At 37.2% G+C, this 246,862-nt stretch overlaps 3 protein-coding genes and 3 pseudogenes across 5 annotated transcripts; 4 read left to right on the plus strand and 2 right to left on the minus strand.

Annotated features, from left to right (window-relative positions):
• Window positions 1-53,658: 53,658 nt before the first annotated feature.
• Window positions 53,659-54,045, plus strand: LOC114044842 (annotated as a pseudogene).
• Window positions 54,046-76,912: 22,867 nt separating this feature from the next.
• OSGIN2 (oxidative stress induced growth inhibitor family member 2) lies at window positions 76,913-109,651 on the plus strand. Of its 2 annotated transcripts, none has more exons than XM_027869921.1 (6): window positions 76,913-76,975; window positions 84,532-84,686; window positions 88,252-88,388; window positions 88,655-88,846; window positions 93,498-93,589; window positions 107,895-109,651. In XM_027869921.1, exons 1-6 carry the CDS (start codon window positions 76,932-76,934, stop codon window positions 108,925-108,927), a joined length of 1,653 nt encoding a protein of 550 aa, XP_027725722.1. In that variant the 5' UTR covers window positions 76,913-76,931; the 3' UTR covers window positions 108,928-109,651. The 2 variants fall into 2 exon arrangements, with proteins under 2 accessions (XP_027725722.1, XP_027725801.1); XM_027870000.1 differs by having other exon boundaries at window positions 76,965-76,975; window positions 84,541-84,686.
• A 12,806-nt stretch (window positions 109,652-122,457) lies between these two features.
• On the minus strand, window positions 122,458-167,316 carry NBN (nibrin). 2 transcript variants are annotated; one of them, XM_027843513.1, is made up of 16 exons: window positions 167,195-167,315; window positions 163,246-163,379; window positions 161,910-162,058; window positions 160,647-160,806; window positions 158,194-158,297; window positions 154,696-154,813; window positions 152,996-153,189; window positions 152,121-152,206; window positions 149,267-149,393; window positions 147,008-147,280; window positions 144,082-144,517; window positions 138,478-138,543; window positions 128,605-128,757; window positions 127,263-127,376; window positions 124,215-124,264; window positions 122,458-122,625 (listed from the first exon to the last, which is right to left on the minus strand). In XM_027843513.1, exons 1-16 carry the CDS (start codon window positions 167,229-167,231, stop codon window positions 122,595-122,597), a joined length of 2,232 nt encoding a protein of 743 aa, XP_027699314.1. In that variant the 5' UTR covers window positions 167,232-167,315; the 3' UTR covers window positions 122,458-122,594. The 2 variants fall into 2 exon arrangements, with proteins under 2 accessions (XP_027699314.1, XP_027699248.1); XM_027843447.1 differs by lacking the exons at window positions 122,458-122,625; window positions 124,215-124,264 and having other exon boundaries at window positions 127,170-127,376; window positions 167,195-167,316.
• Window positions 167,317-176,326: 9,010 nt separating this feature from the next.
• DECR1 (2,4-dienoyl-CoA reductase 1) lies at window positions 176,327-241,039 on the plus strand. Its single transcript, XM_027847095.1, has 10 exons — window positions 176,327-176,470; window positions 185,617-185,819; window positions 186,993-187,050; window positions 187,452-187,538; window positions 196,603-196,750; window positions 225,680-225,779; window positions 232,459-232,531; window positions 239,546-239,692; window positions 240,698-240,760; window positions 240,858-241,039. Exons 1-10 carry the CDS (start codon window positions 176,402-176,404, stop codon window positions 240,915-240,917), a joined length of 1,008 nt encoding a protein of 335 aa, XP_027702896.1. The 5' UTR covers window positions 176,327-176,401; the 3' UTR covers window positions 240,918-241,039.
• On the plus strand, window positions 188,605-190,048 carry LOC114046201 (annotated as a pseudogene).
• On the minus strand, window positions 200,515-201,389 carry LOC114046264 (annotated as a pseudogene).
• Window positions 241,040-246,862: the final 5,823 nt, after the last annotated feature.

The following is a 246,862-nucleotide window of genomic DNA, read 5'->3' on the forward strand; positions in this document are numbered from 1 at the left end:
TTTTCTCAGGAGCAACGAGGTCTCCTCCAACTTTGCTGAATACTTCTACCTGAAGCAATAAGATTCTTAAGAATCATTTTTTTAACCAGATGATTGTTTTTAATTTTTTGACAGAAGCCTGTGTCATGGGGAGGAAACCTGGAGGTCGTGCCAGTGCCTTGCAGTCACACCTGTACTGTTAACTTCTTCAAAAGGTAAGGATTGGGACTACTCCTGCAGCATCCACTCATTTGTCTATTTGCCCTGGGGTAATCACGCACTTTTTTTCTAGGGAGGAGGAAAGGGAAAAGGCAACTAGATGCCAAGCTCCATCGCTGCCCTGATGTTAACCCCATTCCCAAGTGACATCACCAGTGCCCTGAAGCTTTTTCTGACAGCTGGCAGTAAAAATAATATATATGCCTGGTCAACTGGGCAGAGACTGTCTGACTCAGAGCCAGGCAAACAAAGGGCAATTCTACCATGAGGCCCCATTCCCTGTCATTAATTGACCAGTTTCAAGAGCAATGCTGGCATCTCCCATTTGCCTAAACAATAGTTGGGGTTTTGTTGGGGGTTTTCTTTGGGGAAGGATGATGTAACAACAACTGAGTTGAAATATCTTCTCCAGTTTGGGGTTTTTTTTTTCTCAAGAAGAGAAAAATACACTGAAATAAACCATTTAAAAGAGAAATAGGAATGAATTTTCTAGACACCAGAATGACTGTATCTTGAACTTCAACTTCATTTACTATGTGTTACCTTAGTGTCCTGCAGTAGCTAATTTATTTTGTATGTAGTAGGTGCCCAATAAATATTTGTTGAATGAATAAAAAAATATCTGATTGAAATGAGAATCATAGATTAGATAACTTTAGAAATGGATGGGAATGTAGAGGTCATGTAGACCAATTTCTTTATTATACAGATGAGGAAACTGAAGATCATGGAGGTTAAGTGACTTGCCCAAGGCCACACATCAATGTAACAGCAGAGCGTAAACTAGAACCTAAGTTTCTTGCTTCCTAGCCCAGTGCTCTTTATAGGTAGAGACTGGTCTATTCATTTTGGATCAGTATAGGAGAAGGCCTTGCAAAGATGAACTTTAACAGGCAATTATTTTCACAACATGTAAGCCTTTTTTTTTTTCAATTTATCTATGTAAGAGTTAAAAATAACTTTCTCACAGTTTGGAAGAGATCATGTGGCCACTAAATTCAGATCCATAATGGAATGCCCACTTGTTGCCCGTTCAGGAGAATTTATTATGCCAACAATCCTTTGTGTTAGGTACAATTAGCATCTGAAGTTTTCCAGCCCTCCCTGTTCAGGCTGCCAACATTGGCAATATCTCTTCCACATAGCTGATCTCTGTTCTGGTATGAAATAAACTCTCAGCTCATTTCAATCAGCCCCTCTCAGAAGAGTCATCACCCAGAGTTAGAGACAATTCCTGGAACCCCTATTTGAGATGAAGCTTAGGTTTCAAAAATAAATGTTTATGTAAAACTCAAAGATTTTATTTTCATTCCCCTAAAATATTTTCTATCAGGAAATATTTGGCTTGGGTATGGTATGACCTTAGTTAGCTTACCTAATAATAATATCCTGCTGGGAGACAACAGGCCTTTCCAAGAGTTCATATCACTTAATACATTCTCTTCAGCAGTAGACTACTCAAGGCCAATTTCTTTTTAAAAATTCACAGATCAGTGACTTTCAGAGAAGCTTTGCCTTCCAATCAAATGCTAAACAAGATAAAAATAGAAAAAAGATGATACCCATAAATTGCATTTATCAAGACTTTTCAATAATGAAAACTAAAATATTTCATTCATAGAATTTGTTGCAAACAAGTATGTTATTGGGGTTTCCCCCCATTGTTTTTCTACTATAACAAGCTATCAGGAATTTATATTTATAGACTGGTGAAGCTGCAAGAGACCTTGGGTATCTAGTCCAAGGATTCTAAGCCCAAGATCCATAAACATTGGTTTTTGAAAGTTTGATAACTATATGTCAATATAATTGGTTTCCTTTGTAATACATAGGTATTTTCTTTTATGCATTTAAAATGGTTTTCTAAGAAGGAGGGCATGGATTCTATCAAACTACCTAAGGGGTCCATTACACCAAAAAAGATTAAGTACCTCTGAGCTAATTCAACCCCCTCATTTTATACAAAGAAAATGGAGCCCAAGAGAAGTGAAATGATTTCTGCCAGGTAACATGGTTAATTATTAGCAGTGCTAAGACTGGAACCCAGATCTCCTGACTCCTAATCTAATGTGCTGCCCATTATATATCTCTCAATTTTTTTCCTATGGGGTTCTGATCCTTCTGACAAATTTCAGAGGGCACTAAGAGTATTTCCCTTGCATAGATGCTGAAAGGAAAGAGCCTGCTCCCAGCCAGAGTCCACACCTCTTGGGTAGTTAATCTTGTGATTGCCACGGCTAGCCACACACCTGAAACACACAGATAGCTATGGCCATGAACATTGAGTACATAACCGATTCACAAACATTCGTACAGCAGGCAGGGAAGCCTGAAGTGGCGCATTTCTCTCTTCAATGGCAGATTCCTTGGGAGTGAGGAAATGCAGAGTCACAAGACCAGGCAGGATTGTACCCTGTCCTGTACTGCTAGATTAGAGTAAATGATGACAAGAAAGGAATTTGTAGGGATTTGTAGATAATGACAATGTTGTCAGGCAGTTGTTGGTGCAAATCAACACCGATCTAGGGACTGGAAGAAATCAGTCTGATTCTTCAAAAAGAAAAAAATAAGACAGGTTGAACAGGCTGGAGATAATTTTTTAAAATGTACTGTTACAGTGTAAATATTTAAAATACAAATAAAATTTTCTTAATACAAAATGTTCCACTGTACAAAATCAAATCTTACGTATGTAGCAGGGTTAGAATGATTTGATTCTAAAGCTTAACAGTCTTTATGCAAAATCATTTATTATTTTCACCATTCTTCCCACCAAAAGTACTTCAAAATTACTTTGAAAAGCAAAAAATTGCTCATTATTCTTAAAAATCAAGGCCCTTCAAAAAGACTAGCCACTAATATTATTTCTTAGCATGTGAAAGTTTCATGGCATGGAATAGTGTGTGATCTTAAATTTTCATAAACCATCTTACAGAGCTTCAACCTACCAATCATTTTAAAAACTTCACAAAAAGCAATCATTAATTCAAATTCTCACCAGCTAGAATACCATTGGCAATATTGTCAAGAAGACAGTAGATGGTTTTGGTCTAACCGTGGATTGGTTAAAAAAAAAATGTTATGGGCTATTATATGTCCAACACCTGGCATACAAAGAAAGTGCCTTACAAAGAAAGCCTTACAAAGAAAGCATTTAATAGTAATTCCCTGAAATGAATTGAATTGAATTGAAGCAAGACTAGATTGGGTCTGGGAACAACAGAAGAAGCTCACTGCTCATCATATACTTATTTGTCACTATCAGGCTCTGTTCAGACTTGAAAAACAACTGCAGAGTATTTACTGTATTTTCTAGGATTTGATTCAGCCTATTTTTAAGTCTCTGGGGTAATAAATCTGCCATTATTTCCACATGAGATTATCCCATAAATAAAATTTAGCTCAACATTTTTCTTCACATTCAGCCCAAAATTTGAGTTAGATGCTCCATATACTTTAATCAAACTTGCTAATAAGCTTGGCAAACATACTTCATTTTTCAAGGAGCTGACCTCGTTCAGAAGGCAAATTGTGCAGGTTGGTACCAACCTTGCTAAAATACTAGCAGCCACTGAGGTAGCTACAGCTGTCATTCTGGCCTCAAGAATGAGAGAGGATAAGAATTAATTTCCCTCAGTGAATACCGTTTTGGGTTAAGAGACATTTTTTTAATTGTGAAAAACAAGAAGATTGTGAAAAACAATTCCTAATAGCAGAAAAATGAATCATAAACTTGAATTTAGCCACCATCGTACCAATCATACCAAATAAGGCAAGACTTTCATTGTTTTAAAAACCCAGACAAAACTTTGAAACTGACTAATTTGGGAGTAAATTTAAATCTTGCCATTTTTAAAGCAGTATTTGAAAAGAATTATCCTGGAAGATGTAACTTACTAAAGAATAACCAAAATCTTGTTATGTGAATTCCCCTGCATCTCCAAAGGCCTAAAGAATTTTCCTAAACCTGGTAGGACCTTATAGAACAGAGAAATATGGTGCATAATTGAGCCATAACTAGCCATCCTGGTTTCCTGAGCAAATAATAAGAAAGGTGCTTGCAAAACAACTTTTTTTTTGAGACAGTTGAAGTGGGAGAGGAGAGAATTCAGACCTTTGGCCCTGGGAAGGAAAACACACCAAGACACTGCTGTAGTAGGGGGGGAGATTAAACAGAGACTCCTAGGACACAGGGTAGGCCTATGCGTAGAGACCTTGGTAGACGCCAATGGGGCTACTAGATAGAGCCTCACCTGGGGAAGTGAGCAGAGCAGGCGAAGGCCAGCACAGGCTCTCACTGGGATGCAAGTATGAAGAATCATGCCATCTGGAAACTTCCTATTCTTACTCACTAGATATTAAACTTAGTTGTTTCTACAGACTGAAGGAATAAAAAATGCTATCAGTATCTTATAAATTTTGGTACCCTGGGATAAAGCCTTAGTCATCCCAGACTAGTTACAGGATTGGGTAGATAATACAAAATGTAGGGAAAATTTTAAAAAGACTGATTAATTTGGCATTGGAATGTGGTCTTATATTTAGATTTAACCATGTTATTTAGTCATGACCCCTTTTTGAGTTTTTTCTTGGCAAAGTTACTGGATTGGTTTGCCATTTTCTTCTCCAGTGGATTAAGGCAGAGATTAAGTGATTTACTCAGAGTTACACAGCTAGGAAGTATCTAAAGCCACATTTGATCTCAGGTCTTCCCAAATCCAGCCCCAGGGCTCTATTCACTGAGCCACCTAGCTGCCTCTAACTTAACTAACTTGGTTAAATTATTTAACCTAGCTGTCTTTATAATTTAACTATAGTCCTACTCAATAGCCTAGAAATTCACAATGATATCTAGCTTCCTGAAGTAAGAAGACCTCATACTTTTATTTCAACTCTAAGACCATGTATTGAAGAGATACATAATAAATGACTGTTGAATGAATAAGTGACAAATGAAGAGAGGGAAAAATAATCTCTATAGAGAAGTTACTTTAACAGAAATGATAATGTCACAATGAAGTTGAAGACCACATTTGTTCTAGAAAAACCACAATTAAGAAAATCAGAAGCTGATTTACTGCCATTCAGTCATATGAACAAGAGACACTATGGAGACATAATCCCTCCTGTTTCCATAGACCACCCTGGAGACTGAAAAATGTTCTGAACTAAGAAGTATCTGAGCTAATTTATTTATAATTGGGCTTTCAGACTGAGGCTTCATGTTCCAAGTTGCTAGGAGAACCACATTGAATGAATCAGTTATAAACCTTGGGAAAAGATGGGGTGTCTCAAGCAAGTGAACAGGCCCTCCCTTATCTACGGGACTTGGAAATGGCTCTGCAGAACTAATATGCTCAAGGCTAGTGATAACAATCCAAAAAAAACTAAGATAATTAAAATTTCGAAACTCTGGGTGTCCAAAGTAATGGTCTTATGAAACTGGATTCAGTTCTTGAATGTCCACACAACTCTCCTCATATTCATTAAGCCTCAATAAATATTTTTCAAACACCTTCTGCATGCAGAACACTCTGCCAGGTATTAAGGAAGATACAAAAATGTGTTCTCATACTCTTCCCATTCTACTTAAAATGTCTTCATTAGAATGCATGTGAAATGTATTGGGTTTTTTTGTTTTTGTTTTTACTGCCAAAGCAGTTCTACTAGCTTAAAAAAACTTTTTTTTTAAGCTGGTAGGTCATTCACTGTATACACTCTCATCAAATAATAGCTATGTCAGCATGTAAACAGGATGTAAATGCTAATTTTATCCCTTTAAGGAAAAAGAAATTGCTATTTTCCTGCACTCTAGCTATGATAAACTTTCAGAAACCATACAAGATTAAACAAAATTCAACTCCCAATACTAGTTTCCATGATGGAAAAATATTTATCCTCCCTTTTAAATATGATATGAAAGAATAAATTAGAAGCACTTAACCAGGCAGAAAGCAAACTAAATTAGCTTAGATGACTTCATTCATTCAACATTTCTTCAACAAATATTTATTAAGTGCCTTATTGTGTACAAAGCATGGTGCTAGAACTTGAAGCAAATAGAAAGTTTAGATAAATCACAGATCTTGCACTCATGATGGTTACATTGGGAATAAGATACAAACGCAGATATCTCTGATACACAAAGTCATGATATGTGCATTAGAGAGGTGTAAAATCAAGTGCTCCATCAGTTTTGAGAGGGAAAGTTCCTGATTGGGTGATGGAGGGAGGAAGGTTGGGAAAGGTTTATGAACAAGATGGTATGTGAATTGGGTTTCAAACCATGAATAGCAATTCAACAAATGAATGGAAGCAATAACAATATTTACAGAGAGGGATAGGGAGGACATTCAAAGCACAGGGTACAGTAAATGCAAAGACTAAAGGACCTTAAAGTGAATAGCTTGATTGATTGGGAAATAGAGAGCAGAATAGGTATTTTAGGGCCAATAGGGCTCAATAGGGATTTTAAGGGCCTACTATGTACCATATACTATGCTATGCATTGAGGATGCAAACTCAAAGATGAAACTATTTCAATAGATATAATATGAATTTTCATTTTATATTTATATTACATATTTTATATATGTACTTGTCTCTCCCATTAGAATGTAAGCTCCCTGGGATTAGGAATGGTTTCATTTTTTTGTATTGTATCCCCAGTATCTAACACAGTGTCTAATATATAAATGCCTACTGGTTAATTGATTGATTGATTGGTTTGGTGGTGTTAGTAAGAGTAGAGAGAAAGAGATGAATGAGGAAAGTATTGCAAAGGTACAAACTAAAAGACTTAGTAATGGCTAGATATGAGAAAAGAAGGCAAAAGAAGAGTTAGAAATTAACCCAAGGCTGTGAACACGGCAGGGTAGTTGAATGGGAGTACCACTTTCAGAAATAATGACATCAAAAGGAGAATCAAGTTCAAGGGTAAATAGAATAACCATAGTTTGAGAAACATGTTTGAGGTCCTACTGTGACATCCAGGAGATATGGATGGCCTAGGGCCTCTTGATATTCCTTGGGCCACTCGACTTGCAGGAATTCTAGACTTAGTATTCTTATGGATTTACTTTTTTTCCTCTGACTTTCTCTTTCTTTCCTCTGCTATATCCCTCTCTCCCCTGACTTCTTCTGCCTTCACTATTCATGCTCTGAGTGAGGATTTTCCATATTCTTTGTGTAACACTTATACAATGTAACTCTGGAATCATAGTGTAGGAGTATTTTGGTGATTACAATTATCTCCATATTTCTCAATCCCTCATAAGCAGGTGGCACAATGGATAGAGCAACTGCACCTGGATTCAGGAATCCCTAAGTTCAAATGCAGCCAAATTTACTAGTTCTGTGACCCTGGGCAAGTCACTTAACCTCTATCTATCTCAGTTTCTTCATCTGTAAAATAGGGACTATAAAAGCACCTACCCTTCAGGATGGTTAGGATAAAATGAGATAATGTTGGCAAAGCACTTTGTTAATCTTAAAGTCTACAAAGTGCTATACAAAGGCTTATTATTATTAATCCTTCATCCTAGAACATACTGGGAACTGCTAAAGTCAAGTTCAGATCTACTCTACTCTGTGTCTACCCTATTAATAAATGAGACAAAAAATCATGACTCCCAAGGTCACCTTCAGACAGGATATGCAAATCAAATAGCAAAGAATTTAATCAGGAGAGAATTTCAAAGCAAGTAACAGGGAAAATTCAATCAACATTCACAGAGTCCTACTCCTCCACACACAAATGAACTCAATGTTTTACAAATGTACAGGCCAGCAGGATTGGCTTTTAGTGCAGGCTGCTTCATGCCGAAGCTAGAAAATATCTCCTGTCTAGATCCTCACAACTCTACCTCTCTCTCTATTTGGGTCAGTCAGCATGTGGTTCTGCAGTCATTTAACTCAGCTAGCTGTAAGAGGTCATCAAGATACTGCAAAGACTCTTAGATTTAGGGTCACTAAGGAAATCCCCTCATTTGCTTGCAACCCCAGTTTATCACTCATCACTCTCTCTCACTTTAACTTCTGGGTACTATCCTCTTTGCTTTTTAAATAGTTCACCTTTCAGAAAACTCTCCAAACAATCAAAAGGGTTTTTTTTTTCCCCTTTGTGGCACAGTCACTGTGCTCCCAGATACACAGACTCATAGGAAATGGAGTTGTGGGAATTTCCCTCAGTGAATAATACTCATAGGATTCCAGCATTATAGTAAATGAATTCTTCGGGTATTCTCCTCCCTGCCAAGCCTACTACATATGATTCTGACTTCAATATTTGGATTTGTCTTATTTTGAAAGAACATGAATCTAAATCCATGAAAATTGAACTAATATTTTTAGAGAAAGACAGTGTACAGAATCATAAGACGTAGAGCTGAAAAAGGTCATGAAGATCAACTTCTCCAATTTTACAAATAAGGAAGCTGAGGCCTAGAGAAATTAAATGACTTGCCCAAGGTCATTTAAGTACTAAATAGCAGAGCCAGCCTAATTCAAAATCCTGTATTCTTTCCATAACACCATGCTTCTTTGCTTTTAATTTCATATTGTTTTTCTGCTGATTGGAAGAGAGAGGCTGTCTAAACATGTTAGAGAATATTAAAGTGTTCTAACATGCAGACAATCATTTAAAATTGTTAATCAATGATTTGTTTGAATTTAAATATGATTATTTATAGAACTCTCAACTATGCTATACTTACATACTAGTACAAAGCCTTTTTTTGTCCAAGAGAGTTAAAATCTAATTTCTAGATTTTGATACATCAAATATATTCCTACAATATTGTCCTAGTGAGGTTGACATTTTGAAACAGAGTGTAAGACTTAACTTCTATTCCTATTGAAATAGGAATAAAAGATAATGAATATCCCTATTCAGTTTCATCTAATTAGATTCAGTTCAATGTTCTAGCCTGCAAAGATGTTTTAATATTCTGATATTATCCAATGTGTTAGCTATCTTTCCCAGCTTTATATCATCAAAAAATTGATGATCCTGCAATTTATGCCTTGATCCACATCCTTAATAAGACCATTAAACACTGGACAGCATGGGGCAAAGGGCATCTCTCTGGAGTATTCCCCAAGAGACATCCTTCTTAATTGACATTGAACCATTCAATAGGTTTGGCCATTCAATTAGTTCTGAATCCCAAACTGTACTATCATACATTCTTTTATCTTTCCTGTTTTCCACAGCTATAACAAGAGAGCTTTTATTAAATACATTCCCTTGATCTACCAGTTTAGTACCCTGTCAAAAAAGGAAGTAAGGTAGCCTTTCATGACCTAGTTTATATGAACCATTCTGGCTCTTTGTGATTACCAATCCCTTTTTTAAATGTTCTGTAATGTTTCCTTTCATAATATATTTTAGGATTTTGATAAAAGTTTAAGTCAAGCTTACTAACTTTCCATTTACTTCCTTAAAAAAAAAAAAAAAACACAACCTGAGAAATCTTTACCCTTCTCCAATCCTGAAATATATTTCTCTTTTGCCAGGATCCTTCACAGATTACTAATAGTGGCTCTGAAATCACATCTTCCATTTTATTTTTTCTTTTCTGTACCTACTGTAGTTCATCTGGGCCTGGTGACTTGAACTTTTCAAGGGCTGTTCAGTGCTGTCTTACTATTTCTCTATTTATTTTGAGTAGTAACTTTTAATTAGCTGTTTTTATTCCTTCCTTTCCAGTTCCAAGATTATTCTCCCTCAATTAGAAAAGCAAGATATAGGGGGCAGCTAGGTGGAGCAGTAGATAGAGCTCCAGCCTTGGAGTCAGGAGGACCTGAGTTCAAATCCAGCCTCAGAAACTTGACACTAGCTGTGTGACCCTGGGCAAGTCACTTAACCCTGATTGCCTCATCAAAAAGAAAAAAGAACAGAAAAGCAAGATAGATAAATACATACACATATGCATACATATGAATTAAGCATACATATGAATTAAGCATACATATGTCATCTCTTTATTATTGGTTATCATTGTCCCATCCAGCCCAGAGATCCTAGAAGTAGCTGAAGCAGAGGAGAGAATGTGTTAACATCTTAACTTGTGTTACAAGGATTCAGGTACATTAATTTGCCTAATACATCCTTTTGATATCAAAAAGGCAATACGTATAGTAAAAAGAGTACTGTACATGAAGTCCCATGATTCCTGGCTGAATCCAACTGTCTGACCATGAGCCAATCATTTAGTTTCGTTGGTCCTCAGTTTCCTTCTATATAAAATACATAAAGAGAAAAAAAAATATTTGTACTACCAGTCTCACAGAGTTGTTGTGAATAAAGTATTTCATAAACCTCAAAGTGCTAAAGGAGGAGGAGGTTATCATGGTGGCAGGATTAGTAAACATAACCAGTGTTTCAATTTTCACAGGCCCCTTACTTGCCACATGTGTGCATGTTGTATAAAATTATTATTACTATTTTTAATCTACATTAATATAATCACCATTTGTTCAGTAATTCTCTAACCACTGGACATTTAGGTTATTTGCAGATTTTTGCTATTATCTATAATGCTATAAATAACATATTTTAATAAAGTTTTTTTAAAAAAATCTTTAGGGTTTAAATAGTGGGATTATTGGCTTAATAACCATCATTACAACTCATCATGAATCACCAAATTGATATCCAACAAGATTGAACCACTTTGCAATGACACCAGCTTTGATATTCTTGTTTCTTTTCTTTTCTTTTTATTTAAAGTTTTGCTTTCCAAATTCTATCTCTTCTTCTCTTCTCTCCGCCCTCCCTGAGATGGTAAGAAATCAGATATAGGTCATACACATGCAATTACGTAAAGCATTTCCATATTAGTCATTTTGTACAAGAAGACTTGAATAAAAGAAAAAAATGAAAGAAAGTGAAAAATAGCATGCTTCAGTCTGTATTCAAACAGTATCAGTTCTTTCTCTGGGAGTGGATAGTATGCTTCATCATTAGTCCTTTGGGATTATCTTGGATCATTGTATTGCTGAAAATAGCTAAGTTATTTACAGCTCTTCATTGGACAGTATTGCTATTACTGTGTATAACATTCTCCTGGTTCTGTTCACTTCACTATGCATCAGCTTATGTCTTTCCAGGTTTTTTTCTGAAATCATCCTGTTTGTCATTCTTTATAGCACAATAGTATTTTATAATATGTACCACAGCTTGTTTAGCCATTCCCCAATTGATGGGCATCCCTTCGATTGCCAATATTTTTATACAATTAGGTCCTTTTCCCTTTTTTTGATGTCTTTGAAACATAAATGTGGCAATGGTATTGCTGGATCAAAGGATATGCACAGTTTTATAGCCCTTTGGGCATAGTTCCAAATTGTTCTCCAGAATGGTTGGATCAGTTCACAACTTTACCAACAGAGCATTAGTTTTCCCACATCCCCTCCAACATCCAATATATTCCATTTCTGTCATATTAGCCTATCTGATAGGTGTGAGGTATAACCTCAGAACAGTTTTAATTTGCATTTCTCTAATCAATAGTGATTTAGAGAATTTTTTTCATATGATAATAGATAATTTTGATTTCTTTATCTGAAAAGTGCCTGATCATATTCTTTGACCATTTATCAATTGGGGAATGACTTGTATTTTTATAAATTTGACTCGGTTCTCTATATAATTTAGAAATGAGGCCTTTATCAGAGATACTTGTTGCAAATTTTCCCTCCAGTTTTCTGCTTTCCCTACAATTTTGCTTGCATTGGTTTTGTTTGTGCAAAAACTTTTAAAGTTTATATAATCAAAATTATCTATTTTAGATTTTGTAATGCTCTCTACATCTTCTTTGGTCCTAGATTCTTCCTTTATCCATAAATCTGATGGTATCCTTTATGTCAAATCATGTGTCCTTTTTGGCCTTATCTTTGTATACAGTGTGAGATGTTGGTCTATACCTAGTTTCTGCCATGCTGTTTTCCAGTTTTCCCAGCAGTTTTTGTCAAATAATGAGTTTCTGTTCCAAAAACTGGGGTCTTTGGGTTTATCATATATATCATATCATATCATATACATATAGCATACGGTCATTTACTATAATGTAATTTTACATAATCTCATCCACTGATCCACCATTTTATTTTTTATTCAGTACCAGATTTTTTTTGATAATTACTGCTTTATAATACACTTTGAGTTCTGGTACAGCTAGACCACCTTGTTTCATATTTTTTTTTCCATTGGTTCCCTTGATATCCTTGAGCTTTTGTTCTTTCAGATGAATTTTGGTATTATTTTTTCTAGCTCTATAAAATAATTTTTGATAGTTTGATTAGTATGGCATTGAGTAAATTAATTTAGGTAGAATTGTCATTTTTATTATATTGGCTCAGCCTACCCATGAGAAAATGATATTTTTCCAACTGTCTAGATCTGACTTTATTTGTGTGAAAAATGTTTTGTAGTTATGTTTATATAGTTCCTAGGTTTATCTTGGCAGGTAGACTCCCAAGTAATTTATATTGTCTACACTTATTTTAAATGGAATTTCTCTATCTCTTGTTACTGGACTTTGTTGGTAATATAGAGAAATGGTGATGATTTGTGTGATTTTATTTTGTATCCTGCAATTTTGCTAAAGTTGTTAATAATTTCAAGTAGTTTTTAGTTGATTCTCTAGGATTTTCTAAGTATAATATCATATCATCTGTAAAGAGTGATAGTTTTGTTTTCTCGTTGTCTGTTCTAATTCCTTTAATTTCTTTTTCTTATTGCTATAGTTAGCATTTCTAGTACACTAAATATTAAATAACAGAGGTGATAATGGGCATCTTTGCTTCATCCTTGATTGTATTAGGAAGGATTCTAGCTAGATAAATATTACTTATCATTTTAAGGTAAGCTACATTTATTCCTATGGTCTCTTTAATAGGAATGGGTGTTATATTTTGTCAAAGGCTTTTTCTGCATCTATTGGAATAATCACGTAATTTCTGTTGGTTTTGTTATTGATATGGTCAATTATACTTATAGTTTTCCTAATATTTAACCAGCCCTGCATTCCTGGTATAAATCCTATCTGGTCCTAGTATATTATTCTCATGATAAATTGCTGCAATCTCTTTGCTAATGTTTTATTTAAAATTTTTGCATCAACATTCATTAAAGAAATTACTCTATAATTTTCTTTCTCTGTTTTGTCTCTCTGTCTAGGTATCAGCACCATATTTTGCTTTTTTGTATTTGGTCGTGAGGTTTTTAATGTCCTAATACATGGTCAGTTTTTTGTGTAGATGCCATGTACTGGTGAGAAAAAGGTATATTCCTTTCTATTCCCATTCAGTATCCTCCAGAGATCTATCATATCTAACTTTTCCAGAATTTTATTTCCCTCCTTAACTTCTTTCTTGTTTACTTTTTGGCTAGATTCATCTAATTCTGAGAGGTGAAAGTGGAGGTCCCCCAGCAGTATAGGTTTATTATCTATTTTTTTTTTTAAGGCAATTGGGGTTAAGTGACTTGCCCAGGGTCACACAGCTAGTAAGTGTCAAGTGTTTGGTCTGAGGCTGGATTTGAACTCAGGTCCTCCTGACTTCTATCCACTGGTCTATCCACTGTGCCACCTAGCTGCCCCCTATTATCTATTTCTTCCTGTAACTCATTCAACTTCTTCAAAAATTTAGATACTATACCATTTGGTGCATATATGTTTAGTATTAATATGACTTCATTGTCTATGGTACCTTTCAGCAAGATATTGTTTCCTTCCTTATTTCTTTTTATTAGATCTATTTTTATGCTTTTGCTTTGTCTGAGAAAATGATTGCTACCTCTGCCTTCTTTGTTTCAGCTGAAGCACAATAAATTCTGCGCTGGCCCTTACCTTTACCCGGTGTGTATCTCTCTGCTACACATGTGTTTCTTGTAAAACACATATTGTAAGATTCTGGTTTTTAATCCATTCTGCTATCCACTTCTATTTTATGGGTAAGTTCATCCCATTCATGTTTATAGTTATGATAACTGTGTATTTCTCTCCATGCTATTTTTCCCTTGTTTATCTCTCGCTCTCTCTTACCCCCTACACTTTCCTTCCTCACAAGTGTTTTACTTCTGATCACCACCTTCCCCAATATACCCTCCCTTTTATCAGTCACTCCTCCCCTTTCTATTATCTCCATCCTTTTTACTTCCTTACGGGGTAAGATAGATTTCTATATCCAAGTGAGTGTGTATGTTATTCTTTCTTGAGACAATTTTGATGAGAGTAAGGTTTAAGCTTTGCCCACCCATCCCCATTTTTTCCTCCATTATAATAGCTCTTTCATTCCTCTTTTATGTGAGATAATTCACTCCATTCAATCTCCCCCCTCCTTCTTGCAGTACCATTTTCTTTTTCACCCTTTTATTTTTTTAGGGGGTATCATCCCATCAAAATCACCTTATATCCACACCCTCTGTCTACATATACTCCTTCTAATTTCTCATATAGTAACAAAGTTCTTAAGAGTTACAAATATTATCTTGCCATACAGATATATAAACAGTTTAACCTTATTGATTTTCTCATGTTTTCCCTTTCTTATTTCTTTTTTTGCCTTTTTATGTTTCCCTTGAGTCTTGTATTTGGATGTCAAATTTTTTTTATTCAGCTCTGGTCTTTTTTTATTAGGAATGCTTAAAAGTCCTCTATTTTGTTAAATGTCTATTTTTTTCTGAAAGATTATAATCAGTTTTGCTGGGTAGGTGATTCTTGGTTGTAATCCTAACTCCTTTGCCTTACTGAATATTATATTCTAAGCCCTCTGATTCTTTAATGTGGGAGCTGCCAGATCCTGTGTTATCTTAACTGTAGCTCCACAATATTTGAATTGTTTCTTTTCAGCTGCTTGCAGTACTATCTCCTTGATCTATGAGCTCTTGAATTTGGTTATGGTGTTCCTGGGAGTTTTCATTTTTTTTAAGGCAGTGATCTGTGGATTCTTTCTCTTTCTATTTTGCCCTCTGGTTCTAATATATCAGGCCAGTTTTCTTTGATAATTTGTTGAAAGATTTTGTCCAGGCTTCTTTGATTATGGCTTTCAAGTAGTCCAATAATTCTCATATTGTCTCTCTTGGACCTGTTTTCCAGATCAATTGTTTTTCTAATGAGAAATTCCACATTTTCTTCTATTTTTTTTTACTTTTTTATTTTGTTTTATTGTATCTTGATGTGTCATAAAGTCATTAACTTCTATTTGTTCAATTTTAATTTTTAAGGAATTATTTTCTTCAGTGAGCTTTTATACTCCCTTATCTACTTGGCCAATTCTATTTTTTTAGGGAGTTATTTTCCTCAGTAAATTTTTGTATATCTTTTCCCATGCTATTGAATCTTTTTTTCATGATTCCCTTCCATTACTCTCATTTCTTTTCTCAATTTTTCTTCTACTTCTCTAATTTGCTTTTTAAAATCTTTGTTAATTTCTTCCAGGAATTCTTTTTGGTTCTGAAACCAAATTACATTTTTCTTCGAGGCTTCACATGTAGCCATTTTGACACTATTGTCCTTCTCTATCTTGATCCTCCCTGTCATCATAGCAACTTTCTATAGTCAAATTCTTTTTTTTTTTTTTGCTCATTTTTCTGCCTTTTTTGGGACTTAGTGTTTTATGTGAGAGTTGGGCTCTGGTCCGACACTGTCCCAAGCTTTTTTGTGCTGAGACTCAGGTCTTATTGCTCATTTTCACTGGGCTTCAGGGTTTAGCTGCTTGCTTTCACTGAGGGTATGCTACCCTTCTGGGTTGTACTGGGGCAGGGGTCACCTCCCCTGTTGGCTTCCTCTGGGTGTGGGCCTGCCTCAGTAGCAATGCCTTTCTGCTTGTAACAGAGTCTTTCTGGTGCTGGTCCTGGAGGAGGGATCTTGTTACTGGTCTGCCCCAGGGGTGGGGCCCTGCTGCTGGGTTGCTATGGAAACAGGGTCTCTCTGATGGCAGGTCCCAGAGCAGGGTCTTGCTGTTTTCCAGCTCTAAGGTGGCACTTTGCTACTGTGCAGCAGTGGGGTCAAGGTTTTGCAGGTGGCTTGTGCTGGGAGTGGGGTTGCTGGGGTGGGGCCTTACTGAGCTGCACAAATTGCTTACCTGCCTAGGGGGCTGCTGGTTTGCAGGAGTGTGGGGCCTCACTGGTGTGTTGCCCCAGGCTTGGAGCCTTGCTACAACCCCCAGCTATGAGGCTGTCTACTGCTGCTGCTGCTCTGGGACCCCACTCCCCTCCCACCCCAGTGAGACAGAACTTTCCTGCTGGGCTAGTAAGCTGTTTCCCTGCTTCTAGATCAATTCCAAGGTTGTTTTCTAGTTGCTTGGAGGGGAATTAGGGAGGACTTCAAAGTGTTCCTTCCTCACTCTGCCATCTTGGCACCAGAAGTCCTGTTTCTTTTGTTGACAAAAAGTATCTAACATGGCTGCATGTCAATTGTTTTGGCATGTTGCCTCATTGTTGAGAGGTTTTCTTTGGTGAATCATCTTTTGTTTCTATGATTTATTTGACCCACATATCTTTTTTAGGATTATAGTATATAGTCTCCATTTCTTTGAATACTTTCTTCAAATGTCCTTTATTTACTATAATTTTATTGATATGGTTTTTAAAAAGATGCTTGACATTTCTGCACATATTAGTTATTATGCCCTTGCATCTAGTCAATTTTTGTATGATGCCTTGTAAACCTGAGAAATATTTATGTTCTTTTTAATTCTCATTCATTAATTACCAGAGATCTATAATAGCCTATTTTTCTAAAATTCTATTCACCATCTTAACTTCTTTCTTTGTTTATCTTTCTGTTAGATATATCTAGGTATGAAAGGGGCACATTGATGGACTTAACTACTACAGTTTTATTGACTTTTTCCTTATACTTTAATTAGCTTTTCCTTTAAGTGTTTATTACTATGGCATATACATTAAGTATTGGTAGTATATCATAAACTTTGGTCCCCTTTAGTATAATGTAATTTCCCTTATTATCTCTTTAGGATTTACTTATTAAGGCTCTGTTTAGGCCTGTGTCTTTTGCTTGTGCTTCCAGAATCAATTCCTATTTTTATTATATTACGGGTTATAAAGGATATGTTTGATATTTCTGTTTATTTACATTTATTTGAGATTTTTCTGTACTCTAATATTTAGCCCATTTTATATATGTGCTTTGACATAATGAGATAAACATAATGAGATAAAAAAGATAAATGAGATAAAAAAGCATACAAGACAATAATGATTTAAACAGAAATTTAAAGAAACAGAAGGGACAGTGAAGAAGCAGAACTGAAGTACCATGAAAATATGTATATTCTTTAGTTGCCCCATTCAGAAGACCTCATTAATCTTTTGTATCTTGATTCTCTCTTTGTTTTCTATTGCTGTTTTTTTAAACTGTAGAGGCCAGTCTTTCTCTTTCTTTGTTAAAAAAAAAAATCTCTAAAAATGGGGTGATTTGTTTCATTACTTATTTCCTTGGTATTTGTGCCTATTTACCTTTCTTGTATTTCTAGTGTTTGGCATGTTTGTTGACTGTAAATCTTTCTACATTAAAAACATTGAAACATTTGTAGGGATGATATTTTAGGTTGCAGTTTAAACTTCTTTGATTGTCAGAAAATACTATTCCATTTCCTTCTGCAATTTCTAGTAGATGCAGAATAGTAGCCTTGTGTTTCCTTTTTTTCCTTTATATTTAAAGGTCTTTCTGCCTTCTGGTTGCAGAATTTGTTGCTTGTTATTAGAATTACAAAATTTAACCACTATGTGTCTTGGTATCATAGTCAGGGTGCTGGGGAGACAGGGGTCCAAATCTTGTCTCTGTGACTTACTAGCTATGTTCATGGGCAAATCATGTAACTTATCTGAACCTTGTTTTCCTCACCTGCAAAATGAGGGGATTAGATTCAATGGCTTCTAAGGTTCCTTCCAGCTCTACGGCTATTCTCCTCTGAATATGAAACATAGAGTTTGTCTATTTGTTTTTTTTTTCCTCAAAGTGCTCTGGGTAGTCTTTCAATTGGTGTTTTTTCTTATATTCAAAAGTTCTAGGTAGTTTTCTTGAATTATGTACAGCAGTGGTGTCAAACTCAGATAGAAATGATCCCTGCAGGCAGCATATTGACTTCGAAAATGACAAATTAGCATTTTGGTATTTCAAGTCTGCTGTTCCCTCTTGCTTCTTCAGAGAAACTATCCCTTATGGATTTGGTTTTTTGCTAATCTAATAACTGAATTTTATTACCACATTGATATCAATAACTTGACATATAGTCAGTTCCAATTTCTTTTCTTATTGATTTTGTTTTTTTTTTCTTTTGAGCCATGTTGGAATGTCTTGTAGTTTCATGTTCCATTGGAATCCCATAGGACTCTGTTTTGTCACACATTGGTTCACTTTCCTTTATCTTATAATATTTCCCTATTATTTATCCTTCTTTCTGGCTTTAGGATCCTCTCTGTTGATTTATCTCCTTGTACTCTGCATGTTTACTGAATTATCTTCAGGTTGTTTTTTTTTTTCCTCATATGCTCCATATTCCCCAATCATTCACTTTCTGACTCCTTCCCCTTTGAAGCTGGATGCATCTCCCTTTCCCCTCACCAACACCCAGGCTGCAAAGTGCCTCAGTCTTCTCCCACATTGGAAGATATTCTATTCACCAACTTGGGTCCCTGCCCTAAGTAGCAGTTGGGGTGACAAGACTGGCTCCACTTGGATTTCATTCTTCTTTCTTTCAGGCCTAGTACAGTCACTAACCTACCCCAGTTCTTCCCTTGACTTTCCTCTTTTCCTTCTCTGACTAGAATGAATTAGTGTCCGTCTCTTTTTTCAGAGCTGCAAGAGGACAGATAGAGGGTGTTCTGGACAGTCTCTGCTGCCTTGAGGGTTCCTAGCCTGGGGGCCATCCTAGGCAGAAGGCAGTACATTCCCCATGCCCCTCCTCATGTGGCTAGGCAAAATCAATTTTGTAGGATGAAGAGTAGATGGGGTGAAGTGTCCTAAAAAAGTTTCTACAGCAAGAAGGGATCTCAATTTGGATCCTAGGCACAAGCCAAGGAGTTGATTTTGGCTGTACCTTGCAGAAGCTTTGTGGCTAGTAGAGGGAGGGTGCTGAGTGAGCATTTTAATGATTATCATCCTCTGGTGTTAATTCATAAGGATCCACCCTCTGCCATAATCCTTTACTCCTATCTCTGTCTCCTGGTGGCCTAATGTTGACATTGAGCTTATTCTGTCTGTCTTCTCTTTGCACAACACTCAACTCAGAATTGGTTCTGTTCCCCTGCTGTGGCTCTGACAGGCCCCCTATGGATGTTGGGCATAGATAGTGCTGATCTCAGACTTCTTAGAGGATCATCCTTCTTCTAGTTTGCAGCCTGCCTGTGAGCAGCATTAGCCCTGAGCAGAACTGTGGCTCTGACAGGAATCCTGACTTCAAGTCTCTTGGAGAGCTTCAGGCATTTAGGCACCCTTGAGCCCTGTCTCTTTGGACAATGACCCATGAAGGATAACTATCCCTGACTATGATTCCAACAGGGCATGGATGAGATCCTGACTTCAGGTGTTGCTGACTTGCCCATCTCTCTTAACAAACACTCCAGCAAAGATCTAAGCAAGAAGACCAAAAAAATCAGAAAAGGGAGGCAAAAAAGAGTATAAGTGACTTGTCAGTAAGTGTCTAGAGCCGTATTTAAATTCAGGACTTTTTGACTCCAGGTCCAAGGCTCTATCCAGTGTGCTACTAGCTACTTCTGAGGATGTCATGTATTCTGTCATTTAAAAAAAAAATGTCCTTGAAGTTATCATTAACAGATCACTTAAGCACAGAGGATTTATGTGCACATTTTGATCTGCTCCATTGGTTTGCTTTCAGAACACAGATACAGTTACTTGCATGGCCCATTTTTGCAGAACGAAGCCTTGCTGATGAAATAAAGTAGATCTAACACAAGGATCACAATGACATTTTTCTAGGGCTGGGAGCATCAGGGACACATTCAAGGTTACAAGTGCTGAAATCTTTAAATAGAATGTTGACCTCTGGCAATCTTTTTTACTTTTTCTTTGAAACTGAATTTGTTTTGGCCAAAATGGAATCAGATGTGAAGAGTTAAGCATTCATTATTAGACAAAGAAGCTCTGGAAATCTTTTAGATATGTTTGATTTGGGGAGAATGCAAACCAAAATTTTACCCTGCACAGTTGAGTCTTCTTCTTTTTCTTCTTCTTTTTAATAAAACAATTTTTTTATACTTTTAACTACCCCAAGCTTCTCTCTAATACAAAAACCATTGAAATTTTTCAAAGTATTTTATATACTGTGGAGGCAAAGGGGGGGGGGTCATATCCTCCCTTACCTGGTATAAGTAATTATCATTAAACTAACCTCCATTTTGGTGAAAATGAGCAATTAGGTTTTCCCTTATGTTTATGTTTTTTGTCCTTCCCCAGTCCCTGCATTATGTGAGTCATAAAGCAAAAGAAAGTTCTCTTATTCTGTTACTCTGAGGCCAATGCCAGATTAGTGAGACCCTATGCCACCAAGAAGGTCAATTGGAGACCCAGATTAATGGTTCTCCATTTTTCTGCATTCTATACCATATGTGTGTACACACATATACATATATACACACATATATGTGTATATATACATATGCACATATATGTGTGTATATTGTATAATTGTTTATATACATGTAGTAAATTGTGTTCAAAACTCATCTGGCTGTCAATCTCTCCCTGCCATAGTTCATAATAACAAAAAGCTTCTCTGACCTTCTCAAATTATATGTGAACACTAGTCCTTTTACCAATATAATAATTTTCATATTTGAGTCTCATAGCAAGCCTGGAAGGCAAGTCCTACAGCTATTATTATCCCCATTTAACAAATGAATAAAGTAAGTCAGAGAGGTTAAGTGATTGACCAACCATCCCTTGGCTAATTCATCTAAGGCAGTATCTGAATGCAAATCTTACTGATTTCAAGTATAAATCTCTATTCACTATGTAATGCTGCACCTCTGAGTCTGTTTTCTCATCATAAAACAAGAATAAAATAGCACAGAATCCTAAATCTTAATGGCTTACATAAGTGGATTATTATTGTGCTTATTGTTTTAAGTACATGATAGGCGAGACACATGGACAACTGTAGTGGCCTAAAAACTTAATATGACTAAGCAGTATAACATAGCACCAAAAACATGAATGTGCTCTTAGGGTACATTAGTAGAATCACAGTGTCCAGAATGAAGAGGGTCATGGTTCCCTCTGTGCTCTCAGCTCTGGTTAAAATACACCTAGAATGTTGTTTCCAGTTTTAGGTGCCACATTTTAGTAAGGGAATTGATAAAGTTCAGATTATGGTCCAGAGGAGGGTGACCAGGATAAGAGAAGGCTGGAGTCTATAATACCATATGAGGATTTGCTAAACTATGTTTAGGATGATAAAGAGAAGGCTGCATAATTCAATGAAAAGAGCACTGGCATTGCAATCAGCTCTCCCGTTTACTCTGTAATTCTGGACAAATCCCTTAACCTCTCTGGGCCCCAGTTCATTCATCTATAAAATCAAAATCAGACTAAATGATCTCTAAGTTCCCTTTTAGCTCTAAATATGATGAAGTTCAAGGGAAACATGAGCGTCATTTTCAAGCATTTGGAAGGTAATCATTTGGAAAAAAGATTAATCTTGTTTTATTTGCCCCAGAGCACAAACTAGGAACAATGGGTAGACATTCCAGAAAGGCAGATTTCAGCCTGATGAAAAGAAAAACTTCGTAATAATTAGAGCTGTCCAAACATGGAACAGGACGCCCTGAGACATCCTGACCTCCCTATCACTGAAGGTCTTCATAGGAGGGTGCCTTAGATGAACCTTTGATAGGGATGTTGTAGAGAGCATTGTTGCCCATGTGTGAGTTCAGGAGGTGATCTCTGAGGTCCCTTCCAACTGAGGTTCTGTGGTTCTTTGATTACACTGCAACTAAGGGCAAGAGAATCAAAACAAATTCAAACTGGTTGATACTAGCAACATGTGACTTTTTGATCAAGAAAAGATAGGAAATTGCATGATCTTGCATATATAGCAAAAGCTCCTTGTTAAAAATCTATGCACTGGCAAGAAGAAGTATGAATGCTTCAGGTACAAGGTTTAGGTGCAAAGGATATGGCAGCAATTGTAAGATAAAAATCTAAATTCTGACCTTGCATGCACATCCATCTACGAAAGAAACAAAAACAAATTTAAATCTCAGCAAACTCTTTAAAAGCAAATGACAGAAGTTACCACCAATTATATGAAGAAGAGTCATGGAAAAAGACATAAAGGTTAATTTGTTTTAGGATTCATAGGAAACAATAAGGAATAAATAGCAGTAAAATGAATCTCAGACTAGTAAAGCAAAAATGAACATTAATAAATGAATTAAAAATGGTCATCCTCTCCTGCTTCTACTTCCTAGGTATCTGTAACAATTGTAAGAAAGAAAATTAGATGTAGTAAAGTGAAAACTTTTTTAAAAAAAAGTTATTTTCAGAAGGCCTAGGAAATCAAGTGACCTCCTCAGTGATCCAAATCTAAGTCCTTCCAACACTAAATCCAATGTTCATCCACTAATATAGCCCCACTCTAGTACATACCATAAAATGTCTCTTTTAGATTGTAAGTTATAAGGAAACAGGTAATGTTTTCTTTTAAATCTGAATAACACTAAGCACAGAATATTGAGGAAAGCAATGTCCAATTTTTTTTTGTAATTACTGTGATTTCAAACCACATGATGGATAATTTACCTTCTACCTGCTTTTTTCCAGGGTGGGTTAACAGTCACTTAGACCAGGACTATCTATTTCCAAATCCTCTTTACTGAAAGCCCACCATGAAATTCAACTGTGCTATCTTATCCTCATTGTCTGATGATCTTCCCCTACCTCAGATCAGTTTAGCTCTTGGTCCTCACCAATGGTACAAATAAGGAATAAAAAAGTAGGGTAGTAAATGAGTTAAATAGCCAGAGGAAACTGGACAGATGCAATGGCAATAACCCACTAGAAGGCAGTGGGATAAACAGAGGGTGGGGCTATGTCAAACCACCATGGACACAACTGGGGTTGCTTTGGTGGTATGTGTGCCCAGTGAGTTTCACGATGAGGTGTCTACCTTACTACTCAGATCACCTCAACAACTTAATTCTGAGGGACGGCCAGCTATCCACCCCTGGCATATGAAACCAGAAAAGAAAGGAAGCCACAGCAGCTATGGAGCAAGGGCATCTAGCCATTTTGGCCAGATGTCACAGCTGTTTGACTTTTACTACAAAAACACTAGCAAGATTTCTAATTTTCATGTAAAAGCACTGCTTCTAATCTCAACATTGAGAGACAGAGAGAGGAAGAGAGGAGAGGAGAGAAGAGGAGGGACAGGACAGGAAAGGAGAGGAGAGGAAAGGGGAGGAGAGGAGAGGAGACACAGAGAGAGAGAAACAGACAGAGAGAGATGGAGAAAGTGTGAGTGTTTTACCTTTAGTTGAAACTGCTTATCTAATCTTGCTTCTACTAATACATTACCACCTCAGCATTCTACTAAGAGGACAATGGTATGAGGCGTTAAATCCAGTGGATTGAGAGAGATGGGGTTTGGGGACAGAGATAACCTAGCCAGAGGTCAAAGAGCCACCTGCTCTTAGAATGCAAAATAGTCACATGCAGCTCTTTGATATATGAATCACACCCTCTGCCCTCCTCTAGATGTAATGTAATATGGCTTCTCACTCTTTTCTACCTTCTCCTTTCCTGCCAGAGAGCTCTTCTCTATCTACTATAACAAATTCAGAGATAAGAGAAGAAAGGGGGTTAATGCCTGGAGAATTCATGGCATTAAAATCAAATCAAATGAGATAATATATGTAAAGTGCTTTGCAAACCCTACAATGCTATATAAATGTTATTGTTATTATTAGATAACATTGACCTTGCCCTCAAATCACCAAATGTCCAATAAGTCCCTAGTTAGCTCTTGATTTGATGGGGAGGAGAATGTTGCTGAGCTCTCAGCTCTGGTTCTGCATTCTCTTGTCACAGTTAGGGGGAAGGGAGAGATACTTTGGAAACCCCTGAGGTGACCCAAATCAGTAGGGACCAACAATTCAGCTCCTGCAGTATGAATTACCAAGCAAGCAAAATCAGGACTGCTGCTCTTAGATGCAGGCAGGATCCTGAGAGCCCTTTCCCTTTGTTCACATTTTTTGTCAGAGCTTGACGAATAGTTTTATCGAAAGTTTTATCAAAAGTTTTCATGTGTATCATTTTCCTTCTCACCTGATATAGCTAGAAGTCACGACATCTGCCTTACATAATTCTCTGTTTTTTTGAAGGGCTAGAGATAACTCAGGCTCTTGACCTCTTCCTTGCCTTTTAAGTGTTTTTCCAGCTGGCGATTCTGCTTGTTTTCAGAAACAGATTTGTTTTACTTAAAGCTCACTTTTTAAAGGGTAAAACAACATGGCCTCTTCAAGTTATTTACTTGATTTCAAGGCTGCTCTAACAGCCAGATAACAGAAACTTGATTTTCCAGTAGAAAAAAAGTTACCTTAGATAAACTTATTTCTAAAAGGAGTGGTTGGCCTGATTCCTATATATAATCTCAAAAGCTTTGGGGATCTTCTAGGCCAGAATTATATATTTGTTTGCTTTCTATTCCTACTAATGACAATTCTCTGTTAAAATATAGTCAGACTGGAAGGGAGGAAAGGAGAACTAAACAGAAAGAATCCAATATCGTCTAAATACTAAATCAATCAATCAGCAAGCATTTTTCAAGCACCTACAGAATCCTAAGCATTGTGCTAGACATTGGGGTACAAAGTACAAAAATATTAAATTAAAGCTTCTGTCAAAGAGCTTATATAATAACAAGGACATGTGTAGGTTTATACAGAATAAACTTAAAGAAAATAAATACAAATAAACATGAACTAGTTAAATACAAGATAGTTTGAGATGGATGGAACTACCATTAGGGGATCAGGAAAAAGTTCACATAGAAGGGAGTGACTGAATTGTTTCTTGGAGGAACAGAAGGATTTTATGACAAGGGAGCACATTCTAGGAATGGAGACAGATGGCAAGACAGGGTTAGAGTATCGTGTGTGAGCAACAGAGAGAAGGCAAGTTTGATTGAATCATAGGGTCTAGGAGAGGAGAAGTAATGTACAGTGAGGCTAGAAAAATGTATAGTAGGGCCAGATTGTAAACTGAAGAATTTATACTTTTGTCTTAGAGGCAATAAAGAGTCACTGGGCTGTACTGAGTAGGGGGAACAGACATGATCAGACCTGTGCTTAAGGAAAATCACTTGGGCAAATTATATAGAGAATGGGAAAAAGGAGGAGAAGAGTGGGGGATGATTATTGTTAGGGGGTTTTAGATGAAGAGGAGAAAAGAGGAAGTTCCCAATACCTTAATTTTCTTAATAAAGTTAAGGCAAAGTCCTTAGATGGAGAGGTCATGTTGTGGGAGACATGAGGAAGAAAGAAGGTTAGAATAGCTTCTGTGGGGAGTGAGATAATGAGTAAATTTGCTGTTGTTGGTTAGTCATTTTCAGTTGTGTCCAACTCTTTGTAACCCCATTTGGGGTTTTCATGGCAAAGATATTGGAATGGTTTGCCATTCACTTCTCCAGTTCATTTTCAGATGAGGAACTGGGGCAAACAGGGTCAGGTGATTTGTCCAGGGTCACACAGCTAGAAGTGTCTAAGGCCAGATTTGAATTCATAAAGATTAGTCTTCCTGATTTCAGGTCCAGCACTTGATCCCTTGTGCCACCCAGCTGCCCCTAATAAATCAATTAAAGGGGAGTAAAAGATTTGCCTTGCTGCAGTGAGGGCCCAGTTGAAGTTGGATAACATGAATTGATTTCACACAAAATCCCAATAAAACTTACCTTAGGATCTCAGAATATAACTCTCCTAGTTTAGATAGTTAAATTTGATGAGTGACACATTTTCTTAATACAGACTTTTTCAAGTTGCTCACTCTGGGCCTCATTTACTCAGCTTTAAAATGAATGGCTTAAACTAAAGGATTTCTAAATCCCCTCCACCTCCAATATTCTGATTTTGTCAAATATTTCACTTATACACACTTTAGTAGGAAATTATAGAAAAAAACTACTACCTGCAGACATTCTCAGAAGTTCATATAGGAATATACAGCCTCCTACAAAATAACAATTATAAAAAGAAAACCAAATTAGATTTTCTTTGAAATACACATGAATCAAGGAAAAAAAGATGTCAGATCATTCATGGGGGGTGGGGGGGGGGGGGTGTTGGGCTTCCATTCCTTTAAAAAGTCTTTCAGATCTTGGCGTCTGGCTGGCGATCTCACAGCCATTGCAGTACTTGAGCTCCATAGAGACAGTGCCAGGGCAAATAAGAGCCAGACAGTCCTGGCCTGCTCTGTGTGGCATTGGGGGAAAGTAATCAAAAATGGGCAAAAGTAATCCTAAGAAGCTGAGAGGGCATATGTCTTCATAGTCCTTCTTTGTTCAAACCTGCCTAGAGGAACACAAGAAACAGCACCCAGATGCTTCTGTGAACTCAGAATTTTTTTTAAAATGGTCAGAAAGGTGAAAGACAAGATCTGCTAGAGGGAAAGCAAAATTTGAACAAATTTTGACAAAAGCTGATAAAGTTCTTTTTTGAAAGAGAAATGAAAATCTACATATCACCTAAAAAGAGAAACAAAAAAAAAAAAGAAATTTAAGGATACCAATGAACCAAAGAGGCATTTTTAGGCATTTTAGGCATTTTTCTTTTTCTGTTCTGAGTGTTGTCCAAAAATCAAAGAAAAACGTCCTGGTCTTTCTAATGGAGATGTGGCAAAAGAAAAAAAAAATGGGAGAAATGTGGAATAATACGGTTGCAGATGACAAGGAACCTTATGGAAAAAAAATAAGGCAGCTATACTGCAGGAAAAATATGAAAAGGGTATCGCTATATACTGGGCAAAAAGGCAAACCTAATGTAGGTGAAAAGGGAGGAGGTGTCAAAGATGAGAATAGCAAGGAAAAGAAGGAGGAAGAAGATGAGGAAGATGAAGATAGGAAGGGGATGAACATGAGGAGGAGGAAAATGATGAATAAGTTAGCTGTAGAGTAGCTTTTTTTCTTATCTATAAAGCATTTAACCCTTCTGAACATAATTCATTTCTTTTAGAGAAAAAACAAAGTAAGGCTGTGTAAAATTTGTTTTTAAACTGTATGATGTCCTTTTTTATATAGTTAACATGCTACCAAATATGTCTTTAGATAGCCTTTCTTTCAGTGGTATTTTCAGTAGCCGCTAACCTTGCCTGGTATAGCTTAGGGGCATTAAATTGGCATGTACATTTAAAGCAGGTTCTTGGTGCATAGCACAAATTAATTACATATGAGGATGCAGTTCCTTATCATTTTCAGTTGTCTTTGATGCAGCATATGAAATAATTATTATTATAATAATAATTAACTAAATGCTACTCTCTAAGTGCAAAAAAAGTTTCAGTTGTTTTGTTGACATGCTGAATGTCTCTAAATAAATACAATTTTTTACTTAGAATAAAGTCTTTCAGATCTTTTAGCCCACTGCACTACATAAGAAACTGCAATACTAAATATTGTTCTCTCTCTCCTTACTGTGTATTGGTGGTTAAATTGAAACTTACCCTTTTATAATCAATGTATTGCTCTTCTCCTGGTGCTTGATTTGTCTATGAGTGTATCTTATCACTATAGTAGCAATGAGAGTGTGTGTGTGTGTGTGTGTGTGTGTGTGTATAGAAGTGTGTATGTATATATGTATATATATCACAAGAAGATCCTGTACATCAATCAACCACCACTTTTTAAGCACCTACTATGTGCCAGGTTCTTCGTTAAGTACTCAAGATCAAAGAAAAAAGCAAAACAGTCCCTGCCCTTAAGTAGCTTACATTCTAATGGAGAAGACAATATATTGGTTATATAAGTCATATACAAATCAGACTCATGATAATTATAGAAGAGAAGGCACAAGAAGCTGGAGGGATGAGTAAAGGCCTCTTGCCAAAGGTGGCATTTGAGCTGAATCTTGAAAGAAACCAGGAATTCTGAAAGACAAAAGCGTAGGGGGATAGCATTCTAAATACGGTAGACAGCCAATGCAAAGGTACAGAGACAAAAGATGGCACGTCATATTCAAGCAACCAGCAAAGACCAATATAATTGGATCACAGAGAATGTGAAGGAGAGTAATGTGTAAGTAGACTAGAAAGGTAGGGAGAGGCCAGGTTGTGAAGAACTTTAAATGTCAAAGAGGAGTTTGAGTAGGAAGGTGAACTGGCCAAATCTTTGCTTCAGGAAAATCACTTTGGCATCTGTGTGGAAGTGGGGTGGGACGAGTCCTGACAGACTGAATGGGAGGTTCTTGCAATAATCATGGGAAGAACTAGGATGGTACGTATATGAGTAGAGATATGTAATAAACATGGTGGAGACAGAGCAGACAAGATTTAGCAACTGACTGAATATATGGGGAGAGAGTGATGAAAACGTTCATATCAGCATGATTTGTGATAGCAAAAAACTGCAGACCAAATGAATACCCAAAGACTGATGAATGGCTAGAAGAAATGTGGCACATGAATTTAATAAAGCATTATTTCTACAAAAAAGAAAGAACAAGTATGAAGAATTCAGAGAAATATTAATCAATAATGTTGTGATTCAAGACACATCGTTTTCTGGGTAATTTAATCATTTTATTAATAACACCAGCAGGTTATTAATAAAAGGATGGTCATTTGGCCATCTCTCTTAGACTAAAGACCCCTAATGGTGGTGGGGTCACAGTTTATACGCCCTTCAAAGATAGGTATTCCTGAGGGATGGAAATCAACTCAGATTAATTAACACAATGGGAGATGTGGGCTATAATAACATGAAGGTCTTGGGGTATTATGACTTAGGTCACTCAAGTCTTGGTCAAAGAGACATAAATTTCCATATTACCCGTCTTGATAACAGGGAGAGAATCAATCTTTCCTCAGGCCTGTCTCAGCAAACATAATGAGCAGGAATATACCCATTAGCACAAACTTGGGATTTCTTTTATTGTCTGATTAGATGTTGACCTGGGTAAATCTCTAAGAGAGATTTCCCATGCTGGTTGGATTCTGGATAAGGAAGTAGAAAAGGGGGAAAACCGTAGTCCTGATACCACAATTAGTTACTAAATATGAAAGAAATATTAATTTCTCACAATATATTTATTAACTGACTAAGATGTGTTAGGCACTGTGCAAGGCACTAGGGCACAATGGGAAGACTTGTATGAACTGATGTGGAGCAAAAAAAGCAGAATCAAGAGAACAATATATCATAAAAACTATAATGAAAGAATGCTATCACTTAAAGCTTCAAGCCCTACTGATACAAGCCAATCTACAGGCCAGGGAACTTTCCACCAGACCATTAGCACATAAGGCCTGACTTTCTGCAAGGGGCAGGTTTCCACATAGGTGATGTAATATCAGTATAAGAGATTATAAAAATTATCATTCAAATGGCCTACACAAAAAGTTAACAAAACTCCCAAGAAATTGGTCTACCAGATTAAGATTTTAGGGATAGTGAACTATTCTTAATTCTTTTCACACAGAAGTACAAAAAAGACAAATTGTACAATGACTTCTCAGCAAAAAGCCTCAACTGCCTTCTGTGGCAATCACAGGCAACCTAGCCCAACACCCATATTTCACAGATGAGAAAACTGAGGTTCAGGGAGGGTGAATAATTTGTCCAAAGTCATAGAAATACTGCCAGAGGTATAATCTGAACTCAGCTCTTCTGAATTTGGAGTCTGCACTGACCTGCTATGTTTGCTTTTCGGTATCTGTTTAATTTTATTATATTATACATTTATTGTTATCAAAGCAAGAGCTGTTGAGAGTCATCTTCTCCGAATTATTTTAACTCTAAATATCTTTCAATAGTTTACTTTCTTAATAATCTGACATTTTATACTTTACATTGAACATTTCCCATTCCCCATTCAAAGTTTCTGTTCACTCTGTTTTTCTTTCCTGTTCCTCTAGGATTGAAATATTTTACCTGTTTTCTAAACCAAAACGCATATATGTATGTATACACACATACACACATATACATATGTGTATATACATATATGTGTATATACATACAAACACATGTATATAGACGTATATGTATAAAAATTCAGAAACAATTCATTTATTTTTATTTGTACTTACTTTTTGTATTTACAATTATTTAACCATGTTCTTTGAGGTTGGGAAAGTGGGTAACCCAAAACATGGAACATACGAACTTTTAGAGGCAGCAAGGTGGTTCAGTGGATAGAGTCCTGGCCCTGGAGTTAGAAAGACCTGAGTTTAAATCTGGATGCAGGCATTAATTGTGTGATCGTGGTCAACTCACTTAACCTCTGACTGTCTCAGTTTCCTCAATTGTAAAATGGTAGTCATAAAACCTACCTCACAGAGACATTGGAAGGATCAAATAAGGTTGTATTTGTAAAGTGTTTAGCACAGTACCTGGGACGGTGTAGGTGCTTAATAAATGCTTATTCCCTTCCCTTTTAGCCCCCAAACAATAATTAGCCTTCAGGTTAGCAATATTCAGTTGAATGTAGGCTCCTTGAAAACAGACTGTTTCACTCATTTTTGTCCTTCTGTCCCCAAAACATGGCACAGTTCTTATACACAGTGTATGTTTAATAAATGTATGTTGACTTGAAGTGTATTCAATGATGAATATGTTTCCTCTTTGTCATTTAATTTTCTTTTGTCAAAACGCCAATGACAGTTTAGTATTTTTGTTATTGAATTGCCTAAATTCTAGGAAATATACAATGATAAAAGGACATGAATTCCTTTTCTTCTCCTCCCACTACCATGAATATTCATATTCCAAATTCCACTTAATTTGGGCATAAACACACAAAATTAATCTCACATGGCTTGAGGGTGGTCAAAAACTTGGTCACAACTTTTCTAGTATTTAACCAGCTTGTTCTTCTTACTTTTATGAGCCACAGATGTGAACATAGGGCAGAGTACCAAAGTCTTTCATGGGAACTTTTGGGGATCATGTAATAAAACTTGTACCTTTTCATGTCAAAGTCTCCATTGGAAAGCTTTTTCAAAGATTGTTCTTAATATGATAAATTTAGGTACAAAAATTGGATTACTTAACTCACACTACTTTTCATTTTTATGTTGACAAAGTAATAAGGTGACTAAATTTAGTATTCATTACCCTCATCTGGCAATGGGAAGGTACTGATGGGAGTTTCGAATGTAAGACAAGTTAGGGCAGATTAGAGCTCTGGAAGATGAGCCTTCCTGATGCTGGGCACAGCACTCTATCCACTACACCACCTAGGTGCCCTGGCCATCTTAGGAATCCATTAAATGAAGCCACTAACAAGAAAGGAATTCTGCACAACCAACCTCTGCTTACCATTATTTGGCCTAATCATGACTGTTATAGTCAAACACAGCTGGAGTGTGCTTAAGCTATCTTGGGGGATTTGGTAAAGGCTATAACTCACTTTGTCCTCTTTAATGTAAAACAGGAGTGACAGTACTGTTAATACTTCAGATTTGAGGTTTTCTCACAGAGTCAAGGGCTACTACTAGATAAAACAGGATACACTGGTTTCTGAGGCAATTTTATTTCTGTTAGTAGTAAATCTGACAGAAATCAGCTTTTGTTTTTGTTTAGTTGTTTTCAGACATGTCCAACTCTTTGTGACCCCATTTGGGGTTTTCTTGGCAAAGATACTAAAGTGGTTTACATTTCCTTCTCCAGATCATTTTACAGATGAGGAAACTGAGACAAATAGGGTTAAGTGACTTGTTCAGGGTCACACAGCTAGTAAGAGTCTGAGGTCAGACTTGAACTTCTGAAGGTGAGTTTTCCTGACTCCAGATCTTATACTTTATCCACTAAATCATCTAGCTGCATTCAGAAATCAGCTACCTCCTTGGATTTTGATCCAAATATTTCATTTCTGAAAATATCTACGGCATAATCACATTGACTAAAAGGATAAAAGAAACATCTTCAGACTCTTCATCAATGAAATGTTCCCAGGAGCAAAAAGAATTATAAATAATTCAAAACCAATTCAACATAGGCCTTACTCATAAATATTTATAGCAAATAATAATTTTAGCTAACATTTATAACAATATTTATATAGCATTTATAGTATAATAGCTAGCATTTCTATTTATATAGTGTGCTCAAGACACTGTGCCAAGTACTTTACAAATATCTAATTTGATCCTTACAACAACCCTGAGAAGCAGGTGTTATTATTATCCCCATTTTATAAATGAGGAAACTGAGGCAAATACAAGTTAAGTGACTTGCCCAAAGTAATAAAGTATGTAAGTATCTGAGGCTGGATTTGAACTTGGGAAGGAAGGAAGACAGGAGAGAAGTAAGAAAGGTCAGGTTGAACATCAATTGATTCATTCTGTTTAATGTAAATCAGAGGTAAATCTATCTTATACAGCTCCATTTCAAAGTATCTTGACATCTTGGTATTTGTTTTGTATGGTTTTAAATGATTCTCTGTACTGGAATGGAGCTATTTGTTTCTCTACAGATAAATGCACTTATCTGAAAATGGACACATTTCTTTACATGTAGTCATACACACATTACAATCTCATGATATATTCTTTGCTCTAAGTGAAAATGAATTGCCCAAAGGAAAATAAACATAAAGTTTTATAGTTGGGTACAAAAAAGCAACTTCACAAACACTAAATGAGGGAAGCATGGTTAGACAGCAGTTGCCCTGTAAAGGATCTATGAAATGTTAGTGGGCTACAGATTCCATATTAACCAGCAGTTTGACTTGGCAGCCAAAAATATGTGATTTCATTTAAAGAGACATAGCTCCCCAGAATAGGAAGGTCATAGTCCCACAGGATTCTGTCGTCATCAGACCTCATCTAGAGCATTGTGGTCAATCAGTTCTAGACATCACAGTTTAACACCACTGATAATTTTGAGAGGGTCCAGAACAGGGCAACTATAATTGTGAAGGTCTTCAAATCTCTTGTACTATAAGGAATGATTGAAGAAACAGCAGCAGTTTAACCTGAAGAAAAGAAGATGGGAGAGAAGGGAAAGGAGAGAAGAGTCTGAGGGAATATAGCAGTCCTCACATATCTAAAAGGCTATCATATAGAGGGGAGATTGGATTTGTTCTGTTTAATCCCTGAAGGATGAACTAGGATAGGAACAATGGGTGAACGTGGCAAAGAAAGAAATTTAAGCTGAAAGTCAGAAAAAAAAATGTCCTAAAAAAGAGCTATCCACAAGTGGAATGGGCTGCCTTAAATGGGGGTGTCTTCCTCATCTTTGGAGGTCTTCAAGCAGACGATGAATAACTTCATGTCAAGTATGTTATGGTGGGAATTCTTTTTGGGACAGATGGCCGCTGAGATACTTCCAACTTTCAAATTCTGTGACTGTGGTCTCAGTGGAGGCTGGGGCAACAGACATAGACACAGGATAAACACACACACACACACACACACACACACACACACACAGAGTGAGTGATCCTTGGGGATCGAGGCTGTAAGGATTCCTTCTTATGATGCCCTTTAGTTACTTCAGTATCCAGAAATAAGTTTTATCTATGGAAGTTATTTTATTGCCTATTCCCCCTTAAAAAAACATTATAATGAGGTATGTGACTGTGTGTGTGTGTGTGTGTGTGTGTGTGTGTGTGTGTGTGTGTGTGTATTCAAGAAGAAGCTGGATGATCAATTGCTGGGGATGTTGTAGAAGCGATTATTGATTTTTGATCAGGTAAGAGTTGGTTCAGATGGTCATCTTTCTTTTTTCCTTTTTTCTCCCTAAACTGGTTTAGGATAACTTGTATATTTGCATGCTTTAGGAACTGCTAAAGACAGGCCCTAATCTGAGGTATACCTGATAACTAGTACAGATCACAGATAGCCTTGAGTGATTTGAATAATTCCACACAAGTGCTTAAGGAGAATAAATAGGACCAGAATAGGACTGCCTGGTCTGCCCCTAATAAGTGAGAAGTGTTGACTCAATCTGAGGACATTCCTGGTATCAAAGAACAATCAATCAGGATTTTTTTGCTTACCCTACCAGAAATATATATAAATACATACCAGAAATGTATATAAAGATTTTCCTTTTAGCTGGGTGGGATGAGAGATAAGAATTTAGATAAGGCTTAGTTTAAAGGATGAAGGGTGTGTCACTTCTCAAAGTTACAAAGAATAAGACTCTCCCCTGATGAGGTATGTTAAGGAGAAATCCCTGGTCTGGTGTGTTGCTGCTTAATCCATTATCTTTCCTGGGAGGAGCTGTAACCTCAGCTGGGAGAGGAGAGGAACCACTTACCCTCACCAAAGCTAGAGCCAAGGTTAGCCATAGAGAGTATCTGCCATCCTCCAATGGCTTTCAGAAGACATTTATGAGAAGATATTGCAAGAAGATGCCTGTGAAAGGAGTTGCTAGTTGAGTTGCAGAGAACCCCAGCTGGATCATTAGCCATGGGAACAGTGACTTACCACAAAAGGAAGACCTTAGGACTGTGAGTAAAGCTGTAAATATTGACGTGGGACTCTGGGAATGAGAAGTGCCTCCATACACCTAAAGAGTGTGCACTCTTCTTTCCGTGTATTAATGCTAATGCATTTGGAAAGTATTGGTGCCAGGGTACTGGATTGTCTATTTAGTAGATTCTTCCAAGGATTCTGGGTGGTGGCATGAATAGAAATAAATGTGATACTATCCAAAATTTAATAGATATTTTATGTGCCTGGCCTCTCTGACATAAAGGATATGTTAATTTTTAAATTATGTGTGTATACACATGCTAATAGAAATGTATAATATGTCATGGGTTCCTGATGTTTGAAACTGAATAGATTTACACTGAGAATCTGGGTTGCTATAAATAAAGTACATGATACGAAATGGCAAGAAGAGACATAGCATTCAGAATGAATGAGATAATCATCCTACAGTACTCTACCTAGTCAAACTACATGTCGTGTGCTGTTCTGGGTGCCAAAGTTTAGAAGGGTCATTGATAAGTCAGGATGCATCCAAAAGAGGATGAGCAGGAAGTTGAAGGAACCTGAAACTAGGCCATGAAAGGGCCATTTGAAGGATATGGACATGTTTAGTTTGAAGAAGAGGTGGGGAGGCTATCTTCAAATATTTGCAGGGATGTCCTGAGGAAAAGAAATTAGGTTTTTTGTTTTTTTGTTTTTTGTTTTGTTTTGTTTTGTTTTGTTCTACCAAAGAGGGTAGAACTAGGACCAACTGGTGGAAGTTGCATGGAGGACAGTTTAAGTTTAATAAAAGGAAAACTCCCTAATAACTAGAGCTGTCCAGAAATGGAACAGACTGACTCATGAGGTAGTGAGCTCACTCATCACTGGAATGATAACAAATGCTTGTTTTTAATTGAATTTTTTAGCTATAAGAGAGGTTTGGGGTTTGACTTTAGAACCCCTTGGCTTCGTTCAAACTCAGATAGTCTCTAATTATACTATCCAAAATTCTTTAGTGTAGTACAAGAACTAGAGTTGATGTTTTCTAAATTAAAAATCCAGGCATTTCTAAAGCACTCCAATAATCCAATAGCTTTTCTGATAAGACAAAAGTATGGTATCAAAGTATCTAAATAGTGGCAATTCTTTGCTTTTTAGACACTTCTTTAGTATGATGCTCAGGAGAGGAATAGAAAAGTTTTCTAATAAAAAATCTCCAAGCCATGTATTCTTGAAAAGGTAGGGGGGAGGGGTCCATGAACTTGTTTTTTTAAAAATTATTTTGATAATTTATTTCAATATAATTAATTTCCTTCTTAATCCTACATATTTTATTTTATGCATTTAAAAACATTATTTTGAGAAGGGGCCCATAGACTTCATCAGACTGCCAAAAAAATCCAAGACACAAAAAAAGATTAAGAACCTCATCTGTAAGCAAAGTTAATACACTTTGTCAATATGCTTTCTTAAAAGTGAGGCAACTGATTAGAATTAGTGGTGTGCTGATATATGTTTAACAACAGGCAAGACACACTTTTAAGTTTAATCTGCGTTATTAACATTTTTTCCATCTCTTTCTTAAATCTAGATAATTAACAAGACAATAATTCAAGCCCTAGCATGTCAAATTCAAGATTTACATTGAATTACAATGCTTATATTGAAAATTTAACAATTGGCTCCACCAGTACAAGCTGGCTCCAGCACATGCTAGTAGAATGGTTTGTTGACAGAGCCAAATGTAGCAGAGGAGAGAATAGAAGAATATAGAGTATAGCCAAGGTTAGAGTACCATATGGCCTCCATTGATCCATGCAGTAATATACTAAGTGTTGGTCTAGACCACCACTGGGGCAGAGAGCTAGCCTACGTTTATGTAGGGTTTTTAGACAAAGGATCTACTGTAGCATCTGTCTTGTAACCTGTGGGCAAAGGGATCAATTGTTCTAGACCAACAGCAAAAGGGAATTTCTACAAATTAACCAGGAGGCCTATTCAGGATGAAAAAGGTAGAATTACCTTTGTGCCTTATGGGTGGGCAAGCTTGCTGAAGAGTCTCAACAGCCAGATTTAACTAGAACTAACTAGATGTGGTTTAAACTTTTAAGGGTACCAGAGTCGTATAACCAGACAGTCCTAGGAGAGTGGGACCATACTCTCCTCCAACTATATAGCAATGTAGAAAAAATTATTTGTTATTCACATGCCTATCATTCCATTCCATTCTAAGTCGTCACTTGTAACCAAAGAATTATAAAACTGGAAGGAACCTTAAAGATCATCTTGTCCAATTCATTTTCTATTTTAGTCAGCTGAACAACCCTTTGATCATAAAAATGGCAAATTATTTAATTATATCAGATTTATTATAGTATAAGTTCATAAAACATTTCACAGATTACACAATGATTATATGTTAAAATGAATGATCATAAACATGAAGAAATCACTAGGTTGTTTCATTATTTATCTCCCTATTGCCTGGCACAGTACCTGGAACATAGGGACTTGGTAATGCTTGTTGATTGATTGATTGTTCTTTCTGCCCTGGTGAAACTGGAGACTGGAAACTGAAAAATATTTCTGTTTTAATGATGAACATGTATTCATGTGATGATAGACTTAGGATCTAAGATTCACAGCTACAAAAGACCTCAGAGATCATTTAAACCTGGGGTTATTAACCTCTTCTGTGTTATGGAACCTTTTGGCAATCTGGTAAAATTTACTCATCCCTTCTCAGAACAATGTTTTTAAATGAATAAACTTTTAAAAAGATTGCAAATGTAACCATATAATACACAGGATTACAAATGAAACCAAAAAGATGTAATTTTTATGCCACCCAAGTTTATTCACTCCCTGAAATCTATCTGTGGACCCTAGGTAAAGAACCCTTGCCCCTTCATTTTAAAGATGAGGAAAGTGATATTGCCAATTTTTTTTTCTGCATCTTAGTTATTTATTGCATTTTACAAAATATAATTATACAGTTCACCAAACTCAAATAGTTGAGATTTTGAAATAAGTTCTACCTACATTTTTGTTGTTCAGTTGTTTCAGTCATGTCTGATTCTTTGTGACCCCATTTGAGGTTTTCTTGGCCAAGATTCTAGAATGGTTTGTCATTTCCTTCTACAGCTCATTTTACAGAAGAGCAAACTGAAGCAAACAGGGCTAAGTGACTTGCCCAGGGTCACATGACTAGGGAGTATCTGAGGCTGGATTTGAACTCAGGTCCTCCTGACTCCAGGCTGAGCAACCTATCCACTGTGCCACCTCACCTACTCCTTCTACCTACATAAAATCTCATAATTCAATCTATATCTTCTTCCCTGCCCAATTCATTACCAGATCATTAAGTTCATTTTTTGCAAAGCGTTTTCTGAATACACTAAAAGGAGATCACATATGATTTTATTACACTAGCAAATAATAATAATAATGTGACTTCTTTCATAAATACAAGAATTTTCCCCAAAAAAAATATTGTTAAAGATGTTTCATGCATCTTCACAAATTTCAGAATTTTCTGTACATTGTACAATAGTCTCTTGATATTGATTATTCATAACTAAAGACAGAAGGATGCCCTGAAAAAGAGCTCTAGATTTGGAGATAAGAGACATGGGTTCAAATGCATCAATTCAATGGAATTTTTTGTTTTGAATTTTGTTAATCTTGTCTAACTTTCAGAATTTCTACTTTGGTGTTAACTTGGGATCTGATTTGTTGCTTTTCTAGTTTTTTTAGCTGTACATCCAATTCATTGATTTGTTCTTTCTCTCTTTTGTTGATGAAAGCATTTAGAGATATAAAATGTTCCTTAAAGAATGTTTTTGTGCTGGGTGGAGCCAAGATGGAGTAAAAGCAGTGACTTAACTTGCTTCAGCCTTCCCCCAAATACCTATAAAAAATGGCTCTGAACAAATTCTAGAGTAGCAGAACCCACAAAAAGACAGAGTGAAACAAACTTCCAGCCTAAGATAACCTAGATGGTTGATTGGAAAGGTCTATTGTGCTGGGCTTGGAGAGGAGCACAGTTCAGCATGGGCCACACAGGCTGCATAGGCAAAAACCAGGCCTCAGTGAACCTGGAGCAGTCCTCAGGGGATTGAATCAAGGGGAGCTGTGGTGGTTTCCAGACTTCACAATCCACAAACACCAAAGACAACTTAGAAGGTCAGTAGGAAAGGTTTGCCTGACTGCAGTGAGAGAGGAGTTCAGTCCAGTCCCAGGCCCAGCACAGCTCTGGGGTGGTGGCTGCTTCCAGATCTCTTGGCCCACTGACTAAGAGGGAATCAAGTGACTGATCAGAGGAGGATTGCAGGGATCTCTTTGCTGGTGCTGAGACAGGATTCTCTTCCTTTGCCTGTGCTTGAATCTGAGTCACAGTTCTGGGTGGCGGTCCTAGGGTGAGGAGGAGTGCTGGCATGGTGGAGCTTGTAGTGGTGGTGAAGAGGGAATCCTCCTCACAGTTCCAAGGCAGAAAAGACTACTTGTGGTCACTCATAGACCATAGCCCAGGCCAAGAGTAAATACCTTGCCCTTGATCATACCACCTTGGAAGAACTGAAAATTTACAGGTCCCTAGAAGTATCTCTGAAAACAGCTGCACAAAACCCCCAAAGCTTGGGACAGTCCATTCTCCACACTGGAAGCAGACCCCTACCTTAACAAAGAGTTTAAAACTCAAGTAGTTGGCTGGGAACATGAGCAAACTATGCAAAAAAAGTCAGACCATAGAATCTTTCTTTGGTGACAAAGAAGATCAAGACATACAACCAGAAGAAGACAACAAAGTCAAAGCTCCTACATCCAAAGCCTCCAAGAAAAATATGAATCAGTCCCAAGCCATGGAAGAACTCAAAAGGGATTTTGAGAAGCAAGTAAGAGAAGTAGAGGAAAAACTGGGAAGAGAAATGAGAGTGATACAAGAAAATCATGAAAAACAAGTCAGCAGCTTGCTAAAGGAGACCCAAAAAAATTCTGAATAAAATAACACCTTAAAAAATAGCCTAACGCAAATGGCAAAAGAGGTCCAAAAAGTCAATGAGGAGAAGAATGCCTTAAAAAGCAGAATTGGCCAAATGGAAAAGGAAGTCCAAAAGCTCACTGATGAAAATACTTCCTTAAAAATTAGAATGGAGCAAATGGAAGCTAGTGACTTTCGGAGAAATCAAGATATTGTAAAACAAAACCAAAAGAATGAAAAAATAGAAGACAACATGAAATCTCATTGGAAAAACAAATGACCTGGAAAACAGATCTAGGAGAGATAATTTTAAAATTATTGGACTATCTGAAAGCCATGATCAAAAAAAGAGCCTAGATATCATCTTTCAAGAAATTATCAGAGCAGCTAGGTGGTGCAGTGGATAGAACACCAGTCCTGGAGTCAGGAAGACCTGAGTTCAAATCCGGCTTCAGACCTTTGACACTTACTAGCTGTGTGACTCTAGACAAGTCATTTAACCCCACTATCTAACCCAAAAAAAAATTATCAAGGAAAACTGCCCAGATATTCTAGAACCAGAGGGCAAAATGGAAATGGAAAGAATCCACTGATCACCTCCTGAAGGAGATCCCCAAAGGAAAACTCCTAGAAATATTATAGCCAAATTCCAGAGTTCCTGGATCAAGGAGAAAATATTGCAAGCAGCCAGAAAGAAACAATTCAAGTATTATGGAAACACAATCAGGATAACACAAGATTTAGCAGTTTCTATATTAAGGAACCAGAGGGCTTGGAATATGATATTCCAGAGGGCAAAGGAGATAGGATTACAATCAAGAATCACCTACCCAGCAAAACTGAGTAGAATCCTTCAGGGGGAAAAATGGACATTCAGTGAAATAGAGGACTTTCAAGAATTCTTGATGAAAAGACCAGAGCTGAATAGAAAATTTCACTTTCAAATACAAGACTCAAGAGAGGCATGAAAAGATAAACAGGAAAGAGAAATCACAAGGGACTTATTAAAGTTGAACTGTTTACATTCCTACATGGAAAGATGATATTTGTAACTCATGAGACCTTTGTCAGTATTAGGGTAGTTGGAGGGGGAAAATCATATGGATAGATAGATAGATAGATTGATAGATAGATAGATAGATAGAGGGCACTTGGTGAGTTGAAGATGAAGGGGTGATATCTAAAAAATAAAATTAAGGGGTGAGAGGATCATACTAGGAGAAGGAGAAAGGGAGAGGTGGAATGGAGCAAATTATCTCACATAAAACAGACAAGAAAAAGCTTGTACAGTGGAGGGGAAGTGGTGGAAGGTGAGAGGGCATGAGTTAATCTTATTCTCATTGGAATTGGCTTAAGGAATAACATATACACCCAATTGGGTTTGGAAATCTATCTTACCCTATAGGAAAATAGGGGGGAAGGGGGATAAGAGAGAGGGGGATGATAGAAGGGAGGACAGATTGGGGGAGGGGGTAATCAGGAGCAAACACTTCTGAGGAGGGACAGGGTCAAAAGAGAGAATAGAATAAATGGAGCGCAGTATAGGATAAAAGGAAATATAGTTAGTTTTTCACAACATGACTATTATGGAAATGTTTTATATGACTACACACGTATAATATGTATCAAGTTGCTTGCCTCCTCAATGAGGGTGGGTGGAGAGGGAGGAAGGGAGAAAATTTGGAACCCAAAGTTTTAAAAACAAATGTTAAAAATTGCTTTCACATGCAACTGGGAAATAAGATATACAGGCAATGAGGTATAGAAATCTATCCCACCCTACAGGAAAATAGGAGGGGAAAGGGATAAGAGAAGGGGGGTGGTGATAGAAAGGAGGGCAGGTTAGGGGAAGGGGTATTCAAATGCACACCTTCTTGGGGTAGGGGGAGGGATAAGATAGGGGGAAATTTTGGAACTCAAAATCTTGTGGAAGTGAACATTGAAAACTAAAAATAAATAAATTTTTTTAAAAAAAGAATGCTTTTGCAGAATCCCATAAATGTTGGTATGTTGTCTCATTGTTGTCATTTTCTTTGATGAAACTTTCTATTTTTTTCTATGATTTATTCTTTGACACACCAATTCTTTAAGATTAAGTTATTTAGTTTGCAGTTAACTTTTAATCCTTTCCTTAATAGTACTTTATTGAATTTATTTTTTGCTGCATTGAAGTAAGTAAAGGATGTTTAGAATTTTGGCTTTTCTGCATTTGGTTCCAACATTTTCATGCTTTAGTAAATGGGTATTTTTTTTGTAAAGATATCTTGCACAACTTAGAAATATGTAAACTCCTTTTTGTTCCCCTTCAGTAATTGCCATAGATGTCATCTCTAATTTTTCTAAAGTTCTATTCAGGTCCTTAAATTATTTCTTGTTTATCTTTGTTATATTTGTCTAAATCTGAAAGGAGTACATTAACTCCTCCATTATTTATTGCCTATTTCCTTCTGAATGAATATTCTAATTTAATTCTAATTGAAAAAAATCAGTTAATTTTTCCTTTAACTATTTAAATGCTATGTCATTCAATGTACACGTATGTGTGTGTGTATATATATATATAATTTATAAGATTCATTATCTATGGTTACATTAAGTACAGTGTGGTTTTCCTATCTCTTTATCATGTCTGTTTTTATTGTAGCACTGTCTGTCTGAAGCCATGATTGTTATAATTGGTTTTTTTTTTTTAGTTCTATAGACGCATCCTTCTCTGATGCTTCATTTTAACTTAATATGAATCCTTATGTTTCAAGTGCATTTCTTAAGAACAACATATTGTTGGATTATTCTTTGTAATCCTTTCTACTATCCTCTTCTGTTGTAGGGGAGAATTTATCCCATTATATTCATCATAACGATTGTCATATATTTCCATTTCATTATGATATATCATGTTGACACAGCTAGGTGGTTTAGTGGAGTCAGGACAGACATGAGTTAAAATCCAGCCTAACACACTTAGTAGCTGTATGACTCTGAGTAAACCACTTATAACCTCTGTATGCCTCCATTTCCTCATCTGTAAAATGTGGAAATAATAATAGCATCTACTTCCCAGAGTTTTTGTGATAATAAAAAGAGAATATTTGTAAAGCATGGGGCAAACCTCAAAGCATTATATAAATGCTAGCTATTATTATAAACTATCATTTTTGTTATAGCCTGACCTGCAGCCAATTCCTTGATATCACAGTTTTGGATACCTCCTACATTTTAAGTATTACTAGTCCCATTTTACTGATGAAGAAAATGAGGCTTATAGAGATAGGATCCTAGATTTACAGCTAAAAAGGACCTCAAAAGTCTTCTAGTCCAACACTCTCATTTTCTTTTCTTTCTTTCTTTCTTTTTTTTTTTTGGTTTTTATTAGGCAATGGGGTAAGTGACTTGCCCAAGGTTGCACAGCTAGTAAGTGTTATGTGTCTGAAGCTAGATTTGAACTCAGATCCTCCTGACTCCAAGGCCAGAACTCTATCCACTGTGCCACCTCGCTGCCCCTAATGCACTCATTTTCCAGATGAAGAAACTAAAGCTCACAAAGGCTGTGTCTATTCCAACATTACACACACAATAAGCAGCAAAACTTGGATTCAAACTTGGATCTTCTGATTCCAAATGCAATATTATTTCTAATAATAATAGTTAACATTTACATAGTGCTGTAAGGTTTGTAAAAGTGCTTTACCAATATTGTCTCATTTTATCATCACAATAATCCTGGGAGGTAGGTGTTCTTATTCCCATTTTACAGATGAGGAAACTGAGGCAGAAGAGGTTAAAAGACTTGGCCAGGATCACTAGTAAGCTAGTGTATGAGGATGGATTTGAACTCAGGCCTTCCTGACTCTAGGTCTAGCTATCTGTCCTATGTGCAACCTAGAAGCCTCAGTCTCCCTGTTAGTGCTTAAAAATATCTGTTGAATTAAGTTGACTACTTCTACTTCTTCTCCCAGCCTCATAACTTTGTTCCAACTCCCACAACATGTGGAAAATGTGCCATACATGAACTGGAAGATAAAGTATATTTGTTCTATATCTTTTATATGCTAGTAACACAGCTACTTTCAGGCCAGGCAAATGCCAGCACAAAAAAAGTAGGCAAAGATGTATTTTGTAATGCAATGTAATACAAGAGTATTAATGTCAGGCTGATGTGACTTGGAATGTGAAGAATTGAGGTTATGGAACCTGGCTTTTGTTTGGATCTCTTCTCTACTGTTTTTAAAGGTCAAGATGCAGAAAGGACCTGGATAATCAGAGTTCACTGTAATATCTATTGCATAATATAAAATAAAGGATGGACCTTGAGTGTTTTGACTGTGGTCACACAGAATCACATCTGATAAGTACTGAAGGAAGGTTTGGAATTCAAGTCCACTGATTCAAAGTACAATGCATTTTAATGACCACACCACACTGCCTCCTCCACAAGAACTTCCAGAGGTGAATAAAAAACATAAGTTAAATGGAATATTTCCTTTGAGAAGCTCAAATGCTAGGCATGTTATCAATTTAATCTGAGTAATACCATTGTGAAGTCCTCACTCTTCATTACTACATTTTAATAGGTAAGGAAGAGAGTATTTGGTAATTAACTTGAAGTTATAGCAAAAATTACTGAAATCATAGAAGACTAAAACTAGGCTTCTTGATACCTAATTTATTATTATAAATATATGAGACCTCACTCCCTCATTGTTTTCATATTGGTAACTAGGCTTCCAACTGAGCCTGAGACATTTTATATACAACTCTATGTGGAGAGGTGATTTCTAATTAGTGGAGAGAATGCTGAAGTGTGTATACGTACATATGGAAGGAGTAAAGTTGGTTCCAAGGATGCTTAGGAGAGAAACACAAGTGGGTCAAGAAATTCTTTGGGAGAGACATGTGGAGAGAGAAAGACTTTGGAAGCTGCACATATGCAGGGTAACTTGGCTCCTTAATATGTCCCTGATTTTTAGCAAGAGAGACAGAGAGAGATAGAGACAGAGACAGAGAGAAAGAGAGACAGAGAAACAGAAAACAGACAGAGAGAAAGAGACAGAGAGACAGAGAGAGAGAACTTATTTGGGAAAGAGGGCTCTTTTTCTTGGTCTGAGATGAGATCTCCTTTGCTTTCAGATAAAGAACTCCTTCACTCATCTATTTTCTGATAATTCCTGGTCCACAGAACTTCTCCAATTTCAGTTTGCTGTTTGCTGTTTGCCGTTTGGGTAGCTAGCTAGTTGGTACAGTGGATAGAATGCCAAGCCTGAATTATGAAAGACTCATCTTTTTGAGTTCAAATCTGGCCTCAGACACTTTCTAGCTGTGTGACCCTGGGCAAGTTACTTAAACCTTTTTGTCTCAGTTTCTTCATCTGTAAAATGACAAAGGAAATGGTAAACTACTCTAGTATCTTTGCCAAGAAAACCTCAAGTCAGGTCACAAAGAGTCATACACAACAACAAAACAACAAAGATGTGCTGTTTGCTTAGATGAGTGAATTTGCTTGCTAATTTCTATGTGTGATAGTCTTTTGTGTAACAAGTGTTTAGGAATTAAGCTGGTGAGCATAAGCTAAAGGCCTACCCCTTTAAAAATGACTAGAGAAGCAGCCTTTGTTCTAAATCTACTGTTCTCCTAGACAGCAATATTTGAGGGAGGCAGCCAGATCTTAATCTAGCCCAATATACTTTGTAAAGATAGGTAAGGGAAGTAGCAAATACCCAATCACAGCCCTTCTCCTGCTCCCTCAAGATGGAATCACAGTCTCCCTTGGAGAGAGTTAGGCTAGATTGCTATGCATTTCACCCGTGAACTGCACATCTATACATTTAGATGACCCATTGCTTTCGCAGGTATTGCATTATGTGAAGGTTTGTGGCAACCCTGCATTCAGCAAGTCCTTTCCAACAGCATGTGCTCACATTGCATCTCTGTGTCATTTTGGTAATTTTCACAATATTTCAAACTTTTTCATCAGTTTTATATCTGGTTTGGTGATCTGTGATCAGTGATCTTTGATTTTACTATTGTAATTGTTTTGGGATGCCACCAACTGCACTTGTATAAGATAGTGAACTTAATTGATAAATGTTGTGTAATTCTGACTGATCCACCATCTCTCTCACTCTCTGTGGGCCTCCCTATTCCCTGAGACACAATATTGAAATTAAGCCAATTAAGAACCCTACAATGGCCTCTAAAGTGTTCAGTGAAAGGAAGAGTCTATCAATATAGCAAACTTCACTGTTGTCTTATTGTAAGAAATTGCTATAGTCACCCCAACCTTCAGCACCTACCACCCTGATCAGTCAGCAGCCACCAGCAAAAAGATTATGACTCACGAAAGGCTCAGAAAATGGTTAGCATTTTTAAGCAATAAAGTATTTTTAATTTAAAAAAAAATCCAACATTCACTGGATTATGGAGCAAGCAAGGGAGTTCTAGAAAAAAAATCTACTTCTGCTTCATTGACTACACTAAAGTCTTTGACTATGTGGATCACAATAAAATGTGCTAAGTCCTCAAAGAGAAAGGAGTATCAGATCATCTTACTTGTCTCCAGAGGAACCTGTATGTGGGCCAAGAAGCAACAGTTATGGAACAACTAATTGGTTTAAGATTGGACAAGGAGTATGACAAGGCTGCATATTGTCATCTTTTTTAACTTACTTGCAGAGTACATCATGTGAAATGCCAGGCTGGATGAATCAAAAGCTGGAATTAAGACAATCTCAGATATGCAAATGATACCACTTTGATGGCAGAAAGTGAAGAGGAATTAAGAAGCCTCTTAATGAAGGTGAAAGAGGAGAATGTAAAAGCTGGTTTGAAACTTAATATCAAAAAACTAAGGTCCTGGTAACTGGTCCCATCACTTCCTGGCAAATAGGAGAAGAAATGGAAGCAGTGTCATATTTTATATTCTTGGATTCAAAGATCACTGCATATGGCACTGTAGCCATAAAATTAAAAGACACTTGCTCCTTGGAAGGAAATCTACGGCTAATCTGGACAGCATACTAAAAAGCAGAGACATCACCTTGCCAACAAAAGTCCATATAGTCAAAGCTATGGTTTTTCCAATAGCAATGTATAACTGTGAGAGTTGTACTGTAAGGAAAGCTGAGTGCCACAGAATTAACACTTTCAATTGTGGTGCTAGAGAAGACTTTTGAGAGTTCCTTGGACAACAAGAAGATCAAATCAGTCAATACTCAAAGAAATTAATTCAGGCTATCCACTGGAAGATCAAATTCTGAAGCCAAAGCTTAAATACTTTGGCCACATAATGAGAAGATGGGACTCATTAGAAAAGACCTTGATGTTGGGAAAGATTGAAGGCAAAGGGAAAAGGGGATGGCAGAGGATAAGATGGATAGATAGTGTCATGAAAACAACAAATATGAACTTGGACAGACTTTGGGAGATAGTGGAGGACAGAAGGACCTGATGTGCTATGGGCATGGGGTCACAAAGAGTCAGACACAGCTGAATAACTGAAAAATAACAACAAATTTTTAATTAAAGTATGTACATTGGGTTTTTAAGACATAATACTATTGTATATTTAATAGATTATAGTATAGTATAAACAGATTTTTAAAAATTTATTGAGTATTTTATTTTTCCCCAGTTACATGTAAAAATAATTTTTAACATTCATTTTTAAAACTCTGTGTTCCAAATACTCTCCCATCCCCGTTCCCATTGAGAAGGCAAGCAATTTGATATAGGTTATACATGTGTAGTCATGCAGAACATTTCCATATTAGTCATATTCTGAAAGAAAACAGACAAAAAAACTCAAGAAAAATAAAGTTAAAAGTATGCTTCAATCTTAAACACAATTTTTATATGCACTGGGAAGCAAAAAAATTCATGTGACTTGCTTTATTGCAATATTTGCTTTACTGCAGTGGTCTGAAACTGAACCTGCAATACATCTAAGGTATACCTGTCCATATCTTACATAGAGTTGGATAATTTCTTAAGATTTTATCACTGTTTTATAGATGATTATCTCATTGCTATTCATTCCTTAAGTAGGATTACAAATTTAGAGCTAGAATAGACCTTTAAAATTATCTAGCCTACTCCTTCTCCTTTATTGTACCGAGGGGGAAACTGATACCAAGAGAGGTTGTGACTTGCCTAAAGTCATATTAGTAGTAAGTGACAAAATTGAGTTTTGAACACAGTTCCTTTGACTCCAAAATTTAGCACTGGTTTCACTACACAATGCTTCCTCAGAATATGAGGCTGAATATTCCCTCTCTCCTATTTGAGCTGAGTATATTCACAAAGTATAAAACAACAACATTTTGGTGTACATCTTCTGTATAAAATTTTAGTAATTTTTCCTCGTGTCCTTTCCTCACCACTACCACCACTTCAACTCATTAAGAAATGGGTCAGAATGCCAGGGCATTTTTTGTACCTCTGATGATCTTATTTATATGTTGACGAATTAGGTGGAAGAGAAGACTATATGCTTAATATGCTTAATGACCCACAATGTTATTAATATCCCTTTACTTTGCTATATTCACTAGAATACTAGTTATATACTAGATATATACTATATACTATACTAGATATATACTAGTTATATACTAAATATAGCATGTATGAGAACACTGTTAGCCTAAAAGTTTATTAAAATTATGGGTATCTAGTCAAATTATCTTTTAATTTACATTTCATCACTGAAAACACTAATGAATCCTTTTGACCTTAGTAACATACTTTAGTACTATTGTTTGTGGACTGGTTATCGTCTAGAAGAAAAAGACCTTGGAAATGGACCTTGGAAACTAGATGATATACAAGGAGAATTGTTTCATCCAACTCTTATCTTGTTTGGTCCACAAGAAAGATGAGGACATGTTATTGTATTCCATGTTTGATTCAAAATATTCCTGTCCTCAGTCTTTCACTGTTCTGTGTCCTGTCTTTTCTCTTCTTTGTCTTGTTACACTGATTTCTATGTTTCATCTACTAAATCTGAACATAAAACTAATTGGCTTAAATGCAATATCTTTTAGTTTTATTTTCTAGGAATCCATATGAATAGAGAAACTATTTTTTCTGGTCATTATTAAAAGGAAAAAGTTAATCAGAAAAATGCATGTAGTTGTTCCAAGTCAAGAAGCATTTATCAAGTGCCTTCTACGCACCAGGCACTGTGCTAAGCACTGAGAATACAATCCCTCCCCTCCCAAAATGAAGATAAAAAAGGCCAGTCTCTTCTCTTAAAAAGTTGACAGTCTAATGGGGGAGACAACATGGCCAACAAAGACGTACACACAAGACACAGACAAGATAAATTGGAGATAAGCTTAGACAGAAGGAACTAAGATTAAGGGGGTTGGGGAAAGGTTTCTTGCTGAAGTTGGGATTTTAACTGGGACATGGAGGCAGCTAGGGAAGTCAAAAAATATTGAGATGATGAGAGTATTCCAAGCATGGGGGACAGCCAGTGAAAATGTCCAGAACCTGAGCCAGAATCACTGGTTCACAGAGCAAATGTATGGAAGTAAAGTATAAGGATACCGGAAAGGTTGGAAGGGGCCAGATTGTGAAAGACTTTAAAAGCCAAACAGAAGATTTTATATTTGATCCAGGGGGGTAACAGAGCTTATGGTGGGGTTGGGGGTGACATGGTCAGACCTGCACTTTAGGAAGATCAGTTTGATATCTGAGTGGAAGATGAACTGGAGTAGAGGGAGACTTGAGGTAGGGCTATTGCAATAGTCTAGGTATGAGGTGATAAGGGTTTGCACCAGGGTGGTGGTTGTTGTCAGCAACATATATTATTTAATATAATATAATGAAAAACATGTGATATTAATATTATGCTATAATTGATATAAATATCCTCTAAAACATTATGTAAGCTACAAAAATTAAAAGAGTCAATAAGTATTTTCAGATGGTCAAGGTCAGTGTGCCCTTACTCACTGAACTTTCTATTTATTTGTTTAAATACCTCCATCAGTATATCCAGGAAGTAACTTCTTTTTATGTTGCCAAAACAGTTCTACTGGTTCTAAAAAAGTAAGTTGTTAGCTCATATACTCTTACCAACTAACTGATAAGTCAATATGTAAACTAAAGCTAAAGATGCTACTTTTAAGGGAATGAAAGCAATATTTTCTTGAACTCTAGTTTGGGTAAATTCAGTAGCCATGGAGAATCAAAATGAATTAACCTCACCATATTAGTTTTTTATGGAGCAGCTAGATGGTGCACTGGATAGAGTGCTAGGCCTGCAGTCAGGAAGACCTTAGTTCAAATCTGGCCTCAGACACTTAGTTGCTGTGTGACCCTGGGCAAGTCACTTAACCCTGTTTGCCTCAGTTTCCTCATCTATAAAATGAGCTGGAGAAGGAAGTGGCAAACCATTCTAGTATCTCTGCCAAGAAAACCTCAAAAAGGGGTCACAAAGAGTCGGACATGACTGAAATGACTAAATAACAACAATGAGTTTTTCTAGCAAAAATTTGTTTATTCACATTCATTCCTTTCTTCACACTCATATTCAAAAAGATGCAGAATAACTTAAAGTCAATAAAATAGTTACTAGATTTTATTAGATGATGAATTCATTTTTAAAATTATTAAGTACTTATATGTAGAGTCCTATGCTAGGAGGTGGGGCAGATACAAAATTCAAATAAGACTTTGCACTCATGGAGGTTACATTTTATTAGGGGGTTAAATACACAAATAATGAAAATATACACTATCACATAAATGTATTAGAAAGTTGCAAATTGAAATTCTTTGTGAGGTCCAAAGAGGGAAACTCTTAATAAGGGGAAGAATCAGGAAAGGTTTCATAGGTTCTTAGTCCTCCTTTTTCTTGACGTGTCCACTGCATTTAATACTATTGGCCATCTTGTCTTCCTGGGTATTCTCTTCCGGCTATGCAGTTATGATGCTACTTTCTCTGAGTTCTCTTCCCACCTGTCTGATCACTCCTTTTCAGTCCACTTTGCTGGCTCATCATTAATACCACAGCTTCTAACGATGGATGTTCTCTTGGACTCTACTTTAGGTTCCCTTTTCTTCTTTCTCTAAACTATCTGTCAGCTCTGTCTTGAATGTATTCATTCCTCACCTCTGCCTCAAAGAATCCCCTTCTTCCTCTAAGACACAGCTCAAGCATCACCTTCTACATGAAGCCTAGCCTGATTCCCCCCATCATTGGTGCCATTCATCCTAAACCAGGGGTGGGGAACCTGTGGTCTCAAAGCCACATGTGGCCTTCTAGGTCCTTGAGTGCGGCCTTTGACTGAATCCAGATTTTATAGAACAAATCCTTTTATTAAGGGAATTTGTTCTGTGAAGTTTGGATTCAGTCAAAGGGCCACACTTGAGGACCTAGAGGGCCACATGTGACCTCGAGGCTGCAGGTTCCCCATCTCTGTCTTAAACTATCTTGTATTTAACTTGGATATCTATATCCATATGTTTGTGTGTGTTTGTATTTATTATCTATCCTGTATAAACTTATAATCGGCACTTGTTTTCTTTCCTATTACAATATGACCTACTTGTAAGTAGGGAATATTTTATTCTTTGTACTTGTATCCCCAGTTCTCAGCACAGTACCTAACACATAGCAGGCACTTAAATGCTCATTGATTAACTGAGAGGGAAGTTCAATCTAAGATGCATTTTAAAGACTTAGTAGGAATTCTTAGAATCATAGATTTAGAGTTGCAAGGGACCTTAGAAGTCATCAGGTATAATCTCCTCATCATACACATTAAGAAACAGAGGCAGAGATATTAAATGATTTGCCCAGGATGATATACCTAGTAAATGCCTAAGGTGGGATTTAAACCCAGGTGTTCCTGACTCCAAGGCAGGTACTCTATTCAATATCCCACACTTCTTAGTATTCATTCATCCATTCAAAAAGCACTTATGAAAAACCTACTTTTGCCAGGCCTATACTAAGCTCTGGGGTTACAAAGACAAAAATGAAGCATTGACAGAGAGAGAGAAGAAACATTCTAGGCATAAGAAACAGCATAAATAAAGGCATGGGCATAGGAGAATACTGGACATAGGAGATAGAGTATGTTTTGACTGGAGTATAGAGTCCATGAAGGCAGGGAGGAGGGAAGGGGTTAATAATATAAGGCAGAATTCTGACCAGAGAGAATGACATGATAAGACCTATGCACCAAGATGATTAATCCAGCAACAATGAGAAAATTGATTTGGAACAGGGAGAAAATGATGAGGATAAGAAATACTAAGAGGCCATTGGAGGAGCCCACCTTCTTCATCACTACCACCAAAAAAACAACCACTGACCAAATGCCCCTGATGGGCAGGTAAGCTGGACAACCCCAGGAGTGGGGATCTCCCCCCAACCACAGACAACCAGTCCTGCTTCTAGCCTAGCCCCAAAGCCATCATCCGAGGTAGCAACCCCATGAAGATGTGATCTAGAAACTGCTTCTGAAGCCCCTGCCTCCTCAGCCACCATAGCTACTGAAGATTCAGAAAAGAAAATTCTTGACATCAAAATCCCTGACACTATCAAATAGTTCAATACCAGGGACAGATGTGAGTGTATCCGTGAAAATGACATGAAAGAAGATGCATTACTCTTTGCCATCTAATGACCTTTCCATCTGACTAGCAGGTAAAATCTCTTATGCATGTTGTCTTGCTCATTAAACTATGAGTCCCTTAAAAGTTGGATTATCTCTGCTTTTCTCTTTGTATCCCCAAAACTTATTACAATATTTTGCACATAGCAAGCACTTAACAAATGTTTTTTTCATTCAATCATTCATTGAAATTGTCTACACAGGTGGTAATAAGGACATATTCTAAAGTAGTAGTAATAGCTATAAGAAATATTTTCAGAGATAGAATGGATAGGACTTGGTAGCTTTAAATGAATGAAGAATCAGAGATAATTACAAGGTTCCAAACTAAGAACCTCTATGAAACCTTTCCTGATTCTTCCCCTTATTAAGCTAGGTAAATGCTGGTGTCACTGACAGAGATAATGAAGTCCAAAGAAAATAAACTTGGTTTGGGAAATGTTGTGCTTGATTTCCTGGTGACACCTGCAGATGGAGATGTGCAATAAGTAGCTGAAAATGAAATCAGGAGTTAAAGAAGGAGGTCAGGAGTGGAGTTACAGATCTCGGAGTCGTGTGCATGAATGTAGTCATTTAAGCTGTAGAAGTAAAGGAAGAGGGGCAGCTAGGTGGCGCAGTGGATGGACAACCAGTCCTGGATTCAGGAGGACCTGAGTTCAAATGTGACTCAGACATATAACACTTACTAGCTGGGTTGGACAAGACACTTAACCCCATTGCCTAACCAAAAAGAAAAAAAACAAAAAAACAAACAAAAAAAAAGAAGTAAAGGAAGGAGTATAACGAGGACAGAACTAAAGTCAGACTCTTGAGAAAAACACCAGCATTAAGGAGAAATAAAGACAGAGAGCCAGTGAAGAAAACAGGAGCAGCAATCAAAAATGTATTAGAACCAAGAAAGTGTACCATCTTGGAAATCAAGAAGTATATGAGTATTTCATAGGAAGGAGAATCAATGGTGTCAAAAGTTGCCAGAGGGGCAGCTAGGTGGCACAGTGGATAGAGCACTGGCCCTAAAGTCAGGAGGACCTGAGTTCAAATCCAGCCTCAGACCAAACACTTGATACTAGCTGTGTGACCCTGGGCAAGTCACTTAACCTCAATTGCAAAAAAAAAAAACAAAAAAAAAAGTTTTAAGAAACATCATAAAGGGTAGGAATGAAAAAAGTCTCTTCAGCAATTAGGTCCTTACTAACGTTTAAGAGAACAATTTCACTTCCTTTCTGACCTGGTCCCAAAAAGAATGGCTCCCGCAAAGAAGGGTGGAGAGAAAAAGAAGGTACATTCTGCCATCAATGAGGTGGTGACCACAGAGTATATCATCATCATTCACAAGAGGATTCATGGAGTAGGCTTCAAAAAGCCAGCTCCTCCAGCTCTAAAGGAAATCCGCAAATTTGCCATGAAAGAAATGGGAACTCCAGATGTACGCACTGACACCAGATTCACCAAAACTGTTTGGGCCAAAGGAACTAGGAAGGTCCAATACCGGATCCGAGTGCGTTTGTCTAGGAAACGCAATGAGGATTAAGATTCACCAAACAAGCTGTCTACTCTGGTTACTTACGTGCCTGTCACCACTTTCAAAAGTTTACAGGCAGTCAATGTGGATGAAAACTAAATTGAACTTCATTTTAAAAAGTTATAAAATCTCAAAAAAGAAAAGAACAATTTCAGTAGAGTGGTGGGAATAGAAGACAGATTACAAGAGGTTCAAAAGAGAGTGGTAGCATATAGATAGCCTTTTCAAGAAGTTTAGCAAGGAAGGGAAGGAAAGAGATGGAATATTTAGCTGGATAGGCTAAAAAGATAAAGGGAATGTTTCTTATTTTCTTTTTAAGACTGGGAAGTCACATTTGTAGGCAGATGGGAAGGGAAGGACCTAGTGGAAAGGATGAGATTGAAAATGCACATGGTACTCTTGGTTCCCAGCTCATGGGTTGTGAAGGAACAATTCAACTTATCTCAAATCTGGATTCCTCTGACCCTGGCCACCACACAGGAGAGTAGACTGTATCCCTACCTTCAATGCCACCAGTTCTATCCAACGCCAAGTTCAATCCTAATGAGATTGAGTTGCAGTGGTGGTAAAGTTGGAATCACATCTATGTTGGCCCCCAAAACTAGTCCCTTAGATAATCACCAATCTAAAAAAACACCAATCTTTTTTAGATTGGGGATTATCTCATGATGACAACTAGTGACTAGAAAGAGCTAAGGATCACAGTGAAACTCACCATTCCGAACAAACAGACACACATTGACGTTATACCCTCTACTTCAGACTTATCACCAAACCCTGAAAGGCTCTCCCTGGGACAGAAAGAAGCAGAAAAATATTAAGCCCAGCAGAAATGGAAGCCTGGATGAGCTTGATTATCAACATTCCTGGAGATATCAAGTGAAAATCCTTGGCCAGAGACCCTCCTTGGAGCCATGAAAGAGATCCTTGGAACAGTTCAGTTTGTGGAAGGAAACTCTGACAGCTGGCATCCTTATGATGTCATTGCTGACATCAATAGCAGTGCGGTTGAATGCCCAGCTAATTAAGAGTCACAAAGGAAACTATTGTAATAAAGTAATACTTGACAACAACGAAAACCTGTGATAAGTGTTAGCTACTGTAGTAACATCCTGAATGAGTCAGGAAGAATCAAAACAAGACCAAAGGCAGTGGGAATAACCATAGTGAAGAGTGGGGATATTTCTTTGGCAATTGGAATGGAAGAGGAAAATGTGGTGATAGAAGAATGGTAGTAGCGGGGCTTAAAGAACTGATATTCAATATCAATCTTTTCAGTGAAGTGGGAGTTGGGGAAGGGGAAGGCTGGGTATAGTTAGAGGTGAGAGAAAAGAAGGGAATGTATGGGGCAGCTAGGTGGCCCAGTGGATAGAGCTCCGGCCTTGGAGTCAGGAGGACCTGAGTTCAAATTTGGCCTCAGACACTTGACACTTACTAGCTGTGTGACCCTGGGCAAGCCACTTAACCCTGATTGACTCACAAAAAAAAAAAAAAGAAGAAGAAGAAGGAAATGTATGGAAAAGTGCCTTAGAGGGATGAGACATCAATAAGTAAAGAATATCAAATTGTTGAACAGAAGCAAGGGACCTACAGTTAGGGGGTAAGATATGGAGAAAGGAGACTAAGGAGTGGTCAGATAGGTAGGTGGAGAATCCAAGATGAGAGGATGATCAGCAGTGTCAAATGAACCAGATAGGTCAAATAGGATGAGTACTGAAGGAAAAAAAATTAGCAATCAAGAGATCATTAGAAACTGTGAGTAAGCAGTTTTGCTTGAGGGATAAGGTCATAAGTCAGATGGCAAAGGAACCCAAGTGAGTGAGAGGAGAGGAAATGAAGGTAATGCATGTAGACTGCTTTTACTAGGAGTTTGACTAATAAGGGGAGGAGAGAAATCTATAAGTTGATACTATGAAGGGGTGAGAGAGTCTAGTGAAGGTTTTTTGCAAGACTACAGAGAGCTGAACATGTTTGAAGTCAGTAGGGAAATAACAACATCTCCTACTAAATATTCTCTTCTCCCTGGGTTTCTGGAATACTGTCTCTCTTGGTTTTCCTTCTACCTATCTGAACACTCCTCAGTCTCCTTTGTTGGACATCATTCATGTCCCACTCTCTATGCATGAATGCACTGTGGGGCTCTATCCTGGACCCTCTTCATTCTCTACATTCTCTTGGTGACTTCACCATATCCCATCAGTTTAACTCTCATCTCTGTGAAGATGACTCCTAGATCTAAATCTATTTATTCAGTCTCTCTCGCTCTCTCTCTCTCTCTCTCTCTCTCTCTCTCTCTCTTTTCCCACATGCATCTCAAACTCAACATGTTCAAAACAGAAGTGATTATCTTTCCCACCAGCCCTCCCCTCTTCTTCCCTCTACCTATTTCTGTTGGGCATAGTACCATTCTTCTTATCATGCAAGTTCACGACAATTTACAACAAGTCTTGTAAATTCTACATAATTACATCCACTCCCTTCTGTCCACCACACCAGAACAACTGTTTACTATGTACCAGCCATGGTGCTAAGTACTGGATATACAAAGAAAGGTAAAAACAAGATCCCTTCTTTCAAGGAGCTGCCATTATAAAGAAAAAGATAAAATGCAAAAAATAAACTTTACATACAAGATATATACATTGTAAAAGGAAGGTAATCTTACAAGGAAGACACCACAGGTGGAGGGAAGAGGTGAGAACTGGAAAGGCTTCCTGCAGAAGGCAAAATTTGGTCTGAGTCTTCAGGAAGGCCAAGGAGGTAGAGGGAGCAGGGCATTTTGGCACAGGGCCAATAAAAAAGCTTGGAATCAGAAGATGGAGTATTGTCCCAATTTCACCAAATTGTAGAGTACTTAGAGACCAATGTCTCAAGACTCTTACCTCTCCAATCATCCACGAACCTGTGAAGTTAATGTTCTGAAAGTTTAGGTCTGTCCCTGTCACTCCCCTGTTCAGTAAACTTCAGTGGCTCCCTGGTACCTCTAGGCTTCAACACAAATCCACCCTTAATTCCAGCCAAACTCCCCTACTTTTGCTATCTCTTAGGCATAACATTCCACCTCACATCTTGGTGCTTCTGCAGAATGCCATCCTCTCCATACCTGGATTGCATTCTCTCTTTAACCTCAAAAAACCCTTAACTTCCTTCAAGGCTAAGACATCCTGAATGCTGCCTCTTACACAAGGTTTTCCTTATTTCCACAGTTGCTACTATACTGCCCAACTCTATCTACCCTATACCCCTGGAAATTACTTTGTATTTACTCTGAATATACATTGTACTTATTTTTCTGTGTACATATACAGTAGCAGCTAGGTGGTGCAGTGGATAGACCACTGGGTCTGAGGTCAGGAAGACCTGAGTTCAAATACAGCCTCAAACACTTACTGGTTTTGTGACCCTGACTGGGCAAAGTCCCTCAACTTCAATCTACCCCAGTTTCCTTAACTATAAAATGAGGATAATAGCACCCATCTTACAGGATTGCTGTGAAAATGAAACTGTATAATATTTATAAAAATTTATAAAGCCCTTGGTAGGTGCTTAATAAATGCTTGCTCCCTCTCTTCCCAATAGAATGCAAGCTTCTTGAGGGAAAAGTACTTTTTTTATTTTTTTCTTTGTATCTTTAGTACTGTGTCAGACACATAGCAGGTGTTTTTACTGTTTTAATGTTTACTGAATAAATGCTAATTTTTGCTATAATTGTCTATGTACATACATACATATCATATCCCATGCCTTCTCTCTGCTTCACCCCAATATAGAATGGTAGATCACCGAGAAAGAGATCATTTTGTCTTGTTCTATCCTTGTATCCCCAGAGCCTTAGACAGGGTTTTGTATAGAGTTGGTATCCAATAAATGTTTTTATGAAATGAATTGTATTGGGGACCTAAATGCTACTTGTAACTCTATTTTCTGTGGGAAAATGTGTTCTAATTTCCAATTAGCTGACTGACAAGTGAACATTTGAAAGGCCTCATAAATTGAAGTCTGGCTGTATACACAAAGGAATGTGTCAGTTGTGGGTTCTTCCAGGTAACACAGGCTACCCTATATGCAATTATCCTCTCCAATTGCATGACTGCCATATAAATCTAAACATTTGTTCAAACTTTATATGTAGTAACTGTTTTCCCTGTCACAAAAGAGAAACATTGATGAAATTTTATGAAATCTGAATTTTGAGAATTTCCTTAGCAATAACCTTCCCTTTATTTCAATTCTTCATTTGTTTATTTATGGCTACCTAATTGCAGATTTTGTTGGAGGCAGTTACCAATGAGTCACTAAGCCTGACTCAATTCAGGGTGGAAAGCAATTCCAGGAAGGTACTCTTTTTTTCCCCTTCATTTTTTTCTGACAAAGAAAAAAACACTGCTCCTTTCAGAGGTGATTCTGCTCACTTACATCATTTGAGGGTTTTAGAAAGATCATTTCTGGATTTACCAGTTACCTACTTCTGCTGTCTATAAGTCTGTTTTTTATAATGTAGGCGTCTGGCACTTGCTTGGAACGATATTAAACAGTATGAGAACAGATGTTCAAAATTTTTCATTCTACAAACTTCACATAGCCTATCTTTTTTTTTTCTTTATAAGCAGATTATTCCACAGGCATAAGCAGTTCCCAGGGAGAAAACTCCTCCTACCACTGCAGAACTGCAATTGCTTTGCACTTTATAGTTTTAGAGAACTGTCTTGGCACTGAGAGGCTAAGTGATATGCATAGGGTTACACCTAGAGTCAGGAATACCCGAGTTCAAATTCAGCTTCAAACACTTCCCCAGCTGTGCAACCATGGGCAAGTCACTTAACCTCTTTTTGCCTCAGTTTTGTTATCTATAAAATGATAATCATGATAGCACCTACTTCCCAGGATTGTTGTGAGGATCAAATGAGATAATAATTGTAAAGTGCTTAGTACAGTGCTTGGTACATAGTAAGTGCTTTATAAGTGTTGTCACTATTATTATTACTATTAATTATTATCTGAGTTAGGACTTGAACCTAGATCCTCCTGGTTCCCAAAGATTCCTCTATATCCACTCTACCATTTTCCCTCCCATTTACCATTTTCCAAAACTCTCATTTTCACATAGGGCAAAGAACAATAGATTCATTCATTTATTTAATAGCCATTTATTTGATGTGTACTAAAGACAAAGCACTGGAGTTAGGTATTTCAGGTGATACAAAGATAATAAAGACATTATTTCTATCCTCAAAAAGTTTATATTCAGGGGCAGCTAGGTGGCACAGTAGATAGAGCTCTAGCCTTGGAGTCAGGAGGACCTGAGCACAAATCTGACCTCAGACACATGACACCTACTAGCTGTGTGACCCTGGGCAAGTCACTTGAGCCCAATTGCCTCACCAAAAGGAAAAAAAAAAAAAGAGTTTATAATCCAAAAGGTAGAATATGACACACATACAAATAAACAATACTAAAGTGATCCAACATATATGTGTATATATACACATTTACGAGCATAAAAGGGTATAAAACATATATGAAGTGCTTTGTTGTACATGAAAAAGGAAAGGAAGGAAAAACAATTTCTGACTGGGGGAGTAAGATAAAATTTCATGCAAGAGGTTGCATTTGATTTGGTCTTAAAACATGGACAGAGTCTTAAAAGGCATAGTTCGGACAGAAGACATTTTAAGGAATAGGAAATAGCATGAGTTAGGGATGTGGAGGGGAGTAGTGTTAGACCAGACTGGGAGAGTGTTTATCCCTTTCTCTCCACTCAGGTAGCCAAGATTATGAACCTGAGGCAATGGAGAGATGATGGTACCTTCAATAGATATGGAGAAGTTTAAAAGAAGGGAAAGTTTAGGGCAAAAGATATTGAATTACATTTTATACATGTTGGGTTTAAGGTATCTCTGGGACATACAGTTTGAAATATCCATTAGGCAATTGGTGATGTGAGACTTTATAAAGTTTGGCAAAGAGTTCTTCCCTATTATGGAGAATCAGATCTAGAACAGAATTCCATTTTGTTCATTCCTCCATCTTTTGAAGGATAAAATAATCACTAAGTCAAGGAATTATTAGCTTCTCTGCTTTTGACAGACAGAGAGCTCCAGGAGATGTTTAGCTAATTGAGGTCTCTCATTACTGCTATTGCATGTTTCTATGCTATGCTTATGGTTTATTTCCCAAACTCATCTAGTTTTTTCTGTCCAGGTGGTCTATAGTATATACCAAGTGACAAAATCACTTCTGTTTTTCCCTCCACTGACTTTCATACAAATGCTCTTCACCATGTTCTGTCCCTCACTCCTGGATTTCCTCATTCAAGTATACCTTCTTAATATGTAATAATCCTTTAATATACAATACCTCCTTTTAATGATCATTTCTTAAGAATAAGGTATACCCATCTAGAATCATATTCTATTCATGAGTTTCATCCTAACAAATCTGAGTGATACATATGAGGTCAAATTTTCCTCCTTGAATTAGAACTTTGCTTGATGCCTCAGTTGGGGAATATTGAGGCCAGGGGCTTTTTACTCCTGGCCCCTTAATTGGGTTTTGCCTAATGTGAACTAAGTGTCTCAACTACTGTTTTCTTTCCTTCATTGTAGTTATTCTCTATGGTATCTCTCTTAGCGGATTTATATAGGCAATCTTTTCCCTCCCACAATCCTTTGTAGTTTAAAGTCCTTTTGATTAAATTTGCAAGATTCCAAATATATACATTCTTACTAGCCTTTGTTAGGTGCACTTTTAAGTATTGTGAAATGATAATGAAATTGATCTGATATGGAAAAGGTCAAGAATCTCAAAAGAAATAGTGAGAAAATTGATCTGGAAGGGAAAAAGATCAAGAATTTCTTTTGGTTTTGTTTTACAATGTCTTGATTTCTCATAGTCACTAGCTTCCATTTGCTCCAATTCTGCCTTTTAAGGCATTCTTCTCCTCATTGGCTTTTTGGACCTCTTTTGCCATTTGGGGTTAGGCTATTTTTTAAGGTGTTATTTTCTTCAGAATTTTTTTGGGTCTCCTTTAGCAAGCTGCTGACTTGTTTTTCATGATTTTCTTGTATCACTCTCATTTCTCTTCCCAGTTTTTCCTCTACTTCTCTTACTTGCTTCTCAAAATCCCTTTTGAGCTCTTCCACGGCTTGGGACTGATTCATATTTTTCTTGGAGGCTTTGGATGTAGGAGCTTTGACTTTGTTGTCTTCTGGTTGTATGTCTTGACCTTCTTTGTCACCAAAGAAAGATTCTATGGTCTGACTTTTTTTTTGCACAGTTTGCTCATGTTCCCAGTCAATTACTTGAGTTTTAAACTGTTTGTTAAGGTAGGGGTCTGCTTCCAGTGTGGAGAATGGACTGTCCCAAGCTTTGGGGGTTTTGTGCAGCTGTTTTCAGAGATACTTCTAGGGACCTGTAAATTTTCAGTTCTTCCAGAGTGGTATGATCAGGGTGAGGTATTTACTCCTGGCCTGGGCTCTGGTCTATAAGTGACCACAAGCAGTCCTTTCTGCCTTGGAACTGTGAGGAGGATTCCCTCTTCACCACCACTACAAGCTCCACCATGCCAGCACTCCTCCTTACCCCAGGACTGCCATCCAGAACTGTGACCCAGATCCAAGCATGGGCAAAGGAAGAGAATACTGTCTCAGCACCAGCAAAGAGATCCCTGCAATCCTCCCCCCCAATCAGCCACTCAATTCCCCTTTAGTCTATGGGCCGAGAGCTCTGAAAGCAGCTGTTGCCCCGGACCTGCACCAGGACTGGGGCCGGGACCAAGCTTCTCTCTCACCTAAGTCACAGACTTTTCCTACTGACCTTCTAAGTTGTCTTTGGTGTTTGTGGGTTGAGAAGTTTGGAAACCACCACAGCTCCCCTTGATTCAATCCCCTGAGGACTGCTCCAGGTTTGCTGAGGCCTGGTCTTTGCCTGTATGGCCCACACTGAACTGCATTCCTCTCTCAGTCTGGCGCAATAGACCTTTCCAATCGACCATCCATGTTGATGGAAATTTGTTTCACTCTGTTTTTTTGTGGGTTCTACTGCTCTAGAATTTGTTTAGAGCCATTTTTATAGGTATTTGGAGGGGTTTGGGGGACAGCTCAAGCAAGTCACTGCTTTCACTCCACCATCTTGGCTCTGCCCAAAAGATCAAGAATTTCAAGGGAAATAACAGGAAGAAGGAGGTTTTCCAGTATAAATCTCAAACAATACTATAAAACAGTAATCATCAAAAAGATTTGGTAACTATCAAAAATTAGAGAGGTTGATCATTGAAACAGATTAGGTATACAACATATAGAAGTGAACAAACCTAGGACCCTAGTGTTCAATAAATCCAAAGATCCCACTTAAAAGGGTAAGGATCCACTATTTGGAAAAACTTCCAGGAAAACTGGATAGCAGTGTGGCAGAAATGAGGTGTAGATCAACACCTCACACCATCATATACCAAGAAAAGCTCCAAGTAGATACTTCACCTACATAAAAAGGTCACATCATAAATAAATTAGAAGAGCAAGAAAAAAATAGTTTTCAGATCTATGCATAGGGAACAGTTCATGACCAAACAAGAGATGGGATCACAAAAGATAAAATGATCAATTTTAATTACATAAAATTTTTTAAAGGTTTTCACAAACAAATTTAATTCAGCAAAGATTAGCAGGGAAATAGTTAAATGGGAAAAATCTTTGCAGCAAGGTTCTCTGATAATGGGCTCATTTTCCAAGTTACATAAGGAAATGATACAAATTTATTAGAATAATATTCCTCAATTGATAAACAGTCAAAGAATATGAAGTAATTCTCAATGAGAGAAAGCCAGACTATCTATAGCCATATAAAAAGGCTGTAACTAAAAATTAGAGAACTAACAACTAATAATTAGAGCAATGCAAGTTAAAGTAAATCTGAGATGCTATGTCATACCCATCAGATTGGCAAAGTTTACAGAAGAGGACAAATGTTGGTGGGGCTGTGGGAAAACAGGCATATTAATGTATTGTTCGTGGCAGTGTGAAATGAATGATCCAACCATTTGGGAAAGTGATTTAAAACTATATCCTAAAAGTCATTAAACTTTGTATGCCTTTTGAACCACTACTAAGCCTATACCCCAAAGAGATCAAAGAAAGAGGAAAAGTTCCTGTGTGTACAAAAACATCTATAATAGCTCTTTTTTGTGGTGGCCAAGAACTAGAAATTAATGAGGTTCTCGTTAGTTGGAGAATGGCTGAACAAATTATGATACATATATATAATGGCGTACTATTGATCCATAAGAAATGACGAAGGAGATGGCTTCTCTCTCCATGGGAAGTTTTAAGATCCATGTGAACTAATGCCAAGTGAAGTGAGCAGAACCAGGAGGACAATTTATATTACGACAATGTTGCATGTTATACATTGTGTGTTTATAACATCATGAAAATGAACAACTTTGAAAGCGTTTAAGACCTCTATCAATAAAGTGATCAACGATGATTACAGAGGACCAATGATGAAAAAATGCTACCCACCTCCTGACAGAGATGTCATGTACTAAATATAATAAATGGTATATGCATTTTTGGCCAAAATGAGAATTTGTATTGCTTTACCGGGCATATTTTCAACAAAAGTGTTATTTTTGCTTATTATTTAAGTGGAGCACAGAAAACAGAAGCAGGAGAGGGAAAAATGCTTGATAATTGAAAAAAATAAGCAAAAGCTAAGACCACACACACACACACACACACACTCACACACACACACTCACACACACACACTCACACAGGAAAAAATTTGATAGGGAGAGGAAGTAGACCTGTGATTTTATTAATATAGGGAACTCCCAAATAAGGAAACTCCTTCTATCAATGCAAATTACCAACTTCTCTGAAACTTAAATAATGTGTTTAGTCACACAGTTAGGGTTTTCCGAGGCCACACTGCTCTTATATTTCAGAGAATTAAACAAGAAAATTTTCCAGAATTATTTTTAAATGAAGTATAGCTAACAGAAAGAAGACTCATAGCCCCGACAAGAAGAAACTCAAAAGTCGATTGACTTGGGCTACAGAATTAATTGAGAGAAAGAATGGGAGTTTTAAAGATACTTAGAACTCATCAGATAGTTCCAGAGATACAGTTATAGGAAATCTATTTAGTATTTCTAAGTTGAGTTTAGTAATAGAAATAGAAAACTTAAGAAAGTTTATGTTCTTTTCTGAAAAGAGGGATAACAAAGAAAGGTAGTCCATTTGGAGGAGTGGTCAGTTGGAGGGTATTTGCAATAGTGATGCTGAAAAAAAAGAAGCCAATATAATATTTTTAAAGATAAGTAGGTAGGTAGATAGATAAACAGACTAAAGTCATAACCATTATGAAATGAAAGTTCCTTGACCCCTTCAAACAGTGCTGTCCTAATGTCATAAAAAAATTCTGTAAAATATTGTCTCAATTCATTCTTCTTGATTTTTTTTTAAAACTTGATACCAGATGTTGTTGAAGCTACATAGAATCCTGGGGATGGTTCTCTTTTGTTAAATTATATTTAAAATTAAACTGGAATGCTGAGGTTCCTGGAGGGTATTCTGTTTATTTATTAATGTCATTAATGTCAGTCATGTTTGAATTATCTTTAACAAGTCTATATTAAATCTCAATTTTGATGCTGATAGCATTATTTCTAAATTTTCTAACGGACCTAGCCACCATACCTGGAAACTCCATGTACACAGCAACATAATAATACTGTTGTGATCAGCAGTTGCTACTAACATAATGGGCACACAAAGGGATTTAGATGCCAAGCATCAAAATATAATTGTTTGAAGATTCATTTAATAAAAAAAGTTTTCTTATCACATTGCTTTTAGGAAATTGCACAGTTATTTCATGACCCCAGACTTCTCTCCAAAACAAAGCTCCATCTTTTTAATATCAATATTCTTCCAGAAATATTATTTAGCTTCAAGTCATGAAACACAATAGACTCCAAAGAATTGAAATGGAGGGTAACCTAAAGCTCATATAGTATGTGTGAAGAGGCTATAACACATTACAAAAAGGGAATTATTTTGTACTGGTGGGTTAGGCAGAGCTCAGTGTGGAAAGGACTAGCTGCATTGTTCCTCCTGGTTCCTGCAGGTCCTCAAGCAAAGACTGGCTGACCACTTGCCAGGACTGTTGTAGAGGGAATCCTTACTCAGGTACAAAAATGAAGGATAGCCTGTCTGAAAAAAAAAAATGGGACTTTTTTTGAGATCCTTTAGTTATTTTTCCTGTCATCTGTGTAAAGTACCTTATGTAGAGTTGCAAAAACATCAAGGGTAGAGTGTAGGAAGTAGCTAAGCAGTTACGGCTGGGTCAGACAAGAACCACAGCTTCAGGGATTATAAACTAAAGGTTCTTTTCAAGGTCAGTGCAAAAAATTTTGGAAATGAAATGAAACTTCTAATTTTATGAACATTATATGCTCATTATATTGAGCACCAGAATGCTACAAAATTCCTTAGTTAAATCCAAAGCAATGGGAAAGAGCTTGACCTGGCCATTCAAATTGGAAAAAAAGCAAACTAACACACCTCAATGTAGTCGATGAAAACCACATATTGCTCAGACTATGACATACTGATGAATGGTAGTCCATCATATTAGTCCATCAATATTTGTATTTTTGACAGATGCCACAAATGGGTAAAAGGACTGAGTCTGGGATTGAGTAGTTTGAAGATTGAATAGCTGAACTGGATCTCATTTAAGAAACTGTTACATACCAGACTCTCAATGATTCCAGATTGATTGATGCTGCAAATGGCCATTTCTTTAGATCTATATTCCAGTAACAAAGCTAAATAGCTATAAAACATGGAAGACAACAATCCTGGAAGAATTAAAATTGGAAACAAATCAAAGAAAGCATTCAAAGTGGTGCATAAGCAGGTTGCACCATAATGCCAATGATTACTTACAAACACAAATGGCATAAAAGATATTGAATGAGGCTATGTGTACCTGGAAAAGGAGGTGAGCCGATTGTTTAGTGAGAAATAGAGACAGAGATGATTAGCCTGAGTAATACTGATAAGCTAGAAAGTGCCCAAAAGAGAGCAACCAGGATGATGAAGGAATTGGAGATCATGCCCTGTGAGAATCACTTGAAGGAAATGAGGATGATTAACCTAGGGAAAGGAATATTTAGGGAGCACATTATAGCTTTCTTTGAGTACACAAAGGGCTGCACATGATAGCTTTCTTCAAATATACCAAAGGCTGCCAAGTGGGAGACACATTAGATTTATTCTTCCTAGACTCAAAAATCAGAGCTGGAATTAAAGAGTACAAGTTACAGAAAAGCAAATTTAGGCTCAGGGTAAGGAAAAACCTCTACATAATTAGAGTTACCTAGAAGTAGAATGGGGGCAGCTAGCTGTCTCAGTGGATAGAGAGCTGGGCCTGGAGCCAGGAAGACATGAGTTTGAATCCAGCTTCAGACATTTATTAGCTGTGTGACCCTGGACAAGTCGCTTAATTGCTATTTGCCTTAGTATCTTTGCCAAGAAAATCCTGTGGACAGCACTGGTGTACTATGGTTCACTGGGTCACAAAGAGTTGGACAAGACTGAATGACTGATCAACGAAGTAGAATGGGCTGCCTCAGGAGATAGTGGATTTTCTCTCACTAGATATATTTTTAATAGTATTTTATTTTTTTCCAAGTACATGTAAAGATTAATTTTAATACTCATTTAAAAAAATTTTTGAGTTAAAATTTTCTCCCTCTCTTCCTCCCCTACGCCTCCCTAAAATAGTAAGCAATTATTTATTACTAAACTGTCTTTGGTGCAAGAGTAGATGCATGGAATACTTTTGAATATACATTAAAATTGAATACTGACAACATACTCAATTCTCAGCACGTGCTGAGAGTTCTAGGCTCACAGCTCACAATGCGCCAGGGATAAATGTGTGTACATATGTCACTGGTGAATACATTGCTGCTCTGTTTACCTTTTAAATGGCGTGATGAAGAGAATTATACCATGCGATGATTATGTGACGAAAGGTTATAAACCAATTTTTGGACTAAAAAAAAAACCCAACAAGGTACAACAATTATGTGGTGGTGATGATTATTCGGTGAAACTCGGTAATCCTCATAACACCCCTGCAAGATACGTGCTGTTATTATCTCCATCTCACAGTTGAGGAAACTATGGCAAATAGAGATTAAATGAATTGCCCAAAGTCACACAGCTGGTAAGTGTCTGAAGTTGGAACGAACTCGTCTTTCTATCTCCGTACTCGTAGCTCTATTCACTACACCACTTACTGTCTTAGACTCTAAAAGAACAAAAGGAAGGCCTCTAGAATATTGGGTAGATCTTCTATGGAGATGTACTGGAAAATATGGACAAGAAACAGGACATTATCTACAGACAATGAGAAGAGTTGTAGGGGTTGCAGTATGGATCACTGTAAAGATTATCCACACCAATTAAATCACATACCCACTAAAGTCCCAAGTCTTTCATAACATGTATTAGGAGGTCTTTGGAAAGATACAGGGGCTTTAATGCACTACAAACTTAACGTGAGTCAACAGTGTGATAGAGATGGCCAAAAAAGCAAATACATGCTTAGGATACATTAAGAAAAGAATAATATTCAACTATTATGTGTATGTATGAATATATATATATATTTACATATACATATAATCATAGAAGGAATTATATATACATACATAATCATAGAAGGGATTGGTTGAAAGAACTAAAGATATTCAACAGGTTATCTTCAAGGATTTAAAGGACTAAAATATAAAATGGAAAAAACTAGGAACAATGGGTAGCGAAGTTGTAGGGAGGAAGATTACAATTCAATGTAAGAAACAGCACCCTAACAATTAGAGCTGTCCAAAAGTCAAACGGGCTACTTCATAATTTCCCATCACTAAAACTCAGCAGACAGCAAATGGCCACTTGTCCAAGATGCTACAGAGGGAAATCCTGTTCAGGTAACTCCTCTGTTCATCATTCTGCATTATGACCCTGAATTGAGAATATAGTTAAATGAGGTGGCTTAATTTCTCCCCTCCCCTGTAATACTTTCACAGATAACAGTTGGCAGCCAATAAACATGTTCAATTACAATTTCAAGGTATAAATCTAGAGAATAATGCCACCTGTCACAGGAAGCTAAAATACTACTGTTTTAACAATGCTTTATAAATCTGATTAACAATTCTAATTAATAAGTTATATAAAAGAGAGCATATAGAGATACAAACTAGGAAAAAATACAGTTTCTATTCTTTCTCCTTTAGCTTAATTCTAACACTAAGGAAAGAAGTCAGGTCTTTATTGCTGCTTCCTTTTTTGAATTCTGCCTTGTGTTTGAACCTCTAGTCCCATCTATTACTATTTTTCCTACCTTGAAGCTCTATGACAGTGGCTCTCAGCCTCTTGGGCATAGCAGTGTATCACCTGATTTTCAAAAAGTATGTCTTTAATTGTTTTTAATTATATGGTATCTCCCTACCCCCAGTAGTGTAGCCAAGTTAAACATTCAGTGATTCTTCAGGAAAAAAGAATAATAATTTTTGAGAACCAGTGCTCTAAGACTTATAGATTTAGAGCTGGAAAGGACTTAAGATGCTGTTGAGTCCAATGTCTTCATTTTTACAGAGGAAGATTATGGGATCACTGTAAGGAACAGCATCCTAACAATTAGAGCTGTACAAAAGTCACACGAGTTCCTATGATGGAGTCCCTCATCACTGAAGCTCATCAAGCAAAGATTGAATAACCACTGGTCCAACATGTAAAGGGTATCCTTGTCCAGGTAATTCCTCTGCTGATTACCCCACATCATGACCCTGAAGTGGGAGCATAGTTCCCACTATGGAAACTGAGGCACAGTGAAATTAAAGTGACTTGCCATGGATCACATCAAACTCAGGACCTTCTTGTCTCTCAAGTCTGGCACTTTATCCCCCTCCTTGTATTCCCTTTGGAATCTTTCTCCTTGACTGCTGCACTGTCCCTTTCTGCAGTAACCCACTCCTCCACTTTTTCAGTTCCCTTTTACATGCTGTCTTCCCCTGTCAGTATGTAAATTCTTTGAGGTTAGGGACTCTCTTTTATATTTCCATCCCCAGGATTTAGTGAGGTATCTGGCACAGAGTAAATACTCAAAAAATACACTCCCTTCTTTCCTCCCACCACTACACCAAGCTACTTCTATAGGTACCTAGGTAGCACAGTAGTTGGAGCACTGGATTGGGAGTTAGGAAGTCCTAATATCAAACCCAACATCAGACACTAGCTATGTGTGACCCTGAGTATGTCATTTAATTTATCTACTTCAATTTCCTAATCAATAAAATGGGGATAATGATATGACCTACGTCCTAGGATTGTTGTGAGGATAAAATGAGATATTAAGTGATTTGCAGCCTTAAAGTACTAGATAAATGTAATTATTAATGTTGTTGTTATTCACTATAAATTATACCTTGCTTAGTAGACAGACATCATTTTTCTCCCTTCTCATTCCTTTTTAGTTTAAGGATAATTATTTTGGTGAAAATATGTTTAATACGAATGTATATGTGGAACCTATATTAGACTGCATGCCGTCTTGGGGAGGGGGAAGAGGAAGGAGAGGTAGAAAATTTAGAACTCAAAATCTTATGGGAGTGAATGTTGAAAACTAAAAATAAATAAATAAATATTTTTAAAAAGAGATAATTATTTAACATAACTCTCTATGATACGTTTGCCTTCTTTTCCTGAAAACCTATTTCTCTTATCTCTGATAGCCGTTTTCATTTGAGTTAGCAATCATCTGCAGCTACAGGTGTCTAAGAACTGTATGGAACTCATATACACCAAAAATTGGTATATGTGAGCCCCTTATAGTTCCTTATTTCCCTTTAGTTTCCTTAATTTAGGCAACCTAATCTAGTTCTTGAGATTTGGGGTACTAGAACCACTAGAATGCCTTCACTTTTAGTGGACCCAATTCTATATAAGATCCTGAGCATATCATATTCATCAGGGATACCAAGCCTGCAGCTGGTGCTTCTGGATATACTTAGAGACTGGGGACTGGGTGGCAGTGGGTATAGTTTAGATCATCAATATGATCTAAACCCTAAACCTTGTCCCACTGATGGGGTTGGGATCTGGGCCCCAGAAAGGAAAAACCCTGGACTTTCCCACATGGCCAAATCTCTGGCATTCACCTGAGGCTATAATCCCATCAACTGGCCTTTCATTGTGACTACACCCAATCTCTCCTCCTACATTTCATCCTAGCTAGGCTCCATTCTCCCTAGGCCATGAGGTCCAGGTTCCAGGAGTTCTGTTCACCCCAGTTTACTGACCACTCCTAGGTTCCTCCCACAGGCTTTCTGTATATGAAGTCCATCTTGTCTCCATTAAGATGCTCAGATTCTTATAATCAAGCCACTGCTTACTCATGTTCAGACTCCTTAAGAGTCTGCCCAATATGACAATGTTCTAATAAACCTTGTCTTTAGCTGAAAGAAGGCTTGGGTCGAATTCTTTCGGGAAGGACCTGCATGTTGTGATTTTGGGGTCTCAGCATCCCTGAACCCTAAACTGCATCAATATCATCTGCTCTGGAAGTTCTTTCTGTGTAGAAACCTCATGCAGAACCCTTGTTTCTGTTATCTCTTCAAAAACGAAGGATGAACAACAACAAGATTCCCATCATCTGCCTTTTCTGTTCTTATTGGTTGGATAAATGACGCTGGAGAAAGCCATTACTAGCTATTAGAGAGTCAAACAACTATGCCAAATATTTCCACTACAAACCTGTTACCTAATCTCAATTGAGTTCTCAATGCCACATGACAATCCTTTTATTCTTACCAGATTGACTTCCAATCACATTTCCCACAGAAGCTACTCCAAATCTTTTATCTTCTCCCCAAGGTCTTCACACTTTTCCCTCGCAGCAGATGATTTGACTCCCCCTTACTGAAAAAAGCCATACAACATGGAATTTCCCTCTTCTCACTTCATATCTCAAAATTCCACTAGTGTAGGTCATCCATCATTCTCTTTGCTCCTGCCTCTGAGGAAGAGGTGGTTTTTCTCTTTTTCATAGCCAACCCTTCTACTTGTGCCTATTACAACATTCCCTCCAGACTCTTTTGTGTGTTTGCCCCACAACCACTTCCTCTTTTTTCTAACAAGAATGCACCTAAAACATACTAATTTAAAAAAATTCCCCATTCATTCAGCTTTAAACTCTCATTCTTTGACTCTTCTTCTGCCACCCACTAATGTGCCCAGGTTTCATTCATCATTTAACAACAACAAAAAAGCTTTCACTTGATTCAGCCATCCCCCTTAAGTTATTATACATGCATATCTATAGCTGTAGCTTCTGACATTCATAAACTCTTAAGAGTTATCTACACCAGTTGCTTCCATTTTCTCTTACTTCTCAATCCCTGGTGATCTGCCTTGACACTTCTACTGGTCTGAAACTTTTTTCACCATTATCTACAGATCTATGTATGTATGTATTATACACACAATGAAATCTTGATTATTAATCAGTAAACATTTATTAAGTGGCACTACATGTACTAAGTTCTGGGAACAAATGTGAAAAAATAAAGTTCTTGCCCTCAAAGAGCTAACAATTTAATAGGGGAAGACTTGTGTGGTTTGTCCTTCATTCTCAAAAAGAACCATAACATCAAGAAGATGATGCTGATGCGGTTTAGGGGTTCGAGGGTCCCGCCTGAAAGAATTCGACCCAAGCCTTCTTTCAGCCAAAAACACGGTTTATTGAACATTCGCCATATTGTGCAGACTCTTAAAGAATCTGAACATTAGTAAGCTATTGGCTAGATTATAAGAATGTGACCAGTGGCTAGATTTTAAGAATCCGAGCATCTTAATGGAGACAACATGGACCTTATATACGGAAAGCCTGTGGGAGAGATCTAGGAGTGGACAAGCAGTTTGGGGGGCCTGAGGAGATCTGGATGGGACGAGAATGGCCAGGGGCCACAGGGAGGTAAGACAATGGAGAAGAGATTGGGTATAGCCACAATGAAAGGTCAGTTGATGGGATTATAGCCTCAGGTGAATGCCAGAGATTTGGCCATGTGGGAAAGTCCAGGGTTTTTCCTTTCTGGGGCTCAGATCCCAACCCCATCAATGCCATGACTTGCAACTGAATTGGATGTGAGTGAAGGGGAGCTGTGCAAAGTCACCAGCCTCACTTTCTCCTCCAGAGCCATTTGGGTCCAGTGGCCAGATATAGAACAGAACAGTTGAAGACAGCCCAGGCTACAGTGGGAGATCTTATACTTTTTAAGTTAAGGTCTTTCCAAATTCTCACTTTGACCTAGTCAATGCCCATTCAGTGGTTAGGCCTTTTTAAGAAGTGAGTAACTATTTGCATTCAATCTGAGACTAGAGAGTGCAGAAAAATAACCATTAAGTGGTCCTCAGGCAGGGACCTATTGTTGGCCAATCAATAACAGACAGAGTGAATTAAGTTCAAGGCATGGTCTTTTGAGAAGGAAATCTAGTCAGTAAACCCCAAGATAACTAGAATGGGGAAAGACAAGACACAAAAGAAAGCTGAAAAGGGGCATTGAGGGAGGGGAGAAAGGGTGGTTGGGGAAGGTTTTCAATCTACAGCTTGGTCAGTCAGAAAAGTCCCATAGTAGCTCAGCCAAGTGAGAAATGAAGAGATGTTTGAGCTGAATTCTCTCCTTCAATGGCAGTTTGGAGTTAATGGCCCCACCCTCCAATCAGAGAGGAAGAGGGTAGTGATGAGGTAGAGTACCAAGGCTGATGAGATCTTGCAAGATGATAAGGTTTTCCCAATAATGAGCTTCCTGGAAAGTGGTGCAGGCAGGTGAGAAGTAAAATAAAAGTATATATCTTTTAAGATGAGGTTAACCATAAATAACATCAGTTCATAGTCACATGCAATCTCTTATAATCTCCCTCTTCCCTGGGGGGCTCTTAACCTTTCAGGTCATGGACTGTTCTGGCAACTGGCAAAGTCTATTCCTTCTCAGAATAATGTTTTTCAAACAAAATGTGAAATGTTTGTAAAACAAAAAATTATGAAAGAAACCCATTATATTAAAATACAGATATAATTTTTTTTTTGTGGAATCCAGCAAGAACCCCTGCCTTAACACGTTTAATTTTCTTATTTTATATACTTGGATACCATACTTTTCAATACATTAGATAAAATTTATATTTATAAAAATAATACATAATCCCGTTATCTACTTAGAAATGAAAAATAATAATAGCTGATATTTATATAGTTCTTTAAAGTTTGAAAATCTTCATAGGCCTTATATCCTCACAATGATTCTATAAGATAGATGGCATAGGGATTATTATCTTCATTTTACAAACAGAAAAATGAGTCAGAGAGGTTAGATGACTTCCCTTTAGTTAAATAACTAAATAAAGGTCAGAAACTGGTCTATTCCTGACTTGACATTCAATACTTTTTTCATTTTTTCATGTTGTTTCTCCATGGATATGCATTTACTTTGTGTAACTTAACTGGATAAGAAGGGCACATGGTTAAAATTCTAAGTGAAAGAAAAAAGTGAATCTGGTATAATAAATAGCAATTTTGTTTTGATTTGTTTTGAAATCCAACTTTATAATTATAACTGTAAGGAAATAGATTGGGATCCCTAAATTAGGGAAATTGAAGTTGGGGAATAGTCTACTTGTAATTGTTTTTTCTGTTTTTCTAATTAAAATCTGTATTTGATGAACGATTAAATTCAATTATATTTACTGTGTTTACACAAAGGAACTGTACTCAATATAAAAGTACTCTGTTAGGGTACATAAACTTTATATAAGAAATTTAATGCAGTAGTTATACCATACTTTTAGCTTTTGCCTCAGAGTTGGGCTGAGTGTGTCAAGTGTCATGGTTGACACAAGCTAACTCCCCCAAGGCAGAAGTTAGTGTTCTTCCCAACTTTGTTAACTATACCATTTTTTGTAGCCTATTCCAAGCACATGTATGTATGTACATACAAAGAAAGTAAGATAGGTCCTTTTCACTACTGTATACCTTGATAAGTGCTGTTTTTAATGATACTCATTATTGCATTCCAGTAAGGACAGAGAGTAATAGTAAAAGGTGAGGTACTAAGTGTACAAAAATGGGGATCCCCAATTATGCATAGGTGACATGGACACTAAAAGCAAAATTTTGCTCCTTCAGAGAACTTTCATTGTGAGCTTGCTACCTCAGAAGGTCATACGATTTTGAGCAGAAATAATAACTGATGCTAATAGAGGGTTTTGTTTGCAAAGGAATTTATTTACATTATCTCAATGGATTACCACAACCACCCTGGCAGGTAAATGATACAAGTATTACTATCCCTATTTTAGAAATGAGAAAATGAACAGAGGCTAAAAGACTTTCCCAGGATTCCTGAGCTACTGTCTAAATCCAAAATTGAACAGAGGTCCACTTGACTCAAAGTCCAACACTATCAGGAGTCATTTTAGGCCGTCCTTGTGGCTCCCCAGGGCCACCTCTTAGTTGACTTGAACCATCACTGAGAAATTTTTTTTTCCTCCTGAACCTGTGATTTCATCTGTGTAGCGAATTCCTTGGGTAGAAACTTCCTCCAGAAATTTAGTTTTAAAGTTTTAAAGGCTTACCTGAGAAGTTAAAGGATTTGCCAAATGGAACTTGAACCCAGGTTTTCCCATCTCCAGGCCTGTCCCTTGTCTATCCCATGCTGACTATCATAACTTAATTTTCTGCTCTTCCCAAGAGTATCTGGGTTATCAAGCAGGAAAAAAACAAAATAATTCATTTCCAATCAGGGAAATTAAGGCTCTACTGGGGGAAATATTTAGCAAAGGGGAGGCCCTTCCCAACCTCAGCAGCTTTGTGAATTTGATACCCTTTCTATTGGATGGTCAAGTGCAAAGATTTTAATTCACACCTGAGTAAGTTCAAAAATTTGTGATAGGATCCTAGAAGTACTTCACTGGTTTTGGGGAAAAGAGAGTATCATTTGAATTTTTTAAAAAATGAAACTTAAATATTATAGAACTAGAGCTGGAAGAGAACTTAGAAATCATTTATTCCAATTCCCTCATTTTACCGATGAAAATTCATCACAGAGAAGTTGTTACTTGCCCAGTCACATAGCAAGTGGCAAGAACTGAGGATTTCTGGCTCCAAAACTCCAAGTTCAGGGCTGTTTTGTTGCATGATGCTACTCGAGAACCATAAAACAAAAGGTTATACAAAGTGCCCGCAAATAAAGTTTTTCTACAGCTCTAGATATTTTAAAAATATACAATCTTTTGAATTGACCTGACTTACTTAAAGGGAACCAAACTTGAGTATCAAACATGTTTTTGGAGCAATGAAAACAAACATCGCAAGCTGTCAAGACTTCATAAAAGAAAAGTGAAAACAATTTGGTGAGATTATATTATGGTAAATTTATATGGGAAACTTCCTGTGATTGTCTTTTAACCCATAAACCGGAAAACTTGCACTTAATAAAGAAGTTTGTTTGATTCACTGAATTCTTTTTAAAAGTTGAAAACTGAAAGTCACAGAATTGTAAAGCTGGAAGAGATCTTAGCGGTCATTCAGTCTGCCTCTCTCATCTCACAGGAAGACAGTAAGGTGGGGATAAGTTAACCACATACACAGGAACACAAGGTTGGTGGAAAAGGCCAGACTAAAACTCACATTTCCTCACCCAGTCTTGTGCTCTTTCCACCAGATCATACTTGCCCCTATTTTTAGGCCAAAAAGATTCGGGGGCCTGTTTTGGGGGAGAAGGGTAAGGCACGAGTTGGAAATGTCAACGTAAGATGTATTTAGAACGTGCTTCTCTGATACTCAGTAGGGTCTGCGTTCGGCCTCGGGAATCGAAGCACGGATATACTGAAGGCAGTCTACGGGCTCTCTTTCATCCTGATTCTAGTGGAAAAGTGGACGGATGGCCCCGGTGGGTGCTTGTCAAATTACTTATTTAAGAACCCCTGCTCACAGTGCATACTGGTGAAGCAGGCTCCTCTTGCTCACTCTGAAGTCCACCCGAACCAGCACCACATGGGCAGGTCCCTAGAGAAGCAAATCCTCAAAGGGAGATTCCAATGGGAGAAAGTCGGAGAAGCTGCCACAATGCGGCCAGGGAGCAAGGGGGCTTTCCTCACTTCCCGCTCAGGACCGGGGCAAGCAGCTCCTTTCATTTCTCCTCTTGTTACCCACCCCTCCCTTATAGATCCTCTCCTACCAACCCCCCACCCACCCACAAACATGGCTCCTCCTCCTCTTCTCCTGCGGCCCCCAGCAGCGGCACTAGCCGAACCTGGACCAACCCACCCCGCGGCCCCCAGCAGCGCGGCGTGATCCCAGCCGCGGCGGCGCGCGCCCAGCCCTCGCGGACCCCAGTCGCGGCTCGCGCTTCCTCCCGACCCCGGGTACCAGGCCTGGGAGGTGAGGAGGGCGTGAGGAGGGCGTGAGGAGGGCGGAAGTCGCCTCCTGCCGAGCCCCTCCGCTTGGCCTCCAGCCGGCAAGCGATTCCTCGGCCCTCTACCCCGTCACGGCCTCCTCCTTCCGTCAATCCCCGCCCCCACCAGCCGGTCTCCTCTCCGCCAATCCCCTTCTTGTGCCGCCACCGCCGCACCTGCGAGGAGGAGCCCGGGCGGCCCCGCCGTCTTGTCGGCGTCCTCCCCCCACCCCCCACGCCCCCGTCGTCACCTCACCCGCCGCCGCCGCCGCCTCCGTCTTGGCCGCACTGTCCCTGAGCGGCGGTAGCGGAAGCGCCTCCTCCTGCTCCGGCGGAGACGGCGCCCCGGCGGCTCGAGAGTCAGCCGGCCGGCAGGAGGGGAGGAACTGCCGCAGCGCCGAGGAGGAGTGCCGGGGCGGCGGGGCGGCGGGGCGGCGGGTCCCCGCTCCAGCGCCGCCCGATGCCGGTGTGGTGCTGCCGCTGCTCCCTGGCCGGTCACTTCAGGTGAGCGTGGGGACTAGGCGGGGAGGCGGGAGGAGCGGAGAGGAGCCGAGGAGGCGGCGAGCCGGCGTCCCAGCCCGGGGCCGCAGGACGCGGCTCTTCCTCCTCCCGTGCGGCTGCCGGCTCCGCTGCCCGGCTCTGCGTGGGGCCGGAGGAGGGCCGGGGACCGGCCAGGCCGCGGAGGGGGCTCGTCCTGCCCGTGGAGTTTGGGGTAAAGTTTCAAAGGCGAGCGGAGGGGGCACGGGGACAGGGCCGTACCCTGGCCGTCCCCCGACCCTCCTGCAGCCGGCTTTCCTTTTGAATGATTTAGAACACTCGGAAGACAACTTTGCCATCAGTGAAAGGGGCTCAGGGGTAGGATCGAACCCCTTTCCCAGTTATCTGATTAAAAATTGGCTAGTTAACTTGAAAGATCAACTCTGCTCTCCGGAAGCCTCTTTAACCTTAGGAATGTTTTTTTGAGGAAATTTTAGAGTTTATAGATTTTATTGTTCTAGAAGAAATTTATTTTCAAAGAAGCGATTTTTATTCTTATGGAGTCCTTTTGACATCTCTGCTTACCTCACCTCCCCACTTGCAATTTACACCCATTCAAATCCAGTGAACAGTTTCCGTTAGGAGGACAAAAGAACACCTTTCAAATTTGGTAGTAAACTTTAAAGTAATCCAGTAGATATCCTTAAAAGAAAGGAAGAATTTTGCTACTTAACAAGAAAGAACCGTGCAATAATTTCAACTTTGTAAAGGCAAAGTTTCTAAGAACTTACCTTCAGATGAATTTTGTAGACCTCTATATTTTCCAATCAAAATAATGATAGCCCATGCTTACATGTACTTTGTGACTTTTAGCAAAAGTATTATTCCCATTGTCCAGACTTAGAGAGAGTTCGTTGGGTCTTAGACCTTACAGTCTCTCACTCAACTTGTCATATTACAGATGAGGAAACTGAGGCCAGAGATGTTAAGTGACTTGGTCATAGTCACACAGGCTTTAAGTAATAAGGCAGTAAGTAATTTTACTCTCAGGCAGAGTAGAGATTCAGACCCAGGTCCTCTGACAATAAATCTGTCTACAGATAACTTCAGGCTATTATTTGAGGGCATAGAGTGTGCCAGCCAGGCAGCCTAGAAAGCAACTTCTTAGATTAATCCAAGTCATATCAAAAACTTTGAAACTTCCTGAACACATCGGGACAGCTATCAGACAAAACTTGCTTTCTGCAGTCATTTTAACATCTCTGCATACCTCATGACTTGAAATTTTCATCCATTCATTTTCTATTTTCCAGTATAAACATTCTTCTCTAAGCAACTAGAAATATTTGAAAATGAGACTGTCAAAAAATAGCTTGACCTCTAACTGCAGTTTTGTTAGAAAAAGCAGTAAAAAAGAACAATATGGATTTCCCCCCCAAAAAATTTATTATTACTGTTAAATTAATGGGGGAGGAAAGGGGAGTGAACATAAACTAAATACTTTTGTCCTTGTAGTTTGGGGAAAAAAAGCATTGCTTTTTTGTCAGATCAGTTCTAGTTTAGAAACTTAGGTAAAAATTGTCAGTTTTTTGTTTTGTTTTGTTTTTAACAATTAAAGAGTTTTTAAAAAAATTTTTGTGTGGATGTGCATGGCACTTTGGAGGGGGATACTTATGTATAACTTCTTTTACAAAGGAGAAAAATTGTGGTCCTGAAATAGAGAGTTATGATTTTTCATTTTACTGAAATAGTCTTTTTTTTATGTAGTAATATACTTAATGGAGCTTGAGGATTGCCTCACTAAAGATTATAATATAATGCAGGTAACAAAGTAGAACCGTGATTACCTTTTCAAAAGCTGGCACATCTCTATTAGCTGCTAATCGAAGTTGACCTTTAATGAAGATATGTTCTGTTTTCTATTAATATTCTTAGGGTCCCATGATACATAATTATAAACTTTGTAAATGCCTAAAATTGACTGAAGGAGAAGAATTGATTTAATATTGGTAAATCAAATGTAGCCATTTATCCTGGAGAAAGCATAGTTAACTCAGATACAAAATGGAAAGTAGTCCTCTATTTTAAAAAATTAATGTTTTTTATGCCCTTTGCTTTTTTTACATCACATTCATTTCCAACTATATACCTCTCTTCTTCCACTCGGGGAGCCATTCTTATAAAGATCAAGAGAAAAGGGAGGAAAAGGCAGTACAGCAAAATCAGCCAACATATCAGTGGGTCAGACTGGAATATGCAGTATCCTACACCCAGTTCCCAACCTCTATAAGTGAAACAATTGAAAGCATTTTTTGATATCTTCTCAAGTTTCAGACTTGGTTGTTATGGGTCATTGTAACCAGGTTTCATCTTACTGTTCTTGCTTTTTATTTACATTGTTGTCATGGTGTATATTGTTTTCCTGCTTTTGTTTTTTGTTTGTTTGTTTTGTTCTGTATCTAGTGCACTGTTTATACCTGGTAAAGTAATAGGATATTTGGGAACATTTGTATGTTGAAAAAGTAACTTTTGTTTGTTGTGTAAAGGATAAGCAATATTACTTAAGCAGCACTGTTTTATTCCTGATTTATTTTGTTACTTTTTTGTCTCCAAAGCCTGATTTTTAGGTATCTATATATTTAGCAAGCATCCCACTTACTGAATGGTATCCTAATGTTTTATAATATATGACCACAAAACTGATTAACAGTCCGAAATAACAAATACTAGCTTCCACTTGAAATTCAGAGCAAATGTCCTGCATGATGTTCTAATATAACCAGGTATAATTTGTGGTGAGGTAAGGCAAAATTTTGAATTAAAAATGGAAAGCTAAAAACTTTGAGCTGCCCTCAGTACTTCAGTATATTCAACTTTGAATGAAAGGAAAGTATTTTGAAGAATTTTTATTTATACTGACAGCATTGGGGAGAAACATTTTTGTAGGTAACCAGAGTGTGCTTGGAACTCTTTAGATTGCTGGCATGATCATGTAAATTATAACCTTAGGCTTAAAGACACAAGTTGTATTCTCAGCCTTAATATTTTCAGAGGCAGAATTCTCATGAAAAAGGTAATACTCGTGTTAGAACTTGGTTCTTGTATCCTATTAGAACTTTAAAATCTAAGAATAGCTTCAACTAGTAAACAGTCTTATGAATTCTTATCATTTACCATTTTAAGAGATGTGGTATATTTGAATCTCGGTGATGTTGGGGTTCTGCTATGTTCTTAAAAGATGAAAATAGTAAATATTTCATAACCAACACCTTTAGCTTTTCCTATGTTGCTAAGAGTGTTCCAAGAGTTTTGAGTATTGTTGGTCTGTAACCAGAATTAATTACTCCTTAAAAGATGTCAGATATTCATTTATATTCACTTTATTTTCCTGTTAATACATTTTTGGCTTTTTGATACTGTGCAAAATGTCCATGAATTTATCCAACAACTTATTAAATACCTCAAATTTTGTCACTCTCTCACTGGAGATAGTTGTATGTAATCAGGAAAAAAATAATTTTCCCAGTGTACTTCCAACACATCTGGTAGAAAATAAGGACCATTTAAATTTATTTTAAAAAATTATTTATTGGGGGCAGCTAGGTGACTCAGTGGCTAGAGCACTGGCCCTGGAGTCAGGAGGACCTGAGTTCAAATCTGGCCTCAGACACATAATAACTCACTAGCTGTGTGACTCTGGGCAAGTCACTTAACCCCAATTGCCTCACTGAAATATATATATATATATATATACATATATATATATATATACACACACACACACACACACACACATACATATATATACACATATATTTATTTATTTATTTAGTGTTTTATTTTTCCCCAGTTACATGCAAAATCAATTTTTAACATCTGTTTTTTAAAAATTTGAGTTCCAAATTATGTTTTCTCCCTAGTCCCTTATTGAGCAGGCAAGCAATTTGATGTAGGTTACACATGTGTAAAAAGTAAATTGATCAGCTTTTGTAACGATATATTAATAAATGCTTTAATATTACTTTTATATAAATTTAGAGGCAGATAGGTGGCACAGTGGATAGAGCACTGGACCTGGAATCAAGACCTTAGTTCAAATGTGGCCTCAGATGCTTACTAGCTGTTTGACCCTGGTTTTAAGACACTTAAACTTTGCCTCTGTTTCCTCAACTGTAGATGGGGGTCATAATACCCACCTTCCAGCATTGTAAAAATCAAATGAGACAGTATTTGTAAAATGCATAGCACAGAGTGCCTGACACATAGTGAACACTTTATAAATGCTCATTTCCTTCTGTTTCCCTAAATACATTTCTGTTTGCAAGTGATTTTTTTGCTTTTTGTTTTTGTTTTTGTTTTTGTTTTTTTTGGTGAGGCAATTGAGGTTAAGTGACTTGCCCAGGGTCACACAGTTAGTAAGTGTCAAGTGTCTGAAGCTGTATTTGAACTCAGGTCCTCCAGACTCTAAGGCCAGAACTTTATCTATTGCACCATCTAGCTGCCCCTGCAAGTGATTTTTAAAATAAATCATAGAGTAGAGATACAAAATGGTATAGGCAATAAATAAACATTGAACAAAATTCTTATATATTAATCAAGCAATAACATTTATTTCCTCTACACAATGCAGAAATAACAAAAGTAGCAATTAATTGTATAAGGAATAGTGAAGTATTACAGTATAAAGCGGGAACATTCAACTAATTGTTAATAAGAAAAATTTAGAAGGAAGTGTTGTTAAAGCTATATGGCTTGGCTAGAGTTGCCTTTGGAGTCAGGATGACCTGGCTTTAGTCCTGGCTTTGGAACATAAAGGTTGTTTGACCACTGGCAAAAAACACTTTTAACCTCTCAGTGCCCTAGACAACTCTGTCATACATCAGTTCTCAAACTTCTTGTTCTCCCTTTATGCTCTTAGAAATTATTGAGCTTTTTGTTTATGTGGGTTATATCTATTGATATTTGACATTAAGAAATTAAAATGCCTTGTATCATAAAGAAATACTTTTGACCTTACAGATACTCTGAAAGGTTCTTTAAGAACTACCCAGGGTTCCCTGACCGTACCACCACTGCTCTAAGATTAAAGTTACAGATGTCCTGCAGTTGTACGTTGGTAGAAGTAATTTCCACACTGGTTTCTTTTCAATGATAAAATCTCAAGTTCAGACCCAAGGGGGGAACATTGTTAGAGTGGAAGGAGCACTGGACTTAAGAGTGAGTGATTTCTGGTTTTGACCCTGCAGTTTAGCTGTGGGAAAGTCACTTAATTCAACAAACATTTATTAATTGTGTAGGTACTCTGTCAAGTGCTGGGTGTATAAGAATGGAAAAGCAATACATAGGCCTTGCCCCTCAAAAAGCTTACAATCCAGTAGGGCGAATGATATACATAAATAACAAACAAGGTAGAATTCATTAAGGAAAATGGAGAGATGCAATGCTGCAAGAAAATTTGAGGGGGGAAAGGTCATTTCGATTGGGGCAAATTAGAGGAGACTTCATGGAGGAGCTAGAAACTGAATCTAGGCTTGAAGGAAGAGGAGTTTCTGTACGTAGGAGATGAAGAAGGAGTAGATAAATTGGGGAACAGCCAATCAAAGTGAGCAAAGAAGAGCAGTGTGGAGGAAATCTGGATGTGGAGGGCCTAAAATGTCAGGCTAAGGCATTTGTATTTATCCCATAAGCAGTAGGAAGGCTTTTTTTTTTTTTTGGTAGGAGAGTGACATGGTCACACCCATTCTCTAAGAAACTCAGAGCACTTATATAAAGGATGGATCAGAGAAGGTGAGGACTGAAAACAAGGATACTGGTTACAGGCTGTTATAATAGTCAAGTTACAAGAAGAGAGGGTAGAAAATAGAGGGATGGAATACAAGATGTTTTGCAGAGAGGTTGGCAGGACTTTAGTGAATAGAGGTGAGAAATAGGGAGAAGAAAATTAAGAAATGATTCCAGAGATTTTGAGAACATTGAAAGAGGGTCAGATTTTGGTGGACGGATTATGTCAGTTCAACTTTGGATATGTAAGCTAGGTACAAGAGGAAGCTTTAAGTGGAAATGTCCAGCAGGTAACTGGAGGAGAGATAGGTCTGGATATATAGATTTGAAAGTCATCTGTATATGGGTGGCACATTGAAACTATAGCAATGGAAGTATACTAGAAACTACAGAGAGAGGAGGACAGCCTTGAGGGATTACTTAATTGTTTTGAAATTTAACTTCCTTATTTTTTTCCTTCCTAAAACACCCCTCTTCTGAACTTCCCCATGTTTGTTGAGGGCATCACCATGCTTCTCATCACCCAGCTTCAGAACCTCAGTGCCATTGTTGACTTCTCACTCTCTTCTTCATTCCACATAACCAGTCATTTGGCAGATGTTGATTCTGTCTCTGCAACATCTCTCATCTTTGTTCTAATCTTTTTACTCCCACAAAGACACCACCTTAGTTCAGTTTCTCATAACCTTTTGCCTGGTGGCCTTACTTTGCTTCTACCTCATTTCTCCAACCCATCCTCCACAGCTGCTTAAGTGATACTCCTAAATCCAAGGTCTGACTGTGTAATGTTTCACAAGCAGAAACTCCAGCCTGTGTCTTTCTAGCCTCATCATTCTCCTTCACACACTCTACAGTCAAGCCGAACTAGCCTTCTTGCTATTCTTACATACAACACTCCATTTCCCATATCTGTGTTGTTGCCTAGGTTATCTCCTCATCACCATCTCTTAAAAAATCCCAAATTTCCTTCAAAATTCAAGCACTACCTTCTCCATAAAACTTTTCCTATCTCTCCTCAGCTACTAATGCCTTCCTCCTCAAACATTACTTTGTATGTACTTGTGTGTGTACGTGTTGTCTTCCCAGTATTCTGTGTGCTCTTTGATGTCAGATTTTTGTTTCTATCTTTGTATCTTTAGTGCTTAGTACATAATAAATGCTTAATAAATTCTTGTTGGTTGATGTATAGATTCCTTTTACTTCTGTTTTACATGTGAATCTAGGATTTAAAGTTCAGGAGGCCCTTCCTGTTTGTAGAAGGTGTTCCCTGAGTACAGTGACATCTACTAAAAACCAAAATACAACATGTCAGAAATTATTAGCTCTGAGTTGTGTTCTCAGCTGCGATTAGTAAGTTAGCAGGGAGTACAACAAATACTTTAAACTCATCGAGGTTTTATGCATACCTACGTAAAATTAATAAATTATTTTATTACATAATCTTTGTGTGTTTCTAAATCATTTCCAAACATTATACAAATATACTGAATTTCAGAATAATTAAAAATATCTTGCCTCTGACACATACTTGTATGACCCCAGGAAAGTTACTTTATTGCTCAGTGCTCTAGACTACTCTCTAAGATTATAAATTGTAGATGAGGCACCAACCTGCCTTGGTAGAAGTTTGCTCAGTAGAGAGTTCTCTGTACCAGTGAAATCATACGGTAAGCTCCTATCCTAGTTAATTTAACAGTGTTAGAATAAATGACAGAAAAAAACTGAGAGGATCTCAGAGTGTAAATGATTGCATGAAGATTGTATTAATTTCTACTTTTGTTCTTTTTTTTTTCTTCTTAAAGAAACTATAGCAGTCCTGAAACTGAAGGACAGATTTTGAATTCCTTAGTACAATATTTTGGTGACAGTTTCAGCAGAAAAGTTAAAGCAATGCCATTAGTTGAAGAAACTTCTTTACCTGAAGACTCAGCACTGACTTTGCCTGTAGTAATAGTTGGTAAGTTATTTCTATTTCATGTTTTGAAACCACTGGCATAACCATTACTACTTTGTAAAACCTCTAATATGTTTAAAGGTAACTCATGATCCTCCTGACTAGATGATATTACCTAAAATTCTAAACTGAAATTTTCACAACAGTTTATTAGTCTAAAATACAGTTCTCTTAGCGTGTTTGTTGTTTGTGAAGTCACAATTAGTTAAGTTGTTTATGAGAGGTTATGATTGGCTTTTGTAATGTATTAGTTAAGGAATCATGATTTAAAAGGAAGTACTAGTATTATTGTACTCTTCTCAAAAAAACTTCATGCTGGGTATAAACCAGTAAATTTGTGGGGTGACTATGCAACTATTGGAGTACAGACAGTAAACGTAAACCTAGAGCTAGCTGTACCTGCACCTGTAGTTAACCAAAAGAGCCTTGTGAACATCATATACACCACCATATGTAATGATATTGAACATAGTAATTAACAAGTATTTATTAAACATTACTATTTGTTAAAAATTACTATTTGCCAGGTTCTGGGAATACAAATACAATGAATGAAACCATTCTTATCTACATTATACTTATGGATATAACATAATATCTTCAAATTTTCACCAAGTACATTTTCTGTATGACAGTCTTTCTTTAAATGCATGGATTTAATTACTTGGCTGTCAGTTTGAGATTTAACCCTTTTTTGTGGTACAAACCTAGTGAAACTGGGTGTAGAGCCAGAGAGGGACAGGAAAAAAAGTTGGGAAGGTGAATAAACTGTCCTTCAGTCTCAAGGTCAAACAGCTTAAGGACCTTTGCATTTCCTGAGCTGGCAGAGGATAGTGTAAAGAGGAAGGGAGTATCTGCCTTCTCTTTAGAGCTGGATTTGGGTGATTGTTAGAAAAGGAAGTGAGTTTATACCCCTACTCTGGCAATCTCTGCCAACCATAGTAGTCAGGGAGTTAGCAGTGCTGGAATCTTAAGTCAGGGAGAAATTTCCTTCTAATTTCCATTTCTTCATATTCAGGTCTTAACTTTTAATTACAGAGGTGGGTAAGGTGGGAAGCTTCTACCCATTACCTCATTCTAGTCAGAGGACAGAGGGAATGGAATCTTAGGACTGTAGTTCAATAGAGATTCAGCAGGAAGTACCCCTCCTTACCTCTCAAGAATTCTTCTGTGCCAGCCAAAATATGTCAGTTCCCCTAGGATGAAAGCTTTGGATTATTCTAGTATTAGATCTTAAAAAAGACACTTTTTGCATGTGAAGGGCCATTTGCCAGTTTTTGGTTTGTTTTTTTTTTGTTTGTTTGTTTTTTAATGAGGCATTCGGGATTAAGTGACTTGCCCATGGTCACACAGCTAGTTCGTGTCAAGTGTTTGGTCTGAGGCCAGATTTGAACTCAGGTCCTCCTGACTTCAGGGCCAGTGCTGTATCCACTGCGCCCCCTAGCTGCCCCCGATTTGCCAGTTTGAAAGCTATAATCCCAATACCATTATAATTTGAGTATGGCTTTAGAGGTAGGTTTTCCAGTAATCATACATTGCAGTTCTGTGCTTGGATTTACTGTTATAATATATTACGTTTCTTGAGCTCAGTTGAAGTTTCAGAGAGACACATTTAGGCTTGATGTAAAACCAGACAAACAAACAAACAAAAAAACCCAAATCTAACAGTAAGTGCTATCCCAGAATGGAATGGATTATCTTGGGAACAATATGTTCCCTCAGAAGTTTGGTTTGAGTCACTCAAGCCCAAGGCTGAATGACCTCTTCTACAGACGTTCTCAAGGTAATTTTTTTTCAGGTACAGGTTTGACCATATGGTTTCTGAGGACCTTTTCAACTCTGAGATAGTGATTCTTCTGAACTGTCAGTGCTCATATATAGATAAAATTTGGCTTAATATCAGTCAGTAAGCATTTATTAAGTGTCTATTATGTTCCAGGCAGTATATATCTGTTAACTTAGACTTACATAGTTTGATGCATCATTTTGCCTTCACCTCCTATTTTAATATCTTAGGATTATAATGTATTATTTCTCTCCCCCTTCCCCTAGCACTTAACACAATGCCTGGTATATAGTAAATGTTTAACAGATGCTTGTTTTCTTTCTTTCTTCCTTTTTACTTTGTTAGTTACATTAGAATACAATACAGTATAGTATATGGTGAAGATCTTGCCCTTATGCTGAAAGAGCTTACAACCAAACTAAGCATTTAGCATTAGAATAGGTTAGTATGTTGTTTTATTCCTTCAGATGATACTAAGTTATCTAGTCTTGAATATTTCCCATGGTCTTTGAATATGAGAGGCAATATGGTATAGTGGAGAGAACACTAGTTTTAGAAACAACTTGATTTCAAATCTTGTCTCTGCTGCTTATAACCTGTATGAATTTGGGTGAGTCACTACCTCCTGAGCCTAGAGAGTGAGAAGGTAGAATTAAATAACTTTTAGGTCCCTGACAACCCAGGAGCCCATAATTCGTATGTATTTAATATTTGACCATGCACTATGAATCATATAGCTAATCTATTTGAAGTATGTTCTCAGCTCTCTGAATAGGTATCAGTTAATTTCACTGTAAATGATATGACTTTTTTTTTTTTTAAGAAAGAGGAATACTCTGTGTAAGTCTGAACTTCCTGAATTTTGTGTAGCCTGTTCTTTCAGAGATAGTTTGACATCCTGTGCTTAGGGATATTTGAAAGATAAGTACTGGGGCAAAGAGACTACTTCTTCATCATTTTGCCCCTTAGTAGCAATAAGGGGTATATTCAATGTAGTAAAATATTACTAATGTATTGAATTTCTAGCACATAAATATCTCTCCAAGCTGAAAACTTCATAAAAGTAGGGACAGAACAAGTTAATGGAACTATTGTGAGGTTTCTCTATTAGATGGGGGAAGGGAAGGAAATAAACATTTATTAAGTGCCTACTATTTACCAGCAACTGTGCTAAGCACTTTACAGATATCTTATTTGATTCTCACAACAACCCAGGGAAATAGGTGCAATCTATCCCCATTTTACTGTCAAGGAAACTGAGTCAGACACCACCAGGAGTCTGAAGCTGGTCTTCCTGACTTCAGACCCTGTGCTCTATCTACTGCACGACTCAGCTGACTTAGGTAGTCTGAAGTTGTCATTAATGATGTGGTGTTTTTAAGTACAGTTTGAATATTTGTATATCCAGGAAGGCTATTTAAGATTTGTTCCATCTTTAGATTAGAAGTTTAGGGTTTTAGAAAGAAATGGTTTGAGAAGAAATTTTTTTTTTTTAACCTTTGTTTGTACCTTTACGATATCTTAGGGCTATTTGACTAAATAATCTGTGCTATTTATATCTACATGGGTTAAATCCTATTTCTGGGCAAACAAACACATCTTCATATTCTGAACGTATTTCCAAGTTGTAGCTAGTGTTTCATTTCATAAAATTGGTACTCAATAAACTGTTGCTCTAATTTAACAAAATATTTTTAAACAGCCCCTTGGAGGGCTAGGATTTGACCTCTAATAAGACTTCCATTGTTTCTGTATGATGTGACAAACTATTGCTTTTTATAGGAAATGGACCCTCAGGCATTTGCCTTTCTTACATGTTGTCAGGATACAGACCATATTTATCTTCAGAAGCTGTACATCCAAATCCAATTTTGCATAGTAAATTAGAAGAAGCAAGACATCTCTCCATTATTGATCAGGTATTGTTTCCTATAAATAAATGTAATTTTTCTTCAAAATGTGGAAGTGATATGATTTATATTCTAGTTTTGGATTATTTTATTAGTATAGTATTTCTGAGTTGAAGATCCATTGTATAGAATGGTATCACATTGAATAATTTTTTATATTAACTTTATAAATTAAGTGTTAAGTTTTTCCTAGTCATTGTCTTGAATTCACGAAAGGAAGTGAGTAGTGACCCAGTTCAACTCTGCTGTCTTTCTTTTTTGAAAAATTCATTTAGGATTTAGAGTACTTGTCTGAAGGTCTTGAAGGCCGATCATCTAATCCAGTTGCAATACTACTTGACACACTTCTTCATCCAGATGCTGACTTTGGGTATGATTACCCATCAGTTTTGCAGTGGAAATTAGAACAACATCATTATATTCCTCACTTGGTTCTTGGTAAAGGACCACCTGGTGGGGCTTGGCATGTAAGTAATATTTTACTTTATGTCTTAATGTATCTGAATATCTAATTTTTGCATGTGTTATTGCTATGGTTAGACCTGCTTGACTTTTAAACTTCAAACACGGAATCTCAAAATTGGAAGAGATCTCAGTGGTCATCTATTTCAACCCATACCTGAATAGGAATCTCTTCCACAGTGTCCCTGACAAGAGGTTATCCTGCCTTTCTGCTTGAAGCCCTCCATTGAAGGACAAGTAGACTCCTTGAGTTTTGAATGTCTCTCATTTTTGAGCAGTTTTTCTTTATGGGGAACCTAAGTCGACCTCTCTGTTCCTAATTCTGTCATCTGAGGCCAGATAGAACAAATATAGTCCCTTTTCCACACGAAAACCTTTCAGCTACATAAAGGCAGCAATAAAGTCCCTCTGAGTCTTCCCTCAGACAAATATCCCTCTTTCCTTCAGCTGATTCTCAGATGGCATGGTCTCCATTCCTTCACCATCCTGGTGACCCTCTCTAGGACACTTTCTGGCTTGTCAGGGTTCTTCCTAAAATGTACCCACATGATTTCAGTGAACAACAATTTTAAAACTGAGTTCTAATTACAACCAAGAATTCTATTTTTAGAAATATACAAGATACCTTGCCCCTCTTTTATCTCTGTTTTTTCAGACAATTTGCACTTTTTATTCATTTTGGCATCTGGAATGTGATAAACTCTTGCTCAAACATTGAAGTTCTAGAGTCAAGATACAGCCATCCTAAAAGGAGAAGAAAACCCTTAATTTTAGGTATTTACAAGACATTTACATAGTCTTAGATAATTTGACTACTTTTTGTGTTAAATGCTATACAGTTAAGTCCCAGTTTACAAATACCTATACCTATAAATGGCTGTCATTATACCCCCTTACCACCACTGACACAGTACTACTAGAATAACACTTAACATTTAGCATTTTAATTATCTCAAGTGATAATGAATATTGACCTAATTAATTATAATAGTGGTGAGTTCTAATTTGATTACTAATGCAATCAAATATTTTTACTCTGGCCTATTATGTGAGAATTAAATGGGCACTATTTCAGAAGTTTGTTTCATAGTAGAATATTGAAATTTAGACTTTCATTTTGAATTTTATTTTATTTTATCACAACTCAGATAAATGTATAATGTAGACTATATCAATGTTGGGATAATTTCTTCCTCTGTTTTTACAAGTAAGAAGAATCCAATTTAAAATTTGTACCTTTTTAAACTAGGACTCAATAAATTAAAGAGTCATTCAGATTATCTTTTGGAGAGCCTTATGTCAGTTAATGCCTGTGAAGTACTTTAGTTCTCAGAAAAAGACAGCATATAAATACAGGTAGGTGTCACAAGTTTAAAATATTAGGAATAGAGGGAAGCCAATATAACAATGAAAATTAGGAATTGTAGAGTATATTAAGTGAAGGTTTACTTTCAGTACATTTAGGAATGTTTTCTTTCTCCTAGAGCTTTTCCAGGTCTAAAATATTCTAACAAATTTTTGACTGTTAAGTTTTTTTTAAAAAATATTATGAAATGTGAATTATTTTCATTACCTTAGCCATTTTAATATTATTTTATGCTATATCTGATTTCAGTAATAGAACTTTTTGTATATATCATTGTTTCTTAGAAGCAGATGCTTTGGCCCAAGGAAGACCTGCATTCAGGTGCTATCTTTGACACATACTAGCTTTGTAACCATAGACAAGTCACTTAAGTAAGCATTTATTAAGCACCTGCTATGTTCCTAGTATGTATGGAGATACAAAGAAAGACAGACATTCCCTATTCTCAAGGAGCTCACAGTCTGGCAGGGGGAGAACATGCAAACAGCTGTATACAGACAAGATATGTACAGGATATTTTGAAGATAATCTTAGAGGGAAATGCTTTTTACAGAAGGTGTCATTTTAGCTGGGATCTGAAGGAATCCATGAGATGGAAATGAGGAGGGAGAGAATTCCTGGCATTGGGGACAGCCAGTGAAAATGAACAGAGTCGGGAGATGAAGTGTCTTGTACAAGGAGTACAAATGGCAAGGAGGTCGTGTCACTGGATCAGAGAGTATGTGGAAGGGAGTAAGACGTGAGAAGACTGGAAAGATAAAAGGAGTCAGGTAATGAAGTACTTTAAAAGAAACAGAAGGTTTCATATATGATCCTGGAGATGATAGTGAGCTACTGGATTTTATTTAATAGAAAGGTGATTTGGTCAGACCTGTGCTTTAGTAAGATCAGTTTGACAGCTGAGTGGAAGATGGACCAGAGTGGGGAGAAACTTGAGGCAGAGACCAACTAGAAGGCTATTTTAGTAGTCTGGAGTGAGGTGATGAAGGCTTGCACCAGACTGCAGTGTCAGAGGAGAGCAGGGGCCAAATATGAGAAAAGTTAATGAAGCATTGACTGGAGTGGCAATTGGTTGGATATGAGGGGGTGAGAAAGAATGAGATGTTGATGATGACACCTAAGTTGCAAGCCTGGGTGACTAGGAAGATAGTAGCACTCTCAACAACAATAGGGAAGTTAGGAAAAGGGAAGGGTTTGGGGGGGAAAGATAATGAGTTCAGTTTTGGACATGTTAAGTTTAAGATGTCCACACTACAACCGGTTCAGACTATTTATTAGCAAGTTGGAGATATGAGTCTGGAGATCAGAAGAGAGGTTAGGACTATATAAATAGTTCTGAAAATCATGTGTAAAGATGATAATCATATTCATGGAAGCTTATGAGATCACCAAGTAAAATAGAGAAGAGGGTCTGGACAGAGCCTTGGGGTATCCCCATAGTTAATGGGCATGACCTGGATGAAGCTTTAACAAATGAGACCAAGAAGTAATGTTGGATAGGTAGGAGGAGAATCAAGAGAGCAATATCACAAAAACCAAAAGAGAAGAAAATATCAAGAAGAGGGTGATCAGCAGTGTCAAAGGCTGCAAAGAAATCAAGGGTGAGAATTGAGAAATTAGAGTTGGCAGTTAAGAGATAGTTAGTAACCTCTTAATGCCACACAGATTACTCTCTAAGATTGTAAGTTACAGATGATTTATCATTCTTTATTTGTGCTGGGAGTTACCACTCTCAAGTTTCCCCATACCAATGAAATTGTATGTCCAGACCTAGAAAAAAAAATATATTTCTGAAAAATAATGTGTATGCTTAGTTTCTGTTTTTTAAGTAGTATTTCATATGTGTCACAATAGGTTTGTTTGTAAAGTAGTCCTTTTATAAACTGAAAAATTTCTCAAATAATCACTGTGCCTTGTATTGGTTTTATAAATTCAGACTTTTATATGATGGGCTTTCTTAAAGGGATGGCATGCCTTATACATAGCACCTCAGAATTAAATTATATTTATTAAAACTATTTTAGAACTTTTACTTTTCATTATCATACTGGTATCCCTCTGGCCCTGAAATTTCTAAGGTTTTACTGCATTCATGTAGTCTTTTTTTTTCTCCTGAGAACCAAAAACTCTGGAGGCAATAATTGATCAAATGTTATATTTTATATACAGATTAATGTCCCACTTCATATCGAGGGTTAAGTATGGATATGCTTTAATTTTCCTGAACAAACTGCCTCAGTGGTGGAATTTAGTTTGTAGCCCAACTCTCTGACATTTAAGCAACTACATTATATACCAGACTGGGATGTCAAATATTGCATAAAGGCTGACTCCAGGCTATGAAAGGCTCTATTCATTTTGTGAAATGCTTTAAAAATTACAGCAGCTCCCTGTCTGGCAAGTCCAGTGCTCCAGCCTCTTGGTTCTGTCTTCAGTTCTTCTAGGTCTACAAGATTATGCCAAACAGCATGTGTTTTTCAGACAGCCATGAATGATATTTCATCAGTTGAGCTCCCACTGCTGAACTGCTTTGACTGTAAGAGTAAGTGGAGAGGCAAGAAGCCAGAGTTCTTGATTTGCCAAAGGGAGCTAATGGCCTCAAAGACAGCACAGAAATTGTGGGCATGGTACCCTTGTTTTTAGTATGATTTTGTGTTAGGTAAGGCAGGATAGGTACAAGTAGGAGTGGGACTGTGAAGGGTTCAGTATTACTCCTTCCTTTCTGCTTCTAGCTGTGGACCATCATTATTTATGGGACCATGGTCTGTTTCCTTGCTCTTAGGGGAAACACTACTGGCAGATTAGCCCAGCCTTTGGAATAATACTGTATCATAACTGAACAGGAAATAATTGTTTACCGCAATTTTTCATATAACTTGACAGTAATATGAATATAGGACACAAGGTATTAAATAATTAATAAACTTGCTGTATTTAAAAGAAAAAAATAATTTTTCTTCTTTTCCTAAAATGAGTAAAAGAATTATGTATTGATCAGGAACAGCTTAGATCAAAACAAAAAAATAATCTGGAGTATTTGAGTGTTCAAAATTATGTAAATTTTTGAAAAAATGTATGAGTTAGAAATATATATGGATTCTGTGATATGGTGTTATGCAAATAAAAATTTATTAGGCAAATATAGAACTCCATAGATATTGCAATATCTTTGAGTCTAGACATTTTGAATTTATAGAATTGGTTCAAGTGTTTAATCATTTTAAAGAAAATCAAGGGAGTTGTTCAAATGTATGATGCCTTTGACTCATTTTTTTTTTTTTTCCAAATAGCATATGGAAGGTTCCATGTTGACAATCAGCTTTGGAAACTGGATGGAGTTGCCTGGGCTTAAGTTTAAGGATTGGGTAGCTACCAAGCGAAGGTAAGGATTAATTTGAAGTTGCTAAATACTTCAAGGTGTCTTGTAGCTAGAAGCAACTGTTGAGATCATATTGTTCAGCCATATCATTTGATACATGAAGAAACTGAGACTCAAAACTGTTAAGGAACTTACCTGAGGTCACACAACCATGCCTTTGTTCAGAGTTTTTTTCTACGTGGAATGCTTTTTCTCACCCATCCAGTTTCTGCTTATCCTTCAAGGATACTATCTCCTTCAAAAAACCTTCCATGTTTCCCTAGAAATACTTTTACAAGTTCCAAACTAACATGAAACTTTGTACATATTCTTAGAGTATTTCTTCATCATATATTTAAGTACTTCAGATAATCTCTCTTGTACGTATTTCTTCCGGTTATGCAGATCATAAACTACTTTTCATCCTATACTATTCCTTGTCCATATTTTCCCATAAATATTCAGGAGGGATATGTGGGGGAGGGGAGGCAGAACTCCATCCAGCTCTCTTGTTGCATAGGTCCTAGCAATGCAGCATGTGACTGTCCATTTGTTACCCCTCATTCTCATTACATGACTGACCCATTTCCTTTTCTGGTAATATAAAAAAAAAACTAGCATTTATATAGTGCTTCAAAGGTTGCAAAGCACTTTACAAATATTATCTCATTTGAGCTTCACAATAACTCTGGGAGGTTGGTGGTATTATTTACATTTTATAGTCAAGAAAACTGAAGCAGACAGAGGTTAAGTGACTTGCTAGGATCACACAACTGGTAAGTGTCTGAGACTGGATTTGAACTCAGATCTTCCTTACTCCAGGCCTAGGGCTGTATCTACTGTACCACTAGCTACCTCCTGATATCTTTTATTCTGCTTCTTGCATACTGTTTGTCACTAGTAATATACTCTAGTCCAGGGCTTTTTAAAACTTTTTCCACTCAACCCCTTCAGTACTTCTTAAACTGTTTAAGAAGCACTGCTCTTAATCTGCTGATGCCCACCATCTCTCCATTGTCCTTTAAGTGACCCACATTTTTGATTCATTGAAGAATTTGGTACTCTGTGTTTTATAGACCTATATTACTGGAAAAAATAATGATATTTAAAAGATAGAATTTTATAGTTTTTCAAATGTAATCTCTTCTGTTCTTTTCCTCCTAAACTAATATGAGCTAATTTGTTGTTTATCTATGGTGTCTGGCCATGATATATAAACTAATGGACAACCCTCTGTGCTGTCCATCCATCTGCATATCATAGTCTAGACAATAGGCACTGTTCAAAGTCTTTCCTGGGTGGATAAGCCAAACTATTGAGTGATTTTTAGATCTCATTTAGGAACCTGTGTAAATGGCTCTGAGTCTTGATGCAGTTATTGTCATTATTTCTGCTGTGCCATTAGCCTGCTGAGCCAGGACTGAGGGGTCTCAGTTGCTGATCTGTGTGGCTTGTGCTCCCACTGGCTGGGCCAGACACTGTCTGTGCTGGGCTGTGCATATCAAAAGGTATCTTTATAACATTCATTCATACAGGCTGATTTCTATTGCGTGACGTTATGAAAACTTGAGTAGCATGGTGAAATGATAGAGGAGATTATGTGGTTTCTTTGTTGACCAGTGATCCTATCTCTTTCCTACCAGTTTTCTCAGTCATCTGCCTATTTATTCTCCTAAATTCTTACATTTTCCACCTACCTGGCTATTCACTAACTTCTTATCCCACCCCTTCCCTTAACTACCTTCACCTTTCTATCCACTTAGACTATTGTTTGTGTGTATCTGGCTGTGAGAATAGGGTGTATCTCTGGGTAAGAAGGAAGTGTGTAAATAGTTTATGACTGAGAAGTGTAAAACAGGAATGTGATCTGAGGAAAGAAGGAGAGTAAATTGGCTAAATGAGAATGCTGGCAGACTACTCAGGACAGATGACAGTGACCCTTAACTGAGTTAAATACCTAGACAGGAAATATGAAAGGAGATGCTGAAAAGATGAAATTTTAACTTAAAATAATGAAGGGTTGGAATCAATTCTTGGGAAGGGGGAGAAAAAAACAAAATATGATCAGAGAAGAAATACAGGAAAAACACTAGGGATAGTGAATGTTTGGAGATATATATATAAATTCCTAATGCCTAGAAACCACTGTAATTTGAGATTGCAAATGTAGAAACATAAAGCAGAAAGTCAATCAACTAATGTTTAGGTCTACAAAAATGCTGTTTCCAGTGCTGCCATCATATTAGCACATTGAGACTAAGTAAAATTAATTCAGCTTATACTTTTTAACCAATTTGAAAACAAATTTGAGTGTTTAGTACTTACAAGCACTGTACTAGATTCAGACCTGAATAATATTTAGTCCCTGTCTTCATGGAGTTTATTTCACCTTGAACCTAAGGATTTTGTTTCAATGATTTATCAAAATACTGGGTAATTTATATAACATTGCAAGCTTTGAAAATATTGTCCTTATGAAAAATCCAGAAATTTGTTATGCAAGTAGCTTTAAGTCAGTGAAATTGTACAGTATGTTGATTTTCGTCTTTGCTGGAGGTGTAAGAATAAAGAGCTTGTATTTGAATTTTAGAAGTTTTCATCCTCATATTTATAGATCTGAGGTAATGTAAGGAAATGAATATTTCCTGAATAGCAAGTAGATGTTTAAGTTTCTTAATTATTTGAATTATTTTTAAATTTAATCAGAAATAATTTTTTCCTTCCTAAAAAATATATTAGATTAATGTCATAAAATCATTTAAGGTATTTTCATTGCTGTTTACTCTTGTTGGGTTATAATGTGTCTAAGAAATGAAAGAAGTTATGTGGTATAGTAGAAAAAGCTCTGTTATCTGCGTTGAATTTTATATTGGACACTAGCAAGCAAGACACAAGATTTTGAGCTTTAGTTTTTTACCTATAAAATGGGAATTTTTATATGTAGATATGTAGATATATAGATATATACACACACACACACATATACATATGTACGTGGAGAGAGAGAGATAACGAGAACCCATTTCACAGGGTAGTTGCAAGGATCTGGTTAAATATTAAATGAAAAGTGCTTTACACAAATCTTTAAAATGCCATGAAGATGGTCAGATTATTATTATAAATTAGAGATATTTATGTTTCCAAAGTAGAAACTCAAACATTTCTTTTACTTTAAAAATGTTTGTGGTAAATAAAAGATTTTGTTCCATAAGAAGTATTTTGTAGGTTGGGGTGCTTTTGCTTAAAATTTGCAAATGAAATTTCAGGATAGATTGTTAAATTTTGGGTAGCAACAAGTCATCAATGAATGGAAGTGGAGAGAAATCAGGAAGTTGCCTTAGCTCTCCCCATTTTCCCTCAGAAACAATGTTAAATCAAGCTTCTCAATGGATTCTAAATGGAGTGACAGAACCCAGTAGAGTGAAACAATTTTCTAGCTTAAAATAACATAGAAGGACTTCAGGAAAGGTCTTTCTCACTTGGGTAAAAGGGAAGCACAGCCCAGCACAGACAGTGTCTGGCCCAGCCAGTGGGAGCACAAGCCACACAGATCAGCAACTGAGACCCCTCAGTCCTGGCTCAGCAGGCTAATGGCACAGCAGGCCAGCTGTGAGGCCTCCAGCCCTAGTGCACAAGGCAAATTGTCAGCCCCAGAACCCTGGCACAACAGGTGTGACTAGGCAGGGCCACTCCAGTACAGTGGGCAAGCTGCCAGCGCACCTGAGGCCCTGGTGTGGAAAGCCAGTGACTGGGCCCCTGGCCCCCCAGCAAAAGAAACTTAGTTTAGTGGCCCCTGTGCCATAGAAACCTACTATGGTTACAAAGAAGATCAAAACACAAACTCAGAAGAAAACAACATTGTCAAAATGCCTACGTGTGAAGCCTCAAAGGGGAATATGAATTGGTCTCAAGGCCAAAAAGTCCTCTTAGAAGAGCTCAAAAGGGATTTTAAAACTCAAGAGGTATAAAAGGAAAACTGGGGAAAAAAATGAGAGTCATGCAAGAGAATTATGAAAAAATCAACAACTTGGAAAAGGAAGCACAAAAACTGACTGAAGAAAACAACTCTTTAAAAAATAGAATTGGCCAAATGGAAACAAAAAATTCACTAAAGAAAACAACTCTTTTAAAAGTAGAATTGGCCAAATGGAAAAGGAGGTGCTTACTGAAGAAAAGAATTCCTTAAAAATTAAAATTGGGCAAGTGGAAGCTAATAACTATGAGAAATCAAGAAACAATAAAACAAAACCAAAAGAATGAAAAAATAGAAGACAATGTGAAATATCTCATTGAAAAACAACTGACCTGGAAAATAGATGCAGGAGAGACAGTTTCAGAATTATTGGATTACCTGAAAGCCATGATCAAAAAAAGACCCTAATTAGCATCTTTCAAGAAATGATCAAGGAAAACTGACGTGATATCCTAGAACCAGAAGGTAAAATAGTCATTGACAGACTCCACTGATCATCTCTAGAAAGAGATCCCAAAATGAAAACTCCAAGGAACGTTGTAGCCAAATCCCAGAATTATCAGGTCAAGGAGAAAATACTGCAAGCAGCCAGAAAGAAACAGTTGAAATATCAAGGAGCCACATCAGCTTCTACTTTAGCAGCTTCTACTTTAAAGGATCGGAGGGCTTGGAATATGGTATTCTGGAAGGCAGGGGAGCTTGGATTATAATCAAGAATCAACTACCCTGCACATTTGAACATAATGTTTCAGAGGAAAAGGTGGATATTGAATGAAACAGGAGACCTTCAAACTTTCCTGTTGAAAAGACCAAAGCTGAACAGAAAATTCTGTTTTCAAATACAAGACTCACGATAAGCATAAGAAGGTAAACAGGAAAGGGGGGGGGAAACGTGTTATTCAATAAGATTAAACTATTTGCATCCCTAAATGGGAAGATGATATTTGTAATTCTTGAGAACTGTATCTCTATTATGGCAGTTAAAAGGAGTATACCACGACAGAGGGTTTGGGTATAAGTTGACTTTGATGTGACGATATCAAAAAAAGGAGTAAGAAAAAGGCTTGTACTGGAAGAAGAGGAAAGGAGCCAGAATAGGGTAAATAGCATCACATGAAGAGGCACAAAAGACCTATTACAGTGGAGGGAAAAAAGACAGGGGATGAGCATTGTTTGAACCTTACTCTCATTGGATTTGACTGAAAGAGGGAATAACATACACACTCAGTTGGATATAGAAATTTATCTTACCCTATAGGGAAGTAGGAGGGGAAAGAAAAAGGTAGGCTGATAGAAGGGAGGGCAGATTGAGGGAGGTGGTGGTCAGAAGCAAGATACTGGTGAGGTGGGATAGGGTGAAAGGAAAGAGAAAAGTATAAATGGGGAAAAATAGGATGGAAGGAAATACACGGTAATCATAACTGTGAATGTGAATGGGATGAACTCTCCCATAAAATGGAAGTGGATAGCAGAGTAGATTAAAAACCAGACTCCTACAATATGTTGTTTATAAGAAACACATTTGAAGCAGAGAGTTTCACACAAAGTAAAGGTAAAAGGCTGGAGCAGAATATATTATGCTTCATCTGCAGTTTAAAAAAAAAGCATGGGTAGCAATCCTGATCTCAGACAAAGCAAAAGCAAAAATAGATTTAATTAAAAGAGATAAGGAAGGAAACTACATCTTGTTAAAAGGTACCATAAACAATGAACTAATATCAATATAAAACATGCATCAAGTGGTATAGCATCCACATTCTTAGAGAAGAAATTAAGTGAGTTATAGGAAGAAATAGAGAGCAAAACTATGCTAGTGGGGGACCTCGCCCTCCCCTTCTAAGAACTATATCAGTCTAGGGAGGTGAATAGAATTTTGGAAAAGTTAAATATGACAGCAGTACATGGCACGTACACAAAAATTGAACATGTATTGGGGCATAAAATCTTTACAATCAGATGCAGAAAGGCAGAAATATTAAATGCATCTTTTCAGGTCATGATGCAATGAAATTACATGTAATAAAATGCCATGGTAAGATAGCCTAAAAATTCATTGGAAACTTAATAATCTAATCCTAAAGAATGTGTGGGTCGAACAACAAATCATAGAAACAATCAGTAATGTCATCAAAGAGAATGACAGTAATGACACAGCATACCAAAACTTAGGGGATGTAGCCAAATCGGTTGTTAGGGGAAATTTAATATCTCAATGCTTACATAAATAAAATAGAGAAAGGGAAAATCAGTGAGTTGGGCATACAACTAAAAAAGCTAGAAAAAGAACAAATTAAAAATCCCCAGTTAAATACCAAATTAGAAATTTTGAAAATCAAAGGAAAGATTAATAAAACTGAAATTAAGAAAACTATTGAACTGAAAAATAAAACTAAGAGCTTGTTTAATGGGGAAAAAAAACCCAATAAAATAGATAAACCTTTGGTTAATTTGATTGAAAAAAAGAAAGAAAGCCAAATTACCAGTATTAAAATTGAAAAGGGTGAATTCACCACCAATGAAGAGGAAATTAAAGCAATAATTAGCTATTTTGCCCAGCTGTGTGCCAATAAACCTGACAGTCTAAGTGAAACGGATGCATATTTACAAAAATATAAATTACCCAGATTAACAGAAGAAGAAATAAAAAACTTATAGTAAACCATCAATGAACTGCCTGAGGAAAAAAAATCTCCGGGGCCAGATGGATTTACAAGTGAATTCTACCAAATAATTAAAAAACAATTAATTCCTGTACTAGATAAGCTATTTGGGGAAAATAGGCAAAGGAGTCATACCAAATTCCTCTTATGACAAAAATATGGTGCTGGTACCTAAATTAGGAAAAGCCAAAACAAAGAAAATTTCCTTAGTGAATATTGATGCAAAGAGATGACAGCAATTTATCATGAGGGTAATACACTATGACCAGGTAGGATTTATACATGAAATGCAGGGCTAGTTCAAATATTAGGATAACTATCAGCATAATTGGCCATATCAATAACAAAACTAACAGGGATCATATGATTATTTCAATAACTGCAGAAAAAGCTTTTGAGAAAATACAGCACCCATTTGTATTAAAAACACTAGAGAGCATAGGAATACGTGGAATTTTGCTTAAAATAAGTAGTATCTATCTAAAACCATCAGCAGGCATTATAAATAATGGGAATAAGCTAGAAGCATTATTAGTAAGATCGAGATGAAACAAAGATTCCTGTTATCACCACTATTATTCAATATTGTACTAGAAATGTTAGTGTTAGCAATAAGAAAAGAAAAAGAAATTGAAGGAATTAGCATAGACAGTGAGAAAACAAAACATCACTCTTTGTACATGATATATGGTATAATTAGAGAATCAACTAAAAAACTACTTAAAATTAACAACTTTAGCAGAGTTGCAGGATGTAAAATAAACCTACATAAATCAGCAGCGTTTCTATATATTACCAACAAAATTCAGTAGCAAGAGATAGAGAGAGAAATTTCATTTAAAATAACTGTAGATGACATAAAATAAGAGTCTCCCTGCTAAGACAAACCCAGGAATTATATAAACACAATTATAAAACACTTTTCACATAAATAAAGTCAGATCTAAACAATTGAAAAAATATCAGTTGCTCATGGGTAGACCAGGCTAATAAAATAAAAATGACAATTCTACCTAAATTGATTTACTTATTCAGTGCCTTACCAATCAAACTGTCAAAAAATTATTTTATAGAGCTACAAAAAATAATAAAACTCATCTGGAAGAATAGAAGGTCAAAAATATCAAGAATTAATGGGGGAAAAAAAGCAAAGGAGGTGGTCTACCTGTACCAGGTCTAAAACTATGTTATAAAGTGGCAGTCATCAAAACTATTTGGTACTGGCTAAGAACTAAGAGTGGTGGATCAATGAAATAGGTTGGGTACACAAGACATAGCAATAAATGACTATAGTAATCTACTGTTTGATAAGGTTAAAGACTCCAGCTTTTGGGGTAAAGACTCACTATTTGACAAAAACTGCTGGGAAAATTGGAAAATAGTATGGCAGAAACTAGGCATAGACCAATATCTCACACCGTATATCAAGATAAGATCAAAATGGGTACATAATGTAGACATAAAGGGTGATACCATGAGCAGACTGGGAGAGCAAGGAATAGTTTATCTGTCTGATCTGTAGAGAATGGGAGAATTTATGACCAAATAAGAGATAGAGAAAATATTATGAAATGCGAAGTGGATAATTTTGATTACATTAAATTAAAAAGGTTTTGCACAAACAAAACCAATGCAACCAAGATTAGAAGGAAAGCAGAAAGCTAGGAAACAATTTTTACAGCCAGTGCTCCTGATAAAGGCCTCATTTCTCAACTATAGGGAACTGAGTCAATTTCATAAGAATATAGGTCATTCCCCAATTGATAAATGGTCAAAGGATATGAATAGGCAATTTTCAGAGGGAGAAATTAAAGCTATCGATGGTCATATAAAAATGCTCTAAATCATTATTGATTAGAGAAATGCAAATTAAAACAGTTCTGAGGTATCACCTCACACCCATCAAATTGGCTACTATGACAGAAAAAGAGAATGATAAATTTTGGAGGAGATGTGGGAAAATTGGAACACTGAGTTATTGGAGTTGTGAAGTGATCCAACCATTTTGGAGAATAATTCGGAACTTTGCCCAAAGGGCTCTTAAACTGTGCTTACTCTTTAATCCAGTTATACCACTACTAGGTCTGTATCCCAAGGAGATCATAAAAATGGGGAAATGACCCACATGTGCAAAAATATTTATAGCAGCTCTTTTTGTGGTGGCCAAGAATTGGAAATTGAGGGGATGCTTATCAGTTGGGGAATGGCTGAACAAGTTGTATATGAATGTAATAAAACGTTATTGTTCTATAAGAAATAATGAGCAAATGGATTTCAGAAAAACCTGGAAAGACTTACATAAACTGATGCTGAGTGAAGTGAGCAGAATAAGGAGAACATTGTACACAGTAACAGCAACATTGTGTTATGATCAACTATGATAAACTTAGCTCTTCTCAGCAATACAGTGATACAAGACAATTCCAAAAGACTTGTGATGGAAAATGCTATCCACATTCAGAGAAAGCATTATGGAGTCTGAATGCAGATTGAAGCATACTATTTTCACTTTTTTTTGGTTGTTTTTTCTTTCTCGTAGTTTTTCCCTTTTATTTTGATTCTTCTTTCACAACATTACTAATGTGGAAATATGTTTAACTGATTGTACGTGTATAACTTACATCAAATTGCCTGCTGTCTTGGGGAGAGGGGAAGGGAAGGAGAAAAAATTGGAACTCAAAATCTTACAAAAATGAATGTTGAAAACATTCTTGACATGTAATTTGAAAAAATGCTATTAGGTGCAAAAAAAGACATCAATGAATTTACACTTTTAGTTATGAATTAGAAATTAACTTTGTCAAAGTTTAACTTGTTTAATCCTTATAAAATAATTTACTTCTGACAACTGTAGTTAATCTGTTAATTATGTTATATATGTTAAATCATAAAATTCTAAGTCAAATAATAGTTCAGCAGAGAGCACAGTCATATTTTGGAACCCTAATTTACTCAGTTTATCTTTTATAATGACTGAAAATTTATGGGATTTTTTTGGTATTTGGAATATAAAGAGAAATTTCAGCCATGTTTTTTTTTTCTTTTATCAACTAAACTACCTTATTTGACCTTCCTGTCACAGCTACTAGTGGCATTTCCTTGTTTTTGAAAATGGCAATAGTATGATTGTGACCAGTGACCTATATTTTGTCTTAGAGTATAGGAATGGGGAAATGACTGTAATATGGGTCTAATCTGGCCTGAGTTTTAATTTCACTTAACCCGCATGGTAAGCATTACTTACATAGTTATTAAAATACCATAGCATTTTGTCTCTCTCTTTGACCATCCATAATACAGAACTAAAAGTATGTATTTAATTGTATTTCCTAAATAGAATTGTAGATTACTTATTACTAATACATGATTTTATTTTTTGGTCTGGACCTATGATTTTATTGATGTAGAGAACTTTCAATAAGGAAACTCTCTACCAATGAAGATCGACAATTGTTCTGTAACTTAGAATCTTAGAAAGTTGCTGAGAGGTTATATTTTGGTCAGGGTCGTACAGCTAATGTGTGTAAGACTTAAACACCCAGGTCTTCCTGACTGATTCTGAGCCAGCTCTGATAGATTGCCTCTCAAGTTATGATAGGCATTATGTCTTCATGTAAATGCATATATACATAAACATCACTGGATATTTCTCTATAAAAGCATTTTCTAAAAAGGTATGTGTGTGTATTTATATATTACATATATAAATATTTTCTCAGTTGTTTACTTGTAGGGTTATTTCTTTGGTCCTTAAATTGTTTATATTTTTGTTTTTGTTTTTTATTAGTAACTCCTTTGAAAGGCAGGTGGCATTCTTAGTAAATTTACGGATTCCATGAAACAAGGAGGAAATAGCTAATGTATATATATGCCAGAATCAGGATGTGAAAAATTCTCAGCAGCCTGGATTGATGAGCAGAATCTAACAAAATTAATCATAGGAACAAATATAAGTTCTGCATTTAGGTTCAAAAAATCAACTGAATGACTATAGTATAAAAGAAGTAAGACTAGGTTGAGGGGGGAAGCTTAGACTTTTTAGTTTAATATGAGTCAACAACCAAAATAGTTAATATAATCTTATTTCATTTGTATAAGAAATCCCTTCATTAATGTAGATTGTAATCACTTCATGTCTCAATTTGATAAATTGTTTTGACCAATAAAGTTCACCTGGTGGACAAACTTCTGATGATGATGAGCCTCTCTGAACTTAGCTAGGTTGATCCTTAAACAAAAGACAGGCTCTCTAGTTTGAAGTGGGATATGCCATTCATATTCCACTGGCATAACCTTAGGGAAAGTAAAGTCTCCTATCCCCAATAGGTACTGAAATAAGATTTTAGTGGAGGAAAGGTACCTCAGCCTGTATTGATAGAAATAGAGTATCCAGAAAATGAACACCATGTGGGAGTGGTTTTCAAACTTCTTGGTCTCAGGATCCCTTTACATTCTTAAAAATTATTGATGTTACCAAAGAGCTTTTATGTGGGTTATATATAGAGATATTTTTACTGAATTAAAAATTAAAACTGATAATTTTAAAAATACTTATTTGTTTAAAAATGACAATGATAGACCCATCACATATTAAAAACATTTTTATGAAAACATTTCCTCTCCCAAAATCAAAAGAATGGCATTGTTTTATATATTTTTGCAAATCTCTTTAATATCTGGTTTAATAGAAGACAGCTAGATCTCATTCATATCTGCTTGTGCATTCAATCTATTATATGATGTTTTGGTTGAAGTATGTGGGGAAAATTTGGCTTCACAGATATGTGGTTGAAAAGGAGAGTATTTTAATGAGCAAATAACATCTTAATATTATTATGAAAATAGTTTTGACCCTGTGGACGCCTTGACAGGATCTTGTGGACCTCCAGGGTCTTCAGATCGCACTTTGAGAATCATTCTCATACCGTCTAACCTAAGTTGACCCTAGGTAAAGAATCCCCTCTAAACAGACCCAACAAGAAGCTATCCAGCTTTCATGTAAAGACCTCAAGTGAAGGGAAACTAATCCCCCTCCCTTATTCTGCCTTTGGAAAGCTCTTATAGTTTTTCCTTACATCAAGACTAAATGTGTTTCTTTAAATCCTTGGCTCTCCCTCTGGAGTCAAGTAGAACAAATCTAATTCTCTTTTCATATGAATACCCTTCAAATATTTGAATACAATCAAGTTCTTCCTAAATTGTCTGGGCTAAATATGGACAGTTCCTTCGACTCAAATTTAAGTGTCTTAAGGCCATTGACCTTTTCCAGTCATCTTGCTCCTGAAGCTTTCCAACTTATATGTGTTCTTTAAATGTGCCAAAAAGTGAACAGTCTCTAGGTATGGTCTAACAAGTGGAACTGTCAGCTCCCACGAGACCACCTGGAAGCCTCTTTTCACACAGTCATAAGTCCTGTTAGCTTCATTTTACAAACCGAAGAATTTGTGGGGAGCATATATTGTATACTAATTCTTAATGAGTTTTGGCTGCCATATCACAATGTTGACTCATATAAAACTTGTAGTCCATTAAGACCCCTAGACCTTTTTCAGACTAATTCCCAAAGGACACAACATAAGTGTCCTAAAGTGGAAAGAATAGTGGCTCTGGAGTCATAGGACTTGGGTTCAAATCCTACAGCAGATCTTTATTGCCTGTGTGACCCTGAGCAAGTCACTCAACCTCTGTGGGATTCAGTTTCCTCATCTGTAAAACAGGAGCTTGACTTGCCTCTCTTTGAGTCCTTTCCAGCTCTAGATCATCTTAAACCTTTTTATTTCTCACTCCTTCCATCTGCTGGCTCTGACTGAGACCTAGTTCTTGTTAACACAGCATCCTTTATATCCTGTTTCTGCTGAGCAAATAAATGCCCTTGTCAGGCAGAAAAACTCTTTTGGTCTTTAAAAATTTTAATAAGGAAGATTGAAAAAGGAAATTAATGTATATTCTATAGTCTGACTAATAGAATGACTGCAGCAGCGCCCTTAGGATTTTGAGGTTCACTTAACCACAACCATTCTAGAGCTTTTTTCTCCTGATACCCCCAAGACACTTTTCATCCTTCTTCAGTGAATTCAAAGCCTGACTCACAGTCTCTCCAGTCTAACTCCTGCCCTGAGAGTTTTAACATATACATTGATAAGCCCCGCCCCCAACTTTCTAGGTGTTCAGTACACTCAGTTCTCATGATCTACTTCTCCACTCCAACTTAGCTAAACATGAAGATGATCATACCATTGATGTTGCTGTCATCCTTAAGTGTTTCACTTCCATGTTCATGAACTCTGAAGTTCCTTTATCTGATCATAATCTTGATCCTTCCTTCCATCCCTCTGTCTTACAACCCTTAACCCTATTCATCATGACCTCGAAATTCTTCCCCAACCTTAGTCATTTCCCATCATCACCCTGTACACACTGGCTACTCTTCACTATGTCTCTCTTCACTTTGTCAAACTAAACTCCTGTCTCCTTAAACCTTTCATGTTTTTACTCTCTTCTTAACTTCTTGAATTTGACTTTCAGCCTCATGTTTCAACTGAAATTGCTCTTTACAAAGTTACCAGTGATCCCCCAGTCACCAAATTTCATGGCTTCCTCTGAATCCTCATCATTTTTCACCTCTCTTCAACATTTAATACTGTTGACCATACCCTCCTCCTGGATACTGTCTCTTCTCTAAGTTTTCAGGACACTTTTCTCTCCTGGACTCGTCCTACATATGCTTTCTCAGTCCTCTTTGCTTATTCATCATCCACCGGCTGTGGTTGTATACCAACATTTGGGCCTGGGCCTTCTCTTTTCTCTTTATACTCCTTCAGCAGTTTCATCAGGTCCTCTCCACTTCCATAGCTACCACTCTAGACCATGCCTTTCTCATCTCTTGACTGGTTTACTGCAGTAGCCTACTGTTTGGTCTCTCTGCCTTCACTCCATCTTCTGCAAAGCTGCCAGAACAGTTTTTCCTAAAGTGCAGATCTGTTCATGTCACACCCACTTCCACCCAGCTTAGTAAAATCCAGTCGTTTCTTATTGACTCTAGGATCAAATATAAATTTTTCTGACATTTAAATCTCTCCACAACTAGTCCCTTCCTACCTTCTAGTTTTCTTCCACATTTCTCCCCTCTTTGAACCCTGTGATCCAGTCATGACAGTGAAACTCCCTTTGCATTGAATGTCCTTCTTCCCCTTCCTTCCGCTTCTATAATTCTTGGTCTCCTGCTGAAGCACTCTATGAAGCTTTCCTTGATTTCCTCTAAATCTTCCACTGCCCCCTTATTTTTATTCAACACCCCCCAGTTGCACTGGAGGCTACTACAGCCCCCCCTGGATCATTCCAGCACTCCTCAGGGGCCAGTATCACCCACTTTGGGAATCTCTGGACTCTCGATTATTGATAAAAATGTTCATTCGTACAGAGCCAAGGGCAGAGTCCCTGGAGTATTCCACTGTAACCCTTCGTGTAAATCAACATCGAGACATTGACTGCTCTGAGAAACTGACTTACTTTGGAATCCAATCATTCAAATACTTCTTAATCCTCATACCTATACTATAATTTAGCTCAAGATTTGCTTAACTCAAGAATAATTGAAAATTAGTTACACCATATGGAAGCAGCATGCTTAGACACTATTGAATATAGAAAGGTTGTTTATAGTAATAAAAGGATTGATTTTTTTTTTTCCTTAAAGGAACATAAAGAGTGACCGAGTTACACCAGAGGAGATAGCTTGCTACTACAAGCACTATGTGAAAGTTATGGGTCTTCAGAAGAATTTCCGAGAAAATACTTATATAACCTCTGTATCAAGACTTTACAGAGATCAAGATGGTGATGACCAGGATAATGATGAAATTTCAACACAACAGTTACAAATGGAGAAGTCAGCATTTATCAAGAGAAACTGGGAGATTAGAGGCTATCAAAGAATAGCCGATGGCTCTCATGTCCCTTTTTGTCTCTTTGCTGAGAATGTAGCTCTAGCAACTGGAACTCTGGATTCTCCTACTTACTTAAAAGTTGAAGGGGAAGATTTTCCCTTTGTGTTTCATTCAATGCCACAATTTGGAGACGCCATTAACAAAGGAAAGTTACGTGGCAAAGTGGACCCAGTTTTAATTGTAGGTTCTGGACTTACTGCAGCTGATGCTGTGCTGTGTGCTTACAACAATAATATTCCCATAATCCATGTGTTCCGGAAACGGGTTACTGATCCAAGTTTAATTTTCAAACAACTTCCCAAAAAACTTTATCCTGAATACCATAAAGTATATCATATGATGTGTACTCAGCTATATTCTATTGACCCTAATCTTTCATCGGCTTATACCAGTTTTCCTGAGCACCATGTGCTTTCATTTAAGACAGACATGAAATGTGTTCTTCAGAGTGTCTCTGGATTGAAAAAAATCTTCAAGTTATCTGCGGCAGTAGTATTAATAGGCTCCCGTCCTAATCTGTCCTTTTTAAAGGAACAAGGGTATGGCTTGGGCCATAATCCAAACCAACCAATTACATGTAAAGGTAATCCTGTGGAAATTGATCCATACACATATGAATGTACTAAAGAAGCCAACCTTTTTGCTTTGGGGCCTTTGGTTGGAGACAATTTTGTACGGTTTTTAAAGGGTGGGGCACTGGGTGTTGTTCGCTGTCTGGTTACGAGACAGAAGAGGAAACAACATCTAATTGTTGAAAGAGGAGGTGGTGATGGTATAGCATAAAGCCATTGTGTTTACAAGTAATAATTCATAGCTAATTCATATGGACAGCTTGCCATCAGCATTTTTAATAGTGATTTACAATCTCATTTTGTTAGGGTTATATTGCCTGACGAGGTACACAACTGTACTCATCATTTTGAAATGTTATAAGAACTTTGTTTTCTTTATTTAAAACTACCTTGTACCACCAGGTATAATTTTCAAACGATAGAAAACATTGTCAGTTTGTCTCATCAGCTTTAGGCCTTCATTTTAACTGAAGCACTATAATGTTATTTCATCAAGACTTGGTTTCAGTTATTTTTCTTCAATTGCTTATGTTTAATTTTCAAAATGTTATTATCTTGAAACTAAAAAATCAGATGATTAAGCCAGGAAGTTGACTTTATATAATTTCAGATCTCTAAGAGAATGTTATGTGGAGAAACACTTAACTAAAAAACGTTTTATTTATTTTGCCACATCATCAGTTTTGTAAATCTTATTTGTCACTTAGATTAAGATGGTCTTTAAACAAAAGAGGATTCTTTGTTTAATTCTATAAGGACTTAAACTTAGATTCTAATAATAATCTGACATCCATTAATGTTGGGATATATCTACAAACTTGGCCATTTCAAGACAAATTAATGAAGTATTTTGTGCAGGTTTATTCTCCACTAGACTTCTATAAAGCTTTCCAGTAATAATTTGATTTGAAGTACAACAATAAATTGCTTTTAAAAGTGCTCTTATTACTGTGTGAATAGAGTTAATCATTTTAATAGCTCACATTTATACCATATACTTTTGTTTTTAGCACTTTAAAGTTTGCACAGTACATTATTTCATTTGAGCCTTACAACAATACTGTGAAAGAGGTAACATTATATAAATTTTCACAGATGTGTACACTGAAGCTTTGAAGTTGTAACTCGGTCACACAATTAGTGTCAACAGTAGACTTTCAACTTGGGTTTTCCTGACTTGAAGTCCAGTACACTCCCCCCTGCACAGTGTCATCTCATTAAAACAGTGGCTGAATTACGCTGGGAGAAATAGCTTGTGACAAAAATGCTTTCTCAAAACAAGCCTGTGTAATAGAGCAATTATTAATAGCCTCATCATAAATTATTTTTGGCTTTTGGTCTGCTAGAGGCATTCAAGCAATTATAACTGCTAGATGAAAAAATCTAAGTCTTTTCTATTTCCATGGTAATGGTTACTACAGAATATCCAGTTCCTCGACCCCACTCCCCACCCCCTCCCCACTGCCACTGGAGAGATTTTACAAATGTGTTAAATTCTTAATCATTTAAATTTATGTTATCTGGTTTAATATTTTCATTGATATGTAATAATTAGAAATGCCATGGTTACAGGAAAACAGAATCATAACTTTGGAGTTGGGCAAAGGATCTCACAGACTATCTAGTTTTGCCAGAACAGATATCCCCTTTATAGCATCCCAAGTGGTGATCCAGCCATGCTACTTGAAGAACTTGAAGTAGTATATTGTCTTCCTTCAGTAGCCTAATTAACTTTTGGACAGCTTTACCTGTTAAGAAATTTTTCCCTGTTAATTCAATTCAATAAATGTCATTAAGTGCCTACTACATACCAGACACTATGCTAAGTGCTAGGAATACAAAGAGGTAAAAGACAATCCCTGCCCTCAATGAATTTACAGTCTAATGTTACCAAGTAATATATAATGTATCTTACCATTGCTTTTAATTCTGCCCGCTGGGGACAAGGAGAAAAGCATACTACATTTTCCACATTCCTTTCCCCCCACCCCCCACAGGATCTGTGATTGCATCCAGCTAGGGAGCTCCTGGCATATTGACACCTTATCTATAATCTAGAGCAGGGCTGGGGAACCTGAGGCCTCGAGGCCACATGTGGCCTCCTAGATCCTCAGGTGCAGCCTTTTGACTGAGTCCAAGTTTTACAGAACAAATCCTTTTATGAAGGGGATTTGTAGTGTGAAGTTTGGATTCAGTCAAAGGGCTGCACGTTAGGACCTAGAGGGCCACATGTGGCCTGCAGGCCCAGGTTCCTGCTTTAGAGTCTTCAATTCCTCAACCACCGAGAGGTTAAGTGACTTGCTAAGGGTAACAAAACCAGTATGTATGTTTCAAAGACAGGTCTTGAACCCCATCCATATGATAGCACTTCATATATTATTCAAAGACGGTTGTAATGGCTCTCTTAAATCTCCAAGCCAAACCAGGTTCTTCCAGTTGCTTCTTATATGACATGGTGAGTTCTCTTATCTTGGCTTGACCTACATTAATTTCTGTTTGTCAGTGCTCTTCACAATGTGTGACACCTCAACTTAACTTGCTACTGCAACTTGCTCTGCCTTAGTACTATTCCTTGGATACTATGCCTCTTATTGCAGCTGCCCTATCAGACTATGACTCATGAAGCTGATAGCAAGTCCAGCAAGCCCCTCACACTACCCCTGTGTCATTTTCATCAACTTGCTAGCCACACATTTGATTCAGTGACTCAAAGGGTGGAATGGCTTACCCTCATTAAATTCAGTTCAGAGATTTGGCTCAACATTCCAGCCTCTTAAGAATCTTTTGGATTATGTGTTGTCCAATCCTTTCACTCTTGTGATTCCTACACTGTCATCTAGTTTACATCTCTTATGCAGATAAGAGAGTCATCAGGGTCCCCTGCTGAAAGAGGTAGACTAATTATGTAGCATTCCTCACATTGCCTGTCTAGTAATCCTTTACGAAATGAAAACCATTTAGTCCAACATTACCTGCTTTTGATGAATCTATATAGTAGGCAACATTTTGGCATAGTGGACAGAGAGGTAGCCACTGACTATGTACCTTTGAGCAGATCCCTTACACTCTTAGTGTGCTGGGCAACTCTCTAAGAAGCAGAAAGGGTTGGTTTTCATTAGAGGAAGTTCCTCAACTGTTCCCTAAAATGAAATCATAGATCTGGTTTAAAAAAAAAAAAAGTGAAGCCAGGCTTGCTCATAGGAATGACTGATTTCTTTCCTAAATGTTCAGAAAGCACTTATATTATTATTATTGTTTTTCAGTTGTGTCCAACTCCTTATGGCCCCATTTGGGGTTTTTTTGGCAAAGATACCAGAGTGGTTTGTCATTTCCTTCTCCATCTCATTTTACAGATGAGGAAACTGAGGCAAATAGAGTTAAGTGACTTGCCTAGGGTCACACAACTAGTAAGTGTGTGAGTCTGGGTTTGAACTCGGGAAGATGAGTCTTCCTGACTCCAGGCCCACCACTCAAAATACTGCACCATCTGGCTGCCCTCTTTTGCTGCATGTGCTAGAATTCCTCAAGAATTAAAATCAAACACATTGGAATATTGGAAATGGTATTATACTTAAATAGAAATAGATCCCTACAACTGCATTTTGACTTAGAAAATCACAAATTAACACATTGTATTTTTTATTTTGTCGGCATTTACCAATTGGGGTCACAACTGACACCTTTCTGTTTTGAGAATGGAGACATTTACTTGTCTCCTGAGTTAGAGCAACTTGCCTGTTCATTTATCAAAGTTTCCTGATGGTGGCTCAGCTTTTACCAATTACTTCAATAACCTTCAACACATCCAAGTTCAAGGGCAAGCTAGTTGAACTCAGTTATCATCTCATGGATCTTGAATTTTAATTCCTTCTTAACCACTTTCATTCTTGCTTTCCCAGCCCAAACAGAAAACAAATGCAAAATGGGAAGTCTTCTCTTCATCTTCCACTACTATTATCCCAAGATCTTCCTACTTACCACAAAACTTTTTTTAAAAAATCTGTTTTGTTTCTGTTTTTCCTAGAATTCGTTAGTGATATCACTCTTAAATGATATTTGTGCAACGCCCTTTGGATGCATTCTCAGTCATTGGCCCTTTTATCTTCTGTGCATTTTATTTAGAATTCTCTTCATTGATTATTTCCTTGTGCCTCTCTAGCAACCTTTCTCTCCCTTCCCCCAACAGGTTTTTTTTTCCCCTTGTAAGAATTTTGTTCTTGAGAGCATCTCATTACTTTTTGGCAGACTTCTGTAGAATTGCGAAAATTGCTCTATCAAAATCTAGGGCACACATGTATCATGTATCTTACTTTGAGCAAATTCAAGGGTGGAATGGTGATTTTCAGTTCCTTGTAATGATCAGACAAGCATCCACAATAGTAGTACGTTGACTTCTGAGAGCTATTGTACCTATATACTTAAATTTTATGTGCAACTACATTACCTGGCTTGTTAGAAATATTCTGTTTTTTCCCTCCCCTATCTTTTAAGATAAAGATCATTTTAATCAGATCTGCCACCTCCAGACCATTATATTTTTACTGGCCCCTTATTAGGTGCTGTCCATCATTGTCCAAGAACCCATTATTCCTTTATGTTAAACAGTGATGCATAAAACCAGATTGCATTCTCAGATACCATTTCTTAGCTATTGACTTAGCCAAACCTGCCTTTCCTTCAGTTAGGAAAACAGCTCCTGTGCTCCTTAAGGTGTAGCATCTTGCCCAAACCATCATAATCTCTGAAGAAGCTTTCATTCTGGGGATAGTCCTGAGAAGGTAGTGGATTCTCCTGTACTGGAAGAGACTATTCTAAGCCCCTTGATATGTTATATTGGGAATTCTTCTTCAGGTATCAGTTGGCATAGATGGATGGTAGAAATGTGATTCTGAATCATTAGTCCCAACATAAATATAGATATTGGTGGGCAGATCTGGTTAAGTCCTGGGAAGCATTCCACCATGTTCTACATACACATTCCTGGTAGACAGCATACTTCTCTGTTCATTTCAAGTCAACTCTCAGTACTTTTAACGGGGTTGTCACCTGCTTACTGCAATTCCTCTGTCTCTGTTTAGTAGAATACAGCCTCTTCTGGTGGCATCTCTGTATCATTATTGTTCTCAGGCAAAAGAAGCTGCTTCTCCCTCAAAATGTTAGAGATCCACTCTCTGTGTTGGGGATTCTCTTTGGCACTCTAGTGAAGCCTATGGATGCCTTTTCAGAATACATTTAAATGCATAAAATAAAATATGCAGGATTATAAAGAAAACTAATTATGTTGAAATATAGTTATCAAATATATTTTTTTAAAAAATATTCATGGACCCCAGGTTAAGAATCCTGGCTGTATGGGAAGAAATTCACCCTTATTACACAGCTACCATGACTCAGTGATCTTTTTTCCCTTCTATTTATCACACATTACACCCTTCAAACTTCCTGACTCAGGTTTTTATCCCCTCTTGCTCTGAATTTTTCTTCCTTGTTTTTCTCTTTTAAATACTTCCATACTTTAATAATAATTATACTAATGATAGCACTTTACATATGTTCTCATTTGATCCTCACAACACCCCTGGAAGGGAGGTGCTAGTATTATCCACATTTTATAGATGAGGAAACTGAGACTGAGAGAGACTAAGTGATTTACCCAGGGCCACAGGGCTAGTAAGTTGTATAAGGCAAGATTCAAACTCAGGTCTTTGAAGAAACATTCTCTCTGATAATCTGGCAAAGAGAGAGGTGTCTTTACAGCCTTTTCACTTCCATTTCAGTTTTTTCTAACTACTAGAAACTATTACGGTAACCTTCCTAATTAGTCTGTCTCCCCAGTCTCTCTTCCCTCCCCATTCAACATCCACATCATTGCCATATAATAATAACAATACTAAGGCTCTGATATGAACATTACTTTCTTGCTCAGGAAGCTTCAGTAGCTCCCTGTTGCTTCTAAGATAAAACACAAAGTTCTCTGGCATTTAAAGCCCTTCACAATCTGGCTTTGACCTATCCGGACTGAGAATGAGAGCGCAACATTCTGCCTTATTCATTCTAAGCCTCCACCAAACTTAGTGTTTACTATACCTGACATCTCATTTCTGCCCTTGCAGAGAATTCTAGGTGACTGCAATCTTTTTCTTCATCTCCACCTTTTTGGAAACCCAGCCCTATTCAAGGCACAACTCTCCTTCAAGAGCCTTTTTTACTCTTGGGGAATTTGTTAGCACTCCTCTACTCAATTAATTTGTATTTATTTATCCGCATACAAGTTAGTTCCCTCCCCCACCCCAGCCCTAAGTAGCAGGTCAGTGCCTCAAGGGCATGCCTCTTTTTGTCTTTGTATCCTCAGTACTTCCTTTATAAGTCCTTGCTGAATCCTTAATAAATCCTTTGCATAGTAAGGTGACAAACATTCATTTTGTGTTCATATAGCTGTTACTTTACCCTGGCAAAAACACAAACATAAGTACTGTGTGGAGGTCACTGAAAAATTTTCCCTTACTCAATATATGTGAATTCCTCAGTTCTTTGTCATTGTTGCAAACTGACTATTCGATGTCCAATATATTTTGTGGGAAGAGGTATGTGTGTGTGTGTGTAGCTTTCCCTTCCATTATTCATACATACATACATACATATATATATATATGTATATATATATTTCCAAACAGAAACTAGCCTCAGTTATTCTCTAAAAGGTGTGTTACTCTATTTAAATACATTATAAATATATTTGTAAGACAAGCCTTTTCCCCTAAAGCTTAATGTAACAAAATTGAATGCTGAAGTCTTTATTTTCTAGTGAATTTATCTTTTATTTTAATGCAAGTCCTCTGAATCATCTGGTTTGGGGATTGTCTATAAACATGAACTTAGCCCTTCAAACTCTAAATATAAGAACTCTAATCAGGGGCAACGGAGTAGACATACTATTGAAGGAAGGACTCAGACTTAAAACAAGAGGATATTGTAGCTAATTAAAGGATGCTTGACGTTATCCTTGGAGAGGCATAGTTGGAATAATTCGTTTTATTACCCCCAAATGAATGTTATTTTAGGGAATATCATCTCATAGTGCTTGTGATAAGCTTTTGCAAAAAGGCTGACATGAAAATACCTGCAGCTTATGCACCAATGAGTGTTAGAGGATGACAGTAGAAAAATTCTACTAAAAAATAATCAGTAAGACTAAATTAAATGAATATCTATTTGGTGGCCTCAATGCAAAGGTGGACATAAGGGAGAATAAGAAAAAAGTATTAGGAAAACTCAGTTTAGGAATAAGAAACGAGAGTAATCTTAGTTTTTCTCTTTTCAAAAGGGTTTTGGTTTTTTTTTTTTTTCAGGCAATTGGGGTTAAGTGACTTGCCCGGGGTCACACAGCTAGTAAGTGTCAAGTGTTTGGTCTGAGGCTGGATTTGAACTCAGGTCCTCCTGACTTCAAGGCTGGTGCTCTATCCATGTGCCACCTAGCTGCGTACCCCCCCTCCTTTTTTTTTAAAGCAGCAAAAAATATACCTTCCCTTTTTCTTACCTTATCCCCCTAAACTGAAAAAAAAAAAAAAACCCAACAAAACCACTATTACAAACATGTATAGTCAAGCAGTCCTAAAATGTACTTCCCAGAGCTGAACATAATAATTCAGACTAGGGAGTAGGAGACAGCTTAGAGTACTAGGTTTGTAGTCAGGAAGTGGGACAGTGGTTAGAGTGCTGGGTTTAGAGTCAGGAAGATCTGAGTTTAAAACTGGCCTCAGACAAAATCTGTGTGACCCTAGACCTCTTTGCCTCAGTTTTCTCATCTATAAAATGGGGATAGTAGCATTTACCTCACAGAGTTGCTGTGAGGATCAAATGAGATAACTGTAAAGAGCTTAGCACAGTGCCTGGCACATAGTAGGTGCTATATAAATGTTAGTTATTATTATTATTATTGTTAGGATTATCTCTTACTTAGTACTGGCTACCATGTTTCTGAATGTAGCCTAAAACAGTATTAGCTTTTTGTCTGCCGAATCATACAATTGACTCATATTGAGTTTGTGATAAACTAGATCCCCAAGGTTTTGTTTTGATGTATTTATTGCCATGCCTCTCTAATTTTATCCTTGAAGTGGTTTTTTTTTTTAGTCCCAACATTCTGCCCTGTCAAAATCTTTTTGGGGCTGGACTGTGTCGTCTAACTTATCAGCTATTCCTCTAGCATTCAGTTACCTGAAAATTGGATAAGAATGCCACCTGTGCCTTCACCCACATCACTGATTTAAAAAAAAAAAGCACTCAGCAGCATGGAATCAAGAACAGATCATTAGGACCTTCCAAGTTCACAGTAAACTACTAATGGCTACTTTTGGTTTTGGCCATTCAACTAGTACTGAATTCACCTGATTGTACTACTATGGTATGGACATTACCTTGCACAAAGCAAAATAATTATATTTACTGACATACAATAAAACTTACCACTTTTCATATCTTCAGAACTTTTAATATACAGTGCCTCCTTGTGCCGAAATCATTTGTTTCTACATTGTTTTGCACCGAGTTCACAAAATTTTGACATATTCATTAATTCTTTATCATGAAATCAGACTTTTTATCAGCTGGAAATATGGAAGTGGAATCCTAGAGAGAAATGGGGGTAAGGGTATGGATTTTGGAGCCACCTTAACAGAGCTGCTAACTGATGTGTCTCATTTATATCAGAAATCCCCCTGAAAAAGTCCTGCCAATAGCACACAACACTGGACTTCGGGGAGGTTTCCTCTGTAAACATGATCTACGATAACTGACTTACATGATACTTCAAAGTTTGCAGAACACTTCCAGTGATTCAGTGGGTCCTTACAACAAACCTCTGAGATAGGTAATAGTTAGTAATATCCCCATTTTACAGATGGGAAGACTAAAGTGCAGAGGATTTAATGATTTGCCCATGTTTGCACAGCTGTCATAAGCGGGATTTGACTTTAGCTCGTTCTGATCTAGTACTTTATCCACTAGACCACACTGCCACTTCATCCCTTGTATCGACAACCTGATTCTTTACATTGGGTCTTTCTACTACTCTACAAATATGTTCCTATCACTTCAACACTAAAATGGAACCTGCCCTTGACCCTGCCATTGCTTCAGGTAATCATCTTCCTAGAAAAAGCATTTTTCACTCACTCCTCAAGCCCTTGCAAACTGGCTTTCCTTCCTGCCAACCTACCTAAACCATGCTCTTCACAAGTACTTAACTTTTTTAGCAAATCCAATGGTCATTCTTCTCTCATGGCCCACTATTCTGACACTTGACATCCTGGAACACATTGTCATTCTTAATATCCTAGGCTCCTATGCCTTCTGTAAATGCTCCACTTGGATGACTTTTCAATTTCTTCTTTGTCTCTTTCGCTCTTCATTCTCCTCAACTTTTAATTACAGATGTTCTGTCTTGGGCACCTTAATATTCTCTTTCTCTCTATTTACATGTTTGTGTATATATATTTCTTTCTCTGATTTCATTTGCTCTTTTGACTTCAGTAACTCTACAAATCACTCCCAAATTCATTATCTTCACTTTCAATTTCCCTGAACTCTAATCTTATATTCCTAACTGCCTACTTTATGTCTAAAATGAAACTCATCTTCTGTATTTTTCACCCTCACTTCTTTCAATTAGTGAGATCAACATCTTTGGATAAAAACTTTCATGTCATCTTTAACTCTTCTTCTTCAACCCACACATCATCCAATCAGTTCAGAATTCCTGTCATCTCTACCTCAAACTTATCTCTCACATATGGCCTCTTCCATCCACTACACTGCAATCACCCAAGTTCAAATCCTATGCAGGTAGGTGCAACAGTGCAGCTGGGCCTGGAATCCAGAAGAGTCATCTTCCCGAGTTCAAATCTGGCTTTGGACACTAATTATGTGGCCCTGGGCAAGTCACTTAACCCTGTTTGCCTCAGTTTCCTCATCTGTAAAATGAGCTACAGAATGAATGGCAAACCATCCCAGGATCTTTGCCAGGAAAACCCCAAATGGGGGAAAAATGACTAAATAACAAAAACCTTTTTGCCTTGTCTATCCACTATTGAAACCATCCTCCACACTGCTGCCTATATAATCTTCTTAACCAACTGCTATGATGTCACTTCTCTATTTAGAACCCTTTAATGGATTCCCAGGCTCCTCATAATTGGGTTCTCACCTAACTATCCAGTCTTATCTCAACAGTATTCCTCAAATTTTCTACATTCTAACCAAAATATACTATTTTGTCTCCTGTTCACATGCTGCTTTTATTCTATCTTTGCTCATGCAGTTACCCATATATGACACAGACTCTCCTCGCCTGTTATATCTGTATTATGTTGAAATTCCTTCATTACTTCAAGGTTCAAACAATGTATCTTCTTCTCCACAAAGCCTTCCGTCACCTATCTCAAAGTGATTTCTTCAAATTTCTTATCACTTTCTTCAAACCCTATTGTTATCATAGCTTCTTGTAGACTTCTTTTCCTTCCCAAACCCCAATGAATTATATACTCCTTAAAAGCAATGGCTTCAAACTCAAATAGAAAGAGCCATTATGTTCATAAGGATCCCTGTTGGCCAAATACTGACAATTTTAAAATATAACATTGTCTGTATCTTATTGTATTTTTATTTTGTTATTTTCTAATTACATTTTAATCTGGTTCCTACGTTTGACCCTTCTGTTTAAGATGACCTTTGTTGTATCCTATCTTGTACAACACAATGCCCTGAATATCATAGAACTTAAAGTTTGTTGAATAAAATTAATAAACAGTATTGTATTTACAGTCTGAAGATTAATGTTTGACTCCCAACTGTCACTGACTAGCAGTGACACTAAATAATTCACTTAAGTTCTTTTAGGTTTGGCTTCACCATCTGTAAAATGGGGATCCTACAACTTACAGCTCCCTACCTCACAGGATTGTTGTGAAAATGGTATTCTGTAAATAGCAAAGCATTGGATACATGGGAGCTACTACATGTGCAAAGAGATCTGTGATCTGACTGATATGAGCATTATTTCCAACAGTGCAGACCACAACCCATTCATGCCCACTCATGAAACAAAGAGAATTTATCATAGTCTAAATAGTCTTTAACTGGATTCTTGAGGATCTGCCAATGCCAAAGTCAGCCTAGTGAGACACAGCTAGCCTTCAGTTCCTCAATAGATGCATCACGTCCAGTTATTTGGGAAACTATGGCTGAAAACAAGGGCAAAAGTGGTGAGAAAGTTTGATACAAAAAAGGAAAAAAAAAATCTGGCTTTCCTACAATTACTCCCCATGAAAACATATATAACAAAGGGTTTTGTGGTCCAGCATGGATTTTTTTAATTAGGTTTATGGGAAAAGAAAAAGGTATATGAAAAGATCACATTTTGTAAAAGTTACTAATAATGAATTGCATGTTATTATAGCTTCATTTCCCCAACAGATCTAATTTAAGCAATTACAGTGTATGCTTTTAACATTGTTCAGACTAATGTAAATTAGTCACAAAATTATATAATGGGCCCCTGAGGGAGCACAGAGATATAATTTGAGGCCTCACAAGAAAAGCTAAGTCAATAGGTAATAAGTTAGAACAAATCTATTTAAGTTCTGCCATGTTACAATTTTCTCTGGCTAACTTACTAGAGGACAAAGTGTGGTGCATTTTTCAATCACCACTCAGATCAGCCATAACGTAAGCTTCAAATGATTATAATCGAAGTTTAAAAGACTAAAAAATATGGGTTCAAATTTATTAATGTTGAGCTTTTAGAAATTACTTCGATGTTCAACTAAGTGAATTCTGGTATGCTACCTAGAGTCACTCACCCATTACTATTACTATTACAAGACAACTTAAAAAGGGACATTCTAGCATAAGAGTCCACTTACAGCCTTTTAATTTCTACTATCATATGGAGAATCTGATTTTTCTAAATGTTATAATTATATAACTATGTACAAAGCAACGAAGACTGATAACCAGCTTTGAAAAAGATAAATTAAAATGACACCAAATTATTTGGGTACAACTATTTCACCATTACTAAGATTCTGATGCACGATGACCACTCATAAAAGCACTAGAGCTCTAAGACAGCAAATGCCTATATTCCAAGGTAGAATCAATCTCCAGCCTCCTCGCATTTCCACTTCCTGAAGACAACTGTAGCTCTGAGACATTTTAAAATTTACTTTTTCATATGAAAATCATCACAACTTTTTTTTTAAGTCTCATTCTTCCTTCTCCTTTCTAGGGTAACTTTCAGCTCTTTCTAAGGCCCATCACACAAATCACAGGGCAGCAAGTCCCTTAATGACAGGCTGATATTGAAAATAGAAAAAAGAAAAACCCAACAAAAACATTTGACTGACACAAAGGCTAGTATTTTTTCATTTCAGGCTAAACTCCTGAATTTAGATGACCTACTAGAAACTGTTTATACAGCATCCTTCATTTTTTGAGGAAAAATTAAGTTTATGAATGAAGTATGATGCACACCTCCCAGAACTGGTATGCTGATATTTTATGATATGTAATTTGATGAAGGCAAAAGTCCTCAAAGTCTATAAAATAGTACCTAAACTAGCAAATAATTGCAAAGGAGAAGTGGTGTAAATGATGTCATAAAAGTATGAATAAAAAACGTGAGCTATCCCCACAAGGAGAATAGCATATACAATAGAAAACATGCTCTACTGGTATCTTTCTACGTCAAGACAGCATTAGGAAGGCCTCTAGCATACTGGGTAAAAATTCACCCCAGTGATGAATTTATGGAAGGGCATGGATAAGGTCACACAGGATGAAGAGGCATGAATGAGTTGGATGGTATATGTATCACTGGAGGGAAAACTCACAGTAATGAGATCAACTATCCAGTCAAATATTGGAGTATTATTTATAAAGAAAACCAAATTCTAAACACAGAATGATCATTACTATAGGCTCACATTTAGACTTTAATAAGTCAACTCATAAGCAGACTCCCAGTTATAAGATACCCTAAATGCCCAGACACACACAGACACACCCCTCTTTTTGCTTCCTATACTAAATAAAATTTCAGGGGATATTATATGGAAGTACTAATTGATTAGAGACAATAAAAACAAAGATCCATGACAAATAAGTCTTAGGTATCTGGGAAAGCTAACTGGGTGAAGTGGTATAATAAGAGCTACTCAAAAAGAACTTTAAATGTGGAGAGTATATGACTAGCCAAATCATCAACTATGAGTTGAACTGAACGAGAATTTAAAAAAAACCCAAAAACAAACCAAAACATAGTAAAGGAACACTGGACTTGAAGTTAGGACCCCTGCATTGTGTGAGTGACTAATTCTGTGTCAGTTTCTTCATTTTTAAAAGTAAAAGACTGGATTACATAATGTCGAGATGTCCCTTTAAATTTCTATCATCAATTCTAGTAAGCAAGACACAAACATACCACTAATTTGAATTTTATCTTCCTCATGAGATGTTTTTGTATCCAAGAAACCTGATAGGATAGACAGGCAAGGTAACAGAGCTTATACCTTGAAAACTGGAATCAATGAGAAAAGTTTAAGGCTGGCCCCCATAACTGATCAAAGAGATCACTAAAATTGATGAACTGACACCTGTCACCTCTGGGGGAAAAAAAAGTTACTGGAAGATCTGAAACTAAAACAAACTATCTCACATGAAAAAAAGTGTATTTTTTTGTATTTTATTTAATGATGAATCTAAGTTATAAAACATCTGCTATTGAAATCTCTTCTGTATATTATAACATAACCTTGTAAACATTCAAGTAAATGCTTGCCATATAACTGCTTAATTATTTAACTCTTCAGTTATCTTCAGTTATCTTCTCTTTCTCACATTAGGATTGTATCTGTAAAGAAAGAAAAAGAAGTCAAAATGATCTAAAAATGCATTCCTTTTACTTTGAAATATACAAGTGATTAAAGAGTTTTTCAATAAGGTAAGCAAGGAAGGAGTTTTAATTTTGCTTTTGTCACAAAGAGAAAGAGAGGCCATTGCAAAGAACCACTAACCTGTATTGGTAAACACAGTTCCTCCAATCTGAGAGTTCTCAATATATCCCAGGACCGGTTCCTATTCCTATCCCTACCCTTACCCCTACTAATTAAACGTGGCCATCTAACTGTCCACTTTTCTGTATTTCCACTGCTTCACCTGTAAATTGTGACAATCACTACTTAAAACAAAAAAGAAAACACCACCTTTAAAAAGTAATTTAAAATCAATACACATCTCCCTCAGGCTTCAAAAGTTAAGGCTGAAAACTGCCCGCATACAGATTCAGCTCATAAGATACACAAGTACTATGAAAAGTTTAATCAAAAGCATAAATTAACACTCCCCAAAATGTTAACATGTTTTCTTATAGCAATAAAATAAATTGGGCAGTTGAGCATGCAGATACCCCCATTATAGAAAATTCCTTTTGAGGGGAAAAACAAAACAAAACAAAACAAAATCTCCACAGATAATTTACATGGCAATGAATTAAAATCAGAATTATGTTCTCCTCTGGAGGAAAAAAAATTTAAACACTTTTATTGAAAAAAATCTTTTTGTTCTACATTTTAGAAAATGTAAAATTATACTCCCCTGCATATCCTCCAACTTTTATTTAATGATAGTTAAGAGAACATTTGATAAGAGAGGTAAATTTTTACTATGCCCATAGGAATGTGTTGACTAGGAATTAAATCACAGTCAATCTTAAATCCCTCCCCACCAAAAGCCAATTCTAATTCTAATATAGCCTTTTGTTTTCATGCATGAGCAACTTAAGGCTAAACAAATGATCTGGCATTTAACTTGCTTTAAGTCAGAACTCATTAGTTAATGCTTTTGCTTAGACATGAAAATGTCACAACTTATCAGCCAAATTACATTACTAGTAGATTAAAAGTGTTAGCCTGGTGCCATTTATTTTATTTTATTTTATTTTGGGGGCTCTAGACCACACGAAGATTTAAAGTATGTTGTGGCAATATATCATAATTGATATATCTCAAGTTAAGATATATCTCATAATTGACATATAGCAGACTCCAAAATCTAAAGGAAGCTTGCTTTAGAGACTCTAAACTTAGGCTAAGCAGAAAAAGAGAAAAATAGACAAATTTATCCAGAACTTCAGAAAGTGGAAATAGATCAGTCTGGTGAGTTCTTGAAATTTTGCATAGTGGTATCTTCTCATAAAAAAGAGCCTGTATATAAGATATTTTGTGTGTATGTGTATACATTTGTGTGTATATAACACATACATACACAGACACATGCATACAAATATATATGTAAATTATATTACTACTGTGATGAGGATGAAAACAGATGTGTACACAACACATTACTTCAAGGCTACTAACTGGGGCCACATGCATTAAGTATTTGCTTTGAAATAACATATCGGAAAGCAGTAGAAACCTGTAATAAACAAAACTTTACCTAAAGAGATCATCGGCAAGTGATTCTTCTTTTGCATGTTTGTTCTGTACCTACCAAAATAAAAAGAGTTTAAAAATTCTGCCTTATGGTGAATATCCAACTTGTTAATTCTGATCAACATCTCTTTCTTGTTTATAGTATTTCCACTATTCTGTACATTCAAAAGAACATTAATAAGGTAACTATTTTATAACATACTCAGCACAAACATCATCAGAACTGTTTATTTTTATATACTACAGCAGAACTCATGAAATAGCAACTCTCTAGTAACTGCTTTTTTTTTTTGAGAGGAGAACAAAAGCTAGAGCTTTGGGACCTGAAAGACTCAAAACTGAAATCAGTATCATTGAAGTATCAAGAGTTATTACACTTGATTGTGCATAGGTGTAGAGAATAAAATGACCCTAAATTCATAAAAATTGTGAACCCAATCAAGGAGCTATAAAATCTAAGCCATGTGTGTTTTGAAAGTATATAAAGGGAAGGAATATAGTGGCAAAAAGAACAATGAGAAGGGAAATAGAGAATAGATAAACCACAATGGGATAAACAGCAGCAAGAACAGCTGGGGACAACTGAAACAAACTGAGAAAGATGGTAAGATATCAAAATAATTAAACTCCATTCAAGGTAAAGAAAAAAATGGCAGAAGGGAAAGGGCAGCCAGGTGGCGCAGTGGCTAAGAGTACTGACCCTAGAGTCAGGAGGACCTGAGTTCAAATTTTACCTCAGACAGTTTGACACTTACTAGCTGTACGACCCTGGGCAAGTCACTTAACCCCATTGCCTAGCAAAAAACAAACCAAAAAAAATGGCAGAAGGGTGCTAAGTATACTGTACAGCAAGATAAAATGTGGCATCCAAAATACCTACAGTGAAAAACAAAAAAAAATTATAAAATCTGAGAAATTTACATGTACATACATGTAATGAAAAAGGCAAGGATCTGAAATTTCTAATGTAAGAGCACACAATGCTAGCTCATCAAGGTATATGGCATTAAAACTCAGACAGGATAATAATTGGCTTAAAATGCTGGCTGGTTCTGAACTTCTAAATAAAAACTGTACTCTAAATAGCACCTAATTAGAGCACCTAATGGTTTATTTTTTATTTTTAAATAATGAGTGTATTTCAGTGAAATGATCTGAGAGGTGCAAATACTAAGCTCCAAAAAGTGAATATGGATTGTAAAGGGATCTTCGATGACAGCTCAGTTGGCAAAATATAAATGTGATCTTATTTTAATGCAAATAAAATTGTTGTGTCATGCCTCCTGACACACTGGGGCCAGAAGGAGCAGATAGACTCCTTGCACCACAATGCTACTTCCAGACCTTCCCTATCCTCCATCACTCATCTCTCTACCCCCTAAAAAGGGAAAAGTATGGTCTAAAAGTATATTCTAAAGGATGGGCTCTTTTCATTGTAAATTTAGGAATGGCAAGGAAGTGGTGAAAAATACCTGTTTAATTTGAAACTCCAAACCAATTTTATGTATCTTTAAGAAGTATAGTCATAAAACATTTATTCTGTCAATAGTTGCTAAATTTTATCCTAGCAGGCAGGAATAAAGAGGCCCTCAATTTGGGCAGAATAAAAACTGAATGACTTACACATGTTTATGCTGAAGATAAAAAGTATAACCCATCCATGGCTCCTGTTCTAGATATTTCAAAGGTGTTACACATTAACATGCTCCATTTCAATGGGGTTGTAAGTTACATAATTCTATTACAACAATTAAACTATTTCAGGAGTTTTTGTAACGTAACCTCCCTGGCATATAGATAAAGCTCAGACTTTATGCTACAGAACTTTTTATCTTACAACTAAACAATAGGAGCAAATCCGCTGGAATCTAAGTATAATGGGAAAAACAGCTCCTAGCACTATCATTCACAGGAACTGACACTCCAATATTGGGAGATGATGACACAGAAAAATAGACCTCTGACAGAGGAATAAAACATGTCAAGATACCACCCCAGAAGAGATAGAGAGATAAACAACAGCAAGGAGAACAGAGAGGAAAGGATGGTTGTTAGTGGTGACAAGGCAAGTTAGAACTGGCTAGAATCCCTGTACCAAGTTCAGTATAACAGTTCTTAGACTACACTATACCACATCAAAATCTGTAAATTAGCAGACGCAGAGTAGCTCAGGAATATGATACTACTGACTTTCTTTACACAATCCTCCTTACACCTAATAAATAAATATTGATGAAAAGCTGCTATGAATATTAGCTTAAGTGCTAGGATAAGTGTGTTTGGTATCTCTGTACCTCAGGCAGTACTAGTTTTGTTGTTTTTTTTTTAACCTACTTTTTATTTTCTTAACCTAAATGGCTTGCAGCTGTAAATATTAATGTCTAAATAAAGTGATGACATTTCTTATCTGGTGAGGATTAATATATATATGTTTAAAAGACCATGTCTGCCCATCTCACCCAGGCTGTCAGTGTGGGGGCTACTTACAGGTTTGATTCTACCAATGATCAGCATGGTAGCTGAGATGTTCTCCATTTCTGACCTATACTGGTCTTTGTCCCTCAGGCAACCTGGTGGCCCCCTACTTCTCATTGCTCATTATATTGATGCCAAACCCCACAGAGACACCTGACTGGCATAGCCCAGTGCAGGTCAGGAGAGATCTACCAGCTAAAAAGATCCCTGTGGGGCAGCTAGGTGGCACAGTGGAGAGAGCTCTAGCCTTGGAGTCAGGAGGACATAAGTTCAAATCTGGCCTCAGACACTTGACACTTACTAGATGTGTGACCCTGGGCAAGTCACTTAACCCCGATTGCCTCACCAAAAAGCAAACAAATCAATCAATCAATCCCTGGCAGCTGGGATTATACCTGTGTGCCACCACTCTAGCATGAGAATTAACCTAAAACTAAAACTCACGGCATTTTCCTGAGAATAAGTGTAGATCACTTATTTTTGTTTAAAAATTTTTTTGTTTGAAAATCTGCTGTAAGAACAACACAAAAGAACAAAATAGAGATGAAATAGATATATAACATGATTTATTACTGACCTCTATTTCTTGTCTTAACCACTCTTCTAATTCCGCATTCTTCCTAGCATGATGAGCTATTAGGTCAGAGCCTCCAATGATGCATGGAAGTTTTCCTGACCCAGGATAAGCTACCTATCAGGGAAAAAGGTCCAAAATTATTACAACATTTTTATAGTATCATTGTAATAATAAAATACATTATCCAAGTGAGACTATGATCTTTTCAAAAGAACTTGATGGAAAAGGGCTATTAACTTTACAAAGAAGAACTATGTAAATGAAGTTATTTCAGTTGTTCTGAAAAACTGTAGCTTAAGATACTTTACCAAGACAGAATCAAGTGATACTATTTGAAATCAATAGCAAAATACTAACTCTCCAGTAGTTAAAACAGTACTTGGGTATTTGATAGCATTTTGAGATCTGTGAAGTTTTATATGATGATTTTTTCTATAAATTTTTTCAAAGAGTTTCTAATTTTTCAACTATTACTATTATTATGACTACTTTAGAGTAATTCAGAACATATGAGCTCCTGATAAGCTCAGGGAAATACAAATAATTTTTTTCTTGTGCTTTTACTATTTTAAAAATTTATATAATTTGTTCATTTTCATTAAATTACTATATCACTGGATGTTTCTATGATATGAGTTATGGTATAAAATTTTCAACTAGAAAAATTTTCAATGTTTTTACAGTTGTTGAAACTCAATTTGGCATGCCCCTTTAAAAGCAGCCTCAGAACTTACATGATGGAACACATCCAAGAATAAAAAGTGTGATAAAATTCACTTGTAGATGAAATTCAAAGTACTGGATTCTCCTCTAAAGTCTAAAACATTTCAGCCCAGATCCTCAAAATGTTCTGCTTTGAGTACTAGGAGAATAATGTTTTCATAAAGTTCTAAGCAACTCCAAAAATTTTAAATGACTTTTAAAGTATTTTTGCATACTAAAATAAATGCTATGGTAGGCAAAACAGAAAGAAATGGAATTGAAGCATACAAATGAGAGCATAACTAGGCACTAATACATAAATCCTTAATACTTATAAGGCATCTATTTATTCTATACCCATCCTCCTCCATCCCCACCCCCCAAAAAAAACCACCCAAATACTGAGCTTATAGACTGGCTGACTGAAAGAAGAAAATGTATAATCAGTCATAATCAAGCAGCAATTCTGAAACACTCAATGTACAGGTTATCCTTAGCTGCAGATATATAGAACAAGTTAGACACCAAGTACAGGGTAGATTAATGTTAAAGCATAACATTGCTTTCATTTACTAGCAATGGCTCTTACTGAGGTGTTTTAAACAGTGCCCTCTTGTGATATATTAAAATAAATACCTACCTTTTTGAATTTCTTGAAGTTGTTTAGCTGTCCATAATCATTTCTTATAATGGATGTATTTCTGGATCCAGGGTGACTAACCACCAGTGATCTAAACTCAGTCAATAAAAGCTTCTTGGGAAGCATCTCACCACAATCTTGAAGTTTATCATTCTTAAGTGGGGTTGAAAAAAAAAGATATGAAGAAATAAGAAATTATATAATTATTTTAAAATTAAAGTTTCTTATAGATATGAAAATATACAAATCTAGGATTTTTTTATACTAATATATGGAGAAATCAGATCTAAATATGTAACTGTATAAATTTCCATCAGTTACAGTCAATTTTTCATTAGATTTAAAAACCAAATTGTATTTATCCACATCCTTTATATCTTCCTTTATACTTACGAGGCATTTATACCTCCTTTAGAGATGGATGGATGAGGACAGAGAATGCCAATCAGTTTAGGGGCTACATGGTTTTTAACTTTGGTAGCATTCTTCTCATTTTTCCCTTTTTTCTGGTGTTCTCCCTTCCACTACTTATTCAAGAAACTGATCATTTATTATCCAGGTTAAGTTCTAAAGGATAACACAAAGAAATAAAACAAGCTCCTTATCCTCAATAGTTTAAGAAACCTAACATTAGTTTGAATAATTTAGTCTAATTAACAATCAATTAATTAGTATTAAATACCAACTTGAATAACTAGAAAGTCAGTGACTAGTGATTTTGCTTCTAGAAAACAGGGAAAAACTTCCAATGACTATCACAGAGAGAAAGACTTCTAAGTATCTTTTATCAATGCAGATCTGTAGTCACAAGCCAAGATGTGTCAGGGGCAGGACTTGTTTTTTTCCTCAGCTTTGAGGCTGGCTTTCTACCCACTACATTGCTTCTCCCAACAGATACCAGAGAGCACATAATGTCTGCAATGGCCAAGTAACTAATTGTCAAGTTCAAAGCGTAGGCTTATCTCCCTGCTAGTACAGAGGGTTAAAGATACTTGAAGAACTCAAGTTATTCAGAGAATGAAATATTTCTTAAATATGAAAGAAAGGCTTCAAAGTAAAACCAAAGAAGAAAAGTATAACTTATTCAAAAGTAACCAAAAAGGGAAGAGGGAATTCTCTGGACCAGAGATTGTACTGTTAGGTAAGTAACTAAAAGAGGTAAATAATAAAAATAAAGTCCCCATATATACACCAAAATATTTACAGCAGCTTTTTGTTTTTGGTAGTAGCTAAGAATTGGAAACAGTGTTGTTGTTTGTCCTTCATTTTCTTTTCTTTTTTTTTTTTTTTTGGCTAGGCAATGGGGTTAAGTGACTTGCCCAGGGTCACACAGCTAGTAAGTGTTATGTGTCTCAGGCCAGATTTGAACTCAGGTCCTCCTGAATCCAGGGCCGGTGCTCTATCCACTGTGCCACGGAGCTGCCAGTTGTCCTTCATTTTCAAAGAGGGCCAATGACATTATGGGATGATGTCTTGACTTGAGCATGAATTAGATATAAGTGAGGCAGATCTGCATAAAGTCGTCAGTCACTCTTTTCCAGTCAATTAAGTCCACTGGCAGGACAAAAGTCAAAATGACTGGAGATGGCTCAGGGTGAGGTAGATGACCTTGGAGTCTTTGATGTCTGATTACACTCAAAGTGCTCCACAGCACCTACTTCAGCCACTTCTATCGCCACTGGAACAAACTATTTTCATCCACCCATTCCACCAGGGGAATTAGGAATTGGTCTCAGGCCATGGAATAATTGAAAAAGGATTTTAAAAATCAAGTAAGAGAGGTAGAGGAAGAACTGGGAAAAGAAATGAGAGTGATGCAAGAAAATCATGAAAAATGAATCAACAGCTTGGTAAAGGAGACACAAAGAAGAATACTAAAGACAGTAACAACTTAGAAAGCAGAATTGGCCAAAGGGAAAAGGAGGTCCAAAAGCTCACTGAAGAAAATAATTCCTTGAGGCAGCTAGGCGGCACATTGGAGAGAGCACCGGCCCTGGAGCCAGGAGGACCCGAGTTCAAATCCAGCCTCAGACACTTGCTAGCTGTGTGACCCTGGGCAAGTTACTTAACTTTATGAGAAATCAAGAAACAATAAAACAAAATCAAAAGAATGAAAAAATAGAAACAATGTGAAATACCTCATTGGAAAAACAACTGCCCTGGAAAATAGATCTAGGAGAGATAATTTAAAAATTATTGAACCACCAGAAAGCCATGATCAAAAGAAGAACCTAGTCATCATCTTTCAAGAAATTATGAAGGAAAAATGCCCTGATATTCTAGAACCAGAGGGTAAAATACAAATGGAAAGAATCCACTTATCACTTCCTCAAAGAGATCCCCAAATGAAAACTCCCAGGAATATTATAGGCAAATTTCAGAGTTCCCAGGTCAAGGAGAAAACATTGCAAGCAGCCAGAAAGAAACAAGTCAAGTATGCTGGAGCCACAGTCAGGGTAACACAAGATTTAGCAACCTCTACATTAAAAGATTGGAGGGGGGAGCGGAGTAAAAGCAGTGACTTGCTTAAGCTCTCCCCCAAACCCTTCCAAATACCTATAAAAAATGGCTCTAAACAAATTCTAAAGCAGCAGAACCCACAAAAAGACAGAGTGAAACTAATTTCCAGCCCAAGATAACCTGGATGGTTGATCGGAAAGGTATATCACACCAGGCTGGGAGAGGAGCGCAGTTTGGCGTGGGTGTGCAGGCCGAAGTGACCCTGGAGCAGGCCTCTGAGGACTGAATCGCGGGCAGCTGTGGCGGTTTCCAGACTTCTCAACCCATGAACGCCAAAGACAACTTAGAAGGTCAGTGGGAAAAGTCTATGACTGCGGTGAGAGAGGAGCTAGGTCTCAGCCACAAGTCCAGAGCGTGCTCATGGGACAGTGGCTGCCTCCTGAGCTTCCAGCCCAGACTGAGGGGGAAATCAAGTGGCTGATCAGAGGGGGATTGCAGGGATCTCTCTGCTGGGGCAGGATTCTCTTGCTTTGCCCATGCTTGGATCTGGGTCACAGTTCCAGGTAGTGGACCTAGGGCGAGGAGGAGCGCTGGTCTGGTGGATCTTGTAGTGGCTGTAGAGAGGAAACCCTCCTCACAGTTCCAAGACAGAAAAGAGTGCTCGTAGACCAGAGCACAGGCCAGGAAAGGAGTAAACACCTCACCTTGGAAGAACTGAAAATTTACAGGTCCCTAGAAGTATTTCTGAACACAGCTGCAAAAACCCCTGAAGCTTGGGACAGTACGTTCTCCACAATGGAAACAGATTCCTACCTTAACAAAGAGTTTATAACTCAAGTAACTGGCCAGGATCATGAGCAAGCAGTGCAAAAAGAGTCAGACTATATTATCTTACTTTGATGACAAAAGATTAGAGGGCCTGGGAAAGATATTCCAGAGGGCAAAGGAGTTAGGATTACAAACAAGAATCACTACCCAAGAAAACTGAGTATAGTCCTGCAGGGGAAAAATGGATATTCAATGAGATAGAGGACTTTCAAGCATTCTTGATGAAAAGATCAGAGCTGAATAGAAAATTTGCCTTTCAAATATAAGAATCAAGAGAAGCAGAAAAAGGTAAATAGGAAAGGGAAATCATAAGGGACTTAATAAGGTTAAAATGTTTACATTCCTACATGGGAAGATGGTATTTCTAACTCATAAGACTTTTCTCATTATTAGGGTACTTAGAAGGAGTCTATTTAGACAGAAGGTACAAGTATGAGTTGAATATGAAGGGATGACATCTAAAAAATAAAATTAAGGATTGAGAAGGCAATGTATTGGGAGAAAGAGAAAGGGAGGGGCAAAATGGGATAAATTATCTCACATAAAAGAGGCAAGAAAAAGTTTTTACAGCGGAGGTGAAGAGGAGGGAGATAAGGGGGAGTGAGTGAACCTTACTCTCATTAGAATTGGCTGAAAGAGGGAATAACATACAAACTCAATTGGATACAGAAATCTGCCTTACCCTACCGGAAAGTAGGAGGGGAAGTAGATAAAGGGGGGGAAGGCGATAGAAAGGAGGGCAGATTGGGGAAGGGGGTAGTCAGAAGCAAAACACTTTTAAGGAGGGACAGGGTGAAAGGACAGAGAGAATAGAATAAATGGGCATGATAGGATGGAGGGAAATATAGTTAGCAATAGCAACTGAAAAAAAATTTTGAAGCAATGAGGCTCTGATAAAGGCCTCCATTCTCAAACACAGAGAAACGAGTCAAATTTATAAAAATAAGAGCCATTCCCCAATTTATAAATGATCAAAAGAAATCAGATGAAGTAATCAAGGCTATCTATAGCCATATTAAAAAATACTCTCACTATTGATTGGAGAAATGCAAATTAAAACAATTTTGAGGTACTACCTCATATCTATTAGACTGGCTAATAGGAAAGATAAATGACAAATGTTGGAGGGGATGTGGGAAAAATGAGACATTAATGCACTGTTGGTGGAGTTGTGAATTGATTCAACCATTCTGTAGAGCAATTTGAATCTATGCCCAAAGGGCTTTAAAACTATGCATGCCCTTTGATTAAGCAATACCACCACTAGGTTGTATCGAAAGAGATAAAAAACAAAAAGGAAAAGGACTTATATGTACAAAAATATTTATAGCAGCTCATTTCTGGGGGCAAAGAATTAAAAATTAAGGGGATGCCCATCAATTGGGGAATGGCTGAACAAGTTGTGGCATGTGATTATGATGGAATACTATTGTACTATAAGAAATGATGGGCAGGATGCCTTCAGAAAAACTGGGAAAGGGGCAGCTAGGTGGCACAGTGGATAGAGCACCGGCCCTCGAGTCAGGAGGACCCGAGTTCAAATCTGGCCTCAGACCAAACACTTGACACTTAATAGTTATGTGACCCTGGGCAAGTCACTTAACCCCAATTGCCTTTAAAAAAAAAAAAAACTGGGAAAGACTTGCATGGGTAGAGCACACAAAGTGAAATGTACTGTGTACAAAGTAACAGGAATATTGTAAGATGATCACCTGTGAATGACTTAGTTATTTTCAGCAATACAATGATCCAAGACAACTCTAAAGGACTTGTGATGAAAAATACTATCCACCCCCAGAGAAAGAACTGATGGCATCTGAATACAAATCAAAGCATACTTTTTTTTTTACTATATTTTTCTTGAGTTTTTTTGTCTGTTTTTATTCCCCCCCACAACGTAACTATATGGATATGTTTTGTCTGACTACATATTTGACCTATACTGCTCATCTTCTAAACTAAAGTGGAGTGAGGAGGGAGGAAGGGGGAGAGTTTGGAATTCAAAGTTTCAAAAACAAATGTTAATTATTTTTACATGTAACTGGAAAAAGAGAAAAAAAAACAGAAACAATGACAAAGACAAATACAGAGAATCAGTGGAAGAATTCTGTGACTTGATACAAAGTAAGCAAAACCAAAAAAGCCATATTCATCATGACTACAACAATATAAACAGAAAGAACAAAAACAACATAACAACTGAAATTGAAAGCTGAGAAATTACAATGACCAAGCAAGGCCACAAAGAGAGGGTATACCTTCTCTTCCTCCCCTTAGTCTTTACAGAAGTAGAGGATTATGAATGTATAACACTTACATGTCAAGACTTTTCTGATGCATTTGTTTTGCCGAATTATCTGTTTTTCTTTTTAATTGTTATAAACGATAGTACTCTGAGGTGAGATGTAATGGGAAATATAAATGATGTAAAGGACAAAAGATATACTCATGTGGGAAAAAATGGGAACCATAGAGGGGAAATATTACAGAAAGTATGTGCTGAAAGTTAGTGAAAGGAGAAAAACAACTGATATAGATACAGTAGTATACTACATAATTACTGTACAAAGGAGATCTAGGAAACAGATCACTGCCACAAGCTTGAAATGGAGATCTAATAAAGCAATGTTGAGGGGCATTATCTATATATTTACAGTTCTCCTGCCAAAAGTACGTAAGTATATAGCAGCCAATAATCTTCTGGCCTCTCAATAATTATTTTACTTTCAAATGGTAGAGGAAGTAACAGGGAAATCCTATTCTGGATTCTATTTTCACCAGCAAGGAGAAAATGCACGCTATAGTAGTAATGATTAGAACCTTGAGGGCAAATGACTATTCTATCATAACTTGTGATAGAGGACAGTGGTTTGATGAGCACTCTTGATATCTGGAAAGCAGATTTCAACAGGTGATCTAAAAAATATTTATGAGGAATTGGTCAAGCATGGACAGGTAGGTATCAAAAATGAAATTCTAAAGACCCAAAGAGAAATAATTCTGGTGTGATAGAAAAAAGTTTTCAAGAAAAGAATTAAGTGCATGTAGAGTCATCAACCAATTCAAATTTTTTTTTTTAAATGCACAGAAAATGGAAGCAAGGGCAGGTAATAGAGACTGAATGAATATAAATGCATGATAGGATTCTATAAGAACAATGTTAGGAATTCTAAAGCTTATAATAAGCTGAAGCTGGCAAGGAATACTGAAGACAACAAAAAAAGGTTTCTTACTTCTTAAGCTATTATCAGAGAAAAGAAGGGGATCAAAAAAAGGACAAGACCACTGCTCAAGGTAGATGGGACAATAGCAGATAACTGAAATATTAATTTTGCTTCTGTTTTCTCTACCAAGGAAAATAATCTTTACATCAGAATATTATATAGCTAATAGAGAGTTGAACTGGATCAATAGGGAGTCAGTAAAGCTCAAGCTGATTGCCTTTGATGAGCTTAAGTTACCAGGTCCAGATGAACTACATCTTGGATTCTAAAAGAAGTAAAAGAGGTGCTTGCTGAACCACTATGATGAATCTCTGAAGGAAATGTGGACAATGGAGCTACCACTGATTGAAGGAGGGCAGCCATTATCCCAGTGTTTTAAAAAAGGGAACAAAATGGAAGTCTGATACAAAAGGCAAATGACCTTGACTTCAATTCCTAGCACAGTTCTACAACATGTGATTAAGGGATAGTGAACATGTCTTCATCAAAAAGCAGTTCATGGTACGGGCAGCTAGGTGGCGCAGTCGATAGAGCACCAGCCCTGAAGTCAGTAGAACCTGAGTTCAAATCTGACCTCAGACCAAACACTTGACACTTACTAGCTGTGTGACCCTGGGCAAGTCACTTAACCCCAACTGCCTAACCAAAACAACAACAACAACAACAAAAACAAAAAAACAGTTCATGGTAGGCTAACTTCATTTCCTTTTCGGGAACAGTTACAAGATTATTAAATCAGGGGAATAATGTAAATATAATTTAGATTTTGGCAAAATGTTTGACAATAAGTAGAATGATAGAATATACGTCCACACAAGATCTTGAGAGCACTAGATATCTGTCTATACTATTAAGATGATGTTTTATTAGGAATAAATATAGTCTTATACTTGGGTTCATATAATCAAATCTTAAATGTAAACTATCAACAAGCATGTGAAAAAATGGTCCAAACAAAAGAAATGTTACAAGAAATGACAATTAAAACAACTCTGAGGTCTCACCTAACACCCATCACTTTGGCAAAGATGATAAAAGACAGAAACATTGGGGTAGCTGCAAGGAGAGAGTAATAGTTGATGGAGATGTGAATTTGTGCAACCCTTCTGGGAAACAACTTGAAGTTATGCAAAAAAAAAAAAAAATCATTAAAATGTTCATTCCCTCTGATCTACAGAGCTCAGTACCGGGCATGTGCTCCAAGGTAGTCACAGAAATATATTAAAAATATTTTTAAGCAGCATTTTTGTGGTGGCAAAAAACTGGAAACAAAGTGGGTGCCAATTTATTGGGGAATGGCTAAACAAACAGTGGTGTATGAATTATAATAATTGACATTTATAAAGTGCCTTAAAGTTTGCAAAATGATTTATGTACATTATCTCATTTGAGCCTCAACAACTGTCAATAACTCATAGGTACCACAATTAATAATACTGCCGTTTTATACATGAGGAAACTGACTCTGAGAAAGATTAAGTAATGTGCATCTGGCCATAAAATTAGTGTTACAAGAAGGATTTGAATACAGATCTTCATGAAACCAGGTCCAGTATTATTAACTGTCACACTGTCTGGAACATTGCACCATGAGAAACAATGAATGTGAGGAATCTGAGAAACATGGGAAGACTTGTATGAATTAAGACAGAGAGCAGTAAGCAGGAGAAGAGAATAATATACAAAATGACTGCAATAATATAAAAGAAAACAATGTTAAAAGGAAGCCCAACTCAGATTAAGGGTAACAAACAGTCTTGGTCCCATGAAAAAGAGGATGAAATATAACTCTTCTTTCTTGATAGAAAAGTGGGAGGCTAAAGGTGCAAAATATTGCATACACTGTCAGACTCTATTGTTTTTTGCTATTTTACTTTCTTTCATGGAAGAGTATATCAGGAAATGACTGTGACATAAAAATAAAAATATAGCAATTAAAAAACAATCAACTTCATAAATTCAAGATAGGGAAAGAGTGGCTAGAAAGAAGTTCATGTAATTAAGATCTAAGGCATTATAATGGAATGCATATTAAAAGAGGAATAGTATATCCAAGACTAGGGAGATCATGGTCCTGTTTTCTACATCTGTCGGACCACATCTATATGGGTGTTTACTTTTGGGTATCACATTTTAAGAAGCACATTGTTAAGTGAAGAATATTCAGAGGAAGAGGAGTCATATAATGAAAGGACAAGAGTATATTCCAATGACTTAGGAACATGTAGCCTGGAGAACAGAAGGCCTTGGATACAGATGACAATTGTTTTCAAATATCTGAAAGCCTGCCATGTAGAAGAGTTACTAGATTTGTTATGCTTGGCCCCAGTGAGCAGAAGCAGGAGTTACGGATAAAAATTGCCAAGAGAAAGGTATAAGTTCAATGAAATAAAAAACTTCCTAACAATCAGGGTTATCTAAATATTTAACAGGTTGCTTTGGGAAGTAATGGGCTGAGACCTAAATCAGAGTTGTTTAAACAGAAGCTGGATGACACTTGTTGGAGAGCAGGAAGCTGAGACTCTTAGCTAGATGGTCTTGAATGTGGCTTACAACTCTGAAAGTCTGAAAGCAGAAGAGTTTGAACTTTACTTGAAAGGTAACAGTGAGCTTCTCAACATGTTTGAGCATGCTAGTGGCATGCGCATGCACGCGCGCATGCACGCGCATACCCACACCCACACTTATTGTGGGAGTGGTATAAAGATATCTACTGCTTAATTCATACTCCAAATTCATACTCCAGTTAAAAGACCTAAAACTATTTCTGGCTCTTATTCTAGGGAGTTCTGTGCTAGGCAGCACAATTACTCTGGTATACAACGGATTACAGTATGTTACAGTAAGAAGTGATTTATTAGCATCAACCAGAGTCTCACAGTTAAACTAGGGAAACACATAACATGATATTATGATGGATTAATAGGCAATAACCTATTATTTTTATACATCACATAACTGAAATGGAAAAATCTAAAATATGCTTCAATTGGTAGAAAGAAACTTGAAGACAGAAAAATATAATTCTAAATCATCATAATCTGTTATGGGAATGGTTAATTAAAAAACCAGCTCCAAATCTGCCCAAAAAGCAAAAAACGAAAAGAAAAGGGTAAACAAATGAAAAAATTTGGGAAGCTCTGCACATTTGGTTGAATGATCACCACAGTACTACTAAGTCATTTGTCTGATCTATAAAATATTCAAGAGCTATCATATGCAAGGCTCTTAAAAATTATGGCATGCAAGGTTTAGGAAACTGTCTTTTTGTTGTTATTCCTGCCATCAAAAGTTATCAAATATTAATTTTATTCTTATAAAATTAACTGAACAATAATTATTGCAAATTTCCTCTAGTTACCTGTTCTTTTACAGAAGAAAGTGTTTCTTGCTTGACCTCACATTTCTTCCCTAGTTCATTTTCTTGCTGTTAAAAACAAAAGCAGGTTTGCATGTTATTTTACATAAAATATTTTATCTTTTTACACTTAATACATGGAGAAGTAGCTCTAATACATATACTTTCCTAAACAACTCTTCCTAATACAATAAAACATTGCCTTGGCCATCCTTTTAAACTAAAACCTCTTTATAATACTATCCTTAGCACCAAGACCTCCTCATTATATTCTACACAACGGAATGCTAAATTTCCTCCTGGCACTTTGAGTCAATTTAACAGACATAAGCATCTATCATATGCCAACCACTGTGCTAAGTGATGGGGCTATAGAGACAAAAATAAAACAGTTCCTGCTCTCAAGGAGCTTATAGGAATATTAAATTCCCTTATAAATGGTCCATAAAGACTGAATTCATAGTGACATCATAATAAAAATTCTAGTGAATTCGTACACTTAAGATGGAATTCAGAAGTAATACTGAATATATAATGAGGGAAGACAAGTAAGTAGCCTTCATTTTTTGATGTTTGCTCCAGGTGGAGAAGATTCAGTATAAATAGAAGAAAAACTGCTAGGTAAGTGCTGCCTGGGAAGTACCTGAGAAGGATGAAAAATGAAAAAAGGTAGAAAGAGAAAGGAGAGACAACTACAAAAGACCCAATATCACTGGGGCAGGTCATAGGGAGTGTAGCATTGACTGTAACGGAAAATGAGAATGTTGCTCAGCATTTATTTCATTGTTGTGGTTTGTCCTTCATCCTCAAACAGGACCATGACATCAGGAAGGTGATGCCATGACTTGCAAGTGACTTGGATTTGAGTGAGTGAGGGCTGTGCAAAGTCACCAGCCTCACTTTCTCCTCTGAAGCCATTGGGTCCAGTGGCAAGATATATATCAGGATCACTGGAGATGATCCCCAGTGAACACATAGGGCTATTACAGAATAGTAAGACAGTCTGTACTTTAAATTAGAGGCATCTAACACAGCGTGCAATGCTGCCATGTACTGTCTGAATCAGACTGAAATGTAATTAGGAAATATTGAACAAAATAAATTAAAATGTAATAGAACACAATGTTAATCTATGTTTTTCTCAGTCAATATAAGCAGCAGAGATCCTTATGTACTGTTTAGTGGCCTCTGTTTCTATTTGAGTTTGATACGACTGATTTAAACCCAACTCTGCACAGAATAACTGATGGAAAGAAATTTACTTCATTAAATAAAACACAAAGAGAAACAGGCTACTCAGGCATTAATTTGGGCATCACTGTCACCAGCAGCCACTTGGAGGCTAAAAAGTACTATTTGACTGGTTTTAAAATGAAAAATAAACATAAGTGCTATAAACTAACTTATTAGTTCTCAAAAAGCATGAAGATGGATACTCTACCAATAACTATTTTAGGTACTGCCTTTCCAAAAAGTATATTTTAGGGACCATAGCATGAAAAGCAGGAAATCATTCTTATTAAGTTAAAATTGCAACTTAATTTTTTTTAAATGAGCAATTTTATTTGCTCATGGCCACAAGACAGGACCTTCATAGTTTGTGAAACTGAGTGGGATTACACTGGTCAACTAAAATTGACAAGGGTCTTGACTTCACAAATTATTTTTGAAAAATGATAAAAATTTCAAGTTAATTAAAAATTCTATCTATCTAAATTTCAAAAGTTCAAAAACTGGTTTTATCTCACTTTATTTTCCAAATGACCCTATAATATAAGTAGTACAAAGATTATTATTCTAATTTTTTAAAACAAGGATACAGAATGTTAGAGAGGTTATACAATTTGCCCAAGGACACAAAGCTTCAAACTTAAGTATCCTGACTTGAAGTCTTAATCTCTTGGCACCATATCAGCCTCCCCCTTGGGACAAGAATCACCAAAGTGACAATTTTGTCAAAAATTTTGGTCCTAGGCAATGACACTTTTCTGATTTTTGTAAGATTTGCCATCTTAAGACAAATGAACTCAATTCAACATATATTAAGTGCCCCTTATATTAAAGTCACTTACTCATAATCAAAGGAGTATTCTCTCCAAAGGCACACTAGTTTTGTTTTTAATTACATTACTTTAGAGACTATGAATGCTGAAATATAAAACTGAAGTTAGAAAAAAATCAAATGTTAGGAATTATAGAACTCGTAATTTAAGAGTTTTTAACAATCATTAAATAGTCTAGGTAGGACTTACAAAGAGTTTGCATGCTGCTTTGTCAGCCCCGTTCTAAGTTCCTGCCCTCTGTGTACTTATTGATCATTTACTTTTTACCAACCACCTGCAAATTGCCTGCCAATTCGACCATTGTATCAAGAATGCCTTCTCCAAAGTCACTAATGATCTCCTAACTGTTAAAGCTGATGACCATCTCAATGTCACCATCTCCTGTCCTTTATACTATCCTTTCCTCCCAGGTAGTATCTCATTTACTCCTTCATTTAAAAAGCACTGAGCTCCTACAATGGAAAAAGCATTGCAGTTAAGTCCCAGGGATAATAAAGACAAAAATGGAACACAGGCTTGACCTTCAAGAAGCATTTTCGGGCAGATAGGAGAGTGGGGGAAGAAGTGGAGTAGAGATAATATGTATGAGGATAAATGAAAACTAGATAATTTGAGGAAGAAGAAAGCCTAGGACTGTCTACCTGTCATCTCTCTCTCCCATTTCTTTTCCTCAGTTTTCTCACTGGTTCTCTAGCCTTCTCTTGACTACTATGTATTAGTGTCCCCCAAGCCTATGTTCAAGGCTCTCTTCTCTAACCTCTCATATTGAAACAAACCAGCCCCAAAGTTACAAGGAGATTAAGAGTGGGTTGTGCTGATGTGGTCTCTCAGATTCTGAGCAGAATATGATGGCAAGGACAGCATCAGAGTACTTGCAATCCCCTTAATCCTTGGAATGAATATACTGTCTCAGAGAATGATACATGTAAAACTAAGTTTTAGGAAAATTAATTTACATAGATTACTGGATGGTTTCTTTTTTTTTTTTAATTTTTTTTTTTTTTGTGGGGGCAATCAGGGTTAAGTGACTTGCCTAGTGTCACACAGCTACTGTCAAGTGTCTGAGGCCTAATTTCAACTCAGGTCCTCCTGACTCCAGGGCTGGTGCTCTATCCACTGTACCACCTAACTGCCCCTACTGGATGGTTTCTTGACTATCTCTGATTCAAGTATCTGGTTACCAGCAGAATAGTGGTTACTATCATATGTACCAAGAGGAAGTCAGGGAAGACAAATAGGAAAAGGAAGAGGAACGGGAAAAGGAAAAAGAAAAGAAAAAAAGGAAAAGGAATAGCAAAAGGAAGTGAAATAAAGTATCATGGGAGAGAAGTTAAAAAATATTAGAGAAAGCAGGATATGAACATAGAAGGCACGGAAGAAACAAATTCAAACATGTTCCAAAATGCCCAGTTCTGACATGCCACTTTCCATACTATGGCCCATTCTTGAGAGGTTGAACATTACTGATTAAATAGTCCCACCCCTAGAAAACAGTAAATTCAAAAACTGAGCTAGTATTCTTAACCACTTATAATTCAAGGCAAACAGAATCCTTGTAAAATAAAAAACTTAACAAATCAGTAAATGTCTATACTTGTTTCTTTTTTCACCGGTGGACAGAGAACGCCCAATTTCCTTTGTACAGCAAACTGACAGCAGGAAACTCCTAATAACAGCAGCTGTTCTGCAATGCACAGGATTCCCCAGGGCACCTGAAGGTTAAATGACCTATCAAAGGTCACAAAACCATGAGTGAGAGGTAGGACTTAAACTCCAATCTCCCTGACTCCAAGAGCAACACTCAATCCATTGTGCCCTTCTGTATCTCAAGTACATAGGAACGTTGGTTTTTTTTTTTTTTTTTTTCAGTACATGAGTTATTCCCAAAGCTGGCCCCTTCAAAGAAAAGGCAAAAACCACAGAACCTCGAAGTAGGAATGGCTCTTATAGCCCTCTGGTCCAACTGGTCATTGACAGAATATCTCTTTAAAAACCCTAGACACTGGCTATAAATATATAAATATAATATATATTATATAAATATATAAATATATAAATATATAAATATAATATATTATATAAATATATAAATATAATATATATTATATAAATATATAAATATAATATATATTATATAAATATATAAATATATAAATATATAAATAAGGACACTGGTCCTTATTTGAAAGTCTCCACAGAGGGATAACCAACCACATCCCAATGCAGCCCATATTCCACTCCTGTATATCTTCATTTATTTGGGGGTGGGGTGAGCAGTGGCAACTTGGGCTAGAGGACTTGCCCAGAGTCACAAAGCTAGTAAGTGTCTAAGGCCAGATTTGAACTCAAGTCTTCCTGACTTCAGGGCTGGTGCTCTATCCACTGAGCCACCTAGGTGCATCTCAATAGCTTTATTGAGCAATTTTCTATAAATTTCTATTCCTCTCATCAGTTTTAAGTCATAGATCCCAATTTTGTGTTCTGGGCCTATACAAAACAGTTTAAAGACATAATTTGTTTTCATTACCCTTCTTCTGCAAAACTGTAGATACCAAAATCTCAATAATCAAAAGTGCTACATATGCTAAAATAACATGCTGCCTTTTTCATAAGCATACCTTTTGCAGCATTTTTCCAGTAGTGGTTCAAGACCCCAAAAAATTATTATTTGATTAGTCATACTGATTCATCCACATTAAGTTAATATTATCTCCTTTGGTTCTAAAATTGTGAAACAATTTGGCAGGGTAGAGGAAGTACTGTTTTTGGTTGCTGAGATCCATTTTAACCCTGAGGCTTCTGTAATAATTCCTACAGAGAACAGGGCAAAACAAGTCATTTTCATTATTCATGTGTACTTAAAAGAGGCAACATAATGTTGTAGGGGATAGAGATGGGGCCTTGGAGTAAGACCAAGGTTTAAGTCCCATGAATGATGGACAATCTTGGGCTCTGGAACAAAAGGAAGCTAATTACCCCTAACAAGAACAGAATTATTCATCTTACCTTTGTCAGAATTAACTAAGATAACTGGCCAGATTTCTGTATGTGATAGTACTATTTACCTTGATAATCCTTTCGTTAGTTTGGAATTTGAACAAAGACCACTTGTTATTTTAACTAAAGGAAAGCCTGGGGAGCTTCTGAGAGACCAGATGCAACCACATGTCTTTTTCTTTAAAGGCAACATACAACTCACTATTTAATCCATCTTCACTTTGTTTACTCTTTGGATAATGGTAGGTTAAGATGAACAATGGGGCACAATGGAAACAGCATCAGATTTAACCTTGGAAGACCTGGATTCTAACTCCAGGGGGTTAGCACACTAGCTATGTGGCCCTGGGCAAGCCACTTTTCCTTTCTGACCTTCAGTTTTCTTATCTGGTAAAATTAGTGGACCTGAAATTCACTTTTCCTTAGAAGAGAAGCAGGCAAGGTTCACTTTAAATAGACACACAAGACTTCACCAATTATTAGTGGCATCTCCTAAATTCCTATTTCCTAACAAATTTAACATAAAAATCAAATAAATATTACTTACAGCTACTTTGCAACTTTCTTGAATTGGTTTGTTATCCTCAGAGTCATTTTTTCTTATATCCAGTCTCAGTTTTTTTCCTAAACTGATTCTATTCACTGACCCTTGAACTCCAACTTCTTGTTCTTGTTCTGTCCCCTGATGTAAGTGTTCTAACACCTCATTTTCCACAGCTAAATCGTCCATTTCTTTCCTCTTTTTCAGGTTGGGTTGAAGAAGTTCATCAACAGGACTGTTTACATTAGGTTTTAGATTAATGTTTCTATATGCTTCATCTGTTTTTATATCCAATGCACATGGTCCTTTCTGGGGTTGGTGCTGCTCTTGGTTTCTCTGGGCTGAGGAAGTCATGGGTTGTGTTTGGTCTAAAAGAGAACAAGACAGTTCTACTCGTGCAGATTTGGATACAGACTCTTCTTGCTCTTCTTCATCCCTTTCCCTGAGTTAAAAGAAAAACAAAATAATACCTTGCATTTGTCACATCTCAATCTTCATTTGATAGTTAAGAACAACATTTTAATCAATAGCAAAGTAGATTTTTGTACTTAGGGGAAAAACTGAACAGGGAATTAATTCAGTTACTCAGACACATAATACTATAGATCTCTCATATACTCTAATACTATGGGTCCCTATATAGGACTAATCCTGGAGAAACTCAGGATCAAGGCCACCTTCTCTTTCCTAGCAAGAAAGTGAAAAGGTGAAACCAGCAGAGTAAAGAGACAGAAGCAGACACCTCTAATGTAGTAAGTCATAGTTAGAAGAATAGCCAAAAGGCTTAGAAACAAGACAGATCTGCAATGACAGGGGAAAAAAAGATCGTGAAATAGCAGATAAAAGTTGCCATTTGTATATTTAAAGGATAAAAGTTTTCCAAGTGTTTTACATATTTTATCTAATTTGAACTTCACAACCCTGAGGTAGGTATCAGAGGCATTACTGCCTCCATTTTATGGATAACAAAACTGAGCACCAGAGGTAAACTCACTTGCTTATTGTGCCACAGATGGCTAAGTATATAAGGCAGCATGTAAACTTGGGTCTATTTGACTATATTCACAATGACAATTGGCTTCTTTTAGGTCAGGTACACATTGTAAATAATCCTTTAGTTACTGTTGCATGTGAAGGACCATTGGGGATATTTTGTTTGACTTTCTCCTCAAAGCAGAAACTCCCTCTACAACACCCCTAAAAGAATCTCCCAACCACAGGAAACAGCTTGTTCTGTTTAATTTTGTTTTTAACATCAGGGAAAGGAAATGCAAGGTTCTGGATCCTGGAATTGAAATAATTTTCGCTGATGGTGAGGTGGCTGCATACCTCTCTAAATGGATGGCTGAGGTAAAGTGAAGATGGGCAATGGTAACTGAAGCAGTAGAAGAATTGGGAGACCAATGAGATAGGAGAATTATCAGTAGATGAATTTGATTTTTTTATTTTTTAAATTAATTTATTTTTAGTTTTCAACATGATGAATTTGATTTTAAGGAAGACTAGAGACTATTGAGACAGGTGTGGTAGGCACAGAAGAAGGAAGAAGTATGTCCTGGACTTTAATAGATGAATGAATAAGGATCTGGGCAGGATGACATAATTCGAAAGCATGAACTTCAAAAGAAGTGCTTGATTAGCCATAGCAGAGCAAGGATCTGGAGGCAATAACAGGAAACTAAGAATGTGCCAACTCCTCCTGCCCCTTTTGAAGGGATAGACGTACTTAAAACCTAGCCCCTAGTTATCAAGGAGGGGAGAAATAATTGTGGCCAGGGAGTCTACCTTCAAGACTACTGGCAACAATGGTTCATCAGTTGCCATCAACAGGCAGAGAAGCATAAGAGCCCTGGGGATGGCAGCACCCTTCCCCACCACAAGACTACCAGTCTTGCAGCCAGCTCAGCCCTTACACACTTCATCTGAGGAAGCAACACCTGTGGAAAGGTGCCAGCTCTCCTCACCAACTGTTACCCACAGGGCACGTATGCCAGCCTAGATGGCAGCCAGGCACTCTGAGGAAGAGACAGGAGGCAATGTGTGTCAGCTGTGTCAAACCACCACCCCGACCATCATTTACCCTCAAATCCCATTAAAGACAGCCTTGAACCCAAGAGCCTTGGGATAAGTAATGCTTCCAGCACAGTGACCACTGTCATCATCCTGGGAAACAATTCCTGTGCAAATGTAGCCTGCCAACTACAACTACTGAAGCCTCAAAAATTCTTGTCACCAAAGTCCTTAACACTGTCAAATGGCTCAATATTAGAAACTGATGTGACTTTATTACTGTCTGCTATTCCCTAAGGGCCACTGGATCTATTCATCTGACTTGAAACTGAAACCTTCCATATGTATTGTCTTCTCCACTACAACATGAACTCCTTACGAGCATAGACTGTTTTACTCTCCCATTTGAATTTCCTTCTCTTAGCACAGTTCTTTGCACATAGTAAGCACTTAATTTTTTTTCATTCATTCAACAGAAGTGACCACTATTAGAGATGTATTTAAAGGTGGAGACTTCAACTCCAATGCTCTCTGCACTGTGTTCTAGTCATTCATTTGAGTTTAACTGTGAAGAGAAGGAAAAATAGTAGCTATAAGCAAAAGGCAACCAAGTGGTGAAGGGGAGACTAAAGCTATTGGAGAATAGGTATAAATAAAGAAAAAACATCTTAGAGAAGAGAATGAATGGCTTTAAGGGCACAAATGGAAGGGTTAGCTTAAAAATGGAGACACCTCTTCCTCTGAGATGGGAAAAATAGGATGGCTTTCATTTTTTCAGTTAAGTAGCAGGCAAATATATCTTAAACCTTAATGATGAGCAAGCACAACACATCAAATACCACAGACCAACATATATTTGTTCCAGATAACAAGTAAATAGTCATGTCTTCACAAAACATAAGTAGAATTATTGGAAATTTACCTTTTCTTTGTAACTGACTGGAAGTAGTTTTTAATGGAGTTAGTCTGTTGTTGCTGAGAATCCTGTTCTTTCCTTCTGCTTGAAGTCTCAGTTGTAGAAAGTTGATTATTTGGAGTTTTTACTGTAGTATGATTAAGTGGTTTTGTCCCTAAATTAACACTGTAATTTGTATTAGGAGTCTCTTTTACAGTGAATATTTCTTGTGAAAATATTTTGGATCTGTGTTCCATTTGTGGAGTTTCATTCTCTTTTGGACTTTCACTTAAACCCATGCTGAAATAAAAAAGACATTCTAGCTTAAGATGAGTTTAATAGAAAGCAACTCAATACAGAGAAAATTGGTTTTAAATAGAATTGTGTACTTCTCCAAAAATTTTAAAAAGCTTTGAACAGGTACCAATTCAATACTACAAAGAATTTTTCAATCTGAGAAGATGTTATCAATTTAGCATCACAAAAAGGTGCTACTTTTTCATCTACGCTCTTTGATAACACAAGTTATTACTTACAGGAAATTTTTTTATAGATTTCTTTTTTTTTTCTACATATACTTCTGCTGTACAACCTACCATGTACTTTGCAGGGCTGAACACATAACAGGTCCTGAGCTCAAATCTGGCCTCAGACACTTGACACTTATTACCCATGTGACCCTGTGCAAGCAACTTAACCCCAACTGCCTCACCAAAAAAAAAACAAAACCAGAACAAAACAAAAACACATAACAGGTGCTTAATAGATGTTAATCATAAAATACGATTTCTTCAGAAATATACCCCACTAGTATTTGCCAGATATACACTGGGTAAGAGGAGTTGATTTTGAGGTTTAAAAGGTAGTATTCATTAAAACATGTGACAAACCTTCACATGGGCAAGTTTAAATTGGGAACAGGAAAAGAAGGTTTGGTGCAAACCTATGAACTTGGTTGAGGGAACTTATGATGAGAAAAACTCTATCAATGCAAGTAAGTAATTACTCTGCAACATGACTTGCCCAGAATCATGCAGATCGTGTAGGTCAGAGGCAGGCCTTGAACCCAGGTTTTCCCAAATCTAAGGCTGGTTTTCAATGCATTATATCATGCTGCCTCTCTATCTCAAGCTTTTAAAGTTCAGAGAGAATCTTAAACACGATTCCATCCAAATACTAAGGTTGGTTTTCCCAACTCTAAGGCTGGTTTTCAATGCATTATATCATGCTGCCTCTCTATCTCAAGTTTTTAAAGTTCAGAGAGCATCTTAAACACTATTCCATCCAAATACTAAGGCTATCAAATCAAGGTCTGACAAAAGAGAAAATTAAAGTAAAACTTAATGGAAATAAAATGAACTAGTGAGAATTCAAATTTGTCCATTACCACAGTTTCAGAACTAGTCTTCACCATAAATTCTCTCTTTTGAATACTTTAAAATGCATTAGTATCTCATAGAGAAAATATTAACTGCAAAAATAAAAATATAGTTATAAATCTGTGATGTAAATATATTCAACATTACATATATATATATATATATATGCATTCTACAAACCAGTCATAAAAACTAATTTTATCACTTTACAGCCTTAATGAATATATTTTCTTTTTCTTTCTTTTTAAAAACCAAACCCTTTTTGTTATCCTCAGCCTTCCATGCACTCCTGATGTATTTGCAAGATCTTGTCATGACTTTGTATTCACTTTCTCTTATTGGCACTTCTGTCCGTAACTGTCACCAATTCATGTTAGCTGATGAGTTCCTGTTGTGGCCACATCCATCTCTTTAGAAAATGGCTCTTTTCATGGAAAGGTTTCCCTTCATGTCTTCAGAATCCCATTCTTGAAACTGTTGGGCTTTTTATTTTTTTTATTTAAGGCAACTGGGGTTAAGTGACTTGCCACGGTCACACAGCTAGTTAGTGTCAAGTGTTTGGTTTGAGGCCGGATTTGAACTCAGGTCCGCCTGACTTCAGGGCCAGTGGCTCTATCCACTGTGCCACCTAGCTGTCCCGAAATACATATATTTTCAAAGAATAAGAAATAATTTTCTCTTGATCAGTATCTCTGTTTGTATTTCTCAAGTTTATTTTCTGAGAGACAAAGTTACTAGAAAGTTAAAGGTGATTAGAATATTTATATAGTAGTAAGATAGTTTTAAAATGATATTAGCAACTTAATTGTTCTGGGTGTTAGAGACTCCTATATATGCTATTAATTTATTAATAAAATAACATCTCAGAAAAAGAAAAAAATCCAGTACATTTACAAAGAAACTTTACCAAGTATCTGCATGTTCTGATTCTGTGTCAGGTATACATGCTGTGATATTCATTGTGGTGCCTGGCATTATGGTTTCATTTACCATTACATTCTGAGAAAGACTTGGCCTCGGAGTTGGAGTCAATCCTATAAATTACACATGAAAAGAAATAAAATAATGAATACCTCTAAGTCATTCCTCATACCTCATGGTAACAAGTTGACACACAACAGACACTTATATCTACTCACATGAAGTTAATACTGCATGCACAGACAAATGAATGGGATAATCTGCTGCTAGTAACATTGGTTATGTTCTTAATGCTTCTTACTGGATGGTAATTAAGACTGGATTTATTTTAATCAAATCAATTAAAAATGAATCAGTACTTAGGCTACTCTAGTAATAACCTGCTTAACATGGTTAACTGATTTCTGGGTGGAAGTGACCTGGATTTAGTCAGAGTCCTTGGTTTGAATTCTAGTGCCCCTCTTATTACCAGTGGGGCTTGGGCAGGTCATTTCCTATGTATGGGCCTGAGTTTCCTTATTTGTAAAATGAAGAGAGCTACTCAGATTATCTAAGACCCCCTCTATTCTAAATTCCTTGAAACCACATCACAGGTAACATTTAAGCTTAGTTCTTTTCATGAGAACAATGTTATATAAATGGATGACTTGCCAAATGAGGCAGAGTTTTGTGGCTTTACAGTAGGGTTAGGTTAAAATGCATTAATAATGCTATTGCAAAATGATACCAAATCAGGGTAACATTACATGGCATATTCCTTATGTGAGATTTAACTTACAAAAAGGACATCTGTCACTGATACTGCATTCTTTACAAGTCAGAGATAAAGATTTCATTTTTAGAAAGAATACTCATATTTTTGGAAGGGGTGGGATGGAGTCAAGAAAACCTTTGAGACTTCTTTGTCTCCCAAGAGAAAAGAAAAGAGGTCAGATTTTTAATCTTCACAGGGATATTATACCATATAGTGATGCTTACCTTTACAGTTTGGTGAATGTTCCCTGTTGTCTCTTTTCTATCTACTTGGATTGGTTAAAGAAAGTGAGGATATTTAGCCTTCAGATGTGTGTGTGTGTGGGGGGGGAGAATATGACTGCTATGTCTTCATGTAGTTGAAAATTTTTCATATGAAGGAGATGTAAGGTTGTTTCGCTTAGTCCCAGAAGGCAAAACTATTTAACAATTAGAGAGGACTTAATGAACAGTAATCAAAAGATACTGTGGAGGAAATTCTTGTTCAGACAGAAGTAGGATTAAATAAGTTTTCTAGGCCTCAATTACCTCATTTGAAAAATAAGGGGGTTGGATTAAATGGCTTCCAAGGTTTCTTCAAGCTCTAAATCTATGATCCTACATCTTTGACTCTTTCCAACTCTGAGGATCTATGCTATGTATAAGAGAATTATTCTACCCCTACATATAAGATATTCCAGCTTAGGAGTCCTTAAAGAGGTGTTCATAGAAAGGAAGCTTTCAGGGAACTTAGCAAAAAAAATCACATTTATTTGCACTAACCTCTAACTGAAATTTACTATTTCCTTCAATTTTGAATGTAGGCAACAAACATGATTCTGAAATAGGGTCCATGGGCTTCACGAGAATACCAAAGGGGTCCATGACATAAAAAATAAAATTAATAACCCCTGCTCCAGATCAATCCCTCCCCAGGAGTTCTGAATAGGAAATTAAGAGGCAGCTGCCCTTAAATGGAGCAGGGCAGACTCAGACCTTTCAACTCCTTTTCGTATGTACAGATCATTTCTAGGTCAGTCTTAATCTACAAAGGAAAGTCATTCTCTATCAAAAAAAACAAAACAAAACAAAAAAAACCCTCCAAAAAATAACACTGATCAGACTTTTCAGGAATTAAAAGAAAAAAAAATTACCAGGGTGTCAACATCTTAACCAAGTTGTCATGTTTACCATTTCCCTTCTTATCTCTTGCTAATTAACCCACATAGTCATTTCCCAACCCATAATATCAGCTACAAAGTAGTAGAGAAGGTCAAGGGGCACAAGTTGTATTTTCTTCACAAAGCTGCAGATGGCACACTTATGAAATCTATGGATTAAATTAAAATTAAATTAAATTAAATCTATGGAACTACGTGGGAGAGCTAACAAATTGGATGCACAGTCAAAAGCCAAAAAAAGATCTTGTCAGGCTAGCAAGCTGAGCCAAATTTATAAAGATAAAATTTATAGGCATAACATTAAAGGTCTACACTACACCTGGGTTAAAAAAAAAATCAACTTTCAGGAATACAGGATGGGGGAAGTCAGACAGGGGTTCATGTCAAAAAGATCTGGGGGTTTCAGTGACCCACAAGCTCAGTATGAGTCAACATCATGACACGACAATCAAAAATTCAACTTCCGAAGGTGCTTGAGAGTCTGGTACAAGGTAGGTGACAGCAGTGGTATGCTTTTTTGTAATCAGACCACATTTGAAATACTGTGTTCTGGACATGAGATTCTAGTAATAATATTGAAAAGGTGAAGCACATTCAGAAAGGATGAGATCATACCACGTAAGATTAATATGTACAAGTTGTGGACAAGTAAATAAACTGCTTGCTGTCCAAAACTGGAATCGACTGCCTTGGGAAGCAGTACAACAACTACAGTACAAATAGTTATAAGATGAGTTAGTAAAAAAAGCCTCTGAGCCAACAGCAATATAGTTCTATGCCATCTTAAAAGAACAAAAACAGGAAAACAAAAAATGCAGGAAGGCTAAATTATCTTACCCTGTCAAGTAGAGGAGTAATGTCTCAAATTCAGATAAATCTACTTCACAAAAAAGATTGAAAAAAAATTTTAAATAGTGTTTCAGTTACCTGCACCAGGATTGCAATATGTCTCTGTGGACATGAAAATAACTGCCAATCCAATTTCTGCTTCAGGGATGGCTCTAAGATGCTGGCTATTAAAGATAAGAGATTTTAGTAGGAGTAACAACATTCTAAAACTATCAGTGACTTTAATTAAGCTGCATGACTATGGAAGTTGCTTGATCTCCCTAGATTTCAAGTGCTCCTTTCACAAAATGAGAATTAATGCTTGTACTGCCTCAGGTAGTTATGAGGAAAGGGCTTTTTAAAACTTAAGAGCATTACCTAGGAGTGATTTATTATGGGGGATCCTCTCTGCACTCCAACAGGGCTCTTCCTACAGTCTCCATCATCACTAACCACTAACCACCTACTGTGTGTGACTTATTTTTCCCCACAGTGATGACAGACATAATTTCAAGATACCAACTTCATTGTTCATCATGCTTCTCATTTCTGCCTATGTATTGATTATAAGTAAGCATTTTTTTGCAATGGGTGATGACAACTGAGAAGTGAATTTACTTTAATTGTAGGGAAATTCAGGTAAAATTTTGTCTCCAACTTGAGGATTTCAACAGAATAATCTTTCCTCAATTATTATACATTCCACCCTAAAACTTAAAAAGTTAAGTTCCTGTAAAATTCATCTGACTTATGGATTCATGCCAGAGAGGATAAAGAACATTACAGCACAAAAGAAAAAAATGTCTGTGATGTTAAAATGTACCAATTTTAGCATACTAACCGCTTAAACTGCTAGTTTTGAGTCCCTTCACTGTTACCTCATGTTTCTTTCTATATTTCTGTTGAGAAATGGAGCAAGATTGCAATGACCTTGCATATATCTACTGTTCTATTATCAAAGAGCAATTTTATACCTTTGAAGCATATCCATAATTGAACGAATCCATTTTCTCACAGAATCAGGTTCTAAAACCTGTGAATTTGTTAATCCTGCATCAACAATACATGTTCCAGGAGTTAAAAAAGAAGAAACAGCTTCTTTATCTTCCTCTGTTGCCAATTTAGCTTCTCCACCTCCAAGAAGAATTGCTGGTCTCAATTTCTTATGCTAAAATTTAAATTTTTTGAGGAAAAAAAATAAGCTGATTGTAATTCATTCCTGTTGAATATTCTTACATTATTTATACCAAAATGTCTATTTTGGCATTAAATGACAATCTAATAAGGAATCTTGGTGCCTCTCTTTTTCAGAAATGTGGCCAATGCTGATCTGACAACCACTGCTCAATTAATCTGACTATCACTTAGGTTACTTAACTCTAAACTTGATAAAGGTACTTTCTGTTGTGCTTTTGTTTTACTTTAGTGTACATATTACTCTCATAGCTCTTACCAAGAACAGCATGATGAATGGAAAACAACATGGCTCCTCTGATGCACAATATGGCCTAGTAGTGGCTTAAAGGCTGGCCTTAAGAGCCTGGGAGGCCTAGAAATCCTTTCTTTGATACAGTCTAGCTGTGTAACCATAGACAAGTCACTTAACCTCTCTGTTCCAGGTAACTTTTAAATTTACAGATCTGCAGTGGTGAAGGGAGCTTCTATTGCAGTAGAATCACAGGTTTAGACCAGAAAACAAAAACAAAAAAACCACACACACAAAAAGCTTCCTCAATTGCAATTTCTCTCAAAGCCCCAAATTATAATTATTATTTTTGCAGAATTCTGAAAGAGTGGCTAGCAACCTTTAATGACAATCCAAAAAACAAATTTAGAGAAACTCACTTAGAATTAAGTACTATCTTGCATTGGTATAGAATTTTATTATACTACTAAGCATATCAATATCCATTATCTAATTTGATCTCACAATAACCTTTTAAAGTAGATACAACAATCACTCATAAAAATAAATATATATTGGGTGCCTACCTGCTATATAACTCAGTAGCTAGACAATCTGCTAAATGCTATTTTCATCCCTATTTTATAGATGAGGGAAATAAGGCACAAAGAGGTTCAGTGACTTGCCTTAGTAACTGAGATGATGAGAACTCAAGTTTCCTGACACCTAGTAAAGTTCTTTTACTTTACATGCAGCTCCCACTGTCAATACTTTTCTTTTATACAGCCTGTTCAAAAACCAGATATTAATAAACATGATTATATTGTGCAGAGGCTCAAAATGGAGCAGCAATACTGATTACCAAAAATTCTACCTAGTGATAGAACCAAAAATAATCCTTAGCAAGTCTTTTAAAATGTCAAATTCGTCCATGACATGCATAAAAATTGTTATTACTGATACATAGAGAAGAATTGTAATACTTTGTGTGTTTGTATCCCCCTAATAAGGAAGGCAGAGACAACAAAGCACAGGAGATACTATTATATGGCCTCTGGGTCAATAACACCAAGGTTCAACTCCTACCTCTGACATATGCTGTCTGCGTAACCCTGGGCAAGTCACCTAACCTCTCAGGTGATTCTCTCAAGTTTCTAAGTTGCAGAACAGCTCCCCCTCTACCTTAGTAGGGGAAATTTCCTATGCCATTAAAATCAAAGGGCCAGACACCTCTTTCCCCTCTCCCTCCCAAAAGTTCATTGGTATTACCTGTTTGGCATTTAAAAATATAAAAGTTTTCCCACTGAATATTTGTTTTCTTTCTTTACGCCTTGATAGATCCAGATTTTCATTATTAATAGCAGGTTCATCAATGGGAGGATAAAAACTGTAAGAACAAGTGAATTATATTAAAATAATATACAATCTAAAGTGCTGCTAGTTTGATAATTGTGACTATTCAAACAATAAGATGGCTCTACTTCTCCAGGGACATGATGACTACAAACACTGAAATAACAAGATAAGCTTTTTTGCATATGACGACATAATAGATGCCAGAGATAAATATTTCCTCCAAGGAGATACCAGTTTGGACTAAAAGAGGAATTGGTCAGAGAGCATTAGGGAAAACTGCTAAACCAATCCAGCTGGCACCACACAAATAAGCTGCCTTTTTACCAATTTGTATCTTCCTTAATGTTGTCCCTTGGATTTCTTCCTGTCCTTCCTTCTTATCTTTGTCCATACTTTTTCCCCATTCTCTTACCATTTCTGCAGCCTTCCACCTTCCTAATACCCTGTACTTTTCTTCCCAAAAGAGAAAAAGTAGCAAAACCTACATGTTTTTTAAACCACATAAATCCCTTTGCCTATTCCTTTTGAGCTCAGAGAAGATACCTGCTGTGAATTTTCTTTAGCTTAAAAAGAATGTATGTCCCTTGAGAACAGGGAGCATTTTCAATTTTATGTTGTGTCGAGCACTGAGCCCTTATACCAAGTTGCTGTGTGTATATATGTAGGAATGTATGTATGTTGGTAGTACTCTTTATAAAATCACTGTAGTAAATGAATTATTTCAGAAACCGTAGCAAAAAAGGCTATTAGAGTTATGCAGGTATATAAGTGTCCTATGGCTTCTCTAAGTTGAGCTGTGAAGAGGTTTCAGTTTGTCTTTACATGCTGTCTACAGTTTATTTCTCATATCCTGATAGGTATGCAACATAAGTTACTAAAGTCTGAAAGTTAAAAAACTGCCCAAGGAGCTTACAGTCTGCAATAAACAAAACACATACAGTAAGAACATTAATTCAGTCGTTCATTCATCAATGAGTACTTAATAAGTATAGAGGTGCAACGCACTGTTCCAGATGTTGGGGGGAAGTACAAGAATAAGGAAAGCATGGTTCCTGTCACCAAAAAGCTCACAATATATTAAAGAATAAACTAAGCAAGTTATTTAGAGTATGTGAAAATATTTGTGTTAACACTGACCATTATTGAATCAGTCATGAATCCTACTGGTTGCCTTTCAAAACTATTAAAATGGAATCTTTTGTTAGCCTGCCTAGCACCCTGATTTCTCACTGGCTGCACTACTCTGGGACTTCTTAGTTCACTCTCCATTTGCAGCTCTGCTTGGCTTAAACTCATGGGGAAAAGATGCTTCTGGAGTCAAATCCCCTCTAGCCTCCCCGTGCTTTCCAGCAGCCTTTTGTGTTCTGTTTTCCCCCATTAGACTGTAAGCTCCTTGAAGGCAAGGACTGTCTTTCTTTTTCCTATGTGTATCTCCAGCTCTAAGCACAGTGCCTATCATACAGCAAGTGCTTAATAAACGTTTAATGAAATGAATTGAACTGAATTTTCCACCATACCCAAGGAAGCTCATTACAAGATCCCATTTGCCTCAGAATTCAAACTCACCACCACCCTCTTATCCCTCAGATTGGAGGGCAGAGCCATGAACTCCAAAACCTCCAGGACAAAACATCTCATTTCTGACCTGGCTGCACTACTCCGGGACTTTTCCACCATCTCCTTGGCCCCATTTTTTTTTTTTCAGCTTCCTTTTGGGTGTTATCTTCCCGTATTAGACTGTAAATTCCTTAAGGGGGGCAGGAACTATCTTTCTTTTTTGTATTTTTATCCCCAGCATTTAGCACAGTGCCTAAAGCACAGCAGGCACTTAATAAATGTTGACTGATGCATTGATCTAGGAAAACAAAAATATGTAATGCATGTAGATTTAAAGCTTTAAGGGGCATTCCAACTCCCTCATTTTACAGATGAGGAAACTGAGGCCCAGAGAAGTTAAATGAGTTCCTCAAAAACATAAAAACAATAAGTGGGAGAATTTGGATTTAAATCTAAGTCCTCTGACTCCAAACCCAGAACATATTCCACCATACTAAGCTACTTATCTAAAAACATTTGTATCTCCCCATCAGAGAATCAAATCCTAGTCTTCTATGTGACAGTCAGTAAATAAATATTTATCAAGTGTCTACTATAAGTCAGGCACTGTGCTGAACACTGACGAGAAACAAAAAGATAAAACACAATCCTTGCCCTCAAGAAGCTTACAATTTAACAGGGAGACAACAAGCAAACAAATACGTTCAAACTAGCTATATTCAGGATAAATAGGAAATAAATAAGCAAGAGAAAAGTTCTAGAATTAAGAGAGGTTCAGAAAGGCTTCCTGTAGAATGGGATTTTAGCTGAGACTTAAAGGACAGGTGGGAATAATCACCATTTTATACAAAAAGAAATATACTGGAGATAAAAATCTTATGTAGAAATTGAATATAATAAATGACTATTTCATAATGATAAGAAAATAGGATCTAATAAGCTGAAATTCAATTTGCAGATACCTTTTTCAGGATATATGTGTGTATATTTACATTTATATGTATACATACACACAGAGATTTATTTACAGAATGCATCCTGTCTCTTGGCATTTAGGCTGCAGGACAACCATAAAATTACAGTTATAGTTCTCAAGCCTGCTTAGGGTAGAAACAAATTATGAAGTGCTATATGTTGCTTTGTAAATTACAACCACTAAACTAAATTGATCATAGTCAAAAAAATAATTCCTCATGCTCCTAAATTTTCTCAGGCAATCTGCTACCAAGTAAGATGTAAGATTCCCAGAATATAACTTACAATACTTAAAAATTGTCTTTCCTCTATGACCCAGGTCATATCTTGACTCTTGGTCCACTATATTGTCCCACACTTTTTGCCTCAATAAGAATCATAAATCCCATCCAAATTCTGTTAAGATGTAGGGTTTTGGAAAAGTCAATGTAACTGTCTCAGGTAATACTTTTGTAATCAATATACCATCTCCTTTTGAATATCTAATCACAGCCCTCAATTTATTTTTTCCAAGTCAGGTACTTTATATTTGTTTTATAGAAATGTTTTAAAACCACAACAAAAATAAGACAACTCCTTTATACTATGGTAAACAGGGTTCTACTATATGGCAGAAAGAATACAGGATTTGGAATTAGAGGACCTGGGTTCAAATCCTGACTCTGTCACTTACTACCTTGTATGATCTTATTCAAGTTATATAATTTCTCTAAATCTATATAATGAAGAGGTTGGACTAGATGACTTTTAAGGTCCCTGCTAGCTCTAAATTGTATGAAAGTGCAAATATATCAATTTTTATGTCTTCATTAATGATTAAAACTGAGATTATATTTTAAGCCAACCTTTCCTTAATGTGATCATGAAAATATACTTCACCTTTCAGGTTTTGGAGGCTGTTTCTTTGTCTGAATGGCTTTGAGAAATTCAGTAAAATAATCTGGTTTTACAATAGGACAACCACAAATCAGTGCACATATTGTCTAGAAGGAGAGAAATAAATTTGTTTATTAGCTATCATTACCAAAAAACTAAGAATAGTGGCTAACGAACATTAAGAATGCATCCCAAATTTGTATATAACACAAAGATAACAGAAGACTTATCTGAGGGAAAGATTTTCAACTTCATGTTCCTCAGCAACAGAGAACAGGCTGCTCCCCAAATAACCATACAGCTTACCTTTCTTCAATAATGAGAGGAGCTAAAAGTCAATGACACATCCTATTTTAGGACGGAATTTTTTTCATTAGAATATTTTTAAAAAATAAAACTTTAATTTACTCTCTGTAAAGGCTTCAAGATACCACATAGAACAAGGGCTCTAACTTGCATTTGAAATAATGTTTAATCCTATGGCTCCTTTAGATTATTAAGGGGGAAAAAAGAGAAAACCAACTCAACTGGAGTCAACAAATCACTGCTGCTTATTTCCAGTATTCATACTGTGCATAATTCCATAGATAATATGCTGAACAGCAGTCAAAGATATAGTGCAGTGGAAAGAGAATTAGAATTGATATCTGGAGACCTAGGTTCAGCTCCCAGCTCTGCTATGCTACTTATCTGTGTGACCTTGGGCAAGTCAATTACTTTTTGAGCTTCAATTTTTAAAATAAGGGGACTGGTCTGGGTCATCTCTCAGGATCCCTCTAGCTTGCTAAATCTATGATCCTGCAATTTTAAGATCAGAGTTAAGAGATTTTGCAGTTTCACTGTCTTTCACAAAGCCTAAATATAACCCCTCTCCATCTCACCCCCCCCAAAAAAACCAGCTTTATTTGTCTCCAAGTAGAAGGTAAAAGAATAAAAATAGCCATGATGTACTTGGACAAGCATTAGATTTTAAGACTGACACTTTAGAATACTGACCTTGCTCCTTACTTCATTCATGACCACAGGCAAGTCACTGTGCCTCTCTGGGACTCAGTTTCCTTACATGTACATTGAGAGAACTGGATTATATTTTTAAATTCTAGGATAGTTAACATAATGACCAGATATGACTCCAGATGACTGATGAGGAGAAATGTTATTCATGTCCTGACAGTTTCCTCATCCAAGAAATGGGGATGACAAGAGCACCTACCTCACAGATTTGTTGTGGTGAGATACCCTATGTAATATGCTTTGCAAACTTCACAACACTATACAAATGCTAGCTATATTATTTTTATTATGGACTCAACATCCAGAATAAGACACATATTTTTGGATATGACCACTATGGAACTCTGTCCTACTTAACTACTTATTGCATATTTCTCACAAGGGTCTTCCTTCTTTTTTTTTTTTGGTGGGATGATGCTGGGAGGGAGGAAAAAAAACCAAATGCTTGAAAACTGACAAAAAAAAAGAAATTCAATTAAAAAATAATCCTTCAATACTATAAGCAGATGTAAGAAAGGACCAGAGTTTACTAATAAATACAGAAATACAAGTTTTTTTTTTTATTTTACAAAGACATATGCTAAAAGTGATACTGAATACTTCTGGCTAGTGATTTTTAAAATAAAATTTCATCACACTAATAGTGAAAAAAAGCACTCAACTTGTAATGAAAGAAACTAGGCTTGGATCCCTGCTAAATACACTGTATAACCTGGGACAAGTAAAATATATGCTCTATAATTCTTCATTTATAAAACAAGGATGTTGGATGAAGCAACTTCATAGTTCCCTTTCCAGATAAAAAGGTTTCTGACAAATGGAGCATTTAAACTGGATCAACCTCCTAAATCTTCCTCAAAATGTATTATTATTGAGGCTAGTTTATATAATCCTATACAAATGAACACAAGTAAAAACCTATTTCAAATAGAAAGTTATCTAAACATAATGGTTATAGAACTGCTAATTATTATTCATAGAACTGCTAATTATTATTCATTTCACAGAAGAAAAGATATAAACTACAGCAAGTGCCACTCCCAGACATTTGTTTCTACCTAAAAACATAAGCATGTGGGTATCACCTGGCAATTACGAAGGTGATCTTGTTTCATCTCTGCTTTACTCATAGCTTTTCTTTCTCCTTTCCTTTCTTGTTTCTGAAAAGGTGCATTTTCTTTATACTATATCCTAGTCAGGAATACTTGTACATTCTTAAAGGTCAATGTAATTTTAATTCTTCTTTATAACACAGAGCTTGATATAGCTTTCAAAATGAAGACGATGTACTAAAGCAGGAATTAATTTTGACAAACTTTCAAACTCTGAAGTTATGTCAGAAAACTGCATGATGATTTTGCACAGCAAAGAGAAATGTTATGTTTGGTAACTAGAAGTTTAAGCTTCACTGAATTTTTAACACCACAGTATAGTTAACTTACTTTAATAGTAACTTTAACCGACACCATGACAAGGTGAGTACATTCTTCTGTCCAATTGTTTACAACAAGTCCTCCAAGTTGTAAAACAGCTTGATTTAAAACAGTTTTCCCAGACACATCTAAACAAGAGGGACATGCAACCAATGGTTCATATTCTACTCTGTAAGAAATAAAAAGTTACACAAGTTTTATTATGGGCTTAAGAAGGATAAAGAAATAGACTAGTTGGAAAATATGGTTACTTGTTTAGTAAAGACTAAACAAGATCAGTTCCTATTCTACCACGAAACTGGTTAATTTAAAGAAAAACTTTTCATCTCTCATTTCATTCAGATGTGTTAATTACAGTTCAAAGAGAGTCAAGTTATTTTAAATCTCATCATGTATAAAAACCAGAAACACTATAATCAAGAGCCTAAAGAATCCACTTATACTTTCATCCACTCTTGATACTCAAAAGAACTTGGATCAATGTAATGCAATGATTCCAGAAGATCAGTAAGGAAGCATGCTCCCTACCTCCTGACATAGAGGTGTTGAACTGAGGGTACAGAAGGAGATATTTGGGGGTGGGGGTGTCATGACCAATGTGGGAATTTGTTTTGACTGTGAATATTTGTTACATGAGTTCTAGTTTTTCCAATGGGGTAGAGGGTGGGAGGAGGAAAGAAGGGAGAGAAGATAGGAGGGACAGAAAATAGAATTTTTGTTAACCGGGGAAAAAAATATTAAATTTAGCCAAAAAAAAAATCAAAACATAAGACAACATAGAAATGACACTTCTGGACCTAAAAATGCATTGGACAAATGTGGCTCCAATATCAGCGTTGCATTATGTAGGAACCAAACAATTTGTCTTCAAATTTTTCACCTTCGAATATAGCACGCTACCTTTAAAATCTGAGAGCAGTGATCTCTGCTAATGGGCCTCACGTAGGCATTTTGAAAAGTTCTCATCTTTCTTTTTCTATTGGTGGAATACAAACACAATCCTTATTATTTGCTTGCCCTAGCTCTCTATTAGCACTGGCTTTGGGGTAGAGATAGACTCAGAGGTCCCTTCCAGCTCTTGAGATTCTATGACTCTGGTTCGTATTGCATTGTATAACTTTGTTTTGTTTTGACACACTGGGTGCATGGTCTTACAAGCATTGGGGATCAAAAACAAAATAAACAGGAACTCAGGTTTAAAAAACACAAAAACAAAATTTGGTTACAGAGAGAAAGTTTGTCCACTTAAATATTGATCTAAAAAGCACTTACCTAAATTTGCTTTCAAAGACTCCAAAGGTAACTCTGTCTCCTGTCTTTAAAGGTAGTGGAATCCCATTCTGCATTTTTTCTTCATTAATAAATGTACCATATTTAGAATTATCTTTTATTGTCAATATAGGGATTTCAGAAGCCTGACTCTGGAAATGATCACATGCATTAACGTTTCTTGCCACTCAGAAATACTACTATTTTTTTTTACACATGATGAAGTCATAAATACATATCTGTAATGTCAATTGGAAAAACAGTATAAAATCAAAGATTAATTTACATGGAAAAAGGATACCAAACAAAATAGGCTGAAAAATTTGGTGAGGAAGATGCTAAGATGATAGCCAACCTCATGATAAACTAGATGGTGTAGTCATCATTAATACTTCATGTTGGAAACTGTTGTCTTTATTCAGCAATTCACTTTTTCTTCGAAGCACCATCATCCCTCAGACTACCTCCTTCTCAACAGACTATGCGTCGATTTCCTTTACTCAAAACAATTTTCAGCATGCCTTGACTTTATACTCTCAGCTCGTAGTACTTTGTAATTCTAGTATGTTATCTTTTCTACCTTTCCAAGTTTTTTTATACTTTCTATACCCACTATCCAACCCTCATCAATCACCATTTTCCCAAATACATTCCTTTACTATAGAAGGAGTTGCAATTTGTCCATGGTCTGTTCTCCCCCTACCCCAGCCCCATCATTTAAGTGGTAGACTCTCCCTCCCTCCCAAGATACCAAGTATCTCTGAACCCATGTTCTTATGTTTATATTTTCCCACTATACCATGTTCTATTTTACAAAGCTCTACGTTATCATTCACTCCCAGTCTTTATTTAAGAAATAAGAAGAGATTTGTTTTTTTTAAAGTACAAAGAAGCCAAAACAGTCCAAATTTTGAATCTTAAGTATAGTGCTGCAACTGTCCACTGATTCAGTATTTTACTCCCTATAAAGGAAAGGTACACAAAGTGATTGATGCCATAATGGAATCTAAAATAAAATTCTCAAACTGGTCTGACAGACATTAGGCTTTTGAAAAAGTATAATAAATTTCAGCATGCATACATGTATTATTTATTTGTATAATTTTTGAAAGCTAAATGAAGATTTGGAGTAGACTATCAAAAAATATCAATAAATAAGTAGTCACTTCTGACAAGGTGCAATTGTTCATTTCTGCTATCATTAAGAAAGGAGACCATTTTATCTCAAAAAGAAGCCTCACAAAATCTTTTCCTCCAATTTCACAACAATCTTTTGTTTTCACAAACATATGGCTCAACTAACCTTACATAATTTATAGTAAGAAAGGAAGAAACATACCAGGTTGGTCATAGAATGTCTGACAGTCAACAAGGCATGATTTCTACTGATTGACTGATCATCTTCAATCAGAATCCTACAATTTTTTCTTCCAACGACGTAATCAACATCAACCAAAAGTCGATAAGGGTCCCCTAAGGAAATCATAAAGCATATTCCAAAGATTTTTCCATCTAAAGCAATAATTTTAAAGAAACAATTTTTGCTAGCTAAAACTACTGAAATTCTCCACTCAAATGAAATATCAAATTTGTGTTTTAAGGTATTGGCTTTTTTTGGTCTGGACCTCCTTCAAGTAAGGAGAATCTGTATTAAGGCAGAGCAACAAATACTCTGCAACAGAGTTGTCTGGGTCACTGAGAGGTTAAGAAGTTAGTGATAAGTAAAAAAAAAAAGTATTTATCAAATACTCAAATGAATCTGTGATCTTATCAATATGAATGTTTCTTCCAATGATGAGGATCACAATCCATGCAGGCCTGACATCTGGTGATAATTTTGCCTGTAAATTTGACATCTGATATGAAGACATCACTGGAGTACTAGGATTGTCCAGCTATCATTCTTTACCACTCCCTACAGTCAATTCCCTTGATCAATAAAAATATATAATGTTTTTAAAAAAAACCCATTCATAATACAAAAAATGCCAATTGATAAAACTTTAACTGTAGGAAGGAAAGAAGTTAGTTACACTAAAACATTTTTTTCCATTTCATTCATTGCAAGGTTCTCTTAAATAGCTCTCTTAGTTGATTTAAAATGATTCAACTAACAAATCAGTTTCTCAAGTGTGCTATAAAATATTTCTTCAAATGTTGGCAAATCCTAACTACTGTCAACCAAGCATATAGTTAAAACAGGTAATTTTTGAAATGAAAGCTTGTATTAAATTAACATTTGAGAGTTGTAAAAATGAACATAAAATGTTAATATTATCGACCAATATTTCATTTAGCTCATAAAACACTAACGTGGGGCCAGAAGACTCAGCATGAAGAACATTTATTCATTTTGTGTGGGTTAGGGAAAAAAAAACAACAACTGCTTTTAGCTGAGTAACCACAATCTGGTTGTGGTTTCCTGTATTTATTTTTCCTGTATTTCCTGTAAATACAATAAAATTAATCATAATAAACATTTATATAGCACTTTAAGTTTTGCAAAGCACTCTTATGTTTTTGTTCAGTTGTTTTCTAGTCATGTCTGACTCTGTGGCCTCATTTGGGGTTTTCTTGACAAAGATACTGGCGCAGTTTGTCATTTCCTTCTCCAGCTCATTTGATAGATAAAGAAACTGAGGTAAACAAGGTTAAGTTACTTTCCCAGAGTCACACAGCTAGTAAGTGTCTGAGACCAGATTTGAACTCACAAAGACAAGGCTTTCTGACTCCAGGCCCAGCGCTGTATTCACTGTGCCACTTAGCTGTCCTAAAGCACTATATGTGGGCATATGTACACATACAGACATACATTTATATGTACACATCTATTGCATTTGATCCTCACAACAACCCTATGAGGTAGGTTTTATTATTATTTCCATTTTACAGAAGAGGAAATTGAGAATCAGAGAGATTAAAGGACCTACTAGGGTTACACAGCTAGTAAGTGTCTGAAGGAAGATTAGAACTAGCAGATACAGGACTGACCTTGTAGTTAGGAAGACTAGGCTTCAAGCTTCTGTGAATATGGCCAATTAGAAAAGCATTATAGTATCTACTGGTGGGGAGATTTTCCACTTTGTGGGGTGGGAGGTTCTCATAGTAACTGAAATCACAGGGGTGGATCATAAATTAAAAGTTATTCTCATAAAAGTTGTTTAAACAAACATATGAAATAACTGCCCCCATCCCCCAAGTTGGCAGTGAATGTGATGAATGCCTGCTAACACTTTACAAATAATAGTTTTCTTGTAGCTGGTCCTCTGTTGCCATCTTGTGGTCAGTTGTGAAAACTACTATATTATCGTAATACACAGAAGACTGCTTTTTTAAGAGACATATTTACTATCTGTTAGTATCCAGTATCAGCTACTGGCAGCAAACAAGTTGCACCAGAAGAGCTAAAAAGACCAAGGGGCTATTCAAGAAATTTGTCTTTGGCATTACTTCCTTGAAATAAGAAAAACTAGAGCAAAAAATGAGTAGCAAAGAGCTGCTGAACCAGTCATATTACTCCTTTTGCTACTTTATCACCAATATCTTTATTGAATTTAGTCCTGGAGTCAGGTTGAAGTACTGTGGGACTAACTGAAATTCAGATCAAAGGTACAGTGGGACAGGGAATCAGAGGAACTGGGTTCTAATCTCAAATGCTAGAAATTTGAGGTGTGACCTTAACTCAAGAAAATTCACCCTCAGCCCATTTTCTCAAGTGTCAAACTAAGTGGGTGGAATTAGGTTCTGAATACCCAATATGAGCCCTGGCCTACTTGATGATGGGATGCAGACCACCTGAAATATTTAACAAAATCAATTTGTACTTTATTTTAACTAGTACACATGAACTATCAAGTTAATTAGGATCTACTAACCTAAAAGTTCTGGCTATGTGGCCAAACTCTAAATGAGTCAGTCTATCTAGTTTTATGAAAGTGCATTATCTTTTGCTATATTGATAAGAACAAAGCTGTAATAAGACCTGGAGTCAGAATCGGAGATGTGCCCTCACAACAACTTAGTTAAATGTAAATACTATCACTGATTTGATGGAAATGAATTAAAAATTAGCACTAGGACTAAAAATATGCAATGTTGTATTAACAAAGATTCTTTTTTTTTTAAGAGAGTGGGAATTACTTTGCTACTTCTCTTTTAAAACAATCCTATTTATGAACAAAGGGCTGAGGGAAAATAACAGATGTACAGCTATTTTCTAAATATGTATCCATAAAAGAATAGAAAGTCTTGAAGAATAATCAAAAGGATGAGAAGGATCTGCACCAGCGGATGACCAACAGTGATGAGATCACAAATAATCCATCCCAGTACCTATGAGTGAGTGGCCTTAATTACACTGCTGTTATATAACACAAAATGATGCGGCCGCTACCAAAAAAACAAAACAAACAAAAAAAACCTAGGGCACCCTTAGAGAAGATAGGGAAGCAGATTTAGAGTTGGGAGGGGCTCGCTCATTTTAGAAGGAGCAAGATGGGAAGGAGTTAGCGACTTGTCCAGAGTCAAGTAGCTTGTAAATGGTCTGACGAGATTCGAACTCAAGTCCTGAATCCCAAGTCTAGCTCTCCATCCACTGCACCATATAGTTGCCTAAGCAACTTAAAGATGATAAACTACATATTTCTTTCCCCTCTAAAACTCATTCTACAAGACCTGCAGTACAGGAAGATGTATTCTCAGTTTTCCCATCTGTAAAATAGGGATACTAATAGCACCGACCTCTTAGGGTTGTTGTGAGGATCGGAAAATCTAACATCTGTAAGGTGTTTTGCAAACCTTAAAGCACTATATAAAACCTATCTAATTTACTATTGTTGTTCTCGTTAGGAAAAAATTGTCCCCAGTAAAGCTACATGCTCAGTCATCAAGCTGATCAGGAATTTTCGAGGGCTTACCACGGCCTCACTCTCTCAAGAGTTTTTGGGAGCTCAATGGGAGATTGCAGTCACGTCAACCCCGCCCCTTCTCAAAGGGGCGGGGCTTCCGGCCGCCTGACCAATCAGATAAGTGCGGGGGGGGGCAGGATCAGAGGAGAGCGACTGGGCTTTCCGGAGAAACTGTTCCGGCCTGAGGAGGGGGGAGTGATTTGTGGCATGCCTCGCAAGCCCACAACTGCCGCCGGCGCTCCCTCCCTGCCGCCAACTACTCCAGCAGCTCTTCTCCTCCCCTTTCCCTGCTCTCCCTTTGGCCGACGGGGGCAGGGCCGTGGGCCTGCGTGGGGACTCCAGCTTGGGCCTGTTTGGCCGCTATGCCTCCGCCATCCTTACCTCGGGCCGAGCCCGCGGCGGGGAGCAGCGTCCACATGAGCCCAGTCGAGGTCCGGACTCCGGAAGCTGTGCCCTCGCTGATCCGCTTCAGGCGCAGGAAAAGCGAACATTACCAGTGACTGACGTTACTTCCTGGTGCCGACGTACCCGCTCCTTGCGCATCGCTGGGACGTGCGCGCTCCCGGGAACAACCTTCCCCCCCTCCCCCCTTTCCAGAGAGTAATAGAGAAGGGAAGAAAAGGGAGTGAGGGGGAGAGGAAGAGTTGGTGACGGCCCCTCCACCTGGTGGTTGGCGGAGGGAAAACAGCCTAGACCGCGTGACTGATTTTTTTTTTTCCCCCCAGGATTACTTCATAGGATTTAGAACTGGAAGGGACCATTTAATTCCCAACCCCTTCTCAGTTTGCACATTAGATTCTTGACGCCCAGCGAGGGAAAGTGACTTTCTAAAGATCACACAGAGTAATTCAGGCATGGGATTCTAATCATATCCAGAAATCAATTACAGGCTACACTACACTTGCTTCTCCACAACAAGCAGCTTAGCACAATGCCTGGCAGGTAGTAGGGACTTAATAAATATTTATTGAATTGAATTGAAGCTACTGGATCAAGATCCGGTGAAGTTCAATTCCATTGAGCAATCGAATTATATGCCTCCTATACCTCAAGCTATATGCTAAGTGCTAGCAAACACAAAGATGACCCTCAATGAGCTTATATTTCATCTCAACATAAGTTGCTCTTTTTTTCTTGTAAAGGGGCAAAAAAACCCAGAAATGTACCCCTAAGTAGGATGAAAGACAGGACTGATGCTTCAAAAAAACCAAAATCTTTTACAAAAACGTTGAAGTGCTGAGTACTATAGATTTTCAGATTTTAAAAATTCATTTTCACTCATTTATGTTGCCATTATGATGTTTCTTAATCTGTAAAATGAGGGGATTGGATTAGGTGGCTTCTGAGGACATTTCCTGCTAGGATCTGTGGTCCTATGATGAATTTCTCCAAAAAAGAGTTTTAATGTTGGTAGCTCTGCTTTTTAGATTGGGATAAATCCTGCAGGAGTGATGTGTGTGACCAAGAACACTTCGAGATATTATGCCAGAGCTGAGATGAAAATTGAAATTGTTGTTTCTGTCTATTGCTTAGCAACTGTAGAGGCCCTGCTGCTCTGAGGCTAAAAAAAATGAAAAGGAGAAGCTTGAAAGATCATACATTATATCCAGGTGGAATTTTATACCAGGAATGCAGGGCTAGTTCAATAAGAAAAATGTAAGCATAATTGACCATATCAATAACAAAATCAACAAAAATCATGATTATATCAATAGATGCAGAAAAAGCCTTTGACAAAATATATCACTCATTCCTATTAAAAACACTAGAAAGTATAGGAATAAATGGAGCCTTTCTTGAAATTATAAGTAATATCTATCTAAAACCAAGAGCAAACATTAATAGGGATAAACTTAGAAGGTCAGATCCTAATAAGAGGTGAAGTGAAGCAAGGATGTCACCACTATTATTCAATATTGTACTAGAAACACTAGCTATAGCAATAAGACAAGAAAAAGAAATCGAAGGAATAAAAATAGGCAATGAAGAAACAAAACTATCACTCTGCAGATGATGTGATGGTATACTTAGGGAATCCTAGTTTTTTGGCTCCAGCTCCCCACCCCCACTTTATGTTTCATTTCCCCATTAGAATATAGATTCTTTGAGAGTAGACACCATCTTGTTTTTCTTGTATACTCATCCTCAGTGCACAGGACTTGGCACATAGTAAGTGCTTAATGAATGCTTTATCTTTCTGTTTTTCCCCAACTTCCCTTCTCAATGCCTGTCTATCCACAGACATTATTATACTCAAAAGTTTCTAGTGAAATGAATTTTGCCTCAATTATGAAGAAGTCAGAGATTAAGTAAAGTTAGGTAGATAACCCAACCTCTGCAAAAATATTAGGAATTTCCTAACTGGGGGCCTACATCAATTGTGACTGAATTCCTACTGATTGTCCCCTCTCAGCTGTGCTTCTGGGTTTGGCAACCTTGCCCCAGCTGGTACCTTCCCCTGTCCCTCTAGCTTTTCATTTCTATTTATGTGTTGTCCTCCTTTATTAGATTATAAATTCCATTAGAGCAGAGACTGTCTTTTTGCTTGTATTTGTATTCCCACTGTTTAGCAGGGTGGCTGGTACACAGTAAGTACTTAATAAATGTTTGTTGCCTTCCTAGCCAGTCTAAAAAACTCTTTAAAGTCAAAGAGTAGGGAACCACCTGGAATTTAGAAGCCATTCTATTGCCCCCAAGGCTTAAAATGAGTTAATTATTATCAGATAATTTCAGTTAATTAACACTTTTAAATTGCCTATTATGTGTCTGGTACTATGCTAAACTGGAGATACAATCACAAAAAAGAAAGATGGTCCCTGCCCTAAGAAGCTTACAATCTTTCTGGGGAAGAAAACATACAAAAGGAAGCTAAAAAGAAGGGTAGGAGAGGGTACCCAGTGGGACTGTTTTTGGTTTTTGTGTCCAAGTAAAATGAATGCAACCAGGCAGGAGATAGCTGGCCTTCTGGCCCTTGTTAAATGGAAGATCTGAGTGGACTGGGCCACTCCCATCCTCCAGTCAGAGGGGCAAAGGATACTGATGAGACGTGAGTACCAAGGCTGATTCAGTCTTACAGGATGATGAGGTTCTTGGTAAAGTAACAAAATAATACACTATATAACACATCCTATTTATGCAATGTCTCATTAGCAGAAGTTACTTGTTTCTACCCTATATAATTTATGTTGTTTTAATTAATCTTTTTCAAGTGAAGATTTGTCTTCTCTCCCATCTACCTTTTCCTTTCCCTCTCACATTTGAGAAAAGAAAAACAAAACCCCTATTACACACATGTATAGTCCAGCAAAACAAATTCTTATATACGCCATGTCCAAAAAATACATATATCTTTTTAATGCCTATCTTTCTTAATGGTGAGAGTTTTTTTTTCCTTCTGCTACTGACAGGGTTATGTACCCACCATCCAGTTTGAAAACTCTTAGATTTTTAGATTCCCCTTACCTCCCTTCCAAAGCCTCGGCCTTGCCTTTTAATCTTATTATTATTGCCCCTGGCCCTAAAAAGAACCTGGCTTCAGTTTGTCTACTGGTCCCAGGAAAACCTTAAAGTTTTAGAAACTGCCTCATTTCCCTTTGAAAGCTCTCTTTATCTCCCTTTGAAAGCAAACTTCTACTTTTCAGTTCCCTTCATTATCTACTCTCATTGTCTGTTCAATCTCTCAGACCTTCCAAATGGAACTCTCACCTGGACCCTTTTTCTCAACCACCTTCCCCCTTCAACTGGCCTAGAATTGTGGCTACAGCCAATCTCCCTTCCATTGTTTTCTTTCCTGTGGCCCCTGGCCATTTCCCACCCTTAATCCTAGCTAGGTGCCATGAGGTCCAGGACCCAGGAGTTCTGTTCACCCCAGCTTACTAGCCACTCACATCCAGATCTCCTTAGACCCCTCCTCCAGTCACTCCAAACTACTTGGCCACTCCTAGATCCCTCCCACAGTCTTTCTGTACTTAAGATTTAACTTAGCCTGCATTCAAACCCTGGGAATCTCTCAAGCCCAGAGGCTGAGGTTTTCTCATGCCTGCCTATCCTCCGGGGAATCACCTGACCACCTTAGCCCCCAGCCCTTATTCAGCTGCTGAGAATCATTCAAGCCCAGAGGCTGAGACTCTCATGCCCGCTTGTCCTCACTGGAGTCACCTGGCCTATATGTGATTTATCTTTAAGAAACTATTTCTCTGGCTGGAAGAAGATTTGGGTTGAATTCTTTCAGGCAAGCCTGCGTCGTGATCTGGGGGGTCCCAGCACCCTGAAACCTCTACACCTCTTCACTACCATTTATTTCTATATTTTGCTGGTGTAGCCAATCAGAATAAAGCAAGCATTTCCTCTGATTTATTTTTTTTGTTGCTCTTCTGTATAAAAGAAACCTTATAGAAAAACTGAATTTTAGTTGGTGCTCGGAGATATCATCTCTCTCTGTGCAATTTGCATTGCAAGTTAAACATCTCTTGACCAACTACTGTCTCAGTTGTTCTCTCAGGTGTCACAATACTGTCTTTTGGACAACTTTCTGACCTATATAGATTTCTAATGCTAATAAATACAATTTACATATAATGCCCTGAGAAAATTGGTGGCTGAGATATATATCATAAACCTGAGCAAAGAACAAAAATAACAATTATTGATATTTTTATGGTAATTTAAAGTTTGCAAAGAACTTTACACAGATTATTTCATTTAAGCCTTAACCACCCCCTTGGGGTAAGTATCACAGGCAATATTATCTCCAATTCACTTTCCATAAACCTGCTAAAGTAATGATTCCAAAGCATAGTTTTGACCATATCTCTTTCCTAATCAAGATGTTCCCATCTAGTATCTATGAGAAAATTAAAACTCCCATTTGGCTTTTAAATCCCTTCACAACCTGACTCCAGTTTATTTTTTCAGGATTACTGGATATTACTCTCCTTCACACATTCTACATTCCAGCCAAACTGGCCTATTTGCTGTTTCCTTTACAGGACAATCTATCTCCTGTTTCTGTATCTTCACACAGGCTGTTCATTCTCCCCTCCCCACCTCACCCCTTCCCTTCCTTTCCCTCCATGCCTGGAAAATACTCAGTCCTCACCTTTTCTTCATGGATTCCTTGGCTTTCTTTGATACTCACTTGCATCTTCTGCAGGAAAGCTACCCAGATCCACCCAGTTATATATAAATATACAAACACTCTTCTACCAGAAATTACTTGTATCTATTTTGTATTTAATGTCCTGTGTGTATATTGTTTTCTCCCAATAAATGTAAGCTCCTTGAAGGATAGGATTTTTTTGGGGGGGGTTGTCTTTGTATCCCCAGAATCCAACAAGATGCCTGGCATATTATAGATGTTCCCTAGTGCTTGTTGAATGAATGATCAAATAAATGAATGAATGAATATCAGAGTGTAGATTTGAACCCAAATCTTCCAGATTGAAGGGACAACAAAAGAGGAGTGGCCAGCATAAGAGATTATGTTATCTTCAGGTATCATTGACTTCAAGTCCACTAAGTCATAGAGAGTTAATGCTATGTCCTCAACTCTACCTTCTGGATTCCTTGGCTTCCCAGAAAATTCAGCTGAAATCTCATTTCCTTCATGCTAGGGCCTTCCTTATGACATTAGCTCCAATTTACCCTGTATATTTCTCATATGTGCATACTTGAAGGACACTTGAAGAGATTCAATTGGATAATTCTCAATTAGAAAATTAGTGAGTTCAGCATCACTATGTGCCAAGACCCAGATGATACAATGACAAAAAAAGTCCTTCCCTCTGCTCCTCCCCCAATAATGTAGTAGCAAGCTGATGTAGAAAGGAGTATTGTTTTCTACATCATCAGAATTTCTTACAAGTAACCCTCTCCTGCTCCTTTCTAGAGCATCATCTCACATAATTTATTTTAAAGAAAAAGAGGAAAAAAAAACTCTTTGGGTTTGTCAAACATTAAATTACCAAGGTCTTTTACTACTGTGTATTATGTAAGTAATCGATTTCACTGATCCACCAGTCTGTTTCTCAGCAGTACCAGTTTGTTTTCATGATTACAGCTTTGTAATATAGTTTGAAATCTGGAAATTATAGGCTGCTTCCTCCCCGCCCCCACCCCTCCTTTTATTCCCCATTTAGTCCCTCCTTTTGTTCTTCCAGATTAATTTTGTTATTTGTTCTAGCTCTATAAAATAATGCTTTTTCTTTGGAAAATCACTTTCCCTCAAAGGGCATCAAGATTTTAATCTGTAAATTGGGGAGGGGTTGGGAATTAAATGGCATTTTAAAGTCCCTTCTAGTCCCATAGTTCTAAATCTTATGAAGTAATACTGGGCAAAAAAAAAAATCAGTCTTGAAGTGTAGACTAACTAGCTCCCGAAGGGCAAAGGAAAGTGAATATGGGTGAAATCTGGACAAGGGCAAGGTGAGTTCAACTGGGAGTGAAGTGAGCTTGGCTGGCTATCCTCACAAAACGGCAATTTTGGACAGTCAGGACAGCAGGCCCCAGCAGGGAGTCATGACATTTTCTTGGGACTTCTCTCAACCTGGGTCTTTTGTTCTGAGATGCCTTAGAATCAAAGACTCCAAGATATCTCCCTTTTCTGTTATAGTTCAATTCTTTTCCCTTTTTTTTTAGATGTTGCTGGAATACCAAAAGTTATTAATTGGGCATACTCTTTGACCCAGCAAGTCCATTACATATATCTCAAAGTACTGCCTGGAGCCTTCATTTTGTGAAGTTGTCCAGTCCTGTCTGCCTTCATTCCCCTCCCTTTCCTTTTCCTGACTTTCTGGACATGTCTCTTCAGATACACATGGTTATAAATATTGGGTTTACTTGTCAAGCTACAGCAGTAATGTAATTACTTAAAACCAAGATGGAGTTATTTAGGTGTAAAGTTAAATTCTATTTCAATAAATAAAACTGCTGAACAATAAATTAAAATTATATCACTCCTAAACCTATATTTGAACCCCAAATCTGACACATTAACAGCTGCTTGACTCTTAGCTTTTAAGGTCTTCATCTATAAAATGAAAAGATTGAACTAGAATGGCCTCTAAGCCTTTTAAAACTCTCAATCTTGGATCCTAATTGTACTAGTTTTAGAAGCATAGTGTGATATTTAGAATCTTTTTATCACCATCTCTAGTTTGCTAATGATCATTGTATATTTTTTAGTATTTAAAAATATTTAATATGTATTAACTCAAGACAGGGTTCCTCATAAAGTCAGTTGTACCAACTATGTTTTGCACTGTGTACCTGAAGAAACTTTATACCCTAGAACCTGCTGATTAAGCACTAATTATGCCAGGATCACTCCCTTCAGAAATATTGGGGAAGTAGGAGTAAAAAACCTCCATTAAAGTTGTCATCCACACCTCCTATGTGGAAGGCAACTCTGGGTTCTGAGGCCAGGGCAACCCCAGCACAAAATCTGGAAGGTCCTTATAAACAAATTAGAAAGGTTTAAAAAACAGGCTGGGTAATAAGCTGAACTTGCGCCTGCCATCTAAGAATAAAGCTGAGGAGAGGCAGCCTCTTTTAGCGGAGAGAAAGACTATGCTGAAGCTAGGAAGGACTGCTTGAAGTCTCACGTCTGACCCATCCCAGCTCTTTAATCCTGGACAAGCCATTTAACCTCTCAGTGTTTCAGACAATTCTCTAAAATTTTTAAGTTCCGGGGAAGTTGAAAACCTGTAATGCTAAAAGTGGAATCCCAGATCCAGTCTTTTATCGCCTTTCTGATGCATCATTATGTTACTGCTGCATTTACTTATGGTTTTATTTAAATATATACTTCATTACTGTTGAGGTTCAGGGGGTTAGGGGTGCTGGGACCCCAAGATCACCACACACAGGTCCTGCCTAAAAGAATTCTACCCAAGCCTTCTTTCAGCAAAAGACAAGGTTTACTAGAACATCCTCCATATTGGCCAGACTCTTAAGGAATCTGAACATTAGTGAGCTATTGGCTAGATTATAAGAATCTGAGCACCTTAATGGAGACAAGATGAACCTTATACACAGAAAGACTGTAGGTGGGATCTAGGAGGGGCCAAGCAATTTGAGGTGACTGGAGGAGGGGTCTAAGGAAGATCTGGATGGGAGTGGCCAGTAAACTTAGGTGAATAGAACCTAGGACCTGATCCACGTGACTAAGGGAGAATGGAGTTTGACTGTGGGAAGTGGCCTGGAGCCATAGGGAGGTAAGACAATGGAGGGCTAGGCTAAATTAGGGGTAACGGAATTGGGAGATAGGGTTTAGGTGATAACAAAAGGCCATCTGATGGGATTATAGCCTGGGGGGAGGGGAAATCCAGAGTTTTTTCTTTTTGGGGTCCAGATCCCAACCTCATCAATTACCACAAGTAGCTTGGATGGTGAATAAAGAGTGGTAGATTTTAGTTGGGTGTTAAAAGAAAGCCAGGGGAAGCAGTAGGCAGATGAGGAAGGAGGAGAGCATTCCAGGCATGGGAGACAGAGAAAATGCTAAGAGCTGAAAGCTGGAGTGTCTTATTCCAGGAACAAGAGCCAGGAGGCCAGTGGTCACTGGAACACTTGGTGGGCGATAAGGTGTAAGAAGGCTGGAAAGGTAGAGGGGTTGTGAAGGGCTTTGAATGCCAAGCAGGATTTTAGTTTCAATCCTGGAGGCAGCTGGGAGCTTCTGTAGTCATTACTTGTGCTTTAGTTCTTAAAAGCTAAAGCAAAGCCAGAATTAAAAGCAGCAAAGCCTGAACTCGATGTAAAACAGCCATTCGTTCCGTGGTAGTGGCCTGGGTGTCGTACGAAAAGCCAACAAAATGCTCCTCGGATCCCGAGCTTCCTCCAAAAGATGCCTTTCGCCAGTTACTCGCAAGCTCTTCCTCCTGATTTTTGTGGACGTGTTTGTTTGCAACCCCTCCCCGGGGAAGCGTCTTTAGAAGACGCCATTTAGGGCGTGTCCTTCATAAATGTTTATTAAATTGAAAGACTACAGGAGACCTGGCAGGTTTTCTTCAATGCTGATGTCTTGTTACATAGTGGGATGCTGTGGGTAAAGTTCTGGGTCAGGACTAAGAGCAAGTCAGTTCATCTCCAGGGAACTGACCTTCCTACCTTAAAAATTTACAGGATTAATTGACCAGTCAAAGTCAGGTCGCTTCCAGCACTAAAGCTGTAACCGTGTACTTTCTGCAATGTGTACTAACGTTACTTTTGAGGTACACGAGAAGAACTCAGAACCGAGCACCACCAGTAGTTTATCAGTTAATTGTCTAATTAGCACCACGCAAGCAAGTTCAATACAGCCCAATCTTTGTATTTGGCAAACCCCACGTGTCAGGAGAGAGGCACGGATAGAAACGTGCTTCCACCTTCTCCCTTTCCTCGGGGGTGCGACCGTGAAAAGGCAAAACTGGCTGGAAAGTGAGGGGGAAAGAAAAAAACGAGTGACCTGGAGCAGGAGGCAAGAGCTCCGGCCCCGGGGTTTCGGAGCAAAGTCACGCTCCGCCCGGCCCCGCCTCTCCCCTTTTAACCCGCCTCCGGTCGCCCTCGGCCCGCAAACGTGTTTGTCCGTGTTTGTAAGTTTTGTCACCAGAAGTAATGGCGCTGCGGGCGGGGCGTCTGTGGGCGCCTGGAGCCCTTTGGGCTGTCGGCCTCCCTCCTCGGCGGGTAAGGCTGGCCTCTTTGCCCTGGCTGCGCCGGGGACGGGAGGACAGGGCCGGGCTGGCGTCGCCTCTCCGGGCCGCCGCAGCTGTGAGCGGGCCCTGCGGGGCTCGGGGGCCACGGAGGGGCCCGAGGGGCGCGGGGTGCGAGGAGGCTGGGGCGGAGAACGCGGCCATTCTCCTGATCTAGAACTTGAACCTCCTCGCGCCCCCCCCTTCTTCTTCCCTCCCCCTCCCCCCCCACCCCAGACCGCCTCGTCCCCCGGGCTGCGTGTGTTAGCCGGAAAAGGAGAGTCCCTTGTTGAACCTTGTATGCCTCCTGCTCGGTTGGGGGCTTTGGGCTCCCATTTAAAATTAGATCAATTTAAAGGGCCCGAAGTTCCTGTCCTTCCCCCATTCTCTCCAACTCCCCGCCCCCGTACTCTCCCCGGCTCCATTCTGCCCCTCCCCCCACCTCCCCATTCCAAAGGCTCCCAGAACACGGAAAAACTTGAAGCAAACAGAAAAACCTCGAGTGGTGAAGGTGAGGGCTCTCCTGCACCTTTGGGGAATTTGGGCCATTGTCCTAAGTGGGAACTAAAGAATAAGCATTTATTGACTGCTTACTGTTTGCGATGCACATAGCAGCATAATAATTCATTTATACTGGCGATTTCAGTTTACAGAGTACTTACTTTAAAAAAAAAAAACTCGAAGAAACAAAACAAAAACCCCTGTGAGATAGTAAGTTGTATTATTCTCAGATGAAACTGTGACTTCCGAATAGTCTTATATAGAGTGTGCACGAATGAGTGAATAATAGCTCTCTTCTTCCAAAGATCTGTTATTTGTTGCCTTGGTGACCTGGGGCATTAAGGGACTAGCTGTTATCTTAGTCTTCCTGACTCCTGGTTGTGCTGTAAATTGCTCTATTAGAATGTAAGCTCCACGAGGGCATGGGTTGTCTTACTTGTATTTGTACACACAGCACTTGGCATAATGCCTGGAACCTGGTAAGTGCTTAATAAATGCTCGGTCTCGGTCTCTTCCCACCCACCCCTCTCACCTCCCCACTGCTGTTTGAAGAGTTTGGAATTTTTATTTTCTTAAGTAAGATGGATTTTATTTTTTGAACAAGATTTATTCCTGTGTATAGGATGTGTTTATTATTGTTCATCCCTATAAAGACAAAGTTTTGGGAATACAAAGAATTAAGATGATTTGTTTATTAGTTTACTGGTAAAGGACAAAATTATTTGCTGAGTATAGTAGAAAAAAAGTAGCGGAATTGACACACCTACCAGTTGTCAGACCATAGGCAAGTCACCTTAAGCCCTCTCAGCCTCAGTTTCAGTCTCCTTCATGCGCATACTAATTTTTATAGGTACATAGTTAGAGAGCTGCGAGGGACCTAAGAGACCGTTTGGTCAGACTTGTTCGTTTTACTTATGAGAGACTGAGGCCCAGGGCCGTTAAATGAATTACCCAAGATCATACAGTAATAAGCATCAGAGGTGAGATGTAAACCTAGGTCATCTGGTTCCAGAACCAGTGTTCTTTTCGCTGTATTGTTCTGCCTCCCTAATAATAATTTACAAAATGCTTCACACGCATTTTCTCATTTTAGCTTTACAACAACGCTGAGAGGTAGTTGTTGTTATCCTAGGTTTATAGAATATGAAACTGAGTCTGATCCAAAGAGGTTAATGACTTTCCTAAGGTCACCAAGCTAGAGGCATGATACAAATCAAGGGCCGAGGGTGTCCAGGCTCCAAGAACAGTGCTCTCTGACTACACTCAGTCACTACAGTGGTAGGAAGTACATGCTCTTAGGGGGTTAGTTTCTGAAATTAGCATGTAAACTGAAAATCCTTGTCTGGTTAAAAATTAACACTCTTTCTGCAGTACTTTGTCAAGGTAAACAGCCTCTAGAAGGTTAGAGCAACGTCCAAAGCTTTGGGATAGTGATTGGCTCTACTGACTCAGGCCCAAAGCTCCGAGGTATGCAGCTGTTGCCTCTTTGCCTAGTGGGAAACGATTGAGATGTTAGGGGGCAGAGGACAGATTTATGTTTCCCATTTCTGGGCTCCTTAGGTGCCTGAGGTTATTGATTGGAATGAGAGGGGAGGGGAATGTTGGAGGTATGCAATGCAGATTCAACTCAATAAACATTTATGTTCCTACTCTCCTGCCAGGCTTAGTCATAGGCAGGGATTTTTAACCTGAGGTCCGTGAACTTGTCCATTGAAGGGATTCTCTATCAAATGTATTGAAAAGCACTTTTTAAACTTTTCAGTGCCACACAAATATGCTATTATTGCTAACAATTTTCTCTTATTCCCCTCCTACCCCTCTTTCCCCCTCCAAATCCATCAAAAAACATACCACACAAATAGAAATCCAGGGTAGAGCTTTTGGTATAGTAGAAGAGGATTTTCCATTTTTGCTAAGTAATGACAGTCATCAGCCTACACACAAACTCACTGATTCATCATCTTAATGTCATAATTCTGGGGAGGCAGGTTGCAGTCTTTAAGCAAAATTACCATTTCTGTAGAAGTAGTTTATTGTAGGTTGCTTAGCTTATTATGCCTAGGCAAAAATGGGAGAGACAAATAAATTTCTTTCTCAGCAGAAAACTAAAAAAAGTAATAGTCCACTTACACTTTTGCATTACATATTGGCAAATTCATGTCCCAAGTTTTATCGAGTTTTCAGCTTAGTTTTTAAGGTATCAAGGAGCTCATATTTTGCTTGGGGAGGGGGGACATAAAAACGCTTTTATGGGAAAACATGGTAATGGGTTCCAACTTGAAAAAAAAATGGTTTGTTCGATTGATAGCTAACGTATAGAAGTATTAATGTATAAAAGTATTGGACTTCCACCTTCACTAAAGTAATCATAATAACTCATGTTTATATAGTACTTTCCCCACAACAGCCCTATTAGAGGAGAATCTACTTGGTAGATTGTTCAATTATTATTGGCCCCATTTTAAAGGTTAGGAGAAGCTTAACTAGGAAACTGAGTTCAGGAAATCCTGAGGTCTCATCACAGGTCTTATTGGCAATTGGAAGTGGTAGCAGAGTCCACCAGAGGTGGTAATAGTAGCCACAGTAGTTAGAAGATGACCCAGCAGCAACCTGGAAATGAATGTGTCCAGGACAGTGCAGCATCTGGAGACATGCTTAACAGATGATTAGCTTAGCCCAGATGCAGTTGTCCTCAGCAATGAGCCAGGGCAGCCCTGATATCCTCCCCTGTCTTGGCACCTTACAGAGCTAAACAGTGATTTTCACAAGGATCTCCCAATTAGTAATGTCAGACTCAGGATTTGACTTCATATTTGCCAACTCTTGTTTAATCATTCCACTTGGATACAACTGGAATCCAACTCTTCATGACTCCATTTGGGGTTGTCTTGGCAAAGATACTGGAGTGGTTTGCCATTCCCTTCTCCATTCAAACTCCGTACCAGTACTCATTCTGCTATACCATATTCTTTTTTTTTTTCCATGCTTAAGCAAAATTTATTTATTTTTTCACATTCTTTCAAAGATAAATATTATGCAAAACCTGAAGAACTGAATATGTGGAATATTGCACATGCTATAAGACTGGGTTATATGTTGGTTAGTTTTTCTAAACTAACTTTTTTTTAAGTTCCTTTTTTACTCTGTTATAAGGAAAGGCTTGCTGGATAGGGGATGGAGGGAAATGGATATATTTGGAAACAAAATTGATACAAAAATAAAATATTTAAATAAAAATTAAAATTGGCCAAGGAGATTAAATATTCCTTGGAGCAGAACTGTAATAATAAGTTGATATCTTTGGGGTCTGTTTTCAATTCCCACAGAAACATTTGGCCTTTTTTTTTTTTTTTAAACCCCAAGGAGCAAAATTTTAGATGAGAGAGCATAGTAGAGTGGAACAGGTGTTGACTGCAGGGTCAGGAAAGACCTGAGTTGAAGTTCTGCCTCTGGCACTTAGTGGCTGTGTGTGATCATAGGTGAATTAATTTTTTTTTGAATTTCCATTTTCTCTCCTGTACTATGAGGCTAATAATGCCCGTAGAACCAATCACACTGTTGTGTATCACCCAATCTGTAGTTACCCACCTAGTCTTTCACAGTTACAGGTTGGGGATCCCACAGGGCAGCTGATTACTACTCTTTCCTAATTCTATTATATAACCTAGGATGTATAGTGAGATTGCCTCTAGGCCCCCACCAAAAAAAGCTCTCAATTAGCTTTTAGCAAAATTTACTGAGATGGCATAGCCAAAACTATTGGTACATACCATTTCCCCCAAACGAGAGACATGCTCACCTCTTAGACACACAAGATCCCTGGGGACTGTGAACTCATATTTAAAGTATAGTAAATATAATAAGTGTGTGTATATATACATATATATATATAAACAAATACATATTTATATTACATATATACAATGTAAATATATAAATTAAATAAGTATGATAAACATAATAATAAAAGTATAATAAAGTAGTGAAGTATATGTGTTGGGCTACCTCCCAATTCTTGTCCAAGAAGTCCTTTTTTCCCTTTATGTAGTGCTCACGAAGTTCCTTTTAGGATACGGTATTCTGGTGGCTGAGTCATCAGCTGCTGGGCCGTGCCATCCTGCTGCTGCTGGTGCTCTTCTGCACTTCTCAGGCCCCAAGTTGGGGAAAGTTGTTAGTTGCTGTATTGGCTTCTTGCCAAACTCCACTGCAACCAGTTGTCTGCTGCCCTATCTTTCCAGATGTTGCATTGCCCACCGAGTCACTGCTTGGGCATGTCCATCTCCAGACTGCTTCTGGGTTGTATTCCAACTCCTGTGCTACTGCTACTACCTCTATGGATTTTTCTATCAATTTCAGTTGGCACAGGGACCTGTAGAGGGGATTTCAGGATCTCCTCATGTTCACTTAGCACCTTTGGACAAGCCCAAAATCGGTCTACAAACATAAATTAAGAACTTGCTATGTACTAAGCCTTCTGTTGAGGACTGGGGACCAACAAAGAAAGACTAGAACATAGCTCTTGCCCTCAAGGAGTTCACATTTTAATGGAATCAACACCATTAAATTTCTAAGCACATACAGATAGGTTCCTGTTAGTACAAATATTGAATGCCATGAAGTGGTATTATTATTCAGTTTCTTATTGCATATTTCCATTGGTCTGGAAAGTTACCATACTTTACATAATTGTAACTTCTAAGTGCAGTTCCACTTGACTAGATTTATTATTTGCACTATTAAGGACTCAGTTGAGCAAGGTATATGCAGAGTAGATGGAAAGTAGGGAGGAAGAACTGGAAAGACCTCCTGTAAACAGAGTCTCATTCATATCTTATCTCATCAAGTTTATTAAGAATTTATCATGTTGAGCCTCTTGCCATAGAATCAATTTTAAAAGCCTGCTTTTTCCCTTTTTCTTCCTGTCTTAAATGGTTAGTGAATGGCACTAATAGAAAATTGTGACTCTTTGTAAAGGAACTAAATATGTAAATGACTCTAAATACTATGATGAAAACTGAACATTCTTAAGTACTCAGTCTCTGACTTTAGCACCCCCATTTTTTTGAAGTATGCAGATGGATCTACCCAAGAAATGATTTTTGGTGAGAACTACATCCCTAGTTACTATTCACCTTCTCCTTCTACTCTCCACCCTCCATGCAAGTCAAAACCACTCTTTATCTACTAGTGATACCATTCAATCCTTTTTTTTCTCTACCAGATTGATCCTGTGGAGTTCCCGTTTTTTTCATTTAGCAGCTTCTGAATTTCCCCATCATTCTTGTCAAATCAATCTGACGTTTGCTAGGGTTCTGACCCAGATGAGCAAATGCAGTGCTGTACTCACCACACATTGCCTTCCTTACTTTCACATCTTGTCTGTCTTTTCTGCTTACAATCATGTAAGTCTATTAAATGCCAGTGTTTGCTGCAAGGGTGCATCCACGAAGTTTTATCGCATTTAGGCAAGCCGAAGACAACGTTTGTGATGAGAAGGTCATGAGACGTACGAGTCTTCAATAGTAAGTGACCATTGCTGTTACTGTTTCCAACTCCATTCCTTTCAAGGACTCTCTGCCGTGTCTGGTAGTCTGGGCCTAATGTAGCACTGAAGTCACCCAGAATTACAAGCTTGTCCTCTTTTGGCATACTCTCAAGGTCTCTCTTAAGAACTTTGGAATTGATTGTGTGACATGGGAGACACTGGCACAGGACCACCCAGCGTGGCATGCCTTTATCAGAGAAGGTGCTGTGCTCTGTGAGCGGAGCAGAATTGAAGTGGCTCAAAAGAAATGCAAGATACACAAATTTAGAGAAGCCACCCAAAATATTCGTATGGACTATTTGTGCTCTACCTGTGGTAGAACATTCCGAACTCATATTGGTCTGATCAGCCACAGTAGGACACACTGAAACTTGACTCTAACGTAATTATGTCATTTTGATCCTCTTTGAGAACGAAGGCAACAACTGACCAACAAGATTGATCCCTCTGTCACCTCTCCTCTCTCACTTATCTTGAATCTCTCTTTGTTTACTGGCTGCTTTCTTACTGCCTACAAACATGCTCATGTCTCCCCCATCCTCAAAAACCCCACACCTGATCCCTGATAACTATATTTCTCTTTGTTTTCATGGCTGGACTCATCACAAAGGCTGTCTGCATTGGGTGCCTCCAATTCCTTTCCTCTCACTCTCTTAATTCTCTAGTTTGCCTTCTGACCTTATCATTCAATCAAGATTGTTCTCTTCAGGAATTGCTTTGTGTAAAGTGAGCCCCTGCTAGGAGGACGTTGAGTTCCCCTAATTGACTCGAGTTCTAGCATTGGGGCCTAACAGTAGGTAAAGTTCTTGTTCAGGGACCCAGTTTATATCTAAGGAGACGTGTGTGGGCAAACCAGAGGCACTGGGAAAAACAAACCCCTTAATGAGTTCAGATGCTGCAAGTACTATGTAATAACAATGGAGAGCCCTTTAATGGTTATTGGCAAGTGGTAGAGAAGAAGGGGGAGGGAGAGGAAGAAGAAATCTAACACACAACTCAGACATACAAACTAATAGAATAAAACTCACATAAAGGCAGCCCTGCACTGAGGGGCACCGACACAATGGAGCCATTTAGCTGAGAAGGCTTGTGCCCATGGCAATGTCAAGCTCCTGGTAAGGGAAGTATGCTGCAAAGTATCATTCCTAGAGTGGGATACTTAAGCCCTGATTTTGGTGTTGGTCTGGAGCTGGCCGATTTGCATGTCAAAGTTCAGGGCACTGGGAAGGGTGTGTGTGGGGGGTGGGGGTTGAAATACACAGGTACAGAGAGGAAAGGCAAAACTGGTGGTTGGCAAGATTATTATTTTTGGACATCTAGTGGTATTAACCTCAAAAATATCACTTTTCCCATGCCTGGATTCTATAAACTACAGCTTTCCTTATGGGGAGACTGTCATGGTGGTCTCAAGACCACCAGTCCTTATAACACTAATGATTTGTTAATTATCAAATCTAATGGCCTATTTTTTTTTATTAGTCCTTATTCTTTGGTACCTCTCTGCAGCCTTTGATGCTGCCCATCACTTTCTTTTCCTTGATACTCTCTTCTCTTTAGGCTTTCATTCTTCAGGTTCTCCTCCTATCCCTGCTCCTGTTGAGGATACTACCAGTTTGCATAGTGATCTGGGCCCATTCACAGGACTGATGTAGGGAATCCACAAAGTTCCTGGTGGATGGGCTATTCATAGCATATGCAGAAGAGAAGCTAGAGGACTACTGTACTGGATGTCTCATGAGATTTGAGAGACATGCAAATTTATTAAATTTATTAAATCATGATTTAATGATTAAAAGAATTTTGGTGTGCTCTGAAATACAACTTTAGCTAATTATAGCCTACTGGAAATTATAAGGATCTTGTGTTAACCACATACACCATAAGATTTGACAACACAATTCCTTTTTCTAATTAAAACTTTCTGGACTTTTCTTACTTTGAACATAGTAGAACAGTGTTATATATTATGAATTTATTAGCCAGAGGATCAAATAGGGATATACAAATTTATTTATATTATACAACTGTTTGAACATTTATAATCTATATTGATATTACTAATTACCTACTTTTGATTATTTCACTAATGAAGAAAAGGGGCAGCTAGATGGCACAGTGCATGGAGTGTTGGGCCTGGAGTCAGGAAGACTTATCTTCCTGAGTTCAGATCTGGCCTCAGACACCTACTATCTGTGTTATCCTGGGCAAGTCACTTAGCCCGCTTTGCCTCAGTTTCCTCATTTGTAAAATGGAAGAAGGAAATGGCAAGCCACTCCAGTATCTTTGTCAAGAATACCCCAAATGGGGTCACTAAGAGTCACACACGATTGAAATGACTGAACAACAAATGAAGTAAAGATTGAGTTGTTAAATCATATAATTTTAGAGTTGGAAACTTAGAGATTATAGGGTTATAGAATCATAAGTTTGTTATAGAATCATAGAATTTAGAGCTGGAAAGTAATTTAGAGATTATTTAGTCTAGTCTATCCTGTATATTTTACCTAGGGGAACATACTGTGTCTCAGAGAGGTATAATGAATAGAATTGCTAGACTTAGAGTAAGGAAGATGAGTTCAAATCCTGTTCTGCCCCAGGATCTTACTAGATGTATGATCCTAGCCAAGTCACTTAAGACTCTCTGTGTCACAGTTTCCTCGTCGCAAAATGGGAATAATAAGGGTAGTTGTGTGGAGCAAATATAAAGCATTCTATAGACTTTAAAGTGCTATTTAAATGCTAGCTATTATTACTATTATTATTATTATTTATCATCCTGTGACTGAAATCTAGATTGTCTGACTCCCAAGTTATTCAAATCGGTTTTAGTGCCAAATTGTTACAAGGAAAACTAGTTTCTATTCTACAATTTTATTGCGTCATACGACGTTAGAAATAAATAACATTTTACCAAGTCTCTGCAAATACAAAAGATATTTAGGATGAGATTTATATTCATCATAAAACTTTGCTAGCAGAGTTACTTTTAATTTTAAAGGTAAGTAATTTATAATTTTGTGCTTTTCTCATATATAGACATGACTTGTCATTCAATCTTTCTTTTCATTCATCTTTTGTTGTTTTTTCTTTTTAAGTTTTTCAGTTGTGGAACAAAAGGATTATACAAAAGCAATGAGGTGGAACAAGCTAAATTCTTTGAACCTCTTAAAAAAGTGATGTTACCACCTAATAGTTTTCAAGGAAAAGTGGCTTTCATCACAGGTGGAGGTACTGGTCTTGGGAAAGGAATGACCACTGTTCTCTCCAGTCTGGGTGCAACCTGTGTGATAGCAAGTCGGTAAATGACTTACATAAAAACTTTCTTTAATTTAGTAATGAAAATTTGCTTTCTCTGAGGATTGTAATATCAACACATTGTTAATGGATGAGAGGTTAAATAATGTTTTAAATCTTGCCTGATTCCATTAAAATTTAGAATATAGTTAGATTATTTGTATGAAATCACTTTAAAGTAGAATTGTGGGGAGGGTTGATGTGCATGGAATTTGGAATATGTAATAACTCACATTTGTATAGAATTAGGGTTGGCAAAGAGCTTTCCTCAACAGCAATCCAGCACGCATCCTATTTAACAGCCAGGTTAAAAAAAATAGTTCAAATGAAGTAACAAAGTTGCTTTAATTGACTGTCCTAATTTCAGTGGCAGTAATTAATTTTCCTCAAGGAGATAATTAATCTTTTACCCAGGGTAATGTAGATTAGAATACCATTTTCAGTGAGATTGACAGCTTTATTGTAGTAAATTTGTCTTGATAGATGTTGGGGTGGCAGTAATAATAATGAAGGGCAAATGTATACAAGAACATATGTATTTGTTTACTACTGACATGAATAAAATAACAATTATAATACAGTTATTTAGTGTTTTAAGATTTGAGAAGGGTTTCAACGCACAGAAAGATGTTGGAGCTTCAGCTTTTCAGATGGGTTAAATCATCTTTGAGTCTGAAAAATATATATATAAAATCTTATGTCACCCTTGAGGGACGTTAAGACTCAGGAGCTCTACTTGCAACCCTAAGGCTATGAACTGGTTAGTTTCCTCTGCATTAGGCCTATGAACTTTGGTCTAAAGCCTGCTGCTGTGGCTTATTATTGTTTTCCATTAAAGTTCATCTTGAGAATGAGAAAGGTACAAATAAATGATCTTAAGTAACTTATTATGTATCTAGCTATAAGATGCCTTAATAATTGGTTAAAAATGGAAATATTCAACACATTAGCACGTACAGACCAAAAAAAGCACAAAAGGTCTTTAAACTTTCAATTTGACATTTTTAGTGAATTCAGTCAAATTAAGTTGTTTCAATACAGTCATAGTGTTTTCTTTATTCTCTTCCCCATCCTAATAATCTACATTTTTAGAAAAAAATTGTCCAAAAGAAAAGAAAACTTTGTAATATACAAAATTTTTTAGGACTCATGCAGAATATTGCTAATTTGTTTCTAGGAAGATGGATGTTTTGAAAGCTACTGCAGAAGAAATTTCTTCTCAAACAGGAAATAAGGTATTTGCAGAGAAGTATACTCATATTTTGTTTTTATATAAAATCAGATAATAGAAATCTTATTTATTTTAAATAATATTTTAAGCCTTATTGTTTGGTTTTTGGTCCAGTTCTATGATTTATTCAGTGTAGGTAACACCCTCCACTGCAGCAATTCTTGAAGTTATAGCCTTAGAAGGTTGCTTGGGGCAAACTTATAAGGTAACCAAGAAGTTAAGTGACTTGCCCAAAGACACATAGCCAATGTGTCAAAGGCAGGACTTGAGTATAGCCCTTTCCAGTGAGATTGGCCTTCTGTTTACTATACCACTCTCCTTTTCCCTTACTAGTTTAGGATAGTGTCTTGTTATCTAAAACTGAGAAGCTTTCAATTTTTTTCTTTCCTTTTGTGATTTTTCCAGGTGCATGCAATCCAGTGTGATGTGAGGGATCCTGAGATGGTTAAAAATACTGTCTCTGAATTAATCAAAGTAGCAGGACATCCTGACGTAAGTACAAAAGTAGGAATGCACTGTTAGTGCATTAGATGGTGAGTGTGCTCCACAAAGGGACCTTGTGATGTAAAACTTACTCTCTGAAGCTCTGAAAAACTTTGTTTCTGGGGGCCAGCTATGAAATGAGGAGTGATAAAGTGGGAGGCTATCTTACTTGTTATTATGAAGGTCTGAAACCATCCCTGTATTTAATCATCTGTTAGAATTCAACGTTTACTGATTGTTTGTTATAATTATTTCTTTTTTGGACCTAACCATGGTTTCACTGGCATAGGGTACTCCAAAAATAGGCAAATCCCTTTTCTAAGGAAGATTGGTACCTGCTTTGCAGTTTAGAATTTTAGAAGTTTGGCTGGGACAATGAGAAGTTAACAGAATTGTCTAGCACAGCCAATCTGTGCCAAAGGCAGATTTTGAACCTAGGTTTTTCTGACCCTGAGGCTGACTCTTTATCCACTGTGGTACTCTGTCTATAATCATAGTTGACATTTATATAGCACTTTAATATTTGCAAAGCCCTTTCTATAAATTATCACATTTCATCCTTACAGTGGCCCTAAAGGTAGATGCTGTTATTTTCCCCATTTTACAAATGAGGAAAGTGAGGCTTAGAAAAATTTAGTGAACTTTCTATAGTCATACACTTAATAAGCATCTCAAGCAGGATTCAAACAATAATAATAATAATAACTAACATTTATATGGTGCTTATTATATGCTAGGCATTGTGCTAAGTATTTTACAATTATTATCTCATTTGATCCTTGCAATAGCCTTGGGAAATAATAGGTCCTATTATTATCCCCATTTTTACAGATGAGGAAACTGAGGCAAACAGAGGTTAAGTTACTTGTCCAGAGTCATAGAAGTAGATTAGAACCCCAGTCTTTCTGACTCCAGGCCTGTTGCTTTATCTACTTGTGCCACATAGCTGCCCTTCCTAACTGTATGTACAGTGCACTATTTATTCAGCCATGCTCTCATAAAACTATGTACAAAACTATATGCAGGTGATGGCAGTGGGGAAGATTGGCTGTTACATTTTGGAATGATGTCCACAATGAAGTTAGTATTAACACTTCTATTTTCTGGAATTATAACTAGCTGCAGAGGCAATTCTACATATAATGATGCCCAGGTTACTCTTGATATCCTTTGATGGCTTCAAGGGTGACTATCTAAGGAAATATGAATTTCCTTATTTTTGTAATTTTATCAAAGAAGGTGTCTTGGTGGAGCATGTTAAGAACATTTTTATCATAAAACCTTTTCCAAATCACCACAGCATAGTGCCAGGCCTGTATTTAGAAAATCATGGCATTGTGGCTAACTCATTGTATGGTGCAAACACACAAAAAGGTTTTTTCAGCATTTAAAGACAAAGATCCTTTTTGGTGGAATGAAGCAACCCCCGTTTGGGTAATCAATGAGCTCGAGAAAAACAGAACGAGTGCTGCTGCTTTGTGGCCTGGTACTGATGTGGCTACCCACAATACAACTCCTTCCTATTTTATGAATTATAGTCCTTCAGTAACATTTGATGAGAGATTAGGCAATATTACTAAATGACTGAACAGCTCAGCTCCTTTGGTTACTTTCGCAACACTCTATTGGGAAGAACAAGATGCAAGTGGGCACAAATATGGACCTGAAGATAAAGAGCAAATGAGTGCTGTATTGAAAGAAATGGATAATCACATCAGCCACATTGTCCATAAACTCAAGACATTGGGATTGTGGGAAAGCCTTAATGTGATCATTGCAAGTGATCATGGGATGACCCAGTGTTCTAAAGATAAATTGAATGCTTGCATTGAATGCTCAACCTGCACTATAGTAGACACAACCCCAGTTGTTGCAATGATGCCTAAAGGAAATCAAACCTATGTTTTTAAAAAGTTAGAACGTTGCAGTCCTCACATGAAAGTCTATCTTAAAGATGATATTCCACAAAGATTTCATTACCAGCACAATGGACAAATTCAGCCAGTTCTTTTGGTTGCCAGTGAAGGCTGGATGATTGTGCTTAATGAATCATTTAAATGTGACTATGGTTGTGATAATGCTTTGGCAAGCATGCATCCATTCCTGGCTGTCCATGGCCCTGCCTTTCACAGAGGCTACAAGCACAACACAATTAACATTTTAGATATTTATCCTATGATATGTCACATGCTGGGATTAAAACTGCATCCACACAATGGAACCTTCAGTAACACTAAATGTTTATTAGCTGATCAGTGGTGCATAAAGCTCCCAGAAGCTATTATAATAGTAATTGGTGGCCTTCTGGTGTTAACTACTTTGACCTGCCTCATCACTATCATGAAAAACAAACTGTTCTTCATCGGTTTTCCTGACTTCAAATACAAAAAGAAGGTGATGACAACACTTTGGGTAACCTGTACAAAGTTTTTTTGACTGTATTGAAGCAGTCATTTGAGTTAGTCATCACATATAGGAGAATTCTGCTGGATGGTGTATCAGGAAAAGGTATACTTTGAAAGAATTACAAAGAAGTTAGATCAAACATTTTAACAGTTTTTATACATCTTTCACTGTGTTAGCAAATAGAAACTACTTTGACCATAGATAGTTCATTAGACAAGCCAAAAAGTTATCTCTTTTGCTAACTAGAAAAGTCTGCTATACAGAATTATTTATGCCACATTTTATTTTTGCAGCTATTGTACCTCCAAATACCAAAAACTTAGTAAGTATTTAGGTCTCTAGTGAATTTTTATATTTGTAAATGAAACAAAATTCTTCATATAATTCTTGTACATTCTTTTTTCACTGAGGAAAAGAGTTTCTATATTTTTGTATTAACCTTTAATAAGACCTTTCCCCTCAAGTAGTATATACCTATGATGAATTGCTATCCTTGACATAGAGTTAGGAACTAGGGAAACAGATCCAATTTAAGAAGCAATAATTCTTAGGGAAGGTAATGTGAGTTAAATTTTTTGATTGTATTAGATGTTGGAGATACAAAGATGAAAAATGATAGTCATAGAATGATAGATCTGTAGCAGAAGGGGTATCCAAGGTCATCCAGTCCAGTTCTCTCACTTTACATATGAAGAAACTGAGGTCCAAGGTGCTTATGTGATTTGTCTAGGCTTACACCTTTAGTAGTCACATTTGAATCAGGCCCTCTGACTCTGCCTCAAGGCACTTACATTACTAAGGATCTGTGTGTTTCCCTGCCTTAATAGTCTTTTAAATCTGGAACATTTCCAACAGTAATGAGCCGTGATACATAGAAATCTATGTATATAGATGGCACAAGTTTCGTTATAGGATCAGTTATATTTAACTTATGACTTTAGTGGTTTAGGGAGCTGCACTTCTATAGGTGTGTGTACCCTTTACCTCTATGAAGAGTGTAACCCCTAGACATTTGAGTAGACTATTTTTGAGGGTTGCAGTAGCCAAAAGCAAATCCATCACTATGTAGCAAACCTGGTAATGAAACTCTCTGATCTTAGTTCCATGTGTCCTTGGACAGCAGTCCCAGAGAACATTTCTTTTTCCATACTCAAAGCCTTCCCATGTTGGTTGGAGCCTCTGAAGCACTTTCAGTGACAATTACTAATTGAGAAATGCCTGCTAACAACATGACCTGAAGACAGTGGGTTGTATAACAATACGGGCAGGTAGAAGGCTAGGCCCCTACCTAATGTATTCATTAATTTGATTTAAAAAAGGTTTTTGCTAAAAATCTCTAGTGAGCCATATCCTGAAATGGGAGCAAAATTTTACCCCATGTGGTAGATGTCTGGGCACTAAACCTCTAAAGCTATGATCACTTAAATCCCACAGATATCACATAATTTCATAGGTATAAGAGACTGTCAGCTAGATGGTTCACTGGATAGAGTGCTGGACCTGGATTCAGGAAGCCCAGAATTCAAATCTAGCCTCAGATACTTACTAGCCATGTCATTTAAACTCTATATGCCTCAGTTTCCTTTTCTGTGTAATGGAAATAACAATAATGCCTATTACTCATAAGGATTAAATGAGATAATATTTGTGAAGTGCTTCGTAAACCTCAAAGTACTGTGTAAATTCTATATATTATGAATATTATTATTGTTATTACCTCAGAAGCCATCCAGTTCAACCCAAATGTTGATGCCCTATAAACATCTCAAATTCAATATGCCCAAAATAAAACCAATTCTTTCACCTAGGCTTACCTATCCTTGAGGCTTCTCTGTTTCAGTTAAGCATACTAAAATTATCTTAGTCATCCATATTTATACTCAACTTTTTTTGTTTTCATTCGTAACTCCTCACTTTCTGTTATCCCTCATATCCAGTCATTTGCTGTCTCATCAAGTCTACCCTTACAGCATCTCCTAATCCATCTTCTCTTCTCCAGTCATCTAGCCATCATTCAAGTTCAGATCTTCGTCAGGTTTTTTCTGGACTGTCTTAGTGATCTCCTCCTTGATATTTGTTCTCTTTGCTTCTAGTCTATTTATTCCCTCTCCAATCCATTCTCTACATATCTGCCAAAATAATTTCCTGGACAACATCCCTGATAGGCATATCCATCAGCCAGACTCTGAGACCAGCTATGTTCCAAGGTAAGGGGAATATAATTAGTGCTAGACCAGAAGCTTACTAGTTCAACATTGTCATCCGCAAAAGTCAAGCTTTCTATTCAGTACGGTAACTGGGTCACCATCTGATCCCCTCATGCCTCAATTCCTCTTTCGTTCTCAGCAGGGTAATCCACTTTCTCTAAGATGAGGTTTCTTATTTCTCCTCCCACCTCCAGTCCTTTTAAGTCTTGCCCCTGAATGACAGAACCCATGTCTGAGTCTCCACCACTTGATACTGGACCTCCTTTGTGCTTATTATTGTCTACTTGTACCTTTTTACTCTGAATTCTCATTACTCATGCCATTCCAATGAGGACTGCTTGGCCTTCAAATCCTGGCTATTCTTGGTTTGGCCTCTCCGGGCCCTGGTTATGACAATCTACTTCTTCATTTTTCCAGTTGGAAACAAAAAAAGCCAAAACATGCTACCTTCCTTTTTTGTCTAATTTCAAACGTCACTGTTCAATAGCAACTAAGGTACAGTTTGTCGGATTTTTCTAATGGAGGCCCTGATTTGGAATTTGGGAATCTAACAAAACTGCCTAATGAACTCAGTTTTGTAAAATTAAAAAAATTATGCATATATTATAACATTATGATTATATTTTATTAAAATAAATTCAAATTTCAAACAAATTCAGATAATTCAGTATCATATCCTATCAATCATTACATTCGATAGAAGCATTCTACAATATTTCTAGTGCAAATCAAGCATGAAATTTTTGATGACTCCAAAACTAATAAAACCTTTTTGTATATGATTTTAAAAAATTTACTAGAAAAAATAGGAGACCTAGAGAATCACCATAGTTCATAAATAATAAAACAAGTCATAATGCTGCAATCAGAGAATTAATTATTTGAAGGTGGGGAGTAGTCACTGAGCAACTCAAAAAGCATGAAAACAAAACCTTCCTTCATAGAAAACATAATGGAAAGGAAATGTAACATTCCATTTTGGAAGAAAGCAAATAAATGATCAAACAGACTCCAACCTCAATTTCCAGGCTTCCAAGGAGGGGGAACCAAATGCCTCTCAAGGAAGCCCATTTCACTTCTGCATTATACCAGTTGTTAGGAAGTTTTTATTGACATCAAACTTGACCTTTTGTTAAGTTCCACCCATTGTTCCCGATTCTGCTCTCTGGAGCCAGAAAACCCCAGATCTGATTTCTCCTTCACGTCATAGCCTTTCAAATAACGAAGACATCTATCATGTCCCCTTTGAGTTTTCTCATTCAATTCCTGCCATCTACTCATGCTCAGGCTCTGTTCAATCCCTTTTCTTTTTCTGCATTTTTTCTGTTGCAGACTTTGTTAGCTCCATAATCTACATATACATTCCTAATCTATCTCTTGAGCTCCACTTCTTTATCAAACATCTTTATGTGCCTCATCAACATCTCACTCAATTCAATATGCCCAAAACAAGCTAATCCGGTTGTCCTTCAGATGTTTCTGTTGAGCACACTGCAGTCATCTCAGTCATCCATATTCATAGTCCGGACTCATTCTTAACTCCTCACTTTCTGTCATCCCTCATGTCCAATCATTTGCTACATCTTACCAAGTCTACCTTTACAGCATCTCTTACATCTGTCTTCTCTTCTCATCTAGCCACCATTCAAGTTCAGGTCTTCACCATCTTTTCCCTGGATTATCTTGGTGATCTTTTAGCTCCTTGCTTAGACTATCCTTTCTCTAATTTCTTCTCTACATATCTGCCCAAATAATCTTCCCAAGTTAGAAGTTTTATCATATCACTCCACTGCTCAAAAAACTTTAGTGGCTCCTTCTTGCCTTTAAGGTAAAATACTGTCACGAGTGAAATTCAACAAAAGTAGACTGAAGCAAGTTTTCTCCAAACAATATGACATTTTGTTGACAAGATGTGAACCTGATAATAAAATAGGTCAGTGGATGCCTTAGTTAAGCCAAAGACTTCAAATTGGAGGCACAGATACCTTTTATAAGCATACAACAAAGAACAGAAAAGGGTAGGTGAGGAGATAATACAATTGGGTATAGAGTTGGCATCATCATGGGAGTGAGGACATGATTGGTTACATAGCTGAGGTGTGGAGGACAATACGATTGGTTGGAAGTTGGGAATAAGGGGTTAGCGATGACTCCTTCCATCCTGTAACTAAGAAATATTCGTTGTTTGAGTCTACCTGCAAAGTTAGAGATAGTGGGCCAGACTTTTTTGGCTAGCAAACCAGACATCCTTGCAGGGATAGTTTGGCGGTGTAAAGATACTACACCAGACTCCCTACTGTCCACCTGAATCCCCGAAGGATGATGTATTTTCTTGAAGCAGGAATAGAACAATGATTAGCAGGAAACTGGATTCCTAAACTTAACTCATTATAAGCTAGCTAAATTTCTGAACTAAGTTCAAAGGAAAAAGAACCACAACTTAGGCAGTTACAGGACAAGATCAATTAATTGTAAATGGGATCAATAAAAAAGATATAAAATCAGTTTAATTTTCTCAATATAAACTCTTCAGCCTGAAGGCCTATGGTAGAATCTAGCTCCAACCTGCCTTTCTCTCCTTGTTTCATATTATTCTCCATTATATCATCTACTTGAGAGCCTAGTTAAGCTGCACTATTGTTACCCAAACCAGACACTTCATCTCCCTCAAGCAGATGTCTGCAATTAACTTTCTTCTCTGAGTCTTTATCTTCCTTCAACACTCAGTTCAGGTGACACTTGCTCTGTGAAACCTTCCTTGATTCACCTAGTTGTTGATGATCTGTTCTTCTTCAGATAACTTTTTATTTACTCATTTATGTGTATATTGTGGGCTTCTTGATAAGATATAAGCTTCTTGAGGTCAAGATTTAATTTTCTCTTTGTATCTCTGGCACTTAGAATTGTTTAATTAATGTTTTATAAATGTTTATTGAATTGTGAGCCTCCTGAAAAGCAACTTATCTAATTCCATGCTCTGTGTAGTATTCCCATGCCTTGAGATTTTATGTGCACACCTAAGTTTAATCTTTTTTGTTTGAATTGACTAAGCAGTGTAATTATTATTATTTGTTTTTGAGACTAGATCTCCCTATCTTGCTAAGGCTAGAATTGCAATGGCACACTCCTGATTGGCATTTGAGCTTTGATCTACTCACTTTTTGAACTGGGGTGAGAAAGACACATTCGTCATGTAATAGTGAACTAAGGAATACTTCCTGGGCCTTCTTTCAAAGTAGTTACTTATCTTCCCCAGGGAGCTAGCTAGTGTTTTTTGTATTTTTTGTAGGCAATACTCAGTCAGCTGCATTGGTCAGACAATGCCAAGTGGTCATGGATTTAGGACACTTGTTTGTCAGGGGCTCACCTTAATGGTGTCAGATTTATATGGAAACTCAATTGACTTATCCTACTGAAGCTCAGGATTCCTGAGCTCAAGTGATCCACTAGCTTCGGCATTCCCTGTACTGAGAATGATAGGCATCATTCCTAGCCCAGTTTAATTTAATTAGTTTAGTTAAAATTTAACATCTATCTAGGTACTAGGTTAGTAATAGTATAGTCAAAATGATTAAACTGGTTTGATGAATAGACAAGATCAGTAAATGTATTATTACTACTGTTAATACTAATATTAATAATTATTAGACCCATAATATATAGTATGAATAATATTAAATAAAATATCTAGAGGAGACCAAAATGATGAATAATGAATGCAATGTGTATTTTTAACAAAAACAATTTCATTTGAAAACTGGACAACTTGATTGCCTTTTATCTAGTAGGATTATGAAACAAGAATAACAGTTATCTAGTTACCCAAGGACATATTATCCAGCTTAGATGATTCATGTGATCTTTTGTGAGGCTGAAAGAGGCACTTTGCTTTGCTTGTGAAAAGAAGAGGAGCTTCCACCTTCCTCCACCCCATCTTTCTCATAAACATACTTTGGTATGGCAGAGATAAAGTAATACAAATTGAAGCCCATAGACCCTATGGATAACTGGGTAGAATGTTTCACTAGGTTAGGAACAAAGCACTTTACCAGCTGAGATTTTCATCAAGACAAATAAAACAAAATAGTATAGAAAATGCAGTCTCAGGCAATAGTTTTCCAATGCCCTTTCATGGAAACCCAGAGATTCATGGGGCATCTCTTGAGGGTCCTTGAAGTAAATTTTGAACATGCTCAGTCCACGTTTGTTCCTTTACTTTCAAGTTCCACTCCAATATTTAACCAGGGATTATGATTCAGAGTCTTGGGGGATATAAAAAGGTTTTTACAATTTCAAAAACTTAAAAAAAATCTGCAGTAAAGAACATAGCTATATTGTTTCTTCAAGTTGATTGAATCGTCTAGAAAAAATTACATGAAAAATTAAAGCACTTGAAAGAAAATGTTTTACAACCTCCCCCCAAATGTCTATAACTTTTTTTTGTATTTTTGATTTGCTAGGTTATAATAAACAATGCAGCTGGGAATTTTATCTCTCCTTCTGAACGTCTGTCTCCTAATGCCTGGAAAACCATAACTGATATAGTTCTGAATGGCACTGCCTTTGTCACCCTGGAAATTGGAAAGGAGCTAATTAAAGCACAGAAAGGTATTTTGAGTCATTGCTAAACATTTAAACTACCCTATTAGGATGATTAACATAATTCTTAAGATGTATATACTCAGTTTACTCAAATGAATTTGCCATCTCATTAGTTCTGTAATTCAGGAATGTGGGTCCCAACCCAATCAATGCTGCCTAAGTTGTATGACTCTTTTCTGTGTTCACCTAAAAATTTGCTGCAAGGGATCTACCAAACATGGGAGAGGCCTTCATTTTCTCCCAACATCATGAGGGTACCATTGTAACCCTTTGGCTGTCAACTTGTCATCCTTTTGTCTTGCCATGATCAAGACCATCTTTTTTTCTTGTCATATGGTTTCTTGATGACATTCTTTGCCTCTGTTCTTCAGAGTTCTTTGTTGGTTATACTGCAGCCTACTTGGGCCATAGCAACCCACAAAATATATTTATTTTAATAAAGGATTTGATTTTTTTCTTATGACCTGATTTTTACTAAATTGAATTGAATTTCTAGTTTACTTGTATAAATACATTAGAAATGATTTGTGTTTTAAAAAGTTTTATAGTTCTTTAAAAAGTTTTTTTTAAAGATTTTAAAGGTTTATGACAGGCAGCATGAAAAAAATAATTTTTTAAATTAATAAAAATAAATTTTCTCTCACTTCTCTCCCCTTCCCCCCTCCTCCATTGACAAGCTAAATTTTCAAAAAAAATTTAAAAAAATTATTTATTTTTAGTTTTCAATATTCACTTCCATAAGATTTTGAGTTCCAAATTTTCTTCCCAGCTGTTCCCTCCCTCCACCCCAAGACAGTGTGCAATCTGATATAGGCTCTACATATACATTCATATTGAATCTATTTTCACATTAGTCATGTTGTAAAGAAGAATTAGGACCAATGGGAGAAACCATGAGAAAGAAGAAACAAACAAAAAAAAGAGAGTGCTTTGTTTTGTATTCAGATTCCATAGTTCTTTTTCTGGACGTGGATAGCATTTTCCATTGTGAGTTCTTTGGAGTTGTCTTGGATGCTTTGCATTGCTGAGAGGAGATGAGTCTGTCAAAGTTAGTCATCACACATTGTGGCTGTTACTGTGTACAGTGTTCTCCTGGTTCTGCTCACTTCACTCAGCATCAGTTCATATAAGTCTTTCCATGTTTTTCTGGTTTGCCTGCTCATCATTTCTTTCTTTTTTAAAAAAATTAATTTATTTTGAATTATCAGCAATCACTTCCGTAAGCTTTTGAGTTTCAAATTTTTCTCCCCCTTCCTCCCCAAGATAGCGTGCAATCTGATATAGACTATGCATTCCTATTTAACATATTTTCACATTAGTAGTGTTGTGAATAAGAATTAGAATCAATAGAAGGAACCACCAAAAAGAGGAAATAAAACACAACAGAGGAAAAAAATTAGCAAATAGTATGCTTCGATCTGCATTCAAGCTCCATAGTTCTTTCTTCTTTGTGGATAGCATTTTCCATCATGAGGCCTTTGGAGATGTCTTAGATCCTTGTATTGATGAGAAGGGTTAAGTTTATCAATATTAGTCATTGCACAATATGGCTGTTATTGTGTACAACGTTCTCCTGGTTCTGGCCACTTCACTCAGCATTAGACCGTGCAAGTCTTTCCAGGTTTTTCTGAAGTCCACTTGCTCATCATTTCTCATACTGCAATAGTATTCCATTACATTTATATACCATAACTTGTTCAGTCACTCCCCAACTGATGGGCATCCCCTCAATTTCCAATTCTTTGCCACCATAAAAAAAGCTGCTATAAATATTTTTGTACATGTGGGTCCTTTTCCCATTTGTATGATCTCTTTGGGATACAGACCTAGAAGTCATACTGCTGGGTCAAAGGGTATGCACATTTTTGTAGCCCTTTGGGTGTAGTTCCAAATTGCTTTCTAAAATGGTTGGATCAGTTCACAACTCCACTAACAATGCATTAGTGTTCCAGTTTTCCCACCTCTTCTTCAGCATTTATTATTTTCCTGTTTTGTTATGTTAGCCAATCTGATTGGTGTGTGGTTGTGATTCCTTGGAGTCATTTTGATTTACATTTCTCTAACAATAGAGATTTAGAGCATTTTTTTCATATGACTATAGATAGCTTTAATTTCTTCATCTGAAAGCTGCCTGTTCATATCCTTTCATTTATCAATTGGAGAGTGACTTGTATTCTTATAAATTTGACTCAGTTGTCTATATATTTTAGAAATGAGGCCCTTATCAGAGACACTGGTTGTAAAAATTCTTTCCCAGTTTTCTGCTTTCCTCCTAATCTTGGTTGCATTGTCTTTGTGCAAAAACTTTTCAATTTAATGTAAACAAAATTATCCATTTCGCATTTCATAATGTTCTCTATCTTTTATTTGATCGTAAATTCTTCCATTCTCCATAAATCTAACAGGTAAACTATTCCTTGCTCTCCCAGTTTGCTTATAGTATGAGCCTCTATATCTAAATCATGTACCCATTTTGATTTTATTTTGGTATATGGTATAAGGTGTTGATCTATGCCATACTATTTTCCAATTTTCCCAGCAGTTTTTATCAAATACTGAGTTCTTATCCAACAAGCCAAATTTTAGAAACTATTTGTGTTGGCTGGAATCTTATGCAATAGTCTTACAGGGTTAGTGAGTCTGAGTCCTGGTCTGGGGGGTAGAGTTGGGCAAGGAGCCCAGGTCTAGGATGAGCATCATGGGGATGAAAATTCCAGGAGTTGTTGAATAGTTGAAGTGGGCCAACGTCTGGAAACCAGGAAGTTAGAGGGAGCAAGCAGGGAGTCTATTGCTTTCTGTGATCCGAGGTAGGTCAGAGGTCTGGAAACGAGGCTGTCCTACAAGTTGAACAGGAACAAAAAGGTGGAGGAGGCGAATACGAGCAGCAATCTGGAGATCCAGGGAGTCTGGTAGGTCAGAAGAAGAGCATCCACAGTCTGATGCTGAGGTCACAGTGATTGCCCTAGAGACTTTTTTCCTATTTCCTACTAGAAACAGAAAGTAGTAGTAGGCATGGACAGCTTGAAGCTGTGCTCAGGGAATGACTGCAGCTGGTGAGAGAGTTAGAAACCTGGGACTGCAGGTGTGCTTTGATGCTGGCTGAAGTAGGCACCTGGGATTACCGAGAGGTTCTTACACTAACCTTTCTTTTTTCTTTCCTTCTTTTTTTTTGGTTTTATTCAAACTATAAACTTTTATTAGATTATGCATTTGCTACCTTTCTCATCATTGAGCAAAGCATCATAATCTATAAAGCAAACTTGGATCTTTCTATTGTCATGAGGAAGCCTTTAATAGGCACTAAAAGCTCCATTGGCTCTCTTCTCGTGGAATTACCCATTTGTATTCAGTACAGGGAAATTTTTTGTAAACATGTCATCATGGCCACAAATGATTACAAATCTTGCACAGGGAAGGAAGATTGCATGTTGCCTGTGCCAGGGCAGTAGTAAAGATTTTCCCACCAGAAACAATTTCCTATCACCCCCTCCTTTGCACTTTCCCCTTGTCTCAGAAGCTAGAAACTGCTCACATTTTAGGCTTAATCACTTTAATTAGAATCTCATACCAGAAGGTATAGTTCCAATAATCACGTAAAGTCAGCTACCATTAGAATTTAATATGAAATATTCACATCATAACAGGTGTCATTGTATTTCATTTGTTTGGAAACCTCTTAGAGAGTCAGAACTTGAAAGCTATGCCGCTGGTCGATTACCATATAGCAGTGCCATAAGCAAATGCAAACTCTGCCATCATATGGGCATTGATTATTTTTTAATTCCAATGGGACAGGAAATTCCTGTTTCCCAGCCCACAGTATACATTAGGATTCTTGCTTAGGCATTATTGATGGTAATCTTCAGTGTAATAGAATTCTTGACCCTCCTGGATATCGGTTGTAATTGTACGCTTTCTGTAATGACTTTCTGGTAAGCATCTTTAGACTTAAGAACTGCTTCTGCCTGTTCTGGAGTGGTTGGGAAGATAGCAGAATGGTACTGGGTGCCAAAGTCATTACCTTGATGCATTCCTTGTGTTGGGTTTCTCACGGATGACCTTGAGCAGTTCTCAAAACGGATGTGGTTTGGCTGTGATGTGACTCGGACAATTTCTACACGGCCAGTTTTCTTTGAGCAGACCTCTTTATAAGTTGGGTTTGAAGTGTAGCCTCCAGCAAAGCCAACTTGAGGAGTTGGACCCTTCAAGTCCCAAAATTCATGCTCTGCTCCCCAGAAACAAGACTTGGTAGGAGCTGGGGAAGGGGTGGGGTGGAGCCCCGGGCAGGTTGCCTGCTCTGCCTACATTAACCTTTTTTCCTAACCTCCAGTATCATATCTCCAACTACCTACTAGATATTTTGAATTGGATGTCCTGTAGACATCATAAACTCAATATGTCCGAAACTAAACTCTTTCTCTTTCTGCCCAAGCCCTTGCCTCTTCCTAACTTTCTTGTTACTGTCGAGAGCCCCACCATCCTCCCAGTCACTAAACTCACAAGCTAGATGTTGTTCTTGACTTCTTATTCTCTCTCACCCTTCTTCCACACAATCTGATGTCAGGTCATAATCAATTTTACCTTTGTACCATCTGTTGTATATTCTTCCTTTTCTCTTTAACACGCCACCATCGTGGTACATCATGATGCTTGGACCACTGCAAAAGCCTCCTGGTTGGTCTCCTTGCCTTAAGTATCTCCCCACTGCAATCCATCCTCCACTCAGATATAAAAGTGATTTTCCTAAGCTGTATGCCTGACCATGTCTTTTCCCTATTTAATGAACTCCAGTGGCTTCCTATCACCCTCAGGAACAAATATAACATTTTGTTTGACCTTTAAAGGCCTTCATAACCAGTTCCCCTCTTACCTTTCCAGCCTTCTTACTCTTTATTCCTTTCATATGCTGTGTTGTCCAGTGGCACTGGCCTCTTTGTTGCTTGTACAAACTACTGTTTAGGACACTGCATTTTCACTGACTGTCCTCCCATGAGGGAGAAGGACATCTCTCCATATCTTCTTGGCCCCATGGCTTCCCTGGCTTCCCTCAAGTTTCAGCTAAAGGGCCACTTTCTCCTTTGGCAAGAAACCTTTCCTGATATTCCTTAATGGTAGTAGCTTCACTGTGCTGATTATCTCCAAATTATCCTGTATATGTCTTGTTTTACGTAACTTTTTGTTTCTTGTCTCTCCCATGAGATTGTGAGAGGGCAGAGACTGTCTTCTGCCTTTCTTTGTATCTCCAGTGCTTAGCTTAGCATAGTGCCTGGAACATAGGAGGAGCTTAATATTATATGCTTATTGACACTATGTTTCTAAATTACATTAATGTAAAATAAGCAATTACAACCCTTGAACAGTTATCTAGATGGCTGTAGCCATAAAGACCACTAAATTGCCAGGAAAAATTTTAGAAACAAAATGTTAAGACATTATCTGGTACTTTTTTTTTTTTTTTTTGGCTACGCAGTGGGGTTAAGTGACTTGCCCAGGGTCACCCAGCTAGTAAGTGTTATGTGTCTCAGGCCGGATTTGAACTCAGGTCCTCCTGAATCCAGGGCCAGTGCTCTTTCCACTGTGCCACCTAGCTGCCCCATCCGGTACTTTTTAAAGCCAGATATAGTCATGCCTGAAATACTTATGTACAATGCTAAAGAAAGATGTGATTAAATTCAGTTCTATAAACAGATATTAAGTATATACTGTTTACAAGGCACAGTTCGGAAAAGGTCTGGAGAAGGATGACTAAAATTATTAAAGGAATAGAAAGACTAAAAGTAATACTTTTAATTTAGAAAGACAAAGACTAAGATTTGATTGAAGTGTCTAAAAATCCTGAAAATCATTGACTTTTTCATCAAACTCTAGAATTTTAGAACTACAGAACTTAAGCGTTTAATCAGTTTTCATCTGAAGACAAAGGAAAAACTACTTTGTACTTTGAGTGGTAACTGATTTGGAGTGGATTACTTCAAGAAAGGGGTACAGTCTGAAAAGATTCAAGACAGTATTTAGATATATTCATGATATAAAGAATAAAAGGTTATTAGGTGATGCTATTGCTAGTGATGTTAGGGAGGACATTTTTGCTTTTTTGGGAGGGGGGGACATTCCTTACTTTTGAGATCAAGATTATGAATATCAACTATTCCCTTCCTCCTTCATACCCTCTCTTTCTCTGTCCCTCTCTTTCCTCCCTCCCTTTCTGTCTTCCCTCCTTCTCTTCTTTACTCCTTTCCTCCCTCTCATGCTTATTTCCCTCTGTCCCTTTCTTCCTCTCCCTTCCCACCCTCTTTCTTCCCTCATTTTCTTCCTTCTGTTCTGCCTCTCCTTTCCTTCTCTTCTCTCTCCCTCCCCCTCCCTCCCCTCTTTTCTTACTGCTTTTCTTCCTTCTCTCCTTCCTCCCGCTCTCCCTGCCTCTTTCCTTTCCTTCCTTGGCAAAAAGCATTGAGGAATAAGCTTGATGTTCATGTATGACCAAAGTCCAATTTTCTTTTTGGATATAGGATCTCATATTTTATAAAAACATTCATGGTTATAGTCTAACTGTGTGTGTGCTTCAATGCTTCTTTGTATCCTTCAATTATCTTGGTCTCTTTTACACTGGTTCTGCATTCTTGTGATCTTCTTGTGGCTGTCTCTTCCTACAAATCACATTTAGCCATGCTCTTTCACAAATAGTTCTTGGCACCACCATCAAAGACATAATATTGAGCTGGTTTGTTGGTTTGACCCAATATGACATGTCTTTTGTTTTTATCTTATTCTGCATCTTCAGGTTATTTGACATTTAAATGAAAACATGTCATCGACCTATCAGGATTCTTTAAAATTAAACGTTGGGGTTTTGTTTTATTAAAACAGATTTCCTATTTATTTATTTTTTTTTGCCCCACATCACAGACATTAAGAGTAATAGAAAGTATGACCTCTTCCTTGATCTTGTAAGTTTTTTGTCAGAATTTGGTAGCTGTTAATTTAGTATATTGTCAAACTAGCTTAACTCCCTGCCCCCATGTTCTGCTACTAATTTACTTCCTAAAGATGAAATCTGTCCATATATGTCACTTCATTTTGTGAATAATTTCATTATTTTATGGGGACATATTATACAATTTATTTTTTTCAGTTTGATGTTTTATTTTCCACAATTACATATAAAAGTTTTTAACATTAGTTTTTTAAAATTTTGAATTCCAAATTCTCTCCCTCCCTCCCCTCCCTTCTTGAGAAAGCAAGCAATTTGATATAAGTTATACATGTAAAGTCTTACAGAACATTTCCATAACAGTCATTTTGTGAAAGAAAACACAAACCAAATAAAAACCCCAAGAGAAATAAAGTAAAAAAATATGCTTTGATCTGCATTCAGACTCTACCAGTTCTTTCTTTGGAGATTGATAGCATTTTTTCATCTTAAGTCATTCAGGATTGTCTTCGATCATTATATTGCTGACAATATAATGATAATATATAATGACAATATAAAGCTAAGTCATTCACAATTGATCATCATGTAATATTGTAGTTTCTGCATACAGTGTTCTCCTGGTTCTGCTCATTTCACTTTGCATCAGTTCATGTAAGTCTTTTCGAGTTTTTTGAGAGCATCCTGCTCATGATTTCTTTTAGCACAATAGTATTCTATCATAATTGTATACCACAATTAGTTTAGCCATTCCCCAGTTGATGGGCATCTCCTCAATTTCCAGTTCTTTGCCACCACAAAAAGAGCTGCTATAAATATTTTTATATTCACAGGTCCTTTTCCATTTGGTTTTTTATCTCTTTGGGATACAAACCTAGTATTTTGCTGGGTCAAAGGGTATGTGGTTTTATAGCCCTTTTCACATAGTTCCAAATTGCTTTCCAAAATGGTTGAATCAGTTCTTAACTCCACCAATAGTGCGTTATTGTCTCAGTTTTCCCACATCCCCTCCAACATTTGTCACTTTCCTTTTCTGTCATGTTAGCCAATCTGATAGGTGTGAGGTGGTAGCTCAGAGTTGTTTTAATTTGCATTTCTCTAATCAGTAGTGTTTTAGAGTATTTTTTTTATATGACTGTAGATAGCTTTGATTTCTTTGTCTGAAAGCTGTCTCTTCATATCCTTTGACCATTTATCAACTGGGGAATGGCTCTTATTTTTATAAATTTGACTCAGTTCTTGCTATATTTGAAAAATAAGACCTTTATTAGAGAAATTTGCTATAAACATTTTTTACAGTTATAATTACTAATTGTGTACTTTCCTCTGTACTGTTTTTCCCCTTGTGTATTCTACTCTCTCTCTTTTCACCTGATTCATCCTCAAAAGTGTTTTACTTTTGACTACTGCCTCCCCCAATCCACCCTCCCTTCTGTCAGCCTCCTTGCCCCTTTGTCTTATTTCCTTCTCCTCCTACTTTCCTGTAGTGTGAGATAAATTTCTGTACCCAAATGATTATATGTATTATTTCCTCTTTAACCCAGTTCTGATGAAAGTAAGGTTCAGGGGCTCCCTCCTATATCCCCCATTTTTCCCTCTACTGTACAAGCTCTGTCACACCTCTTTTATGTGAAATAATTTACCCCATTCTGCCTCTCCCTTTCCCCTTCTCCCAGTTTCTTCCTCTGTCATCCTTTAATTTTTTTTTTAAGCTATCATCCCGTCATATTCAACTCATACCCATTCCCTCTTATACATGTATACTCTTTATAACTGCCCTAATAATTATAAAGTTCTTAGGAGTTACAAGTATCATCTTCCCATGGAGGAAAGTCAACAGTTTAACCTTATTGAATTCCTCATGATTTCTCTTTCCCATTTACCTTTTTATGTTTCTATTGAGTCTTATATTTGAAAGTCAGATTTTTCTATTCCTCTCTGGTCTTTTCATTAGGACTGCTTGAAAGTCCTCTATTTCACTAAATATCCATTTTTCCTCAGCTGAATTATGCTCAGTTTTACTGGGTAGGTGATTCTTGGTTATAATCCTAGCTTCTTTACCCTCTGGAACATCATATTCCAAGCCTTCCAATTCTTTAATATAGAAGCTGCTAGATCTTGTGTTGTCCTGACTGTCGCTCTATGATATTTGAATTGTTTCTTTCTGACTGCTTCCATGATTTTCTCCTTGACTCAGAAGCTGTGGAATTTGAGTTTGCATTTTAGAATCTCTTTAAGGAGATGATTGATAGATTCTTTCACTTTTATATTTTACTTTCTGGTTCTAGAATACAAGGACAATTTTCCTTGGCAATTTCTTGAAATAATGATGTCTAGGCTCTTTTTTTTTTTTATCTTGGCTTCCTTCCACATGGTCCAATAATTCTTAAATTTATTTCTCCTGGATCTGTTTTCTAGGTCCGTTGTTTTTCCAATGAGATATTTCACGTGTTCTATTTTTTTATTCTTTGTTTTATTGTTTCTTGATGTCTTATGGAATCATTAGCTTCCACTTGCCCAATTCTAATTTTTAAGGAACTATTTTGTTCAGTGAACTTTTTTTACCTCCTTTTCCATGTGACCAATTTTGCTTTTTTTTTTTAATTTTTTTATTTTTTTTTGTTTTTGCTAGGCAATGGGGTTAAGTGACTTGCCCAGGGTCACACAGTTATAGATAGTGTTATGTATCTGAGGCTGGATTTGAACTCAGGTCCTCCTGAATCCAGGGCCGGTGCTCTCTATCCACTGCGCCACCTAGCTGCCCTCCAATTGTGCTTTTTAAGAAGTTCTCCTCAGTTAATTTTATATATCTTTTTCCATTTCAGCAATACTCCTTTTTAAGAAGTTCTTCTCTTCATTGGATTTTTGTGTCTCTTTTACCATTTGGCCTAATTTGGTTTTAGGGTGTTTTGTGTGTGTGTGTGTGTGTGTGCGTGTGTGCGCACCTTTTTTGCCAAGCTGTTGACTTTTTTCATGATTTTTTTTGCATCCCTCTCATTTTCCCCTCCCCCATTTTTTCTCTACCTCTTTGATTTAAAATTTTTTTTATTAACTTATTTTAATTTATCAACAATCACTTCCATAAGCTTTTGAATTTAAAATTTTTCTCCCCTTCCTTCCCTCCCCAAGACGTCTCGCAATCTGATATAGGCTATCCATATACATTCTGATTAAACACATTTTCACATTAGTGATGTTGTAAGGAAGATTTAGAACCAATAGGAGGAACCACAAGAAAGAGAAAACAAAACAAAACAGAAGAAAAAAATAGCAAATAGTATCCTTCGATCTGCATTCGAATGCCATGGTTCTTTCTTTGGACGTGGATAGCATTTTCCATCATAAGGCCTTTGGAGATGTTTTAGATCCTTGCATTGCTGAAGGAAGGGCTAAGTCTATCAACATTAGTCATCGCACAATGTGGCTGTTACAGTGTACAACGTTCTTCTGGTTCTCATTGATTTTTAAAATATTTTTGAGCTCTTTGAGGAATTCTTTTTTGGGTCTGAGACCAATTCACATTTTTTTCTTTGAGGCTTTGGATATAGCAGTTTCATCTTTGTTGTCTTCTGAGTTTATGTTTTGATCTTCCTTGTCACTATAGTATCTTGCTATGGTCAACTTCTTTTTTTGTTGTCTGCGTATTTTCCAGCCTATGTCTTGACTTTTAACTTTATATTAAAGTTGGGATCTGTTCCCAATGTGAAGGGGGCACTGTCCCAAGCTTCAGGTTTTTTGTACAGCTGTTTTTAGAGCTGATTCTGGATGTCTGTAAGTTTTCACTTCTTCCAAGATGGTATGATCTAAGGGGAGATGTTCTAAGCACTTTTTTCCACCCTGGAACTGTGACCAGGGTCCCCCACTCCCCTATGGCTGTAAGCTCTGGTATGCTGATACTCCTCCTTCTTGCCTTGAGACTGTGACCCAGGACTGCAAACTGGATCTGCATGGGGGTAATGCAACAGAACCCTGAACACAGTACCAGTAAAGGAATCACTGTAATTTCCTTTTGGCTAGTTGTCTGACCCCCTTATCATATAGGGGCTGGGAGCTCCAGAAACCTCTGTTGCTGATTCAGCTGCCTCCAAGGCCTGCCTCTGGCTTGGTGGGGGCATTTCCTGTGCTGGCCTGTGCTCTACTTTCACTCTGATGTGACAGACCTTTCTTGTCAATCTTCTAAGTTGTCTTAGACTGGAAATTTGTTCCACCCTGTCTTTTTGTGTTTTCTGCTACTCCAGAATTCATTTTGAGGCATTACTTAAAGTTGTTTGGGGGGAATTTGGGAGAGCTCAGGTGAGTCTCTGCCTTTTCTCCACCATCTTGGCTTCACTCTCACTGTGCAATTTACTTTACACAAAAGGAGATCAAGTGTAAGTTGCCCAGATTGGAAGCAGTAGTTATGATGTTCTTAGCTGTTGGAGCACAAGCTAATGAGATTATTTTCATCCCCTTAAACTCAGGAAGGGATTGTAGAGATTTTCCAGTTCAACTCCTCATTTTACAGATGGCAAAACTGAGGCCCTGAGAATTGAACTTGCTCTGTGTGTCACAAAGCAAGTGGCAGAGCTAAATCTAGAATCCAAATCTCTTGACTTTGTCAGGGTTGGTGCCTCTTCTGTCTCCCCTGAAGTACTAATTCTCCTTATATTTTCCTTCTTTTTCTCTCCTTTGTATAGCAGTTGGTTTCAAAGATAAAAACTCTACCATTTTAAATCATTATGTTTTCAGTATAATTTTGAAGGATAGTGCCTTGCAACCTGATAGAATTTTGCATTCTGAAAAAGCATATTTGTTTGCAAATAAGTTGTTAGTATCATGTTAGAAATGAATCTTTCTTTGAAAATTTTATCATAAACATTTAAATATACCAATCAGAATGGAAAATGAAACAAACGTATTGTTCTCATTCTGTATCACCTCATGTGTCTTCCCATTTTCTTATTTTAATTTTTAAAAATAGTTTTAATTTCTAACAATCAATATAAACTGTCAAGTAGCTGGAAAGTAATAAAAGATAAAAATGAAGCAAATAAGAGAAGAACTGAAATTAAAAAGAATACCGAAAAGCAATGATTGTTATAATTGTATATTTACTAATTATTAAAAGAAATACAACTCTATATAAACTTTATTTAAAAATTTCATTCTAAGTCTAAAGCCTATGAATGGTAGATCAATTGAGGCATGTTCTTACAAGGCTGGGGCCTGTCTATTTTTAATGGATGCTTTTTGTTTTTATCATGCATCACTTTTGAATATATTCTCTCCTCTCCAACCCATACCATCAAATCATTTCTTGTAGTATAAATTTTAAAAGAAAGAAAAAAAAGCTTAGAAAAAAACCAAAAACTAACTCACTTGTCTACAATGTTTGACAGTATATGCAAAATCCCTATATCTGCAGGCAAGGGAAGAAAGTACTTTTTCCCAACTCTTCTCTAAGGCCAAACCTGATCATTATTATTACATAGTGTTCTGTTTCATTATTTTTATTCTTTCTATTTACATTGTTATAGTGTGTATTGTTTCCCTGATTCTGCTTACTTCATTCTGAATTAATGAAAGTGAATGATGAAGCATGTATTAAGATTGTATTGTGTGCAAAGTACTGAGGATACACAGAAAATCAAGACAGTCTTTCCTCTCGGGGAATTTAGGTGGAAAGGTCATTGCTCTCTGCTTATTCTCTAGTCTCTTGGGTTCTGAAGAATTCTCTGGTTTTATACATGGCCCACAGAGTGTTCTGAAGTTCCTTTAATGAGTCCAAGTGCTTTTCCTATTCAATGTTATACTAGCTAATCAAGGACTTTTTTACATTCTAAAGCCTATGGACTGATTGATTGCGGCATGTTGTCACAAGGCTAAGGTCTCAGGGAATACGATTTTATCATGTAATATTTTAAAAATCATTCCTTTTTATTTTAAAAGCTCGACTTTATTTTCAGATTTGAATTCTCTCCCTCTTATCTCTCTCTACAACTATTCCCTTTGAGAAAAAAAGAAAAAAACAAGCCTAAATCAAAGACATAAGATCAAGCAAAACAAATTCCAAACTTGGCTATGTCCAATAAAGAAAAACAAACACACACATAAACATTAAATTGCACTCTTGAGTCCATCACTTTTCTATCTGGAGGTGGATAATATGTTTCATCATGAGTCTTCTGGAACTGTGGTTGGTTATTGTGTTGATCAGAGTTCCTAAATCTGTCAAAATTGATTATGTGTACCGTATTGTTATTGTATAAATCTTACTCCTGGTTCATATGAGTCTTCTCAGGTTTCTCTGACAACAACTCCGTCATCAATTCTTACAGTGCAATAGCATCCAATTACATTTATTTGACCATAACTTGTTCAGACATTCTTCAGTTGGTGAACACCATGCTTTAATTCTTTACTACTACAAAAAGAGCTGCTATAAATGAATTCTTTTCTTCTTTCTTTAATCTCTTTGGGTATATATCCAGTAGTGGTATCACTGGGTTAAAGGGTATGCACAGTTTAAAAAGACTTTGGGCATAGTTCCAAATTGTTTCCCAGAATGGTTGGACCAGTTCATAGTACTGTTTATTCATATCCTTGGAACATTTATCAATTGGGGAATGGTTCTTATTCTCATAAATTATTATATTATATTATGTTATTATAATTTCTTATAAAGTTCCCCACATATCTTAGAAATTAGATCCTTAATCAGATAATTGCAAAGAGTCCTCCCTCCTCCCTGTTCCCTGTTTTTCTTCTAATTTTAGCTCAGTTGGTTTTACTTGTGCACAAATTTAAATTTTATGTAATCAGAATTGTCCATTTTTCCTCCCATGAACCTCTTTAGCATTTGTTTGTTCAGGAATTCTACCCATACCTGCCAAAGCAGATTCAGGTTCTTCTGTTCTTCTAATTACTTCTGTACAAGCCATTTGTTTGCTTTCAGATTCTCTCAAGATTCTTATTTTTCCCTTGAACCACATAGGAACATCCTGCTATCCTTCCATATTCTCTTGGGAATACATAGAATCCTAAATGGGTGTTGCTTCAATTTCCTTTGTCTTGCAGTATTTAGAGTTCTTTGCAATTGTTTAGATATCTCTATAACCATTTTCTCTTCCATTTTAAATATTTTTCATTTTATTTGCTTGTGTTTTGAGTTCTTAGCTTAATTTTCTTCCTTTTAAGATCTTTGGCAATTTCAGGTTTTTCTTTCCTTTATATTTGTTTATTGCACATTTTCCAACTCTCATTTTATGGCAGATGCAATAGGGTTTAAACCTCTAAGGTGTTTCAGACTACTCCTACTTTGTGGAATTCATTTAACACCAGCCTCAGCCAAAGAACTAAGGAAGGAGAGGGGCAGGATACCAGCGTGTGAAAGGGGCTACAGCAACCCAAAATTAAAAGGAATGGGCATCCAGCTAGGTCAGAACAGTCTCTGTAAAGTTACTTGGGGCAAGGACTAAGTGTTGCTACATTGTAGTAGTCTGCCTTGTTATACCTTTCCCTCCTCTGGAAGTGGGTGGGCACAGTTGAGTTCTGCTTCTTGTTGCCACAGAATACTGGGATGAGGATAGGAGCAGGATGACATGAAAGAGATGGCAGCAGGAACAGAGTTATTGAGTAGAATCCAAAGCACAAACTAATGGATCAGGTTGTGTGTCGTGCCATAATGTGGGTGCTGGTGGGGAAAAGGATGCTGGAGTGAGACCATTAGCTATTAGGCTTCTCTTCTGTTAATTCATGAGGTTGTTGTCTGGCTAAGTTTCTTGCTATCCTGGCCAAAGTGTACCACTTGAACTCTTCTCTTCTCCTTAATGGACTTGCAAAAATAGCATTCATTGTAATATTTTTTCCATTAGACCCACATATTGGTTTATATGTTTTACTGCTGGATGGGTACTTCTCTGATGGCATTTTTAAAATTAATTTATTTTTAGTTTTCAACATTCACTTCCATAAGCTTTTGAGTTTTAAATTTTCTCCTCCTCCTTCTTTGCCTCCCTCCCCAAGACAGCGTGCAATCTGATATAGGCTCTATGCATACATTCCTATTAAACATATTTTCACATTAATCCTGTTGTAAAGAACCACAAGAAGGAAGAAACAAAACCAAACAGAAGAGGAAAAAAAGAGCAAATAGTATGCTTCTATCTGCATTCAAGCTCCATAGTTCTTTCTCTGGATGTGGATAGCATTTTCTGTCATGAGACTTTTAGAGATGTCTTAGATCCTTGCATTACTGAGAAGAGCTAAGTCTATCAAAGTTAGTCATCACACAACATGACTGTTACTGCGTACAACGTTCTCCTGGTTCTACTCACTTTACTCAGCATCAGTTCGTACAAGTCTTTCCAGATTTTTCTGAAGTCAGCCTGCTCATCATTTCTTGTAGCACAATAGTATTCCATTACATTCATATTCCACAACTTGTTCAGCCATTCCCCAATTAATGGGCATCCCCTCAATTTCCAATTCTTTGTTACCACAGAAAGAGCAGCTATAAATATTTTTGTACATGTAGATCCTTTTCCTATTTTTATGATCTCTTTGGGTTACAGACCTAGAAGTGGTATTGCCAAGTCAAAGGGTATGCACATTTTTATAGCCCTTTGAGCATAGTTCCAAATTCCTCTCCAAAATGGTTGGACCAGTTCACAACTCCACCAACAATGCATTAATGTTTCAGTTTTCTCACAGCTCCAACATTTATCATTTCCTTTTTTGTCATGTTAGCCAATCTGATAGGTGTGATGTGGTACCTCAGAGTTGTTTTGATTTACGTTGTCTCTAATCAATAGTGATTTAGAGCATTTTTTCATATGACTACAGATAAGCTTTAATTTCTTCCTGATTGCAATTTTTTAAACTTAAAGCAGTGTATCTGATGTCATATTTTAGGTAGACAGTTTTAGGAACATCTAGGGAGTTGCTATCCTATGCTCAGCTACCATGAGGCCAGCATTATATAGACAGGATACTACTGGGTGACTGGAAGCGGCGTGGGGCTGGGCCTTTGGGAGGACCGTATTCTGGTTCCAAGGCTGTGTCTGTGTCTGCCTGGTGGCATCCTCTTTGTTATTCCTCATATTTCTTTATAGTCTTCATATTTATAATTTCTTGTGAAACTACATACCTATGCTATGGTTTGTTTAACCGTTTCTCAGTTATTGGATGTGTGGGTTCACAGGTTTTTGCTATTAAGAATAATACTGCTGTGAATATTGTTTATCAACATAAACCTTACACTATGTCTGTATTAATTCCCTAGACATCTTAGACATCAAAAATATTTGATGTAAGGATTTTTTTTCTTAACCAGCATAATAATGCATGATGTGATTATATGTCTCATTGAGTTTATTTTTCATGGAGTTTTCTAAAATAATTTTTTCATCATTCATTTATTTCTCATTTCATTTTTATAATTTTCAATTGTATGACAGCCAGTGGCAGCTAGGTGGCACAGTGGAGAGAGCACAGGGCCTAGAATCAGGAAGATTCCTCTAGGCTAGTGACTACACTTCCCTGGCCTTCACTTCACTCACCTGTAAAATGAGGGGCTTAGACTAGATTACCTCTGAGGTCCCTGTGAACTCCAGATCTATGGTCCTGTTATCGCCTATTGGCTCTTACAGTACATGAGTCTAAATTAAAATTAAGTAAGACTTCTGGCTGAGGTCATTGTTGCCTTGGCTTTATCTTATTCGTTGAGAATAAAAGACAAAACTTTGGTTGGGGAGTAGAGTGTCTGGTGTCAGATATCAGAGGCTAATGCAGAGGCCAGGGGCAGACATCTGAGTCAGGATGCCAGACAAGTTGAGTAAAATAACCAAAATAAATAGTTCAGGAACACAGCCCTAGTCAGAATGAGGAGACACCAAGTGAGCCACCTTAAATCAGAAAAGCTGATCTCTGCTCTGGAGCACTGAACTAGAATTAAGCAGTCCCCCAACCTCAGCCTCTCCAGTAGTATGGATTCCAGGTATGTAATACTATGCCTGGCCGTGTTTCACTTTATTCCTGGAACCTCTTGCCTCCCTAAAATATCCCCCCATTGGTCTTGGTTTTACCTTGCAAAACCAAGTTAGTCTTGTACTGGGGATTCTCTTGAGTATGAGTTGGGCTAGATTGCCACTTCTAGCTCTGAAATTGTCACAGTGTCACAGTGACATAGCTTTGATTCATTGTTTCAGCCTGTTGAAACCCTTTTGGATCCTAATTTTGTCATCTCTCCAAGCATTTTACCATTTTCGGATTGGATAAGCATACTTTGCATGCTGGACAAATCTGTTAAACTTTCTCTGCTTTTTTGCTCCTTCATCTATAAAGCAGGAATGATAATAATAATTCCCTTAGCTACCACATAAGGTTGCCACAAATAAAAGTCTATGATGGATATGAAAGTGCTTGGAAAAGCCAAAAAATTACTTTTAAAATGCAGTCTTATTATTAATATTATCATTATGCATTCACGTAGGCATTTAATTGCTTAGATAATCTGGAGGATTGATTTACTGTCTACAATGACAAGAACATCTTGGGAGGCTTTATGCTAGAGAGCAGGAGAGGAGAGCTCAAAGAAGCCAGAGTAGGGGAAAGGGAAGAAACAAAAAATATCAGTAAAACAGAAAAGATTTAGAGACATTATTCCTCAAATGTAAAAAAAAAGAAAAGTGACTTTAAAATATTCTGTAATGAGAATTGTCATTGAAACGAACAGATCCCAGAGCAAGGGAAAATGCATTGGATTTGGGCTTTCAGGACAAGTTTTTTGACTGTGGTCTTGAGGAAGTCACTTAGCCTTGGGGTGTCTGTGTTTCCTCATCTGGAAAATGAGGAGGTTAGGCTTAATGATCTCTCCAGTGTCTTCCAACTCTAAATCTATGTTTCTATGAAAGTTTACCCTTGTGGTAAAGAATGCAAACAAAATGAGTAGGGGAAAATCCAACCAGTTAAGTTAATCCACCCAGTAGCAAAAAGAATTCTAAAAAAACCTCTTAGGGACATTAGGTATTTAACAATAACATCCAAGACCAGAGTTATTAGAAGAATAGAAGTAAATAAAATACATTTAGACTGGTCTTTCAGCCAGATTTTAAAAATTTAATAATCCATACCAGTTTTTGTTTTTGTTTTTTTGTCATCCTGTCTTTTACTCAGACTTCACAATTTGTTGAATAAAGGTAATGCAATATACAGTTAGGCCATTTATTACAGAGCTCACAAAAGTTGTTTTTAGCCAGTATCTTCCTCAGGTACTCCATGATCTGACCTCCCTTTGTCTATTCATCGTTATTTCCTAGAGCTCCTGAACAGTCGCCTCTCTGTTTTGCTGCAGACACATTAAGGTTGCTCTTAACCTCTCTGTCTTCATTCTCATTTTTTCCCTCTTCTCTTAGGTCCAAATCTTACCCATCATTCCTATTCTGCTTCCTCCATGAAATCTTCACTGATCATCCACGGTTATTGCCTTTGAATTCCTATAGCATTTATTGTCCATATCATGCGATTATCATTTAGTTATTGTCAGTCAGAAAGCATTTGTTAAGTGCCCACTGTGTGCCAGATACTGTGATAGGCACTGGGGATAGAAAGAAAGGAAAAGACGGCCTCTACTGTCAAGTAGGTTTCAGCGAAATGGGTGAGACATCATGTAAACAGTTATGTACAAACAAGTGATACACGGGATAAATTGGAGATAATCAGTAGAGGAAAGGCTTCTTGTAGAAGGTGGGTTTTTAACTAGGTTTCAAAAGAAGCCAGGAAGTGGAGATGATGAGGGAGAGAATTTCAGGCTTGGAGCCCAGCCAAAGGAAATCAAAGAGTCTAGAGATGGAAGTGATTTGTGCAAGGAACTACAAGAAGGCCGGTGTCATTGGACTGTAGAGTACGTAAGAGTAAGTATAGAATAAGGCTGGAAAGGTAGGAGGGGACCAGATTATGAAGGGCTTTAAAAGCCAAATAAGATTTTATATTTGGTTGAAAAGCCAAAAACTAGATTTAATTTTATATATCATATCTTTGATTATATTTAAAGTTATATTTAATTTTATGTTAGAGGTAATTGGGAACTATTAGCTTGAATAGAGGAGTACAATGGTTAGACCTGTAATTTGGGAAGATCACTTGGAGTGGAGATTGGGCTGGCATGAAGAGAGACTTGAGGCAGGCAGAACAACAAGCAGGCTACTATAATAGTCTAGGAGGGAAATGATATTGTATACTATTGTGGTGGGAATGTCAGAGTAGTGAAGGAGGTGTATATGAGAGATGTTACAAAATCAATAGTCCTTGACAAGAATTGCATATGGGTGGGATGAGAGAGAATGAGGAGTCAAGGATGACACCTAGGTTGTAAACCTGGGTGACTGGGAGGATGGTGGTGCTAGTAATGGGGAACTTAGGAAGAGGGGAGAGTTTAGGGGTAAAGATGAATTTAGTTTTGGACATGCTGAGTTTCAAATGTCTAAGGAACATCCAGTCCAAGATGTCTACTGGGCAGTTGGAGACGTGAGACTGGACTTCAGGAACAAGGTTAGGGCTGGGTAAGGAGATTAAAATCATCTGCATAAAGATGATGATTAAACCCATGGGAGCAGATAAAAATCACCAAATGAAGTAGATAGAGAAGACAAGAGGACCCAGGATAGAGCTATAGCAGTCTGTCACAGAAGGTGTGACATGGACAAAGATCCAGCCAAGGAAATTGAGAAGGAGCAGTCAGATATGATAAAATCAGAATAGAGGTTTTATGAAAACCTAGAGGATAGAAAGTATCAAGAAGAAGAGGTTAACAGTATTAAAGGCTGTAGAAGAAGTCATGAAAGGATGAGGTTGGAGAAAAAGGTCATTGGATTAGTCACTTAACAGATCACTGGCAGTTTGGGAGAGAGCAGTTTGGGGTGAATGATGTGGTTGGAAGCCAGACTATAGAGAGTCAAGAGAATGAGAAGAAAAGAAGTAGAAGTGTATATGGCAGATGACCTTCTCAAGGAGTTTAGCCACAAAAGAGAGGAGAAATATAGGACAATAACCAGAGAGTATGGATGAATCAAGTGGAGGATTTTTAGGGATGGGGAGACATGGATATGTTTGTAGACAGTAGGAAAGCAGCCAGTAGACAAGGAGAGATTATAAGTGAGAAGCTGAGTGAGAGAATGGGGATGATACAGGGGATAATTTGCTGGTGTATCAGTATGAAGGTACAAGTTGGAGAGGAGAGAGTCTGAAAACCAGATACTGATCTCATTGGGGAAAGAAGGTGAATAGTCCTAGAGGTCAGTAGACAACAGACTTTTGTTTGGCTTAAGTGAACCTCAAAGGAGGAGAGGTTACTGAGTCATGGTGGTAGAGGGGAAGCCTGGAAGTGACAATAGGGAACAAGGAATATTCCTTTGACTCATTGATTGAAATGGGGGAATGAGTGAAAGTATCATCAATGTTGAAAAGAGTGGCCTATGAGACAATGTCATCAAAAGGGAGCCAGAAGATGGAAGGAATGAGAAAGGAAAAGATTTATATGTTGCCTGCAATTGCTTATGGTTTCAAGGAATATATTCCTCTCTCCTCAACTCCTTGTGAAATCAGGTAAACACTTTGAGGACTCTAGACAAGGTCTTTTGTGCTTTTCACAGAATCTTGCAAAGTATAGCACACAAGTGAAAAAACAAAACAAACTAAACTACAAAAGCTAAAACATGTGGATACAGTGGAGACAATGGTGGGTGTTAGACTTAGTGATAGTTCTTATGGAAGTACTTGGATCTTCACTTTCCTTAGCTACAGTAGATTGTTCAAGGGAGGCAGCTTTTAATGGTGAGTGTGTTCTTCCCAGCAAGTACGATAGTCTTCTTAAGCATCTCGCATTATATCTAGATACAGTTAGATAGAAGAGGACATGGGGCATGGGTGAGACATGCCCTAAGTACTTGTATCTCTATTGAAGGAAAGAAACAAGCCTTAATTAGGTACCTACTACATGCCAGGCGTTGTGCTAAGCCCTTTATAAATCCCAGCTCATTTCATCCTCACAACAACACAGGGTGGTAGTTGCTATCATTATCCCCTTTTTACAGTTGAGGAAACTGAGGCAGACAGAGGTTAAGTAACTTTCCCAGGATCACACAGCTAGTAAGAATATGGATTTGAACTCAGGTCTTCCTGACTTCAGGCTCAGTGCTCTGTCCACTGAGCTACCTGGCTGCCTAGGGACAACAGTCTGTACTTCCTGGGGAATATATGTAGCATCCAACATTACACAGGGTCTCATATGATGTAATGTTCACAATAACATTGCATAGGTATCCTCTGGTGATGATTTTGACATTATAATGCTTTATTTGTAGAGTATGTGTTGGTAAGTCAGACAATGCATTATGATATAATGGAAAGAACACTCAACTTAAGGTCTTAAAAATCATAGAATATTAGAGCTAGAAGTACCCTTGGAGGTCATATAGTCCTACTTCTGTCTTACAGGTGAGGAAATTGAGACCCAGAGATGAATCAGCCTGTCCAAGGTTGTGCAGGGACTGAGTGAGAGAAATAGGACTAAAATCCATGTTTTCTCACTTTCAGTCTTAATACTTTTCTGCTCCGCAGTGTTTGAATTCCAGCTGTGTGATCATAAGCAAGTTTTTTGACCTTTATGAGCCATGTTTTCCTCATTGTAAAAGGGGGATAATAGAACTTTAGACTGTCTACCCCACTGAGATTCTTCAGCAGAAGTAGTTTGTAAATCTTAAAGGTGATCTCCAGGGTCCCAAAAGTGTTAGTGTAGCTAGGTGGCACAGAGTGCTGGCTGGAGTCAGATACTAACTAGCTGTGTGATCCAGGGCAAGTCATTTAATATCTACTTGACTCAGTTTCCTCATCTATAAAATGGGGATAAAAATAGACCCTACCTCCTAGGGTTATTGTGAAGGTGAAATGAGATAATAATTGTAAAGTGCTTAGCACAGTGCCTGGCACATAGTAAGCAATCTAGTTAGCTCTTAGCTATTATTAAGCTATTAAAGCTTAACTGAACTTTTTTTTTTTTTTTTTTTAAAAAAACCTTTACTAGTATAAAACAGGACTAAGACTTTTGGGACGCCCTGTATAAACAAAAGCAGAATATATTTTACTAACCCAGTCTTGGGGGTGTGAAAATAAAGTATTAGATTCGCATCCCTCAACATCCAGAGCACTTTTTTTATAACAATAGTTATATATACATATGTATATATAACAAGAATAGCAAAGTACTCTTTGTTCAGACTGATTAAATTCTAATTTGTCTATATTAGTTAAGCTCATATGCTTGATTTAACTTGATTGCGCGTTAAGACCATCCTATATAGGGATTCCTGCTGCAAGATCCTGGGATCACAGGTGTAGAGCTTGAAGAGACCTAGTTGAATCCCTTTAGTTGAATCCCTGAGTTTTAACCTGGCCTCAGGATACTTAACTAGATTTGTGACCTTGGGCAAGCCATTTAACCTTTGTCTGCCTCAATTTCCTCATCTAAATGGGGATAATAATAGCACCTACTTCTCGGGTTGTTGTTTAGATTAAATAAGATAGTATTTGTAAAGCACTTGGCACAATGCCTGGGACATAGTAGTTACTTCATAAATACTTGTTCCCTTCCCTACCTTCTGTCCAGAACTACCTTGAGGAAAGAAGCAGTGATTCACTCAATCCTCTTGCTAGGTTGGGTTTGAAGGCAAATTTCTACTAGAGCAGCCTATTTATACTTTCCTTACCATAAAGACCCAGCTGTATCATGGTGACCTGACTTGGATACTCTTTCTACTGACCATTTCTTCCTGTTGGATCCATCTTCATTCCTGTTGGCCAGATAGTTATTAATCAACTGACCCATGATTGGAGGCACTCAGGGTGCTTTGCCTTGGAGCGGACTTATTGGCCAGAAAGTTTATATTCTGGTGGCATGAAACAAACAAAAACAAGAAAAAACAGTCATTTTCATTTGGAGAAGCTAATCCTGGCATGGCCTCACTGAAGAACTCTTATTCTTTCTTCTCTGAAAAAGGGTGTTTTTGAGAGAAATGCTTCCTGGTCTCTATTAAATGCTCAAAGGCGCAATTACCAAAGAAAGTCAGGACTTTAAATTAAGAGCAGAACAACATCCAAGCATTCTAAGAAACCTGAAAAGAGAACTGTCTTTAGATGTAGGCTATAGTAAAGGGATCGACAAAAAAGAATTCTTAAGAGTTGTGTAGGCAAACGTGGGCCTGATTCTGTTCATAGTATAGTAGACCCCTGCCTTCCCTCAAGACTCCACTGAAATTCTACTTTCAATAGGGAACCTTTCCTGATGTCTCTTCTCCTACCTCTAAGGCTTTGCCTTTGAGGTTACCTTCCATTTACACTGTGTAGATATTATATGTACATTTTTTTCTTTTTTTTTTGCATGTTGCCTCCTCCATTAGAATGTGAGCTCCTTGAGGGTAGGGACTATGTTTTTGTCTTTGTATCTGGCATAGTGACCAGCTTAATAAATATTTATTGACTAATTAACAAAAAGGCCATCCTTGTATAATCCAGACATTGAATTTGAAAAGTGAGAGCTAGCTCTATATTTAATCTGAAGTCAGAAACATAAAAAGGTCCTTTCCTCAGAGTGCAGAAGAGTGGTGTTAGGCAGCAAACTAGATACTGGACTCCAGTGATATTCATGACTTGGGACTGGGAGAGAACCTTGGGGTTCCAGTGAGGGGGAAAAGACCTTTTCCAAGCTTCCTTCAGCTTACTATGAGGGCTTAGTCTTCTTGGGGAACCTGTCAGCATTTGTGCATAGTGCTTGCCCAGTCTGCTACTGAATCAATCTCCCACTGCACCACTAGAAGGATATTCCATTTTCTTCAGGATACTAACATGTAAGGCACTATTAGGCACTGAGAATACAATGACAAAAATGAAAAATGGTCTCTGTCCTCAAGAAGATTTCATTCTATTGACTAGAGACATAAGATAATTTTTATTTATTTTAAAATTTATATTTATTTGGAATTTAACAAATATTAAATAAAATGGGTATTTCCATATGTATAGTAGAACTTAATAAGATTGTACCTGAAACTGCAGATCCATATTATATACAACTTGCTTTTCTTTTTAAGCAGGTTAAGTTCAACCTGTAGTTTTCAAATTTCTCCTGCTTGTCTGAGTCTCTTTCTGACTTTGCTTTGTTTTCTTCCTTGCATTAGAAAAAAAAAGATAATTCCATAATCTTGTTTTCTTTCTTTCTCCTACCCTATCCCTATTCTCCTCTTCATTCTCCCAATTCCCCTCCTGTATTGGAAAAGAAAAAAGAAAAATAAAACCCTTGTAACAGGTAATCATAGTCAATCAAAACAGATCCCCAGATTGGTTGTGTCTAAATATGTGTATCTGATTCTGTATCTTGAGGCAGTTATTTCTTGGTCAGGAGATGGATAAAAGACTTCATTATCAGTCCTCAGCAATCATAGTTGGTCATTCATTGCCTTGTTCAGAATTCTCAAGTATTTTTCTTTATAATTTGTTAGTGTATAAATTGTTCTCTTGATGCTACTCAGTTTTCTCTGTATCAGTTCATAGAAATTTTCTCAGGATTCTCCTTTACTATCAATTTCTTTATTTCTTTTTTTCCATTTCTTTATTTCTTAATAATATTCCATTGCATTTATATATCATGATTTGTTCATCCATTCACCAGTAGATGGGTATCACCTTGGTTTCCAATTCTTTGTTACTACAAAAGGAGCAGCTATAAATATTTTTGTACACGAGTCATTTTCTTCTTGCTTTGATCTCTTTGGGAGTATAGGCCCATTAGTGGTATTCCTGGTTAGACAATGCACAGTGTGGGACTCGTGGGGAAATTGGACAACAGTGTGACAGAAATTAAGTATAAACCAGTGTTTCACACAAAATTTTAAATTGTTGTCCAGAATGGGTCAACCAGGTCATAGACAGAACAAAAGTCCATTGGTGTGTCTGCTTTCTTTCAGTCCTTCCAATAGTTATAATTTTCCTTTAAAAAAAAATCAACTCTGCCAACCTGAATAGTGTGAGGTGGGACCTCTGAGTTGCTTAATTTGTATTTCTCTATTTATTAATGATTTAGAGAATTTTTATATTATTATTGATAGCTTGAATTTCTTCTTTTTAATGGTTCTTGTTCCTACAAATTTGAATCAGTTTCACAGTATGTGTTGAATATTAAGATCTTTGTCAGAGAAACTTACTGCAGCTTTTTTTCCAGTTTGCTTCTTTCTTGACTAGTTTTAAACTATGCGGGTTTCATTTGTGTGTTCATTTATTTCTTTGTGGGTAGAATAGTTTCTGATAATTTCTGGTGTTTCTTCATTACTTTTGTGAATTTTTTTTATGTATTTTTTTTGGGGGGGGGGGCGAGGCAGTAGGGTTAAGTGACTTGCCCAGGGTCACACAGCTAGTAAGTGTCAGGTGTTCAGTTTGAGGCTGGATTTGAGCTCAGGTCCTCCTGACTTCAGGGCTGGTGCTGTATCCACTGCGCCACCTAGCTGCCACATTGAACTCAGGTCTTGCTGAATCCAGGGCTGGTGCTCTATCCACTGTACTATCCACTGTAGTTGCCCCGCCTTTTTATTTTTGATACTAGTAATTTGGTTATATTTTTAAAAATCACATTACTAATATTTTATGTTTAATTTTAAGAAATGTTATATATAAATTTATTTTCATGTATAAATTCAATATTTTTGTTTTCAATTTTGTTCATTTCTTTTTCAGGATTTCAGAATTTCTGTGTTGATGTTTTGTTATTTGTTACTTTTCTAGATATCTTAAAAAGTTTCATGCCTAATTTATTGAACTGTTTTTTCTCTGTTTGGCTGATGAAAGTGCTTAAAGATACAAACTTTCTCCTAAAGACTACTTTAGCAGTATCCTTAAAGTTCTGGTAGGCTGTCACAATGTTGTCATTTTCTTTGATGAAATTCTATGTTGATTCCTCTGTTTGCCTCAATTTTCTCATCCATAAAATGAGGATAATAATAAGCACCTACCTCCCAGGGTTTTGTGAGGATCAAATGAGATAATATTTGTAAAGTGCTTAGCACAGTGTAGGTGCTATATAAATGGTAGCTATTATTCTTACTCTTACTTTATAACTTGTTCTTTACACCCACCAATTCTTCTTCTTCTTCTTCTTCTTTTTTTTTTTTTTGGTTAGGCAGTGGGGTTAAGTGACTTGCCTGGGGTCACATTACTAGTAAGTGTTATGTGTCTGAGGCCAAATTTAAACTCAGGTCCTCCTGAATCCAGGGTCAGTGCTCTATCCACTGCGCCACCTAGCTGCCCCCTACCAATTCTTTAGAATGAAGTTATTTAGTCTCCAATTTTTAATGCTTTTTTCAAAAGGTCTGTTATTGAATCTAATTTTCTTGTATAGGATATGTTTAATATTTCTGTTTTTCTCTGTGTGATTTTTATGCTCTAATACATGGTCAGTGGTCAATTTTTATAAAAGTTCCATGTACTCCTGAGATATATGTATATGTGTGTATCTGTGTATGTATGCATATATATGTGTGTGTGTATATATATATGTACATATACACCCAGTTATATTTCCTTTCTATTCCCATTCATTAGTCACCAGAGGTTTGTCATATCTAACTTTCTAAAATTTTATTTGGAAATAAATTTATTTTTCTTTCTTGTTTATTTTTTGTTGGATTTGTTTATGTCTAAGAGGGGGGTACATTAGGTCTTAAACTGTTGGAGTTTTACTATTTTTCCCTATACATTTTTAAATTTTTCAAGTATTTAGATGCAATGTCATTTGGTGTGTGTATATATAAAGAACTGGCATTAATTCATTATCTGTGGTTCCTTTAAGCATTATGTAGTTTACTCATTTATTTCTTTTAATAAAGTATGTTTTTACTGTTGCCTTATCTGAGATAGTAATTTCTACCCCTTCTTTTTTGTGTTCACCTGGAACATAGTGCTGTAGCTTATTATTTTAACTGTATAAATCTTTATATTACAAGTTTGTTTCTTGTAAATAACGTAAGTATTGGCGTCTGCTTTCTGATCCATTCTGCTATTATCTTCCATTTTATGGATGAGTTTGTCCCATTCACACTCATATTATGATTGTTAATTGTGCATTTTCCTCAGTATTATCCTCTAACACTTTTTTACTTTCTTAGTCCCCAATTTCTCCATTTATCAAGATGAGGGTGATGAAAGAGGAGACATGTGTTCAGCACTACTGATCTATATTTGATGCTCTCTGTTTCTTCTCCTGTGACCCTCTTTTCTTTCCTTCCCCCACATCACAGTTTCTTACCCTTTCTTTCTTTTTAACTTCCTTTCATGATCCACATTCCAGGATTGGAGTTTGTTTTGTTTATGATCAGTCCTTCCTTGAATTTGTCCTTATTTTTATTCTCCATGTTGTCTCTTAACAGTTCCTTTGTTTCCCTTTTCAGTTGAATGTATTTCTATACCAAAATCTGTATGTATGTGTTTATGTATGTGTGCATATGTGTTCTGCTTGTTTTTGTCTGGTTCAAATGAAAGCGAAGTTCACCCCCTCCACCCCTTCCTCCATGATAAATCTTCTTATGTGCCTTGGATATGGGAGGGTAGCAAGCCCCACCCCCTTTCTTTCCCTTTCTTCTCTGGTTTATTATTTTTTATCCTTCCTTTTATTTCTTAAGATGATCAAAATATAATACAATCACTCCCACGTCTTCTGTTTTATTTAACTCTTTTTTTTGATCCTTGATGACGTTTGGTTTCTGGAAGGACACTTGTTTTTTTCTTCCTTTATTAGCATGTAAGCACTTCATCCTTGTAATAATCTCTTCCAATTGCTCAAATGTATTTACCTTTTTATATTTGACTCCTGTGCTTGCATTTCTTAGTTTCTAGTCAGCTCTGGTCTTTTTATCAGGAATGATTGGGAGTCCTCTTGTTTTATGAAAGGTCTATTTCCTTTCTTTAGGATTATACGTAATTTTGCCAGCTAAAATATTCGTGATTTCAGACCTTTAACTTTTGCTTTTTAGAATGTCATCTTACAAGCTCTAGCTGCCAAGTCTTGTGTGATCTCTTGAACTCTTTCTTTCTTGTGGCTTACAGTTTTTTTTTCTTTGTCTTGAAAGCTCTGGATTTTGTATATTATATGTCTAGTTGTTTATTTTAGAGTTTCTTTCAAGAGATAACTGGTGTATTCTTTCTATATTCACTTTTCTTTCCCTTCTCATCTCTGCCTTCTGGCTTCTCTGCCTTCTGACTTCTCTGCTTTCTGGCTTCCCTGTCTTCTACAGGAAGCCTCTCCCAAACCCTCTTAATTCTAGTGCTTTCCTTCTGTAGATTATTTCCTCTATTTATCCTGTCTATCACTTGTGTCTTCCCCATTGTATTGTGAGTTTTGAGGGTAAGAACTGTCTTTTGCCTTCTGTTGTATCCCCAGCACTTAGCGCAGTTCCTGATACATAGCAGGTGATGAATAAATGCTTATTGACTGACAGGTTCTGTTAGATCAAGGCAGTTTTTATTCATGATTTCATTTCTTTTTTTTTTTTTTGGTGAGGCAGTTGGGGTTAAGTGACTTGCCCAGGGTCACACAGCTAGTAAGTGTCAAGTGTCTGAGGTCAAATTTGAACTAAGATCCTCCTGACTCCAAGGCCAGAGCTCTATCTATTGCGCCACCTAGCTGCCCCCCTGATTTCTTGAGATATGATTTCTGGGCTTTTTTTGGTCATTGTTTTTGCCTCAGTTACACAGCTAAAGACCCTAGTCCCATTCCCATACTGGAAGGTTTCTACCTCTGATTGTGCTGACCTGGACTGGAAAAAGATACCTACTATAATTTCTCCTTGCATTTTCCATGGTCAGTTGCTCTTCCTCAGTCTTTGCTGAAAATTGTGAAAGAGAGCTAGGCTTCTTCTCATTCCACCATATTTACTGGTCTTCTTAGTCATAGCTTTATTATTAATCAGCTTTATTGTCTTACACATTTTCAGGGGCAGCATTCCTGGCTATCACAACTATCTATGCTCAGACTGGATCAGGATTTGTAGTGCCAAGTGCTGCTGCCAAAGCAGGTGTGGAAGTAATGAATATGTAAGTAATGATCACATTTGTCCTGCAGCTTAAGCTGATTGATGCAATTTAGTAGCACCTGCTGTCCTGGTCGCCTTTTTTAGCTCTTTTTACTTGCATCTTGATCATCTCATAGATGCGAGACACCCCAATTAGTAATGTACTAACCAGGAGCCCTAAGTGAATTTTAACCTACTTATTGCATATTGTATAGATAGCATACTTTAAAATTTCAAGATAGCCTTGTGTGAGTTAGAAATTAAATCATGTTCAGGGCATAAACTTTTTCAGTGTCATTTTATTCTTTTTTGCTGTTTGCTGCCTATAAGAATGTATAAATAAGAATGTCTCACAAATTCCAGCGCAAGGCCACTGGATGAACCAGACTCTATCCATTTCCTTCTTTTTGTCTTCAAATACTTGTAATGATAAAGTATCCTAATATGGGTGAGAATCACCCTGAACTACTAAAGAGGGAAACTGAGGCAAAGCTCTGTGCCAAAACATTTTATTAAAGGGACCTGCCCCCTTCAGTGAAGTGGACCCCAGACATTCCTCATGATCTGAGGTGCCCCCTCCTTGAAAATATTTGCATCTCCCCAGATAGGTTGCAGTACCGCTCGTAACCATTATTCCCTTGGCAGGGGAAGAATACTTTCTGGAGTGGCAAAAAAGAGAATCCATCATTTTGCTTCCGGCACATTGTGTTAGGATCACAAATAAGACTTCCATCCTTTTCAGCTTAATGGGGTAGATACCTGTACAAAACAGAGGCATTGAGGCTACCATTAGCACTGGAATGTATGTCAAGGGAGGCTTGTGTCTCTGAGTAGCCTTTCTTGATCTTCATTTCATGGTGAAAAACAATAAGAATGTTGGAACTACTAAATAGCAGGCAGTTTCTATCCATTGGAAAGGAAATAAGGAAACTTCCTTTACCTTCCCTTTACAAGGACACAGATAATTTAAAGGAAAAATATCTCCATGGCAAGCATTAGGTTAACAACATTAAAAATACAACCAAAGTATGATAGAGTCTTAATCCATTGAGTGCCATTGTAAAATATAAAAGTACCAGGTTAAAAACTACTAAAATAATGAAAAACATCCATACCCATTGGGGCAAAGGTTATTCCTTTACATCTGAAAGAGTCTTATTAAGAAAGCCCTTAGAAAAATCCCCTAAGAAAATTGACCCCAAAACTGCACAGGTTTTACATGTGAGCAATGGATCCACAAATCCTTTTCTTTTATCTTTATGACTGTTGGAGCAGTACTTTGACCTGGAGACCTTGTGTCCACAGTGGTAGAGCTGGAGGAGAAGATGATGACTATCCCTCTGGCAGATATCAGCAGTAGGTGAGGCTAATAGAAGGTCATCAATATATTGGACTAAAACTGAGTCTGTGAAGACAGTAGAGACTAAATCCTGCTGTAAAATTTGAGAGAACAAAGTAGAAGACTCAACATAACCTTGAGGCAAACAAGTCTATGTCCATTGCTGATTATTCCAAGTAAATGCAAACACGTATCTGGATTTGGGACTTATAGGAATACTAAAAAATACAGCACACAGATTTATTACTGTATAACAGGTGGCATCATGGGGAATAGAAGAAACAATGTGGCAGGGTTAGGCACCACAGGATGTCTTGGTGTAACATATGCATTGATGACACACAAATCTTGAACAAACCTGTAAGCAGGTTTGCCATCAGGGCCTGCTTTAGGTTTCTTAACAGGCAGTATGGGAGTGTTGCAGGGAGATCTGCATGGAACCACAATCCTTTGATTGTGTATCAGCATTGTACTGCGCAATTGCCTTATGTTCCCCTGTGGATTTTTCATGCCAGCCTAGGCAGTACTTGAGAAAGAATTCCTTAATTTTAGGCAATGATTAACAAAGACTGCATTAATAATCCTGCATCCCATTGGTTTAGAGGATCTGATCTAGCATAACACTTTCCACTCTTATATAATCTCAAGGAGAGTCTCATCTCCTTCTTGGACAGTCTCTTGAAATTTACTGAAATTGTCTGGTCTTTCTGCAAACGGTTCTGTACCGCTAAGTAAAGTGTCCCTGGCCTGTTACAGTTGTGCAAACTATGTGGGCTGATCCCAGGTTCCCTGACCTCTCGAACCCACAGTTTGTCTGTTCATGACTTCAATAACACCTGCTCCTCCTGGAGATGATAGAGTCTCCATGAGATCTGTCGCATCACTACAAGCTGGATTATAGCCACAAAAGATAGCCTTAAATTGATCAATAACTGCAACAGGATCCTGATCAAATCTAGGGGTATCTTTCCTCCACGTAGAGAGGTCTGAAGGTTTAAAGGGATGATGTTTCTTAATATATACACAAGACTTCCCCCTGCTGCTTGATGTACTTTGTCTATCAGCAGAAAAACTGGGTTCAGTTTCTTGAACTTTTGTTATATGAAGGGGAGCTTCAGAAGGGCTATAAGCAGGAGGGGCAGAAGAAGAAAGTAGAGCACAAAGGTCTGTCAAGACTTGATAAACAGATGAGGGATGACTGTCTCTAGACAGTGCCTCCCAGCAAGACCAATAATTCATCTGCTCCTCACCAATTTTAGGAGATAGCTCAGTGAAGTTCCGTAATTCTTTAAGTCCTGTACTTTGGCCAGAACTATCCCTCTAAACCCTTTGTAGTTTTATAACAATCTCTACACAGCTTAACAGCTCTGCCTCAAGAGTAACTCCCCCTTGGGCAGGGAGTCCACTCATATCCTAGGCTGTTAAAAGCCTGCTTAATGGGGATCCTGTAGGAACGTTTATGCCTGACCCTGTCTTTCCTGCTGGTGTCCCTGACCAGGAGTGGTGTTCTTTGGAGGACCTTACCTTGACAGAATTGAACTGAATTCCTGAGGTACCCACTTTTTAGGTTATTCCGTCTGAGCAGTTCCGCACCTGAAGACACTAGAGATTACCTCCTGTGAGAATGAGTCAAGGCAGGTAATCCGGCCACCTGAGTTCCACCTCTATGGGTGTCTCTCGTATAGCTAACAGTTAAATATTTAAGGGTTCCATTCTGGTAGGTTTACCAGTTGTTTTCAAATTCTTAATTTTTGGACCCAACCTCTAAGGCTTCAAGACCAGTTAATTAGAGCCCAAAGGTTCTTTCAGTGACTTGAATCAAGTGGTTGGTCTCTGGAAACTTCTTATGTGAACCTAAACTATTCCCTATATTCTTAGGAGTTGGGGAATCAGGGTCCCTGTCCTGAAGAGTCACATGGTTCAAACCCAGTTAGCCTTTATGAGAGACTTCTGGAGACCTGGTCATGGACCTGGTGTCCAGTTTCATAAGACTAAGACATCCCCAAGGAGGCCCTGTTTAGTGGCGCCCTTGATCATTTATGGCTTTTCATGGCTTTCACATTGGCTACCCGTACTTTCTATTTTTTCCTTCACCTAATAGTATTTCATTTTTTCTAATTACATGTAAAAGTAGTTTTCAGCATTCATTTTCATAAGATTTTGACTTCCAGTTTCAAAATTGCTCTTACTACAAGCTGCTCAAGACTCCTTGGTGTGCCTCAAGTCAGCCCTAATACCCTGAAAGTTGTTATGGACCTTGCTCTCCTATTAAAGGGGTACAAAGCTTCACTGCCAGACCCCCTTTCTGCTACTGGAATTGCAGTGCCCTGCTCCTCCAGTCACAGGCGTGGCTCCCAACAGTCTTGCCCTTTATTCCCTTTGATGTGGTGTTTATGAATACTTGAAGAAATCCAGAGACCAAGCTTATAAAGTATCCTTTTAGTTAAAAAACCAATTACACCTTAACAAGATTGATTTTAGCAAAAACTCCCAAATATGTAATGGTTTTAAGAAGGAAAAAAAAAGCAATTTCAATTCTGTCAAAACTGAGCGGAGTTTCTGGCAAAATGAAAAAGAAAAAACTGGGGAGGAAAAACCGGTTTACATGTTTAAAACCATGGCCATAAGAAACTTTTAAGTGCTCTGGTGCTTATATACTCAGACATAAATTTGAACAGTACCTTTTAGCTCAATTAGGGACTTTACTTAAAAATTTAGAAGTAAAGGCAGAGTCACCAATCTGCAGCTTGGAGAGACTTACCTCAGGCTTGGAGAATCTAGGTGCAAGTGGTAAGGGGAGTCCAGCCTCCCAGGGCTTGAATCTGTGGGGGAGCCACGGACGAAAATTTATCCAGTCTGCGCTATCTCTCGATTCCCTTGCAGGTGCAAAAGCCAAAGGAGGTGGGGGGTCCCAGAGCTTCCAGTTCTAGCTGACTTACCAGAGATGGGGGGGAAATCACCCCAAATGACCAGAGAGGGAAACTGAGGTAGAGCTGTGAGCCAAAATACTTTATTAAAGGGACCTGGCCCCCTTCAATGAAGTGGATCCCAGACTTTCCTCATGATCAAGGGCCTTTCCTTCCAGAGCCCTTATAAGTTTAGATATCTAGACATTCAGGAGTGGCTATAGAATATAGGAGGAGATGATGTCAGATAGGGTCAGATTAGTCAGATATAGAATAATTCCATTGATTGGCATGTGATGCATAGACTAAAATAAGCACAACAATGTATTAGCTGGGTCATGGGTTGGGCAAGACAGAAAGTATTTCCCCTGATTAGGTGGTCACAAGATGGATGGGCTATTTCTGAAGTTGGGCAAGAGGAGATGGTACAGGCTATACTTATATCCCAAGAACATTTTGGGGAGAACTGGGGAATTTTCGCCATGCTGAAACTCAGCGCTTGGTTGAGTCATGAAATTTGAGCAAAACAGGATGGAGATGTCCATGTCAGGGTTCATGCAGTCTTATGGTTGCGAAAGTAAGCTCGATATCTGGTAAACAAGGATTAACCATTATATTAAAGCTTGAGGCCTATTAGAATTAGAAGGCCTATTAGGGACTTCCTATTAGAATCTATATTCCTATACAACTTATGCAAAATATGAATTAAGAATAATTAGCTGTCTGACTAAATACGTATTACTAGATGAATATAGTAAAACAATTTCTAACAGTCATTATCCCTTATGAAATCATGATGAACTAATGCTGATTAGAGTTTGAATAGGGATCCTCAAGGAATTAACTTTCTCACCAAAGTAATATGTTTAGAAATGTGGGCAACAGATAAACCCTTGTTTCTCTACCAATCATTGGCTGAAGTGAGGAAACTGATGCATTTCTGACATACATCAGATCAGACTTCCTCTGTATATTTAGGGAAATCTGGGAAGTTATTTTGTGTTGCTGTCTCACCAACTAATTTGTGAATTCTGGTGGTTTTATGACAAAATTAATATTTATCTGTAGGACTGGTCAAAGGCATATCCTTCTATAGAATAAATTTACAGTTATCTCTGTCTTTAATTCTCAGTTCTTCACCTAAGACATGGTTGATTTAATCTCAGTTCTTTAATACTTCGCTTGTATTTGTAAGGTTTAGGCATGAAGGGGTCCTTTATAAGTAGTGTACTAATAGAGAACATTTGTTACTTCATGATAGAAGAATGAATAAAAAGATTGATTACCTCTCATCCTCAAAAAATGAGCCTCTCAAAATCGGTACATCACAACAAAAATGTATTTATTGGACCATTATGGAGAGGTATATACTGGGAATAAGTTGGCCACAGCATAGTACTAACGACGACAGTTACTCAAGAATTTGGCATGAAATATATAATCAAGTAGATGTGTGATCATAAAGGAAGTTGAGTTCCTTTATATAGGGTGAGATCAATCCTTCCTTGAATCTACCCTCCTTCTTATCTGCCTCTCACCTCTTTCATACCTCCTGTTTTCCTCCTGTTTCCCTGTTGTCCAAACAGATTAAGAAAGCAGGCATTTAGCAATTCAAGATAGTTATGGAGGGGGGAAACTAGGTGGCTCAGTGGACAGAGTGCAGGGCTTAAAGTCAGAGACACTCATCTTCCTGAGTTCAAATATGCCTCAGACACTTACTGGCTATGTGAGCCTGGGCAAATCACTGAACCCTGTTTCCCTCAGTTCCTCATCTGTAAAACGAGCTGGAGAAGGAAATGGAAAGCCACTCCTGTGTGTTTGCCAAGGCAATCCCCAAATAGGGTCATGAAGAGTCAGACATGACTGAAAAACAGAAGTCTGAAGTGTCTTAGTGTCCACAGTATTGTGTATATGGTGAACACCTTGTTTAATTAAATTGAATGAAAATTGGTCAGAGTACCAACTCCCATTGTCTTGGTGACATCATGTAATGTGCATCCTTAGGGGACAGATTTGCTGGGTGTGATGGCGTATGCCTGTGTTCCCTGGTGCTGAGGAGGCTTGTAGGTCTCCTGAGCTTGGGCGCTCTGAGCTGCAGTGAACCAAGTTGGGCACTTACTTGGTGAGCCCTCAGGAGAGGGAGGTCACCAAGTTGCCTAAGGAGGGGTGAACTGGCAGGTTGCTAAGATAGCATGTTAAAGCTCCTGTGTTGATCACAGTCGGATTGGGCCTGTGAATAGCCCCTGCATTTCTAGCCTAAACAAGATAGGAAGACTCAGTCTATATATATATGTATCTTTTCATTTTACATTTAGTTTAAAAGTTTTACAATCTCAAATTCTCTCCTTCCTACCCCTCCCCCACTCATTGATTTTTTTAAAAATAGAAGTGATTATTTTTTTTTAATAGGGGAAAACATTGATTTCCTATTCATTTCTTTTTTGTAATATTTATAGGTCTCTTGCATCTGAATGGGGTAGACATGGCCTGCGATTCAATGTAATTCAACCAGGACCAATCAAAACTAAAGTAAGCCTTGGTTGATACAGTATCATGGTACATAACAACTTAAGGAATGTCAAAATATTGAATACCTGCTTATTTATTTAAGATGTAGAGATGAGCATTGGACAGTTAATTGCCTTAGAATATTGAAATATATAAACATTGAAATGGCTGTATTCAGAAGTTATCTAGAATTTTGAGATGAGAACAAATGGAAGAAAGGTGATAGGTCAGCAAAACTTATGTTGCATGCGTATGCATTCATGCATTTTGGTAAATTTGGTATGCATTTCTGAGTAAAACTGACATCATAATTATCAATATTTAGGAAGGAGTGTGGTTTATTGGAAACAGCACTGGATCTGGAGTCAAGAGAGCCTGGAATTCAGTTCCAGCTGTGCTGCCTACTACCCATGAGACCTAGCAAGTCAGTTAATCTTGCTATGCCTGAGTCTCTTTATCTGTAAAATGAGAGAGTTTTGGACTAGATGGCTTCTTTTTTTTTAATTGCATATTTATTTTTAACATTCTTTTTTTCTTATTTAGTATTTTATTTTTCCCTCATTACACATAAAAACAATTTTTGACATTCGTTTTTAAAACTTGGAGTTCCAAATTCTTTCCCTTCCTCCCTCCCAACCTCCTCCCCCACTGAGAAGACAAGCAGTTCGATATAGGTTGTAAACATGTGTAGTCATGCAAAACATATCCATAATAGTCATTAACATCTACTAAAAATTTTTTTGACTTCCAAATTCTCTCTTTCCTTCCTGTTTCTCCCTGCCATTAAGAAGACAAGGAAAATATCAATTATGCCTGTATTTTTTCTATGATCCCTTTTGTATTTGGATCTTTGACCCCGAGACCATTAGGTGCTTTGTAGAATCTAATTGGCAGAAGATGTACCTTCTGCTGCAAATGACATCAGCCCATAGCCAAACTTTAATCCCTTTTATAATACACCTGACAAGAATTTTTTCTGTCCTTTGCTTGAAGGCCTCTAGTGAGGGAGAGTCTTGTTCCTTTCATCAGCCTAGCCCCCTTTTATAGCTCTAATTGGCAAGTTTAAAGCTTCCTCCCATTGCTCCTGATTTTGTTCTTTGAAGCCAAATAGAGGAAGTCTAATTCCTTTAACACATGGCATTTCAGATACTTTAAGACAGATCTTATCATGTCCCATCCAAGTCTTCATTTCTCCAGGCTGAACATCTTCAGTTCCCACCCTTGGTTCTCACCTTCAGTTCCTTCACTCCATTAGATTGTGAGTTCCTTGAGGGCACAGACTTTCTTTTGCCTTTCTTTGTGCCCACAGTACTTAGCATAGTGCCGGCACCTACTAGGCATTTAATGTTTATTGTTGACTGATTGACTTCACCTAGTCCTCTAGCATATCAATAATTATGATATAGTATTCCCCCCGCCCACACGCACACACTCTGTGATCTAGTGATATTGATCTCCTTGTTGTTCCTTGCACAGGATACACCCATCTCGTGAATCTAAGCATTTTCCTTGGCTGTGTTCTATGCTTGTAACTTTCTCCCTCCTTGCCTCTGTCCCCTGGCTTTCCTGCCTTGCTTGAAGTCCCATCTAAGGTCCCACCTTCTGCAGGAAACCTTTCCCAGTCCTCTGCAATTTTTCCCAATTTATCTTTTAAATATCTTGTTTGTACTTAGCTGCTTGCATGTTGTCTTTCCCCATTAGACTGTGAGCTCCTAGAGGGAAGAGACTGTTTTTTGTTTAGCTTTTATTGTATCTCCAGCTCTTAGCACAGTGCCTGGCACATAGAAGGTGCTTAATGAGTGCCAGATGACTGAAGGAAAGACTGAAATAGGGAGAAACTCAAGGCAGGGACACCAACCAGCAGGCTATTGCAGCAGTCCAGGCATGAGGTAAAGAGAAGAGGGATGGTGTATGTGAAAGAGGTTACAAAACTAGCAATGACAGGACTTAGCAATTGATTGGATATTGGAGAGGCAGAGAGTGTGGAGTCGAGAGGGACACCTAGGTTGTGAGCTGGATGACTCAAAACAGTGCCCTTATTCTTTTTTTGATTCTGACCTTGCACTTGATGTAGCTAGAAAAAACCATTTTTTTGTTGTTCTTATTCACTGCCCCCTTCAACCCATTTGGGATTTTGGTTTTCCTATCTTCCTTTTAGACTGTGCTATGTATTTGTATTCAACCTATCAGTTAACCGACAAACGTTTCATAAGTGTGTCCCGTATGTAAAGCACCATGCTAATTGCTGGAGATACAGAAAAAGGCAAATTCTAATGAGGGAAACAATGTGCTAACATCTATGTACATATAAGATATGAAATGGGTTTATATGGGAGATAATGCCTCAGTTACTTTGTTTGCTCCTATCTTCTAAGCAGGTATTTTTTTAAAAAAAAGTTTTATTAATGCCTTTTTTTTTTTTAACATAACAAGTGTAGTCAAGTCAACAAGCATTTATTAAATTCCTACTAAGTGCCAGTTAGTGTGCTAAGTAAACCAGGGGAAAGCAAAACCATTGCCTGCTCTCAGAGACCTCACAATCTAATGAGGGTGAGGGGGAAGACAATGTGCAAACAGTTATGTACGTATAAGCTAATTGGAGGTAATCAACAGAAGGAAAGTGTTAGCATTAAGGGAGATCAATAAAGGATCATTTAAATTTACCCCTATTTAAATCTCATTTTATTAGAACCGTTCTATAATTCAAACCTAGTGAGATATTTTGGCATCCTAATTCTGTTACCCAGCCTACCAGCTATCTCTCCCAGTTTTATGTCTTCTGCAAGTTTTGACAAACATACTATCTATGCCTTCTTCTAAACTATTGATAAAAATCCCAATGGCAGGAGACAAATTTGACCTTCATCAGTATCACTAAGCCCCCCACTACCTTCTCATGGAAGGTGAGCTATTAACTGGGACTTGAAGGAAGTCTAGGGAGCCATGACGCAGAGATGAAGGAAACAATTCCAGGCATAGGGGACCACCAGTGAAAATGATCAGAATTCGGAGATGGAGTGTCTGGTGTGAGAAACAGCACGGAAGCCAATGTCACTGGAACACAGAGTATGTGGGGGTGAGATACATCACAATCATTTATTGTTATGATCATCTTCATCCCAATCCCTTTGGACAAAAACTAAGCAAAACCAGCCCAGCAGTCATATCTGACAGTGTATACTACATTCCATATCCATAACCCCTCCCTTCATGTTCTTCACCGTCTTACCAAGAGCAAGATTCGTCACTTTAATTATGTGGCATTCATCTTCTACACATCTCTGATCTGAGTTTGTTGATGAATTTTCTGTGCATTCATATCAGTCTTTTTTCCTCTTTACTGGAATAATTTATGTTTGTATCTTCATAATTTTTTTTAGAGATTCCTTTTATCCCTCTTGGGCTTCCTTTATCTTCAAAATAGTGGGCCATTGGATTTTACCTACCTTTTCCCTGAACACTTTAATATCTGTTCTCCCCAAGTCTAGGGTGTGTCAGACCATTCATAACTTTACTCTTTCTTCTCTGTCACAAACTCTATGAGGGAGTGGTCATTCTCTTCCAAGGTTCCTGATAGCACACTGTTCCTCCTTGTTGGTCAAAGTTAACTTTAGAACTGCCATTGCTCTTATTAAATGCTTCCACTTTTTGAAGGATGAAGTGATCATTAAGCCAAATTACAAATTGAACAGCTCTTCTGATCTTCCCAGAGGAGGAACAGCAAGAGATGGCTGTATGGTTATAGTCTTCTTATTACTATAATGTCTTTTTTCCATGTTAGGTCTGTGATTTGCTTCACACAATACTCATTGAAGATCACTTTCTGTTTGAATGGTATATACTAGTACTGTAACAATGCCACTTCTCTTTCTGTTTCAGTTGATTCTCATCTGAATGACATCTGCCATGTTTTTCTCCTCAGGTTCCTCATGAATATTTTTCAATTATAATGTTACTACCTCCTCCTTTAATCAAGACCAGGAGTTTTTAACCTGGGGTCTGTGAACTTAAAAAAAAATCTTGATACTTATATTTCAAAATGATTGGTTTCCTTTGTAATCCTATGTATTTTATTTTATCCATTTTAAAATATCCTAACAAGGGTTGTCTAGGTTTCACCATGCTGCCATTGGGTTCTGTAACACAAAAAAAGTTGAGAAACTGTGCTCTAGTTTCTTACTTTTGGATGTTTTGCCCTTGGTAAGTTGAATTCTAGTCAGAAGCCTCATTTGAGTGAGGCTTGGTGATATTGATGAAGGTCAAATTTGTCTACCTGCATTGAGATTTTATCAATAACTTAGATGAAGGCATAGATGGTATGTTTGTCAGTCTTTCAAAAGATACAAAACTGGGAGAGTTAGCCAGTAGGTTGGGTAATTAGGGTCCCAAAACAGAATTAGGGTACAAAAGTATCTCACTAAGTTTGAATTATAGAACAGTTTTAATAAAATGAGATTAAGTAGGGACAAATTTTAAATAATTCATGTGTGTTTAAGAAAAATAATTGTACCAGTATAAGATGATGGAGAAATGACTACAAAGCAATTCATTTAAAAAAGAAAAGAAAAGAGAAAACTTGGAGGTTTTAGGTGATTGGGAAGGTAAACTCAGTATGAGTCAATATTTTGTTGACTGCCAAAAAATTGGATGCAGGCTTAGACTCCACCAGTAGAAGAATAACATCTAGAATTGATAGAACCACTACTGTAATCAGGCTAGATCGAGGGTCCTATGTACAGTCTTCATGAAGAGACATTGGTAAGCTCATTGTGTCCAGAGAAGGATGATGAGGATGCTGACGGGACTTGAAACCATGTTACATAAGGACTGTCACCCTATTTATTACCTGTACTTTGTGTCATTAGTTTCATTACTCTTTTACTTCTTGTGTGTTGTGTACTGAGGAGCTAGGTAGTGCAGTAGATTGAGTGCTGAGCCTATAGTCAGGAAAAGCTGAGTTCAGATCTGGTCTCATATACTTATTAGCTGCCTGACCCTGGGCAAGTCCAATGTGATCCATCTGTTTACCTCAGTTTCCAGAGCAGCACCTACTTGCAGGTTGTGAGGATCAAATAAGATAATATTTGTAAATTATTTAAGCACATAGTGCCTGGCACATAGTAGGTGCTATAGAAACGTTAGCTATCATTATTATTATTGTTGTTATTCATTATAAAGCACTTAGCACAGTGCCAGGAACATAGGTGCTATAGAAATTTTAGTTAATATTATTATTCATTATAAAGTGCTTAGTACTGTGCCTGGCACGTAGTAGGTGCTGTAGAAATGCTTATTCCCTTGTGTTCTATTAGGCCTTAGCCTTCTTTTCTGCTATTCTTTCGCTTATGCTGTACCTGCTTCTTTCTCTGGTACTAAGCTTGTCACATCCCTATGAGCAGTCTTCTGTCTTTCCCTTCCTTGTCAGTTCAGGGCCCTCTAGATTAGATCTGCTATTTTCTAGGCAAAGGTGTTTTTACTGAATGTTGTTAGATGCACCCACACTCAGTTGAAACACATAATTCCTATATTTTGAGTCACCCCATCTTCTCAGCCAACTGTACTTACTGAATAAGAATCTAATGGAATATATGTAGTCTGATTGATTTCCTAACTACGTAAAAGGAAATGCCATAAAAACAATATATTAAATACCTAATTATATTCAGAATTGTATTTAGATCTGTGTACTTACTATCTATATGAATTTGGGCAAATCTCTTAACCTCAGAGGGCCTTAGTTTCCTCATCTGTAAAATGATTGGACTATATGATCTTTGAGGTCCCTTTAAGCTCTTAACATTGTGGTCCTAAACATGGGAGTGCTGGAGCCAGCTTAAATTACCTCTTGAGAGAAAATTGTTAAATTTTCAGCTTGAGCGTCTACACCTTAGCAATTGGCAAATGCTACAAATCAAGGCTTGATTTATTTTTTGTTGGTAATCTAGACCTAAGAACGTAATGGAAAAAGTGTCAGTAAGATAGATTAAACTTAAAAATGTATTGTTGATGCTTTATTTTTTTCAGAGAGATGATTGTTAAACATTTACCAGAATACCCCTGGTCCTACATCTCTTAACCTTTCTGAGCCTAACGTTTCTTAATATTTGAATTGGGAATAATAATACATGTATCACCTTTCTCACAGGTTAATTTGTAGACCTTAAAGCACTAAATGGCCTAATTATTATTACTACTATTATTATCACATCCTGAAAAATGATTATTTATTTAGAAAGAACTCTTAAGACATGTGTTTCTTGATATTTTCTGTTTTTCATTGCTACTATAATGACCATCACCCAGACATCAGGGCTTCAGCATACTAAAGACCTATACCTTTTATTGATCAAAACAAAACTATTTTTCATTTTGGTCCATTCCTCCACATAACTGAACTCAGAAATTGTTCTCTGAATGTGTCACCCTTTCCCCCATTTCCCAGGATTCAGGTGAGATTTGTTTTCTTTTATGGTTGACTCATTTCTACTCTTATGCTTTAAAGTAAAAGAAAAAGATATCTTCTTGTAAATCTTCCACACGTCTCCAAGAATTGAATCACTTTTTCTTTTTTTGTTTACTGTGTAATGCCACTATACACTTCTGTAGGTCAGTTTATAGTTTTTAGAATATGTTCACATACCTACTCTCATTTGAGTCTTACAATAAATCTATAAGGTTCCTTAGACACATACCTTTTTTAAGTGGGGAAACAGAGGATGTGCTGTCTAATGATTTTCTAGTCAAAGACTGATCAAAGAATTGCCGTTTGATTGACTCTTTCTTCAGAGCTTCAATCTCAAAGAATGAATAATATGTTAATGTAGCTTCATTTAGTCATTTATACATTTATTTGTTTGCTTATCAATTCATTGATTCACATGTGTATGTATTTATGTATGTATCTATCTGTTTGTTCATTTATTTTTATTTGGCCAGTTCATTTGCTAAAGGGGTGACATGTTGACTTATTTGCTTGTTATCCCTCCCTTCTCCCCACCACCTTGTAACCTAACCTTATTTTTCTTAATTCCTAAGGGTGCTTTCAGCCGTCTTGACCCAACTGGAGCATTTGAAAAAGAAATGATTGAGAGACTTCCCTGTGGCCGACTAGGGACTGTAGAAGAACTTGCAAATCTTGCTGCTTTCCTGTGCAGTGATTTTGCCTCTTGGATTAATGGAGCTGTGAGCTTGATTTTTCTTGGGTTTTTATTATTTAAAAGAAATAGTTGAGATGTGATCCTGGGTATGCTAAGTGTAAGATTTTTACACACACGTGTGTGTATACACACACATATATACATATGAATATACACACGGATATATATTCATACATGCACATGTATACATATATGTGTGTGGACACATAGATAAACTTAAGAAATCACCTTATTTTAAAATATTTAAATGTTTTAATATATTCTCTTTTCAGTCTTCATAATTAATTCATAATTAGATATTTATGAACACACCTTAATATCATTAAGTGCTATGTAAATGAAGGCAATTATGATCCCTACTGATATGATATGTGAAGTGTTATGTAAATGTTAGTTATGATGATGCTGTTGATGATGAAGATGATGATGATGATGTCTGTGATCTGGTGTTTCATTCTATCATTACAGATCACATTCCCTCTACACTTTTGTAGACCATCTTTATGAGTTGCTGTGGGGGAGAAAAAAAGATCACCCAGTGTCCAAACTTTTGGTGATAAGCCTATTTGAGAATAATTATAGTTGGTCCTTAACAGCATACATATACTCTGCTTCTGAACCTGAAGCCTTTTTAACTTGATAGGTCCAGCTAAAGCCTACACTTGGTGACATGGCCATCAAGTACCTGGGGTCACCTCCATATCACAGGTTGTAGAAGTGGAACTTTAATAGAATATCATCCATATTATCATTATTAGTCATCATTATTATTACTACTGAAATAATGTTTGTAAAGTGCTTTGTGAATTTTAAAGTATCAACTATTATTATTATTATTTATATTAATATTCTTGTTAGTACTACCACCACCTCCACCACCACCAGTCAAAACAAACAACTCTTTAAAATTTAGGCTTTGAATGAGTGGACTCATTTGGGTTTTCTGAACAGGATGGAAAATAGGAAATAACAATTATCTTAGAAGCCTAACAGAAAAGACTCTTCACTCTATTCCATACTATTTTTCTAGGTCATTAGATTTGATGGAGGAGAATATGTGTTTTTGTCAGGAGAATTCAACAGCTTACTGAAGGTAATGTTTCCCAGATCTGATATCCGTACATTATGTTACTAAATCTTAGTAAATATCTACTGGATCATATATATTTGTATTTTTCTTTTTATGCTAGGTATCCAAACAACAGTGGGAAGTATTAGAACAACTGATCAGGAAGACAAAAGGTTCCTAAAGCTACCCTTATCTTAATCCTTTGCTTGTGGAAAACATTGGAGCAAAATACACAGTAACTTCAGTTACATTTTCTTTAATCACTTTATGTAACACAGCTAATAAAAAAATCTTGTCATGAGAGATTGGTGTTTAAATGTCAAGTTTAATTCCAGTCTGTTCTCTTTGAATAATGTGTCCTTGTTATCCTGAGAATGAAAATGGTCTTATAAGTGAATGTGGAAAGGCAAGCGTCATAGCTTCAGTTTTCTAGGTAATTTAGGTAGAGAGCACAATCCTCCTTTTGTGGAAATTATCCATGAAATTGAAATAGGGCTTGGGACCCAAATTACCCAGATTTACTATCTTAGTAAGATATAGGTGAGTTGAAATCTCTATCAGTGGAGGAAGTTCCTAAGCTGATGAAATCCTATACTTGATGTATGGCCCATTTCCATGTGACAACTTTCCATTTTATTGTCGCTGTATGCACATTTGTCCTTGGTTCAAATATTCCATCCTTAAATTTATATGCATTAGAGTGCTTACCAAAGTTCCATCTTTAACTGGAGTTATGTATAAATGCATTCATGAATAGATATGGCTGTGCTTTAGGAACAATTAGCCTTTGTTTGCACCTCTCAGTCAATATTTATTTTGTCAGTTCTCTGAATATTTGTAAATACCTTGCCTCAATTTCTTCCTCCTCATCTACATACAAATGATGTTTCTTTACCTACAGATAGATGTCTCTAGCTGCAACTATGTCACTTGCTGCTAAACTTTGATTTGTAGCCTCCATAATTAGACACCAAACCCTCTTTTCTTCCTTTTTTACTTAGTCTCTCAGAGATTACTTCGTCACCATAAATTAGATAAAGATTGAATTAGGAAAAAAGCTTGGAAAAATGGCAGCTTAGAATCAACACCAAGGATACCCATGGTATATTTCACCTGCATTGCAATTAGGAGCATTTTTTTTTCACTCTGTACTTTATGGCAGGCAATTCTGGTGATGATGACATGAAAACTTTGCCTTCATTGTTTATTATTTATAGCTTTTATTTACATTGGGAATGTCCTAAATGAGAGGCATCATGGCAGAGCACATAAGGCTGGTCTTAGAGTCAGAAGATCTGGGAAGACCTGGGTTCAAGTCCCTGTTTTGACACATACTGGTTTTATGATCCTGGGAAAGTCACTCAGTATCCATAGCAATTCTCTAAGGTAATAAATTATGTTGATCTGCATTATTAGAGGGAGTTTCCTCACTGAGATTTCCCAGTACCAATAAAATCACAGGTCTGATTTTTTTTTTTAAAGAAGGTCCTACATGCCTCTTTTAAGAGTGTGGTTCTAATTAACTTAAAAGAATAAAATGTGGTTCCGTGAAAGTGGGAATTACTGTTAACAATAACACTAGTATTACCATACCATTGGAATTTCTGTAGCTCATTGTCTGTAATCCCTTCATTACAGAGATGAGGCAACAGACCCAGAAAAGTTCAATGACTTGTACAAGGATATCTAACTAATTAGTGGTAGACTGGTGTTAGAACCCAAATCTCTTCTCCGTTATATGGGTTGTTGCAAAATTTCCTAATTTGATGGTGTAATTATTTAACAAGGTCTTTGTGATCAATACATATAAACTAGCTGTTGGGGAAGATTACAGTAGGTTGGTTAGGATTGGTGGAGGTTGGCAAAATATTGACAGTACTGAAATGTTTATAGTATTATATTTTCTTATATTAATGTTGAGTATTATTGTTGTGGGTCATAAACCAAGGCTTGAAAATACATTTATTACAGTGAACTCTATAATGTTGATTATCATAGAACTTGATGCAAATATATGCCATTTGTATTCATATTGTATCCATATAGGGCAGCTAGGTGGCACATTGAATAGAGCACCAAACCTGAAGTCTGAAATTCTCATCTTCCTGAGTTCAGATGTGGCCATAGACGCTTACTAGCTGTGTCACTTAACTCTGTTTGCCTCAGTTTCCTCATCTGTAAAATGAGCTGGAGAAGGAAATGGCAAACCATTCCAGTATCTTTGCCAAGAAAACCTCAAATGGGGTCATGGAGAGTTGGACACAACTGAAATGACTGAACAGCAGCATTCATAGATAATGTGATACACACATACACACACACACATATGCACATGTACATATATATAAACACACACACATGTATATATACAATATATCTTTTCTATTTGCAGTTTATGCTATTTGAAATTGATAATTGTGCATGTGTGTGTGGGTTTAAGTACTAGTACAGCTTCTTCCCAAGTATCTTGGTCTATAACATTTTTACTTTTTTATTGGTCTACTGTAATATTATCTTATGGTTTTCTGAACCATAGGCATTATAGCACCATTGAGCAAACTTTTCATCTTAGGGAGTTCTTACCTTGAATTTGGGGGGGGTCATTAGAATCTAGGGATAAGGAAGCATAGACCATGAATATAATAAAATGGGTATGTATTATTGCTGTATATTACTTTTCCATTAGCACTATTCCATTAGTCTCATAGACTTTTATCCTAATTATTTTATTCAAAATAATTTACTTTCCTCATTGACAACAGAAATAGAACACACAGTTAGAATGGGATCCAAATGCTTCCTAGAGTGGAGCTTTGTTTTTTACCTGTATCTTAAATTTCATCATTATATGGAGCTCCTAGGTAAGGAAACTTCCGTTCTACTAATACAGATTGACACATGATCTGTAACTTAGTTTAGAGTAGGGGTTCTTGACCTGGAGTTCATAGACCCTTAAGGAGTCCATGGTGAGTTTTTGGAGGGTCATGGACTTGGATGGGAAAAAAAGTTACATCTGTCTTTTAATAGAATTGATTTCCTTTGCAATCTGATGTATTTTATTTTAATTTGTTTAAATTAGTTTAAAATAATTATTCTGAGAAAGGGTCCGTAGGCTTCATCAGAGCCTTCCAAAGGGATAAACCCCTTTTGACATAAAAAATTTTTTTTACACAAAAAAGGTAAATAACTCTTCTCTTAGAGAGTTGCCTGGGACCCTGAGAAGTTCACTAGCTTGTTCAAGGTTACATGGCCAGGAGCTGTTAGGACTGGAAGGTCTTGACCCTTTGTTATCTTGATATATATGATACATACTGTATTCTAACACACAGCTTTCTTCTTCCCTGCTGTGCTAGATCTATTTCCTAATTCCATGATTCCATTTACATGTGAAGAGTGCCTTTTCCCTGTCTACATTTCTTTTTGCAAAAGGCTGCTCAGGAATTAATCTCATGTGGTAGACCCAGTGTGTTTTCTAGGTGTCATTGTCATCATGTACTCTTGAGTTCTTTATAAACGGGCTCAGTGTATCCATATGACTCAACTGTGTAATTTATTCAACTAATTCCAGAAGCCAGTTTCACCTTGATTTATAATGTTAACTAAGTGGTTCAGGGGATAGAGCACCAAACCTGTAGTCAGGAAGACCTGAGTTCAAATCTGGTCTCAGACACCAGCTTTGTGACCCAGGGTAAGTCACTTAATGCTGTTTGCCTCAGTTTCCTCATCTGTAAAATGAATTGGAAAAGGAAATGGCAAACCACTCCAGGATCTTTGCCAGGAAAACCCCAAATGGGGTCATGAAGGGTCAGACATGACTGAAAAAATAACTGAACTAAGTCCTATCAATCAGCTAACTTTAGGAATTCCACAAGTAAGCTTAGAATAGGTAGAAAATGATACCATGTGGCTATTTCAAAAGGGATAAGAAATGTGCATTCTTATCATTCATGGTCCTCATGAAAGCATGTAAATGATGAGTCTTCTAGTAGATGCCAAGCCCCAATCTGATCCATCCAGAGAATGTTTTAAGAATCCATTATCTTGAAACATTTGTTATTTTTATTTTTACTCTTTAAATACAAATCTCCAATGAACTTATCTTGAACTTTAAACTTATATCACATCATATTACCAGAGTTTACTTTTTTGGGGGGTTAAACTAGAAAACAATTCCATTTCTAGACCTCTAATTGCCTCATTCCTTTTGTTTTTGTTGGATGAAAGGACATCTGTTAGGGATTCCTTGCTAGGTGGTGGCAAACAATAGATCCTGGCAAAATAATAGATCCATTAGCTCATTCCTGAATATGATTTGTTTCTATTGAATCTTCCTAATGTGAATAGGAGATGTGAGAAATGTCCACACCTCACCATGTTTTTTAATATGTTAGTAGTTTTAATTTTTTTAAAGGAAGAGATGGGTAGAAAAATAAGATTACTAGGATATTACTTATAACCAACAAATTTTGTTTCATTTCAGACTACTATAAAGGAATTGTATGTGTGTTGGTGTATGTGTGTATACATATATCCACACACATATGTATGGCAATCTTTTATATCAAATACATAGTTACATTTTTATTTTCCCTGCTAATAGTGGGGACAGAGGTTTGAATGATATAAAATAGTAGTAGAAAATTTTAAAAAATTCATTTAAATCTGATGTTTTGGAATTCAAGTTAGAGATACACAGACAGTGAGACAGGCAAGGAGACATGAGAGCACACGCTCAGATGTTAATCCCTTTGTGTCTGTCCTAACCTCAAAAGCCTCAGATTTGGTGCTATTAGTAGTCCGAATCCAAGTTTGCAGTGGAGGAGATTAGCTGTGGCTAATCCATTAAGTTGATAAACTCATAAATAGATAAATGATTGTCTTATATTAGCTGATGTTGACATCACACCTGGTTGTATTGGACCATTTGGGATACTGATCACATAAAATTTACAATATTGACCAAAGTTCCAAAGTGGGGGGAAATCTATGATATAGTACAAGTGTTCTTAATCTGGGGACCATCAAGCACCCTCACCTCTTTCCCCTGGAAAGTATATTGCCAAGGTAAGTGAACTTATCCACAGCATTCAAAATTTCTCCCATTTGCTGCAACCAGTGGTTCCATATATAGATGATGTGGTGCTGGCTGGTGGGGAACCTCTGTTTTTTTGGTGTGGATTGTTAGGCCAAAATTAGCACAAGCAACAGAGAATTGGTCCATATTCTGCTGCAGCTGAGCCTCAGAGGCTGCATTGAGTGTAGAAAAATAAGATTACTAGGATATTACTTATAACTAACCCCCCCCTCCCTCAAATCTGTATGTAGATCTCAGAGGATTTGTGAACTTGGATCGGAAAAAAATTATATCATTATTTTCACTAATTTTTAACTGAAATTAGCATTTACTTCAATTCAGAATTTTTAAAAAAGTTGTTCTGAGGAGTCTATTGTTTTCACTGGAGTGCCAAGATGGTCCATGACATGAAAAAAGTTAAGAAACCTGGTTGAAGGGATAAATACCATAGGACCATTGCAGTAGAAATGCAAAGGACCTCAGAAGTCCATATAGTCTCATTTTTATTTTTACAGAACCCACTTTCTGCAAGAATCCTTTCCTGACTCCCCTTTGTGTCACTGGCTTCCCTCCCAGATTATATTCAGTTCATCCTGTATATAAGGTTACTAGTTACTGTATATCTACTTTGTAAATGGTTGTTTGTATGTTGTCTTCTGCATTAGAATGTGAGCTCCTTGTGGGCAGGGACTGTTTTTGCCTTTCTTTGCCCAACCCTTTGCACAGGTGCTTAATAAATGCTTGTTGACTTGTCTGTAATTACAGAAGTACTAAGTGGCAGAGGTTTGAACTCGGGTCAGTTGCTCTGTCCACCTTACCAGATTGCCCACCTGGTATTGCCAGGGAACTGATGAGGCATCAGTCCTTTAATTTTCTTAGCAGTTATAATCCCTGAGGTTTTAAACAAGAGTTTTTTGGTTGAGGGCTGGAATGAAAACGGTCCATCTGTTTTTACTAAGATGTCAAACATCTTCTGGATTGGTCATAGAAAGTCAGACACTTTATAGAAGGAACAAAAACGACAAGGTGAAGCCGTTTCCCCCTTTATTTGC

The sequence above is a fragment of the Vombatus ursinus genome, unplaced genomic scaffold (assembly GCF_900497805.2).
Source record: "Vombatus ursinus unplaced genomic scaffold, bare-nosed wombat genome assembly UNPS02000577.1, whole genome shotgun sequence".
In the NCBI taxonomy this organism is placed as follows: Eukaryota; Metazoa; Chordata; class Mammalia; order Diprotodontia; family Vombatidae; genus Vombatus; species Vombatus ursinus.

Bases quoted from the DNA above. Each gene is read 5' to 3' on its own strand.
- OSGIN2 (XM_027869921.1), top strand. From the start codon at position 76,932: ATGCCGGTGTGGTGCTGCCGCTGCTCCCTGGCCGGTCACTTCAG. The intron at 88,847-93,497 runs GTAAGTAATATT...TTTTCCAAATAG, and splicing joins CACCTGGTGGGGCTTGGCAT to CATATGGAAGGTTCCATGTT. The intron at 93,590-107,894 runs GTAAGGATTAAT...TTTTCCTTAAAG, and splicing joins TGGGTAGCTACCAAGCGAAG to GAACATAAAGAGTGACCGAG.
- NBN (XM_027843447.1), bottom strand. From the start codon at position 167,231: ATGTGGACGCTGCTCCCCGCCGCGGGCTCGGCCCGAG. The intron at 153,190-154,695 runs GTAATACCAATG...TTTAAATTTTAG, and splicing joins TATTTTTAAATGCCAAACAG to CATAAGAAATTGAGACCAGC. The intron at 147,281-149,266 runs GTAAAGTTTCTT...TTTTTATTTCAG, and splicing joins TCAGAACATGCAGATACTTG to CATGGGTTTAAGTGAAAGTC.
- DECR1 (XM_027847095.1), top strand. From the start codon at position 176,402: ATGGCGCTGCGGGCGGGGCGTCTGTGGGCGCCTGGAGCCCTTTGGGCT. The intron at 232,532-239,545 runs GTAAGCCTTGGT...TTAATTCCTAAG, and splicing joins CAGGACCAATCAAAACTAAA to GGTGCTTTCAGCCGTCTTGA. The intron at 239,693-240,697 runs GTGAGCTTGATT...CTATTTTTCTAG, and splicing joins CCTCTTGGATTAATGGAGCT to GTCATTAGATTTGATGGAGG.